At 45.6% G+C, this 287,506-nt stretch overlaps 3 protein-coding genes across 4 annotated transcripts; 2 read left to right on the forward strand and 1 right to left on the reverse strand.

Annotated features, from left to right (window-relative positions):
* Positions 1–4,095: 4,095 nt before the first annotated feature.
* Positions 4,096–19,647, forward strand: ACCS (1-aminocyclopropane-1-carboxylate synthase homolog (inactive)). The gene is made up of 15 exons (XM_052781921.1): positions 4,096–5,053; positions 6,201–6,814; positions 8,339–8,398; positions 11,106–11,176; positions 11,728–11,797; positions 12,948–13,014; positions 13,473–13,570; positions 14,155–14,232; positions 15,248–15,348; positions 16,062–16,151; positions 17,205–17,250; positions 17,390–17,531; positions 18,150–18,292; positions 18,675–18,828; positions 19,057–19,647. The coding sequence occupies exons 1-15, from the start codon at positions 4,417–4,419 to the stop codon at positions 19,353–19,355; spliced, it is 2,670 nt and encodes an 889-aa protein (XP_052637881.1). The 5' UTR covers positions 4,096–4,416; the 3' UTR covers positions 19,356–19,647.
* A 7,768-nt stretch (positions 19,648–27,415) lies between these two features.
* On the forward strand, positions 27,416–109,456 carry EXT2 (exostosin glycosyltransferase 2). The gene is made up of 14 exons (XM_052781925.1): positions 27,416–27,544; positions 29,435–29,994; positions 30,170–30,259; positions 35,342–35,458; positions 39,599–39,794; positions 43,154–43,293; positions 44,163–44,256; positions 65,023–65,154; positions 76,819–77,008; positions 90,933–91,099; positions 98,235–98,378; positions 98,925–99,053; positions 100,238–100,320; positions 106,617–109,456. Exons 1-14 carry the CDS (start codon positions 27,416–27,418, stop codon positions 106,753–106,755), a joined length of 2,310 nt encoding a protein of 769 aa, XP_052637885.1. The 3' UTR covers positions 106,756–109,456.
* Positions 109,457–119,137: 9,681 nt separating this feature from the next.
* Positions 119,138–159,166, reverse strand: ALX4 (ALX homeobox 4). Of its 2 annotated transcripts, none has more exons than XM_052781926.1 (4): positions 158,503–159,166; positions 130,291–130,601; positions 122,222–122,350; positions 119,138–120,232 (listed from the first exon to the last, which is right to left on the reverse strand). In XM_052781926.1, exons 1-4 carry the CDS (start codon positions 158,909–158,911, stop codon positions 119,909–119,911), a joined length of 1,173 nt encoding a protein of 390 aa, XP_052637886.1. In that variant the 5' UTR covers positions 158,912–159,166; the 3' UTR covers positions 119,138–119,908. The 2 variants fall into 2 exon arrangements, with proteins under 2 accessions (XP_052637886.1, XP_052637887.1); XM_052781927.1 differs by lacking the exon at positions 158,503–159,166 and adding an exon at positions 153,859–154,028.
* Between the last annotated feature and the right edge of the window lie 128,340 nt (positions 159,167–287,506).

Here is a 287,506-nt window from a genome sequence, read left to right on the forward strand (position 1 = left end):
GAACTACACCCGAGTCTGCTCAACTCATCTGACTCCAAGTCAGTATGGAAAAAGGCATCAGATGGTTGTGGTTTCGGTCACGGTCCTGCTGGGCTTTAAGTAAAGCGCTGCCAGCAGCCACTACGCATCCCAGTGAAGTAACCTTCCTCTGACCTACAGCATTGTAAGAGTCAAACCGTTGTCCTTCAAATGGAGTTCGTTTACCCAGTGTGCAAGCCAATAACACACAGAGTCGAGGCATTTTCAAATTCATTTCGTTGATGCGCGTGAATGGGTGCCTGTCTCAAGACAGCACACCTTTGTCTCAAAAATTCCTACATTTATATACTTAAGTAATAGGTATTCATTATTATTTCCCTTAATGATTGGTTCTTTCTTCTTCACCCCTCGTGTAAATTAGTGCGCAGACTCTGTCTTCTTCCTTCATTGTCTTCTTTTGAGTACGTGGTATCATTTAAGTAGGTGGTCAATGAGTCGGTGGCCGCGATCTTCCCTGGTAGAAATTACCTTTTACCTACTTCTTACTCTGTCTTGGCAGTTCCAAGCGGTTCTTCAAGGTCTGTTGACCAGACCACAATCCATTACCTTTTCTGACTTAAACACAGAGCCCCATTTTCTAGTAGTTAGTTCACAATCCATTACCTTTTCTGACTTAAACACAGAGCCCCATTTTCTAGTAATTAGTTCCTAAACCCTAAATCATGTTTAGTTATTGTTTCCCTATTTTAAATATTAACTGATGGGGGCTGTACACAGGACTTTAGCAGTTCCCTGGTTATTTCAATCATGTTATACATGTTAATTGATAGCAAAACCAGCATCCTTTTCCACGTCAGAGACTGTTGAAAAGAGTTGTGTTTTATTTGACCGCAGCAGAAACTTCCTTTTATACCGAACTGTGGAGAGCCACGTACTGAACTTCTGGAAAACTTAATCCGTTAAATCTCTCGCTGACGTGTTCCCAGCCTGCCGAGGTCCCCCTGCTTGCATGTCCTCCTTCCCACCCGTGGGTTTCCACGAAAAACCCGAAGTAGGTTGCAGACCCGGCGTGGCTTGCACCAGCTGGAAGAAGGTAGCCAGGGCTGGAGCACCCTCTGCAGGGACCTTCCTCCCATCACTGCACCCACTGCCAAGCTGCCTGCCCGGGCAGAAGGGCTGCCAGAAACACCTCCATCCCACCGCTGTCTCCTGCCGCAGAGTCGAGAAGGGCGTGAGGCGAAAGGCCGGAGAGGTTTTGCTTTGCAAAGCTTCGGCTCGGGCTGCGTCAGCAGTGGGAACTGCTAAATGCCTGCTCCGCGCTGGGAGGGGATGCGGACGGCTTGCTTTGGGAGAGGGGCAGGGAGCAGACTGATTGTAGAGATGCTAACCCAAATGGCTGCTCGTTATTAGCCATCCTCTTTTGCAGCGTGAAGGCCTCTCTAATTTTACGGCCTTTTTTTTTTATTATTATTATTAAAAAAAAAAAAGCTGCTGTAGTTACAACAAAAGAATTTATTGTTACCATCTGACATTTAACCAAGTTGCAAGGCCTCCATTTGCTTTTGTGAAAGTATTCCCTACCAAAACCACTGTGACGCTTGTCACATTTCCCAGCTGAAGGCCTGATATTCAGTGGGGCCCTTCTGCTCCACTTGCAAATGTGCTGTAAATAAACAGAAATTTTGGCTTCCAGGGCTCTCATTTCAGTGCTGTCTGTGACCATGCCATTGAGCTAGACTCCAAATTTAATGAAAATTTCTTTTGAATATCATTGCTTACAGGTACTGGCAAGAGAGCACAGTCCCCTGCTCTGATGCTCTGCAATGTGTAGAGCCGGCCGACACTGTTGTCTAAGATGTAGCTGATCATTGACTAGTCGCATCAATGACTTGGAAACCTGTAATAAACTAAACTTAACACAATAGTGAAGCTTAACACAATTTTTAAAGGGGGTGTTTTCAGGATCACGTGTCACGGCTTGTTAGAAAAGGAGTTGTGGTACACGGTTTGTTCAGGGAAGGAATGCCCTCTAACTGCGGCGCTCGGCTGTCATCTGCCGAGATGAAACTGAGGCATGAAATTCTCTGAGAATAAGGAAGGTACTCTGACAGCATTCGGTTTGCTCTCCTGAGCTTGCTGCATGAAGAGGAAACGTAGAGAGGGGTTTTTGTCAAAAGAGTGTTAAAAGAATTAGCCTGTCTTAGATACGTCAAATTGGGTGGCACCTACGCTTTTGTCGTTAAAATAGGTGTACAAACCAGTTCACAAAATAAAGTCCGCCTTTTTGGTTTTGCGGTTCTCAGTGGCTTGTACTGTGCACATTTCCACACCATCACTTCTTGCACTTTGGGAAGACAGCCCCTGTTAGTCCTCTTTTCCATCTGAATTGGAAAAGCAGCTCAAAGAGCTGGCAGCTCAAACAATTATCTCAGCAATAAAACAGCATGTGACATGTTTGTTCCCGATGCCATGCATGCCTGACACGTGATTGCAAGAGAAGCTCTTAATTTCATTTAAAAAAATCAAGTTTCCACTTCATGTGACATAAAAAGGGGCAAATAACTGAACCGTGAACAATAGTTCAAGATTTATTATTATTGTTTTATACCACGAGTCTAGGTTCCATCCCTTTTAATGCTTGCATTTTGAAAAAGTGGCTCTTTCTGAAGCCAGGGCATACGTCGAGTTACTTTTGAGGATGCTCTACTGCTGCCTGGCTAAGTTATGGCCCTCGGGTACAACAGGCTCTCGGGCTCCTTTGAAAAGCTTTTTAAAAAGACTGTGCCATGCTGCCTTTAATCTATTTATATTTACTGTTAAACTTCTATCATCAATGGCTCTCTTCATTGTTGCCCGGCCTTTGTGTACTCCAGTACACAGTCAATGTAAATGTCCTTATATAATTAAGTCTGTATTTGTAGAAGGTAGAGCACCGTTCCCATGAAAAACCCTAGGAAAGTAAAAGCACATCTTTCTTATGGGGGTGTGGAAGTACAAACTCTAGTTAAGCAGACCACTGGAAAAAATCTAAACTACTATCTGATCCTAAGTTATTAAGAAAGGTAGTATCATTTTTAAAGGTAAGCCGTCTCTTCCCCCCCCCCGCCCCCCACCATAGAGACAGTACTCAAAGTATTTCACAAGATATAATGAAGATTTTTATTTCCATTTCACAGACTGAGAAATGGAATCCCAGAGGCCGCGAATGATTTATTCAAATCCAGTGGGAGGTTAATAAGAGCTGGATAAACACCCCCCCCCCCCGTGCTGTGACGAAGCAGCTCATTTGATCTAAAAGGAAAATCACCAACCTAGTGTCTGCTTCACAACCTGTACGTTAGCCGCGAGAACGGCGACCCACGATACGCACGCGTGGTGTTTGCTTCCATTTTTCTCCCGAATTGCTCTTTTTACGTTCACGCTCGCCGCCTTAGGGCTCGGTCCTTGCCCTGCCGGGCTCAGGCCCGGACTGAAGTTTCCAAACCGATGGATGGGCCGCGGTGGGACACGCTCCGTCCTGCGGCCCAGCTCGAAGCCGCCTTCGCGGCCGATGCGCCAGGACAGCTCTGCGGAGACTCAAAATTCTGCGATTACAGGGAATCTGCCCCGGTGATGTGGAGGGGAAGTAAGAAATCCTCCACCCCGTGGAGGTGCAGGGGCTGCCGCCGAGGATGGGGCCGATGCAGCACACCCCGCCAAGATCTTAACCCAGCCCGGCCCGGAGGAGCCGCTCTGCGGGGGCAGCTCGGCCTTTTTTCCCCGGCGAGCTCCCGAGGGTTGTCGCCTGGCCCGGAGCCCGGGGGTGACTGCGGGCGAGGCGGTGCCGTGCCGTGCCGAGCCGTGCCTGGCGGTGCCGAGCGCGCTGAAGGGAACGGCGGGGCGGGGAAGAGGGAGCCCGGCGCTGGCCCCGGCCGGTTGGCACGGACTAAAGTTATCCCGGAATAAGGGCTGCACGCATGTGCGTCACCCCGGATGTGAACATGCCGGCCCGGCTCCCCGCTAGCTCGCTCCGCCCGGTTCTAGCGGATGGGCTAAACCGTGCCGTGCCGTGCCGAGCCGAGCCGAGCCGGCGGCCGCCGCCGAGCCCGCTGTAGGGGCTGGGGGGGGGGGGGGGGAGGCAGAGCCGCCCGGGCGCCTTCGAGGGTCAAGGTGCGAGAGCCCCCTCCCGGCGGGGGGCCCGGCCCCCCGGGCGGGCCGGGGGCAGGTGGGCTGCCCCGGCCGGACCGCGCCGGGCCCAGCGGCGGGCGGGACCCCCGGCGCAGCCCGCCCCGGGCTCCCCCGCGGTGCCGCCGCCGCCGCCGCCGGGGCCGCCGTCTCCCCCGTCCCATCCCCGGACCCCCTCGGCGCTCCTTGCCGCCGCTGGGCCGGGGGGGGCCGGGCAGCGCGGGGAGCCAGCCCCCGTCCCGCAGGCAGGCCGTGGCGGGCCCGCCGGGAGCGATGGATTTTCGGGGGAAGAAGTACGAGCGCGGCAGTAACTGGTCGGACCCCGAGGTGGTGGAGCTGCTGCAGCTGTGGGCCGACGAGTCGGTGCAGCTGGAGCTGGAGAGCTGCTTGCGGAACCAGCACGTCTTCAACCGCATCGCCGAGGTGCTGCGGGAGAAGGGCATCCACCGCACGGGCGACCAGTGCCGGGAGAAGATCAAGAAGATGAAGCTGGAGTACCGGCGGATCAAGGACAACAGCAAGGCCCCGCGGGGCGGCCGGACGTGGAAGTTCTACGAGGTGATGGACCGGGTGCTGACCAGCCGGCCCGCCTTGGCCTACGGCTCGCTGAGCGGCAGCATGATGGCTCAGCAGGTGCTGCAGGGCAGCATGGTGGAGAGCTATCATCACCAGTTCGCCTCCTCGGCCCTGCCCTTTGGACACTCCCAGCACCCCGAACTGATGGAAATCAAATGTGAGGAGGTGAACTCTGATGAGCACTGCTTGACCCCAGAGCCCCCACCAGCCATGTCTTACCAGCAGGGCTCCCCTGAAGAACATGAGATGGAGAGAGCCTTCTTGGAGAGGGCCCAGAACGACTCTCCCATCTCCAGGGTGGAGATTCCCATTGAAACCAGTGTTTCACCTTCAGGTAGGGATAGCCTTTTACATTCCAGCATAAGGTTTCTGCCCGGTTTCCCAGAAAGAGAGATTTTTTTTTTTCTGGTGCAGAGATAGACACCTGGTTTTCGCACTGACGTTTGGATCCTTATTTTTTCCACGTCCCAAAAAGCTTTAAAGTAGAAGGCTGGTATCTGCATTCATAGTCTTCTGGCCATTCCCGAAACGTATCTTGCTGCAGGTAAATAAAATCTAAAATTACCGCACTAGGCTAAATGTCGTGTATGAAATCCAAAGGGCTGGCGTGTCTGCCATAAGATTTCTGCTAGATTTCTGCACGTAATGCTGACGGTACTTACCTTATCGGGAAAAAAAAAAAAAGAAAAAAAAAATTTGCATGCTTTTTGGTATCATTTGAGCATCACCAGGGCTGTCTGCAGTCCTCATGCTGAATTGTATCAGGAGACCCTCTTCTGCCATGGCTACGCTATAAACCTGCAGGTGAAACTTTTCTTGCGTTCTTTTAAAATATTTTCCGGACCTAATCTTTTAGGACGGTCGACAATGAAGAATACTTGGGAATAATCATTGCCTGGCCTCCTAAGCTATTCATTAGGACTTGGAAAGAAGATGTTTTTGAAAGTCACTGGCAGAAACAGCCTATCTGTTCGCAGGAGATGAGGCTCCTGCGCTGAAAGTGCGGCTGGCCGTTGCTTGGCTGCCAGGAAGGGTACAGTCTGGAAATCCTGGGGATTTCGAACCGGTCTAGGACAGGCTGATGGAAGAGCACACCGTGATGGGGAAGAAGAGGGATGATAACCAGTGTGAGCTTAGTGCCTGAGATAGGAAGAAGTGCTGTGTCCTCTTCGCCGTGGTGGTTGCGTAGTTAGGCCAGCGGAGGGAACTGACGTTCGCTCAGGTTAATTCGGAGGCCGAGTACGGGGCTGGGGCTGGCAGCATAATGGGGTGCCCGATGCATGAAGTTAAAAACAAACTTCAAAAAAACCTCGCAAACTTCAAGATGTACCTGGCAGGTTTTTACTTTGGTTTTCCTGTAAAACCCTACAGTAGATTGAAGGGTGTTTCCTAGGAAGGGCAGGGGAAGGCAGCAAAGCATGTCCGTGCCACTGTACTTGCTGCGCGTCTAACTTTTCTTCCTTGCTTTTATGTATTCACAGGTTTCAGTGAGCCGAACATGGCAAACTCCTCACGGATCCAGAACGTGGTTCCCCGGCCTGGCTTCTCCGCCTTGCATCGGCTGAGAAAAAAGCGGAAAGGCCAGCGCGTGAAGGACCCGCTCGACGATCTCTTGCTGAAGACCCTGACGTCTCAGCGGGCCATGGAAGAGCGCTTTCTGCAGATGGAGGAACGCCGATTTCAGCGAGATTTGGACGTGGAGGAGCGTCGGATGCAACTGGAGCAGCGCCGGTTTGAACTGGAGCGGGAGCATGAGTTCCGCATGTTCAGTGTCTTTGCTCAGATGCTCAGCATCCTAAAGCAGAGCCATAGCGGGTCCTCCTCCTCTGTCGCGATGCCTCGGGGCGTGGACTTCAGCCAGGCACTGTCGGAAATTGCGGGAATGGGAGGAGGAGGGGGCAACCTGCAAGAGATGAGGGCTCGGCTGCTTACCGAGAGGAGGGTTGACATGCACGGCTTCTGCAACCCCAGCGACTTCCAGAGAAGCCCCTACCTCTCTGCTCGCGGCAATATTGCCAACATTTTTCGTGGCTCCACCGAGGAAGGGTACAAAGCTTATCATGCTGACAAGTATGATGAAGACAAGAACCCCAATGTGAGTGAGAACCTCAGCGTGTTTGCCTGGCTTTCTTGCTAGGAAAAAAACTGTCTTAGAGGTTTGCTGACAGATACGCTAGAAGTGTGGGTGGGGGGGGTTGATGTCACTAAGACATGGCGGGTCAAGCTGTTTGTTTGAGGACGAGAAATAAAAAGTAGCTTTGCAGATCCTCTGTATCAAAGATGAATGCCCTGTCCAGCTCAGGTTTGCACGCTCTGATTTCCCTGTCGGGGAAATAATAGCACTAGTAGACCTTGAAAGATGTAAGAAATCTACAGGAGCAAACAGAGCTCCTCTTCCTCCTTTCACCTCATCACCTCTGTTGCCCGCTGAAGACCATCTCTGATTATCTGATTATATCTGATTATTGCAGGTGATGGGTGCAGGAGGTACAACAACTGAGTAGTAGACAGGGGTTTTTAAATGCTACTTTTAACTAACACTCAGCACTTTCTCGCCCTGTTTACTCTGCCTGCTCAGTTGTAAGTAGCTCATCATACCCCCCCTTGTGGCACAAAGGCAGAGTGTTAATTCTTCAAGGCAGATTATTACTGAGTAACAAGTACAGTAAATATAAATAATGATTTATATGTGGATTACTTTTAAATAGATCCCGCATTCAGATACTGAACTACTTGAAACTTTAAAAATGTCTTATTATTAGCCCTGACTTTGGTCACGTTGTGTTGGGAGGTGAAAACTAGATTTTTAAGATAGAAAACCACAGTGAAGTTTTTGATACAAGGTGCATTATGAGGCGCAAACTGCATCTTTTACCACCTGTTGTCTATGCAGGAGGTAGCTTTTTAAACAGATACCTAAAACTGGACTTGTACTTTAGTAACATCATAAACGTACGGTTGCTTAGATTTCCTTTCACATTTTTAAAAATTTAGTTACCCAACCTCTTCCAGTAATGAAATTGTGCTAGTAGATTTGAACTCTTCAAGATCCGATGTAGTGCTGAATAAGCAGGGCCAAATCCTCAACCTGGAACTGTAGGGTCATCTCTCCAGAGCGGAAAATTTACTGTTTTAACCATTTTTCATGATGACATTGTTATATGGTTTCCAAGCAAATCAGTGGAGTGGAATGGTAATGACTGATAAACAAATGCTTTTAGGTGAAGAAATGTATCCAAAACCTAGTTTAAAACTGCTGCAGAAGGGTAAACCTTGGTTTTCACAGAATTTTTTTAGGGTTTCTTTTGTAGTTAGATATAAACCAGTGAGTGAATTCAAGATTAAGTTAAACATATTCTGTAAAGAAGTATAAACCGTTAGTATGTATTCATTTACAGACAGTTTATTGACTAAGAAGCTGAGTGCCTGAGATATGTATATGTGTGTGTGTGTGTTTACATATATATGTGCCTCGAGTTATATATGGTGAAGTCTATGCGACCTGTGTTTTGACTTGTCCTTGGTAGGGTTTTTGGAGGCAGTTTAGCGAAGTGATAGCTGAGGTGATGTATGCACGTGTTTTTTGTGTCTTTAAACAACAAACTATTTCTTTTTCTAGGGTATAATAAACTTTGGCACCAGTGAGAATAAACTCTGCTTTGACCTGATGTCTAAGCGGGTAAGTCCTATTCCAAAAAGAAATACTGAATTTGCTGTGTAGTTCCTCCTCAGTGCTTGCACTTTCCTAGAGTTATTGCTGTTGCTTAGGTTTCTCTGGTAAATTTTTTTGTCATGAATTTTTTATTTGTTGGAAGTCACTCTTGAATCCAGCTATTTGTACATTTATTTATGTTATTTTTCCAGGAGGGTAGGAACAAGGGTGTTTTTCTGTTCATCTTCATGATGGGTTTCCCTTTGGGGATGTGCTTGGCTCAGAAAACTAAATGCAGATAAGATGCATTTTATTTTCTCCTGCTGACAGTAGTTGAATTGATAGGGAGGTTTTGAGATTAGTTTTGAACTCTATTTAATTTCAAGGATCTTCACATCTGTCCATTATAAAGTCACACGATTTGGACACCCAGTTCTGAACTTACCTGAAATGTGCGAGGGTGGCGGCGGCAGCAGCGAACGGTGGCAGCTCTTGAAATCGCTCAAAGTCAGACTGGGTCAGCTGCTACCTGCTTGCTGTGTTCAGCTGCACCAGGGAGAGGCATGAAACACACGGCCCAACTCAAAAAGTAGAGCAAGTCAAAAGAAAACAACAGGACTGCGCTGTAGAGGAATGTTTCTTGATTTCTATTAAAATCACTGCCCAGGTGCAGCCCGCGAGGCAGGCAGGTGGCAGTTTCTCCTACCTGAAGTTGTCTGTGGGGAGGGAAGGTGGCTCAGGGTTGGAGAGTCGACCTCTGTCGTTTGAAGTTCATGGTTGCTCCCGTTCCACCAGTTCCCACCCTCAAAATGTTCCTTGTTTTATTTCTGCCTGCCACTCCACTGCCTCGGGGGGACGCTACCCCGCCGCTCCGCCTTCCAGCTAAAAGAACAGGTAAGGCAGAGCTGCTGCCTGCACGAAAAAGGTGCCTTCTAGGCTGCGTAGGTGGCACCTTCCTTCCTTTGCTGTCCTTTCCCCTTAAAACTAACACCAAGCCTGCAGTAAGTAGTGCAGAGGGAGACGGTAGTCAGCTGCATCTTAATTAGCCTTGTTATGAAAATGAGTTAAGACTTCATCGACTATAGCGAGGTGAGCCATCACGCTTGCGGTAACAAGCTGAACAAAGACTGTTGCCAGCTTCTCAGTCATCGCAGCCTGGAGTTACAGTATGGATGCACTGAATGCAGCACCAGCTGGGATTGTAGGCAAATAATTTGTTGTGATTTGGGATGATAAAGACTTACTGTTTCCGCTGAATAAAGTAATGTATCAGATTTCTGTCTTCAACTTTTGACCCTTAAATTAGAGAATATTTTGTGGCGTGAGATCTCAGATGGTCTTCCTTTCAGTTGGCCCGTCTGGTTTCCTTAGCCCTTAATGCATTACCTTTAAGGGTTCTCCTCTTTATTTTTGCATAGTCATTTTTGGCCAAGCCTGCTGATACCTTTTATGTTGCGTTCTCTAGAGAAGTTTAGGAGAGAGATCTAAGGAGGCACAGTTCTGTGTCACATAGGCTTCAAGAACATCTACAGCCGAATAAAGGAACTTTAATCCTGTAATATCAGGTTGTAATTCTGCATGGGATAAGGACAGTGTCTTTAAACTCCAGAGCTTGGCACCAGTTATTAAAACACCAATACAGAATGTTGTGGTTTTGTTATTACATGAGAAACTCACTGCATGTTGAATTTCCCTCCTCCCTTGCACTATTACCTACTTGTCATGTCCCCCCACCCTCACCTTTTTTAATATTAACTCGTAGATTTGGTTGCCATTAAATATTTGGAAGGTACATTGTACATAATATTTGTTTATTCCCTTTTTGTTTATGTAATGTGTCCTCTTCTCTCTGCCTGTATCACCGCTGTGCTTTCCCTTGCAACTTCATAGAACTGGATTATGTGAAACCCTGATATTTACAACCTTGAAAATATTTAGATAAAACCAGTGTGCATACTTTATCTAAATATAAACATTAAAAAGGGCTCCACAGTTCAGGTGAGTCTGTCTCTGAGATCAGAATGAACTCCTAATAAGGAACAAAGTGCCTGCCCTGGGGAAGAATTACCAAGCAGATAATTTCATTTTTCTCCTGTCTTTTGAAAGCTCCCATTACGCTTTAACACTTATCAAAACTTATCAGAATTATAGATCTGAAAGAGCTGCAGTAGCTTGGAACCGAGACATAAATGAAAGCTAGAATTCATTAAAAAATTAATATATTGAAAGTTTATTAAAGAAAATACATATCTGACTGTGATTAAAAATCCTTTCTATCTCTTTCTGACAGTCTAGATCTGAGCTTTCACAATTGGGACTGACTTTCCAGCTGAAAGCTGTTATCCTCAGAGCTTGGGCGAAACACTCTTTGGGACTCTTTGCATTGCTTCATTTGCTGAGAAAGTCTTCTGCAGGCATCTTGGTTACGGGCATCGTGTGTATTGCCCCGTTCTGCATCCTTTTTGTAGATCTCTGTGCAGCAAGGTTTTGGCTGCAATAACTTAGCAGAAGCCCCTATGTCACATAAAGTTATCGCTGATCAGTTTGCTAGTCCTTGCTTCTCCCAGCTGCATTAATTTTGATGGTCAGTGGCTTTCTCAATCCAGTTTTACAACTGTTGAAGTTGCACGTGTGTGTGTGTCTATGCAGGTATGTGCCTGTACATGGATCCCATCTATCTGCATGTTTCTGATATCAGTGATTGTGCTTTTAACGGTTGTTCTCGTTATCCCAGCTGACACAGAGCGATATGAATCTGATGGAGCCTCCACTGCTTCAGTACCCTGACTGGAAGGGACATATGTTGTAAGTCTTCTCTTTTCTGTAACACTTCTCTTTTTGACTACTTGTCTGATGAGCAGAATGGATGAATACAAACTGCTTCTGCCACACTCTCTAGTTAAAACTTTTCTAGTCATTTAATCATCTTTTTCTTTGCAAAACTGTAAATTAGCTGCCCTACCAGTTCATCCAGTTAAAAATCCTTTTATGTGAGAGAAGGTGGAAATTTTCTAAAGCAAACACAGTTTTAAAAGCACTGATTACATTAACAAATCAGGTAACTCAAAACAGTTCTTTGAAACATAGTGAACACTTGGGGACTTTAATCCTCCTCTTCTGTGCCTTGATTAAATAAAGCTCATCAGAAATGTATGCACCATTATGGACATTATCCGTGACACCTTTGCCGTATGTAAAAGTCATGTCTGTGGCATGGGCCTGAGCTGTCCTGTTTTCTAGCTGTTTTCACCAGACTTTACTGTGCCCTGGCTTTATTTTCCTGAGATGTGGACCTGGGGAAGCCCAGCCTCTTGGAGAATAAGCTGAATCAATATTTGCTTTTGTGTCTTTCTCAGTTTACGGGAGGAAGTGGCTCGATTTTTGACCTATTACTGCAAGGCCCCTGCACCTCTTAAGGCAGAAAATGTGGGTAACCCACTTTCCATTGGTGTCTATTCTAATGTATTGCCATTTGCTGTCAAACAGTTTCATCTTCTTTTTTTTAAACAAATGATTTGGTAAGATGTCAGCCTTTATCGTGTAAATGAGATTGATTCATAGCCATTTCAGTAGCTTTTGATGCGCACTTCAGCCAAAACACTTGGGCTCTACTGTATATTTGCCTCATGCTTTACTTCTGCGTGCCAACTCCTCATGCCAGTGCTCTCGGTGGGGCTTTATGTTTTCATCTCCGGGACCTACTGTGCCTGTATCCCTCAGCCTTGACAAAGAGTGCTCATTGTTTCAGTGGAGTTTAATTTTGTCCCGTACTGCTGTTACACCTCAGGACCAAAATCTGTAATTGAGCCAAGAGTAGTTTTAGCCCACAAGAACGGACCTTTTCAGACTTTGTGGCAGTGTTGTAAGGAAGGGATCAGGACCCGAGTCTCTGCAGGACTTGCTGACTTGGGAGAGATGCAGGCTGGGCGCAGGAACCTGCAGAGATCAGGGACTCCTGCCACTGTTGAGCGCTGAAGGCAGCAGGAGCTAGTGCAGCCATTGCTATTCTGGCTGCAAGAATTCAGCAGAAGCCCATACTTCCCGTGAACTGAAGTTACCACTGATCAGTTTGCTGGTCATTGCTTCTCCAAGGCAGCAGATTCTGCCTGATACTTGGAGTGAAACTCATAGGACCCATGAGCAGCTGTCTCCTAGAACCAGGAGTCAGACCTGCTCCTGTACAAGACAGTGGTTTCCACTTTTGCACAGATTTGGCAGGAGGTCGGAGCTGCTGTTACCACAAAGAGACGATAACACAGATTAGCTGACGAAAAGTAGTTTGCTTTTCTAGCAGTTCAGAACTGCTCCCCAGTTTTTTCCCTATTTAAAAGCCTACTCTTTTTCTAAATTGCTTATTAGAATCACGAACAACAGCGGGACAAAGTGTCTCTCAAGCAAAGAACAGGATTAAAGTTACTTCTGGTAGAAGTGGGATTTCAGCAGGAAAATTCTGGGAATGTCTATGCTAGAGAATTGGGAAGAAAATTTATTTCAGTGATATGGTTAGAAATTATTATTTTATAGTGTTGTCTTTCTATGGACAGATTTATCACTAGCCTCTCTCTTTCTTCTGTAGGTGATTGTTTTAAATGGTTGTGGCTCGCTATTTTCTGCGTTAGCTACAGTCCTTTGTGATCCAGGGGGTAAGTGGATGGTTGGAAGATGTTTCTAATGTTTATTTTTGCTGGAAAATAATGTGTTACTCTGTTTAAATATTGTTTGACAGAAGCGAAGTAGTGGAATTGTCATCGGCCTACTGCAAAGTTCTTGTTCCCTGCAGGATTATGCTGTGAAATTCATCATCTCCATGGTCTGCAGATGTCATGCACTCACGCTGGTGCCTTGCCCTGTCTGCCTTCGCTGTTTTCGTGGTGCCCTGCTTTAGTTTGTTAGACTAAATGTGGGCTATACTCATGTTTACCTGAGTTCTTGCAAAAGATTAAAGAATTAATGTAAAAATAAAGTGGAGGAACAGGCAGTAACATTACAGTGTTTCCAGAGGGCACAGCTGTAAAAAAGCTTTCATGTTTAGCTGAAGTACATTAGAAGAGAGAGAAGGACTGTGACCTGTTGATAACCAATTTTGTTTTCTCGGTTCCAGAAGCTGTTCTGATTGCTACTCCCTTTTATGGCGGTATTACCCAGAGTGTCTTCCTCTATGGTAATGTCAAGCTGGTCTATGCCTATTTAGATAGTAAGGTAAGATCTGAGTGACGGGGATACCAACCTCTGTAGTTAAAAAATAAGTGATACTGGAAAGTGCTGAGCTTTGGAAAACTCTGAAAGCAGTCCTCAGGACAAGGATAGGCTGCAGCCTGTGGACAGTTTCCCAATTTATTGCTGGGAAACTGGGGACGTAATTTGCAAGAAAGTTGTTCGAGACCATAAGTCTGGATTCCAGTCTTGTCCTTTTCTTGTATCTTACTCCCAATAACAGCTCTTGAGAGGTAAAAAATGGCCATTTTGAGCCTTGGAGACAGAAGTAGGTACTGTCCTAATAAAGATGGTCCTAGGGGTGGAAGAGCAGATGGAGATCTTGCATTGTTTTAGTTATTCAAGGATAGCCAGAGAATTCTGTGCGTGGCCAGCCTATGATGAACAACTCTTTAATTTTTTTAATTTTTTTATTTATTCTCTCTGTAGTATAAAAGGATAAGAAGATGGTTGCTAGGTCATTATTGTTGGGTTTTTATTTTCTTGTGGGGAACATTTCTCAGAGGATTGGCTCAGGGCAGACTCTATGGAAATAACTTGGCCTTTTTTATCTTTGTGATGTCTTTCAGATTACTGGAACAAGCACTCGGCCTTTTCAACTTACAGTGGAAAAACTGGAAAAAGCCTTGCAGGATGCCCAGGCAGAGGTGAGTTTAGCTGACCTTCACATCACCAGTTAAGTCTACAATATGTTTGAGACGGCACATCCCAGAAGTGGCCTGCAGATCAAAACATTTTCAAAACCTAGCACCTGGCGCTCTGGTTGTCCTTGTAGACCACCTGAGATTAGGCTGCTTGTAAACTCAGGGGCAGTCTTAGGGGGAATCCCCCGGTGTCACGTCTGTCCAATTTTGGTCACAGCAGACAGGATAAACCGGGAGTACCAGACCATTCACAAAGCACTGGAACCCATTCATATCACAAAAAAACCGTACTTGGGCATGCACTGAAAAGTAGGGACTACCTACCCAGGGTTTTTCCTTCAGGAAGGCCAGCTGAGTTACCCCAAAACTGACTGCTCTACACAGCAGTGCAGATGAATTCACTAAGAACACAGAGAGTTTTTGCAGGAGTGAGAGAGGTGCAAATCTAGAGGATAAATGCAGATGGGTGTCACCTTTCTGAAGAGTTAGTCTATAAGTTTTGACGTTGTTCTGAGCCCTATATATGTTTAGCTGCATCTTTAGGTCATTAGCAGCTCTGACATCTTCAGCCAAATGTGCTCTAAATGAGAACAGTTTGTGTCCACATAGCTCAAATTCCTATCTTTCTTGCCTCATTCATGGGCAATCTTCAGTAATTTGTTATTTCCCAATTACTGATACAGTTCAGAGAAAGTTCTCTTCCATGCTGAGAACATGTGAGAGCATCTTTGTCATTAATTGGTTGACCAGATAGCAGTGGTTGTGGCAGACGCCCTCTTTTCAAAATCATAGATTCATTCTATAATATTTTCCTCAGTTGACTTTGCATTGGTATAATTGTAAAAAAAATCTTAATTTGTGGCTAAAATTCTTCTCATACAAATATAACCTCTGAGGTGAAAAGTCATGGTGGAAGCTTCAGGGGAATGTTGCGTCACACTCGCTGCTCAAGTAGAGGGACGAAAAATTTATCCCACGATGGGCGCTTGCTTAATACTGCATTATTTGTGTTCTGCAGGGTGTCACTGTAAGGGCCTTAATTCTTCTGAATCCCCAAAATCCCCTTGGGGACATCTACTCCTTGTCAGAGCTACGGGATTACCTGGAATTTGCTAAAAGGTATGTCAGTTTGGAAGACTGAGGCATCCTGAGTCAGATACGGCTTCCAGAATCTGGTGGACTACTCGCTGTCCCTGAATTTACCTGTGAATATCTTTTAAGTCAGGCAAACAGTCTATTCTTCACACACAGCAGTGGGCTTAAGGGAGGAGAGGGGAGTGCTGGGGACAAGGGAAGATGAACCATGCAGTCATCTGGAGTGGCAAAGCAACTTGCGTCAAGGAACGCAAGTTTTATTTGTTGGCAGTCCTAGCAAACACTATGGTGCTGTGCTTCCCTAGTAGGAAGCTGAGTTCCTTTCCTCTCAGTTTCTCTGTATGTGCAAAGACAAATAAATATGTGAATATGAGTTCCCAGCTTCATCATGGATCACAGATACTCTCTGAGATTCAGAATCCATGAGATTCTGAGTGGACAATGATACAACTTATGCTAGATGGGTAGTACATACAGGAATTAATTTTCACTAGTGTATTGGAAATGACTGAATTTTTATCTTGTTATATGGTTGCAGTGGGTGACAGTTGGATATATCTCAAATCACTTCAGTGTACACATAGTAGACCTTCGGAGTTGTGAAAAAAATGCTTTACTTCTGCAAAATTTGGTGTCCCTCTTGTGTGTATAAAGCGAGTCTTTGCAGGCCTGAATTTATCTCTGCTTCTAAACCAGAAGCAGCCTTCTTTTGTAATCTCCATTTTGTCCTTTTGCAGACATGAATTGCATGTGATAGTAGATGAGATCTACATGCTGTCAGTTTTTGATGAATCAGCCACGTTTCACAGTGTCCTAGGCATGGACAGGTAAAATCAGCTCCTACTTCCCTGGCCATCTTCCAGTGACAGTTCAACATGATGCCTTGCTGAGAACTTGTGACTGGAAGTTAAGTCATGAGCTAGCAAATTCTGACTCTGCCTTACGCTGATTTCTTTTTTTTTTTTTTTTTTTTGTAATTTCTGAATGGCAAACGCAGTTTGTCAAGTGTAATCTAGCAAGTAAAAAATGGTAGTTAGTTTTCTGTTGTGGTACACTTTTCAATGTGTGCTTCGGTATTTGCTTGTGACAATGCCCAAAACTAGAAACAGATGTTTCACTTGTTCAGAGCGAGGCTTTTCTTCCTACATAAATATTGGTACCTCTTCCCCTTGTTTCTGTTGATGCCTGTGAAGACTTTCTGTTGCTGTTTACTTTCTGTTTTGTTGGGGTTTTTTTTTTGTACAGTAGTCATGGATCACAGTGTTCTTACAGGCTGGAGAATGGGTTTTATTAGGTATTGATCTAATGAGATGAAAAACTTTTCAAATCTTAACTTATAAAAATATGGTGTGTTTTTTTGTTGTATTTTTTTTTAATTTCTAGTTTTCACCAGTGGTGCGCTCTCTCTTTTTGTGCTCAATTGCAAGGAAATAAAATACACTTGGTTAAGTGTTAGCTCAGTGTTGCTGGGCTTGAAGGTACAACATTGCAAGAGAAGAACTTTATCTCCTTCTGCAAAATATTGGTGTTTGAAAGAAAGAAAATTACTTTTAATTCTTGGCAAATACATTGGCACAGGCCTCATTTCTAGCATTATATGTACAAGCTTCATACGTGCAGGAAATCTGCGCGTGAAATATAGCACTTGCAAGTATCTATATATCTGAAATATTTTAAATTTGTGTCTGAAACTAGTTCCAGGGAGTTCCTAGCTTCTAAAGTTAGGTCGGATTTGAATTTTCCCTCCTTGACTGATGTTCCGTGCTGCACTGTCTGTCATCGTGTAATGCTGCCTCTCTGTTTCTGCAATGCTGCACTGGTGATCCAAAAGCTTCAGCACCTATGATACTAACTGCCCATCTGCATCCTTCTACATACAGATTGCCTGATCCACAGCGGACTCATGTGATGTGGGGAATAAGCAAGGTGAGTGCTAGTTGCCATCGTGCTGCGATTCCTGGCTGGTGGGGTTGGCCTGGTGTCCTCATGCTGGAAGGAATAAGGCAGTAGTAATGGGATCCTGGTCTTCCTGTGTAATAAAGCAGTCTCCCTGTGTCTTCTGCAGGATTTTGCTGTCTCTGGGATTCGTTTTGGTACTTTATATACAGAGAACCAAGACGTTGCTAATGCGGTGGCTTCTTTGTGTTATTTCCACGGGGTTTGTGGACCTGTCCAGCACAAGGTTGCGCAGCTGCTTAGAGACAGAGGTGAGTCAGTAGCTCCATGTATGATCCTCTGCCGTTCTGTGTGTCTTGGTACCTGGGGGATGCCCTCCCCTTACTTTCCCAAGTGGTCTCCTGTTTGTACAGCTTAATTGGCAGTCTTCTGTAATTCTGAAGCTGCCCATGTCACACGAGGCTGAGAGCTCTACAGAAAAGGACCACTTCTGCAGAGCTCCTGATCAGCAGAATTAGAGGAGCAGCTTTGACAAGTGTGATAGCTATTTGTATAGAAATAGCCAATGTTGTGTAGAACCAGCTGAGCAGAAACAAAGAATACAAGCTTTCTTCCCTCATACAAGTGGGATGAGGGAAATGGATTTCTAGCTTTGTCCTGGATGGAGTGCTAACAGTCCACATCAACTAAGAGCTATGAATGTAGGGAAGCATCCTCGGGATGGTCAAGAAGATACTCTTCTGCACAGACATGAAACTGCTAAATAGTTCTTGCCCCTCTTTTTGCTATTTGAGGAAACAGAAAACAAAAAAAAGGAGTTGAAGGGTCAAATGGAAAAAGGCACCGTGAGTGTTTTAGAAACTTGAACAGATCTGAATTATTTCTCAGTTTGTGATTTTTGTTTTTCTTTATCTTCTCCTTCTGGTCAGACTGGATCAGCCAGGTGTACCTGAGGGCCAACCATGCCCGCCTAAAAGCTGCCCATACATATGTGACAGATGAGCTGAAGACACTTGGGGTTCCTTTTCTCAACCGCAATGCAGGCTTCTTTGTCTGGATTGATTTCCGAAAGGTTGGTAGTCTTAGGAAGGGAGGCTTGTCCTGGACTGAGGGCAGGCACATGGTGCAACTGCGTCTAGAGGAAAGTTTAATGTTGTGATAAGCATTTTGTTTTAACAAATCTGTTGTCTGATCAGCAGAGGGAAGGGCTGCCTGCTATTTCTGTCTGTTCTTTTCCTTTCGTCTGTCTGTGCATTTCCCTCCTTGCAGGAATCTTACTTCTCTCAAGCCACTTTCCTCCCCATTTCTTCCTTTATATCACTACTGCTGTACTTCAGAGGTAAAAGGTGTCTCCCCTGGCCTTTGCAGACCTCATGGGAATCATGAATTCATGAGGATCTCAGTGATTTAGCCTATACGTTACTAACCTCTGGCCCTTCTGCTGACTCTCCTAGTACCTTAGGACAGGCACATTTGAGGAGGAGATGCTGCTCTGGAGGCGTTTTCTGGATAACAAGGTCCTCCTGTCCTGTGGTAAAGCCTTTGAATGCAGTGAACCTGGATGGTTCCGCATCATCTTTGCTGACAAGACCCACCGGCTACAGTTAGGTGAGTAATGTTTTCTTCTGTTTTTCCTTCCACCAGAATTTCTGCAGCACTGTTTCCTCCTTTGCTTAATCCTAAACTTATCCTATTATTATTATTATTGTTATTATACTTGTCTTCTCCGTTTTTCCTCCCTTTCCTTCCATCCTCCAAATTTTTCTGAATCTGACAGATTTGGGGACATTTGTGGCTTAAACTAATCCAGTAGTGTTTCTCCTTGTACCACTGCAGGTATGCAGCGGATCCGCAAGGTTTTAGAAGAGCGGGAGCAGGAGATACTGGCTGAGGAGAAGGAGCGGCCTTGTCAGTCAGATCAGGATGGCAAAGCAGATAGCACAGATGAAGTCATTTTTGTGTCCCGCCACCAGGAACCTACCTGTGCCGGTAGCTCCAACCTTGGTGACCTCATTGGCCTCCTGCAGCAACAGATGCGTTCATCTGACTGGCTACAGAAAAATACAGCTGAGCAGTTTGCACAGGAAAAGCCAGAGATCTACGATGTGTTCAGCAAACTGGTGGGGAAGCAGTAGGGGTCAGTGTGCCTTCAGGGGGTTTCCTGAGCAGTGACTGACCCTGGGCCCCTAACAGCTCAGCAGTGACTTCCAGCAAATAATATATTTTCTGTATAGCAAGAATGTCACTTTGTAAACCCCCCCCCCCCCCCCCCCCCCGTTTGAGATCTCTAATTTGTATTATATAGGTGCATTTCTTGGACTGGGGTGAGGGTAGGGAATGGTGGGGGTCTTGTTCGCCTGCTGCCCCCTGTCCTGCAGCATCATTGTATTTTGTATTTCATTTCTAATGAATATGCTCTTAACTCTCTTATAAGGTCCTGTGGTGTCATTTTTTATGCTTCTTATTTCATGCTTTCCAGGAAGACAGAGACTTGAGATTGGTAAAATGTGTAAAGTTTCCCTTTTCCTGAATGATGAGCAGATGTAACTACCATTTCGGGGCCAGAAGATGACTGCTTTTGCAAAGAGGTGTTTTGGGGAGATAGTGTCAGCCAGTGTCAGCCCTAACTTAACCTCAGCTAAGGGTAAATAAGCATGAGTACGGGTTCATCTGCATGGGTGAGGCTCTTAGGACAGTGGTCATCTAGTCTGAGTTCCGTAAAGCTTTTCATTTTGAGTTGGTTTCCAGCGTAACCTCAGGTCAGACAGTATCCACACCCTCGGTTGGCGAAATGCCCGTTTTTGTTTCTATCCTTCTTTTTTGTATTCGTATAAATAAACAGCATCCATTGGCCTCTTGGCACAGTGTCCACAAAAGACCTAAGGACGGAGAGGCGATTGAAAGTAGGTGTTCTTTCTGCAGCCTTCCTATTCCTGGAAGTCTATCCCTTGTGGTTAGCAGTGAGGTGTATTGGCAGGACAATGCAGAGAATGCTGCTTCTGCCACCGTGCTAGGTGTACCTACTTTAAGCCCACAGGCTTCCAAGGTGACACCTTCCACCATTATCAGGGTAATTAAGGCAATTTTTTAGCTATGTTTGTCAATTTGCAGGGTAATTTTTTGACTAAACAGTATTCTTCAGTCTCCTCTCCGTCCTCTCTTCTCTGTTTTAAAAGACACTGTTTCCTGTAGGATGGTGATAAAGTATTTCAGTTGGAAAGCTTCTTTCACAGATACAAAGCTCTTTAATTTCTGGTATGGTAAAATTTTAGGTATCTTAAAGAAATTTAAGCTGTTTTTTCTGCATACGTATTAATCCAGAGTTCAAGGAAATTGCCAATGAAAACTGAATGGAAGTGTGCCTTTCTCCTCCTGTAACTTGTTCTGATAGTAACCAAGTTTCATCCTGGTGGCATTATGGAATCTCTATATAATGAGTTAGAGAGGTGAAGGATAAAATTTAGGCTAAATTCTGTGCTATCAAAGCAGTTGGAATTTGCTGATCACAAGTGAAGAACCATCTTCTACTCTTCTGATCAAGCCTCCAATATGAAATTGGAAAGGCAGGAAAAAAATCCTTGGTCCCATGGAATACATGCATCTTGCTTAGATTTCTTCTCTGTAGATCATTTAGGAGAAAAGTAGTATTGAGATTTAACAGGAAATTCAGATTATTCCTTGGTTCAACCTTCAGGGAAAACAGCTTTCATTTTGCAGTTACTTTGTGAGGTGGGATGTCAGTGATTGATGGCTCACAGTGGTACCATTGTGGCTCTGTTGGTTTTGTTCTTGGGCATTGTTGATTTGGGCAGATGGGCATGTCATAATGAGTGGCAAAAGCATATTTCTATATCATAAACCAAATTACCAAGGCATAGCTAGCAAATAATTAATGCAACTGCACTTTGGTGAGGTGACGGTGGAGAATTGCCTGGACAGTGAGAAGGAAAGTCTGACCAGTGGCGGAGGAGAAGATGGTGCTGCTTGTGGCGGCTGTTAGAAGTAACTGGTCCCCCTCTCAAATGCCAGCAATGAGGCAAGGTTGGTGAGGTGATTGGTAGGATGAGTATAGGGGATAGTTATAAGCATCATATTTGCTTATTCGTTTGGCATTTGTCCGTGTACAATATTTTTAAGTACATTCTTTGATTATTATAATTTATTTTCCATTTGCTCTTGGGTGTCCACAAAGAAAGCTATAGCACAAGACAGGTCTCCTTGATGGAATGGGAGATAAGATGTACAGCCAAAACACAAACGGACTTACTTGTTTGCCCCCTCTTATTTATGTGTCCCAAGGAGGGTCTGAGCAACCAAAATTTAGGGAGAAAGCTCTTTGAAATGAAGAACCAGTTAAGACTGTATAGGTGTTAGTTGAAGTGGTATTTCAAGGGATTCCTGTAACAAACTCAACCCATTAATTACTCCTGACTTTCTTTTCTTTTGGTGTTCTGGTCACTCCTATGGTTGGAGTATGTTAATATACAATAGTAACAATTAATATAATATGTTTTTCACCCATAGATGTTTACTGCTCAGGAAGTGGGTTTATTGTACTGTCTCTGTGTGGAAGCAGCTGGTAAAGCATACCTCTCTTTAGGAATAAAGAGTGTAATACACTTTCAAAATCCTCACAGCTAATATAATATGGCCCAAAGTCACTTCCATCTGAGCTTGCTGTAACTCAAAATCACAGGACAGACACACGCTTTGTTGCATGGAATATATTCCATGTTTTTTTCAGGTTTAACACCTGCCTGAGGAGCTCTCCACTGAGGAATGTTAGCTTGGTCACAGAAACTCAAAATATGACTGGAAATGAGGCTAGAGAGAAATGTGATGTTACGAGTCTGCTGTTGGAATAAGGAACATTTGTTTTGAGTGTACAAACCCCATAAATTTTGAAAATGATCTTTACTGGTTGAAAAGGATTGGTAAACATATAGAAACTCCTGTGTATACATATACAGAAATCGACCCTTATTTGCTGCAAGAATACCCTGACAGAAAAAACACAGGCTCTGCCTGTACAAATTGTTTGTTCTTTCTGCTACCTCCATGTTATGTGTTCTCTCTTCTCGCTATTTCTCATCAGTATTATTAATGGCCTTTTTTTTTCCTGTGAGACAAATCTCTACAGAAAAAAAAAAAAAAAGAGACATTATTAAGGACTGTCCCCCCTGCATGTCCTTCTTTTACCCGTTTGTTGAGCAATAGGCAAACACAGCAGTACCTGAAATGATGAAGCCAGTCAGATCTATATTTTTTGAAATTGCTGCATTTCATCTACAATAAGAAATGCCATCAAGATGAGTATAACACTGTGCCTTCTTTGCTTGTGTCCATTGTAATTAAACAAGATGATAAAATCCACTTTGCATACAATTTTTGTGTTCAGGTTGTATCATTCATTTGAGCATAGAGAGGATCCTAGATGATCTCATGGTCCTTGCCATGTTCCAGTCTTTCTTCCGATTTTTCCCCACTTCTCTCTCTGCTCCAGAGAAACATACAGCTTTTTTAGGTTAGAGGTGGGAATTTCCTGTACAGCACTGCTCTCGGTCATAGAAACTTCCCTAACAGACATTTTGAGTCTACCCTTGATGTGTCCATGTTTGGGGGAGGGGGGGGGGAGAATCTGTGAATCTCCAAATTATTAACCTGTGTCACATTGCAGTTAAGCAAACAGCATAGGTAGGGCCCACTCTAGATAAATATTTATGAAGATCATGCATGCTGAAGGGATGGCTCTGTGAAGATGAGTTTTCCCTTACAGAAACTGAATAGGTCCCAAGCAAAATATCAGTAAGGGAAAATATTTACTAATAATAGTTCTCTACCTTAACTGAAGAAGGGCAGCTGCTCAAATGTACTGTATGATAGATATTTTTCTAAATAAATGCTAAATACCTTAATTGTTGTCTTCTCTATTAGAATGCATCCAACAGAGCGTACAGCTGGGCTGACTGCTGTGTGCTCCCCCCATCCCTGTAACCACCCAGTTTCTTAAAACTGGCCTTGGGGTCAAATTATCATTTATATTGACAATTTCTCTGCAGTCCTCCTCCAGTTACTTGGTTACAGAATCCTTCTGTCGCTCTCGTGCTGCTGGCAGAGCGATGATTTCATTTCATCAGAGGGATGGTAGCACACACGAGCTGGATAAAAAAACCTTCTCATGAGGAAGCTACATGAATCATACCCCCTGAAAATTTCTGCATCTGAAGTATCAGGCGTGCAAAAGGGTAAAATTGCTTTTGCACTTTTAATTGCATATGCAGCTGTTTCTGTAAGACTGGCTGACCTCACAGGGGATTGTTTTGGTTCTTTCTGAAGCAGTTCAGACTGCATCATGAAGAACAGGGCAAGGTAACCTACAAGGATATATATACCAAAAGATGTGTATTCCATCCGAGAAAATCAGAGTGGCAAGATACACTCATTCTTCATTCCAATTAATGCTTTATTTATTACTGACTTACATAAAACACTGGCAGCGGACCGATGCCAATATCCTAGATTATCTGCAGCTGACAAATGTACTAAAGAGTCTGAGATGGTTATAAATACTCTACTTTTTGTCCTCAGTTTGCCAGGATTGGTTATTTTTAGCAAATAGCCAGTCGACCTTATCAAAATGAAGAATCAAAAATAGTCTGGAAAAACACTGCAAGGAAAGGCTATTTTTAGCTCTCTGCCTATTCCCTGCTGCTATCCAGCAAGGTCTGATGGCACAGCTCATGCACGAGCGCTTAGTTATTCTAGGCGAATGCTTGTCATGACCTGTTCTTTCCCTGAATACCTCACTGCAGAAAGCATTCAATTGATTAAAGATTAATGCATCTGCAAACCGTGGCAACTGAAAGCTTTAGGGAGGGGGGAACGTACACTGACAGAGTGTTTCGATCTGCATGTTTCTGCAACCTTATGGTTTCTTTGAAGGGAACACTTGCCTAACTGAATCTCTTCATGTCTCACATCCTTCAGTGGGAGCTATAGCAGCAGACCTCCAAAGTGTATTTATATTTCTTTCTCCTTTCAATTCAGGAAGGCAGTAGAGGACATAGAGTCACAGACATCAGGCAGATCACTGTACTGACCAGCGCCATCAGTCACAAACCAGGAGCACTAGAGGTGTACGATGGACTGTCTCGAGAGATAAAACCATGCAACTGGCTGCTAGATACAGTTTATTGATCAGACTAGTTATAAACTCAACTGATTTAATGAGGGTATCATTTGGTTGTAAGCCATAAACCAAAATAGTGAATCAAGGCAATGACCTGGCTTTCTCTTATACTAGAAGCTCTTTCATTTAGTCCAGTACCTCACCTACTGGTAGTAGCCATTAACAAATTTTTCAGAAGAAAAAACTGAGCTATGCTTTTTAGTTATGCAGTGCCATAGGTTGAAAATAATGTGGAAAAGATGTCCCCAAGCCATTAGTTTTCCCCTTCATCTTTGCTTTTTAAAATTACCTCCTTTTATTATAAAGGTGTTTTCAGAATGTGCTGCTTCCAGCACTGACTGCGTAAGGTGCACCATAATCTCACACGCAGCTGCTTTACGTGTGTGGGGAGACACAGCAGAAGGCGGCTCTCTGAGCATTTCTTTCTCTTCTGTATACTGATCATCCCAGCAGAAAATACACGATGCTGTATGCAACAGCAGGCAAATGTATGGCGTGATGGTAAAGCCCTTAAAAACAACTTCCCAGATGACCCCCCCCCAAAGAGTCATGTAAGGCAGGACATAAAAGGGCAAAGCAAAGAGAGGTAAAATAGCTGATTTCTCTTGTGCATTTATAAAAATTGATAGCCTGTTATCCAGATGCTGATGAATATTTTTACAAGCTATAAATGGCAACCTGGAGTCTAAAAATAGATGCTGTGCTGCAGACTTGTCTGGCTTAGCTACATCACTAGAATATAAACAGGCTCCCTGATGTGGTTTCAGGGAAATCTCTATCAAAACAGACTGCATCCTCAATTTTTCTTGCTATTTTGAAATAAAATAGCTGATGCTGCTTGCATTTCTTTAATTCTAGCTTTTAATAAAATTGCACTGCTTTCCAAATTTTCCTACAGGGATGAAACGATCATCAAGCCTCTGTGAATATTTCAGCTACAATTGATTCAATGAACTTTCTTCTCCCTGGCAGAGCGGGGAGGCAGAGGAAGCGCCTGTGGGCACCGCATGGGCTGGCGCAGGCTGCGTTCGGCGGTCCCCAGCTCGCCCCCCCCAGCTGCACGTGGACCAGCCAGTGTCCCCATCACGCGAGGCGGCTGCAGACCCCTCTCCCCGGCTCCATCGCATCCAGGCATGGCTCACGCTGATGAGTCCCGTGGCTGCGGAGATCCAGTGCTCATCCCAGCAGCCCCACCACATGAATGGTGCCCCTTCCGATTCACAAAATCAAACATGGTCCATTCACCCTCCAGAAGGAGAGTTCCTGCCTCTGATTTATGAATGGGGCAGCTCGCAGCAATTTCAAGCTGGTGGGTTAAAACCAGAAACATTATATGCTCTAACAAACCCTAGTAACTTGTGCTAGGGAGGAGGAAAAAGCCATTACCCATTACCAGTGCTCAGAAAGGATGCTTTAAGATCTATGAGTCCTTTCTGTTATTTGCTTTGAATGTCACGGACAGGATGAAGAAGGTAGCAGTGAGTCTGAGGAGAATGCTACATCACCTGCTATGCAACGTGTGTGAGAAGAGCTTGAGAGAAACAAGAGAAAGCACTGCAGTGACAGCGTTTCTCCTTTCTTGTGGGAGTACTGAGCTGTCTCTGTGCATGCATGTAGATGGCTTTGCAGAAAGCAGTTTTTCCCAAGGGCAGGTGAAGTGAAAGAGGACTAACCCATTGCTGACAGTCAAGACTGCTTAAGGACACTGTACTTTGTGAGAGAGACTCAGTTTAGAGCAGGGACAGGTACAAACACCCCATCCTTTCACAACCACACATTATAGGATAGTACACCATCACCTCACCATTGCACGTGAACTACAAATACATAAAAATGGATACAAGAAAAATTGAAGACGGGAATAATACACTTCAGGCCAGCAAAAGCTGTCACTCTGAGATACACATGGTAAGAGTCTTTTAAACAACCAAGGATTACAGGCCAGGACCAGAGCTGGCCTGCCTTGTATCCCAGGCAGCAGACAGCAGGTAGCGGACCGGAGATGCTTCCGGCCCAGAAATTGGGCAACTGAAGTGGCTGCAGCAGGAGAAGTTAGCATGGCAGGACATCGCTGAGCTCTGGTAGCTCCACGGCTGTTTCAATGTTCCCTGGAAACCGGAGGCTTTACAAAACTGAGGATTTGCTCCTCAGACAGCCCGTATCTGTCCTCAGACTGGCAGGAGAGGCGAGCTGGTAAACAGGTGAGAACCGTTTACAGGTGAGAGATGTTACTCTTGAGAAGGGTTTGGGAAAGGTGTGGGTTTGGGTTTTTTTTTTTTGCTCACTTAAGTAGCGTGACCCAGCAGGTTGGAAGTGACACGCAACCCAAAAGTCCTCGGTCAATGAGAAAGCCCAGAATACCTTTGGAACGGCGCACAGAAATGGAAGAAAGCGAGCCGGGAATGCAAATGTACAGAAAAGCAGGATGGCGCAGGGCTCATCGGCACAAATTTCATACACCCGGACAAACGCTCACGTCGTCCCCGCGCCCTTTCTGACTGGAACAACGTCCCTTCGGCGGGGAGAGGCCTTCCCAAATCCTGCAGCCGGCCTTCAGTCGCTGGGGTGGGGCTGAAGCCGGCGCCAATTTGGAAGGAAAGTCACCCGACAGCCGAGAAAACCCCCCAGACCGTACGGCAGGCCTCGGAGGGGAGCCAGGGCGAAGAGCCCGCACGGGGACCCGGCCGCGGGCGCAGCCGCCATGCCTGTGGGGGCAGGAACGTGAGGTAGAGGAGGAGGAGAGGGCGCGGCTTCGGCCTGGAAACGTTTGCCGTTTGGAGGTACTGAGGGTGTTTTTCCCCTAAAAAAGGGCTAAAGTCACAGGTAAATTCATAAAGGGCGTTAAACCCCCTGCGCCCGTTGGCGGGCTCGGCCGCCTCGGGCCAGCCCGCGCCCTGAACCTTCCCCTCCTGCCGTTCCGCCCTCCCGCCGCCGGGGGGGCGCCCTTGGCGCTGGCGCGGCCGGACGGCGACGCTCTTCGGCCGCGGCGCCGGTGGGGCAGCGCGCATGCGCAGGCCGGCCCCTGCCAGGCCCGGTGGCGGCGGCGGCGGGCGAAGCAGCCGGCCTGCCCCGCTCCGTGGGGCCGCCAGCGAGCTGGCGGTGCGGACGGTGGGGCCTGAGCGACTGCGGGCGGAGGTGAGTCTGGGCGGTTAGGCGGTGGGGGGTTCGTCTCGCCTTGACCCGGCGCCGTGTGGCGGGGGAGACCGGGCCGGGGCGGGCCGGGTCCTCACGGGCCGTGGCGGCAGCCCGCGGCCGTTCCGTCCGCGGGTAGGACTTTATCCTGTAGGATAAAAGCCGCGGGTGCCACCTCTGTTACTTTTTTTTTTTTTTTTTTTTTGCCATCTCTTTGGCTGCTGTGTCTTATCCCTCTTACATGTAATACTCCAAATGTTGGTAGACCTTGTCTTGTGCCCGCAGGTTGCCCGAGTGGGTTGTGTGCCTTGTAAAAGTGATTAAACGGTTCCACAGGTGGAGAGTTAGGTTTCACTGAGGTTTCCCTCCCCTCCCCCGGGCTTAGGTCTAGACAGCTTTGCTGTGTGACTCAAATGCTTGCTGCAAATGTGTAATCTTTGTCGTAACGCGAGTGGTTCTGGCGCTGTATCAGGAAGGAGGAATAACGTGGTTAACAATCAGAAGCATATGGAAAGTTTGAAGTTATAAAACTGATAGTAATGTAGCATTTCGGCATCTGTCCTGATAACAGCGTCACGTGTGTGTTGCCTTGTACAGCAGGCTTTAAAAGCTCTCTCCGGAATCAGAATGTGAATGTAAATTGATGAGAGCAACCACTAAAAGTGGAATATTTATTAGTGTCTGAGATTATTTTTGTGCTGCTGTAAGTACAGTCAGTTCACGCGTTAGCCACCCCATCCTAAGTCTTTTGTTAAGAACTGCCAAATAAACATAACCCAATTTGTCATAAAGACCATTTAATGCCTTATTGATACTTCTTTTCTTTGTATTTGTTGTCTACTGTACTGTCAGACTTTCTTCTTCCTCACGAAGCAATAAAACATCCCATTTGTCCAAAAGGAAAACACATAATTATACCATCCACATTCTTCTTCAGGAAAAACGTGCTTCCTACATTTAAAAAGCTCTCACTGTGCAGAGTTCAGGTTGGATTTATTTATTATGGAAGCTTTAGTTGAAAACCTAAACAGGTTTTTGCATGCAACGAGTAGCTGATTCTTTAATCTGTAGTAGTTATTATAAATTGCCTCTTGCTGGAACCACAATTCTGTGTGTAAAAACTTGTAAGAAACATCAAAGATGACAGTAGTTGTGTGACTCTGTTTGTGACACTTTATATTACATCATGTTTTTCACTACAAGTGTTATTCAGACTGCAGTGAACTATTATTTAAATGCTTTTCTTAATGTGGCTGCAGTGGCAGCTCATAGGACACTTTTTTGCCCCAAAAGGCATATTGACAAAGATGACAAATGAATTCCTTTTTCTTGCCAGAAGTAGTTTAGCATCATTCTGGCAGGTTTTGGTGGGGCTCCTGTAAAATTCAGTTTGAATGCACCTTTACATTTGAAGGAGTATCATGATCCTAAGTTCTGTGTGATGCCCTGTTACAAGCCCTTCGTGGGGTATCCAGGTTGTTTCTCTTCACTTGTAGATAAGTGTTTTATTTTTTTATTAGTATTCACTATGAATACTCTTAGACATAGATGGAATGGCACCTACGAGGACTCACTACTTTTGTAGTGTTTGAAATTTCTTCCTCCCCTCGCTGCCCGAGCCATGTCCTTTTCTCATGTGTGGTTGTTAACTGACCAACATCATTTCATTACAACCAGGCCCAGCAGATCAGCCTCATGTAGTCCTTGCAGAGTGGCGGTCCCAGTTGGCTTCTTACATTTTGGTGGCACATGTGAGCATCTGAAGAAATTTTACTGTAACCTGCTGAGGCAAAAACCTGTCTTGAAAGTGTTAACTGGATGTTTCTCTGTGTTGTGATAACTAGGTATCTCTTCCACAGTTCGTCCTAAAATGTCTCTCTTTCTATTTTGTAGAGACAAGAGATAATTGATTCCATTATGTGTGCGTCGGCCAAATATAACACCCGGGGTCCAGCCCTCATCCCAAGGATGAAAACCAAGCATCGCATCTACTACATCACTCTCTTTTCCATAGTTCTGCTTGGCCTAATTGCCACAGGAATGTTCCAGTTCTGGCCTCACTCCATTGAGTCATCCAGTGACTGGACTGTTGAAAAACGCAGTGTCCATGATGTGCCTGTGGTCAAGCTTCCTGCTGATAGCCCCATTCCTGAGCGGGGAGACCTCAGCTGCAGGATGCACACCTGCTTTGATGTCTATCGATGTGGCTTCAATCCCAAAAACAAAATCAAGGTATACATCTATTCACTGAAAAAGTATGTGGATGAATACGGGACCTCGGTGAGCAACACCATTTCCAGGGAATACAATGAGCTGCTAACTGCCATCTCTGACAGTGAATTCTACACTGATGATGTCAACCGGGCCTGCCTTTTCGTGCCATCCATAGATGTCCTCAATCAGAATGCACTCCGTATCAAGGAGACAGCTCAGGCTTTGGCACAGTTATCCAGGTACTTACTGAAACTTCAGTATGTGAATTTAAAGATCACAAAGTGGAAAAAACTAAGGTTAATGCAGGAGGGGAGGATGCAGTGAGTCAATGCCAGAGTTAGGCTTTGACAGAACTTATCATCCGTATGTAAAGAACACCTTTCTAATTGTTGTCTGTTTCTTTGTTTGCCTTAGGTGGGATCGAGGCACAAATCACTTGCTCTTCAATATGCTGCCTGGAGGGCCACCAGATTATAATACTGCCCTAGATGTTCCTAGAGACAGGTATGCATTTTGCTGTGTTTGAATGCACAGATCTGGGTTTAAATGCCACTGAAGAAGCAACAAGCTCAGAAGTGCAGCTGATAGCAAAGGACATGCTCCTTAACCTTAACAAAGCTGGAATATGACTTCCTCTCTTCTCAAAAAAGGGAAGTAGAGAAGTCCCTGTCTTGTATAGGACAAGTGTTTGCTCCTGAAATCTGACAGTTTAGCCCCATCCTTAATTTTATATGGGATGTGGCTGACAGCATTTGCTCTTAGCTGTTGGGCTTGCTGTAAGGATGGAGAATCTTGAGGTTAGAAGTGTATCTTGTGTGTTACTGAACCTGAACGCTTTACAGAATGTCCCATTTGATGCAAATTAGAAGTTCAAAGATGATTGTAGCTGCAAGTTTTTGATAGAAGTCAGGTGCCTCAAGGGCATTTTAAAGCAGCTGCTCTACTAGACAAAACTATGGTGAATTTCATGAGTTTTCATTAGCTTAACAATTACACTGTATTAGTAATTGGTCAAATGCTCTTAGTTGTTCTCTGGCAAGTGTGTTTTGAAAATATTTGCCAGAAACTTAAAAGGTGTGAATCCTGGGCTCAATTTTCACTTGCAGAATAGGTTACTTTTGGAAGAGGAAAGGAGGTTGTAAGGCAAAGAAAATTGGAATAAGACACACTTATTTAGCTTAGATACTGTTACTGAATATGTTTCTACTAGATTAGCCTATATATGCTTAGTTCTGCTGAGTTAGGTCCTGTAACCAGTCCCTCTCTTGAAGGTCAAGGTTAACTTTCTTCTGCCAAATGTCAACAAAATCTTGCCTGAGATAAGGGATCTTTGCTAAGATGTTTGTGTATGGAGTATATCTTGATTTCTTTGCACCAAAGACGATTTAAAACATCCTTCAACGCCAGAACAGAACATGTGTTTTCTGGACATGTTCAAAGAGTAAGTTTACTCATTGTAATTAAATCACTGACTGTGAAGTAAGGCTTTAGTTTTTTACTTCTTTGTGAAGTATGTTATATGCATGTGGGTTAGCCTGAAGAGGGCAGTCAAGCATCATTCTTACATAACCAAACCTGTTAATTTGTTAGTAAATACTTGTATTTGTTATCTTAAGATTTATACTTCTTAAGGGGAATTTTCATTTGGCAGTGCTCTGTTTAATGGAATGGACTGCTCTGGGACTGTGTGTTTGTAGATGCATATGTCTATCGAAGAAGTAGGTTTATTAATTGAATGCAGTAGATTTCTTACACTGCGCAACTGTTTGTTAATTTAATTTTTCTGTGTCATTTATATCAAATGTCCATTTATATTTGGCCTTATGTGTCTTGGCTTAGTATGCAGGAAATGTATTATTTTGGTAGGTGTTTGTTCTAAGTGTTTGTCATGCTAACATGGAAAGCTGAGTGATTTGAATAAAAAAAAAAATCAAATCTTTTTTGGCATACTGCTGTTGTCATAGCTTGCCAAACTGACTCTCCCTGCAGCTGTATGATCACTATCTGTAATACATAAGAGAGGCAATAACAGTCCTTGGGACAGAAAAAAGGTGGAACCTCCTTTTTGTAGGCAGCCAACAGTTTTCAGTGTAGTACAGAACCTACTGTAGTACTGTAGTACTACAGGTCACAGATGTGAAGACATTGGATCTATGAAAAAGTCAGTAGTGTGGACCTAGTCCTGGAAGGGCCTGAGTGGTGCAGTATGAGGTTACAGTATGATTTTGGAGACCTCTGGAGATCTTCATTCATGTCTAACAGAACAAGCAACCTGAGTGTGTTTTCTTAATTTGAGAATGTCCACACGTTACAGAACGGGTAGTTAACAAAGTGTGAAGGACAGTTGTTTGTAGCATCACAGGGTGAGAGGCTGCAGTCCAAAATAAAGGTATGTTGGCAAGTTCAATTGGTTTTGAATGACTGGCCTGAACTGTACCGGTACAGCTCCAGAAAGACTGGATTTGTGAGATTTTGTGGATCGCTTGTGAAATACACAGGTAATATTTGTGAAGTTTGCACAGGGAGTGTGGCCTGCCTTCTCTATTTGGCATATTATCAGAGATCATACATAGTTGAACGGTAGTGGATCATGAGGTTTGCTAGAGTTGTGTTCTGTTGATTTGCTGCAGAATATTAATCCAGGTAAAATAAGACCTTATACACAAAGGGGAGTTCAGTTATATTTTTATGTCTGGAAAAGTCTTTAGCTGAGTTACCTCACTAAGGCGTTGTTTGTTTATTAAATCTTTAAATCCAATTTCCAAAGACAATGTAAAAGCTCTTTTTCCATTATTTCAAAGATGGAAGTCTGCCTTGTGGGGATGGAGGCAATGTTGCTGGTATTAGCTGCCATAACATATGTAATCTCCTGCCATAAAACTTAAAAAATAAGCTCTTTATTATTTGTTAATAAGTGCTATTGAATTTGGTACAATAATGAGGATGAAAGGATTTCTTTTGCAAAGCTACTCTGTAGCTGTAGAATTGAACATATGAACTAAGATAATTTTTCGTTCTGCTTCAGTTGATGAATTGGGTTTCAGTGACTTGTGAAGTTTGGCAGCAAGCTGATGATGATGGCAGCTGGGCAGAAACATTTAGAGTACAGACCAGTTAGGGCATTTCCTGGAGAGAAAGAAGGATCAATATCTGAAAAGTGGTGAGAAGTTGCTCAGGAACAGGCTTATTCCTCACTGATCAGTGCAATTTAAAGATTATTTGTCTTGAGTACATTAGGAGTTAATATCTCCCTTACTGCACTGGACAATGAAAATCTGAGTGGCATTATTTAACTGGTGTTGGTTCCCTGTGGGTTTATTTAGGTAAAAGTCTGCATGACACACACCTGCTTTCTCAAGGCTGATGAGGTGCTGTCATGTTTTCACCGGATCCAATTAAAACAATCTGGTTGTAGTTTCCCAATTGGGGTGGGGTGTGTGTGTGTTAAAAAAAGAGGAGGGGGATATGAAGTGCAAGAAAAGCAACACCCAAGCCAATTTTTTTCTCCCTGCTTGTAACTGAGTTAATATGGGTAAGATAGGAACATGCAGCTTCAAGGGTGAGACCTAGTCATAGCAGCATTGTACATGTCACCTCGGGGGGGGGGGGGCGGGCATTGGAAAGGAATCCAAAATAATCACTTGATTTGGAACAGAAATTCTCACTCAGCACATATGTGATTTATCATCCTGTTCTCGAGTTTATTTCTGCTCCCACCATAGTTTGTGTTCTGACTGAAGAGTAATAAAGGGCAAGTTGTTTTGATTTTGTAATTGTCGTCAAGCTGAATGCATCTCTAATCCAGATCCTCTAATCCAGAGCCTGGGATTTTCAAAGAGTTTCTTAAACAACACTTAGGACTGCTTGCTTGACTACTTGGGTGAAGTCACATTTATTGGTAAAGTGTGTTTGGGGTGTTTGAACACTGAACAACTGTGCTGCAGGTCAGAGCAGGAAGTGAAGTATCCCATGGGACATCTGATGGGGGTTAGAACAGGCAGAACGTACTGGTGTTTATCTGGGGTGTCATGTTCTGATGGGAAAAAATGGATAGGTCTTGGATGATAATTAGGTATAACGATCATCTGTTGTATAACAGCTGTGGAAAAACTGCTTCTCCAAGCACTATACTAAGGATTTCATTCAGTGATATCTGAAGACGAGAATATCAGCTAATGGATTGTCAGTGCCTCTTCCAGTCTCACCTTGACTTTTTGTTCTGATGTGTCTGTTCTGATTACTGATGAGACATGTGCTTGCTCCGATCTGAACTGTGACAGTATGCAAGCTTGTGATAATAAGGCTTTTGGCTGTAATAATAGCTGCTACAATGGGTACAGCTCCTCAAGATCCTTTCTGCAGTGCCTGGTGTAGTGGTGTATTTGTGTTCTGCTTCTTTCCACAGACAAGGAGAGAAACTGGAATTGGTGAAATACTTTTCTCCAAACTACTTTGTATGGTACCATAAGCAGACCCAGTATCCCTGATGGAATTTAAAGCGTAGCACACCCTGCTGTTTGGTGACAAAGGACTGAAAGTTTAATCAGCTGTTTGAGAAGTTTCACTAAAGAAGCAGAATATGAGCTTCTTTCATGGTGCCACCTGGTCACTGAAAAAGAAATGGCAACTGAAAAGCTGATGTCCTTTACTAGCATATTTCAAAGCAGCCTGATTTGGGATAGGAGATAGTAACAAGCCCTTTTTTTCTGGCATTGTGAATGATGCATTGCTTTCTTCTGTACACATTGTTCTCTTCTGTTTCTTAAAGCTCTTCTGTGTGGCAAAAGGTTGTCCCATATAGGAAAAGCCACAGACAATCGGGGTCATCCTGTTGGGAGGTTGAATTACATCTTCGTTTATCAACCTTTGATGATTCTCATGCTCTCTAGCACATAGTGTCCCAAGCAGCCTCTACTTTTGGAAGTTAGTTTCAGAACATACAGAGTTCTTGTCATGTTTTCTGTTTATAGCATTTTTTGTGTAATATAAAAATGAAATAAATTTCACTAGTTTGTATGATCACTTTGAAAATACAGTTGCAAATAACTCCATTTTATTTTCTAGCCTGAGAAGTCCAGAGTCACTGTAAGCTGACAAAATACTATGTTATTGTACCTGGACTTGTATCTCAGATGTAGCTTGTCTCTACACTTCGAGAGCTGTGCTATACCCTATTTTAGTGCAGGCATTGAGGAATATGTTAACTAGTATAAATAATTAAGAATGTATTTATTTAAATTAAAATTGACTTAGGACATGTAAGCTTGCAAAAATGCAAAATTGTCATAATGACTGCAATAGATTAAATTTCCCTATATTAATACAAAAATGGTCCATTCCTCAGTGATCATATGCAATCGTAACCATTCCGTTGATGACTAGATTCAATCTGGCAGTAAGCCCAGTTCACGAAAACTGAAGTGAACCGAAAAAATGCATGAAAAATGCCACTGACAAAAGCTGATGGAAAAACTTATCTCGGAGCATGCATCTTCTCGATGTCTGGTAATGACAATCAGTAAATCGCGCTCCGAGTTTGAATGGTGTACATACTCTGTTTAAATTCGCTTTCTTGTATTTTTTCAGAGCTCTGCTGGCTGGTGGAGGCTTCTCAACATGGACTTACCGGCAAGGCTACGATGTCAGTATTCCTGTTTACAGCCCGTTGTCGGGGGAAGTGGATCTGCCAGAAAGAGGACCAGGGTAAAGCAATTCCCATGAATTGGGCGAAGTATATTCAATATCATGTTTAAAATTGATGCTGATAAAAAATAAATATAGCTCCTAACTTGTTGGTGGGCTTGGGCAATTTTGTAAGAGTTGCTTTTAATAGCTCTTGCTATTAAAATATATGATGGTTCCAGTGCTAATGTCTGTGGCACATCTGCCAGTGTGTGGTTTAGCTGCGAACTGAGGATTTTTTTGGAATGATTCTGTTTTTCCCACTCTTGAAAGTAAAATGTGAAATATGACAACATGACGGTGTTTCTAGTAGAATTAAATTCAATATTTCCAGTGAGCTAAGATATTTTGGATATAAAGAAAAGTAGTTGTTAATATGTTTGTTTTCTTTAAAGTGTAAGTAAAGCAGGGCAGTAATTCAAAGCACTATAGATTCCTGTCGTGGTTTAAGCCCAGCCAGCAGCTAGGCACCATGCAGCCGCTTGCTTACCTCCCTCTCCCCACCCAGTGGAGTGGGGAGGAGAATCGGGAGGAAAAAAAAAGTAAAACTCGTGGGTTGAGATAAGAACAATTTAATAACTAAAGTAAAATAAAATATAATACTAACAATAATAATAAAAAATATAATAATTGTAATGAAAAGGAATATAATAAAATAAAATTTTAAAAAAAGAAAAACCCAACCAAAAAAAAAAAAACCCCAACAAGACAAGTGATGCACAATGCAGTTGCTCACCACCTGCTGACTGATTGCCTGGGCAGCGATCTCCCCCTCCCAACCAACTCCTCCCAGTTTATTTACTGAGCATGATGTTCTATGGTATGGAATATCACTTTGGCTAGTTCGGGTCAGCTGTCCTGGCCATGCTCCCTCCCAGCTTCTTGTACACCTGCTTAATGGCAGAGCATGGGAAACTGAAAAATCCTTAACTTCAGATAAGCGCTATTTGGTGACAACTAAAACATCAGTGTGTTGTCAACATTATTCTCACACTAAATCCAAAACACGCTGTACCAGCTACTAGGAAGGAAATGAACTCTATCCCAGCCGAAACCAGGACAATTCCCTAATAAATGATTACTTCAGACAATTTATTTTAGGATACATAAAAGCAAAGTAATGGCAAAAGATCACTATTGCAATGATAAAAGAAGTGTGCTATACCTCCATTGTGACTTTAAAGAGCTAGAAGGGATCATGGGGATCAACACAAGTGCCTCAGGTAGTATCAGCCAGTGCAAACTTTGAATGAGTAACAGGAAAATAGGAGCGAGGATGTCATCTTTATCTCCGTATATCTTACGGATACATTCTTCGTAAATCAGTTTAGACAGTTTTCTGGTTCTGAAGTCCTTCCAAAATGACATCAAGAGTTTGGAGCAGGAGAAGCCTGTAAATACAGCTCTGAAGGGAAGAATTTCTTGCAGAATGAATCTTAAGGAGGTTAGCGTGGTTGGCTCATGAAAAAGAAGGAGAGCTGATTTCATTATGGGAGTAGTTACATCCAGAGCTTAGAATACTGATTTTATTTTTTTCTTTTTTAATGGAGTAAGATATAAACACAAACAACCCCCCCAACCTTGTAGCTGGAAGTAAAGCAAGACAAGTGGGAAATAAAGCACTAATTTTAACAGGGCATGTAATTAGCCATTAAAATGAACTACCCTGGAAAGTGGTGGTTTTTCTAATCCATTCATGTCTTCAGAACAAGAGTACACAGAAGTCTGAAGACATGTTTTAATTGGTTATGGAAGACTGCTCTTTTAATATTTCATAAGTCTCTTAATTACACAGCTGAAAACGTTTCACTGTAGCAAGGTCTTATCTCTGTTATGGTTTGAAAGATGGGCAGACTGAGGCAATGGGGGTAAATGACATTGTCCACTGATTGTGAAGATCAAGTTCAGAAATGCAGACACTTTAGGTCCTTTTTTCTGACAGCATCTTGCAGAGAATATGAATTTATTAAAGTTGAAAACCGATTGAAAGGGTGCTGCCACCATTGGACACAAAAAGTTATTGTACTTTGGCTTCAATTGTCTTCTCTGGTAATGGGAATGCTCTTGCTGTTGCTGTGGGCTGCTCCAAGTAAGATACCACAGTCAGTTACAGGACAAACTTGTGCAATAGTGGTTTGCTTTGCTCACACCCTTTATGTTCCTGCTTGTGATGCTCCTGGACCAGGACGATGTAGGGGCATCTGGTTGCATCCCAATCGATTCTTCATAGATCTCAAGTATTATTACAGTCCGACACAGAGTGAAGGCGTGCTTTGTATTTCTGTCTGGAAAGCATGAACGTGATGATAGGCTTCAGCATGTATAGAACCAATTGTAAAGAGAGATGCAGTCATATTGTTCATGTCCATGTAGTCAGCTAAATGCTATGTCTGGTTTTAGGTCGGATAAGAGGAACTGTTGCGTGGGAACTGATGCAATGCATGAGTCTGCGTTCAGTGAAGGTGTTGGAGCTTCCATGTTCTCATAGTTTCTGGGTTTTGGGGGGTTTTTTTGTGAGGAACAGACTGTCGTCTCCGGAGTACCATCTAGTGGCCAGTTAGCATTACTAATTGAAACACATTCGCAGGTTCGATTGCTCTGTGCAAGAGTGTGACAATGAAACGATGCTAAGAATTTAGGCTTACTTGGGATAAATTATTACATTCCACTGCACTAGTGTGTTATTTCCTGGGAGCTGGGATGTACTTTCTTTTGTAGCAAGATTTGATAGCTAGATTTTGAGTATCATAGGATAATGACAGTTTCAAGGCAAAACTTGGTTTTAAACATATACACAAACAAACCTGCATAATTTTTAGCTGGTTCTAGGCATTTATTATAACTCATCTGCAGCAGTACTTCCTTTTTTTTGAGGCAAATCCTTTTTTATTCCACTTAACAGAGCTGAACTGAGGGGTTTTGATTTACTCTCCTTTTTAGTCGGTTTGTTTAAAATGTTTTAAATCCACCTCTGCTAGAAATATATATTCTGTAAAGCTGCTAGTAGCAAGTTGGTAGCAGCTGGAGGCTTGGGAAAAAGAATGTTTAAAAAAAATTCTATGCAAGTCTCATCTGTGAATTGGAGCAACAAAAGTGACCGGCATGAGAATGAGTAGAAGAGGTGAGAAGAGCAGCAGGAGAGGTCTGACTTTATAAAGTGTGTGTTTGTATGTGTTTTCAGAGCTGTAAATTAAAGATAGCATCACATGGAGTAGAACTGGAATCCTAAGTGCAGGCCTCGTGTTTCCTGTGTTCTTTTGGCAGCGTGAGGGCAGGCACTCGCTGTGTGTTCCTTTCAGTGGGGAGCGGTGGAGCAGTCTGACTTAGCTGACCTGTTTAAAATGAAACCAAAGTAGATGAGAATGAGTATAACAATTACATGACATACTATTTTCCAACATTAACCTACCGTTTTAAAGCAGTGAGCACCTAATTTGAGACTGTATTCCTGAGTATTTTACCTCCAATGTTAATTAATGTCTTGCAACATTTCAGTATTAAGGCACATTTGAAATATTCATGGTTTTGGAACATGACAGGAGTTGAGAGTGAATGGGATAATGGGCCTTCAACTTTGTCCTGGAAACGTTGCCTTTAAGGTGCCTAAAAGGGACGGAACTGAATCACAGCTAATGAGATGAGCTTGTCCTGCTACTGCTGTCACTGTATCAAGACTAAATAAGCACAGGGTAGCTGAGTTGTCAGTTCAGCATCTTTTTTCAATTAAAATTGATGAGAAAATATATGGGAGGAGAAACTAGCAACAGCATTCAGTGTCCTATCTACTTTGTTATGGTACACAAACACCAAACGAATAAACAATCCTGGCATCGGTAGCAAGCTGTTTTAATATGTAACTAAATAATGTTTATTTCAGTTTATAATAGAGGTTATAATGCAAGTGCCTATTCTAATGTAGTAAGCACTCTTTCCAAGTACAGATTTATTCAAAGTTGTAAATAATGCTGAGCCACTTACTATCCAAGATTTAATTATATTGCATCATTACCCTTTCCAGCCCTGTCTGAAAATACAGTCTTGGCAGTGTCTCCACATTTAGTTAATCTTGCTCTGCTTTTCCAGGGTGGAAGTAAATGTCTTCTAGAGTGGCTTGGAAGTAAACTCACAGTGCTGTCAGCTAACCTTGCTGTGGTTTTTCAGTCCTCGCAGGTATTTCATTCTGTCATCTCAAATGGCTCTGCACCCAGAATACCGGTCTGAGTTGGAAGCTCTTCAAGCTGAGAATGGGGAATCAGTGTTGATCCTAGACAAATGTACAAATCTGTCAGATGGGGTCCCTGCTGTTCGCAAACGCTGTCACAAGAATCAAGTCTTTGATTATCCTCAAGTGCTTCAGGTAAGGCTGTCTTTCCTGCAAACTTCTCTTCCCCTTGGTGACCATCTTAGCTTTGGGGCTGTTCCTGTTTAGCACTGGTAGGGTACTTCATTGTATTTAGTTAACTTGCGGCTATGTTTTGAAACTGCATAATTTGTTGTGTTAGCTTGACCATTATATCCTAACTTTATTCTTATTTTTAAGAGGGCCAAGAACTATGTACTCAAACTGATATGCAGATTACGCTGCAATCTGAAAACACTGCTTATGTATAACAACTTCATGAGGTTGGTCATGGTCGTCTTCTAGTAACACATGACAATGTCACGTAAACTTAAAAAATGATACAAAGATACTGGCAAATCCAGCAGCAGTGGGAGGAGAAACTTTTGGAGGCCAGACAAAATTGCTCACTTTACAATTGGGGAAGAACATTGGAATCTACGCCCTCCAGAATAACTGGCAAAATGACCTTCAGCAGGCATGAATTGGAAGTGATTTCTCACATATGACAGTCCAGGCCTTACTAGATGAAGCTTGGAACAGAGGATGGCTTTGTCAATTGGAGGGAAGATTAAAATGAACTTTAAAGAGCTTATGCGTGGATTTATTTGGGGGCAAAAAAAGAGTGCTGCGTTTAAGGAGAATTGGTCAGATTATATTTTTTTTGTATGCAGCTTAGTAGTTAAACCCTACAAAATTCTCTGTATAGATGTGACAGACTGAGCTAGAAGACTTGTCAGAGTGCAGCTATGAAAACATCTAGGTGAAATGTGTTTCATGGCCTTGGCCCAACTTCCAGAGGCCTTTTGATGTATCAGTGAAGATAAAACTAGATAGCATTCTCAGACCCCTGTGTCTCTTGGCAATTCACTAACAGAGAGGTGCTTTGGCATGCACTGTGGTGAAGTGAGTTATGCTACAGGCCACTGTGCTCTGTCTGTGGCCACCAGCACATAATCTGTCTTTGAACTTCAGCAAATGATGATAAAATAACAAACAAGCTGAGGAAAGGCAAAGTTTCCACCCCTCCTGTTATGTTTTGTAGGAAGTATGTTTAAAATTCCTTGTGAAGGAGAGGGAGGAAAGGGTCACCCTGAGTCCTAAACTTTCAGCCAAAAGGAAAAAAAAAAAAAAGTTTGCTTTATTTCTTTAAATACAGACTGGATTGCTCAAGGATAGCAAGTCAGGGAATCTATATCTATATCTTGCTATATATGATTTTATAACTCAGAAGAGAGCTGGCACATGCCGAGATTGTTAAAATACTTTCCTTTGCAGAGCCCTGCATCTCCCTTTGGAATGTCTGGCTGATAACAGTGGTGATGCAAGGAGATGTATTTATAGTAACCTTTGTCTAGACAGGAAAAATGGTTATCTGGCCAGATGAGCATGTGTGTCCACATCTGGGCTTCTTTTTTTTTTTCTCTCCCAGACCTTACTAGAGTCTCTTCCACCTGCTGCTGTGTAATCTAGCAAGTCAATGGTTAAAATGTGTGTTCATTCTCTCCACTCCTTCCATTCCCCAAACCCTTCTTTTCCATGTCTTCTGGTCTGAGAGTGGCGGAAGGGGGACTGCGATCACAGTTCATCCTTTCCAGTGCTGCCTTTATAGACTTCCTACTAGATAGGCTTTTGGGCTTCTGGGTTGCTAATGCTTCCTGTTTGCAGTCTTCTCTTGGATGACATTTTCAAGCCTTTTAGTACACTATGGGTATGAACACAAGTCTTATGATTGCATTAGGAAACAAGTGAAGAGCCAGCAAACCCCCCTGTATTTCCTAGTTCCATTTTGATGTTTTGTTGCCCTGCTGAGCCTCCTGGTTCTTTCTCCTCAGGCCACAGAATGCAAGCTGGAAAGATGTTTTCTTATCCGTGGGAGCCCCTGTATCAACTTTATAATTTTTCTTTCTTAAACTTAGGGATAATACTGACTTGGGCTTTTTCCTTGTTTGTGTAGCTAAACTCTACAAGCATTTATTTTGCGATCTTGAATCTGTAGCAAGATTCCTCAGTGACAGTGAGAACCAAAGTGCCTATTTACAGGGTGAGTGCAGCATAGTCAAGAAGTCTTCTCTGCTGCAGTTTGAACTCATGGCTTTTTGTTTTGTGTGTTGTGGACATAAGTGGATTTTATTCTTCCTTTTTGCAACAGCTTTTTATATCATTGAAGCTTCCTTTAGCCATCTTCTTCTTGCCCTCACCCCTTCAGAATAAGTAGTACTGATATAGCGAATCTTTCCTTGTAGATCATACTTTCAAGGTAAGTAATCATCCTGGTTTTTTACCCCTGGAAGTGTATTGCCCAATACTGAACACACTGCTTTGAGGTCTTTTATTATGGAGAAAAGTGAGTGATTCCTTCAGGTCTTTTAGATTGTACTTCTTTTTGCATTCTAATACAACCTATGGTTTGCTTTTTCAACAGCTGCCTCGTGCATACCCTTTCTTTTCCTGTCCTTTTGTATTAAATGTCCTCTTCTGCAAAGTGCAAAACCTAGCCAGTTACTTCATGCTTTATATTTGTGCAGTTGATTATTTTATCTAAGTGTTGAGCCCTATATGTATCAATATTTTTTAGTCAATTTATCCATATAATGTCAAACTGTAATCCCATTATCCATTATGCTTGCTAATACTACAAAATCATAGGTATTGTCAGATCTAATAAGTGTGGTCTTAATTCTGCTCCTTGGTTAACTACATTGAATACTGTTGCACCCAGGAAAGATTTGGTCATGACTGTTTTGCCTGTGAGCCACCAGTAACTGCTTTATACTTAGAGTTCTGTAACTATAATTTATGTAACTATAAAGCCTATGAGGGCTTTATCTAGCCCATGATTTCTTAATTTGCCTATGAAAATGCTGTCAAAGACGATGTCAGATGCCTTTTTAAGTTGAGATACGAAATCTATTACTTTTCTGCTATCCATAGAGCTGGATTGCCCTATAATGGAAGAAAATTAAGTTGGCTTCATACAGTTTGTACCCGTTAAGTTCATGTTGATTGTTGCTCATCTTATTATGCCAGACTTTCAAAATGTTTAACTTATTTTTCCCCTTGAGTTTTCTCAATTAGAATTCTGAAGTTCGGCCGTTAAAATAAAGCATAGAATAGTCCCATTAGCTGATTTCTCATCTCCCCAGTTGTGATATTTTTGAGCCTCTGGAAGATAAACTTGCATAATTATTTTGAATTAGCTAGTAATTCAGAATACATTGGTTGCACGGAGCAAGCCTGCTTTCCTTTTGACTTGTTTTTTTATGAGGGAGGGCAGGAAAGCGTAATGCATACATACAGACATACACACACACACTACAAATATAACATTTCCTTTTTTTTTCCTCATCTGTGTGTTGGATACCATTTGTTGACAGGAGTCTACGTTCTGTGTTGTTCTACGTGGAGCCCGCTTGGGACAGGCTGTGCTAAGTGATGTTCTTCAAGCTGGCTGTGTCCCAGTGATCATTGCTGACTCCTACATTTTACCTTTCTCTGAGGTTCTGGACTGGAAGAGGTCTGTACCCTCACTATTGTTCATCAAACCACTGCATAAGAGACTTCATTGCATTCAGTGATTTGAATAAATGTGTGATAAGTCAAGTGTACGGGAGGTTACAGGGAATACAGAGTAAGATACATGCAATCTTTGCCCTTGATATATTATGCATCAAAAATAGGAGAGGAAAACAAAGAGGCAGAGACGACAGCATTTGGTTATCCTGCAGCCAATGATATTTTTTCTAAAACAGACTTGCTTTATTATCTTGTGCTTGAATTCAGTGAGGACTGGTCTGCATTCAGGCTCTTTTAAGAAAAGTATATGCTAAAAATTGCATCACGTAAATGCTAAATTCCCTACATTGTGTCATGATTCCTAAGTTCATCTGAGACTGAAAGGTATAATTATTTTGTAGCTGAGTACACTGTGTTAAGAGCTTAGATTATTTTTCCATGCACGCGCTATGCCCAGTTACGTGATCTTAGGATAATACGTACAAAAATTACTGGTTTGTATACATAGCGCTGTATATGCTGTTACTGTTTGGTCATTCCAAAAATCTCGGCTGACAGCAAGTCAGTGGCAATTCAGAGATGAGAATTCAGGATTTCTGGGTCTCTGTCCCTTCCATATTTATTAGGTTGTCTGTACAGATCAGTCCGCAGACTTCTGCGGCATTATCTGTGGGCAGACTGGCTGGTGTTGTGAAGAAGCCTCTACAGAATAATTAGTTACACTGAGAGAAGACTATTTCTTTCTGCTAATATGTTCTGAATGTGTCTTATTAGAATAGGACAAGATTCTGGGTTGGAAAAGCTGTTGACATCTTTTAATGTAGAACTTCCTTCTCATTTTACCATTTGTTTTGTGTTTTTTGCTTATAGGGCCTCTGTTGTCATCCCTGAAGAAAAGATGCCTGAAATGTACAGTATTCTGCAAAGTGTCCCCCAGCGACAGATTGAAGAAATGCAAAGACAGGTAAAATCATGTACTGTATTTAAATTACTTCATTTATGGTTGGAGTGTAGGTTCATACATCTGCCTTACTGTGAAATCTGTTGGAATGCAGAAGCATCCATTATACTCATGTTAATGTTTGGATTATTCAACCCTCTTCTTTCTTTATGCTAAACATACTCATTCAATCATTACTTTTCAATGTTGTGTCTCTACCCATCACTGGTGCAGCTAAATGTGTTGAACAGTAGTGGTTGATCAGTACTGCATTACCCATCAGGTCAGGAAGTTCAGAACACTGCATATGATTGCGATTGCAGAACAACACTTCAGTAGGCAGACTTCAGTTACTCAGAGTGGATTTTCTCTAACCTACTACATTAATGTACATGCTGTTGTGAAATATAGGAACTTTGGCATGCACAGTGATCAAAGCCTCCGCATCCTGGCTTGCAGGAGATCTCCTGAAATGTGAAATTGAGGTTTTGACTATCTGCTTTTTCATATAAAGATCATGTGGTATTTGCCATGAGTGGAGACTGTCAGTTTCTACCAATGTAGTCAACTCCACTTTCATTAATTTCACTTTTTCTTGTGTCTCCTCTGCTTTCTTAGTGCACCCTGGGATAGAAGCTCTCCCCGAATGCAGGTGGACTCCCTACTCACATGTTAATATATGTTTCTTTTTTCTACATGTTACTTAAATTATATTAAAGAAGTTCAAGAGTATGTCTTTATCTCAAGAGAAGCTTTGGTTTGTAGATAAATTTTAATTGCTCAAAATGTGAGGGAAGCATTGAGTGCAAAATGTTTTAAATATTTTAACTAAGTTGACAATTCCTCTGAGAGGGAAATTTTACTTCCTTGGTGACTGGAAGAGCTGAGGTCATAAACTGTGCAAACTTGTGAATGAAGTCTGTGTGGGCTGGGTATATAGTCAAAAGGAAGTGTCTTCTAGTTCAGTCCGGTTGACGCCAATTCCTGTTTTTTATTAGCTTTGCTGTTATGGACACTATCATCATCAGTTGCTCTAATTCTAGAGCTCACACATAAGGTGCAAACTGAACAAATGAGGACTGTTAGCTGTGTGAGGATTTCCACAAAGTGTGAAGAGTTCTGTTGTCAGATTAGGGGGTAGGATTCAACCACGTTGGTCTTTGGTGGTTGGAATATGTAGATGACTTTTTTGGGCCAGCAAAGAAGTAAGATGTTAACATGTATTGTGAACTTGTATCTAGGATCTTTCATCCTTGTCACCTTATTGTACCTGAACATATATTGTTATGTGGTAGGGAGATAACCGTTATCATTGTTTTTCCTGATGAGGAACTGAGAAAGTAAGAGCTAGGTATGTGTAGGGAAAAAGTAAGCTATCTGATCTCAGGTGACTTTTAAAGACACATAGGATTTCTGTAGTCGAATTTCTGCAAGAATTGTGAAGGCATGTTTCTGAAATTGCCTTACACAACCTTAGTGACAAAGTCATCTTTTGTGTGGTCCTTGTAAAAAGTGACCCAAGGCATGGTTTTTCATGGTGTAGCCTACAACACTCTAGTTATTTCTACCTAGACAGTGCTAAAAGCTGCACAGTGTATATTAATACTGGATATGTGTGAAAAAGTAGAGTCTCAGATTTAGTGGTAAATGTCTTTTCATGCCTGAATTCTGTTGCCAGCTTCACTTCATTCTCTGTACAGAGAGTCTGCAAATATCTCAGCAGCCATCAGGGGTCTCCTTTCTCTTTAGTCCCTTTGCACAAATGAACCGTTTTGGTGGGGTCCACTGGCAGCACCAAGTTGCCACCAGGAATGGCAGGTGAAAAAGTAGCTTTGCTATTACAGCTCCTAGAAACATGATTTTGCTTTATTTTCTTTTTTTCTCTGACATGAATGCAGAGATGTTAACACTAGGGAGTTTTGCCTAACAAAGCTTTAAAACTGACATTAATGGTCTGTTAAAGTATGCATTGATTTTCTTGTCCATTTTACTAATATCATAAAATAATCATTTCAGGATAGTGTTCTCTTTCTACAGAGAATGCGCTTGACATTATGGACAGCTTAAACAGTAATTTTAAAGTATGAAATCAGGAAACAACACTAGTTTGTTAAAAACAAACAAACAAAAAACCCCCTCAACATGAAACAAACCAACAACCCCCCCCTTAATTCAGATTATCTATAAGTTTTATATCTATATATCTATATAGATCTGTAACTCCATAAAATTATGTTAAAATAGAAGATATTTTATTACCCAGAATGCAGTTCTAGTCTGTGTCTGGAGTTAATTTTGTTGGATTACAGACTGTTTGTGGTAGTCATTGTCATTGGGTCCAAAGCGTCACTGAACATATTGGAACCTGTGATTCTATTGACTGAAGGTGGGAAATAATGTTTTTTCTAAAGCTTCCTCTCCCACCTTCATGCTTTTGTTGAGGATATAGTTGTGTCCTTTGGTAGTAAGAGCGTCAGGATGAAATCACAAGGTCTGTCTTTCTCTTGTCTTTGTGAATTTATTTCTGTCTGCATATTGAGGTTACCTAAACATGTTATCCATACATTTCATGTCCTGTCAACCTTATTTACAAGGTAAAGTCCCAGTGTAAGCATCTGTGAAATTCCCTTGCTGGTACATGGTACTATGTTCTAGCTATCTGATAGGGTGAAAAAGTACTTGGCAACTGATACTGTGTGGACTACCAGTAACCTGATTGCTTTTCCTCATTGATAAATATGCACTAATATTCCACCTGTGCTACAGATTTTTGTTTCCTTCTTACTCATCAGTCTCACAGTAGGGAGCAGCTGCACACTTTACTTGCTGTCTTTCGATTTAAATGGTTTGAGAAAGTATCTTAGGACTTTTTGGCTAGACAAAATGTCTTCCCATTTTTTTTCAGTGTCTTCAGTGACAATATAGGAGCTAATGAATAACGATTCACAAAATAAGGCTGAACTGATGATAGGAGAAGAGAGAATTTGAAGTTGGAATGAACCTTTTGAGGAGGGTGGTGCTAAGGTAGTTTGGAAGCGAAGTGAATTTGTCCTATGTGCTCTATTTTGCTTCTCGGGCAAGGAACTACTAAAATGACACTCAACTAATACCCATGTATAGAATGGATTTGCAAATGAACTGAAGTGATTTATACATGTTTTCAGATGTGATTTATAGCAGTTGTTTAGTCTGCTTAGCCATGGAAGGGCAACGAAAGTGTCAAAATATTCTAGTTTTGCAAGTAACCCATATTTCATGATAATTTTTAAACTGCTTCCTTCTGCTGCTTCAACTTCAAGGGCTAGTAACACTTGATATACAATATTTTGATGCTTGTTTTTTGTCAAGTGGAAGAGGACTGACTGAAACTGGTCTTGTGGTATGTTTGGTTTTTTTTCCAGTCCATTCTAGTTTTCACTGAGCATTGCTCTTATTGAGATGGAAACAAAGATAGTTAGATCACAATGATCATGTTCTTTCTTGCTTGTACATTGTGAAACACTTGGAGTTTGATATAACAGTTACAAAAAGCTTGGTCCATAACTGATGTTAAAATGACGCAAAAGTGATCTTTGCAAAGACCTTTCATTAAAATTGATATGAAAATTGTTTTACAACATCTCACTGTTTCCTTTGTAGTTAGGATGAGTTGAGGTTTTATTTCAAAAACTGTTTTTGTTGCACATAAAATTCCACTAGGGGAGACAATACGTTTTTGATAAAGACTTGTAAAACATGCTTTGCCAGTACCTGCCAATTAACGTACTTTTTCAGTAAATTAAGAAACTAGTTGACATGTTCTGACATGAGTATGGTTGAGATCATCCTCGTTTTAGCCAAACAGAACAAATCCTTGCTCTAAATCTCTCCTGGTTTTTAGTAGGATGAATACCTATCAGACTTTCTGGGTCTGATAACCTTTGTGGGATTGGAGCCTTGCTGTCTGACTACTTTGGTTTCAGTGGTTGTCTTGGTTATGACATTCCTATCCTTAGTTGGAAAACCTCATAATTAAAACAAATTTTATTGTAAATGTTAGCTTCCCAGTTTTCTTTGTTGATTAGGTACTCTTTTTGCAGTATTTTATTGCAGTTGATTCTCTGGAGATCATGCACCAAGATTTTATATATATATATATCTCTCTCACACACATGTATATATGTATAATTTTTTTTCAAGTTGAAATAGATTGTCTGCTTTAAATGAGTAAAATTTTCTCTGTACTTAATTTTTGCTTTGTTTCTGGAAGTACTTCTAGCCATACATCTGCTGGAGAAGAGAGAAAGGCTCTTAAAGAGAAGTCATTACATTTAAAATATATAAGAACCCCTATTTGAAAATATTTTCCTGTAGTTTGTACAGTGATCATGAGCATCACACAGTACTGTCATGAAAAGGATGAAATAGGTGCTTTAGCTTTGGAGTCATCATCTGCTAGGATCTACAGCTGGTGTAACCTGGGCTGTGATTTCCTATAATACAACTTTATTTTGCTCAGTTGTTGTATGAGATAGTACATGGTATGGACCAGGAAAGAGGTTTATTGGTTTGAGCAGAGCTGGAGTGTGTGAAATCAAAATTAATTTCTACTGTCCTGATTCTGCTGAGGTCTCTGGAGAGTAGCCTTATTAACTTACACTTTTATTATTCAAACTTGCAGAACATTATGCTCTCAACAATTCCTGGTTCAGTTTCCTGTCTTTGCTCACAAAAGGGAATAGTTTCTGTGCTCATAGTCTAGTCTACACTGTTGTGAAAAATTGTTACATATTTTCAATACTATGTGTACAGTCTGTGTCCATGAGAACTGGAGACTAACATATGATAGCTTTTATAAACTCCAACATATTGACCATCAAAAAGAGCCTCTGCTAGTTGAGCTGCTAAAATTAATAGTGCTCTGGATGAAACTTATGCATCTCTGGGATTGCTGTCTTGTCTGTTTTCTACAGTAATGTTGTCGTTCTCATTTTCTTTGAAGCTTCCTTGAACCATCCCCCTCTCACAAATAGTTCCATATGGAGTCTGAAACACTGGCAGAAGTGCCCAGAGGCAAGTTGATAAGCAGCTCAGCTGCACAGCTACTGATCCAGCAGACTTGATGCTGCATTCTTATGTTTTCATTTTCTCTGCACCACAAACTAGCACGCAGGTAATAGCAAAGTTCTAGAAGTGGAGGGACAAGAAATAGAAGTAAATGTAATGGACCTATATGATAGTGAAATGTGAAATTTTGTCTTGCTCCTGAAGAAGAGTGAAATAGGTAAAGGAAAAAAACCAAACCAAAACTTTGCTGGTGTCTGCTTATCCCATGCCTTGTATAGTTTCCCTCTCAACAGAGTTTTTCTAATGTTTTGCTTTGAAAGCCTGTTATTTCACCACTGTAGTTGATACATAAATGCCTTTAACTTGTATGAAAGTTTTCCTCAACTTATATCTGAGCCTCTGCGCCTTTTTTCCCTTCTTTTTGTGAGATGAATCTGTCTATCTGAATATGCAGACATTTTGGAAATATTTTTCCTCACTAAATATCAGCATACTTGGAAGTCTTTTAACACAGATAGGCTCATTAAGGCATAGGATCAGAATATGAAAGTACTATGCAATGGGAATAGAAGAGTTATTCCTCTGTTTATTTAGGCATTCTTTCTCACTGAGTGGATTTTAGGTAAGGAGTTTATTTTCAAAAGAAGGCTTTGTGCGCCTGTTCCTTTTTGACTTTATAACACTCCCCACCTCCTAAAAATAAAACTTTTGAATTAATATCTAGTCTAGAAGACTGAGTAACTTTGTGTGCCCTAATGGTACAAGAATGAAGAGCTAGTGTTCTTGAGTGCAGGAATTCTTTTCATCCTGGTTTCCTAGGGAAACAAGGGTATGATCACGTGCAATGTGCATGCTGATTTCTGTTACTGCCCAATTTCAACCAAGCTTATGGAGAGGTGGAGATATTGTAGATAAATACCATAAAATTAGGTAGCTGTGTAGAAGGTAAGCACCCCAGAACAGCATAGCTTACTAAGGGAAAATTTGCAGCTCAAGCTAACAGTAATAGAAAAACCCCTTGCAGTTACCCCTTATGAATGATTCTGCTTTGGGAAAGGTTTTATTTGGAACTGGCACATCTTAGGCCAAAGAAATTCAGGTATAGCATGACCAAAGATAAAGTGACAAATGAAACGCAGTATACAAAGAAAGGGGTATGTATGCAATTTATACAGCCTTCTCACAGGCAATGATGGCCTCTCGGCTAGCTGCAGTCACTTGGAAAAGAGTTCTTAGACTATAATAAATAGTCATGTGAAAATATAAATTCCATGGTCAGTTGTGGTCAAAAATAGTAATATAAAGAATTTTTAGAAAAGAGGTAGAGAGCAAAATGGAAAATACTATGCCACTGCATAAATCTATTGTATGTCCGCACCCTGAATACAGTCCATAGTTACGGTTGTCCCATCTTAAAAAGGATATAATAGAACAAGGGTGATCAAAGGTTTCACGACAAGAGTGATTAAATAGCCTAACACTCTTCATCTTGAAAATGAATGATTGGGAATAAGATGAGGAGCAAGAATATAATACAGAACTATAAAATAAGAAGGTCATGAAGAAAGTGAATGGATATTGCTGTACATTGTTTGATACAATTTCATTTGATGTCTCCTAGAACTTGTATTATTGGGAACCTGGTCTAAAAAAAATAAAAAAGGAGATGATCTTTTCCCAGAACTAGTAGGTAGTCTGTGGGGCTTGCTGCTTCAGCATTTTGTGTGAGTGAAGGGTTTTTAGTGGCGTAAAGGGTGAATGAAGAAATCCAGAGAACGAAAATCTGTCAGAGATGAATGCAAAGATAGACCTCCTGGCTTAGAAGTTCCTAAGTTGCAGAATTCTGGAAGCTGGAGAGTACTTTTGGGAAGTGGTGGCTTATGCTTGCTGTGTCTGTGTGGGGCAGTTCCTAAGGTACCTGCTGTGGACCATTGTCAGAGACTGAATAGAGAAGCAGAAGGCCATTTGGTCAGACCTGGTGCGGTCACAGTGATGCAACTTCAGGACTCGGGTTTGCAGGAGACCTTGGTATTACAATGCCTTGTGGAATAACCTTGTCAGATCATCAGTGGGTTTTTTAAATGCATCTTAACTTCACTGGCTGCCAAACACTTCTGTGAGAGAATATTGACTGTGATGTATAGTTTCCTTCTTTGTATGAATGGATAATTCACCTTCCTGAAGCCCTACAAGATACTCTCTCAAATAGTGGCCACGCAGCATTCTTGATTTTTATTAATTAAAGTTTTAGATAATCACAACCTCTTGTCTTTTCAGCTGGTATGGACAATTAAAAGCTAAAAAGGGATGTAAATACAGTTTAAAAAAATGTGGATAGAAAACATGTAGTTTGCAATGTTTGTTCCCACAGTCGTAATACCTGGACAAGCTTATTGTGGTTTTTCTAGTGCATGTCCCATGAGCCTCAGCCCTGACCTGAAGAAAAGTTCAGACTCTGGGTCAAACAGAGCTGAAGACACATGCATAAATCAATGACTTGTTTTAGTGCCACGTTAAAACAACATGAGTGGCTGGCTTTTCTGACCCCTCCTCCCTTTCATTTAATGTGCTGCTTTGGCTCTTCTTTAAAGAGGGCTCTGTAGAGTAATTTCAACTCTTATCAGCTTGCTGACAGCTATATGAGCCTTTCTGCTGGCTCCAGGCAATCACTGCTGGTGTGTGAAACATCCCATTCTTACAGTGAAACGGTCCTGGGTAGAGTTAAAGCAAATGGGTGGTGGAGTTTTCCTGTGGGTGGTGCAGCTCACATAAGAGATGGGATTTAGTTCTTGTTAGCCAATTAAACAGAACTTCATTTCAATATCTGGACACTGGAAGCTCTTTGAGCATAGTTAGATTTTTATAGGTCCTTTTAATGAGAATATTCAACTTCCAGCTGCAGTTCTTTCCCTGACAGGGGACAGCTTCTGTCTTGGGGTTCTTTAGACTCATCATTATCAAATTTAAACGAACTTTCATCTGTCTGCCATTTGTAGCATTTTAAGGAGTGTGATTGGAGAGGCTAACCCTGCTTTAATCCTCCCAGAGTGCTTCAGTGGAGCTGCAGGTCCCCCATAAATGTCAAGGCTGGACAATTTGCCATCTTATCAGATGCAGTGAAGTTAGTTCCAGCCCTCTCACCCCTCCCCCAGAGGAAAGATTTGTTGCTGCAAACAGCAAAGGAAAGACAAAACTTTTTCCCGGCTTACTGCCAGTATCACCAGGGGAGTTGTAGAATCCTTGGCATTTATATATGAGACTTTCATTGCTCCCCCCTCCCCTCTTCATTTGTTGCGGAGAGTATCCTTATCCTAGATTTTTTTTTTTTCCTGTTGTCTGTCCTGCCCTGTTGCTTTCCAGAGTGAAGAAAACTGTTTCCATGCTTGTTGTGTTACAGAGTGGTCTTCATGGCATCTCTGAGAAAGAGCTCAGAAATTTGAGAGCAATCAGTACCCCAGTGAATAATTTTCATAGGATGCAGTTGGGCTGCCTTTGTATCTAGGTTTGCAGCCTCTAAACAACAAAAGGTTAAACTTCAACTGTAAGAGGGAAATTATGCTGGTTTAAGACAATATTGTTTTTTGGTTTTTAAGAGTCTGTATGTTTTTGCAAGGTGGGCTTTTGGTACTTACACTTTGCAGATTGCTATACACAGCTTGAATAGACTACAGATAAACCCAGATGGTCCAAAAATTGGAAAGACATGTACTTTTAGAAGTCATGCACATGAAGCAGTTAGCTGCAGGTAAATGGATGATTAAGCATCTCTCCTGGTGTTACACTCATTCTTTGTTACTCTCTGATCTCTGCTGCTGCTTAGTCTGTACCACATCACATTTCTTTATCAAATTCACTTGCTCCACTTACCCTTTCATTATTAAAAGTGTTACAACTTTAGCATTTACCTATATAGTATAAATACACTGCATTACTGTAGTAATTTGCATGTGAGTATATTAAATAGTAGTAGTAAATACAACTTGGTATTGTATCCAGTTTACTGATGAGTGGATAGAGGCATAAATAACTTGTACAAGGTCAAATCATAATATTAGAAGTGGAATTTAGAAGTCCTGGATCCTGTTTTAATGACTAAATCAAATGTATCCTACAACACAGTAGGAACGTTTGGCTTTTAAGTTACAAAGGTTTTACAGGTTCTATAGAAACAATCTGCTGCCAGATAATCTTTAGATGGCTTTTCCTTTAATTTTTGTAAATTGTGCAAATATATCTAACAGTTTCTTAGGTGCCTGTATATAGGAAAACTATGTATCTGTTACAAATGGAAAAGTGGGCTGTGCTAGGAATATACTGTAATGCCCTTTGGCTTGCAAATGGTGTAACTTGTATCTGGGGATTGGCTCCTTCCTTTCCTCTCTGCTCCTCTTTTTTTTTTTTTTCTTTTTTTCTTTTTTCCTCCTTTTTCCATTAGCTGACAAATTTGAATGCTCTTTAGAAACGAAAATGGCACCTGGCAGATATTCTGTCCTGGTGGCTTAAATCTGTACAGATGCTCTGGAGAGGAGTATTACAGAGGGTGTGCATATTCCAGGATACTGATAGTGGAGTAGGGAGTCAGGGATAGAAGTTGTTAGATTATGGTTAAGCTTGAGAAATACAGTTTCCTGCAACCGGACTCAGCTGGTAATGGAATTCTGGTCCCAGGGGATCCACAGAATACTTCATCTCTGTTCCCCCACATGGCATAGTCTACCATAAAATGCTTCTCAACACTGTAGCAAACAAAAGCAAAAAATATCAATGGTGGCTGTTGAGGCATTAGGAAAAACTTTCTGGATCCTGAATCTGGTGATTAGGTTAAGCATGAGCACGAATGCAACACACATTAACCTACTGTCTGAAATGCTTCAGTAAGTTAGCAGCACCAAGCCCAGCCTCTGTGCTTTTCCTCACCACTTGTTTTTTTTTTCTGATCTGTTGCTACCTGTGTTTAGTAGCCAATGCTTCAGGGAATTTCCTGAGATGTGAGTTCTGTCTATTGCAGAGGCCATGTTATATATATCTATATCTATATATATCTCAAGGGGGAAGGGAAAACAACTCCTTCCTCATGTGTTTAATTGTTCAGGTGAAGCAAAAGATTAATACAGAATAAATATGCAAATGCTGGTCAGTGGTGTACTTTCCATCTTTTTTGGGGTAGCAAGGACTTCTGTAATAAGCCTTAATGTTTATCTTTGCGATTGCTTCTCTTTTTTACAAAATTTGGCTTCATGCAGTAAAGAATATTTCTCTTCAGCATGCTGTTTCAGATGTTTTCCAAGAAGAAATAAATAACTCTTGTTGATGTCTATCAATTATTTTGTCCATGTAAAACTATTTTCAATCCTGTTCTGTTGCAGTGTGACCATCACATAGTATTATCACAACCAGCAATTATTAATCACCTTATCTATTTCATCAGACAGCCATATAGCCATGCACAGTTTGAGTCATAAAGGATGAGGTATTTTTACATAGTTTGAGCTAAGATCAGTTATTTTTAAGGTGTGGAGTTAAAAAGCAGCACCATGTCTTAAACTGAATTTTCCCCATAGATATGGGAAAAAACCCCCATGATTGCCAGTCCTTCAGCTTTCATCCTTATAGAAGTCAGTAAAGTATATCTGTATTCAAGCAACGCTGGCAGTAATGTCTGTGGTTAAAATTGTCCAATGTTGAGAACTGTGTGTATGGGGGTATATGTATGTTTATGCTTATATAAAATAGAGCTATATAGCTTACAGGAAACTGAGCAAAACATGTCTTCATCAAAAGGGCAGGTTCTTCCTGGTATAGGGCTGAGGCTCTGAAATTGAGGTATGTGCTGATTTTTGACCACTATAATATGGTGGTAACCCTACCTAGATTATTTTTTTTCTTGCTTCAAAAAGCTGTCCTTTCATGTGTGTGATTGGCACTGGGCTTGCTTTGTGTTTAGCTTCTCTAATCAAGGGAATTTAAGCTTCTATTCTCCCAGCATTAGTACAGCAGTCATGGGAAATCTCAAACAAGACAGATCTTGTTGCAGCAGTTGACACAAATAAAGGCAGTTGTGCTTTTATTTATTTATTTTTGATGCTGGATGCTGATTAAAAGTTTCCAAGCATCCTTTAGCCATGTTATAAAGCCAACCGGCAGAGAGCAGGGCAGCTGCTGAGGAGGGGAGATGCTGGTGGACATAGGACAAGATCACAGTGGGAAGCATCAGTGTGTGTAACTCAGAAAGCTGGGAAAGGTGTAAACAGATCCCCAATTTATCTGTAGAGTGGGCTCTCCAAACACTGTTTTATTGGCCAGTGGCTCCTGCTTTACTAACCTCTAACCTCTGCGATACTCAGAGGTGCTGCCCACCAGCCAGCCTTGTCTTTGAACCCCCCTTGGCTCCTGCCACCTCAAAGGCTTGCAGTCAGATTCCTGTGTTTTGCTTGGGACCTCACCTCTCAGCAGGATGTCTGCAGCAGGGAAAACCGATCTACCCTGAGAACATAGACATATTTGAAGGCAATACCCCTGGGACTAGAAACCTATTGCTTTCAGTTTCAGGAGCTGTCCATCATTTGTCAAGAAATGTGGCTAAAAGTCCCCCACCCCCCAACTTGCGATCATATAGTAGTTGAATGTTCCCTGCAATTACATACACATATTTGTTTTCTATTATTTTCTGGACTGCTGTTGAATCAATGATAGCATAAGTCTAGCTCACTGTAGGTCTGGTTTCATGTGGTTAGCAGGGAATGTGCAGAGGACAAACTTATAAAAAGGATGGTACAGATCCAAGTAATTTTGACTACTCCTCAGGTTAAGTGTGCCTGCCCCTTCACAGTAACAGCCTGGTGAAATTGGAGTAATTAGGGAGCCCTACAAACTCCTGGAAACTGGAGGGAAAGAGTGGGCTATTTTTTGTGTCTTTACATCATTATCAGTGATGATTATCTAGATATGACTATCTGGAAGCCAGAGTAGGATCTATATTACTGTCTTACAGCTGTGTTATTTCCGTGGTGTCAACATATATCATTTGGATATAAATAGGAAGACGGAACTGAAAGCTCTTTGGGAGCAAAGGGAATTCAGTAAATGGTAGCCATTTTTACGTTATGTGTTTTTCAAGCTCCAAGTGCTTTATGAAACTTTGCTTTTTTTTTCCTCATCCTGCTCCTTTTTTTGTTGGCTCTGTCTCCATGCTTTGCGACAGTATTCCCAGCCATGGCCAAGAACAGGGTGGTTCCTTGCTGCTCGTAGTGTTGATACCTATTTGTTGGCTCCATAACTGAAATGTATTTTGGCAGTGGATTTGTAGGGTGCCAGGGCAGCAAGTCAGGTTTCCTGGCTGATGCAGTGTTGCCTTCTGCAACAGAGTTGTGGAGTTGACATACTTACTAATCAAAGAAGCAAGTTTGAAGTGCAGAAATATATGGAGGGAGGGGAGAATGCCAGTGCTAAGTGGTATTTTTATCTATTCAAGTCTTATGTTCTTGTTACTTTTAAAACTAAGTTACTATCACTAGGACAACAAATAGCAGAAATCTGTATTTTAGGGGTCAAGATAATGCAGGATTTCAAACCCGTATAAAATGTTACCATTTCTTGAGAGAGAATGCAAACTATGCTGTTAAAAATAGCTGCTTCTGTGTCGTATATTTGAGCCAGATTTTAAGCAGAACAAGGCTCTTGTTCATAACAGAGGATGAAAACCTTTAAAAAAACCACCACCAAACAAAAACAAAAGAACACCCCAAAACAAACAAAAAACCCAAAACCCCTGCAAATTATTTGGAAGTATAGAAGCAAGACTCAAAATGTTAACTTTCACAGATACGGTTTCAAAGAACCATTCTCATATATGCATAGTATGTGGTGTTGTACATATGGATTACTATAACTGATATAAGTGATTCTTTTCAAAGCACTAAAGATGAGAATCTGAGGAATACTGTGGTGCAAGAAGCTTGAGATTAATATCTGAGCTTGCACTAACTTTTTCCTTTACCCTTAGTTCTTATGAGTCAGCATTTGTTGAGTAGTATACAGCAGTAAAACTGAGAGCCAGTAGAAGTGACTTACCCCCACGTGGCTGGTATCTGAAGGGGTAGGACTAGCATTTTGAACTCTGACCTCTGTCCCCTTACAAATCAGCAGCTTCAAAAAGAAAAAGGAAGAAAAAGAAGTTTGGATGGTGGAAAGATTTAGTTTTCACTCTCCGTTGTATCTGAAGTAGGCAAACGTGCTTGTTTCATGGCTGAAATTACTACAGTGGAGAATGTTAAGCCAGATGATTAAATCCGCCTACTGCTTTACTTTTGAAGAGATATTTTTTGAGACTGAATTACGATAAAAACCAGCACCACAAAATGTCTATCTATAATATCTTTCTTAAAATGTAGGACACTGTTTTGCTTGCTCATCCTGCAGAAGTGTCTTGTAATTAAGGAATATTCCTCTATAGGCCACTCACATAAGTTGTATAAGTTAAATAGATGAATATTTTCAGGGCTTTACTTGGGAATCATGCATAGCTCAGAAACAAGAGCTGCAAGATGGAATGAAAATTCAGAAACAGTATTAGAAGAACATTGTCATGTTCCATTGGAAGCAAACCTTAGCTAAACTGGAAACAACTGTATGTACCCTGCATTGTTCTGCTCATTCCTCTTCTTCCCATCTGGAGAAACTTCTGGTTTGAGCTTTGGGAAAACCCAATGTTGAATTATGGATTAGTCTTTATCTTAATCATCAGACAACCCCAAAAGTGCTATCCCCATTTTTTAGCCTTAAAAGTGGCATGCTGATGTCATGAGCATTCTTTATACAAATGTCTGCAATACTGCTTTTCTTGGATAGGTCCTTGTTGACAAATAGACACAACACAACCAACTTAGGTCAAATTTGAAAGGTGCTTTTAATCTGATCTTCTATAAAACCTGAAAATAATTCAGAAAGCTTTTCTGTTTTAGCCAAGTTAGCACGATTTTGCCGGTATTGCATTAATTTAATGGATTAACTCTTAAGATTCCTACGTAGTAGTCTGTGTATGGGGACAAAGAATCTGATTTTTACTTTCAGATTGCTCTTACGTTTTTCCATAGCCTGAAACACATGAATTATTTTTTTAAAAATGTACCCTACATTCTTGTTTGTTCTCATTTCAAATTTTTTTGCCTTTCTGGGAAAATGAGAAGGCCCTCAGGTCATTTTTTTAGTATAGGGCTTTAAGGGAAAGAAAGATCATGGCCCACAGCTGGTCACTTACTCTGTCTTCTCATGCTCCCTTAAGAGGAGAACAGATTGTTCAGGGGGTATTTTAAGGTACCAGAGCTCTAAATTTCTCTCCGAATGAAGCTTCCCCCCCCCCCACCCCCCCACTGATTACAGAGAGAAGATTGGGCCAGCCAGCTTTTAGGTGTGTTGAACTTGATTGTGTGGTATTGCTAAGGGTGCTAAACCAAATAAGCATTTTTTTTTTTTAACCCAAATTCTTATCACTTTCTAGAAACAACAAATTACTGTCTAATTCTTAATAGTATAAAGTTTTCTAAGGGTTTCTCGTAAGCCTGTGTAAAGAAACAAAGATGGCACTGGTTTTAGCTGACCCAGCTGGTATCTTTGCTGAAGAACTGCATACTAAAAGTGATATCTGTGATCAGCAAGAAAGTTGTTGGAACAGGGAACCAGCTGTAGAAACAGGAAGGCAGTCCAGAAAGAGGGGGCAGATTACAATTCATAGGCAGAAAAATGTGGGAATTTGGGGTTATTGGGTCCTCAGTCTGAACCCAAAATTTGTCTTGGGAAACTTTCTGTAAAACGCTTGTTCCTCCAAAAGAGGAACTTTATGCTCTTTTCAGTCCCATTTTACCTTGAGGCGGGAGGTGGGGGAGTAGGGAGCTTGAGAGCTCAAGCTTGCTATCTGATTATTATATATCATCAGCTGTGCTCATATGCATCTTTGGTATGGGGCAAATATATAATAATTCAGTTTATCTTGAACCTCAGTAGCCTATCTAATCCTACTGCACAATGGAAAGAGGTTTGGGGGGTATTGCCTGTGACCAATTATAGTAGTTTGCTTGATGGGCAATAACTTGTTAGGTCTCAGTAACTTAAAAAACATTTGATTATATTATGGTATCACATGCAACTTAAGAGCCTGAAGGTCTTAGTGGACAAACTTCCACGCCCAGAGCTGTTAGATACACAGCAGAGCTGTAGGTATTTCTTCTAATATCTTTTATATCTCTGCTGAAGGTACACATTTTAGCAAAGGATTGCCACAGTCAGTTACTTTGGTAGCATTGGTTGGTTAAATATTAGTTTCAGTAGTTTAAGGTTTATTTTTACAAATAATAAGAGAGGATAAAGTTGAATTTTTTTCTCTTCTTCTATCCACCCCAAAATTTGAAACGTCTAGAATGGTTAAGTCTTACAATGTCTGTGTGAGGTGAATATTGCACATACTTCTGAGAGGCTGAAGTAGAAGCAAGAATCAAATGGATGTCAAGCATTTATCTGTAAATAAGTAACAGAACCAGGATTAAAAGTAAGATCAGCAAGCTTCCAGGCCAGTGCTGCTGCAGCAGCTAGGCCACGCTTTTTTCTTCGGCCAGACTTCCCTAACCTAGCTGGTCAGAGTAGAAACCAGAACACCAATAGCAGTCAAGAAGGGAAAGCATTTAAGTAGAGTCACCCCAGCCAGTGTGAAAATGGTTATATTTCAAGGCCTCATAAACCTTTTCAAGGCATTTTGGAAACACTGATCTCCTGCAGTGGGGCAAAATCTTACAGCATCATGGCGCCTGCCCTAAAAGCTGAGAGAAGTGGTGGTTTATGGGCAGTTAACTTTTACTACTCTTTTGCGAATCTTGTTTTCTTCCCCTTTTGCTAACTTTACCAACTCCCACCACATCATGGGCTGTGAAAAGACAGGAGGTTAGAAAGTTCCTTTCATGGACTGTTTTCCCCTTGATCTAAATGTTACAGAAAGTATTCTTTTCCTTGCCTCATGCCCAGTGTTTTTCTTTCCACAAACTAATGAAAAGATTTACATTGATCTGTCTTGCACTCTACACTGGAGCACCATTAGTGGCATTAACACTAGAACTTACAAACATTATACGAATGGACGTTGTAACCTGATGCTATGCTGGGTTGTAAAGAGCTTATAAAGAGATGCTAGGCCCTCAAGTGTGTTTATTTCTAAGGAAAATAACACCTTACCTAAATAAATGTTACTTTCTGTGAGTCGGCTACCCTATTGCTGTGTGCTGCTGCCTGTTGTCTCTTATGAAAATAACTGCAAACGCTTCCATCCCAAGCTCTTGCCTCTATGACTATATGCTGAATATTGTCAGTTTAGTTTGTTCATAGTGCACCTGAAAAAAATCCTGGAACTGAAAACAAGTGGAATTGGAACTCTGATTTGGATGCTTGCTTACTCGGTTGAAGGAACACCAAATTTCCTATACTGTCTCCAGTTTTGAGGGAGAAAACTACAGAAAGTTTCTAAACTTTTTCTTCTGTCTTACAGATATTTCTAGTGTTCCTCAAAGTGTGCGTATGTATTTGTGAAGATAAAGTAACACCTCTACATTATGTTAAGCAACTTTAGCCTTTGCAGAAAAAAGTGGTGTTTTTTCATGGCAGATCTAATGAGGATGCAGCAGTTGACACTGGACTGTGGAGGAAGGATGAGAAACAACTTAGAGCTACCTACTGGCATGCCCACGTTTGTGACCTCGGTCTGCAGAGCTCACCCCTTCGAGAGAAGGGATCGTTTGGTCTCTGATTCCTTCAGTCTTTGGCTTTCACAGTGAGGCTGTCTCGGTTTTGTAAAATTTTCTGCAGAAATTGAATTCAGGTGAATTAATTTCATGCAGAATCTATTGTATTTGTAAGAGATTCCAGTCACTTCCAACCCATTGAGCAGCCCAATAATACCATGTATTTCTCATTCTCAGTCAAGTCATTCAGTACTCTACATTTGACTCTTTCACATGTTGGTAAAACTCTTAAAGTAATGTTTTTCTGTCTTTCACCTTGGATCTATCCTAGATTTTCTATTTATCTGGAAATTTAGAAGGAGGAGAGAAGCTGTGTTTCTTAAATACCTGTTTGCAATTCCTGGTAAGCCATACACCCAGAACAAGATCCCATAGGTTAACATATGTTCATCTGTGTTGTTTTGGCAGTTGTACAAAGATTGATCTCTATTTACAATTTATATTGCCTGTGACCTAAGCAATATTTAGGTGTATACAAAGTTAGCATTCTCTCTACAAGTCTGTGGTCCACAGAGTGTGTTTCCTTAAAAAATTCTGAAACCTCATCAAGCAGACTAATAGAGTACTAGAAGTTAATTTCAGTTCAAGTTGAAAGGAATGGTAGCTTGGCCATATCATAGTTGTAGACTGTGTATAATCAATGCTATGTGGAAGACAAGATCTGTAATTATGGATCATTTATTTCAAGATCCTGAAAGACTTTCAGGTAGCTCCAGTATGTTACAACTGCAATACCTTACAAACATTACCCAGTGTATTAAAGCTGCTCTCAAGTGTACAACCATTAGCCTTTTGAATTCATAGATACGGAAAAGAGAAATGGACAGCTCAGAAAAACTATGTAAGAATATGAAGAAAGTTGGCATAGGATTCAGGAAGAGATCTCTCGCCCGTTCTTTTTTGTTGTTCTTGTTGTTTCTCTCTCCTGTATCCCAAACGTGTTCATGGGGTATCCCTCCTAGATATTTGTTACATTCCAACATAAGCTTTTCAACCACACCAAGTAGGGCAGAAAATACATTTCAAACGGAATCGCCATACATCTTCCCAATAGAAAACTTTCCCAAAATGTTTAGTAACTTAGCATGCTGAGCAGCAGACACTAGCAAGCCATGTTAATCAGTTCTGCTTTATAAAAGCAAACAAGGTGGGGAGGAAGTAATGAGACCCTGAAACATCTGTTTGGAGACTCTGAATCCCCTTAGAAGGTTTTGAGTTCTGCCTTAAAGAAACACAACTCCAAAAAATTACAACGAACTGTGGGAACATTTTCTAGCTCTTTACAAAAAAATTAATTATATAACTATTAGTCTATAAAAAGTAAATTCCCTCTGCCCTCTTCTCCAGTTTTGCTTCTGGTATAAAGGTGTAAACTTGCCTGACATTGCAAACATTCTTTCAGTAAAGAGAAGCTAGATCAGATCCATCCTAGTTTTGCCAAAGGAGGAAAACCAGCTTTGATTATTACAAAACTAGATAATCACAGATATTACAGTATTAATAAACACTCTTAGAACAGTATAGGAATGCTGTCATTTAATAACAATTAAATACATGGTCTTGTGTGTATTTCACACAATAGCTACTTAATTGCTTTATAAAGTTATATGTTAAAAGGCTACATAAAATAATTTCTCCTTCCCACTTAGTGCTGCTTATAGCAGTGGTCCTAAACCATTATCTATTGTGAAAATGAAATTTGAAATCTGTGCTCTTACCCTTGTTTATTTAGGATACTTCAATAGAGAGGTTCACTGTTCTGGTCAATTCTAATTCTTAATCTACTTCTGGTTTTCTTTTTAAATCAGTTGAGTTCTGGATCACGCATTTTTCTGAAGAAATGGGTCATAGGGAAAGGAATATTTAAGTCTTTGCTTAGCATGTGGTGTTTGCTTTATTTAGTGTCTTTCTGGTATTTTAGGAAGGCAGACATTATTTATTCTTACCTCTTTATGTAATTCTTTTGCTTTTACAGTTGGACGTAATATTCGTTTTGTTCTATGTTCTTGGTAATTGGCCTGTTATCCAGCAGTTAAGCCCTACCAGGGAGAGAAATAAGGAGAGGGAAGTGATTCTGTTCTAGAGTGAAATTGCTTTGCACTGTCTCTGGATGGCAGGCTCCAGAGAAGTGTAATTTTTGGACATACTCATCAGTCTCCTTAATAAAATTTTGAAATACTTTGAAGTAGTAAGGTTTATGGTTGTTAATGTTTTCTCACAGTAAAAGTAGTGCTCCAGAGAGCACTTGTCTCTTTCCTAGTTTGCTTTTTTTAATTGTAGCATGGATTTTTCATCTTAAATATTTAACAGAACTATTCTGAAGAACCTGTTTTACAAACTGTCCACAGAGTAGAGTTTTAGGGCCAGTGTTTCAGCAACAGGTCCTTAGTTCTGAATCTCATAGCTTACACTTGGAGTAAAGTACAGGGTAGCATGTGCATGAATATGTGCAAGTTTGCTTGTGAATTTGCACTTTCCCTACTTGTAATCTTTCCTGGACACTGCTGTTTAGTTCAGTGAATGCTCTAGCATGAAGTCTACTTGTAGGAAAGACTGTCTTCTATTAAAAAGTAATGACCCGCAGAGTGAGACATACTGGCAACTTGTTAATAACCGCTAAACGAGAGTTATTTTTAGTTCATGTTAAAGTCTGTACCTCCAAAAGCTTGGTATTCTTTCAGTAACTTAATATTCTAAATAATATTATTTAGTATTCTCATAGCATGCGATTAAAACGAGCCTGTCTGTAGAGCCTTTTTGCTGTTTAAGGAATCCATAGCAAGAGTAAAATAGCGCTTGCCCAAATTTGTGTGTTGTTTTCAGTTGTATTCTGGCTCTGAAAGCTTCTTAAGCTTCCAATTATAAAAAAAAAAAAAAGTCTTTTGTTTTAATTGTTCTACAACCTAGATGCAAATGCATACTCTCATAGTTGATACTGAACCATAGAGAGACTGCAAATTAAATTACCTTCTGGACACTTAAAGGTGCTGGAATTTCCTGAAGAAAAATTAGGTTGAAAAAATTCACATCTCTTGGGCAAAACACTTGAACTACATTTATTGGCAAAGTGTGTTTCCTTCTGGGTTGGATGGGGTCCTACAGGATCATTTGATGGTTCTAGGCATTTAAAAAGTAAGAGAATCAGATAAGTCAACGCTTTCATTTCCAAAACTCTGCTTTTCTTCCAGCATTTCTGTCTTACGTAGAAACTGGGACAAGATTAAAACTTGCCATACAGGACCTTAGCTTAAAAACGACTCACCTGTGAAATTCAGTGCATCTGTGTATAAGAAAATCACATGCTTCATTTCAGTGTTTTTACACTGCCTGTGTTGTAAATTATCCTAGATTAATGACTGTAACAAGCTGGCATATGCATGTACGTTTATGTAAAAATCTTAATATTTACTTGTATAAATAATTTTTGGTTTTGGGAAGGTATTAGTTTGGTAGGGTTCATAAGTACTGAAATTCTCTAGCTGATCAGATGTCTCTAGTATGGATATTAAAAGGTGACTTTTAAGTTCCACCTTTTAGGTTACATGCTCTTTTCTGGCTGTTTAGCTGCATTGTGGATTCTTCTGCCTTGGAAAAACTGTGTATAACAGCAGTTTCTTCTGTTCTATGGTCAAACTGCTTTTGACATTTTTCAAGAGGAAAACATGATGAAAGTGTGAAAGTAACTGATTCCTTCAAGTATTCTCATTCTGTTTAATCACTTGCAAAGTAATGCTGCTGCTTCTTTTTGTTGGCTGTAAATCCTGTTTTTTTGGGGGGGGGGGGGGGGGTTGACTTTGAAGCCTTCAGGCTCTGTGGAAATACCCTAGCTACAATAAACATGCCTCCTAATTTAATTTCCACCTGACATGTAGACTGCATGGAACAGATTGTGCATGGCAAGCCAAAATTGATTATTAAGCACTGGGTCTGTGCAATGTGAAAGTGAACTTCATTCTCTTTACAGGCAAGGTGGTTCTGGGAAGCATATTTTCGATCAATGAAAGCAATTGCTCTTGCTACTCTTCAGATTATCAATGACAGAATTTATCCATATGCTGCCATTTCTTATGAAGAATGGAATGATCCCCCAGCTGTGGTAAGTAAATTCGTTTGATTTACTCATAAAACAAATTGTGGTTTTGGTTTTTTTTGCTCGTATAAAAGGTATGTGCTATGAAACTTGGTAATAATTCTGTGTATGTGTGTTTCTGTGTGTATGTGTTGTGTTGGTAACTTGCACAGATGAAGCTAATATATTTTATGACAACTGGCAAAATAACTAGCAGTTCATTTTATGTCCTGGCAGTGAAATGCGAACTTTTAACTTTTGCTATTGCACACACTAAATTGCTTGCTTGTTTATATATTTATTTATTTTTCATGCATGCATACACACACACTTCTTTATTTCTGTTAAATTTAGTGTGAGTTTAGTGCTCTTAAAAATGAATAACTGTGGTGGAAATAGCTGGTGGAAGTACTGAAGATCTTAAACAATCTGCAAGGCTCTTTCATGTAATTCTGATGAAATAGCTAATTATTCCTATGCCTACAATTTTCTCCATGTTATTTCTATGTAATTTCTCTTCTACAGAAACTAATGATCAAAGTTTTGCTGGTTTTTTTTTTTCCTTAAAAAAAAAAAAGTTTCACTGGTTGAACCCACCTCTGTTAAGAAGAAACACTGGAGTATTAATTAACCTTCTGCACCAAGCAGCTGGTTCTGATTTTTTACTATATAAAAGCCTGCAGATGATTTTCACTCATAATCAGTTAATTTTCTATGTGTCAAAATATAAAAAATAGTTTTGTTTTACTAATAAAACCAAACTTGTTAACTGTCTCGCTTTATGATGGTTTAGAGAGAGTTTCTCTGAAAGCTGGGTAGGAGTGCTCAGGAGTAGAGTGTGTTTTACTTTAAGCTCTTCAGGCTGATAGAGTGTGAACAGTTGCTGACAAAGAGTTAGAAGCTCATTGCTGGCTTTCTGAAGATGATTTTTCATTGCCTAGCCAAAGGCATTAGTAATTTACTGTTGTCACTGCCTAGAGAGCAAGCATGGCACTTGGCAATATTAAAGGAGGAAATTAAGCTGCACAAGAAGTAAGTGTGTACTCCGCAAGAAGGGGATCAGAACATCTTAACACCTTCAGATTATGCTAACAAAACAAGGACCTTGCAACATCTAGGAAAATGAAGAAAATGGCTTTAGGATTACTCAGTCTTTAAAGGGGACACAAAAACATCTCCTGGGTTGTCTCCTATACTGGAAACCTATCTATTTCTGGGGAAGCTAATCTTACTCTGAGCAACAAGCAGGCTCTTTTTTTTTAATATATACTTGGAAACAATATTTATATTAGTCATTCAACCTAGAGTTTCTTAAGCAGAAGGTTTATGACCACAGACATGGCAACATACAGAACAGAACTCTGAAACTGTGGAGGAACACATAACAGCAATACCGTGCTAGGGCAGTACAAGGAGTAGGCAGGAATATTGTATCAATGTGCAATTGCAAAGAAAAGTTAGAAGGTTGACTGCAGTTAGGCTGGAATTTGTCCAGGACATTGGAGTTAACACCTCGTATCGTGGTGCTCTCATGCCACGAATGGTCAGTTCCTTGGTGGTTTTATGTCTCAGTTGAAAGATTTTGATGTTTATCCTAGTCTATGAAAATTGCTTAATATGTGCATGAATTCATTTCTTGCCTCAATATGAAACAGAAATATCAATAAAAGTTCCTTTATGGGCTGTGTAAGCTCCATATTAGCCAGCAACACAGAGTGCTTGTGACCTTTTCTCAGAGGGTCAGGTAAAGAAAATAGAATTCAGATCAGGAATTGTTTAAGAGCAGTTAAATTTGTAGAACAGCAGTACACAATCCTGTGATATCTTCAACTGGGGATTTTGATAGCTACTCTGAGCATGTATGAAAATTTCCCTCCATAAGGCTTTTATTTCTTTTTTCCTTTTTTTTTCTTTTTTTTTCTTTTAAGCCAGCTAATACTGTTTGGTTTTGACCATTGTTCTTTCATGCGAAGTTCTTTCTTGTTCTTTCATTTGAAGCAAATAAATGGAGCCTTCTCCGATTATATCTGATATTTTTTTTCTTGTTCTGTGAATATATGTTATCTCTCTGAGGTGAGAGCATATTACAGTTGTGGTCTACAGGGGAGCATATTTTTCAGGACTCAGCTAATTTCTAACTTCAGCGAATTTAGAAGGTGGTGATATATACAGTATCTGCTAGTAAATTTAATAATAGTTATTTTAATGTTGGGGTTTTTTTAAATAATTGTGCTGGTCGGAATTCCACAGTTGGTGTCTGCTTGTCAGGGGAATAATGACCCTGTTGAGCCTGAGTATGGTTCTCATCTAAGCTTGTGGGTAAAGTCCACTCACCACTGTTACAGTTTCTAGTAAGCCTGGATGAAACATTATAGTTGGAAAGCAAGTACATATATATGTACATTTGAGGTAGCAGAAGATCGCAACTGTATCCTCTAACTCCGATAAGAAGACAAAATAACTAAAGATGAATTGAATGGGTTCCTCATTTACAAGAAAATTGCCATATTCTTCTCTAAATAAACTCCAAGACGGAAGTGTTTAAAGCAAATTATTTCTGGTTGGCCCCAGGGCCAGGATATAGGTAACTGTTAAAATGAAGCACCTGCAAGTTAACGTTAATTCTGCAGTGAAATGTGCGACTAACTGGGTGTCGTCATAAGATCTTATGTTACTGGCTAGAGCTGTACCTCCAGAACTTGCCATATGTATTCCACCTTCAAACTTGGCTGGCTCAACATCCAGTTCCTCTAGCTCGCTTGTTGTTCCTTGTGATGTTGTGGTCAGTAAGGTTTAAATGCAGTGCTCTTCTATATGCTCTTGTTCCTGTTATGTGGTTTAGATAGGAACGTGAAGTTGCAGAAAAAATATGTAGAAGCTGGAGGCAGATTAACAGAAGGTGCAGAGGTGCAATCACCATTTTAAGGCAAGGGGCTTACTGCAGTTAGCCAGATATTTCTTTAATCAGTACAAGGCTGTTAACAGAGCTCAGATCCCTGTGCTTTGAATAGTGAGGTTTTGAAAATGAGAGCATGGATTTTCCTATGGAATATTTATACAGAAAATGCCAGCTTTAATGGGTTTATGAGCTTACTTGCTAGAACAAATACACCTTTCTAACAGAAAGAAGAGCTTTCTGTCTGTGCAAGATCATCACGCAGAGGAGAATCCTTAGCTAGAAAAAAATCCTTGGCCATTGTTGCTATATGCCTGTCTCCTTGGTTTAAGGTTTCTTTTTTCTGGTGTGCTTATAGGGGTTAATTTTGCTTAGTATGTCACTAGGATCCTGAGAAGTAACAGAAAAATAGAGTTCAGTAAAATGTCCTGGTTGCTAATTGTTTTGCTGCTCAATTGTTACAGCTGCTTCAGGTGTTAAATAAAGCACTAAAAACATTGTTTCTACTTTGCCAGTTAGGATAGCTCATAACTCTCCAAGGTGCACCTTTTACTCTGCATTTTGTTGAGCTATTGCAGCCTCATGAGTTTGCTTCCAGTTTTAAGATTCATCATCTGGTTTCAGTTCATTTCCTATGATTTTGTGTAGTACTGCCTTTTATTATTTTGACTATAGAACAGTAGAATTGAATCTATTTTGAGTTAGCAAACATTTAACAGATTACAGCCTATAAGTATGCTAGATAAAAGAGATTTTTTAAAGGGCCTCAAATATTCCATTAAGTAAATTTGTAACAACAGCACCTATGAAGAGAAAGCTGCATCTTTAACAAAAGGTTGCCTCAAGTTTGATGTCACTTGCAAAGTAGGACTGGTAGGGACTTATGGCTATTTTCTGAAGATTTTCTCTGCTTTATTTTTGAACTTTGTACTTCAAATTAGGAATTAGGACATATCTGCAAACATAATAATGATTACATTCTCTTTTCAGCAAAATATGATTTTTGTATCTGAGGGGATGGCTGTTATCTTGGACAGTCATCATGAAAGTGATATTCATGCATTTAAAATCAGTGAGGCATGCTCATGGCTAGATCTCCATGTAGATTAGCTTTTTTCCTGTTCCCCAGATACTTCTCAAGTCTCAACACAAAGAAACACCAGCCCACCTTGTGTTGAGTCTGTAGTTTCCCAAACACTTTAAACCACTATAAGCAGGTACTGTTGCCAAAAGCAGCAGTCCTGCACTCTTCTTCAGCTGGATGACGATTTCTCTCTCTGTGTGCTACCTTCTTTTTGAATTTTCTAATTCACTTGTGGTGAATTAACTGAATTAATTTTCCTCATTTAAAACTCACCCAGCAAAAGAAAAAAAAAGAGGGGGGGGAAACGGGAAGGTGGCTGAAGGGCTGGGTTTTTTGTTAGTTTGGCTTATATTGGCTCAAAATATTAGTGAGACTGTTGCCTGAGTATCTTCACAGTGTGGATACAGCAGCAGTACAGGAGGGTGTTTTCCAGCAGGAGGGAGTATAAGGTACACAGAAGATAAATGCATATGCAGTTAATTCCATACTTTGTACATTACACTGAGGAAGCGATCCAAGCAGTTTTATGTGTTTGTATGGGTTGACTGAAGACTGTTGGCCTTTTCTAAAGAAAAAAAATATGTTATAAAGTGGATTATTTTCCTGCTTGTCCACTATCCCTTTGAGGAAGTGGAAGACTAGTAGCATATAACATGCTAATATGTTAGGGAATAGGACTTTCAATAAAAATACATTACAAGATATTTCCTCCTTTTAATGAAGAGGGGCAAATGATGTTTTTGGGGCCTGAAATTCCTGGACCACTTGAGTCCTTTATGTCTCAGACAGTCTTTTGCTGCAAGCATGGGAGTTTAATGCCTTTTGTATTTCTTGGCCCAGCCATTATCCATTAGGCAGGGGCAATCAGTTACGTTCAAGTAAGCCAGAAAATGACCACTTCTATGGTGTGCATTCTGATGGTTACCAGTTTGGGCTGGATTAGAACTAATGATCTGGGTTTGAGATGTGATCTGTTACCTTCAATTAAGTACTTCGTTATGCTCTAATAGAGGTAAATTACTTTTTCACTTGTGCTTCTTTGTCGATTATTTAAATTCTCTTCTTACTTTGCCTTATATCTCGCTAACATGTATGGGTTTCTGAAAAATGAGTAAGATGGGGTTTTTCCGGATTGCTTCAGTTGCTTTTGTTGAAATTCTTTCAAGCCTGTTTATAATGTAGACCTACAAAACATTAGAGGTTTTTTTTTTTTTTGTCAGGGGCTGCTTTTGAGCTATGACCTTGGATGATACAGACCACAGTTCAAAAATCACTTGAGAATATCACTATGCCGAACAATAAACATATCAGATTTCATTTCTCCCAGCGAGGCGGAAAACAGCACCATCATTTGGTGTAAACTAAAATAGCCAAATTAACTTAGTGCAAAAAGTGCCATTCATTAAGCAAAGCCTAAGTAGGATGCTCATTTACAGAATACTTTGTGGGCTTCTGCCAATTACCAGGCAGTTGACACTCATTAAACAATTAAACTATTTCTAAGCTCTTTGACTAGTATTTTACAACCCTCGGTCTTCAGATAATGCCACTGTTATAACTATACTTCCATCCTATTACCTTTCCTCATCTTCAAAGCATTAAGCAAATATTAACGTACACTTCTTAATCTACCTGTAAATGAGATCAAGCTAGCACTTTTCTGGGCAATGCACATCGTTGGTTTTTTTCCATTGAACAATATTAGGTTTCTTTTCCTGCTGTATTTCCAGCTACCTTGTCTGATGGTGTGAATCAGCTGCATGAAATTTGGCTTTATTTACTATGTTAGAAGTTAGGTATTCTTTCTTATAATACATAAATTTCGGTTTATTGATATGTTTTGCCAGTGTTGATATTATGGACAAGTTGAGTATACCACATGTATTCAGCTATAAATATTGATATTTTTGTGTGTGTGTGAAACATGATTTAACAGTTGGTTCTTTAACTTACCTGCCTAGAGATTAGGATTCTTCTCTCACACGGTGATAGATAACCTCACAGTTATTCTATGTTGTGTGGCTAGTATCTAGTGTGTAGGTTTATTTCCATTGTAAATGATACCCTTTGAGGCATGAACAACAAATTTTTGGATTTGGCTGACAGAATCAGAATATTTCACTTGAGTGACATTTTAGTTCTTGAGACTACACCTAACCATTTAATACTGTTGGGTTTTATTTTCTCTAAGGGCTTTTTGCTTTGTCTTTAGCTTAGAAGTAGACACCTAAACACACAAGTGAGAGACACATTTTTAATATTAGCAGAGCTGGTATGAAATGCACCCAAATAAAAATTGTGCTGCTCAAAGGCAAGGGTCTCATCATTGTTGCTCTAACCTTGTTTGTTGCACTGCCTGGTGCCTCCTGTGGCTTCCTAACTGTGCAGCTTTATTGTATGTAGTGGGAGTCATTAAAAAAACCAAAACAAACTTTGTTGTTGCTTTGGGTTCCACTAGTCATCTTCTCAGTACTCCCTGTCTTTTCTGGCTTTGGGAGCATGAAAGGTATGTTAAGCTTCATTTTCCCAATTCAGATTATGTCATACCCTGGTTTTTTTGGGTCAGGAGCTGCTATGTTGACTTACAGGGGGGGAAAAAAAAAAAACCCAAACAAAAAAAACACAGAAAAACTTGAATCCTTTTCCTGGTTCTCTTTCAAATCTGGTTCTCTTTCAAATTGTTTGAATATTCTTATTAGGGTTATAATGTTATAATACTCTTATTATTCTTATTCTTATGAAAGAATGGCAAGAAAATTGATGGAGGGATTCCAAAAAGCATAAGTATTGTGGCAGCTGTAAATATGAACTCAGTTCTTGATGATTCTCTTCTCACTGCAAATCTATTTCTTTGACACATTATTGAAATTAAGGAGTTGAAGAGATGAGCCTGAAGCTGAGTTTTTATATCAAAGAATGTGTTCAGCCAATAGATTCTGTCAGAAGGGCTCAGACGGCTGATTAGATTTAAGGGGCTAAACAAAAAAAAAAGATGCTGAATAACTTAGTGTTATAGTTATGTGATATATTTTGGGAATCAAAATTCATGATTCATGATGGTATCAGATTTCATCACTCAAGAAGGAATAGGTAGAAACTCCTGTGTGTCTTGTGGCTAAAATTTTTTTTGAGGAGGGTTTATAATCTTCATCAAAACATGAAATGGTGGCCACTGCAACTTGGCTTGTGATTCTGCAGTGTGAGCACTATGGTTGGCTCTGGAGAATTAGAGAGGGTTAATTCCTTTGGTTTTGCCCTATGACCACTTGAGGATGGGAAGCACGATGAAATACTTTCTCAAAGTATTCAATAGAAACTTATCATGAATAATTGGAGCAAAATAGAATAAATCAAGGCTTTTTTTTGGTCTGGTAATCCATAATTGAAACCACATTGAGGTTAGATTGATATTCAGAACAACCCAGCTGAAAAAGCCTTACCCACAGAGGCAGGGGATATATCTCTTTTCCTTAGATGTATAAAAGAACTGCTTAGCTACTGTTTAAGTTCAACGCACTGTTGTCCTTACCTCTGTGCTTTTAAAAGACAGTGAGTTGTTGTTGTTGTTCAAACTGTATGGTTTCACTAGTATGTGGTTACAACAAGCCAGTCTAGCTGTTGAAACTAAAATACACAGGGAAGAAAGCCCACTCTCTTGTTTATGGGAGCAGTGAAATTTTATTCTTCTAAAGTGCTGTTGCTGAGTTTTCCCACTAAGTGATAGCTGGGAAGTTCTTGACTGTCTTCTGTAATTTGGGACATCTTACACAGCCTTGTTTTCCTAGAGACCATTCTGTGATGCAGTTTGTAATGTGTCTGCTGTGTCTTTCTTCAAGTCTCTTTCAGTGGTACTCAGTGTACATCCAAATAAGAAGTTTTGGGGTAGGACCCCGTCTTAGTTATGTCTAGTATTTCACCAATACCTTTGAGGCTCTGTAGCATTTATTATGATTGGCCAGTTCTCAGTCCGGTTGTGTTCATTGATGTCCTGAAGCTTCCCACCTATCTCACTTCTGTATCCTGCTAAGGACAGTCTGTTTAAAACTTCTCTGCTGACTTGAACCTGAAGACTCTACATCGAGTCCAACCTTAAGCATCCCACATAATGAGAATTCAATTCCTTTCATACCTTGTCCTTAATGTATTAACTTCTCCTAAAATAGAATAAAGTTGGTTTTAATGACCAAGAGGGAGGGCAATATTTGATGTATCTATAGTAAAGAAAGGTGCCTTATTTGTAAGGCATTATTATACATGCACACTTGTGGAAAGCATGCACAGGACAGCTGCAGCAGTCTGAATCCTTACCTGTATACATACCCATTCCTGAATTCTCCTCTCTCCCCTGCTTCAGTCTATTCCTAAGTTCTCGCTGTCATGCAGGTCCCACTACTTTGGATTTTCATGTGAACTGCAAAGAGCTGTCAGACAGCTGAGACTGTGAGACTTAAATGACATGAGATTACTCTTAGGAAACTGGCATTTGAACTTGATCCTTTTTGCCCATAAAAATGATTCACAGCAAACAACCTATTAATCTTAGATTAATTATGCTGGCTTTTCTAATGATATTAGCTGGGAGGGCGAGAGTGAAGGGTTGTCTTATCCATAGTTGAGTGTCAGCACTTTGTCAAAGAAAGGTGATGGATGATCAATCCACTGTTGCTGTTTGCTCTTCTCTCTGAGAGTGAAAGTTCCTGTGAATTTCCATCAAGAATGTTAATGAAAATGGGACAGGAGCAAATGTTCCTTCACCACTTGGTCTCTTGAGCAGTGACTGGGAGAACCCATCCCTATGTCATTATCCATTTCATGCTTTGCTGCCATAATGGAGATTTAATTAGGTTGCTGTTGAATTAATTGCCTGTATGGTTTGCTTTTCCCAAGCAGAAATCTGGAAGACTTTAGCAAATTATGGAGGCTTGAATTTGCCCGATTTCCTGCAGAAAGTGGGGTCAATAGGTCTCAGACTGTAGACACACTCTTCAGGCAGGCAGCAGGGGGTTGGCTCTTAATGGCACTTGAGAGATGCTTAATTGCCTTTTTGAAATGTTTTTCTCAAATGAGAGGCATGGTTCTCCCATCCATTACGGGCTTTTCCCTCCCTCCATCATCCTTCAGTAGATGCATGAGCAAAAACACCTCAAAAGTTGCCTTATTTTTCCTAAGTTATAACCAGCAGGGGAGAATTTTCATGCCTTTCTGAAAGTAGTAAAAGTTGGAATTCAAGTAATGTACGTAAAACTTAGGTTTTTAAGAGAAAGCATGATAATTTTTTAGGCACATATGCATGTGCTCGCACACCTGCATCTGTATTTTTTTCTGTAAGTACCTAAAATAGTCTTAGATGATAGAAGAGAAATAATCCTTTTCCAAGGATATAATAGCAAGTAATTTGTTAGGAAGTGCTGTGGCCAGAGAGAAAAAGTTGCTAGAAAAACTTCAAGTGAGAGCCATTAATTTAGTTGGCAATACTCACCCATAAGTAGTAAATACAGCATTGTCTGTAGATTACCAGTTATTCCTTCTCATAGGGCAGAAACATAAGATTTTCTTGGCACTCTACTGAGTATGATGTTAAACCTCTGCTTCAGGTATTAATGAAGAGAGGTTTCTGAAAGTTGTTTTAAGAAGCCGCTCGACATTACAAGGGTCATTTGGGTAATAGCAGTCTTGGGGTGGGGGTTGTGTGGAAACGAGTCTGTAAAGCTTTAATGAGATGGATTATGCTCTGGTAACATTTAGATTGTGATTTGCTGTAGGAATTACTGAAGCTGTAGCAAAATCAGAGGGCTGTCCCATCTGCCACCAGTTGTCTTGTAGAATTAGCAAAAGTATGTATAAAAGCTTTAATTTTAGAAAATTTAATAATCTGAAAGCAGATTTGTCTCTGCACGTATCAGTTGCTAAAGTAATGGATATATATTTTCTGAATTACTGAGCATAGTCCTCTGCTATCACAGGTAGTCATGTCCCTTTCATGAACCAAAGTTCCATATTATATACTGTTACCATTTCTACATTATCCTATTACTCCTGTTGGGTAAAAACTAGAACTTGATGCTTTCCATTAGGAACCTCACAAACAGTTTATGTCGAATGCTACTTGTACCAGACCTGATAAAGTACGTGTAGCTGAAGATTAGTTCATCTTTCCAACTATTTCAGGAAGTCTACTAAAAGGTATTACTCCTACTGACAGATCCTTGCCTGGAACATACCCTTAGACCGTCCTGGATAAAACAGTGTGCCAATGCTGTGCTTAACTTTAAGTGTCTCTTTTCTACCTCACATATTTATCCCCTCTTCGGTGTTGATGTGTTCGTAGAAGGAAATCATATTCACATCATATTTTTTTCTCCTTTACCAAAATGGTCAAAATGTTATGATGTCTTTTTAGTAAATAGGCTCTCTATTCTCCTCATCCTTGAAGTTATTCTAGTTAGAGGTGTCTAACCACTAAATATGAGGAAGGTGATAGTTGGGTGTATAAAGTAACCCAAAGACTAAATAAGGAAACGGAAGATTGCAAAGTTTATTTCGTGCAAATATGAGCTGGTAACTGTGAGTCTGTAAAACTTGCTTTCCTCCTGACAGAAGCAGGTTTATGGTATGAGTTTAGCTGGAGATTCTTGCAGTATTTCTGTAAACTGCTGGCAGTTACTAACGTCTTATGAGTGTTCATAGTTTTTACAGGCTAGGATTCAAGACTTCCCTGAAAAACAGCATCACTCAGTTTGTGCTTTCCCAACTCTCCTTTTCACCTCGTCCCAAAAGGTCTTGTTTTTCCCTTTGCTTCTCTGTCCAATCCCTGCTTGGAACGTCAGCTGGAATGGAAAAGTTGAGACTGAAATGCTGGCGCTTTCAGTCCTGTCAAATGGTCCCTTCGCTGCCTCCTCCCCCACGTTGTCGGCTCCAAAGGAGGTTGGCACGTTCAGTGAGAATTTAGTTGTCTGTCTTGTCTTTTGCCAGCTGAGCTGGCTTCCTTGTGCTGACAGTGTATTGAAGTAAGACCTTTAAAGTCTTAAAAGGGATGCCCTAGTTAAAATTCACAAGGAGTAGGTAACACTCTGAAGTTCATCTTTGCATCTCATGCCTTTTTTTTTTTTTTTAGTGCAATAGGAGGTTTTTTTCACCATTGAACGAACGGGGTTTTGTGGAAGCTAGTACATGATTCCTCTTAGTGCCTGCTTTTGCCTTTTTTGCTTGGGTACATATTTTATGCCAGGTTTATGTTTTTGCTGCTTTGGTTTTGTTGTTAACTCTTTTTCACTTCTGAAATTGTAGTGCTGATTAAGTTTCTTTTTGTTTATTGAGTCCTGACTATAAATATAAATGTCTTGAAGTAGCGATTAGTGAATGAGAATTGAGTTGTGTTAGCTGGGTTCAAAATTCACTTTGGTTTTCCTTCTCCACAAATCTACCTGCCTCTTCCGCTTTATTTTTTACCTGAAACCCCTCTTGCTTGCAACGATACAACTAGACAAAAATGAAAATTGAATTAAGAAAGAGATTGGAATAAAAGTTTTGAGAAATTGCTGAAGTCCACTGTTGCCAGAATTGGAGAGTCAGCCTGCCTGATCTGAGCAGATTTCAAATCTGACGGTTAGGTCCTGGCTATGTGACTTACTCCCTACCGTAATAATTACTTCCTACTGTGATAAGTCACTTTAATTGAATTGTTTTCCTGTTTTCTTGTTTTCCTTCACAGAAATGGAGCAGTGTGAGCAACCCACTCTTCCTTCCACTGATCCCACCTCAGTCCCAAGGTTTCACAGCCATAGTTCTGACCTATGACCGGGTGGAGAGCCTTTTCCGAGTCATCACGGAGGTGTCTAAAGTGCCTAGTCTATCCAAATTATTAGTTGTCTGGAACAACCAGAATAAGAATCCACCAGAAGGTAAGACCCTATGGTAGGTGTGGTGGAGGAGGGTGAAACTGGGGGTAGCATGCCCGTTTGCACCTGTTACAGAATTACTTCTCTTCTACTTCATTAATATGTCTTTGAAAAGTATTTCATGGTTACTTTCAAAATAATAAATTTGGATTTTTTTTGTGGCAATATTTTTGAAAGTGAAATGAGAAAAGCCAAAGTAGATTAAAAGACAAAAGCATACCAGTGGTTGTGCTGCTAATCTTCTGAATCAAAAGTAACAGATGCAATAGTTACAGGAACATTTCTGTCCTTATCTTTATTTTGGGGAGTGGTAAGGAGAGACCCATCCTTGATTTGTCAATGCTTGGTTTTATTTCTCTGTAGACACTCTCTCATTGCAGTGAATACTACTTCTGCTAGACAGTTTTCTAGGGCAAATGTGGTTCAAAGCAGCAGAGTAGTTTGAATGCTTGGAGCTATAAAATAAGTGAATATTTTGACTAATGAAATGAAAACTTGGGACGTTTTGGGTGTCTGAAAAGGAGTTCCCACACCACCAGAATATCTTGTGAAAATGCTACAGCTAGCCCAGTAAGACAAGACATAAGTGCCTTTTTAAAAAATGTTTCTGTTTCCAACACTTATGATACTATGTTGCTTTTTATAGTCTTTATGAGTGAGTCTGGTGAAGTCTGCATGATACTTTAAATTTTTTGAGTTCATGGTTATTGTAAAATGAGGGCACATTCACAGACCTTTTCCCAAATGATTTAAATGAGTACATTTTTGGAAGAAGATTTGGTTTCAAAAGTATATTAATGATTCCAGTGTGAACTCAGTGCTGTAAATCTCTGAACTAATTTGTTTAATTTTCAGTAGCTGAGGTGTGCTTTGCTGGCATGGCATCTGCTGGCCTGGCATGCTGCCGTACTGTATCCCCTCGTGCCAGGACCTCAGTCTCAGGCTGCTCACTCCTCACAGCTTGCTGCCTACATTTTCAAAGCCAAGATCCTAATGCCATGTTTCTCTGTCTCCTTCCACGTAATGCCACTGCATGCACCGTGGCTGCTCCGTCTCCCACCAGCTCCCTTTTTTTCCCAGCCCTGGGCTGTCTGCCTCCCGAGACCATGTTGCTCTTACTCTTCTCCCAGGTCCTCAGCTAGAAGCATAGGTCCTGACATTGGTGAGTTCCTTTACGAAATCACCATGGAGTAAATGGGAGAGCCAGGAGACATCATTGCCCCATGTAAAGGAAGATAGCTAGGCTTTGCCTGTGGTAATGCTCTCCAGTGCCAGACAGCCACTCCAACGCTGCTAATTTTATTTCCATGCTTATTGCTTCCTAGGATGAGCTTCTTCCAAGTTCTGAATGCTAGTACTAAAATCCTGACCAAGGTTCTGGGCAATTAAAGCTTCCTTTTCTCATTCTTGATTAAATACTGTAGATATAGTAGCTGTAAATGAGGTGGTTTGCCATATTGTTGTATGAATCTGTCATTCTCATCTGAAAATGTCGTGATTTTGTGGGACAAGAAATGTTGCCTTCTAGGAATACGTGTTCAAAAAAACACTGTATTGTGGATTCTTCTGTCTTCTGTAGTGAATGAAGTGTGTCGTTAGGACTCCTTGCTTTGTAATTCTCTTTTCAGAGGCTTCAGCTGCTGCAGCTTGCCACTCTTCGAAGTTACCTATTCTGCATAGCAGCAAGATACAATGTAAAAATGAATACCTGGCCACTTGTCTCAATTTACCATCTTCTAACAGCTTCTCAGAGCCAAGCTATTGCTACCATTCACTTGGCTCATTTGCCATTTTGGCACCTTGCTTCAGTTGAAAGCAGAGTAGCTTTACTGTTAGCTTTAAAAAGTGTTCTGTAATACTGCTGTGCTGAATGCCTCAAATGTAATGGCTTATTAAAAGTTTTGCAGTCCTTTAGAGTGAAAAGTGTTGTGTGTAAATTGATGATAACTGAAATTTTTGTAGTAAGAAGTTTTTTTCTAAAAGCAAAAATGCTTAGTGTTATATTCAGTTATATGAGCACTGAATGCAGGTGGATTTAACCCAAGTGGATTGTTTCCACATTTCCCTTGAGTGAGTCTGAGATACAGGAGAGTTGAAGCAAATAAATCATTAGAATGGTCTTTTTTGTTAAATCATTCTATTAATCTTGCATTTAGAAATTCTTGAAAATTAAAGTGTTTGATTTTTTCCTGCCTCAATTACCACTAAGTCATAAACTAGTTTCAAAAAAAAAAAAAAGCCTTTGCATGTAAAGCTTAAAATTGTGGATTTGAGAGCACAGCTGAAAGCATAGGCAGTTTTGCCCTTATATTAGCCTAAGTATTGCACTGAAGCAAATAACTGTTTGTTTGTAGTGTCCTTTGTCCCTTTATTGCTGTTATAACCATTGTAATCTCTTGGTCTATGGCTAGAGAGAGGTCAGTTTGATTAAATTAACTTGTTTTATTCCAGATCCATGCAGGGCATTCCACTTGGCTCTTCAGCCAGTCTCTCGTTCAGTCTGTCTATTAGTGATCCTAATCCTTGGACTTCAAAGCTTCTGCTGTTTATAGCCTGTTAAAGCCAGGAAGTTTCTGATGGATTAGAGCAAGGAATGAGTTTGAAGTTTGTAATGTGCACCACTGTCACTGATAAAGTCTAGTTTATTACCCTACAGTAGTATCTGCACTTTTATGGCTATTCACTTTTAATTGGTCATAGTAAAGCTGAGGTGCTTAACCTCCTAGAGCATCAAGTGCTGTATTTCCTGGTCCTTTCCATGTAAGGGACACATTTTGGTACAGAAGCAGCTCCTGGCTTTTGTTGTTGCAATCCTTTGTGTGTTTGTTTTGTTTTGCATGTGTAAGTGGGAGGGCTGGGTGAAGGACATCCAAGTTGTCTTCCTTAGTGATTATGTGCAGTAAATTGAGAATTGAATTTAGGTCTCCTGAGATGTAGCTGGCATAGTGCCACACATGTGACATGTAGCTGCTCCTTTCTTTCCTCTGTCAACACCAGAAAAATATTATAACTGAAACTGTCATTGCTATCAAAGCAATATGTATGGGAAATAGAGGGAATCTGTCCCTCGGAATGGAAAGTTTTGAAGTACATGCAAATTCTAAAATTAACGTTGTTTGTTTGTTTGTTTGTTTTAATGAATGCTTATATACTTGTAATAATGCCTTTATGTAACGAAACTCAGCAAACTCAGGACTTAAGAGGAAAACAGAATAAAAATGAAATACTTTGTTCTAAATGTTGTACAAAATCTAAGATGCTGCACCCCTCAACAAATGCAACACTCCATAAGATAAAAATCCTTTTTTGCTTGTCCTCAGCATTTAGTAAAGTTTGAGTGAAAAGATATATTTGTCAGCATGACCTGAAAATGAACTAACGGTGACATTTGTCAGACGAATGACGAGGCTGTATTGTGATCACTCTGCCATCAGTACTACTGAGCATCCCTCAGTGCAGGTAAGAGGCTGTAGCTGATCTCAGCTGCTGCTCTGTGGAATGGTTACAGGTGTGGGGAGTGTGCAAGGTGTGTGGAAAACAAACTCCTTGCAAATCTAGGTCTGTCGGGGCAGATGCAGCTCTGATATGACTCACAAATTTTTTGTCACATTGGCTGATAGTAAATAAAGTAAGCAGCTAAGAGGGCTACAGATTAATTGAACACTTGACTGGAAAGTTTTCATGCAAATAGCATGCAAAAGTATAAAGTTGGAGAAAAAGTAGCTACATGTATATGGGCTAGAAATCAGTAGCAATTTAAAGACTGTTTTTCCCTTTGTCCTATGAGTTTGCAAGGACCACTCTCGTAACTTAAAATGTTTGAGAGCTACATGTGCAAGTCTGAGCTCATCACTGCATTTCATTTAGAATCAGTGAAAAGAAACAAGCATCTCTATCTAGCCTGCATTAGGTATTTATTTTAGGGTAAACTAAATCATCCCTCCAGATGTACCCTTTTTTCCTCCACTGAGTATGAAGGAAACAAAATGTGACTAGTACAAGCTTAAATGACTGATCTTTATACACTTAACTGTCTGCTCTGAGTTCCTACTTGTTTTGCCATACTGGTACCTGAACTCAGTGAAGGACACAGGCTGTCTCACAAGGTTCTTGAGAAATAAGCAAAAATTAAGGAGCACTAAAACCAATGTTTCAATTATTTTTCTTGGGCAGATAGTTGTTGTAGCTGGGACACTGACAAGGCACAACTTCTGCCTGCTGAATGGGAGCAACTCATTTCTTACTGTTCCTCAGTTTCCATGTCTGTAAAATGAATACAACAATATTGTCTTAGATAAAATGCTTTGAGACCTATAGTTTAAAACTGCTATGTAAGCAGCATTGTTCATGGCATTATCATTAGGTAGATGCTGAAATTTCTAATTAGAAAGTTAATGTCTACTTTGAAATCAAAGTAAAATATAAATATATTAAAATATAAATAATAAAGGAAACTGCTTTTTATAGGTTTAATTTAATCTGAGTACCTTCAAAACATTTATAAATATGTATGTGTCCTGACTATATAAGCAGTAGATTAACTGGTTATTCCCATTTTATAGCTTTAGAAACTGGGGTACTCAGAGGTGAAGTCTTCACCATCACTCAATAATTCAGCTTCAGGGCAAGGGATTGATTCAAGAAGGTCCTGTGCTTTGGCCTTTATTTTGCTTAGTTGAACATACTGCCTTCTCATACTTTCTATTTGAGAGGTATCATAGACATAGGTATGTGTAAAGGGGTAGAAGCTTTACTGTGTATTTTGAGGTCATTGCTGAATCTGTGCGCCAAAGTAGGAACACTGTGCTTTGGGTGAGACTGGAAAGCAAGGGTCTAATCTTTTGGTTTTGAACTCAGAATATGAGCAGTGTCTTAGGAAAAAAAATACAACTGCAACAGATGAATCTGAGCAACACAGATGTCTTGTGCAAACATTTTGTAGTTCTCAGAGTGCTTATGATGGTAAAAATGTTGGAACTTGTATGTGAAATAGCAGAGAGAAAATACCACATACGATGATGATTTTAATCTGGAACCTTGAAGCTTTATAGAAACATCTTGCTGATTTTAAGTGCTCTCTGGATTTAAGGGAGGTGATCTCTGCTCTGTGCCTTTGGCTGAGTTTTGCATATATTCTCAACCATACAGAGTATGCTAGAAGCCTGTCAACCCAACAGTAATGTCAGCAGGCCCATGACTGCATGTATAATATTAGTAAAAAAATTAAAAGCTTTGAAATATTACAAGCAAAAGAACGATTTTTTTTTTTTCTTGCTTACTTTACATCTATTAAAATAAACATTGTGGTCCAGGTGCCTGCTGCTGGGAATATTTGCATAGACAGGATGTTTTTTCATTTTCTCCATCAGCCAAATACTTTTGCCCTTTTGTTTGTATTTGTCTAAATGGCTAGTTCTGAAATGCAAGAAGATAGTCTGTGATAGAAATTTCCACTGACATTTCATCACATTTATTTCAGACAATTGAAAAAAACATTTTGTCTACCACATAAATGGTATAAAAATGTATTAATGCATTACTGTTAGTAAATATGCAACAAGCTACAAATCGTGTGTGGTAGCTTGATTCCTTTTTAGGTTCAGTTTTATAAAAATGAAAAGTGCATTTTAAAGAATGTGTACTTTCTGTGCAGTTGTATTGGTAGTGGTTCCTGGAGCTAAGTTGCTGATAAACTTGGAATAAGATACAGACTATAAGGCTTATGGGTATTGCTGCAATAATCATCTTTGTGTTTCAGTTTGATACTATTAATGGACAGCATTGATATAAAACACTGGGGATAAGGAACCTGAGTATCCTATGGATTACTGTATCTTAAAGTGTTAACTTTAAAAAAAATAGTAAAAAAAATCTTCAGTGGCAGGTTTTTTTGCATACCATGCCTTTAATAGTCAGCACTGGTAAGAATGTTTTTCTGAACTTCTCTTTAGGTTTTGAATTAATTTGGCTTCTTCGCAATAGACTTAATGCCATTTTCCTTGATTAGCTAGAGAACTAATTCATGATGGTTTTAGTCTTCCGTGAATCATCTTACGAACGTTTTGCAATGTTATTTCCCAAGGATGTCTAGAAATCTAGCTCAACAAACCCAGCTTAGCAAAACTGGGCTCTAAATGTCCTAGAAACCAATATTCTGTTATATATAAGAGGAATTCTGTGCATTACTGTAGACAAATATAAACATTGTAATGTAAGTAGAAAGCACCTGTTTTGAACAGATAGTCCTAAGTTGAAGCAGTTGAAATGTCTGCACAGACTTCTTCAGTCAGCCATTACTGAAGGAATTCTGGTAATAAATAGATGTAACATGCTTGATGATGTTGTTTCCAGCAGTTTTTTGAAACTTCAGATTCCAGCTAAGTTCTGCCATTCATTCTTTGAGACTGAAAAAGTACTTGTTAGGCTTCCAACATCCATGTTCAATTAGTTGAATTCATACAGACTACTATAGACCAATTAGAATGAGCATCAAATAAAAGATTTTTATAAAAGATCAGGTATGAGAGTTGAGCGTGGTGTATAGGATTCTGTGCAACTGCAGGTACATACAGAGGAGCTTGTTTAGGGGTGTTTTCTGCCAGTTTTTTGATCTTAGTCTACCTTGCACAACTTCTGGAAAGGTTTTTCCTTTTTATAGTTCCAGGTGGGCTCCATAGAAGTTGTGGGAAGTCTGAGCTTAATATGAATCAATACTCTGGTGCCAGGTTATCGGTAGTCATGAGATATTCCTAGCTGTTGTTACTGAGGAAGTAAAACAGGAGACTCATGTTTGTATGAGCATCTTTGTATGAGTCATCAAAATGCCATTATTTTAGTCAATAAGTGGATCTTATTTTCATTTTAATTTGTCATAGTGCTCTTAATACTGGCAAGCATTCTGTTCTTGCCATCAAGAGTGTATACTGTATTTCCAGCTCCTCCTCATTATCCTTACCTGCTGCTTCCAACTGCAAATGCAACAAACCATCTGCATTCAAGTATCACGTGCTATTTTTGAACTCGATACTACTTAGAACGGGTGTCCCAAGAATATTGGTTAGCTCTGTACAGCAGCCGTATTGATTCTCACTTTCCCTAGGCTGAATGTTGAAACTGGGAATGAATGATTAATAATTAGAGCAAGCCATTTCCTATATAAATACACTTCTGCCTGCTGACTAGGTAGATAATAATGCATCTGCTGCTAAGGTCCCCTTCAGATGCTATTAACTTCCCAGTTTCTCAGAAGCAAGGATACAGAGTGTGATGCTATTTAACAACATGACAGTGCCATTTCTCTTTGAAAAGAGATAATACACTCCATAGAAATATTACTCACTATTATTTTTAATAATCCCTCTTTTATGTATGATGTAAGAGTTCATTTAGAGCTGAGAAACAGGGCTGGATTTCAGACTAAGAATTCATTTTTATACATAAGCATTTTGCAAGCTTTTGTTACTTACATTTTTGTTACAAACATCTGATGGCAAGCCTAGGGAGGTGTGGAAAGTGAAAGGGTTTTTTGGTGTGAGAGGGTATTCTTTTAGGTTATAATGAAGTTGCCTCTCATGATTGTCCTCCCTTCTCTTCCTTATGTCTTTCATGTAATTCACTGGGAGTTGTCGCTGAGAAGTGCGTATTTAGAGGATGGGGTTTTTTGCTGCTCTTCTATATATGAGTGTTTTAAATGGAAATGTAATTACAGCACTTTTTTGACCCTGCAGTTTGTGGAAGTCATCTTGAAATCATGCTTGAAAAATTTGCTGTGAGATGCGGACTTTCAGGACTTAATGGTGAGATTGTGGGCTGGCCAGAAATACAGCCATGTATGTGGTTGTTAGGGATTGTAAACCCATTAGAAGTGGAAGCTGCATTTGGCAAAGTTGAGAAACTGCTGATTTTGTGTTTAGAAGACCGCATGCTGTTTTCTGTGGGCAGCTCCTGCAATCAATGCATCAGTAGTCCTAAATAGCACAAAGTGCCAAGAATGCCCTGAGTCTTGTTGCCAAAGAGCAAGTGTAAGCGTTATTCAAACACTCTTCTCTTGTAATTATTTCAGTATGATGTGCAATAGGAGGTGCCCGTCATTCTCTTCAGTCTCCATATATACGTGGACTTTTATACACTCCAGAAAGCTTTACTTTCATATTTTACCTCTGTCTTCTGCTGCATCACAGAAAGTCCTCACTGGTTTTAAAAGAAGTAAGAATAATTCCCAGTCCAAGCACGCATTTTTACTTTTGTGTGCTTAAACGTTCTCATGCCGTCTTGTAAGACTTTATCTACCTTCGTCTTGGACTTCTTTTATCTTTGTCATACTCTGTTAAATGATGCAGTGCCCTCTTACTGTAAGAATAAAGCATGTGCTTTTACCTTGGTTATAATAAAGTCTACTAAACTGAGAATTTCGCCCATATATGTTTTGCTAGTGCTCAGGTTTCTCATAATTTCCCAAGCAGTATCTGAAATTTCAGAGCGTGGTGTTACAGAAGTGGCAGACCCCATCTCTGACTTCCCTTTACGCCACGTTTCTCCTATGTGTAAAAAAGAAAAGTAGAAATACTCTTGTGGTCTTTTGAAATAAATATAGACAGTGTTAACCTTCCTGATGGATTCTAAAACTTTGACTTCTGAAGTAGCTGTGGTCTTTTTTTTTTTTTTTTTTTTTTTACTATATATTTCTTTTGGAGTTCTTGCAGCAGGGCTAATTTTGAATACTTGCATCTCTGAGTGGAGCCTGCTGTCCTTTGCAATAGTAATTTTTGCCCAGGCTGCCAAAGTGGTTACCCAGGTGTCATTGTGTCATGACATCTACCATGTGTTTCCATCTCTGCAGGTACAGCAACCTTCAGTATCAGATCAGATTCTAGGCAGCAAGTAGTCTTATGCTTGCTTTCATTTTGCATGCTGCAGGGTAACTGGTACCCTAATGTCTTATTCAAAGTTTCTCCAAAATGCTGGTATTTTCTGTTCGTGAATTTACGTCCAAATTCAGAAACTTTGTATTATGTTTCTCAAAGCACAAATATTTTCCAGTAACATACCTCTTTTGAGAATTTGTCGTTCTGAGAGAGTTTCCAAGACCTTAGTAAATCATGTGGATTTAACAGGATTTGCTGACATACGAGATGCGTGCTGATTATAATTAGATTACACCTTCATTTTTCATACTTTTCATTACTTTTTCTTCTGTTACCATATTTTTGTGCAAGTGGCATGTCTGTTAGTAAGCTATCAAACAGTTGATTTTCTGAAGAGCTAGCTTAAAGCATCCATGCTTGCTTGCTTTTCTGAATTACTATTTTTCAATCCTAGTGACTTTTCAGTTTCAATTTTTGTTTCAGTGTATTCCTGCACTGAAATAAGATCTTTCTTGCAATTTGGTTGTCTTGTCTTTTTTTTTTGTGTGTAGCAGATGTGAAAGGAGGAAAAGCCCAAACAAAAGAGTACTTAACATGTATAAAATGTAAACTTTGTTGATGTTTATAAATACAAGTTTACGAATGCATACATACCTATGGCAATTCTGATTGCTACTGAAGCATTTGTGACAGTAGGGTATTTTCGAGGTCTAGCAGGCTGCTTAAAATTATTCAATACCAATACTGGGATTATAACTGGATAATTATAGGCAATTAGCCTAAGGTCTTTAAGTAGCTTGCAAATGTTAAACAGTCTACAGTCTTTATGAGGCCATTATATGTGTCTTTGAGGTATCTGTAACTGTCTTATAAATATGGATACTTCCATGTTGTAGGGTAAACCAGAAAGCAGTGAGTTGACTTGAGAGTACTAATTTGCAATGGACGGGTCCAGTTGTTCAATGTTACTGTCTCCTGAGGTTAGGATAACTAGTAAGATGAAAATCTGGAATTTTAGTGGTGTCCTACTGAAATCATTGTTTCAGATTATGGTTCAAGCAGGGGATTTCAAAGACCTTACAATGCTGAGAATAAAATGAGTTCATTGCACTATAACTGGAATCCATGGCTTTTGAAGATTTTTATTGTGGTCCCAAGGCACTTGCTGTATCTCCTCAGCTGCTGGCTGACTGTGACTTCCATTGGAGCCCATCAGTAATGTGGTTGAATCCTTCCAACTGGCTACTAATCAGTATCACAAGCCACTCAAGTGTGCACTGGTGTTTGGGCTGATGCCTCTTGCCTTCTACTAGAAGGAAAAGAGGTGAGTAAAACTGGACAAGAACCTGCATAATGTCAAATACAGGCCGTGGTCTACAAGACCACGCAGATAAAGGTGGATGTTACAGTCACTTTTTCAATCTCACAGGAAAAATCTCAGGGTAGGAGACTGAATACAAATTTTGCCAGTAAATACAACTGTGTATTTCTTCTCCTTTCTTTTGGCCACCCAAGCGTGCCAATCCTTCTTTCTAAAATACAGCTCCAAGAAAAACTGACTTTTGAAGACTTTTACTGCGGTTTGGAAAAACTGCTTTGTTTTCCTAGTGAAGTAGTGTTTGGACTCTGATGTCTTTAAGCAGTGTACAGCTCTGTGTTTTATTTGAGTGTTGTGTGAGCTGTTAAATCTGAGAGGCCCAGTGGCAATAAGGACATGGACACTCGTTCCTGGGAGCAAGTTTTACTTGTGCACGTTGGAATGAAGCCACTCCTGGTAGTAACTATCTTCCTAGTGCAACAGACTGACAATGGAAAGAGGGCAAAGCTGTCTTGGAAGCAGACCTGATTTTGGATTATTATGGAATTGGAAGTGTGTATGCATGATTGTTTCATGTTGTAACCCATTTATTTTTCGTGTTGTCTGTCATCCAACATTCTTCAGATCCTTCTGCTGAGAATACTTCCAGAATTTGATTATATATATTGTTGTTTACAAACTAAAACCATTTTCTCAGGTTAGGATTTCTCTTATCTCGTCCCTTACAGTGGCTTTTTTCATTGACACCTGTTTTACCTTCCTCTTTTCATTCTCAGAACACACAAGCAAGGATCTTACTTCCTTGTGCTATTTTCTGAATTTCTGTATTCGCTTCCTATGTCCTAGTAGTTTACATTCAAGCTTCCTATTCTCATCCTGATGACAGTCAACAATCTCACTGTTCATAGGTTCATAGAGTTTGAGGCAGAAGGGGCAGTAAGATCGTCTGGGTTGACCTGTAAGTCAGGAGTCACCACATTACCTCTCCTTTCAATCCGGTGACTTCTAACTGGAGTACATCTTCTATAATAATACCCAATCTTGTTGAAAGACAAGATGTACAGAATCAGCTGCTGTCCTTGTTAACTTCTTCCAGAGGTTAACCACTGTTACTATTAAAAATGTCTGCCTTACTCATACTTTGAATTTGCCTGGCTTCAGATTCTAGTCATTGTTTTTTGTTATGTCTTTCTCCAGTTGGTTGAAGATATGTGGCATTTTTCTTCCTGTGTAGGTAATTGTACATGTTAATCAAATCCACTTTTTGTTCCTTCTTTTAGTAAGCTAAATGGATTGATCTCCAAGTTCCACCTTAAGGCATTTTCTCCTGCCCTCAAATAACTTATGTGGTTCTCTCCTGCACAATTTCCAGGGTTTTAACATGCTTTGAAAAATACAAACACCAGAATCAAACTGTGTTTTAGCATCTGACTGTCTTGATACAGGGAAAATTGCTCTCCACTCTCCCCCCATTTCTTACTACTTACCCATCTACCTATGCAAAAATTGCATTAATCCATTTTGCCCCAGCAGCATGTTGAGAACTAATGTCCACTCTGACCCATTAGTCCTTTTCAGCAGCTGCTTTTAGGGAAAAAGTTGCCTCGGTCCTAGTCTTTAACTGTGTGTCAAGTTATGTCAGTCTGTTTTTTTGTTCAAATGCACCTAGTTTACTAAGCAATCTAGAGTGCTCTGTATGACCTTATTGTCCTCACTATTTTTCATGTCTCCAGGCTTTGTGTCACTTGCAAATTGCACTGGCAATTTATATGTATTTCAGACCACTGATGAAAATTTCAGTGGCTTCAGGCCCAGTGCCAGTTCTTACAGACTCTACTTGCCACAGAATCACAGAATGGCTGAGTGTGGAAGGGACCTTTGGATATCATCCTGTCCAACTCCCCTGCTCAAGCAGGGTCACCTCAAGCAGGTTGCACAGGACCATCTCCAGATGGCTTTTGAGTATCTCCAAGGATGGAGGCTCCACCACCTGGAGACTCCCTGGACAGCCTGTGCCAGCGCTCAGTCCCCCTCATAGTGAAAAAAGTGTTTCCTCATGTTTGGAGGGAACCTCTGGTGTTTCATTTTATGCCCATTGCCTCTGGTCCTGTCACTGGGCACCAGTGAGAAGAGCCTGTCTCAGTCATCTTGACATCTTCCCCTCAGGTATTTGTACATATTGATGAGACCTTCCCTGAGCCTTCTCTTCTCTAGGCTAAACAGTCCCGGCTTTCTTAGCCTTTCCTCATAGGAGAGATGCTCCAGTACCTTTGTCATCTTTGTGGCTCTTTGATGGACTCTCTCCAGGATGTCCATCTCCCTCTTGCACTGAGGAGCCCAGAACTGGACGCTGTACTCCAGATGTGGCCTCATCAGTGCTGAGTAGAGGGGAAGGATCAACTCCCTCAACATGTATCCTTACACATGTTTTCATTTGGCACAGAGAACAACTTATAAATTCTCTGAACAGTCACTTTGTAGTTGATTTAATGTATTTTCACTTATTTTTCTTATCATATACCATCATCAACCCCTCCATTTCACCAGTGTAAGAAACTCGAGTGTTCAGATCTACTGTTTACAAGGTACTTAGACTCATCTTAACAATGCTCTCTTGTCCCTCAAATTTTTATTAAAATACATGTTTATGTGAAAGCTGGAAGAAACCAACAAGTCACATTTGTACCTGTTTAGCTATTAATTAAACTACTTCTTGATGAATTGGTGCTTTTGGGATGCATTGTGCTGTAATAATGACTACTGTTAAGCTTTGTGCTAGAAAATGTATATGATTAAATATGTGCATTTAGAATTAAAGTTTAATATTGGGTCCTTAGTTGTATTTCTTTTAGCTTGGTGCTCTATACTTATGCCTGTAGTTATACTTTTGCAGGAATAGAATACGATTTTGAAAATTTTTGAATATATGCAAAAGCCTGCAGACACTGTTAATGTGATGCTTAAGGTGCTACATGTTAAACATATAGCAAGAAATGGAAATCTAATCCCATTGTAGAGTGAATTGGATCCAGTTTTGTATCTACAGGTTCAGTTGTTGCTAGTTAAAGCATCATTTGACTTCTGAATTTTCATGATTATATACTCCAGCACCCTATCCTACTTGTAAGGATGCTGTAGGGAATCCTTTTGCATTTATCTAGCTTAAATTATCACTGTGACTTAGGACTTTGAAGATGAGAGAAATTACTCATACACAGAATCTACTCCTTAACTGTCAACAGTGATTAACATTTTAGGTATATCTAGATTTTTAATTGATACAATAAAATCTGTTTTTCTCAGCACTTGATAGAACTAACATTCTTTTCCAAATTCTTTATGACCCTAGACTTGCAGTCAGTGATTGTATACTGTTGCTTCAAATTCTTTTAAATATCTGCAGTTGAGTAAAATAGCTTTTCTTGCTGTGGGTCCTAAACCATAGTATCACTGACTCTTGTTAAGCGATTATCACAGAATGCTGTTTTGGGCAAGCTATCCCCCTTATAGCTGTCTGTGAAGCTCTCCGTGAAGCTCTCCGTAGAGAGCAAAAGAGGGAAATGTAGCTGAACTTCTGTCTCTCACCTTCATATGCTTACGTGTTTGCCTAACTGAAAGTCGGGTGTAAATTTGCCATTAAGAAGTGAAGAAAAAAAAGAGTAAAGAGAAGCTAAGACAGATGTGCAGAATCATTCAGAAGTAAAGTATAATATTGAATTCCATTTCTTTTAATTTTTCTCTCTAGAGTCCCTCTGGCCAAAGATTCGTGTTCCCCTGAAAGTTGTTAGGACTGCAGAAAACAAACTTAGTAACCGTTTCTTCCCCTATGATGAGATTGAAACAGAAGCAGTGTTGGCTATTGATGATGATATCATTATGCTAACGTCTGATGAACTCCAGTTTGGTTATGAGGTAAGAGAATTGGTTTTTTCCTGTCTCTTAGGCTGTCCGCTCCAACATTGCATGTGTATATGAAGTAGAGGAAGCACTGCACGGTCTGCTGATTCAGATTGTTGCATCTCTCCTTACCGTAACAGTTCAATGCTGACTGAAATATTTTTACAGGTAGTCATTACTTTATGGAAAAAAATGCCAGCTAACAGAAAATTTTTGGTAACTGGCACAGTAATGCCACGAGACTCCAGAAAATGTTGTGTAATTGGTGTAATGGAAGCAGTCTGGAGACTGGATTGCATTCTTAACAGTTTCAAACAGTTTTCAGACAAATCAGAAGTGCTATCCAAGTTAAAGTGTCTTGATGGACAAGACAAGTTTCAGAGATTAAGTGTTGGGAACAGAGGAGGCCTCTTGAGGACATGCCGAAGTGAGGTGGAGTGCAATGAAAAGAGGAACTGAAGAATGTCAAGGAGGGGACACATGTATTATCATAGGCTTGAAATGGCAAAGCTTCAACAGCTGGTGTTGTAATGAGGGTATCAACAAAAAGAAAGTTTGTCCAAATCAGTTACCCATGGCAGTACAAAGAGGTGACAGTCTTCATAGGCATTTGAGTTGTTTGTTAAAAAGTGCACTTACTTAAAGCAACACTGTTGTCTTCCTTCCAAAATTTTGGGCTGAATGAGTTAAGCTTTGTCTTCCATTTGTATTTGAGTATATGACACAGTCCATAATCTGACTTTATTGTTATGTGTGTATTTAAGACAAACATGCTACATTTGTAAATAAATCAGAGATATTAGAAAATGTAACATCATATTGTAAGAAAGGTTTGAATCATGTAGTCATACTTGTCCCTGCAATATCAAGAGCAAAACAACACTGGGCTTCATACATGAGAGCTAGAACATGAAACTATTGCCTAAATTGAGTGAAATAATGAAAGCCACTTTTCTAAAGGGTAGAAAGCAGACTAAATGTGATAGTTGTCTCATTTTTAACAATCCCACGTGTAGTTGTTAACACCAGAAGATATTTTGTAAGAGATGTTGGAAGTATTTCTTTAATGTGAATACATATGTGGTAAAATACAGCTCGCTCTCCCTCTCAAGTGAAAGAGACTGTTAGCAAGTAACGAGCTTTGGACTCAAGAAATGACTTGTGGTAATATAGGTATGCTGATGTAATAACAAAGATGTTAAGTAGTGGAGACAGAGGTTTAATCTATCATGTGTGTCTCCAGAAAGGAAATACTTCCCTTGCCAGGTTAAGAGTAATGGGTTAGTACACGAAGTGTGAAAGATAGAATGAAGAGAAGACAACTAAAGGAAGGGGGTTTTTTGGCCACATATACCTTCTCTATACTCCGTTGTCTACACTGAATGTTTTAAGCACTGCACTGCAACAGCAGAGCAATCGAGTGTTGGCAGTTCTGCAAGCTGACTTACTTTTGTCTGTGTTGGTGCTTATAACTACTAGTTTTGAGGGTGAACTGACGGGATGAAAGATAACAAATCCATAATGTGCGTGCTGTGTAAATCCTGTCTCCGTTTGCAGTTTGATTTTCATTTTCATCGAGCTGTCTCAAAGTAAATAAAAATAAGTCTTATAAAAACCTAAGTGACTGTGTAAGTAGTTCCAAATGAATCTGCTACTGGCAAAGCAGTCTTGGAGGGCTTCGAAGCAGAGATTCAAACTGCAGCTGAGTTTCAGCTGTGTCAGCCAGAAGTTGTGAGAAGTAGAACTGCAGCGCTCGTGTGTCTGAAGCGTTAATTTAAACATCCTCAGTGGAGAATTATCTGTAACTTCACATATATTGAGTCTGGTCACTTAGGCAGGAAAGGGTTATCCTCATGAAAAAAAAATGGGGCAAAGAAAAGTTGATGTGAATTCCCCTGTAGTCAGTGTGATTAGGTGGCAGTTGGGACTTAAAACTCTTCACCCCAGGTCTAGCTGTTGGACTGTGCTGGCTAATTTATTGGCCTTCTGTGGACCATATGCATTGCTTGCAGGGACTATCTGAGTAACAGTCCTTATATTCAGTGTGTGAATGTAACTGTTTGGACACAAGATTGTTTAGTCTGGCAGACTAAAAACTATTGCTTTTGCAGTTTTTTGCATTTTATTATAAATCCTATTCCTTTTTGTTTCTGGGAATTCAGCTTACTACACAGCCCCATCGATGGAAAAATTAAAATGCCTTACTGAGCAGATAGTTGAGACAAACCCGTGGGTAGTTTGAATATTTATATTTTGAGATTTGCTCCCCCCCCCCCCCCCCCCAAATAAATGAATAGAAATGTCTTTAACTACAGAAGCACAGCCTATAATTTTATAAATACACAATTTTCCTCGTATAGAGGGTGGTTGATGTAGATCCTACTCTCTGGCACAGAAATCGGGGGCTGAAGATTGATCTTTCCTGTCCCTGAGTGTCTGTGACTTGCTTGACAGGCCTGAGCTGGCTCCCAGATGTTTAAATTGTCCTCAGCCTGTGATAATTTATTTATCTGTTTATGTGTGTTACCAGAAAAGTATCTCTCAAGCTCTTGACTCATTTGCAGGGGAATCCAGAGGGAACAGTAGCAGCATATAACGTTACTAGAACATTTTCTTTTAAAAGTATGTCTGCTTCTGCTTTGGTCATAAGAAGGGCTGGAAACGTGACATTCAGTAATTTTCTCCTCCTGACATCCTTGAGACTTTACATTTAAACATGTGGCAAAACCCCCTCTGTCACAGACTTGTCTGAATGTATAGAGCAAGCCTAAAAAAAACCAGAAAACTTTGATCTCTGTACACTTTCAGCCATAAAAAATTATAGTAACACTCAAAGTGTCAGACATTTTTTACTTGTTAAAAGTGAACTATTATGGTACAGTGATTTATGACATTGCATAAATCTATTGGAGCAAGCAGAAAAATAGTCCCTGTGTGCTGCTGTATTAAGGTAGCAGAAGAATAGTCATGACATTCTGACTTTGAAAAAAGTATTTCTGTTAAGTTACATGATGAAATCACAGGCGTGACTTGGGGCGCTGGAAAAAAAACCTGTTTAGGGGTAGACAACTTTCCCCACTTACCAATCTTTGTTGTTCACAGAGGGAGTATCAGAGAGACCCAAGAAAAGGAGCGAGTATTTAGATTATCATAATCTTAAAAAATTAAAGTAGAACCATTGGCTGCTCCTGAAGGGTTTAGTGTTTGAATGTGAGACTGAAAGCACACGTTGTAGTGTTCCCCCCTTTGCGTCTCAGCTGGCCTTGGGGCAGATGGCTTAGCATTTCTATCACCCTGAAAAGCAGGGATAACAGTTTCCAAGTATGAAGTTCGTAAAGATTTCTTATTACGTACTCATGCAGCACTTTGTCCTTACAAAGACAAAGTATTTTTATTACAGCCATAATAGAAATAATCTAAATTAGGATTATTGCTCTGAGTCCATGGGTTTTGTTCATAGAAAATATTGGTTTGTGCATTGCTAAGTTTGTGTTTTTCCTGTTGGAAGCTTTTTGCCTTCTGCTAATAGATGATCATATTCTGTCTCAGAGCTGTTTTTCACTGCTTCATGTCTCTGGCATTCTTTAAAAAAAAAAAAATCAACTCTGATGACTTGCATATTTCACTAGGCTAAAATCATCGTAAAGTTTGAATGCCTTCTTTAGAAGAATTCTTTCATACCCACTTTGACTGTTAAAAGTGTATTTTTCAGCATTCTTTTGTAGGAGGAATAATATAACTCTGCTTACCAAAAGACTTATCCGTGGCTAACTGCTGGCCATAATCAAAGCTCTTCTTCAAATTGAAGTTATTTTCCAAATTGTGTGCATGTGAAGCATCGCTTATCTTTTAATGGGCTTTGTGTTTACATTTTGCTTTGGTTTTTTTGTAATAGCACAAGCCATCCCTTTGAGGACTGGAGGAGAATTAAGAGTGGATGGGGCTCTGGGAGGAGAGAAGGAATACTGATTGGTTGGGTTTTCTTTCATTCGTAGAGGATAGCCAGTGTTTCATTCTTACAACGTTGCCATGGTAGATTTGGAAATGCTGATTATTTTTCTGTTTATTAAATTTAAAAATTTTCTAGTTGTAATTAGCCAGTTCCTGAAGTTGCATGTCACTTAATATAGTCTAATAAATTTAATGCATAAATGTTGGAGTATATTCTGGAAAAGGAAGTGCTTCTCTGTCCTTCTGGAGAATGAGTTGTGGCAGCTGTTCTGGTGGCACAGCGAAACAGCACAGAATAGTTGAGGCTAGGAGGCAGAAAGAACTGTGGAGAGGTGAGACTGGAGGGTGTTTTAGCTAGCTGTTTATGTCACTTGAGGAACTCGACTTGGAAACAAAATTACTATCATTTTCTCTTGGTGTGTCTCTACAAGATTTTTGGTAAAACTACCAAGTCAGAAGTTCTATTTGACTTTTCATCTGGGAGATGCTTTGTCCAAAAATATTTATCTTCAGGGTTGTCTAGCAGAGTCATTGGAATAGTGTTGTCCACAAAGAAGCATACCTCCTCTTCACTTGGCAATATGTTTTTCCTTGGATGTGTCCCTTACCACTATTAAATCAGGCTATCCTTCTTTAGTCTGAGAAACCTAATAAGATCACTGGCTAAAATGGAATGTATTCCTAACAGACTAATAAATTATAGGCAACCATCAAACAAGAAAATGGACGGTAGTACAAAATAGAGAGTAGTATAAGAATCATTACCACTATTTTTGTTCTGAAAGCTTCCTTATAAGCAGTAGCTGTATATATTAATTTTGGCACGAAACATATGTATGGATTTGGGCAATGAGCTGGATGCAGCTATTTGGAGCCTTTCCAGGAATTACCATTGAATGAGCTAGTGATGAACATTATGAAAAAGCCAAGCTTTTCAACTGACTTTGATAGCATTACTTTTAAAAGGAATCTTTGTTTAAAGCAACCAAGTTATTTTTTAGATGCATCGAACTGACAATTTTCAGAGGCCAGAATCAGGGTAGGGTTGAGCCTTACAGTGATACAAAGAAATCTGTATAAGTAACGTGCATTATAGTTGGCTTTTATTTTATGTCGTTCGGAGTCTTGAAGATGACACCGAGGGCAAAAACTAGAAGGGATATGAATCTACGGTTCTGTGTTGTGAAGGCACTGAAGTCCCTTGGGAAGCAGTAGCTGAGTTTAATCTTTCTTTCAGCTGCCTTTAATACACATGCCATTCCCTCTACAAGAATCCTTAGCCCAGTACGGTGCAGATCTGTAGTGTTCTGTCAAATCCCTTGAGCCTCAGTAGCTTATGTGGTAGTGCCTTTCAACAGCTGGGAGATGGGCATTTTAATAGTCAGGTTTAAAAAAGTGTTAAAGTTAAATCATTAATTTTTTGAGTCCTGGAGAGCGAGGAATAAAATTTTGGAAGAGGGAGTGGCCATACCTGTGGTTTTGTGTTCTTTATTAATGTTTTTGACATCATGTCAAAACAGGTATCTCAAGCCCTCACTGGCTTGCCTGCGAAAAATCTGTATTTTTATAATTAGCTGATGGCACCAACTTGCAACAACGTCCTATGAATTCTCTTCCTTGAGTTCCAAATCATCTCTGCTTTCAAGAGCTCTCTATGTTGGAGCGTTGTCCTATCTAAATACTATCCCAGTACTTGTGCCCTAGAACTGTCTAGAAAGATTGATTTCTGGATAAAGTACAAGTCAGGGAGTCAGAAGATCTGGTTCCCATTCTTGTTTCCTGTATAATTTTTGGCAGGTTTCCTCATCTGTACGTTTGAAATAATAACTGCTCTCATCATGAGATTCTGAAGCTATATTAACTGACAGCAATAAAATGTGTTGAGATGTATAGATGAAAAGGTATATAGTAATGCAGAATCACAAAAATGTAGATACAGAAGCAGTAACTTTAAGCTGATTGTTTTATCATATTTACTTTGACAAAATACTTGTGTGGAGTCCTTATAGTCCAGGCCTCCCAACTGAAACATACTGGCACATAAAAAGTGCCCAAAGTGAACTGCTGATGAGGTGAGGTTTGCAGGATGGTGAAATTCCAGGTAACACTTTCTTTACTGCAAACTCAACGGTAGGGTTCCCTTGCCTTTTGTACAGAGAAAAGAGGTTTGCTAGTGAAGTGATCGTTGGGAGATTTATGAGATATTTTCTTGTTGTAGTTGGTCTTGCATACACAATGAATTTTGGGTGCATGTGTGTTTGTTTATACACTACCAACCTGAAACAGAAATTCTTGTGACCTAACAGTGTGTGTTGGAGAGTCAAGACTCATATTCTTCCAACAAACCTAGCAGTTATTTGGATTAAAGGACAAGTAATTTGAGTAATTTGTCTGCAAATAATGCAGATAAATACTAACTTCATTACTGATCAGCAAAAAGACAAACTGTGTGTTTAGCAAGCAAATAGTGTTCAGACCCTTCTAAATAATTATAATCCTTTCTCCCTTTTTTCCTAACGCAAAAATTGTCCATTATTTAATGTGGCCAGCAGTGTGGAGAACTGGGGTTGCGTTAATGATGCCCTTCTTGTTCTTGTCTACTGTGTTTGATCCTGTAGTCAGCTACAAAATAATGTATGGAGTGACAGGGATGGTATCTTGATTGCATCCAGCTGTCTGGAACAAGTCAAGGGCAAAGAGGCCTTCCATGTAGCTGTAGATCCATCCAAGCACCCACTAAAGAATACCAGAAATATTAAAATATAAGCCTGTTCCTATCAAAGGAAGCAGGTTGGTTAGATCCAAAGCCAGCTGTGAAAGTAGTTAGGTTGTAGCCATATCTGCTGAAGTTAACATCAAAAGTTCCATTTTAATCATGCTTGGGTTTAGTTAGTGTTAAAATCTTTTTGAATAGTTGGTTGTATTTCTCTACAACAAGGAAGCTAGTATTGCTTTAGTGGCCTTTTGCTCTGGGGTATGGCTTACCTGAATTGTAGGGTCCTTCCAAAGCAAGCTTGGGCTTTTCTCATACTTCTTCCAGGCAGCTTCCTATTCCAAGAATTGGGACTTAGAAGAACTGAAGTGATCTTTGCACCACTGTAACTCTACCCTCCCAAAGCAAGATGTGTTGCATCCGCACATTTGCGTTTGCTTGCTGCGCGGGCCTAGTCAGCAGCGTGTCATGTCTTTTTCTCTTCAGGTTTGGCGTGAGTTCCCCGACAGGTTGGTTGGATATCCAGGCCGCCTGCATCTTTGGGACCATGAGATGAACAAATGGAAATATGAATCAGAGTGGACCAATGAAGTCTCAATGGTGCTCACTGGAGCAGCGTTTTATCACAAGGTAATATACAACTTGTAGTATACTAAGGTACAACATGAACCTTTTTTAAAGAGCTGTATGTGTGTCTGTCATTGTTCTGTGAGTGTTTTGTGGTGCCATGATTATGTTTTCTGCAACAACCAGGGAGCCAATTGCAAACTTTCCCTAAGCCTCTCAGTTGCTGTAAAAACAACTGATTTGTCTCTGCCTGTAAAATAAAACCATTACTTTCATGAACTTACAGAAGAACTCTTGCCAGTTTGCATGACCTGTAACTACATAGCAAATTTTGCAGTGAATGTGGCTTTGTAGCTGGCAGTGTAAGAAAAGAAAACCAATTGTAAAGAAATTTGTATGCTGGTCAGGAAAAGGAGTAATTATGCAATTACTCTCCCAAAAATTATTTTTCTATCTGCTAAAGTAGTCCTTGGCTGAAGGCAGTATCACAGTTTGCCCATAATCCATCCTTAGCTGCCTGCTGTTCAGCGACTGAAATATTTAGAGTCTTATAGTTACTGCATCTGTATTTCAGATTATCTTCTCTCTCTCTCTCCCTCTATCCTGCAGTATTTCAACTACCTTTACACCTACAAAATGCCTGGAGACATCAAGAATTGGGTGGATGCTCATATGAATTGTGAAGATATTGCCATGAATTTTCTAGTGGCAAATGTCACTGGCAAATCAGTCATTAAGGTGGGACTTTTCTGCAGTTTAGCTTTACAAAGTTTAAAAACATGATGTACGTACTCATATAAATTTATTTAGTAGGCTTCAATATATTACTTTATCTTCCTTTTTCTCTCATTTACCCCTGGTATGGTGTCTTGTTCTCCTTCCATGGTAGAAAAGCCCTTTCAGTAAAGCTTTCATGCTAACTGGGAAGAATTGGTTTTTACCAGTTGTTTCTGGTGGTTATTTTAGCCATCTAGATGAGGTATAAAAAGGGTAATTTAAATAGTAGCTATATATATGTGTGTGTGTATCTATACACACCCGCATACATATATTTTAACTATTTGAGATCACTAGAGGAAAGAAATTGCCAACTGTCCACAGCTCGCTCTGTCACAGCCTGGCAACAGCTGATTTATAGGAATGTTAATTGCAAGAATGTTAATTGCAAGATCAGCTTTAAATGAACTTTTTATCCCTGAATTAATTTCCTGACATGTTTCGACACGTTTTCAGGTCTGGACATTCACTCTGTACATTCATTTCAAAGCGTGTCAACTTGGAATGAGATTTAGAGGCCACCAGGCGTTACTTCAATTAGCAGGGTCCATTTTCCCATTTGTCCATCATCATTTATTGGGACTGGTGGCTGCATTTCCTAGAAAAGTCTTTAGAAGATAAAGTGTGTGTTTTTGGTGAAAAAGTTTTTGAGCTGTATAAGGGCACAGCAGAGTAATTTGGCACCTCTGTGCAATTCGGAGAGTCTTGCAGAGTTCGCCAGTCAGCTATTTACTGGAGTGAGCAAAAGAGCGTCTGTTGGATTAATGTTACGGTGAAGTATGGGAAGCTATATTTCATCGCTGTTATGGCTGCAAGAACAAATGGTGTTTATACAGGGACCTTGGCAGTGAGAAAACAGTCATTAAACAGGAATTAAGGAGCTTGTCATCGCCACTTCTTTTCAGTTACAGAAGGAAAAACCCCTCCAAGCCATTTTTATTGGGCCCCTGTGAATTTTGCAGTCAGCCGGGCCAGATGGAACTGAATGGAGGAATGGAGTGGCTTTTTTTTTTTTACCCCCCCCCTTTTTGAGACAGCTCAGCTTACACTGCAGGCGTGTTCAGAGGTATTGCGCTGCTCTCTGTGCAAGGAGATTAATGTCCCTTCTGTTGATATTTGATGATATCTGGTGTGCCTTTCTGCAGGTGACCCCACGAAAGAAGTTCAAATGTCCAGAATGCACAGCAATTGATGGGTTATCACTGGACCAGACACACATGGTGGAAAGGTGAGTGACCACCCTTTATTCCTCTGATTGCCTCATTCTGATCCCTAGAATCTTACCCTGTGTCTCATTAAATTAGGATCAAAAATGCTTACTGATTGTATTTCTGTACATTACTGATTTTGAAAGAATGTTGCATGGATTTGATCAGCATAAGTCATTCCTACAATGGATGATGTGACACTGAAAAGTGGACTACTACAAGAAAGGACTTTAGAAGGGCACAATTTTTAGCAGCTTTGCTGTAAAGCCTATAGGACACGTGAAATTCAGGTTGTTGGCAGTACCTTCAGTAATACCACATTTCTGTTTTACCGTGGAGTATCAGCTGTAATGTGTATGAGATTTTTTTTTTTAAACCAGACAGTTGCTAGCTTACCAAAGAGTAACAAGGATATAGATTATTAATAACGTTATTTAATTTATTTTTTTTACATTGTCTTTCCTCCAAAGATTGTGAAGCACTTTGCTTCCACTAATGAAGGGCGTTTGCCTGCACAATTGCATGTCACATTTTTTAACAATGGCAGCATTATTATATTTTTCTGAAAATTTAATTTTGAAATGAAGTATGTATTTGGAAGGGCAGTGAATATTTAGAGTGAAATACTGAAAGCTGGTAAGTATAAGAGTTGCATTCCCTGCTTTACAGTAAAATGGCTTCCCAACCTTGACCAAGACACTAAACTTCCCTCTGTCTTGGCTTCTGAATGCGTAAAACAAGGGAAAGTTTCTTCACTTTTACAAAGCTGTTCAACGCCCATGTTTGAAAAGGGATATCTGGCAATAAATGTACATACTAGTTATTGGGTGGAATTAACCTGCGATCTAGGACTGACAAAGGCGTTTCACCTTGGGCTTCTTGGGCTGTTGCATCTCTCCTGCAAACTTTGGGAAAAATAATTTGCAGCCATAGAATTGATGAGGTAGGTAAACAGGGTAGCCATAGTGCTGGAAGAGACCACCAGAAGAGGTTACAAAATAAAATCTGACCTGCATTTAAAATAGGCCATTTCAGATGTGCACTGAGAGACATAACATGGTTATCATACCAGTAATCATCTTAACAGTGAGCTTTTTTCTGTCCTTCTCTGACGTACTCGGCAAATTTAAAGTGTTGTATCCATTTACTGGCCTTTAGCAATGTAAATGATATTTACATATTGTAATAAATGCAATGAATTAATGCAAAACTGCTTAGTAGGTTGGGGGCTTATTTACAAGAAGAGGGCATACATGTGTCTGATGTGTAAAAACACATTAGACAGCACACGCAAACACATTTATAGTTTGGCTAATTGATTATTAACCAAGCATCATACCAGGTATTGAAGAGCATAACTGCCAAGGTTAGTGACAAAGTATTTAGACTGGATGTATAATACGGCTGGATTAAAAAAAAGGAGTATGCAAGTTGGAAGTAAAATGTACCACATTAAGACGGTAAAAATTACTCTGCAGAAAGTTTCTTAAGGAAGGGGCTGGAAGCTTTTTAGATCTTAAATTTTAGCTGAAGGGGAAGCATGAGAGGTTGTCTTGTGTCTAGCAATTCTGCACTGGCTTACAGGATGGACTACCTGAAGCCAGTTGAGCTTTCCTATGATCATACTAGTAGTGTTACAGCACATAGGAATTTTGGTTGTGAGCTAGGTTCTCATTAAGGTAAACACTATAAAAACAGAAGATGAAAAAGTGCTTTTTGCTCCGAAGTGCATTAGGATGCAGGGTAAAGGTCAGGTTTCCATGTCTATAGCAATTCTTGTATCCTCACAGTAAAGTATCATTGACAGTTTATTGAGAACATGTTTAAACTGTTGCCGTGCTTCTCTGTAGATTCCAACAGTGGAGATAACTGGGCTGTGGGAAATGTTAGATTGACTGCAAATGCACATACTTTTATTTGCCCAGCCAAAGGAGTATATGCTGGGATAGAGTCTGAGTGCAGGAGAAAATCTGGGGGGATATACAGTTTGGGTGTATTCAGGCTTCATTTTGAAGATCAGTAATATACTGAAACTATGTGCTACACCTAATACCTTCTCGCCCTGCGTTGTTGTTATCTATCTTCAATATAAGGGAGTTATATGAAAACCTGAAAGGGTATCTTTTTTCAATCTTCTAAGCTAGCTATTCATTTTAGGTGGATAGTAAATGATAGCAACTCCTAGAGCAAATTTTCCTAACTTAGCAGTGAGTAAGGCTCTTATGGCTCATATATATATGTATGTTTATGTATACACACACTAGCTATTTTCAGGGTCAGGAGAGAAGCTGAATGGAAAAAGTGCATGCATCAGGGAATCCTTGTCATATTATAAAAGAATAACTTTACAGTGTTGGGTGCCAAGAACAATACCTGGGGTATCAGGCAAAGAGCCATTATCAGCTTCACTTGCAGCTTCCCAAAGTGCCTGACTCCTTGGTTTTTAGCATTCAGAAATAGTGAGCAGGTAGTCTGAGCTAATTATTTGCCCGGATATCCAGGGATCAACCTTCTGTTTGTGAAACAAACAGTTTATCAGGGTTGTCATGGGCATACACAACATTCAGTGTCAGGTTTCTGGTTCAGAAATAGCAGAGAGATGCCCAGCAACTGCCTGATGATTGTTTTGTAAGTGTGAAAGGTTTGAGAAGTCAGTTGTGGAGATCTGTCCAGGAAGGACATGTAACTAACCAGTTCTGTTGGGCCTTTTGACACTTCCAGCAGAGACAAAGGAAAGATGGTACAGTTAAACTCTGTCTCTTATTAAGAGATTTTTTTTTTTTGACCAATACTGAAGGATATTTACAGCAAATCGTAGGAAAGCCACCACTGCTATTCTTCCTGCTGTGTAATTTCTCTGAGATAAATGAAAGACTTCAGTCCACAGGGTTAGCAAGCTCCATCATTAAAATACATTAGCTAAAGAAAGCTTTGAACGAAGAATCCCCTTCTTGCCCTAGGTTAGCCTTTACATCAGGTCACAGAAGAAGCCATAGGAGGATCTCATAATCCCTGTATTTACAGGTGCTGTTTAAGTAGCAACAAGTTTTCTGCCTTTAGCATCTTTGCATCTGGGTCTCAAAAATGGAGAACCCTGTAAAATGCAGCCTAGAGGGCAACTGCCTGTACAGTAAATACAACAAAGGGCTGAGCTGCTTCTGCAGCAACATTAACAGCAGTGTCTTATGTAGGACATGTAAGTATTTGTTAGAGTCAAAATAGGAAGCCATTCCCTTAAGAGGCAAGCTGACCAGGTAACAGTTGGCCAAAGGTTGCAGGTGCAGAATTACCCTACCAAAAAATATTTGGGTTGTAAGGGAGAGGAAACTGATTAAGAGAGACCTTAACAGACATGAAGTTTACCCAGTCTGCTAGGGGCAACAGGGCTCTCAATTTCTGAGTTCACACAATCTTAATTCTTTGTTGAGCACAACTGCATGTTGTCGGCAGAGCGAGGAAAACAAAAAGAGTAATTCTTGGAAGCAAACATATGTCCGTTAGTACGAATTTGCAAAAAACCGTCAACACAGCCAAGAAAAACACCTTCCCTCCATATTAAGATGACATGTTACATTCTCTTGGCTACCCAGCTATCAGCTTTGAATGTTTAATGTTCTAGGTATCCTTTCTGGTTTATATTGTCCAAAAGTGGCAAAGGCTTTGGAATTCAAGTGATTTAGTTCAGTGCAGGAGATGAAATTTTTGGAAAGAGGCGACTTTCCTTTGAACACATTTTGTGGCTTGTGTATGACGTTTCGTTCATCTAAAAAAGCCTGTTTCTGATCTTTGAATTTGATATTTCCTGAGGACTAGCTTTTCCGATTCAGCCAGAGTGATTAGAACATACCGATTTTTTTGCATTTTTCATTTTTTTAATTTCTTTAACAATGAAATGGTTTCTTGGTGGTTAAAGATACTGTACTGGTATGCTTGAATGGTCTTGCCACCAGCATAAGTTTGGCTGTAGAAGGGTTCAATCTTGATATTTTCTCATAAGACCTCATCTTTGATTTGGGAGTATAACTGCTGGAGGAAAGAGGTCAATTTTGTGTCCACTATCCATTTAGTTTTGTCTTTTGCTCTGAGGGTGCCACTTAGTTCTGGCTGTGACAATGGCTGATCTGATGTGGACACCTGCCTACCAGGCAGCAGGCTGAGATAACTAATTCATTTCACACCGGCCACCCAGCAGCTGTTACATTACAATGTCTTTCAGTCATTACTGGCAGGGGCAGGATTTGAACCAGTAGACTAGAAGTATTCTGGTATTCCAGAAACCAGTGAGGGCCAGCAGCTGTGCAAACTTCTCACATGCACATCTCCCAGTGCATCTACCTCCTCGCCTGTGAAGTTTGTGGGTTTCCTGCCACGAGACTTCTCCAATACACGCAGCTTGGATTACAGTTAGCCATGTTTCTCAGAAGTAACAGATGATTTGGAAGTCTGACCTTATCTGAAAATCAGATCTGTTTTAAGGTATCTCATGGTGGGCATCTCATGGAGGCAAGAGAAACTGCTTAGTGTTCCTGGAGAAAACGCTCAGTTCCTGCTCTCCGTGCTACTGTAACCTTTCTGTGCCCAGGGCCCAAAGCTCACCCTCCCAGGGGTTCACCTCATTATTGCAGACGTTGAACAGCTACTTGGGTCTCTTTGCTTCAGTCCTCACTGGTGGCTCCTTTGCTGTTTCAGATCTGTGCTACCCTGGAGCAAATAGTGCTTGTCTGGGGTCTAGAGGTTGCTTCCCACTGCACATGGTTTCCTCTTACACTCTGAATTCATTTGTTTCCTAGTCCAAAGATTTGAATCTGGAGGTAGGAAGAAGTATGAGGAGATGAGAAGGTAGCAGGAAGTGAAATATATGCATTTACCTGTATAAATACTTTATTCAAGTATCACCCCATATGAAGTAGTTTTCTGACACTTTTCTCGGGCCAGAAAATGGCCTGAAATATGACCATTATAGCTTGAAACAGCTATGTAGAAATGTAGCACTTTAACAACCTGGGCTTTGTGTCTTCCAGTCATTTACTCTAGTTAAGGAGGGAGCCATGGGATGGCTCAGAGGCTGAGGAATTGATTTTGAAAACCAGTCTTGCTGTCCCATCTACTTCAAAAGAGTGTTTGGGGCAGTGTTGAGCCGTCCCCATCACAAAACTGTCACACTCAGTTGGTGTGATTGACCGGGTCTGTTGAGAAAAATTATCCTGGAGCCGAAGTGACCCCCTAACCCTTCGAAGGGGTCGGGAGAGGGTGCAGTGGTTGGAGAGCGAGAGACCTGCTCTGGGACCGCCTGCAGCACATCAGCCCCTGTAGCTGAGTCAAAGTACTCATTTCTTTTTTGTCTTCCCTTTTGAGTGGCAAAAGAAATGTGACCTGTTTTCTTGTAGCTGTCTCTGTTATGTGTTGGGGACAGTTGTCACGATTCTTGGTGTGTGAAGTTCTTAAAAGCTATTTTATAAAGTGCACCGCTAATGTTAGCTGAGCACTGGCTGAGGTGAGATGAGCCAAGTTTTCCCTGCCTTGCTTCCACAGGTACTGTGCCTTTCAGTGAAAGAGTTAAAGGAGCGATGTAAGGTTAAACATCTGTTTGCTTGTTTTTTGAAGCACATGGTTGTTTCCTTCCACAGCATTACTGACACCTGAGATTATTAAAACTGAAAGAGTCATCAATGGTCCAATCTCTTTTGTGTTAATGTGATGCCTTACTGCTTAATATCTCTTTATTTAGACAAGGAAAATAAACTAGTTGGTTTCATTTTGTAGTTTTAATTCAGCTTCACTTTTAAGTTACAGTACAATCAGCGCTGCCTATACACTGAGGCATGTTTATTTTTGTGGGAAAAGATAGAGCTTCTGAAGAAGCCTGAAAAAAGACAGGCTTTTTTTTTTTTTCAGAACTCCATTTTCACAAAGGCTTGGTTTTTGCAAAACCTTTGTTATGAGCCAAATTGACCCAACAGTGGCCCTTTAAGAGACATGTTGGCAGTTAATCTGTTCTGGTTTACAGCATGTACATTGCTTTAAGAATGACTGGAATTCTAGGGGGAGGGAGAAGGGAAGCTTTGACCTCCATGTGCACATGTGCTGCTGCCAGCATCCCCTTGCTCGTCTCTGTGATTAAATGGATAAATCAAAGAACACCAGCTTCTTTTCAGTTCTCTCTGCAGTGAGGCTCTCTTTTTATTTATTAGTAGCCAGCATGGCTGAAATACTTCCAAGTGCAAGAGGGAAGGTTTCTACCAGTTATGTTGGTGTGGGAGCTGGTAGCCAGCCCAGTTGTTGGGGTTCTTAATTACACTGCTTTCCCTTTCACCAGATCTGAATGCATCAATAAGTTTGCTTCTGTCTTTGGGACCATGCCTCTAAAAGTGGTGGAGCACCGTGCTGACCCTGTCCTGTACAAAGATGACTTTCCTGAGAAACTGAAGAGCTTTCCCAATATTGGCAGCTTGTAAAGGCAGCTGTGAGACAAACCTGAGTGATGAAAATGACAGCTGAAAAGGTGCTATGAGGAATAATATAAGACCCTGAAGAAAAAAAATGCTAGAAAGTGGGTTACATCTGAGGGAGATGGGAATTAATGTTGTATTCCGGTATGTTGTCTTCCCTTTGCGTTGCACAAAGATGTAATGGAAAGCCGAACAACTGCTTCTCTGTTGCTCACAGAGGACTGAATCTATTCATGGGTCCTCCCAGAAATGTCAAACACACACTTTTCTCTAAAGGAGGCTGTGCACCTGGAAGAATAAAGCAGAATCTCGCTCTCTGTGGTCTGACTGGCATGACTGACCTCTTCTATCAAGTGTGCTGCAACTCTCTGGTTTGTTATGCATCCATCCATTCAAAGCAGCTGTCTGCAATGTATAGCTGCTCTCTTTTGGGAGGAGCTTATTGCCTGTGCAGTTGGTGGGCCCCTGTCTTTTGATCTTAATTGTTGGCTTAAGTAACTGTGTAACAAACATTTTCTTCTGCATAGTGAGACAAATGTTTATTTTTTACAATGTCAACAACAAAAATCTGTGTGCTGTCACATGGTTTAAAGGGCAAAGCATTTTGTGTTACTTAAATTATTTTGTTGCAAATTGAGACATGTAGCAGCTGGGAGGAGGATCTCCTTCAAAGCAGAGACCTGCAGGACAGAACTCCAATTGCTGCACCTCTTCTTCCTGCGTAAATCTCAGGTTTTCTGCTGCATCTGTGCAAAAGACTGTGACTCTACGTCAAAACTAGTTGTATTACACAGAAAAAGATGTATCTTTCAGTCTTATTATATTTTTTATTTTCATTTTCAAAACAGCGGTCAGGTTAGAGTTTTACATCGTAGCCATACATAGGAACAACAGCTATGAAATTAAGTTTTTCGCAGCTGAATCCTCTTCAGCAAGCAGTGTGTTGTAGTATTGATTTGTAAAACACTTAAATTTACAGAAATTCCCAGTTACAGCTTCAATGTGCAGGGATTTGTGTATGTACAAGACACTATTAACACACACTTAGAAACTCCTGTAAATTACCATTGTTGGAAAAACTGTTGGGTCTTTACTTGTAATTTAAGGAACCCATTGCCACAGGCTGCCACTGAAATATATAGCTTAGGAAGGCTTTTGGAGAAGCTTTACGTTTCTTATGAGCATTGGAATTGTTTCTCAATACTGAAATTAACCTGAATTAGAAAACTAAATGCAACCAAATTAGAAATAAAATTACCTGGACTGTTACTGTTTCCCTTTGATATTAAAGGTGATCCCAAGTTGGGCTGAGAAAGGAATCTCTTTTCCAGCTCCACTGATAAAATGTATGTTACCAGATAAGGGTGATTTCACTGTCTTTTGAAACCTCCGTTGCTGCCAGTTAGAGACATCCTACTTGATGGGCTGTTTTTCTGTTACACTGCAAGCAACCTTATTCCTCAGATTTTGCCAAACCCCAAACAATAGGACAAGTGTTAGGCATCACGGTTCACCCCCTCTCCTAAGCTGGATACGCAGCAATGACAGAAACCAAATGAAAGTCAGGCTAGAAACAGGAAACATCTGCTCCTATTTGTCTCACCCCCACTAAGACTTATCTTATTGCCCAATGCAGTGGATGTGCTGTGAATGAAAATCATATTGGAACAATAGCTCTGAGGGGATGCTTCACTTCATAACTCCCCTGGGATGTGCCTGTAAACTGTATCGTTCAATTCTCTGGGAACGTTTAATTACTACTAAATGTTTTGCGCTGCAGTCTTTTTTTCATTCCTAAGTTGCTGTGGGAAGGGGCTATTGGGGAGCTAGGAGGATAGCTGTTGCAGTGACAACTGCTGTCTGCGCAGTGGGTATCACAAGATAGAGAGGAAGGTTTGTCGCTCACTGTTTCGCCTTTGCACCCTCTCAGATTCATTCACATGAACTTTCTCAATCTTCCTGTTGATTTATGTCCTGGTGCTTGAGCATCAGGAGATACCGGTGTATTTCCCCTGAGAATTTTGCCTTGGAAGGGTAGCTGTGACAGTGCAGTAGTCACTTCAGTTTTGGCTGTTCTTTTGGGGCTGGTCTCAGCTTGGCAGGCCTTAGCAGTTTAACTGAGTTATAACATCTTCCTTACACAGAGTTGTGAAGCTGCTGTGATTTCTCGGTTCTTTCTCAGTAAGCCAGTAAAAAGTGCACGTTTTGCACAGAGTGTTAAAAGACACGGAGGATTTGAAATAGTTGGTGGAATAGTTTTAGCTGGGGACTACCTAACCAACCCTCTTAAACTCATCTGTAGTCTCAGGTCAGTAAAAAAGCAACAGGTCTGTGTACCTGCATCCTAAAACATCTGAGTGGATTGCCCTTCCACAAAATGCCCAGTGACCCCTATCAACCATGTTTTGTCCTTTGGTATTTTACAGTTGCTTTTATAGGGCCACCTCATTTAGGTGGTGATTTGTCTCTGATTTGTGCCGTGGAGAAAATTGGGCAGTTGACTGTAAAAATATTTGTAAAATGGCCTACTTCCCTTCTACGTTTATAATTGTGATGTTCTTGATGCAAAATCTGTAAGGGTAAGATGTATGTGTACGTCTGATTTGGAATGGGTTTGTTGTCAATCTTTAAGATCATTTTTAACTTTTTGTTGTATATATGTTATAAAAAAAAAAATTAATGTTGGTATATTAAAAAGTAAATCCAAGGAGAGTTTGTTGTATTTCACTTCTGGAGCAGCACAAGGGAACATGAATGCATTTAGAAGGGAGGATTGCAGTGACAGGCTGTTTTGCTACATAAATCTGTGTTAAATTTGAATATCCACAGTGTATTTTAGAAAGATCTGTCAATATTTTGTCTTTCCCATAACTGGAGTTGGATGGTTGTCTTTGAAGTAGAAGTTTGCTCTGCACGAATTCATCCCAGTCACCTTTTTGGGGAGAGTAGTTGTTACTCTAATTTTCTGCCAAGATTTGACAGTAGCATTCATCTTGGAGAAATAGGGAACAGATCCTTTTCTCTTTTTGTGAAGAGAGACAGCAAATGTTAAAGAATTGTGCTTCTGAGAAAAGAGCTTTGGCTGAGTCACTGAGATTGTGGAATCCAGTGTGGTGGCAGCTCTTTGTTTCCAGAAGCGTTGCAGCACTGTCCCTGCGGAACACGCGGCAAAAAGGCAGCGTGTGTGCGTGGCATACCTTGCTACTTGTGCATAGCAAGGAGTGTGATGTGCCGCAGTGTTTGCCCTGCCAGTCATGGTGAGTCTTAAGGATACATTTTTAGCATCACCAACTCTGCCTACAATGTGTTGACTCTTTCCTTCCTCACGGCTCCACTCTCTCGTTACAGGACGTGCCAATTCAAGCCCTAATGTTCTGAATTACTCTCTCTCGCCATCTCCAGCTCCTGCTTTTGAACCTCCTGCCATCCATGATGCTTCTGCCGGTGCGGTTCAAATATGCTTTACTGCAGCAACTCGTTTATCCCTGTCAATTATCAGTTCAAGGGCCTTTTAAACTCAAGGGCCTTGGAGACACAGATACCAAAATAATTGCAAGCTGGGTTTTAAGTGATGCTCAGTACTTCTGACTCATTTTGCTTTTAGGCTGTGTTGGTGAGTGTTGAGCACTCTGGAAGAATGCTATACTGAGACACGTGAAAATGGATTTAGGTGGGCAATTTTGATGTTAAAAATACCTTTGAGATTTGGCATGGATGTCCTCCATAATGAATGTCTGGTACCCTGGGTACTTCTCACAAGTAGAGCATCTTTTGATCAGGAAAGATCTCAGAATAGTTAATCGGTACTGCGTAAATCTTCTGTCCAATCCTTTCACATGGAAGCTGCTGTCGTAACAGGGCTACAGCACAATACGGGAAAGAAAAACTAAAAGTGACGGTGCTGATGAGAAAATGGATTTTAAATGCCCTAGCCAGAGATCAGACGGTGAGTATGAATTTTTTGATCATTCTTAAAGACTTGCATTTTAAAATTTTACTAGGACTGCTGCAAAGCATGTTATTTTGTAAACTGAAGTGTAAACTACAGGTAGTTCTTGCAATCATGGGTAGTCTCCTCCGTGTACTTAAAGCAAGAAAAAAAACATTCTGCAAAGTTGTGTTAGATTAAATATATGCTAGAAAGCGAGCATCCAATTGGTCCAATTGCTAACTTTAGTCTGATCCTGAAGAGCTGGGAACAGCAGAGCAAATCCGAGGCAAGTGTTCCACCTATATTGTGTTTTCTTTTTAATTTTTAGTCTGGAAAAAATAATTTCTGTCAAGAACTGCCAGAAAACTCTGAACACAGTATTCTTTGCATCTTTCTGTAGGATCCGAAAGTTACCCCATAAGCAGGTAGTCACTTCAAACCTCTTGCTAATATTGGTACGTAGACAGAGATGGCATTTGCTTAGCAGAAAAATCAGCTAGAACACTTTTGCTTTACTGTTGAGTCGTGGATCCTTCAGCTGCATCTCATGCTGTTGGGAGTGCGTGTAGAATGGTGTAAGTTCTTTTTATGATGCCTGCCACTGCTGTATCTGAGCACAATAAATTGAGCTTCTCGGTCCTCCTTCTTGGGTACGATCAGCCTCTTACCTGTAACTGCAGATAAGGAAATGAGGAGAAGCTGTCATATACCCAAGGCATTAGGAGTTGTGCGTAAAAACAGGATTGAACACTGGTATCCCAACGCTGTGTTTTAGCAGAACAGCCGTGCTTTTGTCTGAACTATTGTTTGTTTGGAGCTTTGGGTAGCTCAATACCAATGTAGAGGACCGTTAGCCTTGACTTTCAGTGTCAGCATGATTCAGCCTGCCCTGGCTTGAAGCCATTTAGTGACATTCCTGATGAACTCTGTGTAATTTCAGCCTGATGGAAATGGCTGTAATGCAGTCCCACCTCTACTGATCTTCAGGATTCCCCTGTCTGTAGCTTCTTGTGGTTGCTTTGAAAGGGAGTTATGTTTCCCATTAAAGGATAACAGCGACAATTGAAGCAATTAAGTGGAGTGGCATGGAGCTAGCAGCACGCAGGGAGTTTTCCGACTGAAAACAGTGCAGCTCAAAGGTTCTCCCTGCAAGGTTGCCTGTTTGCTGTCTTCATTTGTCTGGAAAAGGATCCAGTAATTCTCCTTCAAATTTCCTTTACTCACTCTAAATGCCTGTTTACTTGCATAAATAGGAAGTGTTCCTGCTCCAGACAAGCATGACAACCCTGCAGTGACTGTGGACTGAGATCAATGCAACTTGGTCATGATTTTGTTACATCTCTGAACTTGAATCAGTGCTCAGTACCAGACCGTATGCAGGGGGGAAGACAACAGGTAAGGTGGGCAAGGGGAGAACCAGGTGTCTATAAAGAGAAATGATCCATGTTGTGACTACTTCTACAGAGTCGTAAGAAAAAGAAAATACCAGCTTAATAATTAAGTCACATCTGTTGGATTTTTAACCTAAATTTTAGTTGGTGGGGAACTGGAAAAAGGTGAAAGCTGGACCATTTGACCAACAAAGGTGTGAAGAACTTGGGATACACAGACCTGCATGAGGTTTTTCATGTGTGATTGAGAGGTGCGGTTGCTGTTGCACCCTGTGCTTTTAAGGATGAAGCTTATCTCTTCTACCTCCCACCCCCATTCTGTGCAGCAATGGGAACCTGTAAAACTAAAACCCAAAGTTTGGGACTGACTGAAAAGTGCCACTTAGGGATATCCACTTGCCCAGTGTGAACATCTCATGTTTGTCCGGTAGATAAGCCCATAGTCCCTTGGAAAGATACCTGAGGTTTTCAGGCCAAAGGCTCTATATTCCCTTCTGCATGTCTGTATAGCCATAGACTCAAGAAAAACACTGGACTGGCTGTTTGAAAACTTTGGGGTCCTTCTCTTGTGAAACCTTTCTTTCAAAGGGAGGGCCAGGTCTCGGCTGGGTGCTAGGCACAGTTAGTGCTGGGTGCCTTCAGCTGAGGACTGACCCGAACAATAGCCCCTTTGCCACACTTCATACAAACAGGCAGGGGAAGGGTTTGAAGCAGAAAGGACCGTAAAATGAGATCCAGGAATTCAGCAAGGCTACAGCAAAAGGAGCAGATTGCTAACTTGGAGCATCTGTCTTTGCCCCATGAGTAAGTTACGAACTGAAAAGCAAGAGAAAGTGGAAGATCCTTTCACAAATAATAAACACTTGTTTGTCTCAGATTAAATGCAACACCTTTACATGTGGGCTCCAGCTGGCCATAAGTAGATGCACCTTGCATGGCTGTTACCTTCCTTGCCAATGAGAAGGTTATTGTACATCCATCTGCTTAAAGGTTAATAACCTGCTTTTAAAAAGAGGAAGAAAAAAGGCAAATCTCTTTAGTTTACAGGAAGAAAAAATTGTTTTTCATTAAAACTGCCCGAACTTTGCCCTGCCTCAAAGTCATATTCTCCAGCAGAGAAGGAACGTGTTAACCTAGGTGCTGTAGCCACATCTCCCAGAGAGAAATTTTTCAATGTGTTTTAAACAATTCCTGTAATGCCAGTAGGAAAGTGCAGCTTCAAGAAAAGAATGCACATTTCTAATCTGGGTCCTGCCACTATCTAGAGTTTATGGAGAGACTTTTTAGCTCTTTGGCAACTTTCAGGCCAGGAGCAGTTTCTGATGTAAACCCATGCAACCAGGATGTTGCTGAAACTGGCTTTAGGCTCTCAAAAGTCTGAATTCTGCCAACATCTGGAGAGTCTGGCTTTGAGTGCTTGGGGAGGGAAGGAATTTTTCTCCTACAAGTGAGAGGAATGGATAAGCTTGCAACAGCACCTGCATTATCCATTTCTTTGCGAGATGGAAAACAGCCATGCTCCATCTGAACCTAGCTGATGCTCCCAGCCAACTGATGGAAAGGCCAGAGGGGCTCTGTGGGTCTTGGTGGGTTTGTTGACAGCTGCTGGGCACCACCTCGGCTCTCCCTGAGCACAAAGGGCACTTTCCAGTTCACCCAGCATCTGGGTGCGGGGCCTTGGGCTCTTACTGGTGCCGGTGCTGGTGGGTCCGTGGAGTCTGAAGGAAATGGGGTCACAGCTGAGTTGATTGACAGTGTGAAAGCAGCAGAAAGGGCCCTCCCAGAACCCAATTTTCCCCACATTGCGATGGGGCAAGAGACGTGCCCTGGGAACCCGTGGGGTCAAGACAAGCCCTCCCCTCAGTGCGGAGAGAAGCGAAGCCCAGAGGGCTCAGTCTGCCCTGCAGCCCCAGCGAGCAGCATCTGGCTGCCGGCAGGCACCTCTGGCAGAGCCGCGGCAGAGGAGAGGGTGGCTGACACTTGGAGACCTCTGCCAAAGTGGAGCTGGGAGGGGAGGGAGCGTGACTGGACCTGCGGGAATGTGGGAGAAAGGAGTGCTTTCAGGGGGGAAGGTCCCCCCACTGCCAGCTTCGGGTGTCTTCTCTTTGGACTTCGGGAGATCTTGCGCCGCAGTGCCCTGAGCGTGACCGTGCCGTGTAAAAGCGGTGATGCCGTAGCACAGGCAGCCGGGTGGCTGAAGCTCCCCGGCTCCATGGCATCTTGTTGCCAAGTCACTTCTCCTTGTGTCAGCTGTGATGGATTACCTGCTGCCTTGTTACAGACTGCTTGGGAAGGGCTGGGAGACCCACAGGAGCCCTGCAAGGCTTAAGCTCTGCCAGAAGCAGCAGCTCTTGTGCAGTAAGCAAGGGGAACCATCCTCCTCTCTTCCCTGCGGCCACGGTGCCCTCTGCGCTGGTTAGTGATGCCGAGCAATGCCGAACCGCGCTCTCGGAGGCAGAGAGGCCCTTGTTAGCTGGGAGCTGGCTGGCAGGACGTTCCCGCGCCTGGCCGCTGGCTGTTAACCATCTCTTTGTACTGGGAGAGGCAGCAGCCCGTGAGCTGCCACCTGTTGTTAATCTACCCCCAGCTAATCCATTCTGCACTGCGTCAGCAGTTCAAAAGGGCACTGTTAGTATTTTTTGCCAACTTCAATTAACGTGAGATTTTGGAGGCCCCTCTGATCACATTTCATCTGTCATGAGTCAGGAACAAACCAGCCAGATTGCAGTTGAAAGGAGAGAAGAGAAGGAGTTTATTGCAAAACAAAACAACAACAACAGTGTTTGTGCCCCCTCGGCCAGGGCGGCTGGGAAGCAGGGTCCTTCCCAGCGATGCCACTCCTTTCAAAAACTGGAAAAATAAAAATTGGTGCCCAGAAATTGCAGCCCCCCTTAACCTCCCCCCCCCCCCCCCCAAAAAAAAAAGAAAAAAAAAAAAGCTGCAAGTGCAATAACTTACTTTTACTTCAGAAAAAGTTAAAAAGAACCAAGCTGCAAGACTGTTTGTTCTTTTTTAATATTCCACTGTAATGAACTGGTAATACATGGCTGCATAGGCAATAACATTGCATGGCACAAACCTCACATGGCAACATTTTTAATGATTTTTTTTTATTCTTTTTTTTCCTGAACTTTTTAAAAACTTTTTTATTTTTTTTAATATGTTCTACCCCAGGCTGTTAAGCTAAAGAAAAAAAAAAAGTTTGCGTTTATACAAGGTTACAATATTTTACAACAAAAAAACAATAATATTGATTGAGGTTTGTTTTCTTTCTTTCTCCCAGTCTCTCTTTCAAACACTGCACACCTAAACCGATATATTATTATACATTGAAAACTGTCCTTCAAAATCAGTAGTATAAAAGTCCTAGCTCTACCTACCTACCTAGCTATGTGGGGGGGAGTGGGGAACCATGTTACCAGCAAAGAGTTAAGGGGGTGCAAGGCCGCTCCGTCGCCTCCTCCCAGCTCCCTTTGGGAAGCTGCGAAGGGCTGAATGACTTTCCATCTGATTCCGCCCCTCCTTCCCATTTGGGTTTAATTTCTCCTTGGGTCTGTTTGCTTTTTGCTGTGTCAGTCAAAGCAGCAAAATAAACACGGGGCTCTGCCTCCGCTTGATTATTTTTCAGACCTTTCCCAGGAAACTACCTTTTTGCCTTTGTTTGTTTGGAGAGTGTTTTACAACATGCCGCCCGGTCTGGGTGTACTCTGGGAATCGGGGAAACGCACCTCCACCGCCGGAGAAACCCAGCCCGGCTTGGCACTGCGTCCCCGTGGCAGGTAAAGCGACGTGTGCCGCAGCTCTGCGGCCTCACGGGTGACGTGTTGTCTTCCCCTAACGCCCTGCCCGCGTTCGCGGCTCAGGCCAGGCACGTTCTGGCAGGGATGCGTGCTCCGGCCGGGATGCACGCTGACTCGCACGCTGCCGTGGGCTCTAGAGGAGAGGGAGGCTGGTTCTCCTTCACCTCGCTGTCGGTCCTTTTCCCCGCGGGCTCTGCCCAGTTAGGTGCTGGGGCAGCGAGACCTGAATGGAGTAGCGCGTTCGGGAGAAGGCAGTCGGAGCCTGGCTGCCGGCTGGAGAGCCTGCTGTGAGCGCGGGCAGGCGGCAGTGCTGGTGGTGGGCGATGCGCTGGGGGGCTGACCTGGCCCCTGTCTCACTCCCTCTCCGTGAGCTTGTTCAGGCACAGCAGCTCTGAAGAGTTTGGACCCCGCAGGGCCAAGCAAGCCCAAGCCTGGTTCACTACTGGTTTGCAGTTGCTACCAAAGCGCTAACTACAGCTCGTAGGCAAAGAAGTGCCTCTGAGTGGTACCCAACCGCTTTTAAGCCGGGGCCAGGAACCCATCCTGCTCTCGCTATTTACATCCTCCTAGTCTCAAAGCTCTGGGACGGGTCTGGGCAACATAAAGCAGCTCCCTTGTAGGGTACCTGCTGCACGGCCAGGACTGCTTGGGAGAAACGTTTTGCTATCTCCATGAGGCCGGAGAGGGCAGCTGGGTGAGCCTGGCTAGCTGGGTGCTGCACCCACAGAGGATGCCACCGGAGGTATGGCGGGTGTTGGGGTGGCTGGGGCTTGTGAGACATTTTGGTGGTGGCTGGGGACGACGAAGCTTGCAGCTTCGAAGGTAAGTCCGAGCCAGGGAATCGCAACTCAACATATGGACAGGAGTGAAATACTAAATAAGAAATAAATAGAGAAGAAAGTCATAAATAGAGTTGAAAGGTATTAAAATAATAATAATAATAATAATAATAATAATAATAATTAAAAAAGGCATCATCATGGTAACTCGAGATTGCAAGAACAGCACTGACCCTGTGACCCTTAAGAAATGCAGTAGCCGCAGGTTGGCTAGATTAAGGTACATATATATATATATATATATATAAAAAAAAAAGTATATATATATATTTATACAGTTTCTTGTTAATTTAACAGCTAGTTTAAAAAAAACATTTAAATTAATTTAAAAAATGTGTGTAAATACAGATGCACGTAGCTTCAAAACTGCCTGAACAGCTGCTTTCGGAGGCTTCCGAGGGGAGCACCTTCCAGCGTGACCCACAGGCGTGGGCGCGAGGGGCCGTGCCGGTACGGCGGCAGCACCCAAAGAGGGGAGGCAGAGCCCGGCGAGCGATGGGGGTGCTCTGGGGAACAACATCCCCCCCCCCCCCGCCGCGCCTCGTGATGCTTTCAGGCAGGCTTACGGCCAGGCACGCGCAGCGGCGTTTAAAATAGATTGAGCGAGTCCAACGTGTGCTTTGCACGTGGATTTGAAGGTGAGAGAAAGCGGGGGCCGAGCCTCTGTAAATGCCAGGTCTGCTGCCAGGAGACTCTCCTCTCTAACAAGACGAGGGATATGGCACTTAATCCTCTGGGCTGTTAAATAGCTTGGGTGAAATCCTGGCCCTGTGGAAGTCCATGAGGAAAAGCTACCCTTTAACTTCAGTAGGGAATGCAGCTAAGCTCTTCAATAGCTACGGCCCTCCCCTGGAGCTGCCTTTGGTACCTGCAGGCCACGTGGGACCCGTCCCCATGTGCCCGCCTGCCCGGCCACCCGCTCCTCAGCTCTGCCTGTTGCAAATTTGCCTTATCAGTAACGTTACTGGGCTGTTGGGGCCGCAGCCCTTTGCGGGATTGCCTGCTGACCGCGGGAAGCATCACGCTCCCCAGCGTACCTGGGAAAATGCTGTCGCCACCATGCTCAGCTGCCTGCGCAAAATCTGCTGGAGAAACCGCCTCCTGCCACCGGTCCCTGGGTGGCCTGGGACCCTCGGTGGCTTCTGGGGCACCCAGCGGGGGTGATGTACACCTCCAACTGGTCAGCGTGATCCCGACTGGTTCAGCAATTGGCATCGCTTTTAGCACCTAGGCCATCGTGCCCGATGGCTCGGCTGAATGTTTAGGCTGGGACAGAAGTCCTGGCTGCTTGTGATGGGGGAGGCCCTGGTCGTACACATGGTGTGGTTAAACGCGTGCTGGTTCCCTGTGAGTACCAAGGAAGGCATCTCTTAGCGTTTCCGAGGAGAGAAAAGACAGTGCTACTGGTCTTTTCTTATTCCAATAAATATATATTACATTTGATCTAGCAATGGTGTATCGTTTAGGTAGCGTATGGCAGTCTAGGCACTATAGAAATACTTGTATGTCTTGTTAACCTGAAACCTGACATTTGGTTGTAGCTTATTTAGAGCCTTTTCCAAGACCTCTAAATACTCCTGGACCCTGAACTACAAGATCCCCTAACACTGAGCATGAGGAGGGAGGGCAGGGTGACACACAAATTTTTATGGGAGTAAAATCCTGTAGTTCCCTTGCGAATCTTAGAGACGGCTGTTCCAGCTCAAGCTCAGCCTGCAATAGCCACGCCGTGTGGGTGATAGCACTCAGCCGACCTTCAGCTTCTCCTCGGTGATAATTCAGTGGGGTAAAAGGACGTTCAAAAATTATTCCTAGCACTTACAAGATCATTGAAAAGCTTGTAAAAGATTTAGCCTTGCAAAGGAGATCTTACTTAACAGTTAGCGCTCTGCAGGTAAGAGCACTGGGAGGGAAAAGCGGGGAGGCACGTGGGCTCAGACAAACCAGGCAAGTTCTGGTGTCTCTTGCCGCCTCTGCAAGGCGAAGAGGATCCGAGATGGCTGGAGATGGGGCAGCGTTGCCTTGTCCGGCCTTGGGTTCCTTCCCAGCCTGCTCCCTGGGCCATCCCCCCACGCAGAGATGCCCAGCAGCGGCTGCGTGCAGCAGGGCCCTGGGGTGGAGGGCTGCAGGGAGAGGCTGTCATTGCACGTTTCTGACCCCGGGACGAGGCGTCTGGGGAATTTGATGGCCTCACGCAACCGTGGCTGCGTGCTAGCGCTTGAGCTGTTTCTCAGAGCGGTCTCTCTGAGGGCCTGTGGCTTTACACGGCAACTGCGCTCCCCTCCCGTAACTGCTGGCTCTAAATTGAGGATAGTAATTCCCGACCCAGCGAAAGCCGGAGGAAACCTTTTGCTGCCCCACCACGTGCCTGAGCCTCAACATTGACCACGGCAAAGCGAACCCCAGGCGCTCCCTGGGACAGCGAGCCGTGCTGGGAAGCTGTCGTCTGCTGGGCTGTTATCTCCGGCTGGGCGACCGGAGGGCTGGCAAAGACTCCCAACCGTGCTGTGTTGGGAAGAGAGGCATTCCCCTTCACGGGCATCTACGGCTCTGGGCTTCATCTCAGACGGCAGGACGGGGAGGAAGGAGGGTAGAAGGAGGTGGGCTAATGTTGCCTTCTTTCTAGCCTTGGGTATCTTCCCAGCCCTATTCCCCACTCAGCTGTGGGAAGTCACGGCTCCTGCTAAGAGGATGGGAGCAGCCTGAGAGGTGGCTCTTTGCTGGTGCCAGAGTCCCCATCCAGTCCCCTGCCCAGGGCAGAACAGATCTGAGCAACACTGTCGACAAATTGGGGGGGAGGGGGGGTGGGATGGGAGAAACCACTGAAATGCCAGCGGGCTCTTGCTCTTTGGAAAGGCAGATCTGGTGTCAGAAAAAGGAGCGGGGAGAAAAAAATGCCCAGGTTATTGGGGAGGCAGCAGCGAGAGGGGACACATCCCATCCCAGATCTCACTGGAAGAGGTGCTGCTCCACAGTCTCCCTCTCCCCACCTGCTCCGATGAAGCCAGAAGCTGCCGCGTTCACGCTGGAAACACTCCACTTACGTTAACATATGTACTTTATATGCCTAGGGTAGCTAAAAGTGCTGCATTCAGATCCCCGAGGAGGCAACTGCTGTCTGGAGTCCAAGCGGATGGATTTATTCGGCTGTCCCCGTGTGCTCTCTCCGTTTCTCGCGGGCGCTGGGCTGGAACCCTGTCATGTCGCCCAGGAGATAGCGGCGCTGTGCTCCTTCGCTTTCATCCTCAGGGCAGCGATGCTGGAGGTCTTGCGGTCCGGCTCGCTGTTCAGCTCGTAACCATTGAGGCCGGGGCTCATCCCGGCCGTGCCGAAGAGGCCGCCCATGTGAGTCTGTCCCACGTGGCTGCCGGGACCGGAGACGCCGAGAAACTCAGAGACGCCGCCGGCCGCGTGGGGATGAGCATGGGGGGACATGCAGGAGGGCACCGTCTCGCAGGGAACGACGCAGGCGGGCACGGGGGAGGCGGCTCCGTTGTTGCCGATCCAGGAGGGGTTCTGGATCTGGAGTGGGGTGGGAAAAGAAGCGTCAGGGCTGCTCCGTGCGGGACGTGGCCGGCGGCTGGCCTGCCCTGCGTGCGAGGGGGTGCGATATGCTGGTCCCCGGAGCCAGCAGGTCTGCTCCAAAATCTGTGTGCCAGCCTGGACAGGGGCAGGGAGTGCGGGAGACTAACAGGGAACAGGACCTTCTCTGCCACAGTGTCTCTCTGTTCATCTGTTCCCCCCTCCCAGCCTTTTCTCTTTTATTTTTTTTTTGCCCCGCGAGCACTTTGTGGAGCAGGGATGCTCTGGGCGCAGAAAACCTGGTGCCGTCCACGGTGTTTCCGCGGGCCTACCTGCGACAGAGGGAACAGGCAGAAAGGGATGCCGCGAGACTGCCGATCTACCCTCCTGCCCCAGCTCGGGGCAGCTTTGCCTAAGCAAGAGCTTTTTTGCGCCCATCGGAGGTGAGCTGCCTTCAGCCCCCAGCACGGGCAGTTTCCCTGCCCCTCTCCCCGGCGAGGAAGCATCGCCTGCCCTGCTGCAGAGCAGAGCCCTGCAGGGCCACCTCGAGCGGCCGTCTGGGCTCCTGAAGCATCACTCATAAAAAGATATTGCAGAAGAAGAGAGGGGGGCTGAGTATTTGCCAACAGGAGTAGGTGTGCTGCATCGGAGCGGGGGGACAGGGGCACGCAGGATGAAAGCGGGGAGGAGGCAAGCAGCTGGCCGGAGCGAGAGAGCAAAGGGCCCTTCATCCCACCGCTCACCCTTGGGCCCTCTCTGATCTCTTACCTCTTGCAAATTGCTTTTCATTTTTTTGATCTCTAGGGCTGGGAGAGGAGGGCAGTATGGAGGGAGGGAGCAGTCTAAGTTGCAAAGGCAAGAGAAGGGAGTGCTGAAAAGGCTGCTGAGAGTGTCCTCTGCTTGAAAAGCTGCTTTGGCATCTCTCAGCTGTTTCATAAGGACTTCTTGTTCGGTTCAGGGGAGATGCCAAGCAGGAGAGAGGTCAAACGCCCTCGGCTTGGCTGCGGGGGAGCTTTGGTGCGGCGCTGGCTGGGGAGGTAGCTGACAGCCGGGGCGTTCGGGGAGGGGGGGAAGGACTCCCAACAGATCTGCGAGGACAAGTCGGGTTCAGAGCATCACGCCTGCAGAACTGCACCCTTGAGAAAATTCTGGGTGGTGGGAAGAGGAGTCGGCAGGACGGAGGGAGTGCTTTGCAGGGCCCTCGAGCTATCGTCTGAAGGCAGTGTTGGGAAACAGGGGCTGGCCCAATGCTTCGGAGGCTACCGTGGTGACAGGTTTCCCAGGACAAGAACCAAAGGCAGGGAGGCAGCCGTGTCACCTGCCTCCCGGGCCAGGGCAGGAATGGTTTCAACAGGCCCCGGCAGCAGCCCCAGATACCTCAACAAGGCTGCTCCCACCCTTCCTTTGGAGCAGAAACCCACAAGTCCCTTGGGAAGCATCCCCAGACGTCACTGAGTGTGCTGTGGCTACCGCAGCCCATTGCTGGGAGACAGCTGTGGGAATTTGCCAGGGGAAAAATACTTTTGTCCAACCGCCTAAAAAAGGGGCATGGAAATCTAGGCACGGCAACAAGAAGCCTTCCTGGGAACTGCCGGTTTTTAGGCATGAAACAGCCTTTTGGAGCTTTTCCAACCCAGTTAGTGAGCAGCAGCACACATGATGGGAGAAGGACAGAGCAATAGGATGGGCTGAGCAGGGCGACCTGTGCCCAAAGGGTGGCTGCACCGTGTCACGCAACGCTGGGCTTGGTGCCCGCTTTGGAGATGGCTGCTCCGGGCCAGGACATGAGGCAGCCGGGCAGGACACCCAGCTAAATAACTCCTTGCCCTTCAGTGCTTGGAAATACAGCCCCGGCGATCTTGCAGCCTTGCAGGTGGATGAACCCGAGAAGCGAAGCGTTGCTTGGGGAGGTGGGGGGACTGGGAGCAGAGGTGGTGTGTCCAGCAGGCACTGGGACAGACGGACCAGGTTGGGGGGGGATGTGCTCACCTGGGCGTAGTTCTCAGCACGGGTGAGCAGGGGCAGCTCGTAGGCGGTGGAGAAGTGAGTCCGGACCTGCTGCATCTGACCGAACCGCTCCCGCTTGCGCCATTTCGCTCGCCGGTTCTGAAACCACACCTGGGGAGAGGGTGACCGGGGAGAGGGGGGGACGACTGTGAACAAGGGGAGCTGCTGGCAGTGGCTGGGAGCCTGGCAGCCCCTGGGGAGCCCACCGGCAAGCAGGGCTTCACCGGGTGGGTAGTTGCGCGTGGTGCGGGGACAGGGTGCTGCTCCGCACGCAAGCCCTGCGGGGGAGCAACGGTCCTGCCCCGCATCCCTGGGGGGATCTGGGACCAGCACCCCAGGCAAAAGGCGATGCCCATCTTTTGGTGTCCTGCCTGTCTGGGGACGTTCGCAGCTCTTGCCTCCCACAGTCTGGATTGCCCTGGGCTAGCCCATCTCCCTCACGCTCCCAAATCAGCATTACCCAGGCGCTGCCCGCAGCTCTTTTGCCGTCAGCCTGTCCCAGACGAGAAGTGCGAATACGTCCGTGTGTGCTGCTGCCAGGCTGAAACCAGCAGTGCTGGGGCTTTCCCCAAGCCTAATTCTGGCTATGACGATGCCATTAGCTAAGAGCTTGCATTTCTCACTGAACTCTCAGTCTTATTTTTCTCAACTGTGACAAAAAGTAAAAAGCTAACACCCCTTCCCTCCTTAACTGCAGGAAAGGACAAGTGCCCTTCTACAGCACTGCGTGTCCTTTGCTTTACACCGAGTTTTCTTTGCAGGGTTTGCAGCTCTCTGCTTCACAGTGCTGCTCAGATGCCTTCGAGGCAGACGAAAGACCAAAACTCTGTTTCTGCTCTTATTTTTACTGGCTTGACATCAGTGTGGATTATTGCACTGTTGTCAGCACCATTGCTCCTGATTTGCATCAGCCTAAGAGAGATCAGAGCCTGGCCCAGTGTCTTCAAAGCCTCTTGAAGCTTGTGAGTCAGGGAAACACATCAATCAAGAGCCGCTTTGAAGGCACTGAGAGATGCAGGCAATCACCAGGGGCTGGGTTGTGCAGGTCACGCCAGCGCATGAAAGGAGCAGTCCTAGAGCCGCTCGGTTCTGCTTCGAGTTTTACACGGTGACTCGTGGAGGGGAGCCGGGGGGGGGGGCAATGGCTAATGAACAACTTGGCCCTGCCTGTGCCTGGCCGTGGGGCAGCTCCACTGCTTAGCAGGCAGCTGGGGGAACCAGATGCCGGGTGGGAAGCTCACGTCTTTGGAGGATAGCGGGGCGAGCCAGGCACGGGGTGGGACGGCAGGCTGGTTTTTGGGGGGGGCAAGAGAGCGGTGGCATTTGCAGCCTGTGTCAGCGCAGCTAGAAGCTGCTACAGGGAGAGGCAGGCACGAGGGTCTGTGGTTTCTGCTCTGAGCTGACCTTCTTGCTTGTGCTAGAAAAGTCATTTCAGGCTCTCCTGCTTCAGTTTTCCCCCTCCCCACCGTGTAGGCAGCCTCCCGCTGGTCTCCCACAGCTCCCCGCCACAGCCAGCCCTGTGGTATGAGTGGGCAGCTGCGGGTCTGGCCGCGGTCTGCTCGGTGTGGGGAGCGGACGGTGCGGTGCCCGGGCACGTCCTCCCTGTATGGGCTGTGGATGGCGTAGGGTTTAGTGCCCTGCCCCGCGGCCCCGACAATGCCACCGGCATGGGCCATCCACAAGCTGGCCAGACTAGCCCTACCCAAAGCAGCAATCTGATTTTAACCCCTCACCCAGAATCAACAGCCCTATGAGGCTTTTCAGCGGGTGCAAAAAGCACCAGCAGGAAAGTCCTAACGTTATCCCAGCTGAGCACATGCTCCACATGAAGAGCATCCTACTGCAGCAGGTTTGATGCCCCAGGCATCTGTCTGCTTTTCTTCTACCTCTTCTTGGCACAGCCGCTCCAGCCCAGCTGCAGGCCAGTCCCAGGGCTGGCCCAGATCGTGCCGCTTTGATCTGCAGATTCAAAGTTAGCGGTGGTGACCTGGTTCCTCCTCGGGCGGAGGAGGCCCCGCTGTGCACAGAGGGGTGGAGAGCAGGTAGGGAAGCAGAGCACTGGCTGTGAACGAGGCCGGGGCAAACATATGCCAGGCATATGCGGCCATTCCCCTGCCTGGCAAAGGCACCAGCTGGCCTGCCCGCACACCTGCACTGCCATGCAGGGGAGCCCATCCGAGCATCCTGCCTGGCTCCGTCCGAGCATCCCGCCCGGCTCCGCAGCCGTGCCCGGCTCTGCGACGTGATCTCCAAAGCCGTCAGCGCAGGGTTCGTACGCTCGGCTTCCCCGGGACGGTGTGGCAGCCGCCCTGCCGGAGCCATGGGAAGGTTTCCTGGTGCTGGCCGAGGCGGAGCGGGGTCTCCGGCACAGGCTTTTGCTCTGCTGCTCCTGATTTATGCGTTGGATTGAACTGGCGCTGGCAGAGCAAAATGGTTTAAGCGGGCTGTTCCCGAATGGCAATCCCCATGCCGCTGGTGGGCTGGGAGGCTGTTGCAAATCATCGCGTTAGGCTGAAAAAGAGGAGTGCTGGTACTGGGGGCACTGGAGATGCTCCGAGGGCTGGCAGCGAGCCACTGCTCTGAAATGCTCGCGACAAGGTTTGGGCTATTTTTTAAAGTTCTTCTTTCTCCTCTGGTCCAAGTCCTTTTTGGCTGCTTGGTGTCTTGCAGTTGGGTTTCTCCAGGCCTCTGCAGCACTCCAGGGAAACCAGGGCAGGCAAGGCAATGTATGATGTGAAGATGTCACCAAAAAGCCAACTAATCCTAAGTATTTCCTCAATCATAGAAGACACCTACTTTTAAAAAGCAAATCTAAAAGCCAACAAAAGTCCATCTTCCTTTCATTGCCTGTCACCTTCCGTCAAGGGAGGCTGCTATGGGACGGGGATGTGACAGTGGAGGTCGCAGCAGTCGGTGCAGCGTGTCCTCTGGGGTCAGGATGGGGTACTTCGTGCAGGGATAAGCAGTCGCTGTGGGCTGCATCTCGGTGTTAACAATTAGAGTGGGAGTGTAGGGTAATGTCATGTATCTGACTCCTGCAGACAATGCTTTGATAAGCCCTGACGTACCAAATCAGCCCTATAAAAATCTACAGAACAGAAAATGTTTCATGTCTCCGTAAACATTCAGCCATATGCTGGTACCTAAATCCATATGCATACACAGCTGATGTGCTGCGGGGGGGTTGGAGAGGCCAGGAACGGCCCGAGACAAAGAAAGCGGGAGGCTCCTGCTTGCCGTCTCACTGCCGATACCCTGGCACCCAGCCGGTGCTGCCGGTCTGCCCCTGCCACCGAGCCCCACGCAGGACACGAGTGGATGGGCTGAGCTGGGACCTCACCCAGGCCCCTCTGACCACGGCTGGATAGTCGGGGACTGCACTGCTGCCTTCGTCCTTCCTCCAAGTGAAAGAAAAAGGTGATTTCCCCTCTCTCCCACCTGCCCTGGAGCAGCGGTGGAGGGGAAGGCTGGCTTCTGCACGCGTGGTGGTGGGCTGGTGGCAGCCGTGGGGCCGGATCCAGCCCGCTGCTCCATGCCCCTGTGCTCAAGCGCCCTTCACTGCATCACTGCCCCGATGTGGACAAGATGTGCCCGCCGCGTTCGAGTCTCTCGCGCTCCTTCTTTCCCTCAGCAGCCTCGCAGCATCTGTTCTCTCCGTCCCTGTCCTCCGTCCCTGCTGCCCTCCTCCCTCTGCTCAGCCTCCGTCTGTCTGTCTGTCTGTCTCCAGGATCCCATCCCTCTGCGAAAGGCCAGGCCATCTCCCCTCTTCCCGGAGATGGCCACCAGCCCTTTGCTTTCCAGCCTGCAAGAACAGAGCCAGAATTCATCCTTGAGCGCTGAAACTGGACACCATTTTATCAGTGGCCTGGAATGGGAAATTGGAGCCTGGGATGAGAGAATTGAATAACTCGAGCTTGTTTTCATTTCATGTTTAATTTCCTGCAGGCTTAGCTCAGTCTTTCCGCTCCTTCCACCAGCCTCCCAGGGTTTTATGGGGGAAAAGGGATCAAGATATATTACTTCTTGCTTTGCTTTGCTTTGCTTTTTTTCTTTTCTTTTTTTTCCAAGGCGGTGATTTTGCTACAGCAGAGTTTGACATTTCCCTCTCACTTTCAAGCCCCCGCTGCATCACAGGGTCACCGCCAAAAACATTTCATTAACGGTCCCAGCGATCATAAGGCTGGCTCTGAGGGGTGGCTGGCTGAGGGGTTATATTCCCTGGCTGCAAAACCTCCTTTCAGCCCCATCTCTTTCTCCTCTGTCACAGAGCAGGCCAGGAGGCAGAGATACTCACAGCCCAAGAGAGATGAGCAGCCAGGGCCAGGCTGACGTGGGCTTGGGATGTAAACGTGTGTGCATGCAAGGGGAAGGAGCCATATGTGAATACACATGTACGTCTACTGTGTTTCTCTAGTGCCACCGTCTCGGGCATCTGCTGCAGCCCTGCATGGGCTGGAAGAAGCTCAGGCGGTTGCTGGTACTGAGCAGGAGCTTTTCCCGGGGCTCTGCAGCCCCAGACATGGAAGAGGAGGAGAAAGGAATAGGATAGGCACGCTGCATGGGACCTACGTGAAAAGAGCACCCACCGCACACCTTTGCAGGTTTTTTTTTTTTCTGAGCCCTAGCAGCCTGTCCCTGGCTGGGTGGCTCTGCCTCTGCGCAGGGCTTACACACGTCTCCCACTTCAGAAAACAGGGACGTGCGGTAGCTTAATAGTACTTGGCAACAAGGGGCTGGGTTGTGGGGGGCGTGCAGGGAAAACGTTGCATTGCATCGCAGGGGGAATTAGCTCCGACGTTGTCGGACACCAGCACTGATGGCTGGAAACCAAGGCAGGCAGAGAAACGGAGCAGGAGAGGGGCCAGGCTGCGGGATGCCACCGCTCCACAGACAGCACGGCCGGCCCCATGCCCGCTGCTGGCGTGAGCTCTTCTCCAGGCACTGAGATCTCCGGCAGCTATTTCACTAATGAAGCGTGAGCTTGGGAAAAGGATGGGAAAAAACCAGAGCCGCCACTTGCCTGTCTGGGCTCCGCATCTGCTCCAGCCTGCAGCGTGGCGGCTGGTTACGCTCCCCAAGGAGCCGAGCCTGGCCAAAGGGAACGACCTCCAGCCAAAAGCTGGCTCAGCCGTGGGAGGGAGCATCACACCTCGAACCTGCTGGGCACCTTGCCTTCCTGCTGCTCTGCTTTGCTTAGTTCAGACCTCGCGGGCAGCTGAAGCTGGCCTCCGTGAAATTATCCCAGGACACTCACCATCCCTTAGAGGACCATACCTTCCTTGAACAGAGGGACTGTTGAGCTCCCTTCAAAGCCCATGCAGCCCCACAGCACCCAGAGCCGCTGTCAGCTTGGCGGAGGGCATAGAAACATAGAACCGTTTAGGTTGGAAAAGACCTTTAAGATCATCGAGTCCAACCATCAACCCAACACCACCGTACCCACTAAACCATCTGAGTACATAGTGGCTCTTCAGCTTGCAGAAGGAAAGAAGGGGTTTGCGGCTTGTGATTTCCACCCTCTGCCTTGGCCCTGGTTGGGCTTTTGGTCCTTGCAGTAGGGCATTTGCTTCGCCATCGGTCTCCAGGGCTGCTGCCCCGTGCCCGTGCCCACTCTTTGTGAGCCGATGGCCCTCGGTGCTGCAGTGCTGGCATGGGGAGGCCCCCGCAGAGCAGAGCTGCCCAGAGGGGTGGGAGGCCAAAGCCAAGCCTAAACAAGCTCTAACACAACCCAGAGCTGCAGACCGGTGCTAGGATGATTCACTAAGGTCCCCAGCCCCAAAAGCCTCCCTTGTGGGAAGCACAGCCCCGTGCCACCGCAGGCTGCATCCTCGTGGTGGCTGCCGCTGCCATGCCGAGGCTAAGCAGCTTGTTAGCCGGCACCCCCAGCCCCCTGAAAACCCACGTGAAATAGCCGGCACCTAGGGTGCCCCCAGCCAGCACCCACAGCACGCGGCACGAGCTTGCTGGTTCTCGCTCTTCGGCGACAGGGAGTCTGCATTTCTACCGACGGCACGGCAGCCCTTCGTCGCAAGGCAGTGGCTGGGTGCCAGCCCGCAGCCCGAGGGACGGGGTCCTTTCCTGGTGGGGCTGGGGGAATGAGTGAAATGTGAATTGCTTACCCCTTTCACCCCGCTGGGGGTAAGCGCTCGAGCAGCCAGGCCACTTAGACAAGTTCTTCAGCTGCTCCGTTACACGAGCCCTGGCATCACCAGCCCAAGCGAGAGGTGCGTGCCGGCAGTCTCAAGAGGAGAGAGAGGCTGTTCTCAGGGCACGGTGAAACCCCCCGGTTGCACCCTGCCTCTGCCACTTTTCCTCCTGGCTGCCTGGGGAGGTACTTCTCCCCTTGGCTGCAGTCTTATTCGGTGGTAAAGTGGGGAAAGAAAAAAAAAAAACAAAAAACCCTGAGATCGTGGGTTGCATGTAATGAACTTGTGGACTGCATCTGCCTCGCCTGCCCTGGTTCTGCTAGCTCAGCTCTGCATGCTAGCTTGGATGCGCTAGCCGCACACCCCGGCTCTGAGGTGAGCCGGAGGAGCTCGCCACCCTCCAGCACCTCATTCTCATTCCTGAGCGAAAGGAATTTCATGCACTGTGCAGTTGGTAACCTGATGCTATGCCTGGCCTCCCGGGAGACCCCATCAGCACTTGTGATGTGTCCCTGGGAAATCAAGGGCTGCATGTCCAGTGGCAGAAGTAAAGAGCTGGCGTTTGTAGCGCCGGCTTCCCCTGCCCATCCCGCAGCGCTCAGCACGCTACGTGCGGGACTGACGGGAATGGCACTGCTTTCTGCTGAAATGCAGCCGTGTCCAGCCTGAAGAGAAACAGCTGTGGGGAAGAAGAGCACACCAGCCCTGCAAACCAATTTAGGCAAGCAGACAAGCAAAATCCTGCAGCTAGTTGAAACTGGAAGGAAATGTACAGACTAAAATGGACTTATGCAAGGATGCTGGCCTGGACTGCTTTGACTGTTCGCAACAACTACTCGTAAAGGTTAGAGCAGAGGGCAAGCCGGTCTGCCTGGGACCCGGGAGTCTTCCTGGTATAAGAGATACAATCAGATGTCTCCACTGGCCAGCTATTCTTGATGCTAATGCAGGTTCTGGGGGCGGTGAGCTGATAAATGCCTGCAGATGGAAGTCACGGGATTAGCTAGACTGGAGAATGGGAGCCTAAGCTTCAGCTGGACCTTTGATGGCCATCAAGGCGTGAACTGCGGATGGCCACTCCAAGCGATGGTGCTCCTTTTTGCACATGCTTCTGAGCTCTACCAGGTCTTCAGTTTAACCTTGACTCAGAGGAAAGAGCAGCACTCGGAGAATCATTCACTCCATCAGTGTGGGGTTTGGCTCTGCTGGACCCCCCAGTTAGTTCGGGGGAGCTGGTTCACGGGAGCTGGCACCGGTGTGGGTGGAGGTGGTTGAGACCAGAGTGCGGCTGTTTGATTCTCCTGCTCCTCTCAAGGTGGTGGGAGCACCTTTTTGGCCCGGATCACCAGGCTTTGCGCAATCATCTCAGCACCTACTTAGCCAAGCAGGCAACAACAAGAGCTGCCTCTCCTATATCACCTCTGGTACCAAACGTCCTGGTCACTTTTGCATCCCCATCTTGCCAGAAAGAGCCCATACTGTGGGAAAGCTTGCTCCCACTCAGACTTATGAACCTATGTCCCCTGCTGAGTCTCCTGAAGAAAGTAGCTTTTGTAATAGCTTTGTTGAGGGTGACAGTGAGGCTTACCGTCCCATTAGCTCAAGGACAAGAGGCATCTCTGTGAACACTGGAGCTCAGGACACCAGCCCAAATAAAGGAGCTGCCACTAGTGCCAGACATGGACATACCTTCCCGTCCTGTCCCTGTCAGAGAGGTGTCCCAGCCTGCGGCACGAGCTCTGGGTAGGGCTCGGCTGCCTGCAGGCTGCGGTGGGGCTGCAGGGGACCTCAGGCGCGGCAAGTGACAAGAAATTTGCAGGGCTCATGGTTTCATTCCCCAGCGAGCACGGGCTCGTTTGCAGCTCGCCCACCTCTCGCCCAGCCCCAGGCCATCCCCCCCATTACCTGTACACGAGCCTCGGTGAGGTCTGTCCTCATGGCTAGCTGCTCCCTGGCATAGACGTCTGGGTAGTGGGTCTTCTGGAAGACCTTCTCCAGCTCCTCCAGCTGGTAACTGGTGAAGGTGGTGCGGTTCCTCCGCTTTTTGCCCTTGTTGCTCTCCGAGTCAGCCTTGTCCATGGGGCTGGGGAGGTCCGTGCTGGCCCTGTCCTGGGGCACTTTCACCCCAGCCTCCTTCACGCTGAGGTAGCTGCTGTCCATTCCCGAAGGGTCGGAGCTCGGCTGCAAGTCGGCCTCTCCCAAACTGCTCTCCTTACCTATTTGGGTGGGAGGGGAGAGGAGGGCAGGTTTGAGCGGGGGGGGGGGGGGGGAAGAGAAGATAACGGATGTAAATCTTTCGACCGATTTATTGGTTCAACCAGTTAAATCTAGCCATGGCAGCTGGGCAGCGGTCCCCAGACGCAGGCGGAAAGGCTGACACCAACCGAGGCAGAGGCAGAGGAGGGAGGAGAAGAAGCAGAAGGGCTGCCCTGGGTGCGGGAAAGCTGCCAGCCTCGGCCTCGGAGGGTGCTGGAGCTCAGCTCGGGGGTGGCACGGGTGCCTGGCCGGGCTGTATTCGAGGCAGGAGGCAGCTGTTATGGCAGGGGAGCTGATGGCAGCCCGTGGACACCAGCACAGCCAGGGAAGGGGAGGTTGGGGTGAGCTCTGCCGGTTCCTCTGGGTCCACCTCGGGGAGTCAGGTGGAAGGACGAGCCCGGCATTTTCACCTGCGCGCACCCCGGCAAGACTCTTCCTCACCCTCCCAACGCTCACGGTGGAACTGAACCCCACAGAGCACCACATTCCGTGGTCCTGGCCACAGGAGAGGTCTCTGAGGACGGAGGGACCCAAACCCAGGCCTCAGCGGATGGTCCCCGGTCACCAGCCCACCCGTGCTCCCCTCCTGAATAACACAGGGTAGAAAACCAGGGGCACGCGGCGCTCGGTGGGATCTGTTTTCTGCTCATGTGTCGGCAGAGGTGTTCCTGGCTGACACCCCCCATGACCTTCTGCGAGGACTCGCACTGCTTTCGGCAAAGAGGCTGCGAATGGCGCTCAGCGCCGCAGAAAAGGCTGCTGTGAGACACCTGCGGAAACACCCCGGCCGGTGTGCGGGGCAGGGAGAAACGAGAGGAGTCTGACAGCAGCCTGGGAGGCTGTTCCTGCCTGACTGCCCTGAGCAATTAATAATTAACGGGCCGTGACATACAAGAGCAGTACGGTGAAGCAGGAGGCGGACGTTTCAATCACTGCAGCTAAAGGTAAAACCACCTTTGAGCTTCTGTAATGGGGCATATGTATCTTCAGGCACAGGCAAAGGCGCTGCGATGGGGCGTCCTCTCCTGCCCACCGTGACAGCAGTGTCCCCTTCATTAGCGAGAGTGCTGCAGGACCCTGCTGGGGACCCGTGGCAAGTGGCTGCGGCTCTCCCTTGCCTGCTGCCACTGTTCTACGCAGTGGACTGTCCCCAGACCAGAAAAAAGAGGGATTTGGGTGAGCGACTGGCCCACCCGGCATATACTACGTGTCACACCTGCCCACATTTCTGGCTGGGATGTTTGGGCAAAAAAACATGGTAGCCCTACTCCAGGGTTTAACCTTGAGCCACTACGCTCAGCTCCTAAAGATCTGGGAAGGAAAGGCTGCACTGGTACTTCGTCTCCGTGCTCTCCTTACCAACCCAAGATCATGCCAACTGGCTAATCTTTTTTTTTTTTTTTAAATTTCACATTAGCTTGTTTTCAAATGTTCTCAGTCCAGGATCAGTCTTGCCGGGAAACAGCTCCACCACCTAGTGATGTCCCTACTGAGAGCTTTACCCCAGCAGTGTCATATCCAGGGTCATTACTGCCAGCTCAGGCATCTTAGCCCGCGCCTTTGGAAATCCCCATTTTTTCCTCGTTACAACATCCTTCTACCTAATTCACTCTATATTTACAGCTTAGCCCTTCTGCGAACGGCTCTGTCATGGCTTCACAGCCAAAAGCCCAGGCGCGGGCTTGTGAGAGGGTGTACGTTTCCTTGCCCTTTTCTCACTCTTGCAGCTGAAAGACTGCATTGAGATGATTGGGATGAAAACAGGAGGATGTCACCCGCGGGCATGAGGGCAAGGAAGGCCCAGGTTTAAGCTTGGGAGGATGAGCTATGAAAGGGATTTGAGAAAAAAGTTGCCCAGTTAGTACAGAGGAGGCAAAGACAGACCTGGGATGAAGGCACCGGAGATGAAAGAGCCATCTGCCGCTACGACCCTACCGTGTTTTCACATTTATTGCTTTCTCTAATACTGTTCCCTCAGGCTTTTGAGGAACTCCCTGTAAAGCTCAGCAAAGCCTGATGTTGTCTATCTATCTCAACTCTCTTTGCTTTGATCCTTAGGAACATTTTGCCAAAATTTATGCTCCCTGGGCGCTGGGACCGGTGTCCAGGCCAGTGACTGTCACCCTGCCTCCTCTCTGCACCAGCACTCCAACCGGCTGACCTTCGCTGCCGCTCCTGGGGATGTGGGTGGACAGGCCCGACCAAAATTGGCTGGGACAGTGCCCTGCCCCACGACCTGGGTAAATCATATGCTACACCATGATATTTATTATTTTCAAAACTTATGATAATAGAACAGTTCCAGAAAGTCTGCAGCAATGGCCTACCGCCTGTGAGAGTCAGTAGAGATGGGGTAATAAATAAATAAAAGTATTCCAGGAACTTTTTTCCTCCTTTCTTTCTTCTTTTATTATTTATGATGTCAGGAAGGTCAGTACCTTTTCCCCCGTGCCTTTGTGCTGGCTGCCTCCCTAACTCCCAGGCCACCTGCAACTCAAGCAGCAGCAAACGCAAGACCTGAGACCTTTCCTGGAGAACTCCTCTGCCATTTCTTATCTGCTTGAGCAGCTCAGCTGGGGAAGGGTCTGCATGCACACCCGACGGGTGTCCCCGTGCCTGCCTGCCGCCAGCCCAGAGCCCTCCTTGCCAGCTCAGCCACGCACAGAGTCAGCAGAGGCTCCTCGATCTCCAGCCGCTGCGAGCACCGGCAGGGATGAGCTGTCTCCATCAGAGGGGCAGCAACAGTGGGATGGAGGGCAGGAGGCAGGGAGCACGGACGGCGGCGTAGGGAGAGGATGGCGTACATCCACCCTCGGCTGAGCATCCCAAGAAGCAACTCTCATTCCCTAGAAACAGGCTCCCTGACCTCAAAACAGTCATGCTAACTGCTGAAGTGAAACAAATTGCATACATCTGCATATGGATATGCCCAGACTTCCTGTAACTGGAGATGGTCTCAAAGTTTCAGTGCAAAGTTTGGGGTGTCTGTTTCTAATCAAACCTAGAGAGACCTCGAGTTACATATTGTGAAGATCTCCCTGACAAGGAGGTAATGTGAGCATCATTGCAGCCTTACAAGCGTGACAGGACCACTCAGTGCCTCCTTCGCTTCTTACAACTCTGTCTCTGCCCTCATAGCAGTAGAAGGAAGATATTTGCTGGCTTCCCACACTTGTACCCTGCTTTCCCAGTGCCTTGGCTGCCTGCTAGACCATCAGCACTTCTGAGACCTTCCCCGAGTCACCCTGTGTCCATTGCCGACCAGCGGGGACAGCCCAGGACAGCTGGGCACGTGGTCCCCGAGCATCACGCTGCTCCTCTTCGGGCAGGAGAGCTGCCTGCATGCCCGGTTCACCTGGAGGGGATATGCCTTTCCAATCTCACCGCATCTGTCTTGGGAACCCCACAGAGGAGGAAGGGGTTGCAGGAGACGTGGACTGTGCTGCACATCTGGCCATGCGGTGAGACCCAGGGACGGCCAGGCATCCCACTGCTCTGCTGACACCTTCCTGGAGGGAACGGCTGTTTTAGCCATGCCGCCGCAACGTTTGGATTCACAACTTGTATCTGTTTCATTCCTGAAGTGTGCTATTTTGGGAGGGTGATGAAGTAGATTCTTCACTATGTACAATCTTATCCATGAAATTTCATTTAGAGCACAAGGCAACGGAGAGTGGGACATTTCAAATACACCACTTTGGGCCCGACTTTAAATGATAGGTCTCCTTTGCACAGTACGTGAATGACAAGCTGCAGCTCCTTTGTGATAGACTCCTTCACGTAGATTCTGTGATTGCAGCCCCACAGCCTACAAGGCTGCAAGACAGCAAAACCCAGGGACGCAGCCAGCACAGGGCTGTTTACCCCAGGTTCCAGGCAAAGAAGCCTGCAGGAGCTTGGCATTGCTACTCTGCTGCTCTGGCAGCAGCTCATCCAAGCTATTATGGTGTCAGCGAGGAGCCCCACACCGTCCCAGCCCCGGGGGGCTCTCAGCATAGCCTGGGACACCTGAACACATGGCCTGGGCGGTATGTGGCTGCACCAGGCTGCCTCTCTGCTCCCACACTAAATGATGTAGGAGCCTTCTGCCTTTCTGCCCAGGTGCGGGCACAGGGGTTTTCTCCCCTGCCCGTCCCCAGATCCCTACGGCTTCCTATGCTGGCCATTTCATACTGCCTCTCCTTGCCTGCACAGCCATGGTCTGACTCTTACTTTTCATAGCAATGATGCTTCTTTTAAAAAAAAAAAAAATCCCAAACCTCTAGTGCAGATGTTCAAGAAGACTTTTTAAATCCAGTTCTGGCTCTTACTATCATTCTCTCAACTCTTGCTTAAATACCAGTGCTAAAATTTTGCCTAGATAGGGTTGGGCAGTGTATTCTACACTTCTTACCAAGGAAGATTTGCACGGCAGCCCAGCCAGCACACCTCCAGGACTTGGCTGGCCATAGTAACCTTATCCAGCGATCTTGCCTTAACACATGCTGAAGCCATTATACTTGTTCCCAAGTTGTCTGTTGCAGCCTTCTGCCTCCTGTCTGTCATTGCATTCTAGAAGTCAGCACAAGGCTATAATTTAAAAAATATCCACATTTTGGGTTATATAAGATAAAACGGAGCGGCTGGATTTTAGACATATAAAGGTCCAAATCTTTAGGTTTATTTCTGTTCAGGGAGTCAGCACTCTTGCAGTCTGCAGATGTAGAGAAGAGTTTAAAGATGGCGAGAAGACCCACAATTTTTTAGCTGAATGTGGCATGACTGATTTTATTAGCGATGATCAGATACTTAATCATACCTTCACTCTTGGGCCAAACTGAAGTGTAAAACTGGGCAGCATTCATCACTTAAATGCAGGTGGTAGAAGTCTACATAAGACACAAGCCATTGGCGTCATTCTGGAAGCCGCAGTTACCCTTGCTGCTAAGCAAAAACTGGTTGGAGCATCTCCATTTCAACTCTGGATAAGGATGAACACAGTGCCTTGTGTCTAGCCTATCAGCAGTTCCCTTGAGTTTGCATAAAGCAGAGCTGGTTCCTGTATGAAAGCACGTCCGTCCACCTATCCCAGCCAGGGAGCTCATTTGGTTGATCCTGCAGAAACTGAAGAAAGGCTGGAAAATGCTCCGGGCAGCTCCTCTGCTCACGGTATGGCATGCACCGACTTCACGTTGTGCTGAGACCACTGCATGAATGTGCTCGTCTGCATGGACACCATCCATCCCTGCCGAGCCCGACCAAAGCTGCTGGCACTGCTGCTCTGCTGCCTGCAGCCACCTGGGGCTCTTACAGCAAAGGGGGGACATAGCGAAACCCGCAGACAAAAAAATAGCTGTGAAATACCTGGCCACCTTGGGGAGCTAATTACAGACAGAGCAAATTCCTCCAGAAAAGCCTACTTGCAGAAGGATGAAAGGGGGAGAGGAGCATTTCATTCTACTGTGCTCCTCCTGACCACACCTAGGGCTTCTCTCTTCCAGAAGAGACTTATTTTTCTGAGCAGAGCATACAGCAGGAGCAACGCTAAGGCCTGGAGCAGAAAGGCCTCAAAAACTCCTTCTGTTCCCGAAAGGCAGTCTGGGGACAGTACCAGAGATGCCACACAGCACCGGTGGGTCCACAGGCTTTCGGTGGCCCTGCAGCCAGCGTATAACTTGAGTCACTGGCTCCGTCTCCACTCTGTGTGCCTCGGAGATGCTTCCCTGGGAGTCAAAAACCACTTCAGCCCTGGCTGCACTTAAACTCTCTTGTGCCTGGCTGGTTACGTTCTCCTGGAGTAAATCACTGCATGGGTTTGGGGACAGACAGCTTGCTAAACCTTAACTCTAGTGCTGCTGCTAAGTGTACATCACAGCAAGCCTGGGGAATATGTGTGCGTGTGTGTCCATATGTGTGGTGTTTGTTTGTGGAAGTTGCTGTTCCTCTTGCTTTTTTTCTGAACGAGCTTGTTTTTCCAATACAAACATCTGCTTTCGAGGGCACGTACTGCTTTATTGTCTGATTAGCTGAATTCACACACCCTGTGGCTACTTGGGGAAAGCTCAGCATCATCTGCACAAATGCAACATGCGCTGCTTGCTCCTCTTTCATGTTATTTAAAGGACACTAACAAAACTGGCTTTTATATAAACAAATCAATTCTGAAAACTCCACATAGAAGCTGTGGCTAGAATAAAAAGGCACAGTTTATGCCCCAAGTCCTTCTTCATGTAGCACATTCATTTGAACAGCAGAAAAGAGCTGACTAGCAGATTTTGAAGGCACAAAAATGCTTCTAGCAACCTGCTGTAATTGCAGCTGACTTTCTGGCTCCCAGAACACAATATAGGAAAAGTGAAAGAGCAAGAAACGGTACTGCCATTGCCTCCATGGGGAGAAAATGAAACTGCTCAGTTGCGTACCATGGCTTCCTCACTACTGAATGTGAAAGGAGATTATTGTTTATGCCAAATATTCTGGAGCTGGGCATCTTGGTTCTCTCTGATGAACCCATGAATTTCTCAGTGACCTGGCTCTCTGACACCTGAAAGTCTTCAGTGGTCGCAGGGGATGTGCTCTGCCGTGCCAGGACCAGCCACAAGATGGCTTTTGAAGTGACAGCAGAGGGAGGTGACAGTCACCTCTGTGCAGCTCAGTGGCAGCCAGACCCTCGGTAAATCCCACACAGGCAGCCCCAAGCATAGGGCTGAGGGTGGTCAGCTATGGGTTTTCAGCACACCAGGCTATGTGCAAAGTCCTGCTTGAAAGTATGACAGTCAAGAGGGTCAGCTACTGCATTTTAAAACGTCTCTTTTATTTCCCACTGTAGGCAGGTCACAAACAACTGGGAAATAATTGTGGGTTTCTGCTATGTCCTACTTGTGCCTCCACCTAAAAGAGTGCGTGTGAACCAAAAGCCACCTAGTACCTCTGAACTGATATATCCTCAGTGCTTGCCTGCCAAGGAAGATGGACAAGGCAGGCAAGGATGGGAAGGGAGCTTGAAACAGCTTTCAGTTTCCTTTTGGCTCTGAATTTGATACCTTTTGGATAAGTAGTCTCCTCCTTCCAAAGCAATCCTGCATTGCCTTGCTGTGGCCATGGTCGCCTGAGGGTCTTGGCTTTTCTCAAGTTCCTCAGAACCAGATGTGAGCACCTAACTGCTCTGAAGACTGGGCTCAATGCTGAATAAGACAAAATATGGGAGCTCATAAAGAAAAAAAAAAAATCAGCATCACTAATATAGGACAAAGTATTGAATGGGATTATATCTCAGTTGTAAACTCATACCTACACACAGGCCAGTTGCTGTTTTTGGGGATTTAAGTCCAAAAGGGTCCACAGACCCATGGGTAATTGAAAGGGAGAACAGGCAGGTCCCCATGCCGTTTGCTGAAGAATTTTGCTCTCCACAGACAGGCGTTACAGGGTTTTGCACACGTTGATGCACTGACTCAACGTGGGGCCTCTGTCCCGCTCCCGTCGGAGCTGTGTCACCAACTGGCCATCAGCATCTGGGGGAGCATCTGCCCCATCCTCCTGTCTGCCTTACTTTAGGATCATCCAGTTCTCTCAGGGTTGTGTTCCCTTTAGAAAAATCTAGATACAGCAAGGTTGCAAGGTTGCTCCTCCCGTTTGGAAGTCATCTCCAGCCGAGTTACGTGACGATAGTGTTTAAAGTAGCCAAGATTCAACCCCCCTCCCTGCTCCGAAGCGTTGTGAAGTCAGGCCGTGTACATGCAGCAGGGAAAGGTAAGCTCTGGGGCTGATGGCAGGCAGTGCCAATGGAAACGCTGAGGGTTATTCAGATGTGAGTGACAGATGAGGGTGATGCAGGGCTTAGGGCTAAGCTCGCCCTCTGAAAGGAAGAGCATAAGCCTCCCCATCGGATGCAGATTTATGTATTCATCTTAACCTCACCCATGCCCTTTGCCCACCGTGAGGATCTGAAAAGAGCCCTTGCCTGAGCACTGCAAGTTAAAAAGGGGGCTCTTCGCTGCAAGTTTTCATCTCCTCCAGAGCTTTCCCCCGGCAACCTGTCAGCACCTCCCTCTTCCCCACAATGCGCCCCAGACATTCCCCCTAAAATTTCCATCCAAGGCTGGGCGCTGGGTGAGCAGGGCGTCTGCTCTGTTGGGGCGAGAGGGAGGCACGAGGCACCGGTGCAACCTTCCACAGTCTCAATGCATGTTGCCTTCCACGTTAACCACATGCCGAACGAGGCACCACCAGCCGTCGCGTATGACAGCAGATATAAATCAGCCATCTAGTTAGAGGAGAGTGGGGGGGATGCTCCTTCCAGCCAGTGGGGAAGGCTGGTGAGGGAAAAGCCCCCGAAGGGAGTTGAGCCTTGCTCTGATGTCTGGCTACGGCATGGTTTAATTCCCTGCCGCCAGCTTGGAGAGTGATTCACCCCATCCTATGTGTCTGTGCCTGCCCGGACAGCATTCACACCGTTGGTCGGTTGGTCGGTCCGTCAGTCTGTCTCTCTCTGCATTCTTCTGTCTGTCTGCTTTGCGAAAGCAAACCTCTTCACAGCAGAGCAGCAATGCATTGCTGAAGTTCAGCTGCCTCCCAGAGGTGACTTCCAGTTGCCTGTTCTGTGCTGCTGGGAACAGGGCTGGAGCGGCAACCTGAAATAACCGGCAGAGCAGAGGGGCAGGAGGAGGGAGACCAGAGCCATTTTGTCACGAGCTGAGCAAGAGCTCAGCTGCCTCTGCATTATGGAGTCCTGGTTCAAATTAGTGACAGACGAACTTCAAAAGGCTTGCAGGCACCGGCCGGAGAGGCATCTGAGCGGGCTCTGCCTGGCCAAAGCAGCCAGCCTGCGGCCCGAAGCCAGCAAAGCGCCGCAGCATATGTGTGTCCCCGGACTACCCTTACGCTTCAAGTGAAGCGTTGTGTACTTCAGACGGGCAGTCAGACAAGCCCCAACAAATCCTCCCAGCACAGCTCCTGTGCTGCTCCTCATGCTTCCCGATTTGGACCCCCGGGTGCCCCTGTGGAGAAGAGCTGGGGACTCTGAGTCTGGGCGAGATGCTGCGGCAGCCCCATTGCTACCCAAGGACAGAGCATCTCAGGGGGATTTGGGTGCTACCATTTTCATTTGGAAATTGGAAAGCAGGAGTGATGGGAAAGCTGGAGTAAAAACAGAAAACACCCAAAGTTGGCTGAACCTCACTGAACCACAGAAAGGGTTGAGTTTAAACATTGGGCCAAGGTTTGGGCCAGGTTCTTTAATAAAAGAGTTTTGCCATTCTTCAGTTTTATACAGCTGATTAGTACAGAAAGGCGCAGGCAAGGGAAGAAAAACATTCAGCCTTCCCCAAACCTGCCTGTTCTTGGAAGCACAGCTAAAACTTATTTCCATTCCGACTGCACATTGCAAAACTCAAGGCTGCCCAGGTCTGGGAGTTGCTAATATTCCTACGAGCACTAGGCTTTTAGAAGTACCCCAGAAAGAAATTAGGTTTCTGGCTACCGTTCGAACCCACCAATTCACACTCACTGGGGCTGGGCGACAGACTGGCATCAGCTTTTCCTGGCAGAAAGAAAGAGGGCAGCAAAATCACAAACTGAAGCAAGAAGCAGCGCAACCAAACTGGGAACTTGCCAACCAAGAAGGAAGACAAAATAACTAACAGCAAACCTGAGAGCGGCAGGTTGTTTCCCCCAACCTCTACACCTCTCCTCATTCCATTGCTCAGGTCACCTGCTGCAAAAAAAAAAAAAATCTCCCTTGCCGTGGGGTCACGAGACGAGGATGGTGCCGCGGCCCCGAAGAATTTACCTGTCAAGGAGATGCTGGGGCCGAGGGAGAAGGGGGAGCCTGGACCCCTGACAGGGTCTGAGGGCAGTGGCCACCCCGGGGCTGTCGTCCTCAGTCCCTGTGAGCCCCCCATGCAGTACAGGGGGTGCACAGTGGCCTCAAGGTCTCACTGCCCATGAGAGCTGTTTTAAGGTATTGGGGGGGGCACAGCTGCGTTGCGTGGCCGGGCCGTGAACCGCAGCGTGTCTACGCTATATAGCTGGGGGGACAGGGCAAAGAAAGAAAAATCTGTCTAAGACTGACTTGCCGGGAAACTCCAATTGCCCCTTACGCAGTCTAAACAAATATTTATTTAAATTACTCGGAACACCCCAGTCTTCTTATATGCATCCCCAAAGAGTGTCATAAAACGTCTACATAAAGGACTCCGTTAACCTCTGCTGCCCTGCGTTAGAGGCACATATTTCAGCTCCAGTTAAACTGAAGTTTAATAAACTCTTGGCCTCTGTAGGATCCCTCCAGCCGCCGCGGGAGCCGCTCCTCCCCTGCCCCAGTCTGGCTCCGGTTCTACGTCCACCACCGGCCTTTGCCACGAACAGCAGCCACCAAGGTGGGGAACCGCCAGCGCCGCTCCAGCCTCTGATGGGAGCCCACCATCGATCGTGGGTGCTACGCTCTCAGGCCTTGCATTTCTTTCTGTCGGGGCTATGAGGAGGAGGGAGAGGATGTTTGAAACTCTCCCCTATTTCTCCTCAGCCCCGAAATCTAACCACCAGCTTAGTGCACTTTTATCTCTGGAGGGTTAGCTACCCATCCTTCATGTCACAGCAGAGAGAAGGTGCGCATTTCCCATGGGAGCCAGGGTAATCTAAGTCTTTTGAATGATACCCATTGCTTACGCAAGCTGCCGTGCGCAGGAAAATGCTGGGAAACCCTGCTTGCTTCATGGTTTAAGTACAACGCTTTCTTCATCCAGAAAAAGTATATATGTGTAGTTCAATAATCTCCTCTTAATGAAGTTTTGTCAGCTTATCAAGGAGTAAAAACGATACTACCTGACTTGGCCAATTACTCTCCTGAGACATTTGTGCAAGAGCCCAAGCACATGGTTCGCAAAGGAAAGGGATGAAAATGATTTACAGAAGCAGTGAGGCAAAGGTTTATTGATAATGAGGCACTAAGAGGAAATGGGATGAATGTGCCTAAGATTCCTCTGGTAAATGAATAATGAATAATATTCACAGCCAGCAACTTACATTTTTCATTTCAAGTTGAGAATAGCAAGATGCAGGGCAAATGACAGTTATTAGGGAAAAAAAAATCCATTAGGTAGTACTGAGCAAGGAAAACATCCACAAAAGTGTGCTCTTACTTGCAAAAGGGGAGTCGTGAATTGCTCAAAGGATAAACTGTGCTTGTCAAATAATTCAGAGCGGTACTCACTCCGTGGTCAGAGAAGGCAAGGGGGATTTCATTTCACTTGAGGACTACTTCACCTTGCAACACATTTAATTGTCACCAGGGGACAAAAACAACAACAAAACAACAGAAGTAGGTTTGCATGAACCAAGAGAATTTGACCTTATTTTCTTCTCCACCTCTGTGGTTCGATTCTCCCCCCCAGACTGCCCATGCCCGGTGAGTTGCGCTCCCACAGCGTCCGCCTGTCCTGCCTGTGCCCTCCAGCCGCTCGACCCTGACCACTGAAGTTACTGGGGTCTGGCCACTGCTCTTGGTGGTGACTGAACCAGGCCCAGATACGGATCTCTCACTATCACCTGCAGCACTGAATTCCATTATAAAGCCACTCCAGGACCAAATTTTTCTGGGGACAGACTGAACGGGAGAAGATGTTTGCCCCTTGTGCTGGTGTGGCTGCGGATGGTACCCAGAGCAGTGTGGCTCCACCGGCACCGATGGACTGTCTCTGTCACCTGGGGCTGGCCCCTGCCCGCTCAGCACCACAATTACACCCAGTGCCAGGACCAAACATATCTACAGGATGCGGGAGGATGAGGAGCGAGAGCACTGTGTGAAGGGCTTTTATGCCTTTTCTCTTATTTCTTTTCTAACGTACTTCTTGCTTCCTGGCTCTTCAGGTCATATATACTGGACCCTACCCCCGGTGAACAGTTCTCCATTTTCTTCTCATCATTCAGCGTGTGTGAAGGCAATCCTTACTTACTGCACAGCATCTGCACCCTGTTCAGCAGTGTCCTCCGGGCTTCCCACAGCCTTCGCCGAGCCGTAGCGGAGGGTTGCACAGAGATGCCTGAGCCACAGCGAGCCCGGTGAGACGAAGCACTGCTATTGCTCATGCTGTACGGATGGCAAACCGAGACAGAGAGCCACCAAGTGCACAATCGCCACGCTGAGATACCTAAGCCTGAGTTTTAAAGAGTACTTAGCATTGTCTAATATTTTTGCAGCTTGGAGATGAAGGTCTTGTTGGCCTCAGCTATGCCTCTCAGATGCCCTGAATCATGCAATAACTTTGTATCTTGGTCACCCAGCCCTACGCCCCTGTTCAATCCGACACCCTCCCCAGTCTTCAGACCAAGTTTCTGCCACATCCAGATTTCTTATCCCAGCCTTCCGCTGCTTCCCCAGATAGACACAGCTTTTCTTGTGTCTGTAGTTACATCAATGTCCTCCCCTACTTTGCCTGGCTCCAAGCAAGGCTGGATCATCTGCTGGGGTAAATGGCCACTGCAAGAAGAGCGGGTTCAGACCTGGCTGGAAACATGCCCAGAACATGGGAAATCTGCAGTGTGTTTAGGTATGAAAATCAAAGCCGTCGCTACTGAGCGAGTGAGAGCCATGGCTCCTTGTTAGATAATTTTCAGAGGAAAGGCACGAAGCACATTTCCTACCCAAAGCCCAGCCCCACTGCAAGTCTGACAGTCTTGCTCCACAGCACAGTGCACCAGAACTTATGAAAAAAGACATCGTCGGATTTTTTTCCTGACATGGAGAAAAGAAAAATGTGCTTAGTTTTAGCTACATTCTTGGAAACAGCTTAATTGATTCAGATAAACTTTAAAAATAATAGTATTATAAAAACAGCCAGAGGCAAACAACTGCTGTGGGAGGTTTTAGGCCAAATCGTTAAGTTTTGATTAAGTTAGAAGCAACTGGAGGTAGCATTTTGGTAGGAAGTGTCAGACAGTAGACACAAACAACAGTGACTCTGGTAACACGCTTCCTGACAGAGAACAAAAAAATCATGACTCTTGGAAACAGTGAAGCTCCTGGAGCACCACTAATTCTCAGCAGAACTGGATGATTACGTGAAAGATGATGACCATGAAAATCAGCCTAAATTAAAAACTGTATCCACATCAGCTGAGCTCATGCCCACTTTTGTGTTTGTTTCCAGTTAACATTCCAGGATGGGATCGTATTGACATGAGTGACTGCAAATGTCAAGTAAAGTAAACACCAGCAAATATTTACAGAAATCTTCTTTAGGAACCCGTGAAAAGGAGTATTGGCCCCAGAAACCTACTTCTGCTGGTGATGCTTATCCAACCAGGGAACAGAAAAGACTCTTATCTCTTGTGTCCACCGCGTACCTACCTTCCACTCACCACCACAGATCACCTCTCAGCTGCCTACTCCTTGCACCGGCTGACACACGCACACAATCTGCTGACAAAAGATTACTCACAAACATCCTCCAACAACGATCCTGGGTCCCAGACAGACCTCGAAAAATCATACCTTGCTCACAATTTGCAAATATAACGCAAAGGGCGTTTGTTCCTCCCGCCCCCTCTCTCCCAAAATACTCCCTTAGGGGAACCCTTGGTTTGGGAGATTTCTGATCTACATGTGGGCGTCTGCGTGCTGATACAGCCCCCAGCTCAGAAGGGCTCTGCCTAAAGAAGATGCCATCCCTACGCCAGTGCCACAACCAGAGCTTCGGTGTTTAAAAGTTGCATTTCTAGCAGGGTGGGAAGCAATGGGAGGCCTTAACAGCAAGCGGAAAGAGCGACTGCAGGCAGGATGGCCTAGAGAGGAGAATAAAATGCACAATCATAAAACATGGGCTGGAATCAATACATGTCAAAAGCGCCCGTCTGAAAGGTACGTACTGTTTCAGTTTCCTAGCCGAGAGTAAGCAAGACCCCTTTTCACCCGCTCCATCTTTAGAAATAAGCCTATCTGCAAGGGTATGGAAAGAACGGAATTTGGGAAGAACAGATAAACACTTCAGTTTCCAATGTCTGAGGACTCCTGCTATTAATGGGGCCACCGGCTGGCTTCTGCTCCCCAAAGCATTCCTGGCTCTTGGGCTCAGAGCATCTGCAAGCAAAGCTGCTGGGGGCTGCAGCGGGTTGCTTTCTCCTTCCTTCTCATGTCAGACTCGGCTTCCTGCAGGCTGCCATCTCGGATTTACTATCTCACCGTACATTTGGGTCATGATTTTGCAGACTTCACGAGAGGCGAACATGCCTGTACGGGAATATGGGATTTCTGCTGCAATTCATTTTGTTCGTAAGGCTCTCAGGAGAAGATACACAGTCAGAAGTAAATAATGGGGCTCCAAACTACAAAACTCCTTCAGTGAACACAGTTATGAGGCTGTAGCTTCCGATAAGCCAGGGGTTTAGAGCCAAGGTTTTAGTGCTAGAGGAAACTGAAAGCTCTTCATCCCGAAGAAGGGGTCAGAGAGCCCCTGTGCTGTCAGTACCAAGAGGCTTGCCTGGAATTAGGGACTTTCTGAGTATTTGCAGCTCGTGTCCTCTGTTTTCCAAAGCAAAGATGCAGCTTCCCGAATCGGCTTAAATCACACCGTTCTTCCCCATTGACACCTCCTACAGCTGAGGCTTATAAACAGGGATAGCACGACTGCTATACAGTCCAATTTGTTTCAAACTATAGTACATACTGGACTAAACAACCTTGCCCTGCAAGTAACTCCTTCGCAAAATAACTCCCAGCTGAGAGGGATGGGGGATGTGTGTGCGTGTAACTTTTTGTCAAGAACGTGATCTGACATAAACAGAAAAGAAAACTTTGGTGCTCCATCTCCTGTCAGTAGCTGGACTGTGATGTTCAGATGCTACAGTAAGAAGCTCTATAGATTACTACCAGCCGGGAACAGTCTGGAAGCCAGTGTATCATCTCTTTATTTAATGGGTCTTGCCCCCAGGAGAAAGCTCTGCCAGGAGAGCTGGGGGCTGTGGAGCAGAGCTGCCTGCCTGCCTGGGGAAGGGGTGGCCTGGCACAACGTCCCCTTGTGCAGGACACGACAGGGCGAGGAGCGAGCAGGGACAGCCCCGCTGGGCTCAACCGTGGTGCTACGCTGCGATCACTGCTGCACTGCCCGGTCCCCTGCCTACCCCTGCCCGCAGGTCCGGGCGTACCTAGCCTTGCTCTGGGATGTGCTTCGAGCGGTCTTCCGTGCCTTCATCTGCTGGTTTCATCGGCTTGCCCGTGCTCGCACCGCTGCGTCAGTACTTCTAGCATGGGGCTGAGCAAAAGGGAACTGCTTGGCTCACCACCGCCAGGCACCCCTGCAAAACCATCCCCTGCCCAGCCTCCTGCCAGCAGAACCCAGACCCAGGGACCTGCTTCTTCTCAGACGTATGGGGAGGAAGAGCGTCAGAGCAACCAATTTAGCTATTGACATACTCATACCGCGTTTGCCTGTCGGGCCATTTTCACAGAGCCAGCTCAGACTGACTCTGCTCCCACTGGGATGCCGCTGCAGGCTTTCAGCTGCTGGTCCCTTTCCTTTTGACCTCCTGAGAAGGAGTTCTCAGCAGAGTTTTTGGTTTTAACGAAACCTGTGGGCTAAACCAGGCCATTCCCTTTTTTTCCCCAGTAGGGAACTGATTTCCGTCAGGCTCAACATCCACAGCTGTATTCTTGGCTTTCAGGACCCACTCAGTTCCCCTCATAACTCCTCCTGGGCCAGGACCCACTGGCCTCTTACGTGTTAACGCATGCATGCGGTCACTGCTACCCGCCATGGTTTATCTCCTTCGGACTCCTAATCTCTCCATCTCCATGGGATGTGGAATCAGCCAGGTTTCCACACATAAGCCTACATCAGAGAACATGCACGTTGCCTGAGGCAATACTCGCATTTGTTTTTCTCTAGAAAAACCTGAGCCGTTCCACTTTTAGTTTTTGCAGAGTCCAGATAGGCCAGACCGGTGCATACCAAACGGCCCAAATTTACAAACTTCTTGCAAGGAGTGTGCTATATTTCCTGGCTAATGCCCCAAAAGGAGAACGCGGGTCAGACTGCACTTTCCTTTTCTACTTCTCTGAAAGTCATTAAAATCAACAGAATAGACAAAGGGCTGGATTAGTCCTGGTCCTTTTGTCATTCTCGTGTAAAGTATCTGGGGGGGTGATTCAGTTGCCCACTCATAGGTTTCTGGTGCTGTGCAAGACACACTAAGGTCTCTCAGATGCCGACATGGGGCAGGCAGATACTGAGGCCTTAAGGAGCAGCACTGGGAGACCGGGCAGTTGTAAATGGGGGCATCTAGGCCACGCGTCATGCAGTTGGCTCAATGCCTCCTCCCAGGACCAGCCAAGCTTCCCCTCTCCACCATCTGTAGGATGCTGGGTACCTCCTATTGCATTCGCTAGCCTCTGATAAACCTGCTGAAACACTTTGGCCTCAAAGTCTCTGCCTTGTTGCATGGTCTTCATGTCTAGGTCCCCAAATATGGTGAAAAATTCATCCCTTAGAAGCTTGGTTGCATTCACAGCCTCTTGGTTCCTTTTTGGGTAAGCTTCAGGTCATTTTCTAAAGAAATCCATAGCTACCAACAAATATTGTCTGGCAGATTCCATCTCAGGCAAAGGCCCAACAACATCAGCAGCAATGAATCGCAGTAAAGTCCCCAGGAGACACTGCTCAGTAGGGTTTCTCCCCATCTTCGGGGACCCACTTTTGAAATACTACACATGCAAGAAATGCACCACATTTCCTGTAGTAATTTTCCATCATCTGTCTGCATTTTCCTAAAAACCAGTTCTCTCTTGGCTCGACTAAGGATTTTGCAACCTCAAGATGTCCAACGGTTTTGACATCATAAAGAAACCTCAGAACCTCCTTTTTGAGTGTTTTGGGTATAATGAACTCTCATGAATACTCATCACCCATTGTTTTATTTCCCCATCTCCTATACAACATTTCATCTTTAAATTCCAAGCCTTCCCACCATGACCAGAGAGCTTTTGCCCTGCTACTCTGAAGAGACTCTATACTCAAAAGCAGACACGGTTGCCAAATGAGGGGTTTTTTTTTCAATCCCACCTTGTTTTGATACCGGGAGCCTTCCTGAGGGACACTTTTACCTCCTTGAACTCTGCTCTTGCAAACCTACACCTACTGGATGAAGCAAGAGCGTTTTCATTCCTGCAGACAGTGAAAGAAAGGCGAAAAAAAAGGATGCAGCCTCAATCTTTTCTTGCTCTCCTGCTGAGGGAGGTGTCCACCCCCAAAAAAGGCATTTGAACAAGGCGTTGGCAGAACTAGCCTTTGGTGACTATGGTCTCGTGTCAGCGCCATCCCCACCCCACAGGCACCCCCAGCTCTGTTCAACAGAAACTGCTTCAGCTCTGAAAATGCCCAGCCGCCCTCCTCCAGCCACCGAGGTAGCTTTCTCTTCTCCCAAGAAGCATGTGGAGCTTTTGTAATCCTGGCACGTCTGCAGCTGAGCCTCCAGCAGCAGGACCAGTGCCCTGCAAGGCCAGGCAGGCTGACAGTGCCGTGCTCCCTTCCCTCGCATCGGGGAAGGGCTGCCCCATCACCCCCGGCTGAGCGTTTGCCCGGGGCGCGTTACACCTCTTTTCGACAGTTCTCCTTGCTCTGGGTTCAATTTCAGATTGGCAGCCTCCAACTCACGACAGCCTGTTTATAAAACGTTATCAGTTCCTATTAAAGGGTCTACCATATGCCAGGATATCCTCAGCTATAACGCAGGGACTGGGTGGCTGGCCATGGAATACCTGCTCTGTTGGTCTCTTGAGTGAGGGCCGCTTTACACAGGTGATGGGAGACCCACACTACAGTTTGCTACAGACTTGTGCTAACATGAAAGCCATTTTCACCTCCAGATATCCACTGTGGAAATCAAAATGAACCCAGTAAGGCACATCCCAGATATTATCTATTAATGGTAAGGCACAAGCACCCTTTGATTAATATATTACACAGCAAAGCTCTTGCTGGCCTTTTTTCCTAACCAGGACAACAGATGAGGTCCAAGAACTGGCTGCAAGCTCAAAGAGACAGCTCAGGGGCCTGCCCACGGAGGCAGGCGCCGCAAACAGATTGCCCAAACCTCTTTCTTTCACATGAACCATGTCTTTAAAGGAAAACACCGCAGGCTGCTGCTCACGGACAAGGTCCCAACCACAGTGATGTACATGCTAAGTGTCAGGTCATCTCCTACCTTGGCTAGGCTGAGCATTTTCCTGGATCCCGGTGGTCCAGTCTCCTGCATGCATTTCTCCCCAGTGAGGACGCTTTCCTCAGTCCCTGCCTTTCCTTATACCCATGGGGTGGCTCCCTTTTGGATTGTTCCATCATCTCCCTCTCTGTCTAGTTTCAATTACCAACTGCAGCACCTGAACGAGCATCTGTGATGCCCATGAATTACACAGGCGATAAACCCCTTTCTTGCTGCTTGACTTCCCCCGTCGCCCTCCCTCTGAAGTGGACCGCTGCCAAATGGAGGCAAATAGGTTGTGAACGAAGAACTTCCATTTTTGCCACCAAGGCTAAGGAAAAGGGGATTTCCAGTACAACCAGCCACAACAGTACCCTTTCCAAAAGCAAACTAATTAAAGGCTACAAGGGAAGAGTGGGCTTCTCTGAACACCGACTTAATATCCAGCCCTGGGCACCGCAAAGCCTTGCTACAGCCTCAACTCTAACTTAAAACCAGCATCACCCAGCTTTGCATGCGCAGCTTCAGTCCCCGTTTCCTGAGTCGAGTTTGGGCCTTTCAGCAGATTTTTACGAGGCTCTGTCCTGACTAGCCATATATTTATAACAACCCTCTCTGTGGCTATTTCCCCTCCCCACCAGAGCCGCACTTAACCAAGCTGCTGCACTCATGTTTGATGTTGTAGCCAATCCCGCATTGCTTTCTATCCTGCCTAAGTCTCTTTTCCTAATAGCTTGAAGTGGTATGAACAGGATGGAAATACTCTTCTCTCTAGCACAGGACCTCATACCTATATAAAGCAACCAGCTTCCCTTCTCTTCCAGTAGCAGCCTTCCAACTTCTATTCAAGGGCTGAAATGCAATATTTACGCTCTGCCATAAATCCCACAGCTTCATGGAGTGTTTCTGGCCTCCTGCACGATCTGCCTAAGTGTCTAGCAATTGGTCCATCGGCTATTTATCTTGGAAGTCCTCACTGGCATCTGGAGACGTGAGGAACACAAAATGTCTGCAGGTCCTCTGCCAATTTAGGTGGGTCTCTTCTTCCTCTTGCCTTCTAGCATTTGGCTGTGTCCTGTCTAGCTCAGACTGATATCTGGCTCCAATCTGCTTACGAAGGTTCAGACCAAATCTTGATAAGCCAGGTTATGTCTATAACGCAGTGCTTCTCAGCTCTCAGGTATGGGTCCTTGCCACAGCTGTGCTCCTGATTCCACTCCAGGATGAGGTCTGGGCATGCACCATCCCAGGGAAGGCTGGAAAAGAACCGCACGGTGCTCCAGAAGGTCTCGCAGCCTCCTGAACTGGAGACCAGCACTGCGGTCCAGGCTCCAGAGCGTATCCCTGCCCCAGCGATTGGCCTCAGGCTCTTCCCTGTGAAGAAGCGCTTGGAGAGCAAAGCTCTGTCGGGCTCCTCTTTCCAGCCAGCCACATGGTGGGAACAGACATGCATCGACCTCCCATGGGGTCTTTTCTCGAGTGGCATCGCTGGGGCTGGGAAAAACCTGATGCTGTGGGCCTCCACGTGCTTGCGTTACAGACCACGCACGATGGAAATGGCCAGACCCAACAGCCTGAGACCAACTCCACGCCCAGCAACCTGGTGAGCCTCTGGTTTCTTTTTCGAGATGGGTTTCTATTCTTTCAGAAACCTTGCGGTGGCTCAGGCCTCCTGTTAACTTTCAGGCTGAATAACATTTTCCCGTTTCTGCTGTTTTGTGAAACATCTTCTGGCCAGTGTCACGCACATTCCCCAGCACCTCGTGGAGTCAGGGTCTTGCAGCTGGGCCTTCAGATCTCTCTGGGCACTGTCCCAGCACAGAGTCATTCTCTGACTGTTTTCAACCCTTTCTGGGATAATTCCCAATATTGCCCTCTCTCCCTGGGCACAGTTTACATCTTTATTTTGTTTCAATTTGATTCTGGCGTGAATTCCTTTCACTTCCCACTACTCCTGAATAGGTTAGATGTCTGCAAGCACCTTTGTTATCTGGTCCCTCTTGCATCAAAAGAATGAATACAGTTCCCCATTTTTCTCTTTGGAGACTGCATCCTACCCCGACGCCGGTGTTACTGCTCCAGACTGAAGCGGTCAGCCAATACCCGAAGTCCTGAGGAGGCAGCTACAGGGAGGAACTGATGAGACCCAAGGTATTTCTTTTATGCAGTGGTGCTTGCATGCAAAGCCCTATCTCCCTAAACACTACGGCAATCAGATAGGAGTTATTTTGAGACATTACAAGTTTCTTTTATTTCCCCCAGACGGAAGCCTGCCCAAAACGTTTGTTCTGTCTCTTCCTCAGGTTCCTCATTTCCCATTGATAGCACTTCTCTGATGGGCCTTGACTTTCTGTTGACTCCCACCTCTTTGGTTTTATAGTGTTTTCAGACTTTTATTGAATAAAGGCGCTTGCTATCTTCATAAACCCCACAGGGTTTTTGCCCAGCCTCAGCGTACAGCATGTCTATCAGTGACTAAGCCAGCTTACCCTTCAGGCTACATCACCAGCTGAAAACCCACTTGCCTTACAGCTAATGAACACAGTTCTTGCTAATAAAGAATATATTTAGAAATAATACTGATTCAACCATCTGTTTCCAGCAAGCAGATTAACTGCCACAGGATAAACCTTTAAACCGCATCTTCACTAAAAAAAATTATCAGATGTAAATAGGCATTTAACTGCTGAGTTAGGCGATGCAGTGGTCTTCGATCACCGCAGATAAGGAGACACCGTAGTTCATGACATACCAGCTTGTCATGGCTAAATCCTGCTGGGACCTGAAGATAGCAGCTACTAAATGTTGAATCACAGCTATTCTCAACAGAGAGAGAAAGAATTTGATGCTGGTGGATTCGTACTTATATAGTCCATAAAACCAGTTGCGGATCACCTTCCATAATAGTGCTGAGTCTGCCACTGCTCATTGCCCATCCAAGATACATCCTCTTCTTTTTCCCCTGCCTCTTCTCATTCATCTCTGTTCCTTCCTCCCTCTATGCCTCTTCCCTATTCTTCACCGACCCTTCTCTCTTGGATCAAAAAATGGCCCTAGAAGTACTGTGGTGATCGCAGTTGCTCTTTCACATCATGTCTACTTATGTGACAGTCAAAATATGAAGATGATTTGCAAGCATGAATGAAAACATGGCCAAGCAGATTGACCAGTGTGTATAATAACATTGATTCATCTGAACTTACACAGAAAATAAAGCGGAGGTCATTTATTTAATATATGTAAGTAGCTTTCCTCCTTTACTTATGAACTTTCATTTACAAGTTGAGGCAGCTGAGACATATAACTATGGTAAATTACTCTAACGCTTTATTCATATGAAATGTTCCCATCCATCTCTTAGTAAATGCTTCTCAAGTCACAGGGGTCCTATATTAGCTGCGCTACTGCTCAGGCTTCTCCTAATCCAGAACTATTTCTTTTCCTTTTGAAAATGTATCCACATGAAGATATTAGACCTATGCTTTCCAAGCTGATTAACAACTGAGATGGGCTTTTTTTTTTTTTTTCCCCAAACACGTAGGAGGAGTACCTCAGAAACATACGATTTTTGGGGCAGGGATTTCTCAGCATTTTCTGAAAAGCCGTGACCAACCTGTATCTTGTGTTGGCCATATAGGTTGCCCACGCTGATGAGTTGCGATTTAAAGATGAGACCGTTAATGTGGATTGGCAGGTTGAGCCTATTTTATGTACTGAGAGACCTGAGCATATGAAAACATACCAATTGCTACAGCTTCTTGCACCGAGTAAGGACCTGGCTGTCAGGAAACCTAAGTTCAGCCCCTTCCAAAGTCAAACACAGGCCCTCTACTCCGTGAGTTTTCTGACTCCGGCAGCGGGCTCCTTCTCCAGCCTGCCGAGAGCCTCCTTCTGCTGGTGCCATGGCCCTGGGAAGGTCACCCTGATGCCACCAAGTACCAACAGTTTCGCCTTGCACAGGCCACTCGCAGGTTGCGAGTCTCAGTTTTTCCGACTGCAAAATGGGAAGAAAAGTCTCTTACTGCCACAGGATGCATCACGCTTTTTACCTGAGAATTGCTACAGCTACCCAAATGCCCTGAACAAGATAATAAAGCGGCTTAAGGACTCCAGGGAGCGAAACTTGCTACAGAGCCAGGAACTAGGACAACCGAAGGGACAGGGCTATGGCTGGAGGTGTCCCTTAGCGGCAGACCTTGGCTCAGAGCCTCCCAGACACCACCTCCCTCTTACAAGGGAAACTCATCACGGCTTTGAACGCAGGGCTTGGAAAAGGAATAAATCTTCCAGATCTGAGGGATTGCAGTCTGCACATTAGCTCCCCTTAAACCCTGAGTGCATTTAACTTGGGAGGTTAGAAACCACAGCCAAAGAAATCTCTTTTGATTCACAACTTGTTTTGAGCAGTCACCCATAAAGCAGCCAGTGAATCACTCCAGCCAGTTAGTCATGCAACCACACTGAACGTACACTCAAAAGGCTGCACAAAATAAACAGCCTGCAGCTCCAGATAACACACACACAGCTCATTTGCGCTATCTGGCATCAGCATATATTGTTAATAGGACTCCTACACCAAACCCTTAGGAAAAGACGCACTCAGTAAGCATCTCCAAATCTCTCTCCCCATCAGTATTTTTCTCGTCTGCTCCGCGCTGAGTTGCTTTCAAAACAACTCAGACTAGTAAAAGTTTTAAGACTCTTTCTCTCTCTTTCCGCACCCTTCTTGTTGCTGGTAACGTCCTGCTGGGGTTACAAGCGTGCGCTGCAGCTAGAGCGGAGTTAATCCCAATCAGTAGCGGACAAGTCGAAAACGAACAGCTCTAGTGCGAAGAGAAATCTTCCCGCAAGGAGGGAACAGAGGGGGGGGAAGGGAGGCTCCCCCTCCCCTGACACATGAGCGTTATAAACAGCTCGGGTCAGGAATCCTCTCAAAGCCTCCAGCCAAGATCTACCGTCCAAGTCAAGAGAGAAGCGCAAAACACCTTGGGGAAGAGCCGCGAATAAATCTTCCTGCGCAGCCGGGGTGAGGAGCGTGAGCCCTACCTTCGCCTCCTGCTCCCTGAGGAAATCCCGCAGGTTTCCGCGGAGGAGATCCCGCACCTCCGAGTCTCTGTTCAAAGAGAGCCTTAGCCAAACTCCTGGCGAGAGCTCCCTCCCCTCCCTGGGAGGGTGCCGGAGCCCTTGAATGGCAGATCTGGTGGCCCTATTGTGGAAAAGAGAGGGCGATTGCCAGGGCGGCGTCAGCAGCAGCAGCAGCACGCCGGGAGCCGGCGGCCGAGCCGAGCCGAGCCGAACCGAGCCGGGCAGCCGGCCCCGCAGCACCCGGGAAGGGGCCGGCCCCGCCGCCCCGCTCCCCTCCCCGCCCTCGCTGGCTCCTCTCGCCCGCTTCTTCTCCCTGATGCCCGCCCAGGGTTCCGTCCCCCCCCCCCCCCGCCTTCCCACTCGCGCCTCCCTCCCGCATACTTCTCCCCTTTATACTCTCCTCTTGCCCCCCGCGGGGATCAGGGCAGCGGCAGCACCCCACGCGGCCCCCACACACACACACTTCTCCCCGGTGCGGGGAAGGAGCTCGGGTGGGAGCCGAGCTCAAAGCTGCGGGGGAGAGGGAAGGGGTAGGCAGGACCGGGGCGGCCACCGGGACCCTCACCCAAACCAGCCCCCGGTGTGGGGGACACGGCATCGCCCTGCAAGAATCCCGGGGAGACCCCACGGTCCCGGGTACCCACCCCCCCAACCACCTTCCCCGGGCTCAGGGGCTGCGGTCGGAGCCGGGGGAAGGGGGGGCAGATGCCGCCGGTCCTCCCCGGCGAGAACGGCAAAGCCGTCGGATATCGGCGGGGGATCTGCGCGGCACCGCGGGGAGCCCCCAGCGCCTGGCAGCCGGCGGTCTCTCACGGGAGGCGGAGGAGAGGGGGGGCCCGCCAGCGAGCTCGTTCCTGCCGTGCCTGCAGTTTACATTACATTAAGGGGGGAGGAGGAGGAGAAATGCATTAAAAGTGTCAATTTAAAAAAGCAGGCAGCGAGCCTCTGATTCCTACGGCAGTTGCTTTCTGCACTTCTATTAATAACGCACTTTAGGCTGCGCTTTTTATTTGCTCGCTAAATAAAAGAAATGGTCGTTATTTGCATAACGCGGCACTTAAAGAATTTCCTCTGTTAGAGAAAGCCCGTTTCCTTTCTCCTGTTTCCTTTGAGCAAACATCCCTATCACATTCGCCTTCGCTCCCCAAAGGATTTTTTTTTTCCAGCCCGTCTTTCTAGCCAGCAACATACGTATATATTTGTGAGTGTATACGGGTATATGCGTACATATGTTTCTAGACATACAACTTACTTCAGCTCCACGCAGTAGAAATAGCGACTCAGATTACTACAGCACATAAATCATCGGAAAGCTTTTTCCCCTCCTAAGCCAAGATATATAACCTGTTCTGAGGGCTTTTATTCAAGATTTCGGCTTTAATTGCCGGTGCCGGTCTGCGGGATAACCCGTACCCCTATTTACGGCTGGGAAAGGAGGGGGGGGGGGGGCTGTGCGAGGCCGCCGGCTCGTCGGCAGAGCGGAGAGCGGCGGGGAGCCCCCCCCCCCGCAAGGGCCAGGCTGGCAGCCGCCGCTCCGAGGGGGCTGCAGGGAGCCCGGCCGGTAGCCAGGGCCGCCCGGTGCCACCGGCCCTGCCAGCAGCCGGGCTGGAAGCTCTTAGGCGACCGCCGCTGGTGTCCTCCGTGTATTTACGGCCGCAGCTCTCCCTTGGCCTATATTTATCCGTACAATGCGGTGGAAGGGCTTAGATCTAGAAATAGAAGCCGAGAGCAATAGATGGCAGGCACGGCCTTTTTATAACTCGAAACGACTTGTTTATTAAAGAATTAAAATAAAATTTAAAAAAAAAAGGGGGGGAGCACCCCTGCCCGCCGTGCCTCCCGCCGGCCCGGGACCCGCCGTACTGGGCTCGCCCCGGGGGTGGCTTCTACAAGCGAGAAGGGGAAAAGCGGAGACCGGCCAGGGCGGTGGGCCCGCAGCAGCTCCGGCTGCTGGGAGGGGGGGGAAACCGGCCGCCTGGCGGGAGAGCCTGCCGTTTTGTCGGCCTCGAGTTTTGGGTTGTTTAGGGTTTTTTTTTAATCTTTTTTTTGGGGGTGGTGGTCTTTAAATTGAGGGACTTACGGGCACGGCGTCCCACCAGTCGTGTGTCCCCCCCAGCATCCTCCTCAGCCCCGGGTAACCGGGGAGCCAGCGGTCCCCGCCGCGCTCCTTCCCCCCTTGTGCACAACCCGCACGGCGGTACCGGCACCGGAGCGGCCGCGGCGGGAGGCAGCGGGGCAGCCGCCGGTTCCTCCTGGAACTCTTTCTCCCCACCCGCCTTGCATCCCCTCCGCCTTAGCCGGCCGCGCTGAACTCCCGCTGCGGAGAAAGGACGGGTGTCTTTTCCCCGGCTCTCACCCACACCCACGGTATTTACCCGGTGATTTCCCCGGTCCCGGTCCCGTTAGCCGGGCGCGGTGGGTTTAGCCGTTTTGGGAGAAGGCGGAGACGCACCTACGGGTGCTGCAGTCGCTCTGCGAACCCCCGATCTGGCTATTATTAGCGGGTCTCTCCCCTCAATCGTTAACCATTATTATTATTGCTATTAATTATCCTCGCGGATCCACGTGTCTCTTATTACAGCCCCCCGTCCCTAGCCGCAGCACAAGGGGCTCGCAACGAGCCCGGGCCGGGCCACCCGCCGTCCGACGCGGGGCTCCCACTCGAGTCAAGCCCAGAGCCCCCCTTGAAAAATCAATCCGAGGGGACCCCGGCGGTGTTTAATGGAGGGTGATAAACTCGCGTGGCTCTACCGGGGGGGGGGGGGGGTTGTAATGTGTAAGCCGGCGCCCTGGGCTTTGCAACCTACAAAAACAAGAGAGCCGGGTTAGCGGGGAGAGGATGGCAGGGCGGCCGGGAAGGCACCGGGGGCTCCCCCGCGCTCCCACTTCGCCCGTGGGCTCCGGCTTGGCCCCAGCAGGCCTCCGCGGGTGCGGAGCGGGCCTTGGTGCCGGCGTGGGCTTGTCCGTCCGCGGGGAAAGGGCAGGGGAAGAGAGGGAGAAAACCCCAGCCTAAGCCCGGGCCAGAACGAGAACGAAAGCAGCTTTCCCCCCCCACGCCACTCCGCGGTCCGGGGTGCGGGAGGGGGACACGGGATCGACCCCTGCCCGGCCGGGCGCAGGGCAGCCGGGCTCTGCCTGCGGTTCCCGGGCACGGCTACCCGGCGAGGACTTAATGCCCTTTTCCCGGGAAGGGTGTCACCTGGGGAGGGGGGGGGGGAAAGCGGGTCTGTGGAGCTGGATGCGGGGACACCTTGGCTGGAGACAGGGAGTGATGGACGGCGCCTGAACGCGGCCCAGCACGCAGGGGGAAGGTGCTTCTGCCTCCTTTTGAGTCTAGACGATGGGGAGGAAAGGGAAAGTAAAGAGGGCAAAGAGCCCCCAAAATGATGGCGAGAGCCTAGAGGTGGGATCGCCGGCCTGACCCGAGCCTCTCCCGGCTTCCCCGCTTCCCCAGTCCGCAGTCACCGCCCGTCTTAGGGGCTCCCTGGAGACCCCGGCACGGCCCTGTCGTTGTCCCTGCCCGGCGGGGTCACTCACGGTGGACCGGCGCATCGAGTACGGGGACACGGCGGCCCCCCACGCCAGCCGGCAACGCGCTGAATCCGGGCCGGGGCAGCCCCAATTTGCCCGCCCAGAGATGACCGGGAGGGAGAGGAAGAGATTGCATTTCCACCTTCTCCAGAAAAAAAAAAAAAGAAAAAGAAAAAAAAATTATGGGTGTTTCATTTGTTTGGTTGCTGGCTTGTTGTTGTTGTTGTTGGTTTTGGTGGGGTTTTTTTCGGGACGGGGGGTGTTGTTTGGATTTTTTTTTCTTTTTTTTCCCTAATGGCCTCTATATAGCGGAAACCTCCCGAAGAAGCTTTTTAAACCCACGCTCGGAAACGACCTGAGAAGCGACCCCGTTCCAGGCTGTCCCTGCCGAGCGCCAGCGCAAGGGAGTGTCTTAATTGCCGCTAATGACCCGTGGAGAGGATGCGAGTGGGTTATCTGCAGCCGGGCAGAAATCAATTAGGGAGCAGCAATTAGAGGAGAAAGTGAGAGACAGGAAAATGAGAGAGACCGTTACAGCGGAAAGTGAAGATTTCGGTGAAATTTTCCAGAAATTCTCCCTCTGGAAGAGGGTTCCCGTAGAGAATATTTTGCGCAGCCCGGCGGTCCGCTCGCTCTTTCTCTTTCTGTTTCTCTCCCCGTTTACTGCGCATTTCCCTGTATTGCTCAAGAACTGACGCTTCCCGGGAGCGCATCGGCCCCGCTCAGAAATTACGATTAAAATCACCGCAAAGCGGGACTCGGGGGGGGAAACGCGGCTTCCCGCGGGCATCACGGGCTCCAGCCCCGGCTGGGAATAAAGATATTGGCGGGGGGGGGGGAAAGGCACAGTGGCCCCCCCAGCCCCGCCACCGCTGCGGGATGGGGCTGCGCTCCTCGGGCAAGGTCTCCTTGACCCCGGGAGGACTTGTCCGGCCAAGCAGCCCCCCCCCACACACACATAACCTCCCCACCCCCCCCTCCCGCCCCCGGGAGGCCCTTTCCAGCTCCGGGCGTCTCTCTCCGGTTTCTCCCCCCGGTGCTTCCCCCCCCCCCTGCCGGACGCCAAGGACTCACCGTAACAAGAGACCTGCAGAGCTCCGTTGTGACCGCTGCTCTCTTGCAGCTTGAGGTTGCTCTCCGGGGGGGTTTTGCAGGGACCTCGCTGCATGTAGAGGTGCGGTGGTTGTTGCTGTTGCTGCTGCTGCGGAGGGTATTTGTTAAAGGAGGCCGGAGCCCCGGCAGAGCCGGGAGCCTGCACGCTGCCATCCAGGGACTGGCATTCCTGCTGGCTGTAGCGGCTCCGGCACTTAGTGCTGCTGTCACCAAAGCCTTGTCCTTTGCTGGCCAGGAAAGTAGGGCTGAACTTGTCACTTGCTTGAAATGCCCTAAAAGGCGAGGAGCCTTCTGTGCCCTGGGAGGCTGCGTTGTAGTAGGAATCCATGGCAGCCGGATCACAATAAGAAACACAAGTATCAGCATTCATTCCTAAAATTAAAAGGCCCGAGTGTCCTTAATGCGCTTGGAGGGGCACCAGGAACCTCTCTTTCTCTCTCCCTTTCGCATACACACACACACACACAGCTGGGCCAGGGAGCTCTAAGAGGATTCAGATGTTCTTGAAAGCTAACCAGATCTCCAAACCCCCTTAAGATCTCGCACAGTAAAAGGGGTCTTTTTCTTTCCCTCCCTCTCTCTCTCTCGCACACACACACTTGCCCTCCGTCTCTCCCTCCGAACTATCTACACTCTAAAGAAGCTCTTCTCTGCACTTTCCCCCCCCACACATAGGGGAAAGGAAAAAAAAAAAAAGAAAAAAAGAGAGGGAGAGAGACCTCTCCCCCAATTAATATGTAGATGATGACAGTGGAGGGGAGGGGGCCCAGGAAGGGGTGTGTGTGTATGTGTACGGGGGTGTGTGGAAGCAGAGGGGGGTGGAGGTCATATCTTTTGCCTTAAAAAACACAACCCCGAAAGTTTTTTTTTTTATGATTAAAAAACCAGAAAAGCAAACGGATGACACGAATGACACGAAGGGATGGACGTGGGATCCGCGCAAGGCGGAAGCACCGGGAACGATTTCATGGTCGTGACACGCTCGGTTCGCTCCGGCCCTCCCCGCCGCTCACTGCCCCGGGCTGGGGGACCCCCGCCTCCGCGGCCCCCTCCTCCGGATTCAAGGCAATACGGATTTTCCCCGCAGCTATATGCCTTTAAGCTCCCCCCCCCAACCCCAAATTAACCCCTTCAGGGCCGGCAGCTCTCCCAGCGCTGCCGTGAGCCGTTTGCCTCCCCTGGCACGGCGGTACCCGCGGTCGCCCAGCACCACATCGCCAGGCAAGCTCTCGTTATTTATTTACCTCTAAAACCCGTGCTCTCTCCAGGTGTAAAACAACTGGATCAAGAGCGGGAGGGCAGCAGGGAGGGGTTTTAACAGGGTCGCCAAGCACACAAAATTGGCCCCGGCTTCTGGGATTGCCAGAGGTGAACTTGGAAAGGGACAGAGGCTGGCAGGAGACCTTTTTGGTTTGAGGGGTCATTTGCAACCCAAAAAGGGCTCAAAAATAAATCAATACTCACCTTCCGTCGTCCCCCCCCTCCCGCCATTCAACCTGATTCCCCTCCTCCCCCGGTTAACTCCTGCTACCCCTTACACTTACTCTTACCCTGCCTTCCTCCCATCCCCACATCTGGTTTCTATTGCTCGCTTACCTTGAAGTTTTCAGTAATAAAGATATTACGCAAACTACATCCACAGTTCTTCAGTTAAAAAAAAAAAAACAAAAAAGAAAGAAGGAAAGAAAAGAAAAAAAAGGAGAAAAAAGAAAGGAAAGGGAAGAAAAGAAGGCCTTTAACCCCTTCGGGAGGGCGGGCCGCGGCGGAGCCGGCTGCGGGCGGGGAGCGGGGGCACCGGCGGCGGCTCTGGGCTCCCAGCGGGCTCCCCCCGGGGTCCGACCCATGTGTCCTCCCTTCTCCCCCTGTCTTCCCCCCCCCCCCCATGCAGAGAGGGGGGAGACTCGTGGCTTTCATCTGTGCACGGGGGGGAGCGGGATGCGGCTCGGGGGGGAGCGGGGCGGCAGGGCGGGGGTGCAGCCCCCGGGGCGACGGCTCCGGGGTGGGGGGCTGTGGCTGCCGCCGCCCCCCCCCCCCCCGGGCTTTGCTCCAGGAGCAAGAGCAGCACCGCCGTTTTCATTAGCTCGGATCTGACAAGAACAGCCACCCCCGCCCCTCGCCCCCCAGATGCAGAAGGGATTTCTAGAGAGGTCGTCGTTAAAAACAGCCAGAGACGGATTCATTTACTAGCTTTCAAACCATTTTGCAAGTCTCCCTCAGAGCAGCGCTGGGCTCGCTCAGCTTTCTGGTCCAAGAAAGCTTTCAGCGGATTTGCCTTCTTTATTCTCTTTATTACCTTGCTTTAATTCTTTCCTCGTCGTTTCTCTCTCCCCTCCCAAACTCCCCCCACCCCACCGCAGCCCCCTCTCTCTCCCTTGTCCACGACTTAATAAAAAGCAAACCAACTCAGTGCATGAGAGTCGTTCTAAAAACCACTTCGGGGAGGTCAAGGGAGCCGAGGCGCTGCCGGTACCCGCAGCTTGGCGAGCGGATCCTCCGCAGGGCTACTGCCCTGCGGCGGATTCGCTCGCCAAGCTGCGGGTACCGGCAGCGCCCGGGCTCCCTCATCCCCGGCTCCGCCGTAGCGGAATCACAGCCGCGCTCAAGGAGGAGAGTATTTGGGAGTGTGAGGGCGTTAAATACGGGTTTTTCAGCCCGTTACTTCCCCAGCGATTAATTTTGACGACGAAGAAGCAGCCTGAAAGAAATGATGTGAGAGGGCAGTCCTCGATGCTGCGGCGTTATACGCGGCCTCGGGGTTTCTGTTCGGCAAAGTTAAAGAACGGCAAGAATAAAAATTAAAGGGAGGGATGCCGGGATCGGGCAGATGATTTTTAAAAATATATATATATATAATTTCTTTTTTTTTTTAGAAGCGCTGCGGTGCAGGGGCTCGCAGAGGCAATCCGGCTTGGCCGAGCCGAAGGAGGGCTGCCCTGGGTCTGCCTCGGTCGGAGCGCTCCGCCAGCCCCTCCTTGCATTAAACTGTAACGAAAAGTCCATTAGTTCCCAATCAGGCTAATCCGCAGCCCGCGGAAAGGACCGCAATAAAACCCTCTCTCTAATGGCCAATTTGTGTTCCTGGAAGCGGGAGGTTAATTCGGGAATCGTTACCGGGGGAAAGGGTGCTCGCAAATACCTGGCGATCTGGCGGGGGGTGGGGGGCAATAACCGGGAAATCTCTTGTCTTGACGGTTTTCGTTTGGCTGGCTTGGGTTTTGCGTGAAGTCCTCTCAGCGAGTTTGACGGGGGTTTCCCCCAGCCCCCGTTAGCTGGGAGCGAAGCCTTGCGAACACAAAAAGCAAACGGGGAGCCTGCAGCCGCCCTCACCGTTAAACGAGGCGATGGGGCTGCGGTGTGGCCGGGGCGGCCGTGTCCGTCCGACGGGTCCGGCCGTGGGGCTCTGCCCTCCCGGTCCCCCCCCCCCCACCCCGCACCTCCACCGGGAGGGCTGCCGGCTGCGGGGCAAGGGGAACATCCCCGCCTGCGGGAAGCGCGGATCGGCAAGAGCAGGGGCAGAAAGGGACACGCACCACTTGAAACCCGATCTCACCATTTTTTTCCTCCGAGTGACCCCAAACCTGCCCTGTCTCTGCACCAAATGCGTCCAAAAAGGGAAGGGCGAAAGAGCGGCCGAAAAGTCTGCGCTCCGCAGCAACCGGTTGCCAATTCCGTATGTATATGTGCTTTATATCGAGACCGTTTTCAGGCTGGGTTTGGAAGGGATCACTCCCGAGGGTCCCTTCCCACCCAGGGCTGCGGGAGCCCAGGTGAGAGCTAACGGGTCCCGCGTTTAGCGGCGGCAGCTCCCACCGGGCGAGTCCCTGAATCGGGGCGAATCGCCCGGCTCTCCAGCTCCGGGCGATCCAGGTGTCCCCTCCCGGCGACACCCCAGGGAGAAGGGAGCAGCCCAGGGCAGCCCTGCCTGGCTTGTTTTCGAGGAGCCGTGTCCTTTCCACTGGGACAAGGAGCGGGCATCGCTCCCGGGTGAGGACCCGGTGCGAGGCGCAGGAGAGAGCGGGCGGATGCTGCAAGATCTCGATCTCTGCAAGAAAAAAAAAAAAAAAAAAAAGTCTTTATTCCCGTGCGATTTAAAGACTCGGGCTTTTGTCACTTCCCGGGAAAAGGCAGAGGTGCCCGCTGGTCCCCGCACACCGGGCGCGGCAGCGAGGGGCTGCGGGGAGCGGGCAACCGGGAGCGGGCGGCGGGGATGAGCCCGGCTCTCGCAGGGGGCCGAGGGGGGAGGAGGCAGGAATGCGCTTCTCCCCTTTCCCAGCCACCGCCGTGTCGTCGTCCCGTCCCCCGCCTCGCCCCCAAAGCCTCCACCGTCCTCCCGGGGCTCCGGCCGCTCGGGGCCGGCCCGGGACCGGCGCGGCTGCCGGGTGGCTGGAGGGAGGCACGGCGGGACTTCTTTGGGGTGCCGGGTCCAGCACCCCAGGTCCTCCCTGCGGGCGGTGGGAGAGTAAATAACCTCGGTTGAGGGAGTGGGGTCATTTCACTGGGGAGGGGGGTGGAGAGAGGGGGAAATCTTTCACACCGTTCCCTCCCGGCTCTTTGGCAGAGCCCTGCTCCTGGAAACTGCCTCCAGGTTGTTTCCCCCTCGGCTTGCTTTGTGCGGTCACTTCAGAGCTGCGGGCTCCTTTTGTACCGGACCGAGATCTGAAGGCGACCTATTTATAAACACCACTGCTAGGGGGGAGAGAGAGGAAAAAAGCGTTCGTGCTAATCTCCCCGAACGTTTTGGGTTTGGGTTTTGGTGGGGTGGGGTTTTGTTTTGTTTTGTTTTGTTTTCCAGCGGGACGAAGGTTGCATATTTATTTCGGGAGTCCCGCCGGTACCTGCCGCCTCGCCCGGGCACCGGGCTGGGGCCTGAGCTGCGCCGGGCCGGACGGGGGCTTTGCTCTCCTGCCCTCGGCGTCTTCCCTCGGGGATAAATACCTATGCACTATATATGTATTGTCGATTGTTATTAAAACACGTTCCTCGTGTCACGAAGGGGCTTACAGAGAACTGGAGCTGACCCGCTCCTCTGCTTCCCGGGGAGAGCGAAGGAGGAGGCTCTGAGTCGGGCCAGGCTGGCCGGGCTTGTGCGGGCAAAACTCTTCTCCCCACGTCCTCCGAGGTGTCTCGTCCCCCACTTCAAGCAAGACATCAAAGTCTGCTGCCGGGCTCCGCTTCCCGCAGGCTCTCGTCCCGCAGCCTCGCTGCCCCCCCCCCCCGGCCCCGCTCCGCAGCCCGGCCCTCCCCGGGGTTTGTTCCATATGGATCCATAGGTGTGTGCACCGCCGTGCGTGTCCGTACATCTCTGGGTTTTCTGGACCAAAAGCGGGCACCTGCTTGGTCCCTCGGACTCCGGGCTGCCCTCCGCTCCCGGGGTCCCCTCGGCACGGCGTGTGCTCAGACCCTCGGTGCCCGCTCGGGGAGGAGGGGGCGAGGCGGGGGCCCCTCGGCCCGCTCCCTGCAGGGCATCGGGGGGGGCCAGAGCTGCCACGGCCTGAGGACCCCCCGCCTCCCGACGCCGGTGGGGCTCGGCGGACCGCTCCGGGCCGCAGGGGTTCCCTTCAGGCTTTCTAGCCAAGCTTTTTCTTTATTTTTATTTTTTTTTTAATTAGAAAAAAAAATTTGTTTTCTTTTCCAGGAAGCGCCGCGCTCGCTTCAAGCTGCAGGCGGCATTTATTCACCCGCTTCTGCATGCAGCCCCCCCCCCCCGCCCCGAGGCCCCCGCGCCCTGCGCTGGTACCCGGGGTCCCCCCCAAAGAAAAACATGGAAAATCACTGCTTTTGGCACCACGCTTGGGGGGGGGGGCCGTGACGCCACTACGTGAGAGCCAATGGGAAGAAGGAGCAGGGTCGCCCCCCCCGCTCCGCTCCGCGCCCCGCTCCGCGCCCCGCCTCGGGTCCCACCGGGCGCGGGTGGGCAGCGCCGGGGGCGGCGGAGCGCACCCAGCCGGCACGGGTGTCCCGGCCAGGGGCTGCATCGGGCGGTCTGGGACAAGGGGGGGGCTCAGGCCGGCGGCCTCTCTCGGACCCCAGCCTGGGCTTAGGCGGTCGCGCCGGGCTGGGTTAAAACCCTGCCGCTTCCAAGTCCCCCTGAACGTGATCTAGCGGGGCTGGGTGTCTCTATTTAATACGCCGTCCCAGGACTGAAATTTTTAGTGGCTATCTGTCAATTCCTTCCTGCGGGGAAAAATCCACTTGCTATTAATTTCCTCGATACGTGTGACCTCGCCAGACCTCGCTCTGAAGTCAGGGGCTGGTTTTTTTGGCTTGAATCGGAAGCCCCGGCGCAGGGAAGGCAGAGCGGCTCGCAGGCTCTCCGGGCGGCACGGCGGGCTAGCGGCCGCGGTTGCCCCGCGGCTACCGCCGGGAGGGTGCAGGGCAGAGCCCGGGGATGCTGAGGGAGGCCGGGGCAAGGGGAGCCCGAGGGATGCGGTACCGCTCTCTGGGTACCATCCGAGCCGTCCCAGGGCCTGTGCTACGGGCCCGGGAGGACCCACCGCCCCAAGCGCCCAGCACCGGGGACACGACAAGGGCAGCCCTCGGCACCGGGGCTTTTTCGGGGCCGGGCCGGCCATGCGCGGCGGGGGAGGCATTTCCCCGTGGGGTGCGCCGGCCTGGGAATGTCCTCTTTGCCCTGAACACGAAACAAAGAGGTTGGGGAGGAGGGGGCTCCGAGCCGAAGGCATTTCAGTGGCAGCTGGTGCACCTGTCAGCGCGGCGAGAGCGGCTCCCCCTGACCTTTACGAGCAGGGCAGAGCCGGGACAGCCCGCGGCGGCGGGGAGGTGGGGGGCAGGCGGGGAGGCCGAGCGAAGGGGAGTTCGCCCCCCGGCCCTTCACGCCCGGTGCTGAGAGCCGACCCCGCAACCCGGGCCCCCGGGGACTCCTGTGCCCCCAGCCCGGTGAAGGCACCTCCAGCATCCCTCGGTGAAGAGCAGCTGGTGCCTGCTGCCGAGAGGGGATGAAAAAAAGCTCCCAGGGAAGCGTGGGTATTTTTAATTTACAAATAGGAGACGCTCGAGGGAAGGCGAGCCCAGGCCTCGGAGGGGCGGCGGAAGATCCGCGCCCGTTTCCACGCTCCGCGGTGCCCGGCTTGGCTCCCCCGAACCCTCGGGCCGCCGCGGCGGAGAGGCCGGCTCAGCCCCGTCCCCGTTACCGCCCGGCCGTTGAATTTCGTTTGTTCCTCTCCTTGCCTTACGCTCTGACAGATATTTGCACCCCGGGTCGTTTGTAAAAATTCCACCTTTCTCGTTGTAATCTCCAAGCAGTTCCCCCAAACCATCCCTAAACCAAAGAAGAACAGAGCTGCTGAAATAAAGCCGCTCCTGATCCGTTGCTAAGAATGATAACAGTTGCGATTTTTTTTTTTCCTGATTATAGTCGCGTCCCAATTATCACAGCAACATGTTAGGCGGTCAGTGCACCGTGCACAAGCTTATTTTCAGTGTGATTTGGGCCAAAATCTACTGACCCACCACGGTTAAAGCGCGGAGGGCAATGGCTGCAGCGTGCCTTTGAGCTCCTGGCCCGGGTGGGGAGCTCCGCGCTGCGCTCCCACGCGTGCCCCGGGGCCACGCCAGCGGCTTTGCCCCCCTCCCGCTGCTCGGAGAGCCGGTTTCCAGGGCAGTGGCGCCGGAGAAACCCGCCCCCCCCCCCCCATTTCTTCAGCAGGTTCATTCGGGGAGGGGTACAGGGAGGGGAACATGGGTTGGTTTGGGTTTTTTTTGGGGGGGGGGGAAGAGTTCAGGCGAGCAGTGGAAAAATCTCTTCCAGAAATGCCCTGAAAAGGGAGAGGAGCAGGGCGAGGGGAATTTGCCAATAACGCGCTCGGCTTCTTCACCACGGTTTCTTCTTTCGGGACAACTCCGCAGCCTCACTGCCCCCCCCCCCCCCCCGCCCCGTTACTAGCGGCGGCGGGGGGGGCCCGGCCTCGGCGGCCCCTCCGCGGACACCCACACCGCCCCGGTTCTCGGGCTGCCCGGCCCCGCCGGAGCTCCCCGACGGGCTCCGCTGCCCAGCGCTGCCGGGTCTGGCAGCCGCTGCGGCGGGATCTCCGAGCAGATGTGATTCCTAGCAGGGGCTCAGTGCCGCCCTTCGAGTCTCCCGGACCATAGCTGTGACCTTTTTTCTGTTACTCGTTTGCTTGTTTATTTTTTTAAGCCTTCCAGGAACGCTGCTTTTCCTTATTTTTGTTTTTTTTTTTTTTTTGAGCTCCCACAAAAAATCTGATCAAGGCTGATTGTGTAAGAGCCGTGCTTAATTAAGGGGGAATCGGATCACAGGGTTTGCAGATTCCCTCCACAGGACGGCCCAGGGCTGCTCTTTCTTATAGAAAGCATCCAAGAAATTTTGCGAGCTGAGGTGTTGCCTGGATGTAGATCCCGTGAGGACGCCGCTTCTTTATTGTAAAGTCTCACACTGAGGGAAACACCCTTGTTTTAAGGCAGAGAAACTGAGTCTCAAACAAGTGGTTGCCCAAACTCACACCAAGCCACAAAATCTGCTATCTACTGGGAGCTGGGAAAGAGCCCAGGAGTCCTGCCGGTCTCTGCCCCTCTTTCCAGTGAGCATCTCGGCATCGTCCCAGGCGAGAGGCTCAGCCAGCCCCCAAGTTTCAGGCAGGAGTATCTTGCCTACTGACAGACACAGGGACACAAGTGGCTGGGATTTGCCCACGTCCTGAGTTTCTTCAGCTTCCCCTGGAGCCAGAGGAAGCTACAGCAGCTCAGACAGAAATCGGGCTGCTGTGATTCAGACTACTGAGTCAGAAACCCTGGCGATGTGCACCCAGTCTCCAAATTGCATGGCCAACAATCTTGCCCAGCCACAGTGAGAGACCTCTGCCCAGCAGCCATCCTCAGCTTTTAGGGGTCATCCACCCATCAAACCTTCTCGTCAGGACACAACTGCAGCCAGGACACGAGACAAAGTCACCGAGAAAGTCTGAAAAGGAGAAGTGTCTGAACGACATCATTAGGAAACCCACTACTATCAAGGCAGGAGCAATGACTCAGTGTGACTTGTTATCTCTGGTGGCTTAAAGATCGGAAGGACAAAAAAGAGGGAGTAAACCCAACAGCAACAACAATAACAGCAAGGAAACAAATGCAGAGCCTCCACAGCCATTGCAGTCTGGGACGGAGACAGCCTGTGGCTGCGCTGATGCTGGGATGGGGCGGGAGGACAGTCAGACAGACCTTTCCCAAGTTAGAAATGACAGTCGGGTCAGCTGAGCCCCAGGGCCACCTGTGTCCTCCCCGCTGCTCAGATTTATAGAGTGAAACATTTTAATAAAAAACACACACACCTCTCCACTTTGGTGCATTAAGAGATTTCTAGCAAAACACAGTAATGTTGCTATAAATTTCCCTCCCAGCACCCTCACAAGTAATAACTCAAGCCCCAGCATTTTGTATTTAATGTTTATTTTGATGGCTGCATTCCAGAAAGAAAAGGGAAAAAGAGGCAAAATCTACTCAGCCACTCTCCCCATTGCTATTAGCCTGATGTTTTCAATAAAATTTAGTGCAAACTGGGAAACAAACACTTGGAAAAAGAAAGGAGGAAAACAAGCACACTTGGGCACAATTCTCCTAGACATCTGCCAAGGCCTGGGTTCAAATCCTGGCTTAAATTACAGATGTCCTGCCATGGGTTCTCATTATGTCCTCCTCCCTTGGCATGTTTGCACAGCACCCCAGGGAGCCGTACCTGTGTTAAGCAAGGCTCAGTGGTGGGATGCTCCACAGGATTGAGACATATGGAGGCTCGAGGTTGAAATAGCCAAGGCTGAAAGTTAAAGACTGAGGCTTCTTGGCCAAATAATGCAGGGCGGAATACTAGGAGTGCTGCCAGTCATGGTCGAAGTATGTGGCAGAGCTATTTAAAGCTTTCAGAGCACCTGCTTCTCTGTGAAGCCACCAGTCCTTCATGTGCACCAATGCTAAGCCCACACTTGCCACTGAAAAAGGATGAAACCATGCGGACAGATGGCTGTACACCCAGACAAGCCACGGGCATTTCCTAACCGGCACGCACACTCCAAGAGATGATTCCGGACTCCAGTGGGAGTAGCTTAAACCCTCATACAACGGTGAATATTTACCCAGATGCAATTTAAACTTCTGATTGCTTACCCAGAAGTAGCAACCCTTGAATTCGACTTGATTCAGACATGGTTAACAAAAATGCGCTGAGAGCAGCAGCGCTACGTAACCAGGTTGCTAACTAATGAGAGATGTGTCCCAGGCTCGCAGTGAGCACGTGTGTGTGAAGTCTGCACGGGCTAAGCCTGGAGAACGGCACATCCAGGGCATGTGAAACCCATCTTTGTGCATCGCACCAGAAGAAGCCAATGGGCTTAAGGAGTAACCAGATTTAGGTTTTGCAGAAGTGTACCCTTTCCGCAAGACACACTTCGCCTTGTGTTCCCTGTCCAGTAGCCCAGGCACGTGCCGGTATGGCTGTGTCTCTGCCTTTATGTGTATTAATGCAGTCGTGGCTAGATCTGGATTTTCCAGGTTTCCTTCTCTCCCCAGATCGCTCTAGACCCCCAGCAGATTCAGAAACTGACCATATTGCTACCGTGATGTTTCACTGAACCGTCAGTGCCTCCACACACTCACGTAGGACAAACTCCACTGGTCCCTGAAGGCTCAACCAGCTCAACCAGTGCTCCCCTTTCCATGGGGTTTCTCTGGTCTCTTAATACTTATATGTGGTATTCTCTTCTCCCCAGTTTTCAGCAGGGAACTTGGAAAGATTCACTGCCCTGGGTCAAGGGTGCTGAATCGTCACCAGCCAGTTCTGCTATGGTGGCACAGGGGTGATTTCAATCCCTTCTTGCGGTCAGGCGAACCTTGCTCTTGAGCTCACGTCCAACACTGAGGTTTCTATGGACAAAACTACTCTGTAGATTCAACCACCACCGTGATGTTTGGCATACGACATTAGGTTCATTGGGCAAGTGGTAGCTAATAAATTAGCTATTATGGTCATAACTTCCATATCATCTCACACTAATTCTTATATTTTGACGTAAATGACAGATTTGCGAATAAGTGTTCACAGCACCTTACCAGGAATGAGTCCTGCTTCTCCTAAATGGGACTTTGTGCTGTCTGCGACTCTCTGAAATTTCCATGCCGTCTGAGTGGACTTCTGCACTGCATCCTGTCATGTTAAGCAATCAAAGGCAAAAAAACCCAGAGGGCCAAAATATATTATTCATGCCCACAGTGTCTTCCAGCGGGCCTCTGTTTTTTTCAGTGGTATGAAACAAGCATCAAGACTTGGTCCTGAGCACACTGATCAGACACTGAAGGTGTCACTGCCCATAAAGGTCAATAAGGCTTTCTGATCTTCATTTTTGAGCTAACGTGATTATTTCCATTTGAATTAATCCTAGTCGCACACATGTCGCACGAGGTGGGCATAAGATGCGTGTGACCTCATGCCTACTTTACTGGAAGCAATAGGCTCGCGGCGATGGTGACCTGCCCACCAGCAAGCTCTCTGCTCACAGGAATGGAAACAGCTCTTAGCTCCTTGCTGGTGATTGTCAAAACCCTATTTGCAGCCAGAAGAGGGCTAGAAAACATCAGATTGTTCCTTACTCCAAGCTGTTTGCTCTATTGACTTCACTGCTGAGGAGTGGTTTCAGTGAGGATAACACTCGTTTTACACCTAGAAGCTGGTCCTTTTCTTTCTTTGCACTCTTCTCTTGAACAGAAATTGAGCTGAGCAGCCTACAACTCTGTAGGGCAAGGCTGTTAAATATGCCGGCAAAACAGTATTAATCAAACATGTCTTTGCTATTAACTGGAGAACATCTGCTCAGTGAATAGTATTTGGGACTTCTGGACTCATTTTAAGAAAGGCATCAGTCTGTGACCCCGTGGGTCTGAAATATGAACCTGCTGTTTCTAGAGGGGTTAAGACACATCTTTTTACCTGTTCTGTATTTTCCCCCCTTCTTTCCCAGCAGAATTCTCTGCAGCAGGCTTAGCGCATTGAATACCCAGGCTGGTTTTTTACCTCATAGAAATTGGCATGGCTCTGATGACATCATGGTGATCCACGCAAGGCATTTGACTCCTCGGTATTTGCCTCAATTAAAAAAAGGGGAAATCTAATGATGCTTAAAAAGGATAATGCTGTTCAGAAGGAGGGCTGCATGGCTTTGGGTTGATTGTGTTCCAACAGTCAGAATCAGCAACACTCCCAGCCAGCCTGGACAAGAGGAGAGAGTCCAGGGGTGCATCCATCTGATTTCTTTTTTTATACAACACACGGCACTGCAAAATATTGGAAGAGGTATAGTAGTTCCTCTTCAAGGCCTCAAGCAGCACGAAGGAAATATATTCACTAAAAACCTCAAATTGACCCGATAGACTGATAGCCAGTTCCAAGAAACTCAGCATTTTGTTCTGTATTATTATTTTTTTTTTACTAGGTTAATATTCTTTTTATAAGGAGAATGGGAATAACAGTTCACTCTGGATGACCGGCGTGATTTACTTCAACTACATCACCACTTCCAGCTCATATTCGAGGCAGCTCTTGGGTGATATTTCTGGGAGGGCAATGGAGTTGCGTGATGCCATTTAAACAAAACAGAAAGCAGAAATATGATTTTTTTAGATTTCTTGAGGGACGAGAAGAGATTTGTTTTAAAAACCTTTAGTTGCCCTAAATCCATGAATTTATTTTACCTCGGGACAAGCAGCAAAGATGAGATCACTGAACTGCGTGGATGAACAGAGACCTCACAGATACCACGGAGACAAAAGTCTGGTTACTTCCACGGTCGAGGATGAAATGAAACTCTACCCATTGCCTCGTGTCCAGCTTCCCCTCCCCAGGGACACCATTTCTGTGTTACCCTGGGTGCAAGCCTGGCCTGGCTTTGGCAACTGCCTAGGGAACCTGCCCCGAGAGGCAGCGGGGACAATTTGGTGGTGTCCTCTTGGACGCTTGGCCCTGACCTCTGTTTCAGACCTGCACATGACAGGCTGCCAGGCACAATCTTGGTTTGTGAACAGAAGCTAGCCTGAGTTTGCTAAGCTGATCCTTTTAGACTGTCCTCCTTTGAAATCCCTAAATAACTGTAGCAGCAAAAGAAAAAAATGGTGTGGTTTTGACTGGGACTGCAAGATTGTGTCCCTGTCCTTTGAGTTGCAAATACGGTCATGGGGAACTGAATTTATGTGGAAATTAAATTAATCCACTGGAGAAAACAAACCTCCAGTAAAGCTCAATGCAATGAAGTTGCTATTCAGGTCTGCTGAGGATACACCTCTTGTGTTAATCTCCTTACAGAGCCAGAGGCCAATTCAAGGTCTTTGTACTGATTTTTAAAACTCTTGACAGATCCCTCTGTACGAAGGGCCACATACAGCAGTGCGGCCTCCCTACAGCAGTGGCTGCTCACAGTGTTAAACCAGTGACCTGCAAAGAGATATCTGAGCCGAAGGGTGCAAGAACACGCAACAGTTCTTGCGAGTGTTCAGAAAACTCATTTCTCCAGCCCATGTTTCCAGAAAAAAGTACACATGCACGTATGTGCAACTAGTACAGGCACGTGGACTTTAAAGTTTGTTTTTCTACCTGCTATAAAGAGAAATATATGTATTTTTTGGAGCTGTCCAGGAAACGTATGTCCAGGTCTGTAGGGGAAGTTGAGTTTTGGGAACTGTCTCCTTCTCCGAGTCGCGTGAAACTCCAGCATTTCAAACATTTGGGTGGACGTGTTTCCAAAGGGAAATCTCCGTAACCTCCTGAGACTGTATTATGTTGGCTCATACAATCTAGATAGTAACTTGTCCTAATTTCTGTGTGCCTGGGCCCAATCTGGCCTGCACCAGTTTTGCTGTTCAGCTCCTTGGCAGCAGGATTAGGCTTTCTGTTTGTGTTACTTTTTTATCTGTGATTTAGGTTTTTCTGCCAAGGCCTTTAACCATTGATGTCAACTGATGATAGGGAAGGCGAGAGGAGAGGGAGAGACGATTTTTACTTGAAATACTATATATTGAGCATTTAAGCATCTTACCAGTTGTGGACAAAACTCACAGTTCTTTACGCAGGTGCCTACCTTCCCAGATTAGAATAATTTGGCAAAGTTACTCTGTACTTCACCTTTGCACAACAGCTCTTAAAGATATTTGTACATCTTCAGCCCTTGGAGTATTATGTAAATCATTTAAGAGCCAAGAGCAGGAATACGCCCATGGGTTGTTCTTCAAAAATTGGGTAAAGAATAGTCTAAAGTTAAAGTTAACTTTCTTTCCTCTCTCTTTCTCTCTCTCTCTGTGCCTCATATGGGCCATAAACCAATATCCTCTATTCTCCAGAAGCAGCAGGAGCAGTGGCTGGTAGCATAAACACGCAGATATTAAAATTTGAGCTCATTCAACCATAATTGACCAAAAAGAAAATGAAGTGAAAACAAAAAGCTTAGTTACACAGCTAAGAAACAAATAATGACTTTTCCGAACACATAAGGGTACCTTTCTCTCTCTCTGATTAGAAATCCTCAGGAGATTCGGGTTTCAAGTGGGGTTAAAAGCTTTATGATTTGTTTAGCCAACGCACGTAAACCCAAAGGCTATTTTTGACCGGGACCGTATCCTTGGCGCAGGGAGCGTTCCCAAACAGACAGTGACACTGTCCCCTCTGTGCTGCTGCCCAGCTGGTACGTGAACATCCTTTCTGGCTGGAAAAGCAGCTTGGGAATAGCAGTCGTGGGAGCGGGGTTTCTGCCCGGCATGGGCGAAGACCGGGACGGCCAAGGGCTCTGGCAGTCCCTGGGAGGACACCGTGCCGTGGCCGGGGCCGCTGAGCTCACCCCCAGCTCTGCAGGGCAGAGAAAGAAAGACCAAGTGCCTGAGGGTCGCCGCTGGCTCCCAGTCCTGAGCGGGAAAACCTCATGGCCGGTACTGGGCTGGAGCCTTAATGCAGCCCAGCTCCCCAAACCTTTGACAGACAGATGATCTTATAAAAAAAAAAAAATCAAAGGACAAACCCAATTTTCTCTAACAAAGTAACAGACTTACAGGCACAGGAATTTCTTGTGGGTTTGGATCATTGCTGCGAGATATTACTGCGAAAGTATCCTCGCTATGTCCCTTCTCCGGCACGTACGGTTAGACAGAACTGCTCCCAGTTGCCCAGACTGGGCTCTCAGTTACACAGAGGTAAAGCTAGGGCAAATCCACAAGACTCCAAGAATAAACAATACGAAGTCTGGGACTGAAAGACAAGATTCAGGGAACTATAGGCGGAGTACTCTGATATCAGTCATGGATTAAATAGCACAACAGTTAGGGTAAACAGCCTGGACAAAAGTCTTTTGCCAATACATGGCCTCACAGGAACGGGTCTCGTAAGAGGAACTGCTTGTCTTTTTCAAACAGGAATACAGCCTGCTTGGTAAAGTCAACTTACATTAAATCTGCCTACTCGTATTTCTTGACGATGCCTGTCTTAATACTGCCAGATTAAAAACTTGTAGTATGTGGAATTAAGATGGAACATTTTAAAGTAAAAGCAAATTTGTTCATAGATGTTAATGGCAATACTGCCAGTGTGACAACCAGTAGTAACGCTCCGTATTTCTGGGAGCAGAGGTTGTACAACGCTTGGTAAGGCTGCTACTCAATAGTTGCACCCAGTTCTGCTCTCCTTTGGCTGCGCAAGCGCTGGAGGAAGTTGAAAAGGTTTTTGGCAAGGCAAGCAAATAAATCTCATAGCGGGAGGCTGTGTAGAGCACAATCCCATCACCTTATCGGAGAGAAAAGGTTGGGACATCACTGGTTGTGCACACTCGCAAACACAAGTGTCTCTGTACATGGGGCTTTGCCATTCTGCAAGTGAAAATGCATCATAAGATGGAATGGCTGGATGCTGGAATTGAACAAGTTCATCCTTGGAGCAAGGTATCATTTCATTGCCACCGAAGGCACCTCTGCTGGTCCGGGGGGCAGTTCCTGGCACTTGGAAGCTTTAAGCTCGGGCAGTGTTCGGAAAGACATGCTATAACCCAGCTTTGGGGAAAAAAACTATTATTGCCTGTGTAATACAGGAAGCAAACAAGATGATCACAGCAGTCCCCTCTGGTCTGGGAGCATGGGAATGAAGGAGTGGAGGCGCTTTGCTTTTGCAGTGGCATGTGGTGATACGCAAGCTCCTTGGTCATTTAAGCATTTTGGGGTCTTTATTTTATAGGCAGGGATAATGTCTAAATACACATTATTTTTTTAACACCACCACCCCCTCTTGTGCTTTGTAGAGTCCCAAGCTACAGTTGCAGAGCTGTGGTCAGGATAAAAGCCGACAGACCAACCATAAATCAGCCAGAACCGAGTTCCTTAACCTTTCATATTAACCTCTTGCATTGACTTGAGTTAGGTGCTACGCTCTGCTGCTATAAATCATCCCGCAGTGAATTTATGAGCTTCAGCACAATAAAGGGGTTTTTCTTTATCCCCCCACCCCCCCACCCCTTTCTCTTAGTGCATTTTAGAAATTGCGCAGGAAAGGCCTAATGACTGGGATCTGTGAATATTGCTAACTCTCCTTCCCTACCAAAGGGATCTGGCAGGAAGATGTGGGGGTTGGGAGTGGGGGGAGAGAAACTCTTAATTTCACTTACTGGTGACGCGATCAGGAAACCCTGTTCTAAAAAACCCAAGAAACCATTAGCTGCCCCTTGGACTAGGAAAAAAAAAAAAAAAAGCTAGTAATGAAACCCATTTGGGGGTTAAAATAGCAATCTATTCACTGGGATGCAGTCATCACCCTGCTTCTCCCTCTCCCCAAAGTATTCGGTGCACAGGGATGGTGGGTTGCTTTGCCCCGTGGACCCCGAGAGCTTTGCTCTGGCACCCCTGCACGTTCTCCAGGGGCAGAAACTCTTTGCTGGTCCCAGCCCTCTCTATGCTCCCGAAACGCGCGTGCAGGAGCAAATCCGTGGCAGCACGAGGAGATCCCCCCTTAGAAAATCACCTTCCCTTCTGCATTTAGTCAGCCAGGCTGCGGCACTGAAATGAGGGTGGCATTCGGGGACAGGACCCAGGGCTGGCACCGCTGAAGGAGGGCACACGGATGGGGATCGCTCTGCAGTTTCCCGGTGCTACCGGGAGGGAGGAGATAGTTTTGCACAGACAGCACGGATGCCTTTCGGTGTGAGTGGGAGCCTGCCAAATCCTTCCTTCCTGCCGTTACTCTGCAATGCTCCGGTTTGCTGTCTGCTGCCCTCCGTCCCAGAGCTGGCTGCATTTCTGTGTTATTCAGAGGTTTGGAAGTATTTTGAGATATTTATACAGTGATAAAGTATGTGACTCACATCTGCATCCTGGCATCTTTCAGCCTGTCTATCTGCAGTATTTCCACGGTGCTGGCGGCTGCAGCATCTGACCTGAGAGCTAAGGAGTTCGGTGTCGCTACCGCTGAGTTTGCTTCTACTTCTCGCTCTGACGCTGCAAGGCAATTAGTGCCGATGAACATCACGTCGCAGGGATGCCCGAGACCTGCTTGGCCTCGCAAAAGCAGGCTCTCTCACCCCATGGCCGAAGGCAACACATTATGCCCGCTGAAACTTTTAGGGGCTTCCTCGCCCCGCTATTTTGATGCTTGATGTGGGAGCTGCTCTCCCATGCAGGAATATTGTTGGGGCTGGGAGGATCGGAGGCATAGCCTCATCGTTTCCGAACCAGCACCCCTGGGCCCCACATCATCAGGTGATGGGGATCAGAGGTATCTCAGCTAATTCTGACACAGCTACCTCAGGAGCAAAGCGTTGCCATCAGCATGGCTCGCCGCCTTCCTGAAGTATCTGCTTTTCTGCGGTCCTGTCAAAAATGAGCAGCCTTCTGTCCTACCTGTGGGACACTGTTTCAGTGGCTCTTTCAAAGATAAAAAGGCCCCTTCAGTTAAACATAACTGCTTAGCTCCAGAAAGCCTTCGCTTGTTCCCGGGGGAGGTCATTTTATTCCGTTATTTCTATTTATTAGTACAGTTGGTGTTCCCTAAAACCGGAGCGACTTTGCTGAGGTGCAGGGAGCTGGCCGGGTTCTCCTGCCTGGGGGCTGGTGGGGAGCAGTGGCTGCTCCCCAGAACTGGGGATGGTTTGGGGGATCAGTGTGGTGCTCCCTACGGAGAGACGCAATCCCGAGGGCTCTGTTCTCCCACCTGGGAGAGCAGCGCAGCTGTTCCACGGCTAACCGAGCAAGCGAGGCAGCGTTAGGGAGCAAAGTAAATACCCTGCAAGAACAAAATTTAAAAGGGCAGGTTTCCTGGTTACCTGCAAGGCAGGGGTGAGGATCTGCATATTTTTGTGTTTGTTTTTTTTTTTTTTTTAACAACATGCAAAGCAAACCAAAGTGGGTTTGGCCAAAAGTTTTTCTCGTGCTTTCTGTTTCTCCTTCCCTTGCCCTTGCTCCTGTGGTTGTGGGTCTGCCCGTGAGCTTGCTGCTTCTCACCTACCCCAGATTTCCCTGGCGCAGTGTTTGCCCTCTCGTCTCTCACCGGGACACAGAGCGCGGCCAAACTGTGCCCTGGTCCCTCAGCCCACCTGGGCTCCTACTCCTACGTGGGGCTTCACGGGCTTTGGTGGGCCCTGTCGAACCTGATGGGTAGGGGAGAGACCACAGCTTGTGAAGGTGAAGAAATACTCCCATTCCCAGTCTCCGTTTATATTATCCGGCCACCATCCCGAGGGATAACTGGGTGCCCATCGTGCCTGGCTGGGATGCTGTGGGTGGGAGAAGGCTGGGCTGCCCTCCCCAGCCCGCCCAGCTGGGCAGCCTCTGCTCGGGTCCCCGCAGACCCCAGCATGGGGGGGCACCCCCCGCCTCCCTGCCCTGGCAATGGGGGAAATGGCACCCCCCAAAAAATAAGGGGAAAACAACAAAAGGCCGGACCCCGCCAGCCGGATCATTCGCGGGGATATTTCTAGTTCCCTGTTTGTTTACCTCATAGAAAAGTTAATTGGCTCCTTTTGATCTTACAGTGAAAACCACAAAGGAAATTTTGTTAGAGTAGGAGCAAACCGAAGCCTGTGAGTTCCTCTGCTCGCTCTAGATATTCATTAAAACAATTCTGTTTGAGTCTTAATTTAAAGAAAACATTAATTTTTTTCCCCTCGCTTATTATTAAGAGCCCACTACGTCCCTAGGCTAAAGCGCTCGCTCCACAAATAACCTTCCCGACAGCTGCCAGCTTGGTGCAGTTTATAACCTGCCTTTAGAATATATATATATGTGTGTGTGTGCATGTGCATGTGTGTACAGAAAGAGCTGTGTTTATAGTGGTGTCGTCTTTAAAAATTGCCAAATAGGCAATTCAAGATTATTAGAAAGCTTAATGGGCTAAAGGAAAATCATGATAAGTTTAGAGAATGTTACTTCATTTTTTAAAATATGAGTTTTCCCAGTGCACTGAAATTAAAACAATTTTTAATTCCAAGTTTGAGGCAATTAAGCTGAAGACGTGACAAGAAAATATTTCTTTTTTGAGGTTGATTTAATTAGCAGAGCTATATTAGGAAAGCAAGTAATGCAATCTATTTATGGACAGATGTATCTCTACATAATAATAGACAACAAAAATAAGTTAAAGAGAATCACAAGGCAAAAATAGCTGACGCTTTTTCTCAAGTCTCTTCTAGTAATTTCTTGGGGGCAGTAGACAGCAGATCTCTGCTGCTTGCATTGCTTTTGTTTCAGACAAAATGATTCCCTCCTCCTTTTTATGAAATCTCTGTCTATTTTTATGAAGACAGTCAAGGGCAAAATCAAGTCACCCCGCAGCCACCTCCCCCCCATACACACATTTAAAACTATATCGTAGAGCAGCAAAATGGGTTTAGTGAAAATACGGCTTGTGACAAATGATGACACAAAACAAACAAACAAGTAAGATCTGACCCCATGCTTGGAGGAAAAAAAAACCTGCACGTTTAAACCAGATAAAAATCTGAAGGGACAAACTCAGAGGAAGTTTGTGTGCCGAACGCACAAGCCCTGACGGTAAAACAGTACAGCTCGAAGGCAGGGAATTAATGGAGTAGGTTCCTGAAGGATTTTCTTCTTCTCGCTGTAAAACTAAGCTATACCTGCTGCCCATAGATCTGTCTATGCATATACGTACACAGGGACGGAGCGACGCGTATTTGTAGCTCTTTGTACAGATGTTACTGTACAAAGGCACACTCTTGTTAGAGGAGAAGTACTCTGAAGACAAAAGATAAATTACCGCGTAGCAAAGCCATCGCTGTGTGATTATCAGAGCAGAATAAAGCAGGGAGTCATTCTGGAACGGGAACGAACGCGCTGTGCGTAATTACAACATCATGGTCAAGACATTTTGTTTTCATTTTAAAAGGCTACACAATTATTAGCCAAAATGTGACAAGTAAGCACAGCATAAATACGTAACATATTCAAGAGAGTTTTATAGCTTTCTTGTTATGTTTTTCAGTGGTAATTTTTGAATCAACAAATGGGACATATCAGCTGTTCAAAAACAAATTGCAATATTTCTCCCCCTTGTTGTTTTAACACGCATGTGTAAGAAATATGATGCTGTCAAAATATAGTTTTAAATAGTTAAACCAATAAAAGTGGAGCTAAGTTTGATATTTTTTTGTAGCAGAACCAGACTCTTTAGAAAACATCCTGGAAGATGTAACAGTTCTTGTAAAAATTTTTATGCTGTGTTTGGCATTTCCAGTCACCTTTTCCCAACCATGAATATTTCTCTTTTTCAGTCAGTATAAAGATACTCACAAACTATTATGTCAAGTAAAATAAAGACAATGAAATATTTTTGACTGGCAAAACAGGAAGGTATTGTTCCATTTTTTTAGCAAAGAAATCATAATAAGAATGCATAAATGTGAACGCTGTCTAATAAGAAACAAAGTCTACTTGACTCTTATTCTGTTTAAAATGAAAGGCAAATAAAGCCAGTTGGAGCTCTTCAGATTTATCCTCTCCAGAATACTATTCTAAACAGCATAGTTTTTCCCATTTTCCCCAGCAGAGGCAAGTTGGTAGAATTATTGAGAAATAAAATTTTTTTCTGTAACAGCAGAAGAAACAAGGAAAATAAAAATTCCTGCAGGTTGATGACTAAAATGAGATAATTCTTAAGAGGGAGGGAGAGAGGGAATGAGAGAGTGTTGAAAAGCACAATCAGGCAGCAAAATGCAAGTGTCTCTCTTGCCAAACCCAGCTCAGCGTTAAAGCAAATAAGTTACTCAGCAAAGAAAGAAAAGTTCGGACCCTACCTTTGTCAGCTGAAAAGTAATGGGGAACGTCTTCCAAAAGTGGGACTGACCTGCACTGCCTATACGGTACGCCTTACCTTAAAATCTATACATTTCTAACCAAAACAGCTTGGAGCAATTCACATAAAACAGACCCAAATGTTGCCCATTCCATGTAAAAGATCAGGTTTCTGTCTCAGCTCAGCCTGTGATATCAGACTTGGTCTTTTTTTTTTTTTTTTTTTTTTAAATATGTATTCTTATGTTTCCAATCCTCCGACACACTTTTTTCATCTTGGTAAAGTTCTCTTTTTTGGAAAGGGTGTGTGGGAAGGATTTCCAACTTGTCAGGGCTCTCTCTTTTCAGTACAATTAAGCTTTCACTTGATCATTTTGAAGGCCGGAATGATTTGCTGTGGTCACCGGCTCTTTATTATTAATATTGTTGCAGATACATAAAGTTTACTGCAAGCTGTAAATATGTCAGGTTTTGCCATGGGGTTTACTAATAAAGAACTCTTAGAGGGGGATTATTGATGGGAAAGATAATCTTTTCAATAAGGGTTCCTGCTTTTTTTGTTTCCCCAGGCGAGCGTGGTGCCGGGTCACTCCCCGCCGGCGGACGCGCCAAATCTCCGCGCGTTTCAGTGCGGGCAGTGCGGGGGATACTGGGCAGGGCACTTCTGCTCCTGCTTTCCTCCCCCCCCGACACGGTTCTGTCTTTCAGCAGGATTTTAAATGCCCCTATTAGTTTTATTAATACCTTTGGTGCTCCTTTTTTTTTTAAACGGGTTTGTGACCATAAGGAATTGATTGATTGTCAAGTGACACTTCCAAGTTATTTCTGTAGGTGTCACCTTGGGTTAGTGCAGCGGTATTAAACAAAGCAAATACTTTTGTTTCTTTCGAGTTCTGGCCACATAATTTGGTTAATTAGTTCTTTTCTTAAACCAAAAAAAAAAAAAAGAGGCAAAAATGTTTGAATTTCTTTTCTGCCAGCATTTCTCTTTCTTCTTTTGAAACATCCTATTATTAAATATGTATATATTTGGTCAAGTCACAATAAGTGTCCGATCAATCATTCTTAACTCACTTTGGTATTCACTGTAATAACAATAAACAATTTTGGGCTCATCTGGTGTTAATGTGGCTGTCATACAGCTGCCCAGAAAACTTCTATGCACATTTACTCTTAATTAAATGCATCATTATGAATTGTGAAAAGAGAGAAGAGAAGAGAAGAGAAGAGAAGAGAGAAGAGAAGGACATGTGGAACCCCATCTGGTCAGAAGTGCTTTCCTAGTTGGCTTACACAGTATTGGGAAGGAAGGGAAATTAATGGTGAAATAAGGCTGTATTGCTTCAGCAGTTCCTTCAAATCCAAAGCTTAAATTTTACTGTCATCTAAATAAAATCTAGCCAGCACAAGAGTCTCTAGATTCTGCAAGCCCATGTTTGAAGAACTTCTCCATACTCACATAAAATAACGTTGGAGACTACGAGACAAGGACAGGAGTGCTTTTGTTCCACACACTTCCCCTGCTTGCATGCAGTCGATTTGTTGAGAGGTGGGGAAATTTTAAAACTCACCGGGCAGGTGGAAACCAAGTTGTCTTTTCCCAAGAATGAGGGACAGGCTAGCAAATAGGCTGCTTTAGGGTGGCAAGGGCTTTAGGGTCCTACATGGGTGCGTAGAGGGCCCCGTGCCTGGTGAGCGGGGAGGGCTGGGGCGCAGCAGGAGCCCCGGTTCTCTGCTGGTGGGACAGGAGGGGATGGGAAGGGACGGGGTGGGGGGGAGGACCCTGCGGTCCCTTTTGCTGCCTCTCTCCCCCAGTGGTCTGCGTCTTCTCCTTTGCGGGGGACTCGCGGTGTCGGCGTGCGTGAGGTCGTAACGGGGAGAGGCTGAGGCTGATGGCTGGGTAGGTGGCACGGATGAAGCGTTTTTCTCGGGGACGGGCAGGGTGCCCCGGCAGGCTGGGGCCAGGCAGGGAGCGTGGGACCCTTAGTACCCCAATATGCACCCAGGCACCAGACAGGAGAGCCCGTGGGGCGTTTCTGCTTATCTAAACAACTCTGCATGTAACTCCGTACACGTTCATCGTCCCTCAAATTACGGCCAAACACGCAGAGAGCCCTTGCTCCTCTCCGTGGCTCCTCGGCCTGATGCTGCCTGTGGCCAGAAGATGCAGAAGAGGGGACGCGGCCCCAGCCGGATGCTCGGGGGGGCTTTAGCCATGGGCCAGTGGCCGTTTGCCACCCCCAGGCATCCCATCAGAGCGGAGGCGGCTGAGCCGGGAGGAGCGGGGTCAGTGTGGCTGTGGGAGCGAGCGGGAGACGTGCCGGAGCTCACTGAGGGGGAGGAATCGGCAGGGGCAGGCGTGCGGGGGGGACGGCATGGCTGAGCTTGCCGTGATGGAGAGGGGAGCAGGGGGGGGATTGAGCTCTGCAGGCAAAAAAACCCCAAACCTCAGCTGTCATCGGGATAAAATAATGAACGGCTGAGACCCAGGCTCGGTAAAGCGAGCGTGTTCGGGAAAGCCTGTAACTTCACGCTTGCTTTTAAGCCCCACTGGTGTCAAATCAGTGCTGTCCTGAGGAACGGTAGATTTAAGCATGTACTTAAGAGTTTCCTGGATTCGTGGCCCAGGACGGAGGCCAGAGTGCTTGCAAGCTGTGGGCATGGGTTTTCTCCACACGGTCACAGCCGCAGAGGAGCAGAGCTGAGCCTGCTCAGAGTCAGCTCCGAGTTTTGATGTATAATTGCAAGCAATTCCCATCTAGGCTCAGGAAAGCTGAACAGGGGCCTTGTTTACTTTACCCTTCTTATTTTTTCCCCTGAAGGCAAGCAGCCAGGGTTAGGTTTCAGCCTGGTGGCTGCTTGGGCCAATGACGCAAAGAAACAAGGGCTCGTTTGCGCCGTCCTGCTCAGCTTGTGATAGTCTCTGGGTACTACAGCCTGACTCGTAATGTTAATGAAGTCCCTTAACATAAACACTGCTTTTCTAACACACTCCTCGGGGACATGGAAAAATCCCTCCGCTTCAGCTCAGGAAAAGGCTGGGGCAAACAGAGACACACAGTGGGTATAATCCACCAGAGAAAAAAAACCTGATTATTTCCAAGAGGTCTAGGTAGTTGTTTAAACACGATCTTTGTCTTGCCCCCTCTCTTTCCCAGCTGCCTCGAGCCCATCCTTGCAGGCAGCAATGAATTAAACTGATGCGACAGATTGGCTTCTTTGCATCGCCCGCTTACTCCTGATGGGGTTGCTGGTTGCTTTAATGCTCTCCTGGCACAATGACCTCACGGAGGTATCGGGTCAGACATGCCTTACACCAGAAGGACATCCTGCTCTTCTAAATCAGCCTCTGAAAGCCTCTGTTGCCAGCCAGAAACTGTTTGACAGACAGAGATTGTCTGTTGTTGTCAGACAAAATGGCATGCAGTGTTTTTAGTGGGGTGAACCTGGACTCTCTCTTCAAACGGTAAATTATAGAGGAAAGGGAGTTCCGTAAGGATCAATATTGTTTCAGCTGAAAAAGTTGGATGGAAAAACTCACAAAATATTAAAATAGGCCTTTTTTTAAAAAACTTTTTTTTTGCAATGGTATAAATCATTTTAGAAGTGTAAAACTGTAATGCAGTTTAACAAAAAGATGCAAGTTAAAAAATGAAAGTGGGAGAAAAATAAATGAAATAGCTCCCAATAGCTTTGAGTTGGAGGAAACATTTGGAGCTGGAGCAAAACAAAAGATGGGCAGCTTTTCTGTTGTTCCCTCAAAACTTAAAAATTTTTAGCTGGATGCCAAGTCATCAATTTTAACTTAGCCCAAACTTCACTTTGGCATCTGAACTAAAAAACCCCCTCACTTGTGCAGTGCTAGTACTGAGCTAAATGGTCTGCCCAGATCTACTCAGACCTAGGATTCACCTCTCTAAACAAAACTCTTCCTGAGGTTTTACCGTATCAGACTTATTCCTCATGCTGGTGAATAACAGCCCTCCCCTGGTCCAGCTATTGCCATCTGTCAAAGCAAAAAATACCTCTTCTCCTGCACATTGGCCACAGTGGGGCAAGGCTGAAGTTCCTTGTTCCGCGGGTGGAAAACCAGGCATGGGGGTGTAACTGGAGTGCCCCTGGCATGATGGAAAGCACTAATATTTCCCAACAGAGAAGACAAACTTTCTTCTGTGAAAGTCAGCTCATTTCCCTGCTCTTGTACACATCCACGTGGCCTTCCTAGAGACCTGGGACAAGTGGACAGGCTCAAGTCTTCAGTGCAATGTGACGGTCTTTTACCGCCTTGCTGACTGCTCTAGTTGTAGTCTATCTGGCAAGATTAAGAACAGCCCAAGGCAAAATAAGGTTTGTTTTCTGGGGATGAAGAGCAGAATAATAAAAAAGGGTGGGGGGCTAATACCAGCTTGAGCCCTCAGGTCTGAGAATCGTAAAGTCCTTGCTTAACTGCATCCCCATCTCCACCTCACCCACCTATAACAATACTCGCTGCTGAGCCAGGAGCCTGACCAGAGCTGGGTGCCTGCGGCCAGTGCAGAGACCAGCACCCCCAGCGGTAACCCACCCCCTCCTGAGGAACGTGCCTCACGGGGATGGGGGGACGCGGGGAAGGGGTGACCGCTTCTCTCTGTTGACTGCACAGGGATCGTGCAGGGGGGTTCCAAGCTTTTGACCCCTTATGTCAGGTGAGGTGACTCCCTGCTGATGTGACTGAAGGGAAGGGACGTAAAGACATATCTGAGCAAATAAGAGGAGGGTGAAGTCTTGAATATGGCCAAATTAATCTGTCTGCCTGGCACTATACCCTGTAGAGGCTGCAGTTCGTATCCTGTAAGTTTAGGGGTCGTTTCCAACCTGAACAAACTGCCTCTTCGGAGGGCGACTCCAGTGTAACAGTGATAGGGCTCTGTTTTTCATGACTGGTGGGTTTTATGCCTCTTGGGAAGAAGAGTTGTGAAATTTATCTTCTTGCCAGAATCCGCATGAAATTGGTGCATTTTCCCCTTGAGAAGGCCCCTGAAACTGATAGCCATCACCCAAAGTGGCCATGAAATCCTCAAGCTTGCCATAGCGCATCAGTCCTTCCCCTCCGAGCAAGCAATCAGAGGGAGCACGCAGTGTGTCCCTGTGTGCTTTGCAGCCTGCCGGGCAGGGGCCGAGGTGGGCCATCCCCAAATCAGGCCATCCCGAGCCGTGTGCAGTGCTGTCGGAGAGGAGCAGCACTGCCTTGCTGAAACAGGCGCTGCTGTTTCCCCACGGAGAGCACCCGCACCGCGCTCCCCAGGGAAAAATGAGGACTGTCATAGGCAGAGCATCTCTGATGTCGCAGTGTTCAATCAATTCAAGATAGCCAAGCATACGAAATCAACTTCATAATCTTACTTGGAAATATTCTAAGTAGATTTCCTGTTGAATTTTTTTTTTTTAGTTCAAAATAGGAATTTTGAAAAGAACCCAAATCAAGTACCTGAAGTAGCCAGCTGAGATTAAAGGCCAAAGCTGAGGGAAAAATAACCATCATCAGGGTCTTGCTTTAACTTCTGATGTTCCAACAGACTCACTGATGTTTTAGGTGGTTCCTTTTCCTGCCATACGTTAAAGGAACACCAAGGAAATGCATTATCATGATAATTAATAATGATCTTTTTGTGGCTGAGACATTAGACTCTATGCTTTGGAATCTGGGACAAATTCTTTATCTGAAGACCTGAGGATTATATCTGATATGCCACCTACTGCACCTTCTTCTGAAGTACCTCTGAGATGTCATTTTCAGAGCCAGGACAAGAGGGTGCCGGGACTTCAGGCTGCTCTGAGGTGGCAATTCCTACATTCCTATGAAAACATTAAAAATGTAAAATTGTGATATATTTTAATGAAAATATACATTTTTCCTTCCAACAGCCAACCACTCTCATTAAAAGTAAATAAAATAGAGATATTCTGACCAGCTCGAGCTGTGTGCTTCTAGTACATTTGGCAAAAGAATTATAAACTACCTATTTCTGAAATAATAAGATCAGGCAGATAGATAGCTATTGAAGGAAGTTAACGGACAAAGACACGGTGTATAACTGCAAAGCTCAAGGGCTCTACAATCAACCACCTTCTGTTCAAATCCCCCCCACTGAAGAAGGAATTAAAGGCATCACAAGAAGCAGCCAGGCGTGGGGACACCGTGCTGGGCCCTCTCTGCTTCTCCGCGGCTGGCAGCAGAGAGGGCTGCGACGCGTTGCCAGGCTTCAGGAGCCACGTCAGCATCTCCTGTGTGTGGGGCAGATCCAGGGCAATCCTGTCATCTGCAGAGACGACGGTTCTGAGCTGTCTGTGCTCAGCGTGGGGTGTGAGGGCACAGGCACAAGGGAAGGTGACCCAGGAAAAGCACAGGACTGAAGGGGTGGGAAGAGGGGCCAGCAGCAGACCTTCCCTGGAGGAGGTATGTTGGCTGGAAAGCAAAGCTGATAAATATCATAAAGAAGGTGAATGGGAGCAGGAAGGAAGGCTGGGGGATGAGGTACAGAGCAGAAAGGGGAAAGGTTTAACTGCAATTCAGGTGCAGTTTTGATTTCTGTGTCTTTTGTCCTTATGAACATTTCTTAATAAATTCAGGGGACGTTAATTATCCTTTTTGCACCATTCCAAAGTTCTGTTCTGGAATTCCTTCTGCAGTGAAAGTCCTTGAGCCGACACTCGGTGCTTCCCAGAGGCAACGGTAAGCATCAGAATGAACTGGGGTGCCAGCCTTTGTTTTTTTCCCAGGGTCCTGAGGTGCTTCTACTTGTTTGCCTGGTTTCTGACTGTAGAAATCCTTCTGCTAGATCTGATGAACTAGCCAGATGAACAAACTGGGTGGTGGCCAATGCCTACTGCTTCATAAGAAACTGGGAAAAAATAATTTATGGACACTTTTTGGGCTAACTTTCTAAAGAGATTTCTTTTTTTCTCCAGACCTCAGGCAACTGGAATTTGGCTTGTCTTGAAGCCTGCTGTCCCTTATTGTTAATTACCTTAGTGCCATCTGGATATTCTTATTATGAATACTAAATCTCCCCTTTAGAAGGGGGTGGATAATACCAGGCATTCAAACGGGTGGGAAGGATCCCACCAAAGTGTCCACCAAACCATACTTCTCTGCAGAGAAGACCTAATACGAAGTGAAAATAGGAGCCATAATAATTTTAAGTAAGAGCTGATTAATATATCTACAGGGTACTTGAAGTTCAAGCCTTGTACAGTTCCAAATGGGGGGCATTGCTTAATGTTGGCATTTCATAAATTCCCTCCCTTTGAGCTGGAGAAGCCACCTCTTTACCCTTTGGTGGGAGAACACAGATGTACTTTTTACAGCCTCAATTGACTAAAGAAAGCCACAAAGTCAGATTGTGGCACAAGGGATCACAAGCCAAACACAGTGGAACATTTTGTTCTCAAAACACTGCATTGATTTCCACGATCATGTTCTCTGCCCTGTGGTGGTGGCTGCGATGCATTCCCGCACAGGGGCAGAAGCTAGCACTTGAAAATGAGTAACCTTGCCTCCTCCCCTCCAATCTGACCATGGACACCTCTGACCTGCAGCAAAACTTGTTTCAATTGTGGGTTCTGTACCCGCAGCGCTGCCAGCAGTCACCAGTCCGGCTCTGCAGCTCCTAGACTAATGGAGCTACTTCCCTGCGTGTACCTAGGAAATAAACAGATAGGCTATTACATCGAGGTACGCAGCGTATACATAATCATGTGCACAGATAGGTAGCCTTGAACAGCAGAACACAAGCCAGCTGATGATAAGCAAAGGAGTGCTGAAACTGCCCAACTTGGCGAATGGAAGCTCTTTGCACCAGCACCCAACCAATGCACTGCTGACACGGGCTGACTTTCCCCTCTGTAGGTCTTTGGAGAAGATGCCAGGGAAAAAGGCAGAAGCTGCTGGTATTTGAGGCAGTCATGTTTTTTCCCCCAGTTTTGGGCCTCACTCCCACGCTGACATCTCTACAGACCTTAGCCCAGCATCTTTGGGCAGACCTTCTATCATCTGCTGGATTTTCAGCTGTTTGAGCTTCCTTAAGATGTGGGTGATTGTTTTTCAGATAAGGCACATAGTGTAGGATGGGTATATTATTATCATGTCATTTTACCTCTGATCGTTTCATTAAAAAGCTTTTACAGCTCCATCACAAGTTTTTAGGTCATGGGTTAAACCGGGAGGAAAATATGCCCTGGCTTGTGGAAGATAATTTGTTTACAGGGTAAGGGGAAAGGCAGGTGCATAATGGGGAGGCAGCAGCCAGATGAAGGGGAACATCTGGAAGCGGTGCAACTCTGGCTTGTAGACTGCCTACAGAAATAACTTTGTTGGTCTTGTAAGAGCTTTTATACGTTTAAAGGTGCTTTGTTACCGTTTTGCTTTTAGAAGAAACATTATTCCTCTATGTCTGGAGGTGGGGGCAGTAACATCATTTTCAGTCCCAACAGCCTTCACTAATCAATTTTTGTCCTGGATGGCGGGAAGTTTTGCACATTTTGAATTACACTTGTGTTTTCCTGAGGGATGAGATGACACTTAAGGACTTCACTGGTCTCGTGCTGACTTTCGCCCTGTTTCCTGTGACATTGGCCATATTCCTTAAGATATCCAAACGTAGATGAACAGGACAGCTTTGTGACCCACCTTTAAGATGAGTTGTGACTCTTGAGATGGCAGCGGGAAAGGCACAGTAGGAAGGAAAGAAGTGGAAGTTGAGACAGATACTGGGGTATTGTTTGTATGTCTTCTGTTGCAGAATTCAGCCTCCAGTATCGATCAAAACCTACCACCTGATCTTTTCATGCTTTATTTTTTTTCTTTATAATTTAAAATGTAACCAGCCCCTCCACCCCGTCTTTTAAAATCTTGGATGTGGATGAATCACTTGCCTCTTTATTTGGGCCGTGCCATAAATGTTCTGTTTCATAGTAGGCAATTGGCCATAAAAGATCAACTGTTACAAGACAGACAGCTGTGGGCTGTGTTTCAGGCAGTCCTCAAGCTACTTAGAGCTGTTTAACACTCTGTAGCATGAACTGTGAATTGACATGTTTGTTCTGCCACTTAACCACCAGCTCCCTGCAAACTGCTTTTGGCCCCTCCTAACCCAATGGCTTAGAAAACCAGACGACGGTCAATGCTCCTATGTTCAGCAGAAATAAACAGAGGGGATTGTTTTCTCTTCTTACAAAATACCTATCTCCTTCTTCCTGCCCTCCGCTAGCTTCCATCTACAGAGTCTAAAAGCGGTAACATTTTCTCCCAAATGTCATAGGAAGGCACACAGTCTCTGTGTGACCGATTTTCTCCCCTTTCTTCTAAGGACCCTGGACCTTCTGAAAATGAGATAAATGCCTGTGAATGATAGCAGTTCATGCCGGAGAGAATAGTTTTTTTAATGGCAGTGCTCACTTCATATCCAAGTAGGTTTTGCGTTTTGTCTTTTTATTCCAGTGAATTTGAGGCTTCATGAAGAAATTTCACAGGCAGATGCCTTCCTGCTAACCCACCATTATGGCTAGTGTGATATTGCTTGTCTGCCTTCCTTCCTTCCTTCCTTCTTCCCTTCCTTCCTTCCTTCCTTCCTTCCTTCCTTCCTTCCTTCCTTCCTTCCTTCCTCCCACCCCTCCTCGTGCACTGGCAGGATGAGCAGGACTGCAGCCTCACAGCCAGCCCCACCAGTCCCTCCTCCTCCACCTCCCACCTTCCTGGGGCAGAACCTTTGTTCTCCCTCCGCGGTGGAGAAGAGGGGTAGAAAAGAAGCTTACGGCATAGTTTAGCTATGTTGAATTTTTCTGTTAACTAGTACAACATGTTCAAAGCTTTGACTTCGTATAAGCAGATTCATCCAGAGGAAAAGAGATGTTAGGGAAAAACAATTGTAAAAGATAAAGGAGTCACTTGAAAGTGATCTGGCCACACTGTGCCGTGGCTGTCTCCAAGCAAAGGAGAGGCTTTCCGGGTCTGGAGAAAGTTAGCAAAGTGTAGCACTGCGTTGCGGGAGGCGGATGTGGAACCACATATGTTAATATCTGCTCTTGACAGAGTGTTGACCTGAACAGCAAAATTCACATGTAGATCAGAATCATCACTAAGACACGGTGCTTTAAGAGACCCCAGTTTGATTTAAGAGTGCCTCTGATGAAAGAACTCACATTTAAACTTTAGCTGCAAAGTCAGAAGCTCTGTTAAATATATCTGGGGTTATGTTTTAGTGACCATCCACAAATTTGGCGAAAGTTCATCAAAAGGCTCCCAGAGAGTTCATGAGCCTTTTTGTTGAAGCTAGCTGAGTGAAACCTGGAGAACTGGAAAAATTTACACAACTTAATCTTTGAACACTGTGGTTCAGCCAAATCCCTTCGCCAAGTGAAATGGTGAAGCCTGGAAAGTTGCACAGCTTGGTTACATATGCAGTAAAGATGCCATCTCTGCCCCGGGGAGCTTATGGTCTAGGCTGACATTCGGGGCCCCTCCGCTGTCTGCATTTCAGAGTACTTAGTCATGGATAAATATGAATGACAACATTAATTTACCACCCAGGTGTTGGGAAGACAGATCTGATAGTGCTTGTGGGGGGGTGGCCCTCTATATTACAGAAAGCATAATGTTAAATAAGGGAAACAAGCTAATCACATCAACGCCTACCACAGAGTCTCTATTTACCGGAACTTTAGAGAGGTGGGGGGCTCATTAGGGACAATTAATACTAGTGGGGCTATGATGTGGTATTGATCAGCCAGTGAAATTTTGGTGGTGTCTGTAGAAATGCTAAGGGGAATTAAAGAAGCTGCAAAGGAAGAAAGCACAATGATAAGAGGGAATTTTGTGCATCCCCATGTTGATGGGACAAATGCTTTAAGAGAGTGTCATGGGGACATTACATTGTCAGACCCCATAAATGACTGTTTTCTCAGTGCAGCAGGACCCACGTGTTTAGTCACGGGCTGTTCTCACACCAGACCCAGCTCTTTACGCTGCATAAACTGGAGACACTCGCCTAAGTGGGATTATCAGGAGAAGAGGAGCCAGAAGTGAGGAGGATGATGCAGAGGAGCTGGCATTCACCCAGCAGTCTGAGATGAACTGAAATGGGGGTGCTGATCTGAGGCATACCCCAACACTTAGATAAGTCCCTGAATGTGGCAAACGTGACACCAACCTTTAGGAAAGGTTCCAGGCAGATTTCATAAAGTTCCATAAAAATCAATGGAAATGAATATGCATAAGGATAAGGATAATATAATGAGCCACATGGCTTTGGTAGAGGGAAAGCAAGTCCTGCAAATCAAATGGAGTTCTTTAAAGAGTCAGTAAGCACATGGAAGAAGGTAGTCTAGCAGACCTAAACCACTCGAATTTCCAAAACAGCATTTACAAAGGCTAACTAATGAAAATAAACTCTCTTGGGGCAATAGGGAAGCTCCTCTCATAGATTAATAGCAAGTTAAAGGAAACAGGGAAAAAGAATAGGCTCAAATAGTCATCTTTCACAATAGTGGGAGGTTACCCTCAGTGTCCTTCGAGAATCCTTCTGGGACCATGGTTCATGGTATTCAGAAATGATCCTCCAGAAAAAGGCATGAACAGTGAGGTGATAAAATACAGATGATACAGTACCGATCTGGGTAGTCAACCCAAAAACTAAATGGAAAGGGTTGCAACATGACTATAAATGACTAGCTATAAAATAGGAAATTAAATGTTGCAAAAGTAATATATATGGGAAAAGCCAGTCCTGACCAGACAGACCCCATGGCAGGCTTTAACTGGCTTATGACCACACCAGACAGTCAGATATGATAGCTACCTGAAAACAAAAGTGGCAGTCAGGAAAAAAAAACGACTGTTGTATGGATTGCCCTGTAGAGGATCTGCAGCCTACTGCTTCGAGGGAAACAGTCAGACAACTCGCCTAGATAGACGGGATGGAGTGGGAGGAGCTGCTGTGCAAAACAGGCAAATGTTGCCTTTTCAGAGGGCAACAGTCTTATTTACTGGATTTTCGGCTCCCAACTAATGTTGGATCTGATTCAGCTGAGCACAGGCAGCAAGGTTGTAGAAATAGCTATTACTGACCACCTATCTCCCCTTATGGAGTGAGCATTACTGTCCTTGCCTTATAGCAGGAGAACTAAGGAAAATTAAGTGACTTGACCAAGACCTTGGAGGGAGGAGGGGATGCAGTGGAGTGGGAATGCTGCAGTCTATGTCTCCCAGTTTTGGTCCCAGAGCACCGGATTTCTTTACCCCCATTGCTTTTTAGCTTTTCCTCTTCACGGCCAGAGACTGTGGGAATTGCTTGGCAGGAGAATTAACTCAGCTGCAAGATGCCAACTGGGAAGGAGCCTTGGCACCATCAGTGGTTTCCAGTCTTGCAAACTGCTGTGTAGTTCTGAGGGATCTGGAGCTACAGACGTATTTTCTGCTCTGTGTGCACAAGTCTTGTGAGCTGTGCCCTGGCTGTGCGGCTGCAGACATGAGAGAGGAGAAACTGGCACTTTTGATATAGATAAATAAACCCCACTGATTTCCATTGCTGTGACATCTGCTTTCATCAGGTCAGAAGTGTCATCTTGTGGGACATTCTTTCATCTGAGCTAGAGTCCTATCCACGTCTAATGCTAGTTAAGTGTGGGAGAGCTGTGCACAGGGTGGACTCTGGGTTTAGGCAAAGCTGGCAGCTTCCCGCAGCACACTTTGGCTGCCACAACCTTTGCCTGTGCCCCAGGTTTGGAGAGCCAAAGATACTGTTGCTTTCACTTATCAAAGGAACTGCGCTGCATGTTTATTGTAGGAGTGATGTTGATCCAACCACCAGCCATTCGTGCCTACCCCCCCAATTCTCCCCTTCCTGCGGCAGCCCCAGAAGCCAGCCCTGCCCTTCAAAGCATATTCACCTGGGCTCCACTCTTTTCACCGGCAGAAAAGCCAGGTTTAGCTTCAGCCCCAGATGCATGGGGCAGGAACATGCACTTTGGTCCATACTCCCACGCAGCCTTGAGCTCCTCTGTTACAGCTGGGGTATCACCACTGCAAATTGGACAAGCTGCAGCATTGTGGAGCTCAATGCAGGCTACCCACTGACACTCACCCTCCTTCCCTGGCTTCTTTTGCATCCCAGACAAGCCCCAGACTGTTGCAGCTACACAGCCACCAGTATTGGAGCTAAGTAGTTTCACTCCACATTGGAGAGTTATACGTGAGCTGCAGTCTGAGTAGCAGTGCAGCCTAGATGGGGAACAGGGAGGTGACAGCTGATTCAGACGGAGGGACCGCTGGAGAAACTGTATGGCCAGGAGCTCACGAGCCACTCTAGGCGGTGGCAATACCTCCTGCGTAGCAGGTCCCTGCCTAGCGAAGGTGTAGCTCACATAACCACAGGTCACCTTAACGAAAGTGCTCAGCATCCAAGACCTCCCACTTGCATCATCGGGTTTGTAAAAATACGTGTATTGTAGGGGAATGCTGTGAGCTGTTTGAGGTGTCTGGAAACCAGGCCACTTCTTGAACGCCTTTAATTGCACCTCTGGACAGCTGAGCTGCTGCTGCTGTTTTCTGAAAAATTGAGCCTACTGTGTCCAACTCACCTACCTGAAGTGAAGCAGAGCAGTGGGAAGAGGCACACCTCTCCCCAAACTTGTCTAGGCAGCATGAGACAGGCATTTTTCTCATGATGTCATTGTCCTGGAAACTTTTGAAAGCACATTGCAAAGGAGGAAGCCTTGTGGGTCTGAACTCCCTATGAGCCTCTCCAAATGGGCCAAGCTTTGATGAAACCAACTCATTATCAAAAGCGGGGAAAAACATGTTGGACGTTGTTTACCACTGAGATCACCCTGGTGGTTCTTCCAGCTGCCTGAGGATATTGGTGAAGACAGAAGGAGGGAGAGATGGAAAGAGAGAAAATGCCTGTTTTGAAGTTTCCATCCTCAAGGTGACATGTTTTCTTTCAACTTATTATTTGCTCTAAAAAAACTTCTTGAGAACACATCTACGCATGGTCTCTGCACCTCTGGTTCTGGGTGAGATCCATAGCCTGAAGTTGCTTCTGGGGAACTTTGTTTACCTTTGAATCTTTTTTATGACTTTGCTTTCCCTGTTTATCTTGGCATTGGAGTGGATAACTGACTATAAGAAAATGGATATAATGATTCCCATACAATTAGGGGCAACTCCAAGTTTCAGCTTTTTTGACATTATGGTTCAGGCCCAGAAGTCTGAGCTCTGTACTGCTAGCAGTTGCCACATTTTCATGTTGAAATTCTGGAGGATTTCACAATCTATGGAGCCCATTACAATAGGGAATGAGAGGTTGTTTCCTGTTGTATACACTAGAAATTATGAGAAATGCAAGCAAAATCCTGCTAGAGGTCTCCAGTCATCATGTAGTTAACATCTTTTGTTGTCTCTGAGTTGGTTAGAAAACAAGAACGTGATGAGGCTTTTCCAATTCTTCTGTCAATGGTTATCTGAACCACAAGGTGACTCAGAAAGAGCCAGGCCATGGCCCTGTACTCTAAGCAAATCCACTGACACCAGTGGATTTACTGAGCACATTCTGTGTCTGAAATCATTGTCTGTATCCAAACCTCCTTTAGGGTGAGGGCTTCCAGACTGACTTGTACTCCACCAAAGGTTGAGCTTTTTCCAACAGGGACCTGAGGGGTGAGCACTTGAAGAAGAGTCAGAGGATGGAAAATCTGATGAGGGCTCAAAATGTGACCCTCGACAAATTATGTAAAAAGCAAAAGGTTTCTTTAGGAGTGGCCATACAAAAGCCTACTGAATAGAGAGGTAATGAAAGCCAAGGGTTGACTTGATATTTGGTTCTGGTTTGTCTCCCCTGGCCAGGATCAAAAACAGACAAACTGGGTTCCAGCTATTCCTTGGCAGGCTGAAAAGGGTTGAGCACCAAACTTCCAGTTCCCAGAATATGTCCCCCCTACTTTATCAGGAGACCAAGTAACAAGACTCAGGAGTGAAATTTTAGAACTTCTGGGGACATAGTGGGGGTGAATACACTTGCTTGCATTAAGGAAGGTGCTTGCCCAAGTGACTAAGTGTCTGCCAACCCCGACTTAAATCGATGGGTTGATATCTGGCCGGCTGGGTTGCTGAATTGGGTGGCATCAAACTGTTACCCTTTTGCTGGGCTCACGGGGATTTCACAACAGCTCTGATAAGAGGAATCTGGCGACAGATGGACCTTGCTGCTTTGGATGTTCATTTTACACGTGCTCTATGACTAGAGAAGATCACTGAAGAACATTTAGTTTAAAAATAAGCCAAGAAATGTTACAATCATAGAATCATAGAATAACTCAAGTTGGAAGGGGCCCATAAGGATCATCAAGTCCAACTCCCTGCACCTTGCAGGACTACCTAACACTAAACCATATGACTAAGAGCATTGTCCAGACACTCCTTGAACTATGACAGGCAATGGCTTAGCTATGTATCTGTTTTTCTGATAGATGTGCTCCTTGCATTTCGGGATTCATCAATAATGCTACACAAACAACCTTTCTCCTGGGATCTAAGCAGCGTGTCCTCTTTCCACTGGGGGCTGGCTAGGGAATCTACAGACTTTTTCCACTCTCTCTCTTTCTGTGTACTTATTTTTCACCTCTAGATTTTGAGACCCCCTGAACTACTTCCTTGTAAAACTGTATGTAGTTTATTTTACTTCAATTTGCATTAGTTATTACTCAATAATCAGGAGCACAGCAAGATCTGGAGTTCTTTTGTGCTAAGCTCTGTATAGACACGCAGGAAGAACTCACAGTCTAAGTGGGTAACATTCAGAAAAAGTACTGGATTTGTGCTGATTAGGAAACTATCATTAGGAAGAGAGAAGATTTTTCAACATGTTGATCCATGAAAGGACAAAAGAATACAAAGATACGAAAAAAACCTGAGTTACTTTACGCACCAAAAAAGCTGTCTGAATGATTTTACTTTGGTTTCTTAAGACAAAAAAGGGTCAAGCAGGAAACCTTTGTAGCTTTTCTGCTTTGCAATAACTACAGTGTGTTTGCTTCTAGGGCAGAATGTGGCTTGATAGACAATATGGTTCTTATATGCCTAAATACAACCTGAAAGGGATTTTTCCTTCACTTTCCCTTTCTCTTTTTCTTTCCCTTTTCCTTTCTCTTTCTTCTCCTCCCCCTCCCGAGTTAACTTAATTTCAAGAGCTTGTGTGGTTTTCATTAGGATCGTAGTCTTTTGAAATGTCATAGGAACACCCAGCAGAAACTGAAATTTATATAAAAGGGGTTGACTCAGATCACCCTCTGCACCCTGCTATCTTGCTTCAGCTTGATTGCTTTCGGGTTGGAAAGTGAGGGAATGACATTTTGGGAAAAGAAGAGAAGAAAGGAGAGAAAGGAAGGGGGGAATGAAAGGGAGATGTAAACCAGTTTTCTCCAGTCTTCATTCACTTTCTGACCCAGCATGATTAGTGTTTAGTGCTGTGAAGAGTATATCACCACTTTGCTGATCTTTGAGGAAGAGTATTCTGGATAAGGACTCTCCAGGTAATAGGGATACAGCATGCAGGAATAGAAATGTGGTTATGCAGCTTAGGGCATGCAACAAGGACATAATCTGACAGTATGAATCCTGCCAGAATGAGACTTCCCTGAGAAAAGCCTTTCACTGAGTCATCCAAGCTAACTAGAATTTGCTTCTCCAATTTGGCTGGGAATTAGGTACATAGTGTGATGAGTGTGACTGGTCTGGTGGGGGTGTTTATGTGAGCATATACCCATACACACACACATGCATGCGCACACACATCTCCTCTTCAACTGTTGTCTGAGCTCTTTCTTTTGGAAAAGAAGGGGCATGCCGTTTTTCCAGCTTTCCGCAGTCACCCAATGGCAGGCACATCCCCACTCTGGCTGGGGAAATGGGGGTCCCCACCCGAGGGGCTGCAAATGGCTCCTGAAACATAGAGCATACAGTGCACCAGGCATGTGAATGTGCGTGGCTGGGTTTCAAGCTTATTTCTTTCTCCTTTCCACCCTAGGAAATTGCAGAGGTCCTTCCCAAAGACTAGTGAGGATGAGGTGCCATTCTGCTGATACTCTTTAACAACACTCCTTTTCTTGCTTGAGTTTGTAACCCAGAGACCACCCAGAAACGCACCCTTGTCTTGGCTGCAAACGCTGCTGAGAATTTGCTTCCAAAGAGTGTCCTTTTACAAAAAAATATCCAGCAGGAGATTCAGCAGCTTCCCTAATAGCACTTAAAGAAAGATTTCTGAGCATGAAGGCAGAATCAATTCGTTACCTCCCACATTCACTCTTAGGGCCTCATTTGCAGCTTTTTCCATATCCCTCAACTGTATTGCACATTTACTAGGCAGTGCTCAACCACCAGCTCAAAGAGCGGTACTGGACATGCAGTAACATCGTCTGATGCAATACGGGCCCTGTATTGCTGGCTGGTCAATGCTGACAGCTGGAAATGAAGGATGCTCATCTCCTTCAAAACTAGGCATGAACTGGTTGATGCTCAGAATTATAGAAGAAGCTTCCTGCCTCTCCCCACTCACTATATTTTTGGAGTATATTGGAAGTCAACACGTAAGAAAAATCCTCATTTGGGTAAATATCAACAGTTCTGCCCGTGGCTGTCTTATATACCTCAGTCTTACGGGTCTCCCCAACACCATCACCTAAGGCAGAGCAGCCACAGCTAACATGGGAGTATGAAAGCCAAGAAAGGTCTATCAATAAAGAAGCTTAGTGCTACTGGCCACTGCTGCAGTACAAGTATCTTTTTTGGAAAATGTGTCCTTCAGCTTCTTTTTTTTTTTTTTTTCTTTATTTACCTTCATGGGTTTGCCTTGCCTTTGCCTTTTAACATCTGAAATTTTAATCTCGCAGAATTTGAGCAGATAGTTGATTTGCTCATTCTTTAATTAAGTGTTAGCCAAAGGTTCCCCTCTGATGTCCCCAGAAGCCAAATTCCCACACACAGAGCAAAACCAACAGGGTAAGATCACACCCGCCTTCATATTGTGCCCTCACCTCTGGGCCCATTCTCCAGGACCTCTTTGGAGTTGATGGCTTGAGATTGATGGTTATGATAACAGTCTCTGTGAAACTGAGACCAAGTCCCCAGGTTCTAAGTCAGACCCACAATCAGAAGACAATGCCTTGCTATTTCCATCTGTGCCTTGGGACCCAGTTTTGATATATGATTTCTATTCTTAGCCCTGGAGCCATCTCACCCCAATTACAAGAAGTAATAGGGGGGCAGTGTTCCTTCATAAGCAGGAGAAATTAGAAAGAAAGACCTCCAGGAATGCACTCCCAAGGAGGTGACATCTGTATTGGGTCTGGCTGAGATGGAGTTAATACTCCCCATAGCAGCCCTCATAGCACTGTGCTCTGCATCAGTAGCTAGAAAGGTGTTGATAACACACCAGTGTTTTGGCTACTGCTGAGCAGTGCTGGCACAGCATCAAGGCTGTCTCTCCAACATTTTTGCCCCCCCCTCAACGGCAGGCTGGGGCAGGGCGAGATCTCGGGAGGGGACATAACCAGGACAGCTGACCTAAACTAACCAAACAGATATTCCATACCATATGACGTCAGCTCAGATATAAAAGCTAAGTAAAGGGAGACGGAAGGGGGGCATTTTTTGTCTTCAGGAGCAACCACTACGCGTACTGAAGCCCTGCTTCCCAGGAAGTGGCTAGACATCGCCTGCTGATGGGAAGTAGAGAATAATATCATTTGTTTTTCTTTGCTTTCGCGCGCGACCTTGGCTTTCAGTTTATTAAACTGTCCTTATCTTGACCCACGAGCCTTTGGTTATATTTTCTTCCCCCTGTCCAGTTAAGAAGGGGGAGTGATAGAGCGGCTTTGGTGGGCACCTGGCATCCAGCCAGGGTCAACCCACTACAGTCCTTTTTTGGCGCCCAACGTGGGGCAAGACAACGGCAGTTTTGCATTAAACGTGCCATAGCTAGTTATTAAGTGGCAAGCTCCTGTGCAGGTCACAGAGCTTGTTGCCTGCTTGCTTATCTCTACCTTGCTGAGTTTGGGAACATGGTAACGCAAATAATGGCTGTGTGCTTTGCCCTGGCACTGATGGCTTTGTTGTGCTGCGGGAGCTATCTTGTGGGGAGAATGAAGGAACTCGGGAACATGCTAATACAAATAATATCTATGTGCTTTGTCCTGGCACTGATGGCTTTGCTGTGTTGTGGGAGCTATCTTGTGGAGGAGATGAGGGAACACATCTCCCTCTCCCTACCGGGCATTGATGTGAATGGTTTTATTATGCAGGCTCCTGAGGTCCTTGTTCACCCTTATGTGAGTTGTTCAGTACTAATAATTAATACTGGTGGTATATTATGGGTATTGTGGAATCTGGTCTCGTCCTGGTATAAGAGAAGACAAGTTTTGGGTGAGGCAATACTGAAATGTGCCCTCAAGCGACCGGTCCCTGGGTGGCAGGGTATATGGAAGGATTTGGGCAGATTCCTAGGACGGTTATCACCTCCCATAATCTGGGACTTTACACCTGAACAGGCAAGTAACCCTGGCAAACTGACGCGCCACCTGATAGAAGGGTGCCTTGCCTATCCCAATGAAAACCAGCAGCTTCTCGCACTGTACTGGGGCCTGGCCTATGCCTACCGAGCCATAGTTCAACACTCTCAGAGGACCACGGTTGAGGCAGGGACCCAGACTGCATCTGAGGACACCATGCTCGAGGCAGGGACCCAAACAACAACAACTACAGTAATTGCCCCAATAGTGAAAAAGAAACAGTGGACGAGGAGATCAACAGGTCCATACCATCGATTAGTGAGGGAAGAAGAAGAAGAAGAGGAAAGGCTTAATCTAGAAGCTGGTCCTTCGATAAAGAAATTGGAAGAAGGAGTGAGGGAACTTAGACAGGAAGCGGAAACTACCCGGTCCCTGACGTCCTCAGAACTTCGGGACTTGCGGAAAGACTACAGCCGCCAGCCAGGTGAGCGGATTGCTGCCTGGCTGCTCCGATGCTGGGATAACGGGGCCGACAGTCAGCAACTGGAAGGCAAGGAAGCCCAACAGCTGGGATCCCTCGCTAGAAACCGGGGAATTGAAAGAGGAATTGGAAAAGAGGCAGCAATTTGCAGTCTCTGGAGCCGGCTCCTCTCAAGTGTGAGGGCAAGATATCCATTCAAGGAAGATCTTGTGAATTCCTCAGAAAAGTGGACTACCGCAGATGAAGGCATCCAGTACCTGAGAGAGTTAGCAGTGGTGGAAGTCATCTACAGTGATCTAGATGATGAGGAAGTCTCAAAAGATCCAGAGGATGTCCTGTGCACACGGGCCATGTGGAGAAAGGTGATTCAAGGTGCCCCAGCGTCATATTCTAACAGCTTGGCAGCAATGTATTGCCCAGATATGGAAACACCAACTGTGGAGAAAGTGTCGTCTTGGCTCCAAAACTTTGAAGAAAATCTCTGTGTCTCCTCATCCCTACAGGACAGTGCCTTGGCTCTTAGGGACGCTCCAAGAAATCAGTCCTCTCCTGCCCCGGTCAGAGGGAAAGGGAGCCCAAGGCGTATGCCACGTGGTACACTCTGGTTCTTCCTGCGTGACCAAGGGGAGGACATGAGGAAGTGGGACGGTGAACCCACCTTTAAGCTGGAAGCCCGCGTACGCGAACTGAGAGGGAAGACAGCTGTTAAGAAGGGGTCACCCAAGAAGAAGGCTGTCAGTGTTGTTGCTGTAGAGGCCCAAGAAAGCAATCAGCGATCCTCCAGGCATAGAAGAACTGAAACGACCTCCCTTGACTCTGGTGAGGGGACTTCTGGTCTGGCACCGCAAGGGTCAGACAGTGAATACTCTGATGAGGAACAGCAATAGAGGGTCCCTGCCTTCGGCCAGGAGGAGGAAAGGGATGACCGGATATACTGGACTGTGTGGATTCGATGGCCTGGCACATCAGACCCACAGAAGTATAAGGCTTTGGTAGACACTGGTGCACAGTGTACGCTGGTACCATCAGTGTATAGGGGCACAGAACCCATCTGGATCTCTGGAGTGACAGGGGGATGCCAGGAATTGACTGTATTGGAGGCTGAAGTGAGCTTGACAGGGGACAAGTGGGAAAAGCACCCCATTGTGACTGGCCCAGAGGCTCCTTGTATCCTTGGCATAGACTACCTCAAGAGAGGGTACTTCAAGGACCCAAAGGGGTACCGATGGGCTTTTGGTGTAGCCACTGTAAACGCAGAGAAGATCAAACAGCTATCTACCCTGCCTGGCCTCTCGGAAGATCCCTTCATTGTGGGACTGTTGCAAGTTGAAGAACAGCAGGTGCCAATCGCTACCAGGACGGTGCACCGCCGGCAATATCGGACAAACAGAGACTCCCTGGCTCCCATCCATGAGCTGATCCATCAACTAGAGAGCCAAGGAGTCATCAGCAAGACTCATTCACCTTTTAATAGTCCTATATGGCCAGTGCGAAAGTCTGATGGAGGGTGGAGGTTAACAGTAGATTATCATGGCCTGAATGAAGTGACACCGCCACTGAGTGCTGCTGTACCAGACATGTTAGAGCTCCAGTATGAACTGGCATCAAAGGCAGCCACGTGGTATGCTACAATTGATATTGCCAATGCGTTTTTCTCCATTCCTTTGGCAGCAGAGTGCAGGCCACAGTTTGCTTTCACATGGAGAGGTGTCCAATACACCTGGAATCGACTGCCCCAGGGGTGGAAGCACAGCCCTACCATTTGTCACGGACTAATCCAAACAGCACTGGAACAAGGCGATGCCCCTGAACATTTACAATACATAGATGACATCATTGTGTGGGGCAACGAGGCAGAAGAAGTGTTTGAGAAAGGAAAAAGAATAATTCAGATTCTTCTGAAAGCTGGTTTTGCCATAAAGAAAAGCGAGGTCAAGGGACCTGCACAGGAGATTCAGTTCTTGGGAATAAAATGGCAGGATGGATGCCGTCATGTCCCTATGGATGTGGTTAACAAGATAGCAACTATGTCTCCACCAGCTAACAAGAAAGAAACACAAGCTTTCCTAGGCCTTGTGGGGTTCTGGAGAATGCATATTCCAGGTTATAGTCAGCTTGTGAGCCCTCTCTATCGAGTAACGCGGAAAAAGAACTATTTTGAATGGGGCCCTGAACAACAACAAGCCTTTGAGCATATCAGACAGGAAATAGCTCGTGCGGTAGCTCTTGGGCCTGTCCGGACAGGACCAGATGTACAAAATGTGCTCTACACTGCAGCTGGGGAGCATGGTCTCACCTGGAGCCTCTGGCAGAAAACACCAGGAGAAACCCGAGGTCGACCATTAGGGTTTTGGAGCCGGGGGTACCGAGGATCAGAAGCCCACTACACCCCGACTGAAAAAGAGATACTAGCAGCATATGAGGGGGTTCAAGCCGCTTCAGAAGTTGTTGGTACAGAAGCATATCTTCTCTTGGCACCACGATTGCCCGTGCTACACTGGATGTTCAAAGGAAACATCCCCTCTACACATCATGCAACCAGTGCTACATGGAGTAAGTGGATAGCATTGATCACGCAACGGGCTCGACTGGGGAAATCTAACCGCCCAGGAATTCTGGAAGAGATCATGGACTGGCCAGAAGGCAGAGATTTTGGAGCATCGCCTGAGGAGGTGGCTCGTGCCCAAGAGGCACCACCATATAATGAGTTATCAGAAGATGAAAGGTGTTATGCTTTGTTTACTGATGGATCCTGTCGTGTGGTAGGGAACCATCGGAAGTGGAAAGCTGCTGTGTGGAGTCCCACACGACAAGTCGTTGAGGCCACTGAAGGAGAAGGTGAGTCAAGTCAGTTTGCAGAAGTGAAAGCCATCCAACTAGCCCTAGACATTGCTGAACGAGAAAAGTGGCCAGTACTCTACCTCTATACTGACTCCTGGATGGTGGCTAATGCCCTGTGGGGGTGGCTACAGCAGTGGAAGAAGACCAATTGGCAACGCAGGGGTAAACCCATCTGGGCAGCAGCATTGTGGCAGGACATTGCTGCCCGTGTAGAACACATGACTTTAAAGGTACGTCATGTAGACGCTCACATGCCCAAAAGCCGTGCCACTGAAGAACATCGAAATAATGAACAGGTAGACAAGGCTGCCAAAATAGAAGTAGCTCAGGTGGACCTGGACTGGGAGCGTAAGGGTGAGCTATTTGTAGCTCGCTGGGCCCATGAGACATCGGGACATCTAGGGAGAGATGCAACATATAGGTGGGCTCGTGATCGAGGGGTGGACCTGACCATGGAGGCCATCACACAGGTCACTCATGAATGTGAAACATGTGCTGCAATCAAACGAGCCACCAGAGTAAAGTCTCCCTGGAACAGAGGGCGGTGGCTGGGCTTTCGATATGGCGAGGCCTGGCAAATTGACTACATTGGACCACTGCCACGAACACGCCAAGGCAAGCACTACATACTCACGATGGTGGAAGCAACTACTGGTTGGCTAGAAACATATCCTGTAAACCATGCCACTGCCCGAAACACCATCTTAGGCCTCGAAAGGCAAATTTTATGGCGACATGGTACCCCGGAAAGAATTGAATCAGACAATGATGGGACTCATTTCCGAAATAACCTCATAAGCTCCTGGGCAAAGAAACACGGCATCGAGTGGGTGTACCACATACCCTATCACCCGCAAGCATCTGGAAAAATTGAGAGATATAATGGACTGTTGAAGACTATGTTGAGAGCGCTAGGCAATGGGACATGGAAGCATTGGGATACAAATTTAGCAGAAGCCACTTGGCTAGTTAACACCAGAGGGTCTGCTAACCGTCCTGGTCCTGCCCAAACAAAACCCCTACATACTGTGGGAGGAGATAAGGTCCCCGTAGTGCACATGGGGAAGTGGCTGGGGAAGGCAGTGTGGATTTCTCCTCCCATGGGAAAAGGCAAACCCATTCATGGGATTGTCTTTGCTCAGGGACCTGGGTGTACTTGGTGGGTAATGCGGAAGGATGGGGAGACCCAGTGTGTGCCTCAAGGACATTTAACCTTGAGGGAAAAATAATCTGTGATGTGAGTTGTATGTTGTAGGAAGTAATGTAGCAGGAATGACCTGAACTGCAGAGGAGTGAACTTCGTAAGGAACCAGACAAGTGCATCGGTGACCCAAACCAAGCCGGTGTTGGTGCCCAACGATCGAACATACTGCTTCTCCTGTCCTGACCACTCATCTTGATGGATGGGGCCCAAGTCATAACCTGTGTGTGAACATCTGGAGGAGTGGAAGAAGCCCGTGGAATATCTATCTGTTAAAGGACAGGGGATAGTAATTAATAAGAATGTATAAATCTGTATGTTGGGTATAAAAGTGGTTTAAGTATGTAGTTTCAGTTGTAAGTGTTGGTAAGAAGGGATTTCAGTAATGAGAATTAAATACAATGGCATGGTTAGAAGATATCTGTATTAAATTATGTGGGACCTGAGCATGATGCAAATGGTATGGAATAAGGGGTGGAGATTGTATTGGGTCTGGCTGAGATGGAGTTAATACTCCCCATAGCAGCCCTCATAGCACTGTGCTCTGCATCAGTAGCTAGAAAGGTGTTGATAACACACCAGTGTTTTGGCTACTGCTGAGCAGTGCTGGCACAGCATCAAGGCTGTCTCTCCAACATTTTTGCCCCCCCCTCAACGGCAGGCTGGGGCAGGGCGAGATCTCGGGAGGGGACATAACCAGGACAGCTGACCTAAACTAACCAAACAGATATTCCATACCATATGACGTCAGCTCAGATATAAAAGCTAAGTAAAGGGAGACGGAAGGGGGGCATTTTTTGTCTTCAGGAGCAACCACTACGCGTACTGAAGCCCTGCTTCCCAGGAAGTGGCTAGACATCGCCTGCTGATGGGAAGTAGAGAATAATATCATTTGTTTTTCTTTGCTTTCGCGCGCGACCTTGGCTTTCAGTTTATTAAACTGTCCTTATCTTGACCCACGAGCCTTTGGTTATATTTTCTTCCCCCTGTCCAGTTAAGAAGGGGGAGTGATAGAGCGGCTTTGGTGGGCACCTGGCATCCAGCCAGGGTCAACCCACTACACATCTTAGAGGCAATTCTTGCCTCCACTGAAGTCAGTAAGGAGCTTTGATGGGCCCAGACTTTCACACACGTGACCAAGGAAGATTGGTCTCCAACTGGGCAGGTGTGCTGGGTATAGGTTAGAGAAATAGAGGGTCGGTTTGGTTTTATTCCCAAAGGTGATGGTCACTAGCATGATTTTATCACTCTTGTGAATGGTGTTTGGGTGACAGGACCAGGAGCACGTGTTTGCCCACGGAGAGGCATAAGCTGGCTCTGCATAAACGAGCGCTGAAGGTGGAAGTAACGTGGACACGTTGGCCTGGGGGCAACGCTGCAGAGATACCGCTCCGCTTCTTCAGAAGCTCTGCTCTGTCCTGGCCCCACGCTGCGTCGTGCATGTGCGCGCACCGCCGGGGACCGGGGCAGGTTGGGGGGCTCTGCGTCACGCTCCGTTGCACACGAAAGCCACAGCCTTGGATGCCTCTTCTCTCGACTGGCTGAATTTCAGAGAGAAATTTGCACCCTTAATAAAAACTCGCTTCACTGAACACTGGGTCTGGCCTCAGAAGGATACTCAAGCTGCCTGTTTTTGTGTTCCAGGGTTACAGATCCAGTTATTTCCACTGTGGAAAAAAAAGTCATTTGAGATGGCGTGTTGTTCCTTCCAAACTGTGTTAGTCATGGGGAGCAGGCGGCATGCTACCCAGAGATCCCAGGGCCTGTTAAGGCAGAGAAAGAACAAAGTAGTCCTTCTCTGCAGAACGTACAAAGAAACATTTACTCAACATTTGCCTCTAATGCAGCGAAGGCACTAAAAAATGAGAGGGGTGAAGGGAGGACATAAAATAGAGGGAACAGGCCAAATGAGAAGACAAGGAAGGGTAAATGAGATTCCTAAAACTGACCTCCATCTTCTGTCCAAAGCTTTTAGGCTTAAGGCCTCTCTGATGGGGCATTCTCCTCTTCTCAGGTGGTCATGGTCCCTCAGCTCTTCAGGCCTCCAAATAACAACTCAGATGGCCTTTCCAATTACAGCTTGTTGTAATTACAACTCAACCCGGCATGATAGTTAGAGCTGGAACAGAAGCATCACATGGCATTTACCATTCCTTTGTCCATACTCATTCCCGCAAACCACAGCCGGGCCTAATAATCTCTCCACCAGCTGCAGGCATCTCCAGGCCACCACAAAGGGGACCCTGGTCAGTGCCGTGACACCAGCCAGGTTCATGCCTGTGAGGCCAGGAGCAACCCCATTCAGCCAACAGCTGTGGTCTGGGGAGTTCGGGATGCACCAGTGGTTTTGATTATGTTTGAACTTCCTCTTCTACAATCGACAATTGCCATAGTCTGGAAATGTTTCTTCCTAGTGGTACACTAGGCAAAAAAAAGATAAATAAACTATTTTTGTGGTTTGTTTTAGTTGCTGCTGGCATCTTAGGGGTCCTGAAGCAGGGGGCTCAGGACACAATAAGGAAGAGAACAGGCCAGCTTTCAGGGACTGGCTGACCTTTCAGACCTCTTGAGCCTTTGCAAAAACCTTGCCAGTTACAAACCAGCTGTGGAATCAGGAACTCCTTTTGACGTCACTGCTGAAAAGTCCTAATTAGATAATTTCCCAAACCATGCGGGTCTCAAGTGCCTCAGCTTCACCTTTAGCCCTGGACCAACTCACCCAATTTAGTGGTTAAAGGTTCAGTTCTGTGTCAGGTCAAAGGCGGTCTTGAGAAGACACCTATTGTTTCCAAATGGATTTTGCTCTCTGATACTATTTCAGGATACCTTCTTCCCTGTGTGCTCCTCAGCCTTCAGCCCAGCTGCTTTAAGGAGAACGGCAGCAGTCCTGAACTGTCTCTCACCTTAACCATCCAAGCAGCCTTCACCCCCTAAGCAGCCATGAATACAATCCAGCTCCCCAAAAGGCATTTGGAAATGCTACAGTATATTTATATGTATACGCCATTGCAAGGAAGATGATAATAGCAAATAATAAAAGTAATAAGACTGTCTCTTGGCACAAAGTCTAGCGCTGTGCTTTAGAAATGGTACCTGTTTAACGATAAACTTCTGGATGCGCTTAACACATCGCTAGCAGCACAGTGAGCCTCTCGTGCACCTCTGAAATGGATGGAGAATGCAGCTATGCCTCTTGAGACACAGCAGTTCATGGCACGAAGGAAAGAAGGATACCAATATTAAGGGAAGCACAAGGATTGTGCTTCTTGTGAAACAAACATGTAATGGCATAAAAAGAGATGAGGGTTTTCCCTTCCTTCCACTCTATTTTTAATATTTCCATTTTTATCACCCAGTAGATTAAGTCCAACCTCATTAATTTCATTTGAATTCATTACTTCATTCCAATTTAATATTAATTCCATGAAATAACTAATTTTACTTTCACCCCAAAACAACACAGAATAAGGCCCCTGTTTTTAATACATTGCCTTGGTTACAGTAGTGGTATGAGGGGTGTAGCATATGCCTGCTGTTACGCTAAATTCATTTAAACTCAACCCCAGTAAGCCACGAGACAAAGAGGAAAGGTAAAACCGTTGTGATCCCAAAGAAAGCCCCGGGCCTTCATGGGGCACAGGACTAAAAAGGGAGCTATGTGATGGCACCAACACCATGTTTATTGGGGGATTTTCTTTTTAGTGAAAATGAGAAGGGCCTGCCAGACCTCTGTGCTTCAGGTTAAACATATTTCTGATGTTTATTCTTGTCTGCATTCCACTCATTTTTTTCTGTACGCCCTAAAATATCATTTGAAGTTTATTATAGTCCCTCTAAGAAAGGTCACGCGGTAGGTTTGGCCTAATGTCTGATTTTTCCTGTTCCCCCAAACTACGGTATTTTGTGGTTGACCTGCCTCCTGTGAACCTTTGCTTCACGTTGCCTGGCTGAGTTCTTGCAGATAGGCAATTTGGTTTTTTTAATATGACACTCATTCCCCTTGTCCAGGAATGGATGAAGGGCGTGAGGCACTGTTATATTGCTCTAAAATAACAACTCTCTGCTTCATGATTTTTCCTCTGGATGCTAATCATATAAAATCTGAGTTAGCATGTATGTTTTAGCAGATTTTGAAATTTTAGCTATGGAATCAGAAATGTTGCTTTTAAAGCAAAGCCTCTACGAGGCTCCCTGGTTCATGCAGGCAGATCCCCTAATTTTAAAGGGCATAAAAAGAAAGTCTCGAAATCGCCGGGTGGAGAGATACCTGAATTTGTTCTTCACAGCATGGTACTTCAGAACAGACTTGCTCTGTCACCTGGGGCTCTGCAAACGCGCTGAGGAGCAGGAAAGTCCCAGGCTCCAGCAGATGCACTCTGGACCTGCTTGGGCTCCCTGGTTTGATGCAGGACCCCCAGACTCACCTCACCGTGGGCAAACCGGAGTTTTGCTGCCCAGGAGTGATGGGCTGAGTCTTTCCTATCACAGGAAAGGGAAGAGGAGAGACAGAGTACTGTGGAGAGCCTGCGATGACGATTTCTACAGGTTTCTGGGAAGCAGCAGCCACTCAGCATAAACCAGCAACCACCCAGCATCTACACTAGCCTGACCCAGCTGTAAAAGGCAGCTTCCCCCTTTGCCTGCCAGGTCTGATGGTTCAATTTATACCTCAAAGAGCTCTTAAAATATAGCTTTTTTTTTTTTTTTTTTTTTAAAAAAAGGGGGTAGTGAAGTGGATCAGGCACCACCTGAGTCCTGAATGAGTGAGAGGGTGGGTAGGACCAAAGAGGAGGTATGAGCCACAGCTGTGCAGAATCCTCTGTGAGAAGGGTGCAATGCTGTTGCTGCATTGTCTCGGGGGCATCTGCTTATTCAAAGACCGAGGAGGTTGCACTGCAGCTCTTCCCCAGGAGCCCTCAAGGCAAGCAATTTTCAAGAAAGTCTGAGTAAGCACGTGGATTTTTGAAGCACTTAAAAAAACTGTCTGTAAAACCGTGGATCTCGATCTTTAATTACGGTGGTGTTATTCTCTCATTATAGCCAGCGGGGTGTGCGTGGGAGGAAAACTCTTCCATTGCCTCCATCTACCTGAAACTTAAAACAGAGAAATATAGAAATAAATGGACACAGACATAACTACACAGAAATGCAAAAAATAGTGTTTGTATGCGTGCGTATATATATACACACACATGCAAACATATTCTGATTTTCATTACTATCACTTTTCTTTTTTCTCCTGAGAAGACAGTCTTCTCTTCCAGGCCCCAACTGTAAATTTCCTAAGGCATTGACTTAATCTTCCCTCAATCTGTCCTCATCGCTGGGATCACTGGGACGGAGGCCTGGAAGTGATGCATCCAGGACCTCACAGCCAAAGCAAAACAATGGCTCCTTTCCCCAGCCTCCTAATAAGTTCAAGAAGTTATGTGAAAACAAACAAAGCAGCGGCCTGGTCACATAGCTGAGCGCTCCAGCTCCTGCGCCGTGCCGTGGCTATGGCCGTGGAGCACGTGGGGTCTGGTGGTGAAACCCACGCTCCCGCGGGTGGGTGCGCTGCCCGGTGGGCTTGCGGTGAGAGACCCCGTGGACGTCAGCCCCCTCGTCGTCCCGGCTCGGTGCCGGTCCCGGGGTCCAGGCTGGGGGTGGCATCGCTGCCCACCTACGTGATGGCACACGTGGTGTGGAGGAGCGGTGGCACAGCCCACGTGCCCTGCGCTGCTGGGTCACCGAGGTCTCCAGAAGTGCAGAAACACGTCCTTGAGGAATGCTGGTGTTGTCTGGTGACGTAACGAGCTTTCTGGAACAACTCTTTGCTTTATTTTTCCATAAAGTTTGCCTGATTTACAGCGCTCTGAGGTTATTTAGCCATAAGGACCCAAACGAGGCGCTCGTACATGGCAAACCAGAAGAGCAGTATTACTGCACTGGATGGTTTTTGGAGCATGCAGATGTTTCCTTACAATTCTGTGAGCCATCACAACACAGTTAAGTTAGAGTTACTTCAGCTGGTGTTCCCATCAGTATTATATGCCTTGGTTTGCTCTGTGTGTGGTTTGGAGGAGAACTTGTATCTGTGTGAAGAAAATCCTTTCAAGCAGACTTTGTGTGGTGCTTCCAGACGCTAAAGATCACAAATCTCACAAGAGGAATTTGTTGCACTCTGCTGTGTCACCCGCGTGAACGACACACCCGAGGAGACGGGGGGGGGGACAGAGTCATCGCCTCAAACTTGAACGTCTCTGCAGGGTTACAAATGCAGCTCCCGAGGCAAGTTAACACGTCGAGGACATGGCACTGCTGACGGCAGTGGGAATTTTGCTCTTTTTAGCAGAATTATGATCGAAGAGTCTTTGTTTGGTTGGTTTTTTTTAACATTCACTTTGAAAAAAACCCACATTTTTTAAGAAGCTGTCTTTCCCTGAAACAATATTGCTGATGTTCAAGGCTTTGCCTTGCCTGCTCTGACCTGCTGATAAGTCAAAGCTTCAGTTTTAGCGCGGTGCAGCTGCCCCTGAGTAGTCTTACAAGAGAAAAAACAGGGAAGGACCATGCCTAGTGACTGCAGAGCCGATGCTGCGGCGTGGTACGGGATGTGAGACAGCCCCCAACAAGCTGGGCTGCCCGGGAAATGCCTAGGTTCGGTGTCGGCATGGAAACCAAGGGCTTCTAAAAAATTTCCCATTATTTTGCAGAGCCGAGCATGCTGTAAAAAAGCGTGTCCTAATACGGCCGACCGTGTTCAGATGAGGAATTTGCTGGGTGGCCAGGCTGCCAGCCATGCTGTGCCGTGGCTCTGTGAGCGGCAGCAGCTCCTTTGCCCTCCTCCGGGGCGGCTGTACCGGCAGGACCTGTGGGGCTGGCACCGTCACTGTCACCGCGTGGGTCTCCCACCCTCGCCCTGACTTCCCCGAGCATCCCCACGCTCAGCCGGGCGCACCCTCGCGTGGGGCTCTGCTCCTGCCTGCGTGAGAGCGGCTTTGCTGCAGCGAACGCTGACTTGTGAGGCCGAGTTTACATTAAAAAAAAGTCATTTGTGCCCGAAGGAACGAATCCCACATTGTTTTTTCACTTTCCTGCTGCGCTGCTATTTTTTTCATCTTGTCCCTCGTTAAGCGTCTCCCCGCCGCAGCGCGGGCAGCCCTTTACTCCCCAGTTTCCAGCTATGCGGTGTGCTTTATAGTTTTTCTCAACTACTGCATGAGGACTTCCAGATGAATTCTCAGAGTGAACGCTGCCTTCAAAAGCGCCTGTGAGATTAATTAATCTTTCCAGTAACCTCAGTAGGTGGGTCAACACCGCTGCTCCTATTGTGCAGAGAGCAAGAGCGAGTAGTCGGGGGTCCAAGCAGCTTGCCCAAAGCCGTGGAAGAAGTCGCAAAGCTCGGTTACCAGGCCCGAGGTCTCACTTTCTCATTTGGTCTGGAAGATATGGTTTTCTCCAACTTGGTTTTCCTTCAGCATCTCTTCTGAAGTGCCTCCAGACTGGCCCAAGGGGTGTCTGAAACGGGAAGGGACATTTTCCTGGGGGTCTTCGTACTCAAACCTTATTTCTTTTTGATACTTGCCTATCACGCAACCTCAGCTTGCTGGGGACATAGTGGTTTTGCTGTTCATTAAAGGACTTAAATTAACTGAAAAAAAAAAATTCAGACTCTTCCTTAAGAAGCTTATAATTTAATAGGTGAAATGTCAGGGAAAATCAATGCAAGTCTGTTTCCTTTCTGCTTCATTATGCACTCCATTAAACAGCTTTTATGTTCTGTTTATAGGTTGGTTGTGTGTTTCTTTTTTTTAAAATTTTTTTATTTTTATAAAAGAAACATTTTTACATTTATGATGTAAAGCAAGCTGGGCTGAGAACCAGCACTTCAAGAAACGCGTTTGGCTTGAGCAAGGAATCTGCGAGACCACAAACATCAAGATGTCCCTAGCAAGAGGCTCCGTGGTGGGACACCGCGGAGGGGAGGTGGGTGGGGAAATCAAACACGTTCCAGGCAATTTGCTGATTGCAAATCTTCAGAGGTACAAAATGTCCCTAAATTGCTACGTCCCCCCCTGCGGTGTTAAGAGAGGTCCGATCGCCCAACCTGGAAAGAGAAAACCACAAGTGACTTGTTAACGTTTCTGTCTCACCCCTATGGTGAGGAGCGAGAGAACGCCTTTTCCAGTTCGTAAACACTGCCTGGTTGACTGGAGGGATGTTCTCGCCCGGATGTGGCAAATTTTATAGCCGTGTGAATAAGAAACAGAGCACGCAAAGGAAAGTATTATGGTTTAGGGGGTGATAAAACTTAATGCCACCCCGCTCCATTCCCCTCCCTCCTCATGCCTTCTCAAAATGTCCATTGGGAATCTTTGGCTTTGGTGAGGCTTAGGAGGCAAAAAGGACAGTAAAACAAAGTTTGGAGACCAGGCGAGATGTCATCCAGGATAATGCCTTTGTTTTCCTTGAGCAATGGAAGATAATAGCTCATGGCTGGATCATGAGGTTGAGAGTGAAGGTTTTCTTTTTTTTTTTTTTTTTTTTTCCCTTTAATTTACCACAGGATTGCTTGGCAAAGTTATTTTGTTGCTGGATATCTCAGTTTTTCCAAATGTACTGTGGGGACAAATCTTGCTCAGCTTGGACCGAGGCTATGAAGGTTAATTTACCGTTATTTGTAAAGTGCTTTGCATCACCAAGGGCGAAGCCCTGCAAAAGTGTCCAAGAGGAGAACTGACACTGATAACGGTGCTGCAGTTATCCTGCTAAGCCACATCCCATGCTGCAGGGCCAGCCTCTGCATTTTCACTGCTCTTCCCTACATTTTCACACGTTGCCAAGAGTATCTCAAAGTAGTGGCAAAGCCTGCGAAGCTTCCTGCCGTAGAAAGACAAGCAAAGGGACAACACTATTCAGGCAGCTTTATTTGGGGGAACTGGATGGTCGGCACCCCGCAACAAACAGATTTCTAAGTAGAAGAAAAGACACTGGAAACTACTGAGTGCCACGGTAATTCTTGCAAGGAAAATGCTTCATTTAGATAAATTGTTCTCTATTTAAGCTTAGAGAATTCACCAGCAGGAGCAAAGGTGTCTGCACAGGATTTGCAGGGAAAAGTCTCATGTCGAAGTACAGGGGTCTTCTTCCATGAATCAGGTTACTCTCCCAGCTGCAGATCACAGCAGGAAGGTACTGGTGGTCTGAAGATGCTGGTGGTCTGTGATAGGGAGTGAAAACTAAGGACAACATTGCTGGAGTAACCAAGCAGAGACACAAGTTAGTGAGACACAGAAGGGTAAAAAACAGTGATTGATGGTGATGATGATGACTTTATGAGAAAAGTTTCACTAGCAATAACTAGGATCATTATGGTGTGACATGCCTTAAGGAATGAGTCAACAAGGTACCAGGGAAAGATTCAGCAGAAGCACTGCTAGGGAAAGAGGGTGAAAAGGAAAGGAAGCTACAGAGAGGGTTGGGAAGACCTCTGCTAATGTAGAGAGGGTTGGGAAGACTGCATTCCTGTGACAATGGCTGTCACTTCACATCATCAGGATGTTTTGTGCTATGACAAGTAGCACTACTGGGGAATGCACTGTCTATAGCTTCCTCCCCACCCCAAATCTATGCTTGGTGATAGCCCTCTGCTACTGTTTGGGACCAACTTGCAAATTACATCTAAACCCAGCTCAACTTAGAGGGCTCCAGTCAGACCTCTAAGAGATCTCCAGATATGGAGAGAAAGGCAATCTCTTGTTTCCCAAGAGCATTTACAGCCTGAAAAGAAAAAGCAAAGAATGGAAAAAAAGAATTCACACATTTAAAGTCCAGAAGTAGAAACACACAAAATAAGTCTCTTCTGCATGACTGAGTTGCACCAAATATTTTGTGTGAATTTTTATCAGTTTTACTGAATTGATAACTCATACAGAAAATCTGAAAAAAACAAGAAAGAAGATGTTGTTTAAGAAGAATCTCATTTTGCCACCTGCGGACAGAGAGGTCCCAGGAAGGTACACCTGGTCTCCTTGCCACTAGCAAGTGGTGCAGGCACGTTTTGAAATTGTCAGCAGTCAAACAACTATGTTTTTTTTCGAGGAGTGAAGTTTGGATCATCAGGGAGCACTGAACATCTTTCTGAAAGATAGGAAGGTAGAAAAAAATATACAAAAAGCACATATTAGACTATATTGTATAACATATATAGTAATGAGGAGTTACAGAGATTTTCTAGGGTTGGCCACCAAAATATTGAGGCATGTAGCGTTAGTGTGATTTATCTGTTTGGCTTTCATCACATTTTCATTTTTGATTTTCTGTTAGGGAACAGATTCAGACATGTTGATGAATGGAAAACACATCAGAAAACTGCTCAGGATTAATTAAGCAAATGCAATGGAATAGGTCATTCTCTGACTCCTGTCTCCTGGACCATACCCAGAGAAGTTCGTCTCTGCCAAGGAAGAGATGGTTAAATTAGTGATCACATAAAATATTCATTAGGAATTCATGCCCTTGGTCAGCTAGGTAATTGGATGCAAATTCATGTTCTTCTTCAAGACCATTTACCCAAAATATTTAGTTCACTTTTTTTGTTTCTTAAAAAAAAAAAAAAGAGAAAGACTACAAAATGAATAATTTTTATTTTGTTTCAAATTGCAACTAAAACTTTGATTCAAATCAGAATATAATAGCTTTGTTTCAAAACTACTTTATTTGATTTGACTCTAAATTTTCAAAACTAAAAGACTATCCAAATGAGACAAAAAAAAATAAACTATGTATTTTTATTTTAATGCATTCTTTTGTCCTTACTGACTCTTCCTCTTCCTTTCCCTTGAAAAGGAAGATCAAGAGTAGCTACGCTTTCTGATATTAAAAAAAACAAAAAACCCCACCCCGAAACCCTTGAAGGGCAACCTTGCCCTGGAGACTAAGGGAGAAAAGCTCATTTTCTGTAAGTTCCATTCATTTTCCATAGTTCTTTTCTATTTTTAAGCTGCAAAACCTGAGTCCATACCTTCTTGTTTCTGTGTTTTCTTAAATACCTACTAACAACCTCAGGCTGTAACACCTTCCCATGCGTGTTAGCCGTGGCAATGCTATGAAACCGTCCCTGAAGTCGGGGGCTCCCGTGGGCATTGCTCAGGACTGGTGGAGTGCAGAAACCATCCTTCTTACTGGATAAGGCCCAAAAATCCAAAAGCCTGGTTACATGATCTGACAGGCAAGGTAGAGTCCAAATCTAAACAACTTCTCTAATGCCTGAAATGGCTTTGCTCATACACCCGAGAAATATGGAAACACTGGAAGGAAAGTTAATTGAATTTTACCCTCCTCCTTCCTTTGTCCTCAAATCCCACTGCATTTTTAAAAAAAATTCCCTTCTTAAAAATAACTATCAGAGCTGGAAATTAAGTTCACATGAAGTGAGTTAGGGATGAGAGCAAACTCCTGATTAAATTTACTTGGAAAAAAAAAAAAAAAGAAAGTACAGCTGAAGATGGGAGGCCAGACTTGTGTGAGGCAGTTTGGGGAGAGCATGGGCTGAGCAGCTGGTGGGGGCTGAGCGTTGGGGCAGCCAAGCAACACGTTGCCATCACCCATAGCTCTCTCTGAATACCGAGGTGAGTCCTTATCTCCTCTTGCAGTATCCGAGCCTAAATGAGGGCCTGGCTTTCTGTGGGAAATGGGTTTCCCCCTGCCAGAGGCTGCCTGCTTTTGCTGGCATGAGAACCGGCTTCCTGCCTTTTGATAACCAACACTAGCTAAGGCAAAATTTCTGCCTAGTATGCATTTCTTAGTGTTGCTATGATTGAAGCAATATTCTTTCCACTGCTTCTCCTGAGAGACTTTCCAGTGCTTGATACATCTGACTGTTGAAGTGTTGCCTTCAGCATCCTCTAATTATAGTTTGAAATTAAGCTATTTTTTTTCCACCCTGGCTTCTGTTGGTCTGCTGCTGGGATGATGTTTTCTGGAGTAATTCACAGCAAATGAGTTTCAGAAGGGCAATGACTAGATAGAGGAGGGTGGCAGACCCAGCTTCTGCTCCGAACAGACACTTTCCAGTTTGGGATTTTTCTGTGTTCCCTTCAAAATACAAGCAGTGCCTCTGCTATGGAGTCTCACGGGCATCGTACTCTTCTCCTGGGTTATGAACAAGCATGAGGACTGGAGCTCTGTGTCTATGTCTGTCTTGGACTGCAACCGTATCTTTCCGACACCCCCGAAGCGCCCGTGTTTTCTGGTTGCCCTATTTCTCCCCCCCTGTACACGCACTGCCCAGACATAATCCCGGCCTCCACGCAGAGCTCAGTCTCAGCCTCCTGAAATTGCTAAATCCACTTTCCCCACAGTGTTTGAGAAGGGGCCCAAGACCAATCAATGAGTGGTTTTTTTTAAGACTGAAGACAAGCACCCGTGTTTGGGATGTATATCCCATAATGGGCCCGCCCAGCTGTAGTCTCCAGTTTCCCCAGGGTGACTGGTGGATGCAGTTTTGCACAGGGAGACCCGGGAACTGAACATTTGCCCGGGACAATCTCCCTAAGGTGTTGTTGGCGAGAACTAGGCAGGAAACAAAAATTTTAAACTGAGAGCATTTCCTGAAACCAAAATGTTTCAAGGCTTTAAAAATGTGCTTTGCTGTTGCACGGCCAAATGGAAAGTAGGCCACACAAATATTTTTTCCAAAACCCTTGTCTACCTTTTCCCTTTTGCTCTCCCCTTCAGAAACAGAAAAACAGCCAAACATTTTCAGTAAGCCTGGTGGCAAAGTGCCTAGCTACTGTGGATTTAAATCTTTGCTTAACCATGGGGCCGCGGCTCCATGTCTTTTACTTTTCCAGTGAATATTTCTTTGACATCTAACACCTTTGGCAGGAGGGACCGCTGGCGGGCTGGAAGCAGGGACAGTAGCCACATGTCCCAGGTATACAGAGAGGGGTCACATCCTGCTCTGTCCAAAGGAAACCAAAGAGGGACTGAAGGTTTGCCATGGTTTGGGGTTATGGGGCTGTCCTCCCTTGAACTTCTCTCTGTCTCTTCCCGACTACCACCAGAAATGCCATCCCACGTGTGAGAAATGCTCTTTGCAAATCAGCCACTTCTGATGAAAACCTATTTTGCACCCCAAATTTCCAGCCAACCCGCCCGTGGCCATGTATGATACCACATCGCCAACCCTGGTGTCAGCTTCTTATTCGCTCTGCAACCAGACAAAAAGATTTTATTTGAGTAACAATCTGAATGGCTTAAAAAAAGAACAAAAATCTAATTTTAAAGGGATTACGGTGAACCACTTGTAAACTGTGTTCAATAAGAAGAGGACTTAGAACAGGGACTGTAATGGGTCTGAGTGACTGTGCTGGGGAAACAGGTCATTTCCTGATGGTTAACAGCTAATTTTTCTAACAATCGAAATGCAGGGATCATGCATATAGGTTTCTAATGGACACTCGTGAAATGGCAAGAGGACTGATGAATACCAGGTGGCCAAACTTCACTTTCCTATTATTGAAGACTCCATTTAACTCAGCAGGCAGCGGGATCTCTGACCACCTGAATATGTACGGTTGTGTATGGGCAGTTCATAGCCATATACAGTTTATATCCCCCCTCCTGGGAAATAAAAACCATTGATAAATGGCGTCATTGCAATATCTCCATTAGAAACAGCACCATCAAAACTGTTCAGTCCTGGAACTCATTCCCTTAAGCATCCTGGAGTCACCAGAGACACCACTGTCTGTTAACTCTGTAATTGCTGGCCCACCGTGTTGCTTTGCCGTGATGGTTCCCCCCCGACGGAAGCAACAAGGCAGGAACGTAGGCTCCATGGGATCACCAGTGCTTGGAGGGGTGGCCTGCAAAACTCACCACTGTAGGACCAATAGAGGAAATAAATATATTAGTACGGCTTTTTGTGAAACTCTCTTATCATTCTGTATGAAGCTGATAGTCCGGTTTTACAGGAGAAATGTTGTTTACAAGTTCTATGCACTGCTATCTGTTATGGCATAGCTTACTAGAATTAGTATTACTTGTAATGAGATTAAGTTGGGGTTTTTCTTCTGACAAAATCTGGTTGTTTCTTGTACAGAGAGACTTTTTTCCTATGACTTTTCAAAGTCTCATTTGTGCAAGTTTTCCTAATGCTTTATATCAGAATTTTGTTTGGAAAAAAAAAGCTTGGTAGATTCAACATAGTATTTTTCACTCAAAATATGGAATACAGACCCATTCTGAGCCTTCTGCTTACTCTCCCTGGCAGTAGTGCCTAGCTTGGAAAGGATTTTGATTCTGAAGTTCAGAGTTCATTCAAGGCTGTAGAGGTCTGGTTATTCAGATTTACAGTTTGCAACCATTTTCCACTTTTACTGGCCATCTCTCTAGCATTCAAATTTCACTTGCTTAGTGGCAGTCTGGCTTCAAGTCCTGGAAATGGATCTAGACTTCTCTTGAAAAGCCTGTAAAATGTGTCCTTCTCCTGGTGCCAAATTGTACAGGTTTCTCCCCTTTGCCATATGGCTCCCCATGAATTTCCAGAAGCTTGTAGATACACAATTATATGTAGCTTCCGAAAATCCTCCTGGGATTTCTGCAGAGTGGAAAACCTGATGACACTGGCTAGATTTCTTTGGACTAGGAATCTAAAGAGAAATGAATTTCTGATGCAAATTCTCTGCACAAAGCAGCTGACAAAGGTACAAGATACTGTACAGTTTTAGTATACTGTACTACATGATAAATTAAATGGGGACTCCTGCTGGGATTTAAATGCACGGTGGTTAAGAGCATGGCTTTCTGGGGACTGTGACATTTCCAGACGAGCTGTGTTGCCCTAAGCAGCTGGAGAGCCACAGGCGTTTTAGGGCTCTTCCCCAAAACTCTTGAGTTACAAGAAGAAGTAACTGGCTAAAAGCCAAGTTGCCCTTTTTAAAGATGTGAAAAGACAAACATCTGGGGAGGTAGTGGGAAGACAAGGGGAGACAGGAAAACTGGAAAAGAGAGAGATCAGTGAGATCCAGGGCAGATGTAGGAATGGGAGACACACTCTGCTGCCCACAAACAGTAAGGCAGCAATCATCACAGAGCCTGTGCTGACTAGGACTTTGCTCCTCTGCCTCTCCCATATCCCTCCAGCAGAATTAGTTCCTCATGTTATGTAGCTGCCTCTTGGTCCTTCCTGCTCTTTCGGATATTGTACAGATCATAGTCTAGTGGTTAACACTTAAGATTGGGAGCTGGGCTGCTTGGACTCTGTTTGCAGCTCTGTGACTGATATATTGTGTGGCTGTGGGCAAGTTGCTTCATCTTTCTGCACCTTCGGTGCCTCATCTTCAGAGGATAACGGTACCGAGTGGCCTGCTGGAGAGATTATGGGGCTTAACTAAAGCGTCTTTGAAAAGCTACGTCTGACGACTTGGATGAAGAGCAAATCGGTACTGATGCATATTGCTCCTGATGATGTAATGCAATTATTAAGAAAAGATGTTTGCAGGCTCTCAGAAGGGTTGTGGAAGTCCCAAGGAAAATTATCTAAAGAAGGGTCACTCGCAGGTGTACCAAAGGCTGAGTTAAGCTTTTTTCAGTTTGCCAGATCTTACGAAGGGAGGAACATCTGGACAACGGATTCCAAACAGAGCCAGGGCCCAAGCCAAATAATTCAGTGTAGCGTCTCTGGGAATGCAGTGGGCATTTCCTATCTTACGCAAAGGGACCTCAACCAAGAAACTTTTTTTTGCGCTTTTATGCAGGAAGACACAAATTTAATACAAGAACAGCTGTCAAGACCCTCGTGTGCTTGAACTAAGGATACACGTCCTGGTCCTCATATGCCACCAGTGCTGCAAGTGTCTGTTTCTCAAAGCTGCAAGCTGGGGTTCAGGGAAAAAGAGCTGGACTTTTTGAGAGAGTCTAATTACACAATTTTCTCCATATGCAAGTGATGAAAGGAGCCAAGTACAGCTGCCTCACACCAGCCCTGCAATAACAGCCTCAGCTCCTCTAAACTGTCAGCAGTAAAACTGTATTTGCTTTGAGCAACACCTTGGAGAATGGAGTGAAATGATTTTTTAAGGAAATAAAACCTATTTTGCAATATGTATTTATTGTACACACTACCTTCTACTAAGTGGTATGGAGTAATACTAGTATCAGAGTGCTTTGCACTCTTATAGTGCTTTCCGCTGGAGGATCTCTGCGTGCCTGGGTAAGCTTAAGTCCGTAGCCTCGCAGCCCCTACTCCTGCCCTCGCTTTGCCGATGGGAGATCACACTCATGGCTTGGCCAGGGGGTTTCTTACCCTTCCATAATGCAGGGCCATCCACAAGCACACACAAGCCATGCAGATCACCTGTGACGACTGCTGATTTACCATTCAAAGGCTAGGAAGGAAACATTTTTTCCCCCTCTTGCAGGGATGTGCCCAAACCTGTAGCCCCTGAGTGTGCCCAGACCCTGGGATTGCTGCCTCTATGGCTGGCAATTGCGAGTCTGGTCACGTTTGTATCACTGTTCTCCTTCCAGAGGTGCATAACCTTAATGCAAGGGAGATGATAATGCAAAGAGCACGTGCTGATGCTGATTTCTGTTCTGTGACCAACACCTTCCTCAGCACCTCATTACAGGGGTAGGAAAAAAGTGGAAAACAAGCTGGTAAATGGCCACATTTAAATTAGTGCTATACCTGCCTCCCTTTCCCTTTGTTCCGTGCATAAACACAGATGAGACACAGTGAGCTTTGCTGATCTGGGATCTTGCAAACCTCCTGTACCGTGTGGTGGATTCACTAAATCCAACAGGGCTCAGAAACATTTTTTTCTTTAACAGAAGACTCCAGGGTTGTATGTCTATGTGCATGTCTGTACAGACAGGAGATTCTGGGTATCACAGAGGGCACGGTGCATCCCCTGGGTATAGGATTGTGCTTATGTGCTTTGCAAATGTTAACAAGAGAAATGTGGTTTTAAAGTACACTCAGAAGTGCAAAGAGGACATACAGACAGATCTTGGCAGGGAAATGATTTAAGGTTCTAGCACAGCAAGCTTGGATTTAATGAGGTATATGTGCTTTGTAGGTGCCCCTCCACCTAGGAGGCTGGCTAAACTGGAATGTAAAGTAGTACATCTCATTACTAGTTGGCTGTTTCCTGCACAGGTGTGTACTTTGTGAGCTGTGGCAGTTTGCTTTATATCTCCTTCATAGAACAGGAATGTCAGGTACCCAGATCCCCCTGTGGACGTATTTCTGATAATTAGGGGCCCATACTCCATGATATATTGCCTTGAGAAACATATTAAGTCCTAATTTTGTTCAGGGGGGGTCAGATAAAGAACCCTAAAATAGAGTTCTCTCTTGAATATGGTAACTGGTCTGGTGGGTATAGATAAAACTATGGTACACTTTGGCTTCAAGAAAGCTTTCAGATATCCTTCCACATGAACAAAAAAGTATGACCAGGTTGAAGACAGTACACAACTGGTTAAAAAAATCCCAGGATAATGAGTCAACAACATGATGCAGTTGCACAACAAACCCCCCCCCCCCCCAACAGATTTTGCAATGTAGCAAAATGAATGTTTTATGCAAGGTAATTACCCTGTTGTACTTTCCTTTTGTGGCCAGAGTACTAGGGAAGTCTTGGTAAGGCTTATAGACATAAGGTCTCACCTTATTCTGGATCTTCCTAAATGCTGGGCTATATTAACTTAGCTATAAATTAGGCTCCTGGCTCCATTTGAATTGGGGTACCTCGACAGAAGTCATGCAGCTTCTTTACGCAGCATTAGCGAAGAGACGCTGATGTGCTGTAAGCAGATGGGCTGCTTAGGTAAGGCTTTTGATTTACACCCATTTGGAAGACTCTCTAGTTTTAGGTATTGCACTTCAGGAAAGATGTAGTGAAGAGAGCCCAGAATAATAATAAGAGTTAGAAAACACAACTGCTGGGAAAGAGTAAAGGAATTCCATGTGTGACCTCCAGAAGAGACAGAAAAGTGAGGGTGATGTGAAAGTCCTCTGATATGTAAAGCTTCTTCTGAAAAGGACGATGATCTTTTATACTCCCTGATACTCTGAGCAGAGGTAGAAATAATATGTTCAGTTTGCAGCAAATAAACTGTTTGAAATTGAGTGAAGCTATCTAAGCACTTCCAGTTAAGCACTGGGAGAGGCGGAGGGGACTTGGGATCCCTTTCTCGAAGTGTTACAAGAAAAAGTTAGATGGTGATTGGTGAGGAATAGGTTGGTTTAATCCCGGCTTAGATATGAGGGTTGGGCTAGATGAATTCCTTGCTTTCAGCCCTGCATTTCCATGTTCTGCTTGACCCCTTAGTCTAAGGAGCTGGAGAGCCCTGGGGGCTGGGTTGGCAGAAGAAGAGAGCTCCTCCAGGCTATATAGACTGCCCTGATTGATTTGTTGCCACTATAGTGTATTTTGCCTCCTCTCCCTGTCCCTTTTCCAATATTCTTTTCTAAATGGCACAGTAAGCAGCCAGTGTGGGTGCATTTTGCAGGGCAGGACTCCCGGGGCGGCTTTCAAAGTCAGCCTGAGGTATCAGCCCATATTGAATACGTGCAAATGCACACATATAGCAACACACAGAGCTGGGAAACTGCTTATTAGTAAGCTTGACTAACATTTTCTGTTATAGGGTCCTTCTTTCACTTGCTTATAACTTTGACAGCTTCAACCGTTTGGGCTTAAATTTTACGTACAGGGTGTTTGCCGCAAACTGAATTATTTACGGAAATTTCAGCCAAAATGACATAGTGTTTCTGAGAAAAAGCCTGGAAAAATACATTGTTTGCCTTGTTGCTTTTTTCTTTTTTTTACAACCTTTTGTTTGGAAAGCCCTAGAACCCCTGTGCTTTGGAAGTGCAATTGGACACTTGGCAGAAGAGATGGCTTTTGTGTTGGGGATGGGCCTTGTCTGGCCCTGTGAAAAACTACCCACATTTGGCCAAGTTATAAGACTTAGAAAAACCACGTGGCGAGGATCTGTTACTTCTGCTGGCTTAACTCCTGGCACAGCAGCATGCAGTAGAAAGTTGCCATCTTCATAGCGAACCCTGTAGGTGTCCACGGTATGACCGCACTGGCACGCCTATGCTACCACCTAGCTTACTTTAAAATATAGGCAATCAGGCATACCCTGAGTTAAGTGAACGTTACCAAGGTTTTCAAGTTGATCACTCAAAAGTCAGGAAATACCTGGATTAGGGCTTCATGTGCAATATTAATTCCACCCTTTTGTGCAGAACATGTGTTAGATGCTTGAACCCTCTTTCCCACAGGTCTCCTGCTGTGTTCCACCAAACAGGGGAGGCTACCAGCCCCCGGACTCCCGCTGCGTTCATGGCAGGCAATAGCAAGTGGGAGGTGGGTGAAGCAGGATGAGCAATGGGAGGGCTGGGGCTTTACCTGACCGAGCTGAGCAGTGCTGTGAGGAGCAGGGATTTTGCCGTTGCAGACGCTAAGCCGTGCTGCTTACAGCAAACTTTTCACAGAGGGCTCCTAATTGTAGGTTCTTATTTTCTGGGAACCCAACCTGGGACCCTGGGGTCTCAGCTGGGACTGAGGATGGCAGGAGCTCTGCTCTGAACATCTGCAGTGCTGGCTAATGACAAGCGAGAGGAAAAATCAAGACCTAGGCATCTCAATGACAGGATTCAAAATTAATGCCTACCACGGATCTTGTAGATGCACTGTTGACCGTATGGCTATGTCTATACTGTCAAAGGCCCCGAGGCTGCCTTCAAGACTAGATTCAATTTTGTAGGTTTGCAAGCATGGCCAGGGGGTCAGGCAGCGCGCACGCTGAAGCCAGATGTAGCCTGATGGACCATGCAGGCACTGCTTGAAGCAGCCGTGGGGCTGCAGAGGACACCATGGCTTTAGCTGTTCTATAAACTGCATCCATGAGTCTATAGACAGGGCTTATGCTTTCAGTTCAGCATTTGTAGAATGAAGAAAATACCAACTTGCCTGCTGGGGCTGTAGCAAAAATAGATGAATTAATCTTTATGAGGCACTTTGATACTATTGTCATGAGTGCTATAGAAAAGCCCACGAGAAAACAAAATGATGTTGTTTTCAGAGCAGGGTTTGAATAGTGCGCAGTCAGGAAGGCTTGAGGTCACAAACTGAACAATGAAGAAAAACCAAAATCTTGAATAGCTGTTCCTGTAGTGAACAGTATCCATCCTGAGCACAGAGTGAGGCAGCCATCCCATGGAAAAAAGCTGTGTCTTCATGCCGCGGAGGGCTGTGTCATGAATAATGCAAACACATGAGGGAGCCCTCCTAAAGGTGCACAGGTAACTGAAGTGGAGTACGAAGCTTCCACCTACGTGCTTTTATAACCTTGATTTCACAGGTTTTTGCACACACGCAGCCCCCCTCAGACATGTGCATGTGTACATTCCTCACGCATCAAAGGTCAACGGCAATGTGGTTACTAGGCAAATTTTCCCCATTAAAACGTTACCAAAGGCAGATGTTTAGGGGCCTACAGGATTTACAGATTTGCTCTCCAAAGAGCATATTAGGGAAGATGACTGTTCTCCTGTTGGGTCGTATGCTGTGTTTTTGAAAGCCTCAGTGCCCACCCCAGATTAAAGCAGCATGTTGCTGGAATACTGGGCCTCCAATGAAGATGCCTTTCAACAACGCAAAACCACTAATGAGAAAACATAGACAGAAGGAGAGCCAGCCCCCGATGGCCGTGTTTCTCAGCTTTGAGTGCCTTCCAGGGCCATCGGTGGCACTGGCCTGATGGAAGAGCAGGTCGGAGGAAGATGAAGTCTTTGCTCTCAGCGGCTCTGACGTTTGTCTGTAGTCAGGACACAAGGAAAGAAGGAAAGAGAGCAAGTGAGAGAGAGAAAGAGAGGGAGAGATCCTGCTTGGCCACATACCATACATGCAGATAGTGTACTGCATTTTTCCAGACTAGGGAGACCTCCTCTTCCAAGCGTTCCAGTAATTAACCTCACTTTCTTGGCTGGTGTTAATTTGTTCCAAGTATTTGGGCTTTAGATCTAACCATGGGAATCTCATTCCCTGCAGAAGTCTTGCCAACTATTACTAGACATTTTACCACACACATGCAGGCCAAAAAAAGCAAGGCTAATTACACTGCTTTTTTGTGAAGTGAAGTGTATTTATTATAAGTTCAGCGTCGCCTAATAAAGGAGAGGAGGGGGAGAAAGCAAGACAGCATCTTTTTGTGTCTGCCCGTGGGAGGAGGGGGCAGAGAGGAACAGGGAGCTGCCTTTCGCCGTGCAGTACCCTCAACTTAAATCCTCTGTGAGGCTTTAGGAGCCTAGGTGTGACGATCCACCACATGAAACCAGAGAGGAATGGTGCTACCAGGATTTTTAGCTGTGAATAACTGAGTTCAATTATTCGGTACCAATGGGAGTTCTCTAAGTAAAAATTTAAATAGGAGGAATTATTCAAACCAGATGTCGATTTCCCAATACTTTCTTTTTTCTCCCCCTTTCGTGCTATATGTGCTACCTGTTAAGGAAAGAGTGTGTATGGGAGGAAAAGCGTGTGTATGAGAGTGTGCGTAGGGACTCTCTCTGACAGCATGACAAGCAACAAAGTCATATGTGACAACACCTACAGCAGAGGAAATAGGTTATGAAAATCCCTATGAATTTTCAAGTTCAAGTGCCTGCAGTTTTTGGACCCATTCCACGCAGAAGAGGTTTAAAAAGGGCCAGCAAGGTAAGAAGGGCTGGAGAGACAGTCATAATGCCAGAGTGTTGACATTTGGGATCTTTTATCAGGTTAAGTCCGTAATTTTACTGAAAGATTTTTTTTTGCTGCTTGTTATTCATTTTCTAGCTTTTGAAATTAACAATAAAATGTAATAATACCTAGTACTAACATAAACCCTTTTATCCCTAGACCTCAAAGCAGTTCATAATGGTGAGTCAGTATTATTATCCACAGTTTAAGCCCATCTGCAAATAAGTTTCTTCAGGGTCTATCTCTAAATCTGATTTTGTAATCCTTTGCTTAGTGCATTTGAATTTATTTATTTTTTAAGTGGGTAAGTGTAAGTTGCTCAGACAAGTTTCTTTGTAACTTCTCTGGGACTGAGGTCGTTGAGACTCAAACAAAAACTAAAGCAGACATCTTTAGTGTTTGGGAAGGCTAGAAAGCAGTGAGCAAGTAGCAGGCAGCATTCACCTTTTTCCTACAAGAAGTCCAAGCTTTCTGACTAGGAGGTCAGTGGAAGGGATGAAATGCTTGCTTCATGAAAGAGTTCAAAATTTGGGAATTTGGTTCTGCTCCAAATCTGAGCAACCCTCCCCAGGTTAAGCTCTCTATGAAAGAAAATTCTGCAGAAAAATATACTTGGGATTCATTGAAATACTTATTATTGATTCTGGATTTCTAATTTTTTAACCATTTTCTAATACAAACTATAGCCTGAAATAAAAAAAAACTCAGCAAAACTTTGTTTCAAAAAGGAAAGTGGGATTTTTCTTTTCCAAAATGTTAAAATATCTTGTGTTTCTTACTGGCATTGTTGGAATTCTTTCCCTTCTCCCAGGTTTCTTCTTCATATAACAACAGCAGTATTGGCTTTATCTTGATGGAAGGGCATATTCTTGCAGAATGCAATTCCATCAGCTTTCTCTGACCAGCGTCAGCTGCCAACTTTGCTATTCTGTGATTTATATTAAAAGAAAGGCTGAGGTTACTCCCCTATGATCCTCATTCTCTTCACATTGAATTGCTCCCCAGAAGAAGGTCAGACACAAGACTACTGTAAATTAGCACAGCTCCATTGAAAACACAGTGTCGCACCAGCTGAGGGTTTGGCTCAATAGCTGCAGTTAAAGGAGTGGATTTTCGCCTCCCTAAAGGCTGAGACTGTCCCAGTCAATCTGGTGAAGCGAGGCCTAAGGCAGGGTCAGAAAGATTTTTTTTTAAAAATTTTTTTTTCCTTCTTGGTAACTTTTTAAAATCAAGTGTGTACTAAGCTTTCCAGCTGATTTGGAGCCAACGGTGAATCGACGATGAGCCAAGGGTGGTGGGCCAGTGGTCACGCCAACCTCCGTGTGAGAGTCTGGCGAATGCGCCAGGTCTCAGCGCAAGAACGACCACAGGCGCAGCCACCCCGGCTCTCGCACGCAGCCTCCGTATGCCCTGACCAGCCCCTGTGCTGTTGAGGAGGAGAACACCTCTGAGCAGGCAGGGGATAACCTCTGCCTTCCCTCAGCGCTTTCTTACTTTTCGGTAGTAAATGGTGGGTTTGAGCCCTGAAGTATATTGGTAAGTGGGAACCAGGCATGTCTACTGCTTCCACATACCCAGCTGTGTAGTCAGACGTCCTCACCCACGTGCGTTTTGCCTGAGGAGTTTCCAGTCTCTCAGCTGACGCCTGGCCACACAAACAGTCGATTCAGCGTTGTCCCACTGGAAAGGGCAAAAGAAACTTTTATGAAAGGCTAGGAGGAAGGTGGTAAGCCTCTTGAGTCACGTATGTTGCCTGGAGAATTTCGTCATCAACAGCGTGACGTTCCCCAGTCCTTCCTCTTTGCCTCTTCCCTCCATCCCCAAATTTTCATCCCTTCGCTAGCACCAGATAATTGCTTATCTGGATGAACTTTAACAAAGAGGTAGAAATGTTAAATGGTTTTCCCTGGATCACAAGCTGGCTGTGAACGCCAGGCCAAATGAGCCCTATCCTAAAGCAGGGAGCTGGACAACCTTCCTGTAATGCATTCATATTAGGTATTATATTTTGAGTAATTCTGCTCTCTCTGAAAATATCCAGCCTCTTTTGAACCTTGCCATATGCAGACAGCCAACAGGGACACATGTTGATTGCAAAGATGTCCCTTTTTGTACAAAATGTTGCAAGGGAACGTCTCCCATAAGGCACGCGTCTCCAAACACCAACGTCTGGGAAAGGCAAAACCCCAGAGCCTGGTGGGATCCTCAGGTGAGCAGCTGCTCACCGCTGTGGTGTCCCACCGTGGCAAAAGAAGTCCAGGAGAGTATACTGGGGAGAAACAGAAATCCTGTGCACGCACAGCAGAGGAATGGTTTGAATGAGACAGCTCTGGGACGACTGCACAAGTTTTTGGCTTCCCCCAGGGCCATCAAATGGCGAGTGCAAGCCTCTGGAGCCTTGTACGGCTGAGCTGAGATGAGAGGAATTTTTCAACACCCAAAGCTGGATCAAACCCTCCTTCCTGCCTCTAGTTCATAAAGCTTTTTAACTTTTGAAGGGGAGAAAAAGTGATCCCAGATGTACAGCCCTAATTACATACTTAGATGAAATTGGATTAAGGTCGCTGCTGCCTGTCCTTTTCTTCTGAAGGTGGCTGGGACTGGCGAGGGACTGTGGGTTGCTGATGCTGGGGCACAGACAAGGGGGATCGGACCCAGCACTGCACTCAATGAAAGCTCCAGCAAAATTTCCCCTCTGACTCAGGACCTGGATTCTAATCATTAGGGTCATTATCTTGACTGTGGAGTAGATTTGCACTATTTTTCTAAAATCTGCCCTTCTCCCCCATGAAGCTACATGTGGGCATGGAGGGAGGGTCTGCTACAAATTGATCTTCCTAGTGACACAGATATCTCCCTAAAAAAAAAAAAGATAATTACCCAGTAACCGTAAGCAAGGGCACAATATGCATCAGTACTTTTAATGTGCTTAACATATGTCTAGTTATTTTCATTTCCACTAAATCAGTCCAATGTTATATATCTCTATCCTGCCTGCCTCACGCCCATGTGCAACACATTTCAGTCAGCGTACGTGAAACGCATTGGAACTGCGTTTTCTTGCTGTAAGCTGAATGGCAAGTCACCGTTGAGCTACTTGGTGCAAGCCCACAGCTCCCCGGGGGACCGCGAGATTGCTGACAGCAAGAGGACGTCAAGTCAGCCACATGGATCTGATATGGGTCTGACGAACATGCAGTATTGGGGTCCCCCTGCCCACTCGCAGCCGGATGGTATTAGCAGGATACAAATCAGTCTGCTCTATGCTCCCTGTCTGAGCAGGATTTTCTCAAAATGAGTATTTATGGTGTTTTCATATTTCAGATAAACCCCTCGAGTCTCATAATGTTGTTTGAATCCAAATGAGGCTGATGGCCGCGGCACTGTGCCCTACCACAAAAACCAACACTCGCAAATTTGACCCAGTTCATAGAGGTTTAAAGCTAAACCAGTGCAGAGGCTTGAATGATCCTGTGGTCACTGCCAGACCAGCGTGTTGATGGGCCCCCTATGGAAACGTGGGCTGGGGTCCACAGCTTCAGGTAGGTGACCTCAAGGCTACAGTTGTCAGTTCCTTGAACATAGAAATAACTCCTTCTCTCACCTCCTAGTCACTTGTTCTGATATATATTTATATATTACACACCGAAGAAAGGCGAGACTTCGGCTCAGAGAAGCTGTTAGTGGAAGCGGCTGTGTTGTGATGGCTTCTTAATATTGCTTCAGTGTCTGTTTCAACGCTGTTTGAAGGGCACAACTGTCAAAAATGCTGCACTGGAGAAAATTGTTAAAGACAGAGGGGGAAGAGCTTTATTGAAACACAAGCTGAAGTTCATAGGAACAGGGTTTGAGGTGGGTTGTTTTGAGTGAGGGGAGCATCCTGCACAGGTTCCTGGAACTTGCAACCTGGAAACAGCTTTGAGTGAGAAAAATCCAAGTGTCATTGAAGGCTACAGTGCCATCACACTCATCCCTGTGGCAGCTGTGGCTTCAAATAATCTCTTGTGGCAGGAACAACAATTCCCTTCTGGACAAACATTCTGTTTTACTGCAGCTACCTGGCTAGCATAATAGGGAACAAAAGGTAGTCCTGAGAGCCTGAAGACGTGTAGCTGGTGGCAGTGGAATACTGACAGAAATTCAAGAGGTTCTGAGTTTCTCGAGTTAAAGAAAACATTGCCGGAAGGGGCCTTTGGAGATCATTTAGGACAGTGTTTCTCAGCTTAGGGTCCGGGGAACAACTGCTGATCTGAAAGGCATTACAAGGCGTTTCACAAAACCATTGGGGGAAATAAACCTTCCTCCCTCCTGATACTCTCTGGCATCTGAGAAAGCAAGCAAATGCAATGGGCAGCATTACAAATCGCTAAGCAAAGTCTTAAAGGTCAGCTTAATTTGTATTTGGTTGGAAATGGGAACCACTGTGGCTCATGAACTTTTTTCTGGAAGCTTCATTGAGCTAAAAGCCACCAATCTAGCCCCATCTCCTGCCAGACTGTAACCCCAGCTCTGCCAGTCATTTCCTTTTGACCTTCCCAAGTAACTGCTCTAGCTGCCCCCTGTAAACCCCCTCTGGCTTGAGCTGCCTGTGCACCAAGGAGCAAAGCCCTGCTCTGATATGACACAGCTGCATAACCTTTACTCAGACTGCTGAGGAAGAGCTGTGAGAAAGTCTGTAGAGAGATAAGAAAAGTAAAATTACTGGCAGAGGTAGCCCCGTTGAGATGTGTTCATACATAGCTCAAGGATTCAATAGGGAAAGCACCACCATGAAACTTATAAAACCCTAAAGCCAAAAAAAAAAGACCCCAGCAAACAAACAAAAACCCAAGGGAGGCTTGTGAGGAATTGTAGGGTCCCTGTGTGGAGAAGTCAGCGTTGTTGGTGCCAACGAAGATGATGGAAGATGGCAACTGAGCAATGCAGAGGCGGTAGTTCCCAGGAATTGCAGAGGCCAACACAACCCCTCCTGGCTGGTGCCTGCCTGGTCAGCCAGGACTCTGGGTGCCCTATCAGGGTGGTGGGCACACTGATGCTTAGCCTAACGGCTTATTAAAACCCAGCTATCTTCTCCGCGGGCCGATAAATTATTGTGCCACCCTCCTAAGCTGTGTATATTCTGCTGTGCCCCAAAAAGCTGACCCTGAGGAGGGGCTGTCACCAGGCGTCTCCATTCGGTAGGTGCGGAAGAGTGAAGTGACCAGGGCGAGACAGGTCTGGTGGGCTGAGCTTTCGGCGGGCGCCAAGGTTCAGCGCCAGCCCCAGCGCCCGGAGTGTGAGCTTTGGGAACGGGGGAGCGCGGTGCCAGCGCTCCGTTCTCCATATGGCTCCCAGCCTCTGCGCGCAGAGCACAGGATAACTGTGAACACCCAGTGGATTTGTCAGAACTTCCCCACCTCAGAGGGGTGCATTGTGAAAATTAATCAGTTTGTGTTTGACTTTTTGACTTGGCGCTCCCTCAAGAACTTCTTCACACACAAACCCACAATAAACTAATTAGGCCTATTTCTCTGACAGGCTGTTAAAGAAGAAAGAGAAGAAGGATGTGTCTAAACTGCTTGAAAGACAATATTGGATATATATGCCAAGTAGCAAAAGGCATCAGTAGCTCTTTAAATTCCTGCACTCTGAAGCTCTGATGAACAGAAATAGCAAATGAATGGCTTCCAGAAATGATGGGAAATAGTTCTTGTTGCTGTTTGGCTTGTGTTTCTCTTTAGGGGGTAGAGAGAGCTGGAAGGGGGGGAGAGCTATGAAAGAATTAGTTTCAAAGAAATAAAGTATGTTAAACATATTTTGAAATAACTTACTCGATTTGCAAAATAGGGTAATAGACGCCATGCTTACAGTTCAATTTGTGTATATAAATATACATACATGTATATTGTGCAGAACACAAAATAATTCCATCTGGAGAGTTGGGTATTGTCTTGCACAAAAGGCTTCTACTTGAGTCATTAATAGTATATTTTATTAAAGGAAAATTGGCTTCAAAAGTGGTTGGGAATTGTGGGAATAAAATTGGGATGAAAGTAATTATCCCCCTGCCCTGTCTCTTCCCTTGTGTTCATTTTTCTGTTCCAGACACAGACGGCAACAGCAGCTCCTCTGTCTTCTGTTCCTTCCATGTTTGATCTTCTGCCTGCGCTTTCTTCTGCTGGGTCCTGGAGCCCGTAGGAATGAGGGTATTGTGTCCATATTGCATGTGATGACATGTGTTTGAACCAGCACCAGGGCAGCCTGGCGAGAAGAGCTTGAAATCCAGCGGGATGGAATAGCAGGCCAGGTCCCTGCTGGTGAACAGCTCGGCCACTTCTTTAAAACCCTTTGGGGATAGAAGACGCAGGAAGAAAAGCTTGAACCTGCTGCAGCACCTGCTTTTTTCTTCTGCCTAGAGATTTGAGGAGGTTAGGGACGAAACAGGGGTGAGCATGTCAGCCCAGTCAGGGGCTGCAGCACATTGGTATAAAATAGGATACAGAGGTGTTTCCCAATACGGGGAAGCAACCCAGGAAACCCCACATCAAGAGGGATGTGCTGAGTATCGGAGAATGGTGGATCACCCCGAATGCCTTTGCAAAGAAGTGGGAAAAAACAGGTGGCAATGAAGGTCCTCCTGGGCTGCATCTGGGCAAGGCATTTTGTGTTGAGCTTTTGTAGTTCATCTTGGCCGCCTCGGCCCAGGAGACAGCCAAAGCTGAAAGGGACTGAAAAGCCATTTCCTTTAGAATTCAAGAAGAAAGTGAGTGCAGTTCCTGGGTGGTAAAATGTCTCTGTGGTTGAATAATTAACTTGGAAAGGCTACAGAATGTTTTGTCTTTAACACAGCTAACCCCATTTTGCTTTTAATCAATACAATGACTTATGGAGTGAAGTATCTTTCCAAAATGTCTACCCCATAGATTACTGTTCCTTGCTGAGAGGGTTGGTCATGAATTCTTGACGATGGTGGCTTTCATTTCACCCAAAAAAACATTGTGTGTCATAATTGAGGCAATAATTAATGCTTACTGGGAATGCTGGATACTGGTTTTAAACAATAAAACTGTAAACCAATGGAGCATAATGTCACGTGGAAAAGACTACTTGGCTCAGCAAAAAGCGGGGAGGAGAAAAAGGGAGAGACAGAAAGAGGAAGAGTTCAACAGAGAGACAGTGACTCTTACACAAGGCTCAAACTGAGAAGGAAGTGGGAAAAATCACTTTTCCTCTTGTTTAAATAAAGTAATCCATTCAGTTATTATTAGGTCAGGACAAAAGGTCAGGGATCTTCCCTTTGTTAAACATTGCAGTTGGAGTACAGTATCATAGCTAGGGGGAATATACAGCAAGTATTCCAAGAAAATAATAATCCACTCACAAGATTAAGTAACAAATAAATAGGTTGTGCGTTAACTTAAGCGTCAGTGTGCACATCGCTGTCTCTGCGCTAAGGGGTGCTTTTATTCATAGCACAGTAATATCCAGAAAATCAAATGAGATCAAGACCCTATTTCTGTTGCTGCTGTACAGATGCCGTCAGAAGTAGCCTTTGCTTGAAACAAATGCTCCAGCCACAGTGTATAAAGAGAAACTCAATTATCTCCATTTCACAGGTGGATAAAGTGAGGCAGAAATGCACTGTGGCCCTGATTACAGAAGAAATCAATAAACATTTAGGAATTAAATACCTTGATACCTTACAGATCTGGCCTTGCATGATTTGCCCAGGGTTAAATAGGAAGCCTACGGCAAAGCTGAGAATTGAATCCAGATCCCTGGGATACTCAGCCAGAGCCTTTTCCAAACCCCAGCTTTATATGTGTATGTGTAAGCCACTGGAAACTCTAAGTGAACTCTCATTATGTCAATTAATTTTTGCTTAATTAAACAAATCTTTCACAAACATATGTGAGATGTTAGCTCCCTTTCTGTATAGAAAAGACGACAGACAGCTATATGCACAGTGGGACAGGCTGGTAATTAAATTTAGTAGCATAATCACTGATCTAAAATACAGCAGCCAGTTTGCAAGGGCAGTCTGCACAGCTAGAACTGTGTTCAGTTTTGACCCTCTATGCATGGAACAGCTGGATAATCTAATGCAGCCAGTGTAGCTCTATGAGATCCTGATTACTGAGCAATATGAACTTGTTTCTCCACAACATAAAGTAGAAGCTGACAAAATGCAGCAGGCAACCACTTGTAACCATGTGCCACTTGCAGCCAGTGTAGCCTTTGTGTGTTGCCTGCAAAGGAATTTTGCAATTGCCACCACGCCTGGCAGAATCAGCTGGTTGCTCTGGGGTCAGATCTGTCAGCCAAACACGAAGCTGGTGGTTAGACAGGGTCTGGAAACCCCCACAGTTGTAATCCTGCTCCAGACCATCCCTTGAATTGGGAAGCCATTGCAGGGGTCTATTCCAGAGTCATCTTGTTGTGGAAGTGAACGAGGGTCTGTTTTAGAGGGTGGTGGGAGAGACTAAGAACTTGAATTTGCTGTCTGGCCTCCATTTGATGTCCCACTCCTTTAGCTGCTCTCTCTGAACGAAACCTGGATAACACTTATTACAAATGCTGAGAGTTATGGACATGCAGGTTGTGTTAAAGATCTACTTAAACTATTTATGCGTTATACCTCATAGAAAAAAGGGATGACAACTGTAATCTCTGGTCTGAGCATCTACACTCTGCCTTAGGATTGAGCTGAAGACCTAAATCTTCACAGATTTTATGGGCTGGAGCAAATTCCTCTATCCAGCCTCCTCTGAGCTGATTCAGAGAGAGTAAATCAGCCCACAGGAAGCATGAAGCCCTGTGCCATGATAGCAAGACTGCTCCTGGTACCTCAAGAAGAAAGTCTGTGTTCACTTTGGGAACTGCTGACTTTACTGCAGTGAAGGCTTGTTTTCACTGTGATTCACACTCAACAAATGCAACTGAAGTTAACACCATCCTACCAGGACTTGAATCGTGAGAAAAACCACACTGGCATCTCATGATCTATGTAGCTTTGCACATAAACTTTGCTACAGCTATGAAAAGCTTGCATGGCTCTGTACTCAGCTCACGTGTGGCCATACAGTAACAAGCACACAAAAAATCTCCAGAGCATAATTTTCCTAAGAAAAGTGTAGGAATGGACTTCATGCCAAGGCATACAATTAGAGTACTTGTAGGTGCCAAACCGGTGGTGTTTATAAACGTGAAGGCTAGACCCCTTCACATGTGGCAGTAGCCATGTTCATCAGCTGCGTGAAGTTAAAGCTGCAGATTGATGAGTTGATACTCACCTTGTGTTAGATACTAGAGAGGGGAGAAAAAAAAATTCAAACTTCACAAAAGTTTCATATTGGATCCTGGAATATTTTTTTGTCTTAAAATAGATATTAGAGACTAATATCTTCATTAACAAATAACTATAAAGGCAAGAAGTTGAGAGAAGTTTTTTTCCAAAATCTCCATCTGGCCGATTCCATCCTTCTCCCCTCCTTTCTGACCTTTCTCATACTATGCTAAATGAACCTTCCCATTTCTTGGTTTGGGAACATCTTCCCACATGTGTCACTTTTTTTAAACTCCAAAATAAAAATGAAGAGCTGTAGCACTCACTAAAACTTCAGTGTAACTCCTCTTCTCAACTGATTTCAAAGGAAAATATTCTGCACAGATCTCCTTAAATGAACTGTCAACAAAGTATGCTCCGGGCGGCCAGAATTCAGAAAAGTCACCCAGCGTGCTGACTGGGGAGTAGAAAAACAAGCCAGGGAGCTGTTCCCCCAAAACAAGAGGAGACAAACCTTGTCCCACTGGAGCAGCTCTGAATGCTGAAGGTTTCCCTTCATGCCTGGCTGAGGAATCCAACCCCTCACCTCGCTAACTTCGCCCTCGGAAAGGTTATCTTGCAATCAGAAATGTTGCGTTGCGTGACTTGGATCCATTGTTTATAGAATCGTCTAACTGACTTCATATGTATCTGGTCCAGGGAAACTGATGTTATTAAAACACAACACTGAGACATTGAGCTCCGATAGCAGTTCAACATGAACAAATAAAGCAAGAGTTTTCCCCAAAGTAAAGCAAAGCAAGGATCCCGGCCTTCGTGTGAACTGCAGGGATGAAAGGAGGATGTGATACCATCATCTGAACATTGACCTTTTCACTGTTGTTTCTTTTTCCAGCTCCGAGCCCAGTCCTGGGTCTCTCCCACTCTCTTTTATCCCCTCAATCCAACTCTCGCAAACCCCTGGAGCAGGTAAGCTATGAGCTGAAAAGGTTTTCCTCATGTTTTGACTCTATTTATTGCTTTTGCAGCCTGGTCAGAGAAGTGCCTGGATTGTTAGTTGTGACCTTTAACCCCCGGTATCAACTCTGCTTGCTGAAAGTTCAACAGCTATGGTCGAAATGGGCACGTAAACTGAAAGGTAAACACACACACTGCTTGACTGTATTTGTGAAGTGTTGACATCTCCTCAGAAACATCTGACTATATTTTTTTCCATACACTTTGCTCAACATTAATATCAGAATTTCTGGAATTAAATCTGTTATGCCTGATCAATATGGAATAATCTCACTGAAGTCTCTAATAGCTCTGCCTTTGGTTACAGAGACCTCTAATATTAGGCATTGCAAATGTCAGAGAAAACCCACAGTAAATCCTTAAGATGCTGTGTGTTCTTATTCTAGAGAAATACTGCCTGTGGAGCTGTACTGGAAAGCGGAGAAAGTTTGATGTTCCACAGAGAGGTGCCAAAACTGTGGAGTGAGAGCTTTTGGATGACAGAAGAATTTGGTTTGATAAGAATAATTAACTGACATATATCTAGGAGCTTTCATCCAGAGATCACAGAGCTCTTAGAGATGGAGGGCAAGGGAAATGCTTTGGGTATTTCAGACATCAGTGGAAAGCAGCCAGTTTCGGGGTGTAAAATTTTTTTCTAACAGTGCACAGCAGGAGTAAATAATAGCCTATGCTTTGCCTGCACTGCAGAAGAAATTTTTACAGCAGCAATATGCATCAGCCCAGATGAAATCTGGCCAATGTATTTAGTAGTGCTAATACCCTCATTCCCATGAAAAAAGCCCACCATATCTGTAATGAGCGCAGGTTTTGCCTGTAAGTCAATGTATTGTCACTAGATTGTCTGTAGAGGAGGTTAGCAAGAAGTTGGGGCTACCAAAGGGAATGACTGTGCTTGCTTCGCAGCAACTGAACTTTGGTACTCAGGACTGCTCTCTATCCTCATACCACTTTAAAACAAACCAAGCATAAACTCAGTGAATACTGAAGAAAAAATGGAAACTTTCCATGTCAGAGTCCCCTGGACTGAAGAATGGAGGGAAGAAGAGCCATCCTTCTGCATTTCCAAGTCCATGCTACAGTACAGGTTAGATGGAGGGCATAGGGAGGGCAAGGAGCCCCCCCCCCCCAGTTTAGTGTAATTTTGTGCCCAAGAGAGAAGAAGAGTAGCTTAGGTGAAGACACTAATTTTCTCTTAGGAACAGAAGCTAGCCTGAAAACTCAGCTTGCTTCTGTGCTCAAAACCAGATGGATTGTAATGGTAATAAATGAATTAAATCTTTATCATCTGGCAGCAAAGCCAAGAGGAGAAGGAAAACTAAGCTCAAAGGGCTAGAAAAGGACTCCACATTCCCCATAGAGGAAACAGATGTAAATCTGGCAAACTGTCATTTGGAGATCCAAGAACTGTGGGTTGAAATGAGGTCTGGGTTATTCAGCCAAGTTTATTGTCAAGCTCAATGGTAATCCTCATTTTAGTGCACAAAAGACTGCAGTCCTGAAATGTCCGGATGTCTTTCTGCACCATCAAGGGGTTATCAGAGCCCACAGAGTAACTGCTTTGCAAATTTGTTTGTGTTGTGGTATGACAACTTTTTAAAGTTCCTTGCTGCTGGCTGATGCACTTGTGAAAGACAGATGTCAAGATTTGATATTGGTGGAGCTGCAAATGGCTTGATGCTATTCCAACATTACTTGAGAAGTCCCACTATCCTATGGAGAGAAAAAAAAAAAGCCCATGTTTTTAGTAAATAAAAATCATGCTGAGAAATGTGTAAGGTGTGGAAAACCAGTAAGACAAATCAGTATCTTTCTTGAACTCACTGTACCCAGTCTAGTGACATCTTTATCAAGCAAACTTTCTCAGCTTCTTAAAATGTACTCCCATAATTACTTGTGCTCACAGAAAGATGTATCTTGATCTCTAGCCTTCCCTCAAATATTTTGCCTCAATGTTGTTGCACCTTTGTACTACACCAATAAAGTAGTTAGGGGAATAATTCTTGCCTCCCTTGCAGGACAGAATTAGGAATCCCAAAGGATGCTGAGTTAGTTGACCAGATTGGGGGGATTGAGATACAGAGATTTCTTCGGGTGCTTACAAAGTATCAGTCCTTCACCATACCCATTAATATTTAGATCCATTTCTGTAGGTTTCCTTGCTCTTGTATTGCTGTCTATACATGGACAGGATGCTGGGCTGGCAGATCTTCAGGCTGGGCTTGCCCCGCCGCTTATTTTTACTGCAAGTGCTTGGAAATTGCTGCATGAAGGGTGCTGGTTATCCACTACTGCAAGATGCCTTATTGAGTCCCGTGGGTCTGTGGCAATTTAGAGATTGAAAACACTTAATCCGGCTCTCATTCACTCCCTGCCCCTGAATGAGAAGCCTCCCTGTGCACTATATACACACACAGCCATATTCCAGTCATGAACACCCTGCCTGTAAGGTAACACTTAGGGAAAACAAAAGCATCATTTAAGTCCTATTTCAAGCCTCTGAGCAGGGCAACGGGCTGGCCTTCTACTGCTTGAAGGCAGTATCACCCTTCTTTCCTTGACCTGTGATTCTGCAGCGCGTCCTTGCATATACGTGCTGGAAGTCAAAGGGAAACCGTTGATGGCCTCACAGCAAAGTCTAAAGCATTCTTGGAGGTAAAATAATACAAGGCCCTCCAGTCTGGCAATAGCTTCCCTGGTGTCAGAGAAACAATGGTTCTGTAAAAGCTCTTGAAAAGGTGGCACTGGGAATACTCCAGAGATAAGGATTGCTTCTGCCAAGGTTTCCTGGGCCTGGGAAGGGGTGGCTGGGCACTGGTCGTGGACGGGTTCTGCCCTTCTGTCCTGAGGTGAGGAATCTCTCTAACATCTCTGCATATCCAAGAGCCACAGGAAAATCAAACACAGATTTGGTTGATCAAAATGTTTCACTTGGATCTTCACTTTGGTTTTATATCAATTAATGGTGGGAGAACCCCTACCTTTTCCTGCCAGGGATGCCGAGAGAGGATAGGAAGACCATTGTTTCTCCTCAAAGTTCTGGTCTTCAGGCCAGAAGAGTCTTTGAGATGACCCCTTTCCTGCAACTGAAATTGTTCTGACAAAACTGGAGCTTTCCAAGGGGGGTGTGTGTGTGAGTTTCTTCAGAACGTGTTCCCCAAACTCTTCCCCAGGAAGGCAGCTGTTAGCTAAAGCTGCCCAAAGGGGACTGTGCCCCCAAATGGTCCTTGTTTGTCTTCACAAGCACATCCCATCTCCCCCGAGCTGAACCTGGCTGTCACTCAGAGCCCAACACATCTCAAACACTATTTGCCTTTAGCTCCATTGCCCCTGCCATGGCCCTGGAGGCAAGCAGGGCAGGAGAGGGTGGGAAGGCTGAGGAAGACACAGGAGGAAGAAAGAGCTGTTGCTGCCCTTCCTTCAGCTCGCGGGGCAAAACGGTCTTCCCATGGCACCAGCTCCTGCGGCTTGCATGCTGGGTGGCGATGGGGACTCTCAGCAGCAGACAGATGCCTGCTCCCATCAGCGTTAGGCCCAGAGCTCTCCAATGACTATACGTATTAAATACCCTCTCCAGGCTATTCCATCTGGGCAAAACAGTGGGTGGTGAAGCAAAACCAACATTTACAATGTTTAAGTTGTATAACAGACCTTTTAGTGTAAACCAGGGCTCTCCTCCTCACTTCCCCTTAGCCCGCACATCTCTTCAAAATTGCTTTTGTCAGTCAAACATTGTTTTTTTTAATATTCAGGCTTTTCCCTCTTTGACCTGGTTATCTTGGCACTCAAGGCACAACTGCTTGCCAAGGTAACTAAGTCTAATCCATGGATCAACGCACCATTCCCATGTGTCAAGCTTCAGAGAAAAAAAGAGGTGTGAGAGAAATTTACTGAATATATATTTTAAAATGTGCATGTTTGAAAATGCTATTTCATTAAACAAAATGATCTCTAGGAAGAGTTGGTGAGAGGAAAGGCAGTTTTTTACCAACAGGTGAAGATGCTACTAAAGTATCTGGGGATCTGCTACTATAGTGATGTGGTGATCCTCCCCAAAAGGAGAGCCTCAGGAAGATGTTGGCACACTCTTGGCCCAGCGGATAATCCTACATCAGTGCTGTCATCCATCACAGCATCCATGGAGCTTGACCTGACTTATAGCCCAGAAACCGAGGCTGTAGAGGAGGCTGTATGCTAAAACTGGGCAGAGTCATAATGCAACATCATTGCGTGACAGTGCCATTTAGCAGGACAAACTAATCACCAGATTACCTGACATTTCAGTTGCGGTGCTGAGGCATCAGGTTATAAAGACCCAGCATGATAGAAGCTGTAGTGGTGTTATCTTGCCCTGCTGGGTGCAGACAAATAAAGGGAGGCTGAGATGAATAACACACCTTGGACTAGCATCAGTCAGTCCCCAACAGCTGCCTTGTCCCCAGCCTGCACCGCCTGTTTCGTTAGTCACTAGGGGAGTCCAAGCCAGGAGGTCACTCACTCCAGTGGGGAACTGCAGAGGACACCAGCATTTGAGGCTCCCACCGTTTTCCAAAAGAATTGTTTTTCTGTAACCCAGTTCAACACACTGTATAAAGCACCTATTTCTACTGAAGTCAGGAGTGAGTCAATATAATCCGTATTTGAGGAAATGCAAAGAGCAGGCTAGAGAGAAACGCAGGGGAGGACAAGATGGTAAGTAAGCTCGACTGAGCTTCTTTACTCATTCAAAGGGCAGTCTGTGCAAGGTGCAAGGTGTGAGGCGCACCAGCCTGTGGGCTGTCTTACAGCCACTTTCTCCTGTTGAAAGGGCCCCAGGTTACACCCGGGGGGATAAACCAGCCATCAGACTACTTTGTGTATCCTGAGAGGAAAAGCTTCCCAACGTCTTATGACTCCTAAACCTCTTCAGGCTGCAGGCAGCCAGGGCTTTTTCTGACAGCCCCTAGTGCTTGTCTGACCAACTCTGAGGAAGGAGAAGCTGTTCTCACTATGCACCTTTCAGTTCAGTTAAATACCAAACAAGCTTGCGTATTAAAAAGGCAACTGTCTTCTGGCAGAGTGAGGGTTTAATTTCTTGGTAATAAACTTGGAAAGAAAGCGACAGAAAAAATCCCAAGTGAAAGCAACAAAATGCTGACTAGTAACCTGCCTCCTACCCATCCCTTCTTCTAGCTCTCAAACAGGGTATGTCAGCTGCAGAAGCACAAGAGTCATTTGGAAAACACTTACTTGTTATCCTTCTGAATCTAACCTCCTTGAAGCTTTACTTATCCACACAAGCTAGAAAACCAGGTCAATATTCCATCCTAAATGTTATCTTCCTTTCAGTGATGACTTTTAAAGTTAATTTTGAGGGGGCTGGTGACCTTGTCCCACCCATCCCCACTGCAGGAAAAGCCTGCCATGGGCAGCGGTCCTCAGGGCTACCTCCTCCCTCACCACTCAGCCAAGATGAAGCTCTCTCATTTCTCAGTCCTCTCTTGTCTCCAAATGCTCTTCCCAATTCTGTCCAAGAGGAACGTAACTACCACAGAGCAGGACTGTGGTGATGATTTTGAGTTGGACGCTGGGTTTAAACATTTCCAGTAGCGAGGGTAGCAAAGCGCGGCCACAGACTGCCTGGGGAGGCTGCAGAACTTCTACTGCTGCAGTTTTAATGGAAAAAGTTAGACAACTGTCTGTCAGGAATGCCACAGAAATAGCCTGCCTTCCTCTGGCACAGACAGTTGGGCTGGATAATCCTTCAAAGCCTCCTCCAGGCTACTTTTTTATGGCTTACACTTCCAGGCAGTCTCGTTTTTTTCTCTTCCAGTCTCATGTGATGGCAGTGAATCCAGGAGGTTTTGCCTTAAGACTGACAGAATGCATGTGAAAAAAAAACCAACGGTGTTTATCTGGCAGGATTACATTACAACATTTTCCTGACTGGCGCAATGCCAGTAAACCATATATTGTAAGATGCAGCTATTATGCATCCACCTTATCAAAACCACAATCTCCAGGTCACTGTTAGCTCTTCATAAAGACCCCCACATGACATATTAATCATGCAGATGACAAAGCTGGCCTTCAGAGTGTTTTTCAAAGCCACCACCACCTCCGCCTTTTCCCGAGTTTCAGGGCTAATCCCATCACATAAACAAGGTCTTCTCACTTGGCCCTACCGAAGGACTCCAGCCCAGCATGTTCTAAGTCTATTCTCAGGAGACTGAATGTTGCTCCCAAGGAATCTGTTGTATTTTGAACACTGGGAGCAATATAGATAAAAATATATATATACAAATATATATAAATATATATTTACCATGTAGCCCAATATAGATTTCCTGCCCCCTTATCCATTCATCTGCAAAACCACAAACAAAACAGCCAAAAAATCCTAACCTGAAGAAGTTTGTAAAAATTATCCTGCTTTTCTGGGTTTAAAGGCATGGACAAAGACAAGAGTCCAGCTTCGTTTAGAAAATACAAGTTCTTCACATGCACGTGTATATATGAACATATGTATAGGTGTGCATATAAAATAAAGGAGGGCTGGAAGGAGGTACCTATGTGTAAATATAAGAAAGAAGAAGGGAAGAAGGAGACAGAGCGCGTGTTTCACATGCATGCATTTGAACATATGCACATTCATGCTTATTCACTCCAGAGAGAGCAAGTTAAAAAGAAAATACAGAAGTCAAGTTTATGAAAGAAAAAAAATTGCACTTTTAGGGAAATGAATGTGTTTATATGAGTGAAACATTAAATGCCATACAGTCAGGCAGTCCATTGAGAAAGGAGTGGTCATCAAGCAAGTGTTTTAGAAAAGAAACCCAACAGAAAAGTGATGTGTAAATGGAAAATAAATAAATTTAACATAAGGCATTCCTGCTTCCAGACTCGTGTTAATAAAGCAGCTATTAGGTGGAGACACCGTGGTGATGCCTGAGTTGACGTGGTGGTTGGTTTTTTTTTCATTTCTTGCAAGACCTTAATCAGTGTTACTTGAAATGATTATGTAGGTTTTAAAATAGCAAGAAGCAGTAAATTTTAATGGCACGTCTGAATGCCGTCCCATTTAATTTCTATATGGAGCAATATTAAACCTCTAATAAATAACCTGTATCTAAAACAGTCTCCCTCTCTGCCTTTTACACACACACACACGCACCAGCTCCAACAAATATCTTTGATGTTTTTGCCACAGGCTGGGGGAGAGATGGCAGAAGGAAGGGCTGAGGTGTGGTACGGATCAGACGAGGACAACCTTCTAGAGGGAAGAAGTATGTTTCTTCATTTTTCCCTTCCCTGTCTTTATTTTTATCTATAGGAAAATATAGTTTAGGGAATATTGAATGAAAATCACACCTCTGCCATGGGCCAGCACAAATCTCATTTTATTCTAATCCCTGCTTACATTTTAGCGACTAAAAGCCAAGAGAATTGGTGCTCGAGCTATTGTCAACCTGGGGTGCAAGATTCAGACAGCACACACTGGGACATAAATAAATAAAGGATTTCACTTCAGGCAGACATGCAAGCTGAGAGGTTTTCATTCCCTGTCGGGCCCAGGCATACCTAGATGACTTTCCTTTAATAAATGGCACAGAGACAACACGCCCAAATGCAGAAAAGGCATCATCACGATAGAGTCCCCTGTGACGTCTTTCATACCTCTGCCCCAGCTCCCACCTCTGACTAACTTCTCGAGGATAATCCTCCCTTGACGTTCCTTCCTTGTGATATTTTCTTTTTCAAATGCTAGCGACCCATCTTGCTCCCTGTGTGCCCCAACCAGCCCCAGGGTAAGAAGGGACTGTCCTTTCCTGACACGGGCTGTAGAAGGAGCAGCACACCAGTTCCTACCCCAGCCCCAGGCATTCCTCCTCCTGCTTCACTTTTCCTCATTGTTTTGGCCTCCACCATCCCAGTCAGTCCTGTCTCCGGTGTTTTCTGATGGGAAGCTCCTTGGAGCAGGGCAGTTCAGCTTTGTGCTAGGCACTGTGCCGTGCCATGGGCTGTTTTGCAGCCCTGCAAATTATTATTCTTTGTGAACGGTGGCAATCTGTCCGCAAGAGGTCTGGGTGTGGATTAAAACCACCTACTTCTTTAAACATGGCATAAAGAGCTTGTAGAGAGACTCACCCCTCCAAATACTGTAATCGATCAACACAGGCTGGAATGCCATAGGAAGCAAGAGGAGAAAAAGGAATTGGAGGAGAAATTTGGAGGGCAGAAGCAAGGATGCTGCCTGCTTGGCCTGCTCGACTGGGTGGCTATTGGAAAGCCGAAGGCTGTAAGTAAGTGGGAAATCCTAGATAAACATGAGGGTGTATTTATACCTTCCTCCAAGCTGGCTGACACAGGTGTTCACCAGACACGGGTTACCTGGGTGGCCCGAGCGCGGGGCCGCGCTGCTGCAGGGGAGGCAGACCGCCGCGGGGAGCAGCGCCAGGACCTGCAAGGTGCCTATTTGAAACGTGCTGCCACTCCATCGGGTGCGAACTGCAAGAGCACATTTGAACCTCGATAGCTCACTTGGGGAAATAATTCACCTTTTTTTTTTTTTTTTTTTTTCCTAACAGTGATACTATTCCCCCACGCCCACAGCCTGATTCCTCACCTGGCCCTTCCACATCTGTAAGGCTGTTGTTATTAGTGCCATAAATCGTGGTTAGTAATAAACAGCAGAGAAGCTCTGAGAAGCAGGAGGCCAGTTTCTCCACTGAGGTGGAAGCCCTGAAGTTTTGGGTTCTTCTCCTGCCCTAGTGGCAGTTGCCTCCAGCTCCAGCTCCAGCTGCTCGGGGGCTTTGCACATGTGGCAGCATCCCCCAGCTCCTGTGCTTCCCCACCAAGCCCGGCTGTCACTGGGGAATGAAGCTGTCACTGCGGGAAAAGCCTTTGACCGTTCTTGTTGGCACACTGGGGGTGCTCCATGCTTACCAGCCTCCCATCATACTACGGCGGGCTGGGCCTTTTTTTAGCTCTGCGTGTGTTCAGCACAGAGAGAAATGTTTCCACTTACTTTTCCCCCTCCTCTCTTTGGAATATGAGGCACACACTTGTCATGCTTAAAGGAGTGGATTTATGGTTGACTCTGTCTCTTATCTCCCCACAGAGCTCACTGGAGCTGCTCTCCAGATGGGACAGTATTACAAGCTTCATCATATAAAGCCCAGTTCAGCTTACAGCCCAGATGTTCTTTGTTCCCAGAAATATTCCTTCCCAACAGTAAGTAAAAGGGAGCTGGTGCTGGTATGCAGTCTTCGCTCCTTGTTTGCATCGCTTGTTTATGGGTTACATGCCCCAGCCCCAGACAGCGCAGTCACCTCTCCAAAAGCCACCGATCAAGCCTGATGACAGGACTCTGGGCCCTAGGCAGTGCGATGCTGGGGTGAGTGGGGGAGATGGTGGAAAGGATCTGGCAAGTCCCACATGGGCTCAGCTACCTTTGCAGACTACGCCTAACGCGAAGAGTGCCTTCCCCTCTCAAGCAGCAGATATGGGCTTCTCTTGACCCAAGGCCAAACTGAAGGTGCAAAACAAAGCTCACTTCACCCAGTTTTCAGAGGGGAAGCGGTACGATCTTGCCAATGGGAGGTTTTGGGGAGGAAAACCACAGCTCTCAAACAAGTCCACCGACAGCGGCAGCGGCGTGAGAGCAATGCTGCTGGCAGGACGGCAGTAACCACCCACGCGTTTGCCACAGCATCTCCTGGATGTGCTCTGCACAGGGTTGGGGGACATACTGATAAAAATGTAAGCGCGCTCTCTGAATGAAGCCTCCCGCTTGTGGAAGCCGGTTTCCCAGCGGGTGACCTTCTGGCTGGACCCGGGGAGCTCGCCGCGGGGGACATGGAGCGGTGGTACTGCTGCCTGGGAGGGTGGGCAAGCTGCCGGGAGCCTGCAAGATGACCTGGCTCGGCCACCGGCACCGTCCCCGCTCAGGCATGGCCCTGCAGTTGCCCCTGCACGGCTGCCGGTGGCCGCGGGGAGCTCGCCTTGCCTCGTCGTGCTGCGCCCGGAGCGGGCAGGCACGTCCCGTGGCAGCGGGATCGGCCCCCCGATAAAGGCTTCATATTTATGCAGCTTTCCCCGTGCCCTGAACTTTGCCTGTGTCTCTGGCAAAAGGGCAGCTACCCCAGGTCAGAGCACTGCCTCGAGCCAGCGCAGGGAATCGGCTTTCAATTTCAGCAGCGACTTTCCTTCCCTTTTTTCTCTTATCCCTCCAGCCATCACAGAATAATTCCCATCCCTATTAGCTTACCCCCCTCCCCCTTCCTTTCCCTTCTCCTTTGAAATCCTCCCGCCTGTCCCCGGGAAGGGCCAGGGGGAGGCGGGGGGCGGCGGGAGAATTCCTCCAGATATTACACAAAAGCCTCATGTATCCCCAGTGTCAACCCCAGAGGGCGGCTGAGTAATTTAATTAAGGCAAAGGGGCTTTTGTTTTACTTGCTTTCTTTTTTGATTTTCTCAAGTTTAAGACAAGAAAGAAAAGAAAGAGGGAGAGAAATGTTAGCCCTCAGAGGAGGCGCAGCAATGCAAGATTTCCCATCTCTGCTCAGTCTCTTGCTGAGGAAAGACCATGGGCCTGTCACCCGGAGCGCGCGGGGCTCCCCAGCCTTGGATGGCTCCCCTCCCGCGGCGGTGATTTAAGGGACGGGCATATTCCAAGAATTAGCGTGTATTCTTCTGCAGACAAACACATTCATGCTGTTCCCTCCATCTACCCCACCCCGCTCTTTGTCCTCCTCGGTATCCGTCCCTTCACGCCTGTCTCTCACCCTCTCCCGCTGCCCATTCCCGCCTCTTCCTTCTCCCATTCCCACCGCCTGTCCCTTCTATCCCTCCTTTCCTCCTCTCCCTTTTCCTGCGCTCTCGGCGTACGCGTTTCCTCCCCTCTCTCCCCCCCGAGCCTCCGCCTTCCTTCTCCCCCCGGTCTTGATGGCAGGGGGGGGAAGCTTAATTTTTTTGCCAATAAGTAACATCTCCGTTCCTCAGCCTGATGTTTATTAATTGCAGATTTATCGCATGTCCGTTTGAGGGCATCCATGGCGGAGCGGGCTCAAACATGGGAGAACGCGGTGCCTGCTTTCAAGCATCGCGATGGGCGAAGCACCAGCCCGCCCGCGTGCTGGCGGTGGTGGATCTTTTCTTTTTGTTTCTCATCTGGGTAAAAAGAAAGGGTGGCACTGGGGGGGGGGGGGGGGGGGCTGGAGCTGTGCCAGGTTCAGCTTCTTCTCATCACGTTGCGGCACCGGGACACGGGGACCCTCTGCGGGATCCCCTCTCCTCCGCTCCTGCAGCTCGGCATCCCTCGCCGCTCCTCGCTTCCCAGCTGCAGGACTGCGGCTACGAGGCTGCTTCCAGCCCTCCCTGCCCTTGCTCGGGACCCCCCCAGCCCCGCTTTCCCTCTTCTGCCATCCCAATGCACACAGCTAAACCTTCACCGTCCTCAGAGCTTGGGGTGGTGGTGGTGGGGGGTGTTTATTTATCTTTCGGTTCATAATCTCTCTGAACTGTTCACCCTCCCTCTTCCCCCCCCAGCCCCGTTCTCCTTCCCGAGGAGCCGCCGTGCACCCCGGGAGGGGGTCCCCTCAAGCCCCCGCCTGCAGAGGTTAACACAACATGGCGGGGCTGCGCTTAATCCCCCCTCGTGTCGCAGCTCCCCCGAGTCAGGCATCTCTCCCGGCCTCCGCGAGCTCCGCGTCTGTGGCAGCCTTCCCTTATTGAAGGGGACATATAGACCAATTAGTTGTTATACAATAGCTCTGGATGGCCAGGCAATGGCACCAAGGGCACTTGCTCAAATTAATAGAGTCTGGAATTGATTTAACTCCAGGCAAAAAAAGCTAATTCAAGCTCTAATATCTCTCTGGTATCTCCTCAGACAAAACAGGACAGGTTTTTTTAGTGCCCGTATTGAATGAAGCCGTATACATCAATACACGCTGGTAAAAGCCCTCGTTCGTCATCAGAAAGCTGTGACTCTGAAATGACAAAAATGTATGTTTTCCCCTGTGTTTAGCCCATCTGCACAAGAAAAGGCCCTTGCTTTTAGAAAAAAATGTGCTCAGCATAGGAAGCCTTTTTCCACAAATAAGGAGTTTATTAATACAAGGAGAAGGCCCAGGAGTAGCATGGAAGAAGTTCGGTTCTGGGGAAGCAAAGGCTGAAGAGTGCGTGAGTGCATCTCTGGCCACCGAAATACGTAGCCCAAAGAGGTCGGAGGTGGTTACACGCCCTAGGGAGGACAGAGCCAGATATAATATAAATCTCAGCTGCAGAGGAGGAGAAAGCTACCTGCCTGGAAAAGGAGCAGAGAGCCACCAGCTGGACCCAGGGCACAACTGGGGCACGCCAGCCCAGCACGACCCCCCCGGCTGGGGACGGCCCCCACAGCTCCGCTGGGGTGGCATCGGCTCACGTCCCTCTGAAGCCATCTGCCTCCCCCCTGAATATGTGCTGCAGACGTTGCGCTCCTTTAATCTATTAATGGGCTCTTCGTACGGATCTTGACACAATTAGGAAATACAGACAAGAGAGAAGCTGGAATTTTCCCGAGTGGCTAATTTCTTATAAAAGAAACCAGGGCTGGAATATGGCAGAGACACATTTCCTACAGTACATGATGTTCATATAAAATGTGTTCTTGGCTCCTCTCACACGTCGTTTATCCCGTCTATGAAGCAGGAGGCAGAGAAACGGCATATAAAACTGTCCACACAAGCTGGCAGCACTGGAGGCCGTACATCCTGCTAGCTTGGCTCTTGCGGCTACCATGCTGCGTGTCTGTAACCCTTGCCGTTCGCTGCTTAAAGCTGAGATCCAGGAGTCAGAGCTCCTCCGTAGTGCCTTCGATGGGCTGTATGAAAAAAACAAACCACTTTTGTGTTGAGTAGAAATAGGATTAGTATTCATGCTGGGTTGTTTCTTTAATTAATGGAGCCGGTCGCAAATACTAGAACCGGTTTGCAAGTAATTTTGCAAATTAAAGTGCTGATTTTCTCTGTTATGACTCATGTCGTATTGCTCACTTGTTGGGAAAGTTCGGATTAGGAGGAGATACACAAAGAAACACGCAAGTCTCCAGCATTTCACGGATTTTAACAGCATACATGGAACACTGAAAAATTAGTACCAGAAGTCGCTTCATTTTTTGGCTAGTAATTACCCTCTTGCTACAAAGGGAAGCTCTTCGGCAGGGGAACAGCAGCTCTGCCCCTGGCCTTGATCTGTCTCTCAGTGCAGAGGATGATAGTACACATTATGCTTCCAATAGATAGAAAACTCTTCCTCCCTATTTGGAGAGAAAGCCTGCTGAGCAACTCTTACTGCATCAGTCAGTGAACAAAACAAGAAGGGGCAAAACGCTAATTATCGCAATTTCACATATCACAAATGTTTAAAGAGCTTCTGGTGGGAAGTGTGAGGAGATCTGCAGGCTATTGACAGATTCATTGTTATGGAAGGCTTTGGCAGGGCTGTAAATTGACAGCATTAAAAAAGAAAAGCTTTTAAAAAAAAGAAAATAAATCAAAACAAGAATTATATTAAAGTATGTGACCCAAGTAAAAGAATGATGGGAGGGAGGTTTGTCTTCAGTAACCCGTGATTCCCTTAGACAAGTCCGCCTGGGGAAGCAGTTCATTAGGAGATTAAAAATAACCCACCTTCTGCTGCTTGCTCCCTTCACCGTACCCCTTTCATCCCAAACCCACTCTGCTTTTTTAAAGGGGAGAAGTAACATTGGGCTTTTGCTGTCCCCGAGCCCCAGGCAAACCCCAGAGAGGAGCAGCGGGATGTAGGTCTCACATGGCCCTTTTTCATCTTGGCAGCTTGGTACTTCTGACACAACGCAGAAGCGAGACTGCATCCTTTCTGGGTTGCCTCTCTATCTTGGCACTGCAGCCAGTAGGCACGTGCCCAAAAGCGTGCATACAGCTTTCTATGAAGTGAAGCCATAGGAAATATGTCAAGCCAAATAAAGTTACACTGTTTGATTTGCTGCCTCTATTCAAATAATTCCACGATCTGCTCCTCCGATGCTGGAGTCAGTCAGTCATTTATCTCTGACTGGTCCCATTAACCACAAGGGTATGTTCGGTGGGCTGTGGGGCAGATGGGGGGCCGGGAGGGAAGCAGCTCAGCTTGCTGGAGAGCAGAATTGAAACGCTCGGCTCCCCAGTCTTACTGCAGCTGGTGCCACTGCTACACCGCAGCCCTCAGACTGGCTGGAAGATTAGGAGACTGGGGAGAAGGGTTTGGGGAGAGCTCTGGCTGTGGGAAAGCAGCACATGCACTGCAAAATGTCATCCTAGCTCTTCCCCCTCCCTCTTTCCACATACCAGCTTCCCAGAACACTTCACGACGGGCTGGGACCATGCCAAAGGAGCCAAATCAGAAAGAAACCAGGGCATCTGGCACCCACTACCTCTGCTAAGGACTCCCTTGTCCCTTGTCTCTGAAGAAGAGCTGTCACACCTGCAGGAGCCAAGCATGACAGCGGACCTCATTCAGGACCCTTACGTATCCGATTTTACAAGGCGTCCTTTCTTTCTGCGTGCAAAGTAATGTGCAGCAATTTCGCCACACTGTCTCAGGGCGGTCACCCCGCAAGCTGAGGTCCTGCGGGATGCCTTGCTCCTGCCGGGTGAGAGGCACGGGCCAAACCCACGAGTTCCCTTTGCTGCACCACCTCCAGAAGGTCCTAGTCCCTCTTGCAAAAACCCCACTGGCTGTCCTGCTCTGGTTCCTTCACTCTGTGTATCTGCTCTGGAGGACAGGTTCTTCTTCTGCAGACAGTGAATTTCAGAGGGTTCCCATTCTCTGGATCTCAAAGAGGTTCCCAAATTTCAGAAGCTGAGCGAAATCCCTTTATAGGGCCAGTTTTTCAAACAACTTGCATCTGTAAGCGCACGTATAAAGTCCCTGAAATTAGGCACCTTGAGCAAACAGCTTCTCAAGCCAGTGGACAACAATAAAAAAAACCCCCAAAAACACAACCTAAAAAAGAGAGAAAGGGAGATGACAATTGATTAAAAAACATCCCTTCAAACCAGTGAAATGGAAAGGAAACAGTAATTTTACCAAAGTGCCTTGGCTACAGTGGTATTTTCATTCTGGTTTGCACACAAGCCTACTATTGATATACCAGGTCAGAAGTCATATATTTCTCTCACTTTGTAGTGCTGAACTCTCTGAATGAATTTGATACTAGAATTGAGCTTTTTTTTTTTTTTTGGTGAATGGTAAATTTGCTTAGACAGTTTTAGGAGAATGAAAGGACTGACAAATAGGAGTTAAGTTTTCAGTATACACTCTAGCTTAAGAGCTGGAAGGTGAAATACTGACTTTTCATAAAAGGAAGTCTGAGTTTTCTCTTTGAAATATGTTTTTTTATTTCTTTTAATTGTAATTTTTTGAAGTTTAAAAAAAAAGAAGGGAGATAAAAAGAGAAGACTGCATTTCAGTTTGTCCGAAGCAGAGACAGACTGCAGGCACCCACACCTGGAGATGACTTTTCTGAGAGTTCCTCTTGGAAGATCAGAGGAAAGAGAGAAACTTCTCTGAGGGGGAGTCAGCACCTGAGCAAGACGTGCAGCAAAGGTACAGGGTGCAGTCCCTTCACTAGCTGCCCTCTATTAAAGGCCATGGGTACACAGAATTTTTTTTTTTATTTTGTCTAATGTTGCTAAGACGGAAAACACAGAGAAGCAGGATCTTCTAAAAAACAGCACAAAGGTAGATTGTGGGGACAGCTAGTATGTGATTCACAAGGTTGACATCCATATGTAAGCTGGGATCGGGATCAGGAAGGGGTTTAGGGCAACAAAGTGGATTGCGTGTTGATGTCGTTTCCGAGACCCTAACTTGGAAATAAGCTTCTCCATTTACATTTTTGGGGCACGAGCTAGCTACATGTGTAAGGAGGCGAATTTATATGGCAAGAAAATGGGCTGCATGAACAGGACGGGTTGACAGCACAGTCCTTCCAGACGTGTTTTAACTTGGTCAAATCCAAAGTGACACAACCCTGCAGGAGACCAAATCTGGTGGCAGTCACACCGAGATGTTGAGAAGGCGGTGGACAGCAAGCATTCGAAGGGGGTCTCCCACGAACCGGTCGGGTCGCAGATGTTGGACGTGGCTGGGCTGCCGTTGGTCATTTCCAGCCCGGCTCTCCTCCTGGACCTGCAGGACTTCTCCCCGTCAAAGACCTGATTAACCCTGCGCTTCTGGGGAAAGTTCTGGCCCTGACTGCTGGTGATTTTTCCAGGGAAAGGAGCCCACAGGCCAGGTCCCAGCACGTTCATCCTCCAAGCTCCGGGATCCCTGCGAAGGTTTCACTCCAGTTGTGGGACCAGCCTTATCGCGACTGTGCTTTCCTACTTTGTGTTTACCCTCTCTGGTTTCGTGTGTTTTCCTTGGGCTCCCTTTGGTAAACCTTTGGCTTCAGCGTAATATTAGGGAAACAAGAGCTTGGTATTAAGTGATGATTATGCAATTTACTCTGACAGCGAAAGACGTGAAAAGGGGAAATTGACATCTGTGATTTTAGTTATGCGCTGACAACTATAATTAATCTTAATTCCAGCAAGAAGCAGGTAAGTGAATGTGATGGGAAAGCTTGCATTTTCATTGCTGCTGCCTAGGGACAGCTACTTAATCATGGCAATAAAATGGCACAAGTTAAGGAATTAAAGAGGGCAGAAACTTTAAACTAGTTTAAATAAAAATAGAAAAGACAGACATGAAAATGCAATGAAATTAAGATGCATAAAAGGCACAAATTAACTATATAGAAAAATACCACTGTACCAGGGTGAAATAGCAAGAGATGAGTTCATAAAAGAAAAAGAAAATCTTTCCAAAAAGCCAGCTAGGGGCAATTGTAAACAGAAACAGGGAAGGGCTAAGCTTAGATCTGATATACAGAAAAGGCAGGGTAACTATTTTTCACTTTATTGGTTAAAAAAATTTTATGAAAGTGAATGAAGATTGATCTTTTTAATTTGACTTTTGAGAATGAAAAATTGTTTTTTGATATGCCATTATTTTCAAATGAAAAGGACTGGTGATTTTGATCAACAAAATACATTAACCATTTGCAATGAAGAAGCCTAAGTCAGTTTTAAACCACATGAAGTGAAAACTTCATTTTTTTGGTAAGTCCTGGTGGGAAAAAAAAAAAATCTTTCAGCCCATTTCACTTCTGTTCATTATGTATCAAATTAAGAGATGGTACCCACTGCCTTTGGGCAGGAGGACAGACTAGATGACTTCTTAAGGTCTTCTTTCCCTCTGCTTTCTCCTGGCTGTACTTGAATGGAATAGGATACATAGTGTTCCCTTTCCCTCTTCCCACAGAGCTTTTTTTCAAGCTTATTTAAAGAATTTGCTGAGTGCAGGGAGAGTGCCTGCTTCACAAATACAGTGTTGACTAGGGTCTCTAGCCCTGCTGTAATGGAGATAAGAAGAGAAGGAAACCAACTGCTGAGGAACATTTGAGTGGTGTTAGCATCACCCTGCAATTACGCCCAAGGCCATGGGCTCTTCCACCGATGCAGTTCCACCTATAGTTTTGGGTACCCTGTAGGGTATCTTGAGGGAATGAGGTAGCTTCTCCCGCCAACTGAATATACCTTAATTTTGCAGAATTTAGTTTGTTCCAAGTTAGAATGAGACTGTATTGTTCCCAGCAGGTCCTCTTTGGGTGTATCCCTGTTCTCAGCCTACGGCTTCTGCAGCCAGTGGAGAGGAACCCATGGGGCCAGTGCTTTTGGATGTGTCTCTCACAGAATGTGCACCTCTGTATGGAGCTCTGCTGGCTCAGATGGGAGTCCAAGGTTGGCCCCATGCTTCTTCCAGTTTTGAAATTTGCAAAATTTCTGTCCCATTTTAAACCAAATAAATCCACACGCATACATACACAGCATCCATGATGTATTGGCCTACTAAATGTCTAATATTAACTCTATCTGACAACTTAGGCAGCCATAAATGTCGAGGTTGTTTGAAGTCAGCTTGAAATTGTAGGCCAGGGTCTGAAACCCTGCCATTCCGATCACACTTTGTAAATGCATTACACGTCTTTTTTTTCACAACAGCTCTCTCCTCTCTGATGAACTGGAGTCAGAAGGAAAACAAGCTTGCCTTCCCTGAACATGGGCTTACCTTGATGGTCACCTCACCTGTCTGGTGTTTGCCCTGTGCCACTTACTGGCATGTCCTGATTCCTCTCCTAGAAAATTTGACCATCCATGGTGCTGTGAAGAGAACGCGGGTGAGCTACAGCACATTTGAGGGGGAGCTGAACAAGTTGTTCAACTCAAAATCATCCTGTTGGTGTTTTTCAACTGCTTTTTGCTTGGGTAGGGGCAAATTTACGGAGGAAGGGAAGGGAGATGGAGAAGGCAACTAGGGAAGTTTCAGCTCAGACCTACCATGACCCACCTCCCATCCCCCCTTCCTGAGTGGTATCAAGCATTCCCAACACAGCATCGTCATGATTTCTTTGTAGGCCAAAAAGCCACGTGCTAGACATAGCTGGTCAGCCTGCCGATCGGCTACGGGCACACAACTCCTGCTGCCACATGATGCTGCATGCGGCTTGCTGCTGGCCAGATCACAAGTTTCTTTGGTCCATCATGTGCGGTGGTGCACAGACTTCTTCAGCAAATATGGCCCAGACTAATGACACTCTGATGATATTACGATTCTTTGTGTGGGTTTTTTTTAGAGAAAACTGGTATTTTTTAGCCAAAATGTAACTTGGTTCTTTGAGCCAACTCACTTAAAGAAATGTTCAGACAAGTATTCATATAGAATATCTTGATGGAAATTTCTCTTATGCTCAGCATTTTTCTTTACTTTCCACTGCTGAACACGATTCCTCATCCTAATCATCTTCAGTTGATAAATTCTATATCCAAACTGAGGTTTACAAAAACCTCCATTTACAGTCAGACTGTGGAAATCTCAACCACAGAAAGTTGCAAGTCAAATGCGGTAAATGGTTTTCAAAAAAATGTTAAATAAATATATAACTAGCATTTGGTTATATTTAGGATAAGCAAATCTGATGCTCCTTGGCATAAAGCCAACCATGTGAGGGTCAGGAAGAAATTTCCACCACAGATCATTTCTGTACGTTACTGCACAATTAGACAGGTGCTTTGTGTGATGTTTAAGCTTCCTTTGGAAGGAAAAGATAGTGGTTGTTGCTGAATCTGGTAATGAACACCAGCGGTCTAATCTGGCATTTCATTCATTCCTTCTTTCCTGCAACTGTCTGCTAAGAAAGGCCAGTGAAAAGAACTGCTGTTTTTTTTTTTCTTGGGAGTTTCTCTCTGTAAGGCAAAAGGCATAAAAAGACATGAATAAGAAACAGCATTCCTCCCCCCTTGCATCCATCCACTGTGCCATGTGTGTCACCATTAATGAAAATGAAGGCCATGTGTTAGTCCATTCAAAGCGATGGGAATGGTCATCTCGGAGTTGCAAAATAGACTTTACAGCTGTTCTTCTTGAAGAAGACTAATTTTAAAATGGTCACCTATTCCATCCTGCAAGCCAGCCTGGTGGATAAATCAGAATACAAGAAGACATGTAAGTGTTTTGATCAAAACCTCTTGTCTCTGTGACATGGCTGGAAGTGAGGCTACTAGTGCTATCAAGCACTTCCTTGTACACATCAACAAGGATATTTTTGCAGGGCTGGAGCTGACAGTCTAGAGATCGCGGTATCCCATCTCAGCCGTGGCACAAAAAGCCTTTTGCGTCATTCACTTCTACCTACAGGACAAGACAAATCTTCACCAGAAAGAATTTAAAAATTGCAACAGAGATAATTGCATAGCAACACTGACATTCAAACAGTGAGATGCTTTAATAACAGGTACCAGAATAACAGCTTGATTGAGAAATCTGATGTTTTGAGACAGATTTAGTTGGAGATACAATGTGATGTGTTAGATCATAATTAACCAGGTTCATTAGTTCATTTAGGACTACTAACTCGGCACTTTCTAGCCAATTACATGCCCACAAGAAGGCACATTAACTTCCAGTAACTTGACCATTACGGTGTCTCAGCAACCCGTTGAAGGAGACTGCGTGGTGAGGGAAACAAAGTCCTTGCTGTATCTCAGCAAATAGCTACAAGATGGATCATGTTGCCCAACCTCTTAGGACTGATGGGCTGTCAAACAATTTGCCTTTTTCACAGTGGGAACCACTGAGTAGACAAAGAGAAACTGTGTCACTGATTTTGCAAATAGGTGTGAATTCACTGGCACGAATTCATTTTAGCAGTCTTATACTGTGGCTGAACTTGGCTTGTGCCTTAAAGGGAAGGGTTGCAGTAGGTATGAAGGAAAGTTATTGACAAGAACATTTTCCATGTGAATCAAAGGCTGTTTTGTCTTTAGACCTGTCAAGACCGACAGCCTCCATTTCTTCTGCAACAACCTTGCATAAGGATGACATTAGAAGGCAGCATTCAAGTCTACTGGAGCAGCTTATGATTCCACCAGTGGATCCAGGAGAAAAATGAAAAACTCCAAAGCTTGAGTTAGAGCTTGACAGGTAACTGAGAACAGAACCATTCCTCACTGCAGCACAATCTTAAATAACTGTTTGTATTGCCAAGAACAAAATAGAAAAATCCACCCAACCACATGACTTTGGAGCAATTTCTAGGCTCTATGAAGAGCACGGTGGGTGCATTAACTATAAGGCCATTTCTTTTGTAAGTCACAAACAGGTCTGAAAATGAGAACATTACTGTTTTGTTCTGGGCTTTGCCATGTACTAACCATCAGGCCTTCGGATGATCTGATAAGGTATTTGTAATATAGAGGTAATGATGCTCATCTGCCTGGTAGGGGACAGAGCTGAATACTGAAATTCAGAACAGCAATATTAAAGAGCTGCGTGCAGAGTCTTCATAAGACTGGCTTAAAAATAATGTCTTCAAGTCAAGATAACCCTCCCTACGCACCCTTAAAAAAAAAAAGGTAGAAACTTTAATGCTGTAAGAACTGGTTGGGATTCCCTGGTAATTACTTGTGTTCAGGATATGCAAAACTTGTGATATTTGGTAATGCCAGCTTGCAAAGTTTTCAGTGTTCTTTGACAATTGGAGACCTTATCTGGTCCAATACATTCCTTGATCTTAGAAAACATTTCTTTCTCAGCCCAAGTTTTATTTCAGAAGCAGCTTCTTTAGGGAAAGGCTGGCTGTCAGCCCTGGGCATGGTGTATCCTCACTGGTGAACAGACACTTGGATCTGCAATTTCAGCAGGCCTTGGAGAAAACACTGCAAGCTAAATGGGTTAAATGTTTCCATCAACATACATAGCACAGACTCATGCAGTTTGAGCTGATTCAGAGGCCGTGTATATTTCCAAATAAATTAAATTTACTAAGACTGACTCCTAAATGGAGTCTAGTGTCAGTAAGCCCTCTAATGGAAAACTTGCAGCCTTTGTATTTTCCGCGCTGAGTAAGTACCAAACCAGATGGCACTGGCTCTGGGATACAACAACCAAGTCTCCTTTCCCTGCAGGGACAAATGTGCTGACACTACATAATGCTTACAGGTGTTATTCAATATTACAAACACTAATAATAGACTTTCATCTACAGGAGTCTCTCGCCCAAAGGCCTCCAAGCTCCTGAACACAAATAAACTCCAAACGTAATTTACGTTAAACAGGCAATATGCCTGACTGAATCACATAGCAGGAACAAAGTCTGGGAGAAAACTTGGCATGCTGTGATCACCCATCTGCAATGCTTAGCGGCAACATCAAGATCAAGGAAGATGCAGCAGCCTTGTCTCCTGTTTCCTCTACTCGTGGTAGCAGGGAATTCTCCTGGCAGGGGGGACTTGGGCAGCAAGGAGCATGGCACAAGCATGTTCTTTGCTATGTGGGCAATCCCTTAGAGAGGGTCTTGGCCTGTTACTCATGCCCTCTAAGATATATGCTGGCCCCAAGGATTTTTCAGGTTTGGGTGTGATCCCAGCCCCATAAAATGTCTGGGAAGGAGGCTCTGCAAAGGAGACCTGGCAAACCCTGTGCCTTGGTCTTTGGGTTTCCCTCTAGAGGTGAGAGATGGCTGGCACATTTCAAGCAGAAATGGCCCTCCTCCCAGCCCCAGCAGTTTCCTCTCTCCTTGCAGAGATCTGTGGTGATCTGGTAACTACAGGCATTGATGCTGCCCAATGTGAGCAGCAGCTGAGATTTGTTACTGTGGGGTTATGCAGGAGCCCTTCTTATCCACGGACTCAACCAGGGCTCCTTACTGGTGGCAGACGAGACATCAGGACACGGCCCCAGAAAGATAAGGTCTTAATAATGAGAAAAGGTAAAGGCTGGTGTATAAACCAGTTAAATCACCTCTTAGAGGAGTAGGTTAGCTCTCAGTACTCATATAGGGCTAATGCCCATCTTGGAGAGGACACAAAGAGCTGAATCAGAACTACTAATGCCCCCGTCTATTCCAGATGGGTGAGTTTGCAAGTAGTTTGCTGGCATAAACCCAGAAACACAGAAAGAATCAAGTCTTCAGTCTTTACCGGAGGAAATGAATTACAAAGAAGATATTAAAGCAATGTGTCTGCACTCATTTTGCATCAGAAAGATGGAAGGAGTTCATTTCAATCCTCCCTCCCCCCTGTCATCAAGTGTCCTAACACCAGTGAAATCCCTTTCACATCAGGTCAGGCAGATCGCCTTTCAGCGGCTGCTTCCCGCAGCCAACAAGGAGAGCAGGGCTGGCCAGGCAGCAGCTGGGAGCCGGGGCAGGCAGCAGGTGCCGAACACTTGTGGAGCCCCACAGTTCCCCCGTCGTTGGGACTGGGCAGGCAGTGGGAGGGAGAGAGAGAGGGTTTTTCTCAGCTCGTGCTCTGGATGGGGCTGGAGGAACGCTGCCTCGCATCAGCGTGGTGCCCCGGAGCGAGAAGGGATAGTTGGATGTGAGGGGTTGCTGGGGCGTCTGGGGCAGAAGGTAGTGCCAGTGCCAAGCCATTCGGGGCTGCAGGAGAATGAGTAACTCTTGGTTGTATGAGTAAATATAGCACTGTGCTGACTTTGGCCAACAAGGGGTGGTGAATGCATGGGTGGGCAAAGCACCCGCCCTGTATCCAACTGCACATTCCCTGTGGTGGTTATCAGAACATGCTTCTGCACTGTGCATCTACCTAAACACACATTCACAAACTTGTCTGCTGTCAGCCTGTCTAAACCAGATGGCATGTGGACGAAAAGGCTTCTTTCGTGTGCCAGGGAACCACTGGCATGGAGCAATGTGAGGTGTAAGAGATGGTGAAAGACAGACTGGGGGACCCGCACCCCACTGCATCTGTGGCAATGAGAGGAGCCATGGCCTGGCAGGTCCTCTGGAAACCTGCGGGAAAAGGTGCCCAATACCCTCGTCACAGAAAAGGTTACAGCAAAATGAAGTGGCTGCCAGATAATATGAATCCAAAACACATTTTGCCATTGGTGATAAAGATTAATGCCTTGTAAAATACAGCAGATCAAACATTTGGGGGATATAGGTGTGTGTTCCTGATGTGAAGTGTTCAGCAGAGGTTTGGGAAGATGGCATGCTTTCGTGCCCTCGAGGTGGGAATGGTAGATGGACAAGAGAAGAAGTGCAGCCAGTCACAGGAACCTGGTGCCCACAGAGGCTCTCATGTGATCACACTTTGGTTATTGCAATGTCCAGGTGCCTCACAGTAGTTAGGCAGCCCAGTCTCCAGGAATTTAAAAAAAAAAAAAAAAGTGTCCCTGAGCAAATTAAAAAGACAGCCCCTCTGCCTTGGGCAGTCCTTGCTGGAGGGTGCCCTCCTGCAGTACTGCTGTGGGTTTGTTCTTGCTCTACGTGCGGTTTGGGGCACTGTCAGATATTAAGATATTGGCCATAAAGGACTGTTTTAATGTTCACTGAAGCTGGGTGAATTCTTACAATTCTTACTTACGATACAGGCTGTCTGCCCATAATAGAGCTGAAGAAGCCACACCACTGAGCAGGTTTCCAGTGAGTATTAACCAACATTTATTTTTGAGTGTGAGGAGTCGTTTTTTAATTTTTAACCCAAGTCTCAATCCTTACCAACACTGAGAACTTGGAATAAAAAAATGTAATTGAAACTCTAAAAGTGGATAGGTATTACTATCTCAGTTGTTAGTCACTAAGGCTGGGATAGAGAGAGTCCTAAGTTGGTCCAGAAGGAGCTACGCTTGCCTTGCATGACCTGCCGTCTGATAGTGGCCATAGGACTTTCCTGATTTAATTCTCAGTAGAACATACTTGGATGTAACAGTCATGATTAAGAGGGGCAGTAGATCTTTGGTCTTGACTCATGCCCCATGGGTCATGGGACCGTGGGATAAGGCATCGTTGTCCCATGATCTCTTTCTTGGGTGACACTGACTTCATAACTCAGATGTTCCTTGGACCTAGCATTTTTTGCCCTCATTTTCCCCACCTTAAATTCACAATGACCGCAACTATTTGCACTGCTGCAGCTTCAAGTTCTCCTTGGCCTGATTTCTCAGCTTGCCAACTCTTAAGGCTGTGAGTCTCAGGCAGGGCCAGAGGCAATGAAGTCAGGGCAGCAGAGCAGCAGTGAGGAACTACAACTGCTTTTGTTCAGATGGGCTCCACTGTATCCGAAACCCAAAACTTCTGGCAGAGATGGAGGAGAATAACAATATTAAATAGCAGAGTCCTACTAAATGTAACAGTGCAAATGGGACATAATATTTAAAAACAGCAGTGCTATGCGTGGAGAGAAAACCAAGAATCATTGGTACTTAGGCTCCAATTCATGTTGTCCTTTAGCGCAGTAATTCAATTAGAATAACGTGAATGTTTGTTCACTGGAAAAAATGAGATTTCACTTTAGTTCCTCTTGTTCCTATACGAAGGGTATCACTCATGTGTCCAAACAGTCTCATTACCTGAGAGGAATATTCATAATTTCACCCTCATCCTTTGGCCTTCTCTGGGATATATAATAAAGCGAAGAGAATGTACTTGGCATATTACAAAACCTAGCAACCAGTATTGCTCATCTTACGAAACACAAGCAAAAGATGAAACTTTCAACCTTGGATTTTCCAGGTTCTGAGGCAGGATTTCCCACTGCTCTGCAGCTGATCATCTCCCAGGGTTTAATAAGAACTTCTCTGGTTTGGAGCCTATGAGGAAATGCCCCTCGATATCACATATCAAACTAGACTCCTTTTAACCTTGCCAGATGACTAGAGCTATCACCGGTGCCTTCTGCTTTTTTTCTTTTTTGGTGATACAAACCAGGCCCAAGAATTCCTTCACTACCTAATTTTTCTGTTGCAGAGGACAGAAGTTCCTACCAGTCATTTTCCACAGGAGTTTACTTCCAAAGCACAGCCACTTCTCAGTTACACATGGAAAGCCATGAAAGGTGTTGCTTAAAAAAAGGAAGAGGATTGGACTTCTGGTCTTACATTTTCTCATTTGTGGTGAGATCTCTTGTTCCTTTAGAGCCTCGTTTAGACTGATCAGTTTGAAAGTGAGGAAAAGAGAGGCAACACTAATGGTTACCAGATACACTGACTCCCAGATTCTTTCATTTGTATGTGTAGAAGCAGCGCCAGGAGTCACTGGTCTGGGGAGCTCCTGCTCTGCTTCTGTCAGGTAGCTCATCAAGCCACCTTGCTCGAAAAGCCGTGGCAATGCTATTCCTTCAAGCCTATCTCGTTCTGAAAGGATGAAAGCTCTTTCAGGGTTCCTCTGAAGAGGTGTAACCAACTAGTGAGTGTGACACAGTCCCAGCTGGACTGACAGTGTCGAGAGAAGGGGAAGAAAACATAAGCTGAGAGGTGAACCCTCGGTGGCAGCAATTTGCACGTGATCACTGCAAGTTTGACGGGTTGGTTCGCAGCCTGTAAAGTAAGAATGCAAGCGAACCTCAACTGTCCACGTGGAAATACATCTGCTTGGCCACTCACCGGAGAGCTGCTGCTCAGCAGAGCGGGTGGGCTGTACTGTTGCTAAAGCTGTGCCTGCAGGCAGGGTCTGCTGGCCCCAGTGGTGCAGGCTTGAGTTAAGCGTTGCTCAGTTTTTGCTCAGGTGGGTTGAGCTAGCTTGTCCTTGTGACTCAGTGGAGCACACCAGAGGTCCCACACTGAGGTTCCTCCAGGAACAGAAGTGGTCCAGGAGTGCTGCTGGTGTGCTCTGCCCGAGAGAAGAGGGGTTATAAATGCAAGCGCATCCCCTCCTAAACAAGGCTGGACTGCTTTCAAGGTCTGTGCTGGAAATATCCCCTCAGTGCTGCATGGATGTAGGGACGTGCCAACTCTGGACAACGGCAGCTCAGACACCTCTGCAGTTCGTTCCTTTGCAGGGTAGGAATATCCACAGTCATCAACACAAGCTTGAGAATAATTTTTTATATAGTAAAAAATGCACAACTGGTATGAGAAAAAACAGAAGAAAGAATTATAGCTTAGGTTTTGACTGAAAAGGTGTCTTTGATGAAGACTTAACTGGGGAATTAGTAAAAGGAAACAAGATTCTTTTCATCCGTGCTTGGTCTGTTTTTTAAAAAATCGAGGCCACTTTAGCTGTAAGAAGTCAAAGCCTGCTGGGGGGGCACAAGTCAGAAACCTCAGAATGAGGGCATCCAAAGTGGATAGTGATTTACAAAGCCTCGGATAGAAACCACTCTGGCAAAATAACAACTGTCACTTAAGACAGGTGACTCCTTAAACATTGATGCAGGTCTTTTCATTGCTTTTCATTAAAATTGGAAGTGATATTAGCAAATCAAGGACTTCTTTTTTCATCTAGGAACGCAGAGATAATGTTATTTTTATAGATGTCATAGGACAATCCAACTAGACTTCTGCAAATCTACTTGTTTCTCAAGTGAAAATTACATTTCTTCTGTGCAGGGCACTCAGATGAATTGCAATGGAGTGTGATTTAGGAATTCAAGTTTATCAGTATGGTGACACTAGAATGAAATGTTTTTCTACGTCAAAAACTTCGGTAGTCTGTATTTCCTGTTTCAGTGTTAGAAGGAAAAAAATTCTTAGCCTTTTAGATTTGGTATTTTTCAGTTTTGACTCTTCAGTTCCAGTCAGTGATGTTGAAGATTTACTCCTAGAATTGGTAATGTTGATCTGATCTTCTGACCTCCAAGCTACAGTGCTGAACATACCCTGGAAACTGTCATAAGAGATACCTTATAATCAGTACAGCTAATAAAGGGTCCTTTTGTTGCAGGAATCTTTTTGTGTAAGCTGTACGCTCTTCTCCATTTTTCCTTTCCCTTGTGGGTGGTCAGAGCTGGAAGTAAAAAAAAAAAAAAATCAAACCATTTCAAATGCAAGGAATTTTAAGTTCACAGACTGTGGCTCATTGTCACTAACAATTTCCTCTGGAATGGTGAAGAGAGTTTTTTTTCTTTCTTAGAAAAAGCGCCTTTTCTCTATCTATTTTTTGGCTTGCAATGCTAGAGAGATGTACCCCATTCAACAGTTCAGAAAAGCAAATAATTTTAAGAAGCTGGTTAAAATCTGTAGCTTAAGGAAATATTGCCTTCCTCCCTCTCCTTCCTAATACCAACATTTTTTCCCATAATAACTTCTTCTTTTTGCTGAAAAAGAAGCCCCAAAATTGTTCCATTAATAAATATGACATTTTCTAAAATTCAGTGCTAGGACACATTTTGTCTTGTAAACAGAGATTAAGAGAGTTCCTGTAAGCAGAACATTTGGAACAACAGCACTCTGTTCAAACTTCTGTTTAGAAAAAATGTAAAACCTAACCAGTCGTTTTCCACCGTTAAACGGAGTCAGAGCTGCCACCTGCTTCCCAAACCCAGTACTATTTGTATTTCACAATAATTGCTGAGAGGATGACACCCATGGTAGTGAGGCTGCTGGAGCAGCCCTGCTGTTCCCCACACGCCGACACTCCCAGTCCAGTGCTTGCTGGGTGCAAGCAGGGCCCTGGCACCCACTGGGTCAGAAAATGGTCCCAACGCTCTGCTGCGCTGTGTTCACAATATACGAACAACTCGTTCAGTGGGGTCCTGTACGTCCTTTTTACTCATACACGCTATGACACTACTTCTGCTAGCCCAGAGGAAATTACTCGAAGGATGTATAGTTTTGGTGAGCTTCTTCAGATTCCTGACTGACTCCAGTTAAATCAAAATAACACTGATTTAAAGCAAGATGAGAGTTACACTTTTTCTGATCTGCTTAAATCACACCTTAAAAATGTCTCCTTTCTGTCTAAGATGTGCATGACAAATGTCAGAGCCTCCCATTTAGGTACAAAACTGGCATCCCTTTCTGAAGTCCACTTTCTGTTACGTTGAAAAATTGTGTCTCATTCTTACTACACCATCTAGCAACAGGACTTGGAACAGGTTACCAAAATGAAAATTGTTTGGTTTTTATACACCATTTCTGATGTCTTGACATGATCTTGGAGGCAAAGGGGACAGCAAGAGGCATGTAAATCCAAAGGAATTCCCTGGTTAGGGAACACAGCAAGGCTGTTAACTTGGAGTGGTGGAGAGAGCTGGTTAGCTGTATGTGTCCATTTTAACTCCAAGGAACAAAGGAGGATGGGAATTGTTGCAGTCGGACTCAAGGAAAAGTCTTTCATTCCTAAAACAAACAAAATGCATTTCATTTATTTATGTATTACTCTCTGAAAACCACAGTTGCCAAAAGTTCCCAAATGATGCTCAGCATCAGGACTGCATCAGAACAGAGTCGGGCTCTGCCCCACCACGGAACAGGGAAGGGGCTGATAATGGCACCCAATTTCAGAGACCTTCCTAGGAAAAACCAGCCCTGTAATGTGAAGGAGCCCATCTTCCAAGCAGAAAATACATTAATATCTCAGCTACCAAAGACAGTTCTCTTCCTGCAGAGAAAACCGTGTGGTGCAAGAGAGAGCTGGGAATCAGAGCCCAATCAAACTCCAGTGAATCTTATTCTGAGGAGCAATGTTTAGGGATGGAGAGGCTGATTTTCTTAAGCAGCTCCTCAACACCATGTCAAGCAGACCTTTCATTAGTTCCTGTTCAAAGGATTGTATACAACTGTCAGGGGTGTGGTGCTCAATCTGGCCTTCAGCATCAAGCCCGCAGTCTTGCCCATCTGTTGCACGAAGGCAGACCCTAAAAGAAGCAGCTGCAAAGGAGATGGAGTCTTTCCTCTCCTCAGCTGAAAGAGAAAAATCCTGAGGAAGTAGAAAACTAAATTTCAATAAACTTAGAAAAGTAAACCCCAGACATTATTTCCCTGTTTCTGTACATTGCCATCTTTGCCTTGCCCTTGACAGAAGAAAGTAGATTTGTAATTCACCTTTTCATTACAATTTATTGTGTTCTCTGCAGGAAGCTGACATGTCCAATGTATATTGTTCTTTCAAGTGTGGTAAATCAATATACATGTTCAATTAAACACCCTGAAAATACGCCTATTAAGTATATTTAACTTGGGGGTGGCACTTCTATTTGAAAAATCCAACCCCATTCCTACTCTCCCTCCCTCCCCAAATATGACCCAGAAGTTATTATTGTTATTATCTTTTTTTTTAATCAGAGGAAACGTGGCCCAAATTAACCAATGCAACTGAACATGTAGATATGCTTCCTGTTTCCTTCCTCCTCGTTATCTTCCTTTTGTGAGCTCGGGAATATGCCCACCAGAAATAAACAGGTCTCAGCTGCAAGCACCTGGCTCTTTACTGCTGCAAGAACTCCCAGGCCAGGGCTGAGAAACTTTGTGTGAGAGTGGGTCAACTGCTTCTCCTCTTGCCTTTGCAACATGCTACCATTCTGTGTGTGGGCTTCGATTCATGCACCCTATTGGAGGCAGTCCTAGGAATTTTTCAGCAGCTTCAGATAATTAAAAATGAAAAATGCCTTCAGCACAATAACCTTTGTGCTAATTGCTTGGATGTTAAGCTGCATTCCTTTTACTTTGCCCTTACACTTACAGATTCTTGCATTAACATTGCAGCGGTACTGTGGAAGTTAGTGGTTAGGATGAAAAATGGAAAAGTTAAGGCGTCCGGCTTACAAGAAACCAGAGCATTTGATATTTGGTGACATGTGAAAGGCAGTGTGGGACACCAATAAACAGATTGCTTGGCTTTTTCTAGTAAAATGATGGCATCGTGCCAATTAACAATGACGACTGCAAACCTACAGACAAAAAGTGTTAATGCCCCTTTGTCACCAGGATGAACAGGGCAAGCTGCACCCCTCAGCTCTGGTCTCCCACCAAGATATCCATGCATATCAGTGCTCTCCTCTGCAGCCCTCCACGGGACAGCCAAGTCAAGCTCAAATGGGAGGAAGGCCTTCTGCTATGAAGTGAAAACCACAGATTTTAGGCCCCAGTTTCAAAGCCGGGAGTGGATTTTAAAGCCTTTACTAGACCTTTGGCATAGCATTAACAGAGCTGGTGGCGCACACTCAAAACTCAGAGTGGTGGGGCCCTTGGGAATTGCTTATGATACATAATCAAGTTTCAATATCAAATTCATGCAGATCATAAAAATAGTCAAAATCTATGCTATTTGATATTATTGTCAGAAATGTGTCAAGGAGAGCTCTGAACAGAGCAAGAGAATCATTTTGTTTGCACAAGAAGCAAAGGATGATTTCAGTCATCAGGAACACATGGCAGGAGAAGGGTATGGAGGGGGTGTCAGCAGAGATGGAAAGAAGGGCCCCAAAGTACATGAACAGAGAGACATTGAGGGAAGCTGCTCTCAGCAACAAAGGAAATTTTGAACCTTATGTGAACAGGGATGGTAAGAAGAAACTAAGGCTATTTGTAGTAGCATGTTGCACAAAGATTGGAGGGAAACAGAAGGGTCAAAAAGAAGAGTAGCTGCAATAAAGGCTTTTGTTCATCAGTGTAGGAAGTATTCTGGGTTTTCATAGACTGGGCCCTACCTGAAAACATGTATTTCCTCTGAAGGGAAGCTCTACTCCAGGACATCTGGAACTGATTTCTAGGAGAAGCCAGAGGCATTTTGCTGCACTCCTATATGAGATGCACCTGTGAGAGGCCCACGAACCACCTTAATAAAAGTGAGCGTAAAAAGGGTCATGGGCTTATGCAGTGGGGAACTCATGCGGAGGGCTCAGATGCCTGCTGGCATTTCCATACATCAGCTGAGCCCCCCTCGTCCAGCATGTGCCCTCAGACACCGCTCAAATGAGGCGGTGTGTGCTCGCTCACACTCCCTGCCTGGACTTCGAGCCCTGGGGACCTCCCCAGGTGTGCTGCAGGTTTGGGGCAGCCAGACAGCTTGGCTGGTGTGCAGCAAGTTGCTCGATTTTGTGCCTGAGCCCTCTGACTCTGCCTGGGAGGATTTTGGTGGTGCTATGTGACCAAGAGAAGCCACAACTATTCATCAGTAGCAAAGTTTTAGTGTTATGGGCCACTGTCTTATTCTGCCCCTACACAAGACCTCGTCTATGCCACCAAAGTCATCTTCTTTCCAAGCTTCTGAATGTTTTTATTTAGGTATTTCCCTTCCTGCTCTGTGCCACGGCTGCAGATGAGTGCCTGAGGTGGGGAGGATGCTGAGTAGCCCTGGATGGGAGCTTGGAGCGGGGGACTGGGGAGCAGCGTGTGCCCCAAAGCTTGCACTGCAGAACTGCAAAGGGGACAAAGCCATTAGCAAAATAGATTGAGAAAGGAATGAGAAGGAGGGAGAGATTAAGCCACTTTTTTTTTTTTCCAGTGCATTAGCTGGACAGTGTTGCCAGCAGGTGAATAGAAGGTAGACGAAATATCAGATATCTGTGCAGAGAGATGAGAATGAACTGAAAAAGATGCAGGGAGACTCATTTTCTCACTGGCTTTGATTGCCATTTGTATGTTATCACTGGATGATATTTTCATCCATTTAAGTTCTTCTCAGGAGACACTACATATCTTGAACAGATACAAGGAGACTTCACTTCCACATCCCTTCTGATCTCTACTGTAAAATGGTACTCATCTCCCTGTGCTTCCCCTTATCCTAATATGATCTCACTGAATGGGTCCCATTCAGGACTCCTAGCTGGGGAAGGGAGCAGTGCAGCCAGGAAGCCCAGTCCCAGCAACTCTCCAGAAAGTTTTCTGGATGAGATCTCACTCTCTGAGCACCTCATGGCATTTGGTGGAAGCCAGTGTGGCTGCAGCTGGGTGGTTGCTCTCGCGCCCAAGAGCAGAGGGTCAGCGGTTGGGAATGTGGATTCCCTGGAAGATGTGCCTGTCTTTAGTGACAGCAAAGAGATGGTGCTGTGTCTTGTAACCAGAGGCCCTTTACTGTTCATTCTGGGGGAGCCAGCCAGTCCAGGAAATACACAGGGAGAGCTGGGCTCAGAAACCAGGGCTGGCCACCTGGTCTAACACGGAGGTGTTATGAAGGTGTTGTATGCAGAGATTTCAGTCAGAAGCAGTGTGGCCAACAGCAATGGAGAATTTCTTTAGTCAGGGAGATTCCCAAGAGTACGCATTCAAAAATGTCATTGCAGCAACCAGAGGCCACATGTCTGTTCATGCTATGCCAGACTGAAAATACACACAGTGAGCAAGAGCCCTGGCCTAAAGATGAGAGAGACAAAAAAACCTCAGAGATTTGGTACTAGGGCAGACACAGCAATAATGTGAATGAGGAAGGATCACGATGCTATGTGGCAGCCCCTGTGCTGCATTAGTGGGACACGAGCACAGCGTCAAGAGGCGCTGACGGCAATGCTCATGTCCCCTGGCCCCCAGATAAATGCTGCAGGGAGACAGGGTTGTGGCAGAACCGGGACCAGAGCTCAGATCGTCTTCACCCCAGCCCTCTGCTCTGGCCTGCGGTTTGTCAAACCTGTTTTGATTTTCTGAAAAATCTCCCTGTACAGATTACCCTGTACCATGTTGCCACACTATCAAATAAAAATGGCTTATTGCTTTCATTTTTCCCCGTGCTTCACGCGTACATGCACATGGGTGTCTTGCAGTCATTTTGGAGACTAACTCCTGGCATTTTGTGGGGCATAGGCTGCAGAGTACTGCTCTAGCCTTTGGTTCGTGCTGCCTACGAGGGACTTCCGTGGATATCTCCAGCCTCCCTCATGTAAGTACTAGCTGGCACATGCTTGTGCATGCTTCATGCGTGGGCACAGCTCCTTTGCCCAGGGGCCTCACAAAGGACAAATTGGCTTTCTCTTGCCCTGTCGCACACTCACAGCCCCCCAGTGCTTTTGCATCCACAGACAGTTTTCTAGACAAAAACCTCATCCAAGCCCTTCCGAGAGCCTGTACGTACCTCGATTTTTTTCTTGGCTGAAAACAAATCCGCCACGTTTGGAGCGTTTCCTCCCCACTCCATGTGATTCTGATTTCACTAATTAAAGTTAATCTGATAAAGGAAGGAACTGCGGAGAAGAATAAGAGCAAAAAGGCAGGCGAGCAAGGGTCACCAGGCACGCCACAGAGAGAGGGCTTTGTGGCCGGGGAGCCGTGCCGCTGCAGGGCACGGAGGGAAGCAGAGGGTTGAGCTGCTTCATCTGTTTGGCCCATGGGCTGGAGCTGAACCGCTGGCCACCCTGGCTGCCCGTCCTGACCTCCTCGCTGCCCTGCAGCAGAACCAACACTTGCAAGGTGGGATCTAATGAAAGGCATCAGGGAACAGAAGTTCTTCTGCCTCCCGATCGTATTTATCCAGAAGAAAATGCGGTGTAGGCTGGCTCAGGGGATGAGTAATGGATAACAGAACAGCTTCTCATGTCCAGGTCCCCTAGTCCGACTGGTGCCTGGAGGGCAGCGCGGACTGAGATTCATTGCCACCTGACGGTGGTTGCGGGGTTTCTGTAGGAAACGAATACTTGGATTTCAGGATAAAATGTCCCCGCTGTGGGCAAAATGGTTGCCGGGGTAAGGGAGCGCGGAGTGGGAGCAGTGTGTGGTGTTTACTATCCCAAAGAGAGCAAAACTGCAGTTCATGGCTTTGCCATGTGCAGAGCTACCTCCTTCCAACTCCCCTGGCAACGCTGCTAGGTGGAAAAAGCACGCTGGCACGTAACAATGCAGCTCAATGCGAGAGACACCTGACAAGGTGTTGTGTCTCTACCACTCGGAGCAGGCAAGGCCACGACATTCAACTTCATTGTTCAATACCTTCTCCAAAGAGCATCCTAGGATCCTTGTCTCCAGCAGCTTTACAGTGGAAGAGATCTTCAGAGAGAAATGGCTGCTCAAGCCATATACGTGCATGCACGGAATATCAGAGTCTGATAACTGGAAAGCTAGGAAATGAGGTGAGCTCACCTTACTTCTTTTTTGAAATTATCTTGATGGTGTTTAGGTGCTGGAATTAATCTGGCTGAGCGCAATGCAGTAAATCAATCTAAAGGCACCAGGGATTAACTTTATCTAGCTTCTGTCTGGGCAGCAAGCAGCCATAGGTAAGGGAGAGCAGGGAGCAGGATGGCCTCTTGCTCCAAACATGCCAACAGAGATGTTTGCAGAACCTCTCTGCTGAGGCATGATATTCGCACGCAGCTAGAGATTTACCACTTCTCTGCTTTCTTTAAATGGCTGGTACATACATCGATTTCGACAGCACCCCTGCCCCTCCTCTGCAAACTCCATTCATCGTTAACTTGTTTAAATTAAACACAAGCACGGACAGGATCAGCAAGCAGCCGTCTGTTTTATTAGTGCTTCTACTTCAAATGTCAGTCTTAGTCCCTCCTTGCTGGGCTCTGATCTCTCATGACAATTTGATTAACTTTACATTTCCTTTTATTGTTGGAGAAACATTTGGAAAATCTTAACATATCTTACTGGCTGGTTCTGAGACCAAGATGGTGATTATGTCCATGCTTAGCATCATCCATCAAAATCAGGCATCTGACAGTCAGACCACCTGAAAAATATGTCAATCCCGAGAAGTTCATGGGCTATAAAATGTTTCCTACATGTGAGTTATCACAGGACTCTCCTTTTTCTCCTTACAGTGATGCTTTCATTAGGAACTGCTTAAACATCTTCATTAGAAAGAAACAGTTTCCACTTTGTACCAGTCTGCCCAGATAAGAACACCTTCTCAGCTCCCACCAGCTAGAAACTGGTATCTGGGTTTTTCCAAGAGCCACATTCCTGTGGTGACCGCCTGATGGGAACATACTATTAACAAGGGAGTGCCAGGACATGACAGATCCCAGGGAAAAGGATGCTCCATTTCACTTTGACAGAACAGCTCAGAACTTTTTCCCCTTTCCTCGTGCTCAAGCTAATCTAATACAGTCTCAAGCCTCTGGCACATGCTCCTCACTACATTTCTGCTGGCCTCTGAGCTTCTGGATCTTGGCTCAGCCCCAGAGTGTCAAGGCACCAGCGGAAAAGGCTGGAAGTTAGCCTGGTTTTGTCTTTATGTTTCAAGACCAGGATCAGAAATAGAAGTGGTAAGAACCTCATGGAAAAAAGCCTGGTTTCCTGGTGCTTTTGACAGAGTTAATTACCTGTAGAAGTTTAAATTCTTTCCCTGGCATCATTTTCGTGGATTTGAAGGTGTAGATACCTGGTCATTCTGAAAAGCCACACCACTTGCTGCTATTTGAGGGCATTAAGATGACTTCATCTTCAGTAAATACTCAGATATCACAGTTCAGCTGATGCCATTAAGCCATGATAACTCTATCCCATGCCTGTTCAGTAAAAGCCAAAATTAGTGCTAACATATTATAGTTATCCAAAAACACGACTGGGACACTTGGTCTCAGGTCCCACTCCGTGACAGAAACTCCCAGGGTCTCAAGTGGTACAAAGTATTGAGAGTCTCATGATAGCTTCTGTAAAAAGTTAAGCCTCATGTCAAACTTTGGGATACACGGGTCATACAGCATCCCAGTCCCTGTTGCTTCTTGCGCAATTTGCAGCTGCTGCTGAACAACACAAGTAATTAATGATGGTACTAGGATCACCCTGATGGATATCTCTAATAATTTTCTTCTATTCTGTCATTTTCAGCCCCTAGTGAAGTCCTGCTGCAATTCTCAGATAGTTTTAATCTTTCTCTCCTGAGAAAAAGCTACCATTTCAGGCTCTGGAAATGAGCAGTTCTGTTCCCACTCAGGCTACAGGAGAGTGGTCAGCACTTCAAAAAATAGAGGCTTTCCTTATTGAAATCTCATTTCAATCTACCAAAAACCCCCAAAGAACAAACAATCTTATCTCCCATTCTCGGGCAAATTACTGCTTTTATCTTCCGAGAAATGCCTGGCTTTCTGTAGTAAAGAAGAGAAAGTAGAGAAAAAGAAAAGGAGATAGAGGAGAACTATGAGTAGCTATAAAATAAGAGTTGCTGGAATTTATAATAAACAGACCGAGACTCTTTCTAACACTTCTGCAGCCCAAACCCCTGCAATAGAGAGGTGTAGACCCTTAAAAAGTACTTAGGCTCCTTATACTTTCAAATATCTGTACTTTTACCCTGCAACACAGTACTAAACCTCTCTTCCAGGCCTTCGAGAAGGAAGAAAGCTATTTATGCCAGCTTGATACCGCAGCCATGCTAGAGACAAAAAGCACTTCCCTGACCCAAGAAAGCATATAATGAAAGCTGGAATCTGGCCCCATATCACCAGCTCTCCTTGCCTGAGTGCCCATAAACCACAGGCCTAATCCAGCCTCTTGCTTTCAGCACCATTGGTGCTGGAAGGAGTCCAGCCCCTGCTGTCCCAGGGAAGTGATAAAACCCCATGTGCTAGTTAATGCACTGCCTCTTATAGGCCCATGCAGCAGGTGAGCAATTATCACTTGCAGTCTAGCTTAATGCTTTACAGGGCCCGAGAGCTGTTTCCAATTAGCCTCAGTATACCATGGAAATTAACTCATTTGTGTCACCTTGCCTTGCAAGTGGGCTGTGAGGAACTGGTGAAACAACTGGAATTGAGTACAGGTGGCACCTCCCCTCTCCTCCTGCTCCTTGGCACTCCTTCACTGGATCCAGAGGGGCTATATTTCATGGAGGAAAACACGGATGGAAAAACCAGCTTGATCCATAACCAGGACCTGAGGGAGGGTTGATCCATCCCCAGAGTCTCGTCTCCATGGCATTTTTCCAGGGTGGTTCTCTGTGTCCCAAGAAACAGGCTTCCAAACACTTCCCTTTGGATTATTTAGTAATCTCATGAGGCTCCTCAGCATTTGGCCTATAAAAGCCTCTCTTTATGAAGAACTGTGTCATATGTGTGTTTTATCTGTGAGCCTTGTTTAATGAATGCTTTCAGACACTATGAGCCCATTTGGAGCCCGTGGTAAGGCCAGCACCATTTCATCAAGCTCGCTGCAATGTCATTGCTGCCACGCGTTTTCTCTTAAAAGGATGTTCTGAAAGTTGACGTTGGGGTTAAAATTAGGCTAAATACTTGCAGGGATCCATCTGTGATCTCCTAATACAACTTCAGTGCCTATGAATGGTGTGCATATCAAAGGAAGAATGATCTCATGGACAAAGACCAAGAGGATTGAGGAGCTCTTCACTGTTTTCTGAGCTTTACTATAAAAAGCCCTGTGTCATTTTGAGCACATCATCTCTTCTCTCTGTGCTTCAGTTTTCTCCCTTCAGAGGCTGCAGTAATCACCTCTCAGTGAGATTATGGAGAGAAACATATTGTAATTGTATTTAACTTCAATATTTAAAAGATCTCTTGCTTTGATAGCTTGATTTTGAGCTTGGTGAACTCCGCTTACGTGAGCTCCTTACAGCGCCTCGCTCTTCATGAAAGGAGATGAGCTATAAGCTGAGCATGATGGTGTATCTGTCTAAAATTATCCGTAAAACAACTGATTAAACTTTAGGGATAGTGTGTCTGTGTGTTATATGTAGATCAAATATAAATTAAGAAGCCAAATCCAGCCCTCTTACGGAAGGATCCAGTTCTGTTGATGACCTGCTTATAAAATGACTGAAGAAGAGATTTTGAGTTGTTTGAGAAATAAAGCAGAATAGGATAAAATCGTAACTGAGAATTCACATCCAAAATGCACTCCACAAAACAACCATCAGGCGCTGAGTGACAGCTTGCTCAGCCAGGGGAAAGGCAGGTCAGAAGCACAATATTCTCCAGGCAAACACACTTCAGTTCATCAAAACGTGAACTACAGCTCAGGTCACTATTTCCAGCAGCTAATGAAAGTTAATTACACAGAACTTAAGAGTTTGTTGTAGCAGTGGAGATCAGCGCTGCGTTGTATTAACACAGCAGGAGACATTGCCTGCCCTGGAGAGGTGGCCACTACCTAGTAGATGGTGTAGTTTTCCCCACCTTGGAGACGCATGGCTGTTGAGTAACATGCTTAAGGCCATATACTAAATTTTTAGTACAGGTGGGAGTTTTGAACCCCGGGATCCTGCTTCTGCATCCACTACTCTGAACATGATGCTATCACTGTATGTAAGGGTGATTGCGGGCTCTGAGCTGCAGGCCAGCAGCCAGAGATTTAACCTGAATTCCCAAGAATTCTCACCATTTGATTGCTTTTTTTTTCTGCACGAGCAACGCATAGCTGCAGAGAGCCCAGTTCGTCTGGGTTTTAGCACTCGCAGGAACTCAAATGCCACAGCAGCATCATGGAAGGCGTGCGCCCGTCACTGCAGCAATTGAATTAGCTGCATTAATGACAGGCGGGGGTTTTTGAAAAACCCAGACCAGCGGGAGAGCTTTCGGCAGCGAAGGGCCAGACCCCGGGGGTGGCTCTGCACCGGGGAGCGGCTGCGTGCCCGGGGAGGGGAGCTTCCCAGAACTGGAAATGTCAAACTGCTTCGTAAGGAGAGTCAGGCCTGGGCCCAAACCCAAAATGTCAGGCCAAATCTGAACTGCCCCAAATTTGGATCTGGATGCGAAATCTGCAGCTTGGGACCGTTTCTGGTTTATATTTAAAAAGCTAATTGTCTCTTGCCATGGGTAGCTAAGTATCGCAAGAACGGACATGGAAGCAGCAGATTGAAATCTGTCAGGATCCCATTTTGCAGTAGTCGAAAAAACCCTTCTTTCCTGGATGCAGGGAACAAGCTTTGCCACATCTGCGAGCCAGCGAAAATCACTGGAAACTCTGGAGTGAATAATTATACACAAATGTTTACAAAAAGTAAATAAGAAGAATGTATGCATAAGTCAAGAATAACAAATGACATGTGGCCAAAACCCGGAATAGCTACTAAGGCCGGGGACTGGGATGTGCAATTTTCACATCATTTGCAGCCTTGGGCAGCTAGAAAGGATGGTTAGAAGATATTAGTTCACAACGGCTGCTCAGTACCTGGTATTTATAGTAAATTTCCAGTGGCTGAGGAAAGAGATCACAAAAACCCAGCCTGGGAAAGGATGGAAAAAGGCCAGGATAGCCAGTTTTCTGGGTATTCCTGGCCAAGAGAGAGGTCTTGGGCAATATGCGTGCCTCCAGGTCTGTGTATGCACAAACCCAGACTCCTGCTTTCATTGCCATCCCTGGCTTGCTTCTCAGCCCTTCGTTCGGTTCTCATTTCAGACACATCTCCTGCATCTTTTTTCTTCCAAGGACTGACAGGTCTCGTCTTCCAGTAGATGTTACTTCCTTTCATGTATTTGCTCCCAACCTACCTATGCATCCCTAGAGGATGGGCTCTCCTTCAGAGCCTGCAGGACTTTTGATTTGGTTTTTATGTTTTGCAGAAAGCAGCTAAAGCTTGAGCTCTAGGTGCCCTGGCCAGCTTGGGTTCCTCGGGGTTCCCAGGTACCTACAGGATCACAGCCCTCTCTAGGGGCTTGCTTCTCTCGTGCAGAGCCTCAGGCTTGCCTGACGCTAATCCTGAGCAAGAAAGAAGTACAGAAACTGCATGTGAGCAGAAGAGATCGCATTTCTCTTCCTCCCGAAAGGAGACGTAACAGAGAGGTCAGCTGCCTGGTGCCATCAACATCTTGCTTTGGATGCAGCCTGTCCCCAGGAGAAGTCCGTCGGTGGTTTGCTCTCCCCAAGGCTGAAGTCATGGGTACCCAGCAGTGATTAGAGCAGGCTGGAAGCTCTACCACCTCTGAAGGAGTGTAAGAAAAGCCATTCTTGCCCATCTTTTTGAGTTACAGAGGGGTGGTAACTCTGCAGGCCCCCGTTCATGCTCAGTGGCAGATGGCTGAGCTTCTGGAATAGGACAATATTCCTGAGCGCCTCTTGGCTCTTTCCAATAGATTACTGGGGACCAATTTACCATTTACTGGTCCTATGAAAAATAAAAGAGAGAAAGAAAAGCAATTTGGGAACTATCAAAGTGAGTAGCTGTAGCTTTTACGGAGCTGGTTTTATGAGAGGTTGTTTCCAGGTGGCTCTTGGCTGGTGCAAGGGTTCGCCTTGACACAGAGCAAGTCGGTGTGTGGAGGGGGCTTGAGGCAATCAGACGAAAGCAACAGCCCACTTTCCCCTTGTCCTGGGCAAGCGCTGGTGCTCAGATGGTGCAGCCTGGTGAGAATCTCCTGGGTGATTCGAAGAGTTTACCTCCCAGCTTATAAAAAATATGTTACGTGTGTATATGGAGAAGGGCTGTTGACAGCAAGTCAGAAAGGAAAGCAGAACCATATCTGCCTGTGGAACCGGGCTGCAGAAGACGATGCATTAAGATGTACATTGCAGGGATTTCCTCCTTGTTATTGCACAGTAACAAGGCCCATTGCACACATAAATTACAATACCTAGGTAGGAAAACATGCAGGATGTGGCAGCCACATAATACTCTTCACCTCCTCCAAACTCATAGCTGACTGGGAGAGGACAAAATCACTACAAGCTCCATCTGAAAGTAAACAGAGTGTTTTTAATTGCAATGTGACTGCGAGGCTGTTGGGCAAGAATTCAGTTGTAGCTAGAGATGGGCATGATCTAAAGTGAAGTAGATCTTGACTGGATTCTCTCCAAAATTAAGGACTATTTTGATCTGGGATTTTCAGCCAAGCCATTTGAAAGACTTTTCTGACATTCAGACCCAGGGTGAGATACAAATACCTTCTCTTTCCCACCTCTTCTAGTAACCAAGTTCAGCAGACATGCACACATACGTATGCCCAAATCAAAAATCTACGCGGAGCAGCAGAGTGCACTGCAAGCCCCCTTCCATCACTGTAAGACTGCAGAATGCAATTGCCATCTCTGTGATGTCTTGCCAAGCCACCAGTGCTAACAGGGCTTCTCTGGTAACCACACTGTGAAAGTGTGGGAGCTTCTGCTGGAAGACCATCAGTGGTTGGGCTGAAATGGTTGGGATCCAGTGCACACGCTCGGGGATGATGTTAGCAAGGCATTGGGGCTGGAAGGGAGGCCACCCAGATTTCGCTCCGTTATCGTGACACATGGTTCAATGCATGCAAGGCTGCAGAGGAGCAAGGGCTCACAGAGTTCCTCTCTCCCTCCCTCTGAGACAACTGAGCTCTAATGAAGGTGCGGTGGCAAGGAGCATTGTTGCTCATTGTGGTAGGTTGACTCCATCTCAGCCAGACCCAAAATACACTCATCAAAAAAACACTTTGAGAAAGAGAGGCAATTTTGAGGTCATGCTTGTTCTGCAAGCTTAAAAAGTTTTGTGGGCTTTTTCATTTTTTATACACACTTTTTCATTTTCTTATTTGCCATGCCATCCTTTCTTTCCCTTCTTTTTTCACCTTCCTCAAATCTCTTCTTTCTATTTAGGGAAAGGCAGAAGGATGAGGTAGTTTTCAGAGCCAAAAAACTGCAGAACTGACAGCCAAAAAGGAAAAAGTACAATATCCCTCCAAGCCCATACCTTGTGATTTCTCAGTTTTGTTCAAATAAAACGCCAAACAATAGCCTGTTATTACTAGAAGTCAACCTTAGCTTTCCAATAAAAGAAAGCCCTAAACTACACCATTTTCACCAAAAAGAAAAAACCACAACAAACCAGAAAACCCCTCAAGATGAAAGAGACACCCATTTTTAATGAAAGAAACCTCAAAAAATTTTCAGCTACTTCTAGGAATAATGGTTGACTGCTGCTTTTATCTGAAACCTGGACCTGGTTTTCAGTTTTGCAGCTTTAAAGCAGACAGCAGAACATACTGATCTACAATACCAGGGGCATGTGAGAGCACAGCAGGCAGGGTGCAACAGCCAGGTTTCCCGGTCCTGGTACTTAGAACTACCTGGATAATAAGAAACCTGCTAATTGCTGGCAGCGGCAACATGGTGCATCTTCTACCTGCTTCATCAGACCCTGTGGGCATGGAAGCCTTCTGTTTTCTGGGGGAGGAAGACCCAAAGATCAGGAAAAAAGGAGGAAATAACATTTTTGTCCCAACAGAGGATGCTGAGGCCAGTTCAGCAGCTGCTCCTGTGTCACTCTCTGGGCTACCGTGCTGTCATGTCATCACAGCTTGTTCCCCTCCATGTTCGTTATTTGGCATCTCTTGACAAAATCAACCCGCCCTGAGAAAAGCTCTTTTCACTGTGTTCCTAAATTTAAGAGGTAAGGTCCTGTCCTCTTGGAAATCAGTAGGAGCATTGCCACGAACTTCCCCGGGGCTGAGATTCAGCACATAGCCCTGGACCTCAGTGCCTTTGAGAGTGTCTCCTGCTCGGTGGGGAGGACTGTGCTGTCCCTTGCAGACACCTCCTGCTCCCACAGCAATCCTGTTAGGTGAAAATCCCTCTTCTCTCGCTGTTCTGGATGTTTTCTGATATTATATCGTTTTGCAGTTTGTGCCAATGCCAAGCGTCAAGTGGCCCTTTTATTTCTAATCCCTCCAATACTCAGTTGTTTATCTTCACTTTCCTTTTTTGTTTCCTGCTGATGCTTTTGGCTCCTCCTGTTGCAGCAGCACTTCACTTCACTGTCCTGGACATCAGCTGTTAATGTGAGGGCGTAAAATCATTCGGGCAGGGTCCCTGCCACCTGGGGTAAGTAAATTGCTGTATTTATCTAGCACTATATACAGAGGCAAACCCACTGATTATGCCTGGCTGTTGAATCACTATTGCCGCTGGGCTGGCATGGGAGAAGAATTCAGCATTTTCTGCTTTCACCTTTTGCTGCTTGCCTCTGCGCTGTGCCTGCCTGCACAGCTGAGGCTGAAAGCGCTGTGCCAGGTTTTGTACTGTAGCGGGTGCAGGGACTTGATCTCATTCCCTGCAGACAAAGAGTTAACTCCCTCCCCAAGTCTCCTGCAAGAGGAGGATTTAGAAGGGATTGCAGCATCATTCCTTAGGCATACCCAGATGCTCAATATTAACGTAGGCAGCTCTGTGAAGATTGTTTCCTGCTACTCATCGGATGGGAAGAATATTTGGATGAAGTAGTGGTTTGGGTATCACTTTGCAGGTCTGGAGTATAACTCAAGTGGAAAGAGATTTAGCTCCAATTACTTGATGTAATTCAGAACACAGAAGAGCCCTCTGTTGCTAAGACAGTAGTTAGTTTTTGGTTAGCTTTTACTTCACTGGCAAAAGCCACAGCAAGCTGCACTCTTGGGCTTTTTTTTTCAGCATACGTATGTGTGTATGTGAGGCCAAACCTCAATCTGAGCATCCCAGCAGGCACTGAGATATGACTCAAAGGTGTGTATTTAGCTACAGTCTCTAATGAAAGAAAAAAAACCAAGACAAGACCAAACTGGAAATAAACAAAACTCTTTCTGAGCTGAGGCTAATTTTAAAAAAACAACAACAAACCTCCATTCTTTTCAGTATTTTTCTGTAAGCTTATTTTATTCCTTTTGCTCTGGCTGGGTCATGAAGCTGACCTCGTCTCCTGGGAGTTCTCATGCCATAGGCAGGTATTGTTTTGTTTGGGTCTCCAACATTACTAAAGTTGTTTGGATCCAGCCCTGGTTTCATCTATGGTGAGAGCAAAAGCAACAATAACAAAATAAAAAGTGAAAAGAAATATAGCTTTCTTTAGTGCTTCTATTCTCCCTTTTATGATAAAGCTTTATTCTGAGCCTAAACTGAGACGATGCTATTCTTTAAAATTTGATTACAAACAGACAAAAATCTATTCATTAAAGTAGAGGAGGGGAATGGGTGACTTGTCTGACCTGGAAAGCCCCACTGACAAAATAGGAGATTTAGTTATCTCGAAACAAAAGGGAACCTAAACTACTCCCCGAGAGTACTCAGCGGCCAGAAAGAGAGGTAAATAAGGAACAAAATGCTGCAGAAACTTTGAAAAAATACAATGCTGCCTGGCTGAATAGTGGCTATTGCAGGGAACATGTGTAAGAGGATCACTAAACTTGAGATTTTCCAGAAAAGTAAACCTTGCTCTCCCATTTGTTTAGAACAATTTTAATTTCAGTGTAGTATTTGTCCCAGCAACTCAATTTAATGCTGCAGCTTGAAGAAATCTGAAACATACGGGGGAAGATACAAGAATAGACGCTTGTTCCAGTACAAAAACCTGCAACCCTTGATAAATAACAGAGCATGATCCCAAGCTGTCTCCTAGATTGTCTGAGCAGAAGGTATTTCCCCACAAGCCTCCAAGGTTTGTTTTCTGTTTCCAATCATTGCAACTGCAGGCTCCTTGAGGCAGGGACTGCTCTTTGTCATCCTTAGCACCTTGATGCGCCACAGTCTAGTTCTGCCCTCTCCCAGGTGACAAGAGTGGTCAGTTATTTCAGTCCTAAAGTTATTTCTATTCCTCACTATTTCTCTATTGCATTATTGGCACCTATATATGCCTAAAGGAAAGAAATGGAGGTTGTAAGGAGAGGTAAGAAAGAGTCTCCTGTGCCAGTAAAGCTGTCCATCTGCACAACCTCTGCCTGTCCTTTGCACCTCTGAACTGTTTTCAGAGTCCCAAGTTTTGGCTTCATTCTGTGCCAGGATCCCCCCTTGTTCAACCTTCAGTGAATTCATCTCAAGACCTGGGCAAATTAAAAGAACTTGTGTCAGATTCATCAACACCTTTCTAAAAACAAAACCAAAAAAACAATACCAGAGGGTTGAGCTAAATATGTTTGACAGGCTGTGCTTTTCCTGCTGGGCTTTAAAATCCAGCCAGTACTGACTATGCACAAAAATGGGGTGGTTCTCTCCCCACCCTTCCAAAATGATTTAAGCCAAAAGAAGGATGCCTGATTCCTAACCTGATGCAAACTCCAGAAAAGTGTAAGGCCGATTTTGCTGTGTCACAAGCTGATCTTTCGCAGATGCTGAAAAGCTAGGAAGTGCAATTATGGGGAAATTGCACTAAGGCAAACAAGTACATGCCAAGTTCTGCCATTCCGCATTACCCACCTGAGCCCCTTGATTGTGGCAGACAACACGCCATCTGTATGTGCTTTGTCAGAGGGGAAAAAAAATAATCCCAAGTGCAGTGCCTGCCTGGGGAGCGGGAGAAGAGGGGGAGGCTCCCAGAAGGAGCAGGCACCCAAGAGCCCCCGCAAAGCCGTGGCGGTGTCCAAGAGCTGTGCTAGCGCAGGAGTTGTGGTTAGCTGAGACCTTCTCCAGGGTGACCCCAGGTAGGGTGACCTCAGTAAGGCCACATGGTAGTTCCCATTGTGTTTGGCCGTCAGGGGTTTCTCCAAATCCCTGAACTCTGGCCCTCCTGAGCGTGCGGCGTGAAGCTCAGTTCTCATGAGAACAAGCTTTCTGGGCACTCGGAGATGTCAGATACTTCCAGCTCCTGCTTGGGCCAGAAATAACTCACAATCTTCTTTTCTCAGGATATTCTGGCAATGCTGTTTCCTAACCCGGCTGGATCCCACTACTCCTAGGGTACCAAAACACAAAAAAGAAGAAAACAAATAAGCAAATAACGCAGGAGGACAGGGAAATGAAAGAGTTACTCGTGCTCATTGAACCTCAGAGACAGCTCAGTGTTGTTTTCAGCTGAACACCGGGTTACAATGCTGTCCTTTTTTGAACCTAAACGGTGCATTAATTCTCTGTGGTGTAGCCCACATTTCAGAGGCAGGATGGCTTGCAGGTCAGATCGCTGCTCTGTTCCTTGCCCTGCTACACATTTCCTGGGTGATCTTATTTAAGCCACCCGTTACCCCCTGTTGCAGGTCCCTGTTTTAGGAAGGGGTCAAATAGCATCCCTTCCTTTGACAGGTGTGTTGTGGGACAAATGTCCCAAAAGGCCCCCCCTGAACAGGAACAGGAGCTGAACGGATGAGATGGAGAAATACCTGCACTGGCTTGTCTATACTAGTGGGTTTTCAGGGGAGACCGTCCCCCTGGAAAACCACAGCTAAGCCACAGCGGGGGTGGAAAGGAAAAACTGCCTCCACAAGGTTACACCGAGGGGCGGCTGCAGTATTGCAAAGGGGTCATCTGCAGGGAAACCTGCTGTTCTTGAGGCTACTCCCACCCTACAGGACTAAAAAGAGAGGTAGGTTTGTCTCCTTTCAAAGTGTGCGTACCTGAATTACAGTTACAATATTTTGTTAATGTTGTCGATTTTGTCAGTACATTATCGCTGCAGTGTTTTTCATTTATCAAAGTCTGAGTGTCCCAGAGGGGAAAGCGGAGGACCAGGAAACAGGTTTTTATCATTATTACTATTTTTATTAGTGGTATTTGGAGTAATGATCACAATTAAAAAAAACCAAAGCAAAACACTGATGCTTTGGTGAAAAATTCCCCAAAACGGGGAGCGGTTATTTCAGGGCCAGTGCAGCACCCTCCCTCCGTTGTGCTGAGCAACTGTCGCTTAACGTGGAGAATTTTCAGTGCAAAAGAACCCGTCTTGAGAGAGGGGCAGGTTCTCCCCCTCATCCTCCGGGCCGGGAGGAGCTCAGAGCGATCCCCGGCTCCCTCTGCCGGTGCCTGCCCGGCGGGGAACACCCGGCCCGGGCTGCGAGCCTCCCTTCCCACCCCATCGCTTCCATCCCGGAGCATCCCTTCCCACCCCATTGCTTCCATCCTGGCCTTCTCTTCGTGATGTGGGCCACCCTGGGAGCATCGGCCAGAGGTTCACGTTGAGCGAGCAGCTCAAGCATCGTCGCCGGCGTCCTCCCGTTTGGGGCTGCCTCATCGGTATCTGCTTGCAGCTTGCTCCCCGCTACAGGCGACCCTCGGCTGGTCGGGTGAGCGAGAGCCCGATGGGCAAGGATGGCAAGGGGGGCTGAGGAAACGCAAGCTCTGCTTGAAAACACGAGTGATTTCTCTTCGTCTTTGCATCCTTTCGTGCTGGCTTTTCACGAGTATTCTAGCAAATGCATTTGCTAGCAGGAATGTTGGCAGGATCAGCAGCATTGAGAGAATATCCAGGGCTGGACCCAGCTGTGTTGTGAACTGGGGAGGTGCCAGGCTAGGGGAGAAGAGGCTGTGTAGCCATGTGTCCTATGCCTCAAAACATTGGGGTGATGCATGTGGAGCAGAGGGCAGGGCGGGAGCCCAGTCCCCCCCAGTCCCTGCATAAATCCACTCATCACATTGACAGAAAGCGAATTCTGGATCCGTGAGCACCAGAAATTACAAAGCAGAAACACCAGCGCTGGAGAGCTGTGCTCACCAAGAGGGGAAACATGAGCTCCTCAAATGCCAGCGTGGGACAGGAGAGCGGTTGGGTGCAGCTTGGCAGCACCGCTCACAGAGGAGCCGCGGGGGGGGCGAATGCTGTATCCAAAGTCAAAAAGGGTCACGCCAAATGCATCCCACGCCAAATATATGTGAAAGGGAGACTTTGGCACACAAGTCATTCTTTTCTGATGAAAACCCTAGAAAAAGGGACGGTTTTGTTTTTAGCATTCCTGAGATCAGCACAGGAGTGCTGAAGGGTCGTGGCTATGGGGAAAGCCTCCCTGTGCTCTGCACTGCACTCACGCTGTCACCTGCATGGGGCTCTCGAACACATCTGAGATCCTCTCTGTAACTATGGCTTTATTCTTTATTTATATGGATCAGGACTTGGAAAATGGAAATGAGAATAAAGCAGGAAACAAAACTCTTGCTCATCCCCGTGTTTCAGAGTGAGACTTTTACACTCGGCTGTTCCTTTGGGGACAGTGCAGTAATCAGGGAAACAGAAAGCAGTTTGCAACCTCGGAGGAAACAAAAAAATCCATGATTACTGTATTTGCCTAGTAATCACCCTTCAATACCCCTCTACTCAATACATGGGGCACAAAAATGGTTGGGTGGTAGAGGTTGCGGATTAGAAAAAAGCAAGGCGGCAACTCGTGGCCATATTTTGAGGGTTTTTACTGCTTTGGGACCTGGAAAAACCATTCTGGCTGTCTCCCACCCCAGCGGGATCTTGTGATAGTTGCAAAGGCATATGAAAAGTAGCTGATGAGGAGTTAGGGACTTCTGCATATACAATTGGAAGCTGGAGCAGATGAGCTCTTCAGAAGTATCCATCTTGTTATACACATGTCCAGAATGCCACAGAGAGCTGAACACATCACACTTTGAGGTTGAATTGGTTTTGATGTCACATTCTCAGGAGGCTTGAGACAGCCTCCTAAATAATGTATCTGGGCAGGTGGGTGTGTTTGGGTGAGGAATCATCTAGATGAATTTATAAAGGCTGTTGCTGGAAGCTAAAGATGTGCCTGAACAGCCCCAGATTCAGTTTTGGATGAAGACTGGGATTTTTGCTCTCTTTGGCTGACTGTCCATTCTGGTCTATGGCTACCTGGAGGCTGAAGAGGCACATCAGGTCCCTACTTCACTTCAGACTCAGCTACGGGGCAGGATTGCTCCTGGACAATAAAAATCTGTGGCTTTGCAGGACCAACTGCAATGTGGTAGGAGAGGGGGCAAATCTCGTGCGCTGAAAGTGCTGAGACGCACTGTCTTCTCTCTTCACTAGTTTTAATAGTGCCCCTGGTGCTTTTCCAACCAGATCACTTTCTGGACTGCAGGGCCTGTTCTCAGGCATGGCAGGGCTATCCCAGCACCCGCAGCCCTTGGCAGCGATGCTGCTTGCTGGGGTGCCAGGCAGGGGGAGAGGGGAGAGAAGTGCAACGGGGCAGTTTGGCCCAGAAGCCCTGTTTCGAGAGACGGCAGGGTTCCCAGTTTCTGATCATACAATTGCAGCCTCATAGAAGACCACAGTATAAACTTTTGCCATGGGTAACCTACTGTGCTCCTGTGCGTTGTAAATACCTCTTTGTAAGGGGAGGAGCGCAATTTCTTGCACTGAGTTGAAACTGCATGGGGGCCTAGGAAAACAGACTGGAGTTGTTTGAGCTGGGTTGTCTCAGATCTTATGGCAACCTTTACGACCGTGCATAGCTGGCACGGCACCTGTGGAGTGGCGTTTCAAATAGCCCAGGAGGTGTTGGTCCAGTCTCAATGCCAGCTACTGAAGGTACAGCACCTCTTCTTATATCACACAGATTTTATTTGAAGGTAGTTTTATCTAAGAAAAGGGTAGGTCCTACCCTCTTCCACCGCAGAAAACCCTGGGCTGAGCCTGGTGACTCAGTGTATCACTAGAATAAGGGAGGTCTGGTCAGGAGGGTGAAAACGGCTGCTGTGATACACTTTCTTTCCAGCCCAACATGGGCTCTGAGAAGCAGTTCATAATTTGAGGCTATATGTTTTATTCTGAGTGCCTTTACCAGTAGTAACTGGACTTTTCTGCTGTATCTTAAGACACCTGCCCTGGAGGCATTTGAGGCTCTTCTTGTAATCAAGGGGGAAAGAGAAGCACTTCCACAGCACAGTCTATTTCACTGATTTTAGATTTCTGGATAAGATGCATTACAACCTGGAAACATCTGTTTCTCTCTAGTTAGGGACACCTTAGGGAGGACAGCTGGCTAGTGCCAGCCTAAACATCAACATTGCAAGAGTCTGAAGCCAGGCAAGGGAATCTGCCCTTGGCATTTCATGTCCAGCACTTGGCTGGGCTGTGCCCTGGTATTTCGCATGAGCCATTCCCTGGCATGGTGACGTAGGGCTTTAGCAGGGGATCTTTTGCCCTGTAGTCTTGCAGGCTGCAGCTTCTTGATTAGAGGTATAGCCATAGGTAAGAAGCTGGCTTAAAAGAGAGGGAAATAGGATAATAGTGGACTAACCATAAGGAATGGTGCTGGTATAACGTTCCCTTTATTGCTTCCAAAGGAGTGTGAGATAATGCTCTGATTTGCTACAGTGAAGGCTAAATAACATTGAGGTTTTTAATAGATGTCTGGAAAGGGGATTCCTCCTCAGATGGCTGCAGGCAGCAAAATTTGTGCCTCTGAGCAGAGAAACCATTTTCTTCTGCTTGCTGTGCTCAGCCAGAGCATGGGCATGTCATTGTATAAAAATATGGACGAGCCTGCGGGTCCTTGGTGGCCGGCTCCAATGGCTGCAGGGCTGTGCTAGTTTTTACCAGAGCAGGGAAATGACAGCTCCCCCCAGCACCTCCTCTCTCTAAAGGTTTGCCTTTCCTCAGTTCCACTCAGCTGTGAAGTATGTCACATTACTGGGCATTTCTGTAGCAAGTGGGGCAGTTTTCTGCCACAGAAGAGGTTTTAGAGCAGGAACAATTGACATGGATACCCTGAATTTGGTTGGTGTTCATTTTGACTGCTTAAATTGCATGTTTCTAGATATCCTGTAGCTCTTACTTGTTCACCTGTGGATATCAGTGCTGTCACAAAAGCATTTGGATGCTGGAAGTTGGGTACAAGACAAAAACTTTTATTGCCTTTGTCAAATTTCATTTCATGAATTTATGGATTATTGGGCAAAATTTGAGTACTTGAACTGATTGAAATTTCTATTATCAGCTAGATGTTTACCTCTTTGAGGAATGCCTGCAGAGCGAGTAAAAACTCCCAGATGTTAACCCAGACACCCACTCGAGGTCCCGTGCAGAGTGGGGGCAGTGCCCCCATTCCGGGCAGAGCGCGGGGCACGGTGCAGCCGCCGCACCGCTCTGTGCGTGTTCCCGCAGGTGGGAGTCCGGATGCCAACAGTACCAAGTTACGCTGGGAGCTGGGCAAGGTTTTTCTGGTGAGGGAAGAGCAGGAGTTTTAGGAAGTTGAGGATCTTTGAGAAAATGGAGACTTCTCATGTCGGGAACGAGCACGGACATATCACGCGTGTGCTGGTTAGCCGTTTCAGTGCTGTTTGCTCTGCTCTTGCAGCATTTTAGACCTGATCTGGCATCATTCCAGCATCCTGAACTCCAAAGACATAAATACTCTTTCTGAAGTCCTTTTTTTTATTGCTAGGCTGTCCTCTGAGGGACGCCTCTGCACTAAGGAAGGGAACCTGAAAGTGTGTGCCTTTGGGTGTAGCAAGAGCACACCGCTTGCCCGGGCAGACGAAAGCGTGGCATTACGAGGTGTGATCCAGCCTCAGTCATGCCAGGACTCACATGGGTTGCCCCTCTGGACAGGAGGTGGGAGATCACAGGTCCTGCTCACCGCTGCTTCCTTCACGGTTCATCAAAGGCTGGACAAGCATAGGCCATAGGACCACGCATGTTTAAGTGTGTTTTAGTTGAAGAACTCCCTGTGATCAAGTCCTTTTCGATCAAGCTTGAGAGTGTTTGTTATGCTGATTTGCATGCACCCCATAAATGTAGAAAATGAACCTCCACTACCAAAAGGCATTTTTGCCTGAAACCTGACACCGAGTGAAAAGGA

Source organism: Harpia harpyja, chromosome 3 (assembly GCF_026419915.1).
Source record: "Harpia harpyja isolate bHarHar1 chromosome 3, bHarHar1 primary haplotype, whole genome shotgun sequence".
In the NCBI taxonomy this organism is placed as follows: Eukaryota; Metazoa; Chordata; class Aves; order Accipitriformes; family Accipitridae; genus Harpia; species Harpia harpyja.

Excerpts from the sequence above, each read along its gene's own strand:
- ACCS (XM_052781921.1), top strand. The coding sequence starts at position 4,417 with ATGGATTTTCGGGGGAAGAAGTACGAGCGCGGCAGTAACTGGTCGGAC. Across the intron at positions 8,399-11,105 it reads TTGACCTGATGTCTAAGCGG|CTGACACAGAGCGATATGAA; the intron begins GTAAGTCCTATT and ends TCGTTATCCCAG. Across the intron at positions 14,233-15,247 it reads TGCAGGATGCCCAGGCAGAG|GGTGTCACTGTAAGGGCCTT; the intron begins GTGAGTTTAGCT and ends TGTGTTCTGCAG.
- EXT2 (XM_052781925.1), top strand. The coding sequence starts at position 27,416 with ATGCGCAGGCCGGCCCCTGCCAGGCCCGGTGGCGGCGGCGGCGGGCGA. Across the intron at positions 29,995-30,169 it reads GCTTTGGCACAGTTATCCAG|GTGGGATCGAGGCACAAATC; the intron begins GTACTTACTGAA and ends TGTTTGCCTTAG. Across the intron at positions 35,459-39,598 it reads CTGCCAGAAAGAGGACCAGG|TCCTCGCAGGTATTTCATTC; the intron begins GTAAAGCAATTC and ends GTGGTTTTTCAG.
- ALX4 (XM_052781926.1), bottom strand. The coding sequence starts at position 158,911 with ATGAATGCTGATACTTGTGTTTCTTATTGTGATCCGGCTGCCATGGAT. Across the intron at positions 130,602-158,502 it reads TCTGCAGGTCTCTTGTTACG|GTAAGGAGAGCAGTTTGGGA; the intron begins GTGAGTCCTTGG and ends CCACCCAAATAG. Across the intron at positions 122,351-130,290 it reads TCACCGAGGCTCGTGTACAG|GTGTGGTTTCAGAACCGGCG; the intron begins GTAATGGGGGGG and ends CCCTCTCCCCAG.